Raw genomic sequence first — 277,341 nt, 5'->3', positions numbered from 1 at the left:
GGTTAAGCGTCCGACTTCAGCCGGGTCACGATCTCGCGGTCCGTGAGCTCGAGCCCCACGTCGGGCTTTGGGCTGATGACTCGGAGCCTGGAGCCTGTTTCCGATTCTGTGTCTCCCTCTCTCTCTGCCCCTCCCCCGTTCATGCTCCGTCTCTCTCTGTCCCCAAAAAAATAAATAAACGTTGAAAAAAAAAAAAAGAATGAATGGGTCAACCAGGCAGTTAGAGAAGAAATTAAAATATATATGGAAACAAATGAAAATGAAAATACAACAATCCAAATGCTTTGGGATGCAGCAAAGGCAGTCCTGAGAGGAAAATGCATTGCAATCCAGACCTATCTCCAGAAACAAGAAAAATCCCAAATACAAAATCTAACAGCACACCTAAGGAACTAGAAGCAGAACAGTAAAGACACCCCAAACCCAGCAGAAGAAGAGAAATAATGAAGATCAGAGCAGAAATAAACAATATAGAATCTAAAAAAACTGTAGAGCAGATCAATGAAACCAAGAGTTGGTTTTTTGGAAAAATAAACAAGATTGATAAACCTCTAGCCAGGCTTCTCAAAAAGAAAAGGGAGAGGACCTGAACAGATAAAATCATGACTGAAAATGGAATTATTACAACCAATCCCTCTGAAATACAAGCAATTATCAGGGAATACTATGAAAAATTATATGCCAACAAGCTGGACAACCTAGAAGAAATAGACCAATTCATAAGCACCCACTCACTTCCAAAACTCAAACAGGAAGAAATAGAAAATTTGAACAGACCCATAACCAGCAAAAAAATGGAATCAGTTATCAAAAATCTCCCAACAAATAAGAGTCCAGGACCAAATGGCTTCACTGGGGGAATTCTACCAGACATTTAAAGCAAAGATAATACCTATCCTTCTCAAGCTGTTCCAAAAAATAGAAAGGGAAGAAAAACTTCCAGACTTATTCTATGAAGCCAGCATTACTTTGATTCCCAAACCAGACAGAGACCCAGTAAAAAAAGAGAACTACAGGCCAATATCCCTGATGAATATGGATGCAAAAATTCTCAGTAAGATACTAGCAAATCGAATTCAACAGCATACGAAAGGAATTACTCACCATGATCAAGTGGAATTCATTCCTGGGCTTCAGGTCTGGTTCAATATTCGCAAATGAATCAATGTGATACATCACACTAATAAAAGAAAAGATAAGAACCATATGATCCTGTCAATCAATGCAGAAAAAGCATTTGACAAAATTCAGCAACCTTTCTTAATAAAAACCCTCAAGAAAGTTGGGATAGAAGGAACATACGTAAACATCATAAAAGCCATTTATGAAAAGCCCACAGCTAATATCATCCTCAATGGGGAAAAACTGAGAGCTTTCCCCCTAGGATCAGGAATACGACAGGGATGTCCACTCTCACCACTGTTGTTTAACATAGTGTTGGAGTGGTAGCATCAGCAATCAGACAACAAAAGGAAATCAAAGGCACCAAAATTGGCAAACATGAAATCAATCTCTCACTTTTTGCTGATGACATGATACTATACATGGAAAACCCGATAGACTCCACCAAAAGTCTGCTAGAACTGATACATGAATTCAACACAGTTGCAGGATACAAAATTAATGTACAGAAATCAGTTGTATTCTTATACACTAATAATGAAGCAACAGAAAGACAAATAAAGAAACTGATCCCATTCACAATTGCACCAAGAAGCATAAAATACTTAGGAATAAACCTAACCAAAGATGTACAAGATCTGTATGCTGAAAACTATAGAAAGCTTATGAAGGAAATTGAAGAAGACACGAAGAATTGGAAAAATATTCCATGCTCATGGATTGGAAGAATAAATATTGTCAAAATGTCAATACTTCCCAAAACAATCTACACATTCAATACAATCCCAATCAAAATTGCACCAGCATTCTTCTCGAAGCTAGAACAAGCAATCCTAAAATTCATATGGAACCACAAAAGGACCCGAACAGCCAAAGTAATATTGAAGAAGACCAAAGCGGGAGGCATCACAATCCCAGACTTTAGCCTCTACTACAAAGCTGTAATCATCAAGACAGCATGGTATTGGCACAAAAACAGACACATAGACCAATGGAATAGAATAGAGACTCCAGAATTGGACCCACAAAAGTATGGCCAACTGATCTTTGACAAAGCAGGAAAGAATATCCAATGGAAAAAAGACAGTCTCTTTAACAAATGGTGCTGGGAGAACTAGACAGCAACATGCAGAAGAATGAAACTAGACCACTTTCTTACACCATTCACAAAAATAAACTCAAAATGGATAAAGGACCTGAATGTGAGATAGGAAACCATCAAAACCCTAGAGGAGAAAGCAGGAAAAAAACCTCTCTGACCTCAGCTGTAGCAATTTCTTACTCGACACATCCCCAAAGGCAAGGGAATTAAAAGCAAAAATGAACTATTGGGACCTCATCAAGATAAAAAGCTTCTGCACTGCCAAGGAAACAATCAACAAAACTAAAAGGCAACCGATGGAATGGGAAAAGATATTTGCAAATGACATATGGGACAAAGGGCTAGTATCCAAAATATATAAAGAACTCACCAAACTCCACACTCGAAAAACAAATAATCCAGTGAAGAAATGGAAGAAGACATGAATAGACACTTCTCTAAAGAAGACGTCCAGGTGACCAACAGGCACATGAAAAGATGCTCAATGTTACTCTTCATCAGGGAAATACAAATCAAAACCACAATGAGATTATCACCTCACGCCAGTCAGAGTGGCTAAAATGAACAAATCAGGAGACTATAGATGCTGGAGAGGATGTGGAGAAACGGGAACCCTCTTGCACTGTTGGTGGGAATGCAAACTGGTGCAGACGCTCTGGAAAACAGTGTGAGGTTCCTCAAATAATTAAAAATAGATCTACCCTATGACCCAGCAATAGCACTGCTAGGAATTTACCCAAGGGATACAGGAGTGCTGATGCATAGGGGCACTTGTACCCCAATGTTTATAGCAGCACTGTCAACAATAGCCAAATTATGGAAAGAGCCTAAATGTCCATCAACTGATGAATGGATAAAGAAGGTGTGGTTTAAATATACAATGGAATACTACTTGGCAATGAGAAAGAATGAAATAGGGCCCCTTGTAGCAACATGGATGGAACTGGAGAGTGTTACGCTAAGTAAAATAAGTCATACAGAGAAAGACAGATACCATGTGTTTTCACTCTTATGTGGATCCTGAGGAACTTAACAGAAAACCATGGGGGAGGGGAAGGGGGGAAAAAAAGACACAGAGAGGGAAGAAGGCAAACCACAAGAGACTCTTAAAAACTGAGAATAAACTGAGGGTTGATGGGGGGTGAAAGGGAGGGGAAAGTGGGTGATGGGCATTGAGGAGGGCACCTGTTGGGATGAGCACTGTGTGTTGTATGGAAACCAACTTGACAATAAATTTCATATTTTAAAAAAAGGCAGAGATGAACATCCAAATTATCAAGATCATAATGACCACTGTATTTCCTAGCAGACTCAAGGTCATACTCACACACACTCAGTAGGTTAGATTTTAACCAAAGAGAAGGTGCAAATATTTATCTTTTTTTGCTAATGTACCTAACCACAAAATTGCCTACATTTTGCTCATTATTTTAAAATTCAGAATGAGTACCCACTGTAAAGTAAATGAAATGATGAATTCTATAGCATTCAAAACTCATTACTATACATTTTTTTTCCACACAAGGAACTAGATTTAGAAGTTAAATCCTCCAGGGACTCCTAGGTGGTTCAGTCGGTTAAGTATACGACTCCTGTTTTCGGCTCAGGTCATTTGGAATTCTCCCTTTCAAGATAAATAAATAAATAATTTTTTAAAAAAGAAATTACATCCTCCAAATAGTCTAATTTAGATAAAAAGGATTCAATTTTTAATAATTGTGTTTGATTAATCCCAAGGATTAAGCTACTTTCCTTGGCTATGTCTTAGTTTACCCATTCATTAAAAAAGGTTAGTTATGGGGGTGATGGGTGAAATAGGTGATGGGGATTAAGGAGTTCATTTGTCATGATGAGCACAGGGTGTTGTGTGGAGGTGTTGAATCACTATATTATACACCTAAAACAAATATTATATGTTAACTAACTGGAATTAAAATTAAAACTTAAAACTAAAAATAAAATAAAATAAATGTTTAATATATAGGTATCTCTGATTTTTGTCAGGTTGATTATAAGATCTAGTCAATCAAGATGTATGACACTGTGAATTTCAGAAAAGATGTTACATAGTGCAGAGTTTATCAATATTTTGGTCTAAGCATTACCTAACCTCATTGTGTTTAATTCATATAATCCCAAGAGCTTTGTCTGTCATACATTCCATTTTAACATGTTCTATAAAATTCACACATTCCAATACATTCCCCATTGCACACTACTCAGATCAATCCTTTGGCAGAACAGATAGATGCAACCTTGAAACTCAGTCCCTGTCGGATCCATCTATTCCCACCCACATCCTGTCAGCCATCTCTCTCAGATTCCACCAAAAATGAGAGGGAGGGAATAAAGAGAAAAACTAGCAGGCATTAACGACACTCTCTCCTCACTTCTTGCCTCCCTGCTCTTATGGCTGATGATAACAAGCAGGGCACATACTCTCAGTTATCATACAAATAACTGTCAATTCAATCACTCCACACACAAGTATTTATGGAGCACCAACTGCCCAGCTTTATGGCTAGTGCCTTGGAGAACAAGCCAAGCACAAAATAGGCCCATGCTTAATGATTTTACAAGGTGTTTGGGGAAACAAGCCCAACAAGGAGAGTAATTAAAGAGCAATATAGATATTACTAAATGATATGATACCAGTGATATTACAGAAATACAAGATAATATAATGTTTATAATGTGCTTAACTCAGACCATCTGGTGGATGAGAAAGTTCAATCATGAAAGGACATTGTTAACTTTGGATCCCTATTCTTCTGTTACCAACACTATTGGGAACTCATAACCAAAATGTTCTATACAAGTACAGAGGCAATAACATGTGTGGGTAAAACATAGCAGCTAACATTTGTAGAATTTTCAAAGCATTTTTGCATTATCTCATCTAATTTTTATAACACTCTGAGAGGTACACAAAGAAGATATTATCTCAGTTTCTTTGTTGAGGAAACAAAGGCTCAGAGTAGGGACATGACTTCCCAAGGAGACACAGACTGTTGGTGGCAGAGTCAAGATTGGAAATTAGGTCTTCTGAGGGACACCTGGGTAGCTCAGTCAGTTAAGCATCCAACTTGATTTCAGCTCAGGTCATGATCTCACGTTTCATGAGATCAAGCCCCATGTGGGGCTCTATGCTTAAAGTGTGGAGCCTGCTTGGGATTCTGTCTCTCTTTCCCTTTCTCTCTGCCCCTCTCCTGCTCACATATGCACCATGTGCATGCACGCACATGCTTGCTGACATCTCGAGGACTCTACTCTTTCAATAATAGTAGCAGTCTGTTTTCTGAATAGTTGTGTAATGGCATGAAAAACTAAAAGCATTTCCCTCCCTTTTCCTGTGTATGGGAGCAACCACAGGAATGTTGGGGACTTTAGTTTTCTTTCCTACAATTTCCTATTATCTACACCAGTGCCTCACTTATATTAGGTGTTCCAAATAAACCTTTGTCAAGGAAGTCAACCTTAGGGGCACCTAGGTGGCTTAACCAGTTAAGCATCAACTCTTGATTTTGGCTCAGGTCATGATCTCACAATACCTGAGGTCAAGCCCTGCATCAGGCTCCATGCTGACAGTGCATAGCCTGCTTGGGATTCTCTCTCTCCTCCCTCTCTGCCCCTCCCTGGCTCACTCACTCTCTTTCTCTCTCTCTCTTTCTCCCTCCCTCTCTCTCTCTCTCAAAATAAATAAATAAACATAAAAAAAAAAAGGAGTCAATCCTATACAATATTTTGGGAAAAGATTGATTTGCTCAGGGCAGAGGTTCTCGACCAAACTATAATTCACTACCTGACTCACTAAATACGGATTTTAAAATTATTCAAGTTTCCAGAACCCAATTCATGGAAATTTTTATTCAGGGGGTCTTGAGTGAGGCCCAAGAATCAATGCTTTTAAAATGATTCTGCAACAATTCTCATGAGCCACCAGATTTGGAAACTTCTGGTTTAAAGCATCTTGTTTCTCTTTATTCCTCCCTCCCCTCAGATTAGTCTGTAGAGAAAAGCAAAAAAGTAGATGGAAAGAGGGGTGTCTGGCTGGCTCAGTCAGTAGAGCATGCCAGACGTAACTCTTGATTTGGGGGTCTTGAGTTCAAGCCCCATGTTGGGCATAGAGTTTACCTAAAACAAGAAAAGTAATTGGGAAGAGAGAGACAAACACATGGGCCTAAAGATTAACCCTTGGGAGAGACCTGCCCCAGTCCTGATGGTTTTCAGTTCCAGTACCTTATGAACTTCAATTTGGTTTCAGCCTTTGGATTCATTTATTTAAGTATTTATTCAGCAATAAACCAGATTCTGGGAAAATAGCAGTCCCTGCTCTACTGGAGTGAGAGTCCAGTGAAGGCAATAAACAAATGGATGCTATAGCAGAGGATGATAAATACTATGAGGAACAGTAAATCAAGATAAGATGGAGAGTGGCAAGGGGCATGAGAACTATTTTATACAGGGAAGGTCTATATGAAATGAGTTCCATAAGACACTTCTGTATCCCTATAACAAATGTACCTTTTCTGAACGCATCTTGATTAAAGGGATCAGTAGGATTTCCTGATTGCAGGCAACAGAAACTGATTCTAATTATCTTAAGAAAAAAAAGGAAATATATCAGGGATTCAGTGAGTCAATAAGACACTATAAAACAAAAGTGAGAAGATAGATAAGAATTGAGGCTTCACTGGAGTGTCCAGGGGGCCAACGACTGTCTTTTAACAAGGATGATCTGGTCAGAACACCTCCACCACTGCTCTGTGACATTGCTAGCTTCACAGGTACATTTAGTGAATCTTAACAGTCTCTCAGGGCACCTGGGTGGCTCAGTCGGTTGAGCATCTGACTTCTGCTCAGGTCATGATCTCGCGGTCTGTGAGTTCGAGCCCCACGTCAGGCTCTGTGCTGACAGCTCAGAGCCTGGAGCCTGCTTCAGATTCTGTGTCTCCCTCTCTCTCTGCCCCTCCCCCACTCATGCTCTGTCTCTCTCTCTCTGTCAAAAATAAACAAACATTAAAAAAAATTTTTTTTAAACAAAAACAGTCTCTTCACCTAGGCATCATTTGCTCCAGACTTAAAGCTCCAGGTTTAAGAGACTGAAAGGTCAGTCCTAAGGTGGTCACCTGCCAGTGTTCCAGCTACAAAGAGTAGAAGAGAAGGCAACTCCCTTCTGGGGCAACCAAGGAGGGGAGCACAGCACAGTATCCCCAAAAGTTGCCATCTAATAAGAGATTCACCATGCAGGTAAGGCGTTGGATAATGGCCTACCAAAAAAGGCAAAAATTCCACTATATGTTTCTGTTTCTTGCAATGTAATTAGCTGTGACATAGCCCCCAGAGGAAGGCTATACCCTAAAACCAAGTCTGAACATAGAATGTAAAATTCTGTTCAATCCCAGGACATTCAACAAGCATTAAGTGGGCACAATGCCAAGGTGTTGAAGACCCAAATGTGAGACCAATAAAAATATTTATTTTTCTAGGCTTAGTGATCCACATGGTCTAGGTGAGGAGACAAAACACATAAAAAATAAATTTCAAAATAAGATAGCATATGCCATGGGCCAAAAAAGTGTTACTGCTAATAGGAAACAGTTCAGTGTAGTGCTTAAAACCCTTGCTCTAGAACTACACTGCCCCAATCTTGCCACCATCCCTTATGAGGAACAAAACCCTAGGAATGTTAGTTTCTCTGGGCTCAATTTCCTCATTTGTAAGAACATGGATAATAAATATACCTACCTTGTAGAGTTCTGGTGAAGATTAAACTAAAATAATCCATGTAAAACCCTTCCAACTATGCCTGGCCAAAACATAACAAGCACTAACATTAACACATAATAAGCTAAGTTAATAGCTACAGTATTTCATCAGTATCAATTAATGCTACCGGTTATAAAAATACATCATTATTTTATGAATTATAATGAAAGAAAATCACTTCTGATCAAACTCAGATACAATACTTTCTATAACTTAGACTTTTTCTACATAATCTCATCCTCCGTGCCATCAGGGATGTTGGTGATGCAGCATTGCTTAAGAGTGCTCCCTGGGGCATCTGACCAGCTCGGTCAGCAGAGCATGTGACTCTTGATCTAGGGGTCATGTGTTTGAGCCCCATGTTGGCTATGGGGATTACTTGAAAAAAATAAAATCTTAAAAAAAAAAAAAAAGAGTGTTCTCAATGATCTCTGGGATTATCTACCAAACTACTGGCATCCATTCTGTAGGTCATTCTGAAGATCAACTACATTCAACATATGTGATACCAATAATGTGTTTAACTCAGTTGAAGTGATGACAATTTGAACAGCTATGACCACATTTACCTCTGACCAGACAATTACATCTATGTCGTAACTGCACCTGGCTGATAGTGATTGCAGACATATCCTGATTTCATAGATGTTAACATGTGAATTTATAAAATTATTAGAATTTATACAATTTTAAGGGACTCAGAAGATGACAGGAGTTTGTTCAGGAGTTCAAACTCTAGTTTTATAAAGTGAAAGGACAAAAAGGAATAGCTTTGACAGATGTTTGCAATGAATCATCTTTGTTGCTGTAAACTTTTAGAAAACTGTTAAAATTGTTACTATAGTGAATTCTAAAAGGAAAGCATTTTCAGAACTGCCAGGCCAAACTGATCTGCAGAGATTTTTTAAAGGAAATTTATCTAAGGGAAATCTGCTTAAAGTTCTTCCACATGTTTAAAAATAACAACAACATGGAGCCTGTGTGACTCAGTCAGTAAACCTCCAACTCTTGATTTCACCTCAGGTCATGATATCACAGATCGTGGGATCGAGCCCTATGTCAGGCTCTGCACTAGTAGCATGCAGACCCTGCTTGGGATTCTCCTCTCTCCCTCTCTCTTTGCCTCCCCACCTCCCTCCACCTCTCAAAATAAATAAATAAACATTTTTAAAAATGCTCTAAAAATAACAAGAACATAAAACATAACTTCCTATGCCATCCACCTCTCTGCCTGAGTCCTATCCTTTAGGACTATACTCACAAACATAATCACTCTTTGTTCTACCTGTGGCCTACCCCAACCCACACCCTGCCAACATTGTGTCTTCTCTTTTCCAAGGTCCATCAATTCTGAAGGTCAACAATTGGAGCTGAGCTCAGTTGTGTGGCTCTTCTACTGGTCTTATTTGGAATCACTATGCATCAGCTAGCAACTTGACTGTTGCTGGGTTGTCTAAGATGGACTCACTCACATGTCTAGTGGTTGGCCTGCCTGTCAGCTTCATGTCTCTCCAAATGGTCTCCTGTCCCCAACAGGTCTAGACTACTTTAACACTAGTGTCAAGAAAACAAGAAAGTGAGAGCAGAGGCTGCAAGGCCTATTAAGACCCAGCCTAAGTACTCCCACATTCTATTGGCCAAAAACAAAACAGGCCATTTCAGATTAAAGGAGGTAGATAATGGAACCAGAAAAGACCCTGAATAGCCAAAGCAATCTTGAAAAAGAAAGCCAAAGCAGGAGGCATCACAATCCTGGACTTCAAGCTATACTACAAAGCTGTAATCATCAACACAGTATGGTACTGGCACAAGAACAAACACTCAGATCAATGGAACAGAATAGAGAACCCAGAAATGGACCCACAAACGTATGGCCAACTAATCTTCGACAAAGCAGGAAAGAATTTCCAATGGAATAAAGACAGTCTCTTCAGTAAGTGGTGCTGGGAAAACTGGACAGCGACATGCAGAAGAATGAACCTGGACCACTTTCTTACACCATACACAAAAATAAACTCAAACTGGATGAAAGACCTAAATGTAAGACAGGAAGCCATCAAAATCCTCGAAGAGAAAGCAGGCAAAAACCTGCTTGATCTTGGCCACAACAACTTCTTACTCAACACGTCTCTGGAGGCAAGGGAAACAAAAGCAAAAATGAACTATTGGGACCTCATCAAAATAAAAAGCTTCTGCACAGCGAAGGAAACAATCAGCAAAACTAAAAGGCAACTGACAGAATGGAAGAAGATATTTGCAAATGACAAATCAGATAAAGGGTTAGTATCCAAAATCTATAAAGAACTTATCAAACTCAACACCCAAAAAACAAATAATGCAGTGAAGAAGTGGGCAAAAGACATGAATAGACACTTCTCCAAGGAAGACATCCAGATGGCCAACTGACACATGAAAAAATGCTCAATATCACTCATCATCAGGGAAATACAAATCAAAACCACAATGACATGCCACCCTACACCTGTCAGAATGGCTAACATTAACAACTCAGGCAACAACGGATGTTGGCAAGTATGTGGAGAAAGAGGATCTCTTTTGCATTGTTGGTGGGAATGCAAGCTGGTGCAGCCACTCTGGAAAACAGTATGGAGGTTCCTCAAAAAACTAAAAATAGAACTACCCTAAAACCCAGCAACTGCACTACTAGGTATTTATCCAAGGGACACAGGGATGCTGTTTAGAAGGGCCACATGCACCCCAATGTTTATAGCAACACTATTGACAATAGCCAAAGTATGGAAAAGAGCCCAAATGTCCATCGATGGATGAATGGATAAAGAAGATGTGGTATATATATACAACGGAGTATTACTTGGCAAACAAAAAGAATGAAATCTTGCCATCTGCAACTACGTGGATGGAACTGGAGGGTATTATGCTAAGTGAAATGAGTCAGTCAGAGAAAGACAATCATAGGACTTCACTCATATGAGGACTTTAAGAGACAAAACTGATGAATATAAGGGAAGGGAAACAAATAATATAAAAACAGGGAGGGATACAAAACAGAAGAGACTCATAAATATGCAGAACAAACTGAGGGTTACTGGAGGGGTTTGGGGGGGATGGGCTAAATGGGTAAGGGACTAAGGACTCTATTCCTGAAATCATTGTTGCACTATACGCTAATTTGGATGTAAATTTAAAAAAATAAAAAATACAATTAAAAAAATAAAATAAAGGAGGTAGATAAATAGACTCCACTTCTTTGGGGGAAGAACAGCAAAATCACCAAGGGATGTGCATACCAAGAGGCACTTAGCATTTGATTTGCATCATCTCACTTACTTTCCTCAACAACCTATTGAGTAGTCACTATTGTTATTATGTCATATTACATATGAGTAAGGCTGATACACTGAACAGGTGGGATTCATTAGTTATAATTCGAAAAACAACTGTCTTTCTTTTCTCCCCTTCCCCTTCACACCAGTTCTTTAAGGATGAAATCTAACATAAATCCTATGACTTTTCTGGTCACTCAGGTAATAAAGTATGTTTATAGGCTTCTAAAACTGTCTTAGTTCAGCATTTAAACATTTTAATTATTCAGTCCCATGTAATAGGATGGCTTCCAACTTCTCATTCTACAATGGTCATAGCACTAATTGATTCAAGCAAGAATCATCAATGAATGTTAAGTATAGTTGGTGGAAGTTTGATTAGAAAAAGGAAATTTATGTTGTCTCAATATATTTTCCTTCAAAATAATTATTCATTACAAATGGGAAAATCGTAATTTTATGGCAGAGAAATCTGGCAGATGCCATATGATCCAAACAAAGTCAACATGAGGGGTGCCTGGTTGGCTCAGTCAGTGGAACATTAGGCTCTTGATCTCAGGGTCATGAGTTCTACCCCACATTGGGCATGAAGCCTATTTAAAAAGAAGAAAAAAAGTTAACATGAATAATGAAACAAACTGACACCATATGCCTCTTCATATAAAGTGTTAAGAAGAACAGAGAGTCAGTTATGAAATACCCCTGCTACAAATGCAAAATTTTAATCTAGTCATTGGGAACATCTAATAAAGTCAAATTGAGAGATGTCCCACAAAATAAATGGCCTATAATCTTAAAAATGTCAAGGTCGTAAAAGACAAAAATGGCTGAAAAACTGCCCAGATTAAAGGAGATTGAAGACACATGACACTAAATGTAATGCATGAGTGGGATCCCACTTCAGGGTCAAGAATTCCTAGCACAATAGTTCTCTCCAAATAGCCTATTCTAATTTCCAGCCTTCCCCTCAGGATAGGGGTGTTGTCAGCTAAGTGTTGGGAAACCAATGTTCAACTACCCCTTCTTCAACTTCTGATTTGGTGATCTTACCCATCACTTTAGAATTTGGGATAGTTTATAATCATTTTGGGGGGCTCATTCCAAATGGGGACAAGAAGAGTCCTATTTTAACATTCCATTACATGCGGAAACTAAGGCCTTAAAAGTTTAAATAACTTGTCCTAGGTCATAGATAATAAAAAGGAGAGTTGGAATTCCAAAATTAGTGTCTTAAATTTATTCTCACAAATTTCACATTAGTAGATTTAGCCTGTTGTTCTGGGCAGATCTTTTTAGATCCTAATTAGGTTACTTAAGGAATTTGCTCTACTTTTTGTCTATCAAGCACTTACTGTGATGTGATTTACATAGTCTCAGTTTACTTTTTTTTTTAATTTTTTTAATGTTTTTACTTATTTTTGAGACAGCGAGAGACAGAGCATGAGCAGGGGAGGGGCACAGAGAGAGGGAGACACAGAATCCAAAGCAGGCTCCAGGCTCTAAGCTGTCAGCACAGAGCCTGACGCGGGGCTCGAACTCATGGACTGTGAGATCATGACCTGAGCCGAAGTTGGACGCTTAACTGACTGAGCCACCCAGACTCCCCAATCAGTTTACTTTTTATAACCGTATCAGGTAGTTATTTTTCCCATTTAACTGACAAGAAAATTGAGGTTCAGAGGAGTTAAATGGCATGCCCAAGATCTCACAGCTAGTAAGGTATAAAGCCCAGATTCAAAGCCACCTGTATCTTAACTCCAAACTCATGCTCATAGTCACAATGCTATTCACCTCCCCACTGTATAAACTTATCTCCAGCTTTTACCTCACCTCTTTGATAAAGGATTTGAAACTATTTTTATTTAAATGTAAGGATGTATATCAGTCACAAACTGCAAAGGAGAGAAACATTCAACCCAGAAGTGGGAGGGTAGCAGCCAACTGACATGATGGAGATGGAGAGGATGATCTCACCAAAACAAACAAAAAAACAAAACTTAACAAAAGGAAGAAACTCAAAATGAGTACAAAATGAGTGCTTTCTGGAAGCAAAGGCAGACAGGAAAATCACATAGTTCTCAAGGTAAGGAAGAAATGTCAACATTCTTACCAGATCATTAGGAGGTGTGTCTATTACTGCATAACAAACCACCCTAAAACTTAGTGGTTTTAAACAACAACCAGTTAATTATGGCCCACTTTTGATCCCATGGTGACATTGGTCAACTGGGCTCCATAGCTGGTTGATTTTGGCGTTCCACATCTGGGGGCTCAAATGGTCTGGAGAGGTTCTAGATGACACAAAATTCTGGCACCCTGTGGACACCTGAGAGAACTGCCCAGCTGGAATAGTAGGAGGGCTAGGCCTCTCTATCCATATGTCTCTGGGCCTCTGTCTCTGCCTCTTCCTCTCCATGTAGCCTTCTCCACATGAGCTCTTCATGTTGCCTCTTCAATATGGCAACTGGACTTCTGACCTGAGCTCAGAGCTACCCAAAGTGAGCATTCCAAGAAAGTAGAAATGGAAGCTGCCAGTCTTTTTAAAGGGTAGGCCTAGAAGTGACACACTCTCTCTTTTGCCACATTTTATTTGTTAACACAAGTCACAGGCCAGCCAGATTCCTTGTAGGAGAGACTACTACCCAAGGGTGTAAATATCAGGAAACATAATTCATTGGAGCCTTCTTTGGAGAATAGCTACCACAGACAGAGATCAACTTTTTTCCCTAGAATTTTACTATGAAATTATTACATTTATTATTTTTACTAAAATTTTATAGAAAATACAAAGGTGGGGTGCCTGGGTGGTTCAGTCAGTTAAGCGTCCAACTCTTGGTTTCGGCTCAGGTCATGATCTCGTAGTTTGTGGGGTCAAGCCCTGCATCAGGCTCTGTGTTGACAGTGCAGAACATGCTTGGGATTATCTCTCTGTCCTCCTCTCTCTGTCCCTCCACCCCGTATCTCTCTCACTCTCAAAATAAATAAATAGAACTTAAAAAAAATACCAAGGCATGCTACCTTTTACCATGACTTTTTATGTGACTCTTTTTTTTTAAGTGACTCTTAAGAAAGTCAAAATATAATGTCAACTGAGAGAAAGGGTATTTCTGAAGAAACCCAGGGTAATGCATTGCAAACATACTGCTTAATGATAATTTGAATTGATATAGGGGTAAAAGAGAATTTATAGAAATAGATGGTTAACATTTCCCTTGGGTTATCCCACTTGAATATCTATTGCTTTAGGAGGGAATATTTTTTGCAGGTACAATAGGTAATAATTCTAAAACTAGTGGATGACTGTACCAATGTTCTCCACCCAAAAGATCATTAGAAATATAGCCAGTGCTGAACAATATTAGATATCAGGAAAAAGGGACAATTATGTGATGTATTACTTTTTTAATGTTTTACTTTATTTTTGAGAGAGAGAGAATGCGAGCAGGGGAGGGGCAGAGAGAGAGAGAAAGAGACACAGAATCTGAAGCAAGCTCCAGGCTCTGAGCTGTCAGCACAGAGCCCGATGCAGGGCTCAAACCCACGACTGTGAGATCATGACCTGAGCCGAAGTTGGATGCTTAACGGACTGAGCCACCCAAGGCACCCCATGACTTACTATCTTAATAAGCCTTACCTAGATACAGGAAAGAGGCTAAAGCGAGCATGAGGCTAAAGTTGAAATTGCTAAAGAAGCAAAAATCACTCATATTTTTCCAGGATAGGGAGACATTTGGTCATTTTCATGATTTTGGACAATGTACTGTACATATTTTGTCTCTGTTTGGACAGGTGTCCATCACAATCACAGAGAAGCCTTGTCTGATATTGGTGTTCTGTGAAATTATTTATGTTCAATAGGAGAACATCAAGGCATAGCTGTGAGTGCCAGGCCAGCTCACAGCAACATCAGGTGCTGATAGTACTTACATCACCAGCTGTTAGTACCAAACCAGCACCCAGACATCAGGGCTCTTTTCCTCTGTCTCAAGTGTAATAGCAGGGAAAAAGAAAAGGAAATAATCTTAATGTCTAATTGCAGGGGACTGGTATAATAATTTCGGGTATTATGTACCCATGTAATGGAATACTATGCAGCCATTAAAGTGGTGTAATGGAAGAATATTTAATCACATATGAAAATGTTCCCTATATTGTTAGTGTAAAGATTACAAAGCAGTATTTATAGTGTAATTATAGTTTGGTAAGGTATACATACACATGCATAGAAAAAAGACTGAAAGAACATAGACAACAATATTAAAACTGACATATCTGGGGGCATCTGGGTGGCTCAGTCCAACTTCAGCTCAGGTAATGATCTGGAGGTTTGTGAGTTCCAGCCCCACATCTGGCTCTCTGCTGTAAGTGCAGAGCCCGCTTGGGGTCCTCTGTCCCCTTCTCTCTGCATCTTCCCCACTTGTGCACATATACCCGTACATGTGCATTCTCTCTCCAGCTCAAAAATAAACATTAAAAAATAGTAAAATAGGAAAAAAAATAATAAAAAAAAGGGCACCTCAATGGTTTATTGAATTAAGCATCTATCTGACTTGGGCTCAGGTCATGATCTCACGGTTCATAAGTTCGAGCCCCATATTGGGTTCTCTGCTGTCAGCTCAGAACCTGCTTCAAATCCTCTGTCTTCCTCTCTCTCTCTGTCCCTCTCCCACTTGTGCTGGCTCTCTGTCTCTCTCTATCAAAAAATAAACTTTAAAATATAAATTAACAAAAATAAAATGAAATAAAATAAAATAAAATAATAAAATTGGCATATCTGGTTGCTCACATTATGGCAATTTTTTTTTCTGCTAGTCTATATTTTCCAGAGTTTCTCAATGCAGATGTATTACTTTTACAATAAGAAAGAATGGTGTTGTTGCTGTTGCCCTTGTTGTTTAACAAGGCTCACAACATGAGTGAAAACCCAGAAGCAGAGATTCACAGACTGAAAGGACATCCAAGGGCTTCAGCTACTAGCATGCATGGAGCAAGATTTATATTCCAATATGCAAATTAAGGATACTGACTTGTATTTCTCCACAGATAAGGGTAAAAAAAAGTAGTTTTGAGGACACCTCAATCGGTTGAGCCTCCGACTTCAGCTCAGGTCATGATTTCACGGTTTGTGAGTTCCAGCCCTGCATTGGGCTCGCTGCTGTGCTCACGGAGCCCACTTCAGATTGTCTATCCCCATCTCAGTGCCCCTCCCCCACTCGCACTCTCTCTCTCAAAAATAAACATTTTTTTAAAAATAGCTTTGAATTAGCTCAAAAGAATTAGCTCAAAATAATTAAATCGACCAATTTTCACAATAACCCTAAAACATAAATATTATTATGATTTCCATTCTACAGATGAGAAAACTCAAAGTGATTAGTCAAGTAATTTTCCCAAAGCCCTATAGCTAACAAGTGGCAGAGAGGAATTGAATCCAGACCTTCTGTTTCTAGAGTCTGTGCTCTTAACTTTTGCTTGAAAAATTGAGGCAGATTTTAAACATACTTGTTAGAAAATCACATAAATATTCCTGTACTCTCCTTAGACGTTTAAATTTTTTTAATGTTTATTTATTTTTGAGAGAGAAAGAGACAGAGCATGAGCATGGGAGGGGCAGAGCGAGAAGGAGACTCAGAATCTGAAGCGGTCTCCAGGCTCTGAGCTGTCAGCACAGAGCCCTTTGCGGGGCCTGAACTCACGAACTGTGAGATCATGACCTGAGCCCAAGTCAGAAGTTTAACCAACTGAGCCACCCAGGCACCCCCCTTTTTTTTATGTTTATTTTTTGAGATAGAGTCCTTAGACTTTTAAAAATCTGTATGTCATCTCAATGGGCCAGCCCTAAATTTCTTAAGCCAAGTAACTGACAAAAATGTTAGTCTCAAGAATTGAGCCTGGGAGATTTAGAGTCAGAAAACTCTCTTCAGAGGTGTCTGGGTGCCTCAGTTGGTTAAACATGCAGCTTCAGGTCGGGTCATGATCTCGCATTTCCTGAGTTGGAGCCCTGCATCGGGCGGGCTCCCTGCTGCCACCTCAGAGCCCCCTTCAGATCCTCTGTCCCCTTCTCTCTCTGCTCCTCCCCTGCTTACTCAGTCTCTCTCAAAAATAAATAAACATTAAAAACAAAAATAAATAAAAAGAAATCTCCCTTCAGTTCAGTAATTTCCAAAATACTATATATCCATATAAGTGTAAGTAAGCATATGTAAGCAGGGTTTTTTTTATTATTACAAAGGTAATAACCATTGATTGCAAAAAATATATATCAAACATGGAAATATAGACTATGGAAACTGAAAATCAATACCATAGATTTGAATGTTTGTGTGTCCCTCCTCTCCCTCTATCTCAAAATTTATGTTGAAACCAAATCCCCAATGTGATGGAATTTGGAAGTGAGGCCTTTAGGAGGTGATTAGGTCATGAATGGTATTTGTAGCCTTATGAAAAGACCCCAGAGAACTCCTTTGCCCCTTCTGCCATCTGAGAACACAAGGAGAAAACGGCCACCCGTGAACCAAGAGGCAGGCTCTCACCTGCTGTTACCTTGCTCTCAGACCTCCCTGCTTCCAGAACTGTGAGAAATGAATTTCTGCTGTTTGCAAGGCACCCAGTCTATAGTATTTTGTTATAGTAATGTGACCATAATCACATTGGTCAGTGCAAGACTTCTCTTTTGGTGTTGTTGTATTTATTCCTTCACTTCCAATCCTACTTCCTTCTCCCAACAGGAATACGCTCCAATGTAATTAACTGGAGGTTCTTCCCACATACTTCCCTACATTTACTCAGGTAAATAGCATAGACTACAGGTTAAGATTCTGGAGCCAGATTTCCTGAGTTCTATCCCAGCTCTGCCACTACCAGCTGTGTGACTGTGGGCAAGTTAACTAGCTTCTATGTATCTCAGTTTTGTCACCTAAAAAATAAAGAAAAAAATCAAAAAGGAAAGAAAAGAAAAGAAGAGAAGAGAAGAGAAAAGGAAAGAAAAGAAAAGAAAAGAAAAGAAAAGAAAAGAAAAGAAAAGAAAAGAAAGAAATTATACCTACCTCATAGGATTGTTATATTAAATGAGCTAATAGTTATCAAATGCCAAGAACAGTGTCCAGCACGTATTAGGTGATGTAGGTGCTAAATGAATGTCAAATAAATGTGCATCACTGAAAAACATAACTGGCATTCAGTTTATTTATCTCGATGCTTTCTTTTTTAAATCAACCATATCATGATATATAAATCTAACTGCATGCCGCATTTTACCTGTCCACTCCCTTCATGAGGCTCATCCTTAGTGTTTGTGAGGACCGAGGCAAAAGACCCAGGAGGCCTATACACCATATGTCTAAACATTTTAAAAAACATTAAGTGAAGGTAAGACACTGTAAAATTATTCCTTCTCTTTGACAAATATTCCTTCCTAAGCACAAAATAGAAACATATCTGTACAACTCTGATTTTTACATGACTTAGATTTGGCAAAAACAACAGGAGGACTAAATTTAATTCTTTTTGCCCATGTCTGGTTATTCTGTTGCTGGACTGGTGACATCTGGAGGAGTAATAATGACATGTGTAATTTTTAAATTGGATATTTAGGTGGGTCAGTCAGTTGAGCGTCCAGCTTCGGCTCGGGTCATGATCTCACGGTTTGTGAGTTCAAGCCCCGCGACAGGCTCTGTGCTGACAGCTTGAAGCCTGGAGACTGTTTCGGATTCTGTGTCTCCCTCTTTCTCTGCTCCTTCCCCGCTCATGCTCTGTCTCTCACTCTCTATCAAAAATAAATAAACGTTAAAAAAAATAAAAAATAAAATAAAATAAAATACATAAATAAAATAAAATTGGAAATTTATTCCAAAACTTTTTCTTGCCTTCACTTCAACAAAATCGTTATATAATAATAATCAAAATTTTCCCCTCATCATGATCTCACGGTTCTTGAGTTTGAACCCCACATAGGGCTCTGCACTAACGGCTCAGAGCCTGCTTGAGATTTTCTCTCCCTCTCTCTCTGCCCCTCCTTCTCTCTTTCTCTCTCAAAGTAAATGAATAAACTTTCCCTGATGATGAGTGATGTTGGGCATCTTTTCATGTGTCTGTTAGCCATCTGGATGTATTTTTTGGAAAAGCGTCTATTCATGTCTTCTCCCCATTTCTTCACTGGATTGTTTTCTGGGTGTTGAATTTGATAAGCTCTTTATAGATTTTGGATATTAACCCTTTATCTGATACATCATTTGCAAATATCTTCTCCTATCCATCAGTTCCCTTTTAGTTTTGTTTCCCTTGCCTCCTGAGACATGTCTAATAAGAAGTTGGTGTGGCCGAGTTCAAGGAGGTTGTTGCCTGTGTTCTCCTCTAGGATTTTTATGACTTCCTGTCTCACATTTAGGTCTTTCATCCATTTTGAATTTATTTTTGTGTATGGTGTAAGAAAGTGGTCCAATTTCTTTCTTTAAAAAAAATAAAGTAGGGGCGCCTGGGTGGCGCAGTCGGTTAAGCGTCCGACTTCAGCCAGGTCACGATCTCGCGGTCCGTGAGTTCGAGCCCCGCGTCAGGCTCTGGGCTGATGGCTCGGAGCCTGGAGCCTGTTTCCGATTCTGTGTCTCCCTCTCTCTCTGCCCCTCCCCTGTTCATGCTCTGTCTCTCTCTGTCCCAAAAATAAATAAACGTTGAAAAAAATAAAATAAAGTATTAAAATTCCCCCCTATTTTGTTTTCTACTGGCAGTAACGTCAACTTAAACTTTCTTGGGTGGTTATAGTTATTTTATAGATTTTTACTAACTTGGAGAAATCTCACTCAGCTGAACCCATACTTAGATTTTTAAAAAATGAACCATGAGGGGCACCTGAGTGGCTCAGTGGATTAAGCATCCAACTCTTGATTTCAGCTTAGGTCATGATTTCATTGTTCGTGAGTTTGAGCCCTGCATTGGGCTCTGCTTGAGATTCTCTCTCTACTCTTCCCCTGCTCTCTCTCTCTCTCTCTCTCTCTCTCTCTCTCTGTCACAAAACAAAACAAAACAAATGAACCATGAAATTTTTCAACTTTTATGTTGAGCTATAACTTGCATGCAATATAAATGTACAAATCTTAGGTGTATAACACAATACCTTTTTATGTGCTTATACACATGTACACACCACTCAGATCAAGAAATAGAAATCTTCAACAACTCCTCAGAAGCTCCTCAGAAGCTTCTGAGAAGCTCCTCAGAACTCCTGAGAACTCCTCAGACGCTCCTCAGAAGGCTCGCTGGTTCCCTCTCCAATCTGTACCCCCACAAAGTGACCACTATTCTTACCTCCATCCTTATATAACATGATAATGAAATGATATCACCACAGTGCAATATTGCAATGCATATGATAAATTATTGTTATAACAGAAAACATTACAAGTACTTTCATTTTACCATACAATGGCTTTCAGTTATATTGCTACTTCATCTCTTAAAGCCATGCAGATCCTTAGAATATTAAAGTTCTTTTTTAAAAATTTCATCATTGTAGGGCACCTGGTTTGCTTAGTCAGTGGAGCACGTGACTCTCGATCTCAGGGTCATAAGTTCAAGCCCTACACTGGGCATGAAGCCTACTTTAAAAAAATAATAATAGAAAAATAAAATTTCAATGTTGTGATATTACAAAGTAAACCAAAACAAGTATACTAATGAATTTGTTCAACATCTCTTCATTTGAGACTATATCTTAATCTATCATGGCCAGAAAACATGCTCTATGGAAATTAGTTTGATGGTTATTTATACATGAATCTTCTTATTTATGAAATCTTCTTATTTATGAAAGGTTTATATAAAACCTTTTTGTTTCTTTGGTCTAATTTCCTTATATTTCATTTGAATGGTATTGCTGTTGAAGATCTTTTGATTTAGAAAAACTTTTTTCTAAAATTAAAGAAATTATTATTTTCAAAAGTGAAATGTAGCTATGTAAGGGTTTTTTTTTTGTTTTTGTTTTTTTTTTTTGGTAAACTTTTGCTAAAATTAGTAATAACAATGAATAGTTTATACCAAATAATTGTGACCAGCTCAACTTCAAAATAAAGTTCATTTTCCTACAAAGGCCACAAATTGCTCTTTGTTTGCAATCTTCTATTTTTTAACTTTTCTAATGCATCTTGTATCTTGTCTAAACTAAATCCAATTTGACAAAATTTAGAAACATTTTCCTCACATGTTCAAGAGTAATTTTATAGGGGTGCCTGAGCATCTCAGTAGGTTAAGCGACCACCTTTGGCTCAGGTCATGTTCTCACAGTTCGTGAATTTGAGCCCCTCATCAGGCTCCATGCTGCCAATGCAGAGCCTGCTTGGAATTCTTGCTCTCTCCCTCGCTTTCTCCTCACTCTCTGCTCCTCCCCCACTTGTTCTTTCTCTCTCTCTCAAAATAAAGAAATAAACTTTAAAAAAAAAAAAAATTCCCTGAATAACAATTCATTAAAAAAGAGAGAGAGAGAGAGAAAGTGATTTTTGTATATGCTTCCTCAAGATGTTCAATGTTTGGGCAGATTCAGAATGTTGTATGTAATCTTTGACTTGTTCCAAAGAATATCACTACAATTGACATGATTAAGACCAACAGATTCGGGGGCGCCTGAGTGGCTCAGTCGGTTAAGCGGCCGACTTCAGCTCAGGTCACGATCTCGCGGTCCGTGAGTTCGAGCCCCATGTCCGGCTCTGTGCTGACAGCTCAGAGCCTGGAGCCTGTTTCAGATTCTGTGTCTCCCTCTCTCTCTGACCCTCCTCCGTTCATGCTCTGTCTCTCTCTGTCTCAAAAATAAATAAACATTAAAAAAAAAAAAAACAAAAACCAGATTCAAACAAAGTTCATAAATGGTTTCAGGAATATCTCTAGATTTGGTGCTAAATTATGGTATGTACACTTTTAGCGAAGCCTTTATGGTAGGCTTCATCATGCATGGACCAGATCACCATCACAGACATGTACCAATAGTGGTACATATACCACTAATACATCTATTACATAGGATTTACTGGGAAAGCAAACACAGTCTCCTAAATTCTCACTACCCTATGACATAGGCCTGATGTAGATGTTCTCAGTGCATCTTGGTCAAAGTCCCAGGGCCTGCCTAAGGCAATGGACTAGCTCTTCCACAAACACTCAATGAGAAGGACTCTGCCTGCCCCTGTTTTCCATATTTATTAACTGGACTAAAAGAGTGTACAGAAGATCTAGTTTCTCCAAGAAACAAGAATATATCAAGGCATCTCAGGCCCAAGAAGAACACTAGAAGTATGTAAATCCAAGGCTGAGTTCTTCCACCCAGGGCCTTGGGAACAGTTTTGAAGAGTCTCTACCTGCTAGGAACCCTGGCATTAGCCAACGGCTTAGCTATTCCACTGCAGACAGGTTTAGTTCCACTGAGCCAGCTCTCTGGTAAGCTACCAAATGAGAAAATGTTCTTCCAGGGCCATCCAAATTTGTTTCTGAGCAGACTTAACCTTCAGCAATCTTTTGAATCAATGCTTAAAATTGACAAATATTTTCTCAGTCTGTCTTTTAAGCCAAAAGTCTATACTTTTTTTTTTTTTACCACAGGGGTAATACCAATCAAATATTTATTAAATTTTCACTTTGTTTTCTTACATAGTTCAAAAGTAATTGTGTGTGTGTGTGTGTGTGTGTAATTATTCAACATGACTTTACACAATCTAGTTGAAGTTGATAATGTACATACTTAAGTTTTTATTTTATATATGATTTCTTCTCTCCCTTTACTAGCCATTATATTAATAATCTCATACCGAATTTTCCATCCTAGATAGTGATCAGTTACCTGTCTTAAATGTTTACCCATTCTGGCTTCAACTTTCAAAATAATTTTATTCTAAATTTAGTTCCACTGTTTTCTGTAAATGTTGTGCTGTTAAAATAATATTACTTTAAGAGTATTACAATAATGTCCTATGTCAGTGTTTACTTGTGTTGATAAATGCTACCATTGTTTGCTGATTACTCAGCCTTTTCTTTTCCCAGCTCCAGAATAGCATGTGTGTTTTTGTGTGTGCCAGTGACATTTTTGTTCTTTTCATCAGAAACCTAAATATTTCTAGTCACAAAAACTTTTGCTGGCCAAAGCTGATCTTGAAAACTGGTTGTGAAGTATGTAACAGTATAACAAAATATATAGCCTTTAAACTTAAAGTATAAAATATAAATTCTACAGTTCTATATTCCATTTAGAAGCATTTTGGTATGAAGGAAATTACTAAATTTTTTTCTGAGTAAAAATAAAAATTCAAAGTTATAATTATTCAGTTGGAACAGAAGAATGTGATCGTCATTGTCCAGGATCATTGTTCAACAAACATTGAAAACCTCAGGGTTTCTCTTATTCATTCAACCTGCTGATTTCATATATAATTCTCAATGAATTCTATTTGCTTCAGTCAGTTGCTAAACCTTAATTAGTAAAGAATGTGAAATTACAGAGATTTAATTTGACCTGTTCAAGTAGTGATATGAAAAGAATAATTTTCTTCCTGCTTTCACTGCATTGATCAGTTACTAAATCTCATTAAATAAACAATTTGTAATCTCCTCTTCAGGAATCTTAAGTGAGTTATTCTCAACAGAAGTCTGTTTGTTTTCATTGTTTCCAATTTTTATAAATTTAAGCAGACTTCTTCTTTTAAAGACTTTCTATTTTGAGGCTCATGGCTGGGTCAGTCAGCAGAGCATGCTACTCTTGATCTCAGAGGGTCATGAGTTCAAGTCCCATGTTGAATGTAGAGCTTACTTTATTTTTTTTTTCCAATATATGAAATTTATTGTCAAATTGGTTTCCATACAACACCCAGTGCTCATCCCAAAAGGTGCCCTCCTCAATACCCATCACCCACCCTCTCCTCCCTCCTACCCCCCATCAACCCTCAGTTTGTTCTCAGTTTTTAACAGTCTGTAGAGCTTACTTTAAAAGGCAGGGGGAGTGGGAGAGGTACCTGGGTGGCTCAGTTAGTTAAGCCTCCAGGTCTTGATTTGGGCTCATATCATAATCCCAGGGTCATCAGTTCGGGCTGGGTATGGAGCCTGCTTGCAATTCTCTCTCTCTCTCTCTCTCTCTCTCTCTCTCTCTCTCTCTCTCTCTCCTTCTGCCCCTCTCCCTTCCTTGTACTCTTTCTCTCTCTAAAACAAAGTTAAAAAAAAGAAAAGATTATTAAATACATAAAGTTAAACTACATGTAAAAGTAAAAATTTAACTGAAATTTCATATACTATTTTCAAAAAAGTCTTTTTTCTTCTAAAGTATCCACAATTATTTCTTACATTAAAATGCAATATATAAATTATAATAGATATTAGAGTATTCAGCCAAAATAGTTTAAGTAGAGCTGAATTTTAAATTTATTTTCCTAAAAATTTAACTAAACCTTTTAACACATTTTTATGAAAGTAAAACTATTCATATTCTATCACTCAGTGTCCATTTAGTTGTCAACTTAAAGCATCAGCTTTCCATTTCAAGCATGTTATGTCTAAACCATATACACACACTTAGTAATACGAGTTGTTCGTTATTGCAAAAGTTCCTCAGCTGCTATATATATCTGCTGCAATACAGTGCTAATATATGAGTACCACAAATTGGAATACCAAGAGAGAAGCGAACAGATGAATACTCAGGGCTGTTGGGAAAGGACACTTCATTGTGCAAGAACCTATTGCATTTGTAGCATCTGAGAGGAAGGAGTTGTCAAGTAATTCATTTTCTCTCTTACATAAGCATTTTTGTCACGCCAGTGTTCCCTGTCCTCCAAAGCCATGCCCATCTCCAAGGCAGGCAGCAGTGTAACCTACAGACCTACACAACCATGAAGGTGTTCATACCCATTTTTAAGGACATGGGACAAGATACATGAATGCATTTCCCTAAAGCCTAAATAGCATGAGTAACAACAGAGGATACATTCAGTTACAGGTCAGCCCATGCTGGCCCTAAGTACCACGTCACTGACCAAGCTGCCCATGTGTACTTTAAGAAATGTACTTTTGGGGAGATCCTGGGTGGCTCAGTCAGTTAAGCATCCAACTTCAGCCCAGGTCATGATCTCATGGTTCGTGAATTTAAGCTGCATTGTCAGTGCAGAGCCTACTTAAGATTCTCTCTCTCCCTCTCGCTCTCTGCCCCTCCCCCACATGCACGTGTGTGCGTTCTCTGTCTCTCTGTCTCAAAATAAATAAACTTAAAAAATAAAAGAAATATACTTTTTGTATCTTTGTGATATGTGAAGACTTCTAAAGCACAGGGTGCAGAGCAGAGGCCCCTCTTGCCCATGTCTAAGGTACTGCCCCTATGTTGCTGCCTGTCTTTTGCTACAAACAAAATTATGATAAACATTCTCATTTCTGTCTCCTTAAGGATCTGTGAAGGGTATCTCTGAGATACATACTCAGGAGTCAAATTGTTGGGATATAAAATAGAACACATTTTAATTTCACTGAATATTGATTGCTCTCTAGAACAGCTATACTAGCTGACACTCCTTCTGAAATACATATATTCCCTATTATTCCATACAAATTCATCATTTTCAAAACCAAAATGGTATGGTCCTTTACCTATTGTTTCACAGTTTGAACTTCTCATTTGTCTAGTTTGATACTGATCCATTGGCTGGATCTTTTAGGCAAAATTGTCTAACCAGTAACCACTCAATTGTACCAGCATCTGAGCCATATTTCTGCATCCTTCATTCAATTAATATATTTGTTTATCCAGACACAGACTTTAGCAAACTATTAAGAACTGTTCCAGGCACTGGGGGAACCCAAAGACAAATGAGGCATAATCCCTTACACTCAAGGACCTTGGAGTCTAGAAGATGTAATAAGAAAACTATTCCAAAACCTTGTAGAAGTCAAGATTTACTGTCCTTTTCATGGAGCCTGGGTGGGTTGGTTGGTTAAGCATCTGACTCTTGATTTCAGCTCAGGTCATGATCTCATGGTTTGTGAGTTCAAGCCTTCATTGGACTCCATGCTGATAGTGTAGGGCCTGCTTGAAATTCTCTCTTTCCCTCTCTCTCTGCTCCTCCCCGGTTCCCTCACATGTGGTCTCTCTCTCAAAATAAATAAACTTAAAGAAAAAAAAATTTACTGTCATTTTCACTTCTTCTTTTACAAATTCATTAATCCTATCAAAAGAAAGAAAGTTAGATAACCTGAAAATACATGTCCCTAGCAAACTCTCACTTCTACCAATGTGTTTACTTGGTAAGAGCACATAAATGATAATCCTTTGAATCCTTGAATAATCCTTTTCTGAATCTTTCTCAGGAGCAAAATCAGATTTGAGTCCTATAACTTCTTCTTTTGTATTTGCTTATATCTGATCTTGATTTCATTCTCCTTGACTTTCAAAATAACACTGTTCAACTATTCATTCTAGACCATCGGAGTGTGCTGGACACAATTCATGCAGTCTAGTTGATTGAAATTATTGAGACCTCTGCACAACTTGGATGCTTCATTTCTCATCCACCTTAGGCTCCAGTTTCTTCCAGCCCACCTTTGTTTTACCTTTTTAAGTATGAAGACCACTCTCCTTGACATAGAAACAGACTCAAAGAATTCTGCTTACTCTGCTACTTGTTCACATTACAGTCAGTGCCAAGCATCAGACCTAATCTTCCTTCATCATTTTGCTCTAAATATGATTTACTTTTTTCATATTTATTTTGAGAGAGAGGGAGAGAATGAGAGGGGGAGGGGCAGAGAGAGAGTAAGACAGAGGATCTAAAGCAGGCCCCGCACTGACAGCAGAGAGCCTGAAGTGGGGTTCGACCTCACGAGCCATGAGATATGACCTGAGCTGAAGTCAGACACTCAACCTACTGAGCCACCAGGCACTCCTCTAAAGAGGATTTATGAAGCTTTTTTATTTGTCCTCAGCAGATTTTCAATTCTCAACTCATTTGGGGCTTTAGTGTTTTTACAGATTTATGACATTCTCTCTATTCATCCTTAGTCATATTTCCTTATTTCCATCATTTGTAAATTTTCTATTAAAATCTGAACTAATCAGAAAATACCTTAGGGGAGCCTGGGTGGCTCAGTTGGTTGAGTGTCCAACTCTTTATTTCAGCTCAGGTCATGATCCCAGGGTTTCGGGATTGAGCCCCACGTTGAGCTCTGCACGGAGCATGGAGCCTGCTTCAGATTCTCTTTCTCTCCCTCTGCCCTTCTTCCCCACTCAGGCTCTCTCACTTTCTAAAATAAAAATTGGGCTACCTGGGTGGTTCAGTCAGTAAAGCATCCCACTTCAGCTCAGGTCATAATCTCACAGTTTGTGAGTTCAAGCCCCACATCGGGCTCTGTGCTGACAGCTGAGAACCTGGAGCCTGCTTCAGATTCTGTGTCTCCTTCTCTCTCTGCCCCTCTCTCGCTCACGCTCTGTCTCTGTCTCTCAAAAATAAATACACATTTTTTAAAAATTAAAATTAAATACAATAAAAATAAATTTAAAAAATAAAGAAAATATCTCATGCTATCACACTAGCTTCAACACACCCCCTCTTTTCTTCTTCATCAAGACCATTTAAAATTATGTAATCAGAATTGAGAATTTAAGGGCAACCCAATCCTCTTGATCATGGTACATCTAGCATAGTACAGGGCAAATACATATTTAATGAATAATAATAAATGAATGAAAATCTCTTCCATGGATTTATGCTTGTCTTTTCTTTGAACTTTATATAATCTGAATTTTTTTGTAATTTTTAAAATATGGTTGGATATTGTTATAAAAATTTACGACTTAGGTAGAGTCACTTTCTCCCTACATTACCGTCATGTTTATTTCAGTTAATTCCAATTAAAAAAAATTTTTTTTAATGTTTATATATTTTTGAGAGAGAGAGTGCAAATGGGGGAAGGACAGAGAGAGAGGGAGACACAGAATCCAAAGCAGGCTCCAGGCTCCGAGCTCCCAGCATAGAGCCCAATGCAGGGCTCAAACTCACTAATGTGAGATCGTGGCCTGAGCTGAAGTTGAATGCTTAACCAACTGAGCCACCCAAGTGCCCCAGTTAATTACAATTTTTAAAACGTACACATCTTTCTGTGTTTATAATTACTAAAGATGTTAACTTAGGACTATGGAAGCTGCTCAGAAAAAGCCTTCTTGGGCCTGACACCCCTCACACCTACATGTAATGATTTTGTTTTTCATGGTCAGCAGAAGGACTAACAGCCAGTGACAACTGCTTTGAGGAAAGATCTGTGCCCTCTGCAAACTAAGGTGATATTCCATATCAGGATGGAATTTAAAGCACCTTTAAGTCCCCTGCTTATGTCCCCTGGGGTTAAAATTTTTATTTGCTTTTTTGATATAGTTGCCTATAGAAACATTTTGAGAGAATCTATTTTCTGTGTATCCCAAATAAGATGAAGAAAGATGTTGTAATTAAATGTTGCCATTAACTCACAATTTCTACCTTTGGGAAAGTTATAAAAAGGACAAACCTTTCTCCCTGCTTCCTTCAACTGTTGCTGGTAATAGCTCAGCTGTCCCTTTAGGTGTCCCCTTAGGTGCTGTGGGCTGTGGGCACAACCCATCAAGGACCAGTTGTACCCAGTCTGGACCTAAGGCCATGAAGACTACTGAAAGAATCCTGCCTTTAGCAGGAGCCTGATGACATGATAGGTAATGTCTGGACATTGCTTTGCTTTATATTTGCTAAAGAATTAAGGGGACTTAAACTATATTAATCAGTCTTCCTTGCTTCCATCCTTTAGTCTCTATCTCATTGTAATGAAAAGAATTAAGGTGTGTTCCTGCCTAAGCAGGCAGGCAAACCCAATTTGGGGAGCCCCTAAAACTGTTATAAAATATTAAGGCAAGTTAGAGTTACTAATTGTTCCAAAACTGTATGTTTTTCCCATCTTGTATAAACTGATATTTTAGATGGAACATAACCTTGGGGCACCTGGGTGGCTCTGTTGGTTAAGCATCCGACTTCGGGTCAGATCATGATCTCACCATTTATGAGTTCAAGCCCTACATGGGGCTCCGCTTAGGATCCTCTGTCTCCCCCTCTCTCTGCCCTTCCCATGCTTGTGCGTGCCCGTGCACACTCATTTGCTCTATCTCTCTCAGAAATAAATATTTTTTAAAAAATTAGATGGAAGATAGCCTCATTTTGACACCATAGATGACTCTTGCCATTAAAAATATGTGCTTCATGGGGCACCTGGGTGGCTCAGTCAGCTAAGGATCTGACTTCAGCTCAGGTCATGATCTCATCACTCAGGAGTTTGAGCCCCACATCTGGCTCTCTGCTGTCAGCATGGAGCCCGCTTCAATTCCTGTCTCCCTCTCTCTCTGCCCCTCCACAGCTCGTGCTTTCTCTGTGTCTCAAAAATAAATACAAACATCAAAAAAAATTTTTTTAATGTGCTGTGTATTGTAAATTCCATTTATATGAAATGCCCAGCATAGGCAAGCCCAGAGAGACAGAAAGTAAATTAATGGCTGTTAGAGGATGGAGACAAGGGAGAATAGGGAGTGACTACACAATTGGTATAGGGTTTCTTTCTGGGGTGATACAAACATTCTGGAATTAACAGCAATGATGGTTGTACAACATTATAAATAAACTAAAACTCAATTATGCAGTTTAAAATAGTTTAAATGGTGATATTTACGTTATATGAATTTTATCTCAATAAAAAAAATTGGGAGTAGGAACCTGACTGGCTCAGTCGGGAGAACATGCAACTCTTGACCTTGGGGTCCTGATTTTGAGCCCCATGTTGCATGTAGAGATTAGTTAAAAAATGAATTGAGGGGCACCTGGGTGGCGCAGTCGGTTAAGCATCCGACTTCAGCCAGGTCACGATCTCGCGATCCGTGAGTTCGAGCCCTGTGTCAGGCTCTGGGCTGATGGCTCTGAGCCTGGAGCCTGTTTCAGATTCTGTGTCTCCCTCTCTCTCTGCCCCTCCCACGTTCATGCTCTGTCTCTCTCTGTCCCAAAAATAAATAAACGTTGAAAAAAAAATTAAAAAAAAAAAATGAATTGAGACGCCTTGGTGGCTCAATCAGTAAAGCGTCTGACTCTTGGTTTCTGCTCAGGTTATGGCCTTGCAGTTTTCATGGGTTCGAGCCCTGCATCGGGCTCTGTGCTAACAGTGCAGAGCCTGTTTGGGATTCTTTTTTTTTTTTTTTTAATTTACATCCAAATTAGTTAGCATATGAAACAATGATTTCAGGAGTAGATTCCTTAATGCCCCTTATCCATTTAGCCCACCCCCTTTCCCACATGCCTTCCAGTAACCCTCAGTTTGTTCTCCATATTTATGAGGAGCCTGCTTGGGATTCTATCTCCCACTCTCTGCCCCTCCCCCACTCGCACTGTCACTCTCTCTCTCAAAATAAATAAATAAACTGTAAAGGAAAATTATTTTTAAAATGAATAAAAAATAAAAACGTAAAAAAATTATTTTTAAATCTTGTTTGTTCTGCTCTAATATTTTAAATTTAGTATTGTCAAATGTAAGGAGAAATATAAAGCAACAACTTACATAAAGCTGCAGGAGACTAATGTTAATAAAAGGTGAGTTGGCCAAAGGGGGAAAAAAAAAGGAAACATGAATCTTTGAGGCACCTACCTGCATTCAGGGACCCAATGTGGCCTCAATCCCTGACGTTGGCTTTCTAGCATTCTCACACTGCCACCTGGTGGCTTTGGATCCCCAAATCTGTCTACTGCCATACCACCCTGAAGGAGCCTGATCTCTGAATCCCCATACCAAGTAAGGTCCCACATTTATGACTGGCCATGTCTTAACCATTCTTCCCTCCAAGCTTGTCCTCTTCTTGTTGTAAAGGACATGCAAAATGAATTCCTTGACAAGGTTTGAATACCCAAGTGGGTCAGCATATTAAGATCTACTGAACTGTAGGGCATCTGGCTGGTTTGGTCCTTCCAGCATGCAACTCTTAATCTCAGGGTCGTGAATTCAAGCCCCACATGAGGTGTACAGTTTACTTAAAAAAATAATAAAAAGATCTACTAAACTTCCAAATAATTGATCAACATATTAACTCAGAGAGGTAACAGAGGTAGAATTTCAAGTGCACCCCATTGTTCCATCAAATAAATATGTATTGAGCCTGCTTTGTGCCAGGCACTGTTCAAAGCCCTAAAAATGTAACAGAGAATATAACTGATGAAAATGGAGCTCATATTCTTGTGAAGTGAGGCAGGACAGTAAAAAATTAATGAACTAGAGTTACAAATATCAACACGAGTGCATCTCATAAACACGTAAATGTGTATGCGTATATATGTATATATAACTTAAGGTACATTGTATGAATAGGCAAGGAGTACATGTTAACCACATCTGGGAAGAGGAAGAGGAAAACACCAGTTTGTAGCATTTGCTTATTTCTGTAATATATATACTACTGTTGTGGCTAATTCTGAGTTATTTGGTGGTTTAAGAACCAGCTCACAATATTCCTACAATGTTAACAATCAGCCCTTGTGAGCCTGTATGAGCATGCTCCAGCACCTACTGCTGGATTAGTTGACCCAGTCTAAGAGCATGGATGATTCATGCCTAGTAACAGAAGGGACGAAAGAGTAATTGGTAGAACTACTGTTGGGTGACTAGATAGGGTGGTAGGAGCTTATGAAAATTCTTGTTTTCCTAATGATATAGGAAGAAAGTGAGTTGAAGAGGGAAAAGTTTTGAAATTAAAGAAAGAAGAAAGAGGAGTGAGGGACCAAGATGGTGACATAAAAGGCTCCTGAACTTCCCTTCTCCCATGGATGCATCAGATATACAGCTACACACAGAGCAATTCCCTCTGAAAGAAATCCAGAAATTGGGTGAGTGCATTAGCTGATTGCACATCAGGCAAATGAGATAATACCCATATAAAAATGGGTAGGAAAGGCTTAGATACACTCTCATCATAAACTCCACCCTGGCACAGTGCCGCACAATCAGGAGGAAACTCCAATTCCATTTCTTTCAGGTCAGTCCTCATTGAGGAGAACCAGCATATCCCTGAGGATCCAACTTAAAAGTTGGATCACACATCTAGTGTCCCAATTTTTAAGGCTTCCACCCAAGGAATGGGCCCCCAAATCACCTCTCTCTGAGAGTCAATGGGGCTTATATTCACAGCAAAGAACTAGTTTTCAAATATGCAATGATGAAATTCCCCTACCCCCAATCCTTGAGCCCCACACCTGGACTCAGCACAGAGGGAACAGACAAAAATGCCCATCTCTCAGTTTCTCCCTGAAAGGGGTTTAACTCCAAACTTTCACAGCTACTGCCTAAGAGTCTAGCTTCTAATAAGCCTGCATCTAGGTGCTAACTGTGATCCTTCCTTTTGAGACTCCTGGCACACCTTTTACTGGGAGCCAGTAAGAACAAAAATGGTAGTTTGGACAATCACGTTTTGAGAGGCAACCAGGAGCTCAAGCCAAGCTGATTGGAAAAGTTCATCTCCTGCACAAGACCAGTCTGTCAAATGGGAGAGGTGGCTGTCTTATGTACTGCACAAAAACCAACACAGAGAGTCATGGAAAATGAAGAAATGGGAATGTATTCCAAACAAAAGAACAAGATAAATCTCCAGAAATAAATTGTAATGAAATGAAGATAAGTGATTTACCCAATAGAGTTCAAAATAACAGTCATAGAGAAGTCAGAACAATTCATAAACAGAATTTCAACAGAGATAGAAAATATAAAAAAGTACCAAACAGCAATTACAGAGCTGAAGAATACAACTAGCTGAAAATTTTAATAGAAAATCATCAAATCACAAAGGAAGAGAATGAGAGAGGAAGAAAGGAACAAAGTAACTACAAAGCAGCTGGAAAACAACAAAATAGCAATAGTACATTTTGCAAGTTTATACTAACAATAATTAAATGTAAATGGAATAAATTCTCCAATCAAAAGACATAGAGAGGCTGAATGGATTAAAAAAAAAAAACAAAACTGAACAATATGCTACCTACAAAAGACTCACTTCAGCTTTAAGGACACACATAGACTGAAAGTGAAGCAATGGAAAAATATATTCCAGGTAAATTGAAACTAAAAGAAAGTAGTGGTAGCTATACTTATTTTAGACAAAATAGACTTTAAGCCAAAATCTGTAATAAGAGACAAAGAAGGTCATTCTATAATACAGAGGTCAATCCTCCCAAAAGGATATAAAAATGGAAATATTTCTGCATCTAACATCAGAACACCTAAATATATAAAGCAAACATTAACAGACCTGAAGAGAGAAATAGACATCAATACAATAATAGCAGGAATCTTCAGTATTGCCCTTTCAACACAGGATAGATCATTCAAACAAAAACAGTAAGGAAACACTTGACTTAAACTGCATGGCTGTAGCAGAAAGGAACACCAGCAAAGAATGGACATTTCCCACCTGGAATTATCCACCTGGAAGAGCCAGTCTTGCAGCTAAAAGACATTCCCTATGGTCAATCGCAAGCATAGCTCTACCATCTTGTTTGTGATATCAATTATTATGATTTTCTCAAATCAACACTTGCTAAGTAAAAGCCCTGGTGAGCCATGGCTCAGCAAAGGACCATAAGAAAAATTGAGATAGGGGCGCCTGGGTGGCTCAGTTGGTTAAGCATCTGACTTTAGCTCAGATCATGGTCTCAAAGTTTGTGAGTTCAAGCCCCACGTCAGGCTCTGTGCTGACAGCTCAGAGCCTGGAGCCTGCTTTGGATTCTGTGTCTCCCTCTCTCTGTGCCCCTCCCCCTGCTCACACACTCTCTCTCTCTCAAAAATAAACATTAACAAATTTTAATAAAAAATTTTAAAAATTAAAAAAAAAAAGAAAAATTGAGATAAAGAAGTTTATACTCACAGATCCTGCAAAATGTACACAGCACACCTTGGATCACATGTTTTCTGCTACTTTCCACTGCACTGCAGCATACTGCCTATGCAGAATGCTACTGCAGCTTCCCAACCCAAATTGCAAGCTCCAAAAGAAACAATCAGATTCTTCCCAAATCTCAGAGCATCGCTCATTAAAACTACTTTGAGGTGCCTCAAATGTGTTTTTCAGTCTATTAATTACCCCACAGAAGGTAAATTTCCTCATTGAGTATTAAACCAGCATGTTTCCTGACCCCAAGCACAGACCCAGCTACTGACTATTAGGACAATTGGCTCAGATTTTCACAAGTCCCTTGCATTAATGGCAACTCCCACCTAGTGTGGTTTCCAAGATACCAGGCATTGTCTTTAGAAGAAGGAGACTCTGCTTCTCTGACCACTGTGTTTGTGGATGGCACCAGGACTCAGAGTCTTAACCAGTATGATAGGGGCATCTTTGCTCAGGAAATCATGGCTTCTTGCAAAGGTAAGTATGACTGGGGCAAGGTCGTTCTGTCACTGCATATCTTGCTGCTGGCACACCTCATTCCCTGATCTTATGGGATATCATGGATCTCATCACTGGCACATACTAGCACAAGATCCAATGGCCTAATATAAATATTCCTGGCTCAGGGCTCTTGGGTGGCTCAATCAGTTAAGTGTCTGACTCTTGATTTCAGCTCAGATCATGATCTTGTGGTTCATGAGTTCGATCCTCACATCGAGCTCTGTGGAGCCTGCTTGGGATTCTCTCTCTCTCTCTCTCTCTCTCTCTCTCTCTCTCTCTCTCCCTCTCTTTCTCTCTCTCTTTCTCTCCCTCCCCCACTCATGCTTTCTCTCTTCCAAAATAAATAAATAAACTTTAAAAAAAAAAGATTTAAAAAATACTCCTGGCTCTATTAGACACAGGAGTCCAAGTTACAGTAATTCTTGGTAACCTTTCTAAATTCCCCAGAGGAACCTCATATAGCCTATAAGGCACAGCAGGCAAAACTGTAAAAAGAGTACAGACTAAGCGAGATGTATCTGTATTTCTGAAACAGTTACCAATGGTGATGGCCCCCTAGCTCTCTTTTCCTGTTGTAGAAATGGATGCCCTCACCCAACTATACACCTGGAGGAATAAACCTAAATTTCTGCCCTTTTTTATGATAGCTGCCAAATGGAAACCTATCCAAATGCTTCCTCCAGTGAAAATAATAAATACACTACAATTTTGGCCAAAGCAAAATAAAGGGGGCTGTGGGCTCATCATTAGAGATATGCTCGACATCAGGGTCATTAGGCCCACAATCCCTCCATTTTATAGTTCTATCCAGCCAGGTATTTTATTTTCCTTTATTTTAGAGAGAGAATATGAGCAGGGGAGACGAACAGAGGGAGAGAAGGGGAGAATCTTAAGCAGTCTCCATGCTCAGCATGGAACCCAAGGCAGGGCTCAATCCCACCACCCTGGGATCATGACCTGAGCTGAAATCAAGAGTCAGACGCTTAACTAACTGATCTACCCAGGGACCCTTCATTCATTCATTCATTCATTCATTCATTCATTCATCACTCATTTATTCTATCTGGCCAGTTTTAAAGCCAGCCACCAATGAATGAGGATTAACAGTTGACTATTAAAAATTAACTATTGGCAAATAACCTCTCCTTTAGTGTCCTGCCCACCACTCCCTTGCAGTATATTCAATAAACTTCTATCTCCTTGAAAAAGATTGACTACTAAAAGCACAGGTTCCCACCACTATAGCTCCCATTCCCAATATTATAAAGATAATAGATGACATCCAAAGGGCTCAGGGACCCTACTTTGCTGTCCAAGATTTAGCCAACATGTTTTATCTGGTCCCCAAAACTGAAGCCCCATACCTCAATTTGCTTTCAGTTTTGAGGGCACCCAGTACACCTTTACTCAGCTGCCCAGGGATTATCTAAATAGCCCTGCCATTGTACATACCCTATGCAGACAAGATCTAAAGTCACTTAAACTAGGGCACCTGGGTGACTCAGTTGGCTGAGCATCCGACTCTAATTTCAGCTCAGGTCATGATCCCAGGGTCATGGGATCAAGCGCTATGTTAGGCTCCACAGTAAGCATGAAGCCTGCTTAAGATTCTCTCTCTCTCTCTCTCTCTCTCTCTGCCCCTCTTCCCCAATCTCTCTAATAAAAAAATAAAAATAAAAAATAAATAAATAAATTTCACTCAAACTAACCCACTGCTGCCTTTAACATCATATAAATGACATTCTCTGAGTCTGGGAAGACTTACACCTAGTAACACAGCATTTATGGCAAAGAGAATGGACCATTGTCCCACATAAGATAGAAGGACTGACCACTTCTTTTACATTTCTCAACATGGTTGGTCAGCTGAAGGCTGCAAAATTCCCCTTGCCTCCACTCCTCACAATCAAGCCTCCCACTACACTATAGCAGGCACAGCACACATAAGGTCTCTTCGTCTTTGGACAACACATTTCACACTTATCCACACTACAGAGGCCTATTTATGCTGTTACATGCAAATTGGATTTTTTCTACTGGGGAGAAACTCAACAACCTGCATCATGGCTGGCCCAACAAGACATGCAGAAGGCACTGCCCTTAGTCTCTCAAGGCTTAGACTTCAGAATTGAATCACTGATGATGCTTCATTATACCTCATGTAGTCTTTGGAGTAAGCATGGGCTCTGCCCATGGGGTTCTGGACCAAATATCTGCCCCAAATAGCAGCCAGGTACAAAACAAACACCAAATTTTGGCAGGCTACCAGGCCCTTGTAAAGACAAAAATATTTTAATTTTTTTAATGTTTATTTATTTTTGAGAGAGAGAGAGGGACAGAGCATGAGCAGGGGAGGGGCAGAGAGAGAGGGAGACACAGAATCAGAAGCAGGCTCCAGGTTTTGAGCTGTCAGCACAGAGCCCCATGTAGGGCTCAAACCCATGAACCGTGAGATCATGACCTGAGCCGAAGTCAGGCTCTCAACTGACTGAGCCACCCAGGTACCCCTAAAGACAAAAATATTAACAGGCTCCCAGCTTCACATATCAAGTCCCCATCTTGTCTTGAGTCCAGGTTTCAATGCAAAAGAGACTCAGCATGGCCACTGGAAATCATACCTTTAGCAAAGGGCTAGACACAATATGAAGGGCCTTTCCAAGGTTTCCCCCATGCTTAGCCCCTTGTCCACTTACATTTAGGTGCAGCTAGAGGCACCTTCACTGCTAGTCACTCTAACAGTCTGGGGAGCCCTTTGGGAGCAACTGTCTAACATGGAAAGGGAGTGGGTAGCAGCACCATGGTACACAATGCAGCCTGCTGAAAGGCTGCAGCATATCATCCTGCTGGCCGCATATCCCTAGTCCAGAAAAGCTCTCCTGGCCCAGCCCAACCAGCAGAGTTGGTGACAGGTGCCTGACTCTATAATAGGCCATAAAAATGAGACTCCCAAGGGCTCACATTTTTACTGACTCCTGGATGGTAGCCAATAGGCTCACAGTCTGGTCTGGACAATAACAAAGGGATAATTTCATGATTCAGGGAAAGCCTATCCACTTGGAGAGAGATAACCAACTCACATATGCCAATTATGGTCAGTCATGTCTCTACACACACACACCCCAACAAACACCAGGAGCACATTATAATAATATTGCAGACTCTTTATCCAAATTACATGTGTGTTCCAAGGCCCTGTATGAGCGACCTCCCAAAATATCAGACACAGCTCTGGACACAACTATTCCTCCAAAGATGTCATACCCACCAGCAGAGTGGGTCCATATTACATCAGACCACAGGTGAGTGACAGCACTCACTGATTGGGCATGTTGTTCTTACATCTCCCTCATCCTGGCTCTAACCAAACTGGTGGTAAACAACTATCTCCCTTTGTTCCCAAAGAAAACTCTGGAAGGCTCTGGAAGACATGTATCTCCTGGGGAAACAGACCCCACTCACAATGGTAAATTGACTTGGGGGGGCTGATGCCAGCCTCTGCTGAAGCTACTAAGTACACAACCACAGTCATTGATACCTTCACTAGGCTCCTGACCACCTCCCAGCATGTCATCTCCTTCTTAACCAGGTATATGCTCATCCCCTTTGGCTTACCATACATCATAGATTCAGATCAAGGTACCCATTTCACCTCCAAAGTTGTTTGGTCACAGGCTCTGGAATATGGAATCTTGTGGAATTTCAACCTAGTTTACTGGCCCCAAGGGGTTATAGAGATAGCCATAATTACCTACTCAAAGACTTGTTTCTTAAGCTTTTAAAATTTATCTCTGTAATCATTTTTTCAATGTTTATTTATTTTTGAGAGAGAGAGAGAGAGAGCAAGCGGGAGAAGGAAAGAGAGAGAGGGGAAACACAATTCAAAGCAGGCTCCAGGCTCTGAGCTATCAGCAGAGTCCAACATGGAGCTTGAACTCACAGACTGCAAGATCATGACCTGAGCTGAAATCGGACACTTAACCAACTGAGCCACCCAGGTGCCCCACTTCTTAAGTTTTTAAACAATAAGTGGTCCCCAAATAGATAGAAATTTTACCCCAGGCTTTAATACCGCTTAATTCCCAGACTTTTTATACTGGGAATTTTATAATTTTAACATTGCTAAATCTCCCACATCAACTATCAGTCTCCTCCAAAGATTCCCCTGATAGTATTTCCAGGGAACATCCATTCCTTTCCTATCAGAGAGGATATCACTCATCTGCTCACCAGATAAATGTTCTCTTTACCATGTTGATTTTTCTAACACCTTGCCATCTTACACATGCTGACAGCCTGATCAAGGGCAGATTGTGCAATATGACCCTATTATAAGATAGTCCAAGGAGACAAACCTCTACCAAACTGCTTAGCAATCACGATTATACAAAATATCATTGGCCCAGACAATGGTTTAGTACCAGCAGCAAAGCTAAGGTCACCAGCTTTGCCTCACTATTTGGGTTATAAAGACTGGCTAATTAAACCAAATTCATCAAAAATTTTGCAAAAGATTAAACCTATACCTCCAGGACTCACTAGCAGAACTGTTTAGATCTCAGAGAAAAGAAAAAAGGCCTTCGCCTAGTGGGTGCCAGTCACATTAGGAAATGAAATCCAAACAGAAATCCTGGGATCTACAGATGCTATCAGTAGACCAAGACAAGGCCCCTACCCCACCTTAAGGGAAGAGGGAAATGACCTCTTGTTCCAAAGCAAGTACACTCATCCTTTGGTCAGTATCTAGATCGCTCGATGGAAGGAGGCCCCACCAGCTAGTTAAATGCAAATGTTTTCCACTGTGGCTATTACTCTTCTTGTGCAAAACCCGGATAATGGTGTTGTTAGTAGACCCCTGAGGTCTAACACTATTTTAGGTGTGCTGGAATAAAATCAGCCAGGTGTACAACTGTGCCACAGGACTGATGCTGGTGGGCCCTGTAGGAAGAGCTTTCACCAGTGTTTCATGGGACATAGATTCTGACCCAAGGCTTACCTCCATCTACATTAAAAGGTGCCAATGCAAGTGATACTTAAATGAATCACTCCATCCTGACACTATGTCTCATTATTTCCCAGGTAGAATGGCCTTCCCAATGTAGCTAAATTAGACTCCTCTCGTTGTGCCCTAATGAATTTCCTATAGTCGTAAAGGGTTAATCTCTGGATTGTAAAGCTGGTATCCACAAAATGCCCCTACAATTAATGTACAATGTGCCCATAATCTATATCAACTGTGAATGAAGTCTCCAAAAATCTTGGTCATGGACATTGCATGACCCCTGCAAGGTGCACTCCTAACTCCATGGAGTTCACAGAGATCTGTTCACCTAATGGCAGAGCCCATACTGGTAGTTCCATTCTAAGTCAGGCCTCTAGCATATTCACTTGGACTTTTTTCAATATATATATATATATTTAAGTTTATTAATATAATCAATCTCTATGCCCAATGTGGAGCTCAAACTCAGGACCCAGAGATCCAGAGCCACATGCTCTACTGACTAAGCCAGCCAGGCACCCCTAAGATTTTTATTTTTAGGTAATCTCTATACCCAACATCCCTGCTTGGGATTCTCTCTCCCTCTGTCTCTCTCTACCCTTCCCCCGCTCACTCGCTTGCTCTCTCTCTCTCTCAAATAAATAAATAAACTTTAAAAAAAAAGGAGTTGCATGCTATAATGACTGAGCCAGCCAGGCACCCCAAAATGAGGGTCTTTTTTAAAATATATACTTGGGGGCGCCTGGGTGGCGCAGTCGGTTAAGCGTCCGACTTCAGCCAGGTCACGATCTCGCGGTCCGTGAGTTCGAGCCCCGCGTCAGGCTCTGGGCTGATGGCTCGGAGCCTGGAGCCTGTTTCCGATTCTGTGTCTCCCTCTCTCTCTGCACCTCCCCCGTTCATGCTCTGTCTCTCTCTGTCCCAAAAATAAATAAACGTTAAAAAAGTTTAAAAAATAAAAAATAAAAAATAAAATATATACTTGGAATTTAACACCTGCCAGCCACTCCCTTTTATAGATTCCCACCTGGGAAGGCCATCCTTCCCAGGGCAGGCCTCTACCACCCCCAGCACATCAACACCTCAGACTATGTGGCCCCAGCCTGACAGCTCACTGTTGGAGTTGACTGTATCTCAGATGGCAATGCCAGAACCCAAGAGACAGACGAGGAAAATAAAGCATTCCAGCCTCAAAGGACATTGGGACTTTCCTCTCCCAGAATGTCTCCACACCAGGGGAGAAGTGACTGTGATGACTGTTAGCCTCAAAACCGAGTTGCAAAAATACCTCCAGCTGATCAACCCTGAGAACCCCACAGAGTACTATTTTTCTGAAATAGCTAACTGCTTGCCCTGCGAATTTTGCATCTGTCAAAATGTTTGCAAAACTGTAAATGGCCCTGGCAGCACTAGACATCACTTCATCCTTATGGCAGGCCAAACATTCTAAACAACACTAGCCACAGTAAGGCACTTTGTTGCAACATCTCTAACTTGACTTGCTCAGATCCCATGGTTAGGGACATCTTGCTGCTGTGTTCACTGCTCAGTGTACTAGATTACAGCTTTTGCTTTTCACCCTAGCCGTCCATGACAGACCCTACTCTCAATTTTCCCACCACAATCACCGGCACCTTCTCGACTCCTGAAATTGCTACCTACGATCCTCTTCACATCTTATCCATAAGCCCTTCCCTATTATATGCCACGACCCTGCCCCACACCACAACCTAGCGATCCAGACCTGACATGGCTACTCATACAAACCTCCAACATAGCAACCTAGGCCTTTCAAGTAAAACAGTATTAGATTTGTTACCATTCAGGGTCAGACCTACAGCCCCATGTCACTATCTATCCCACTATCTATCCCACTTCCTAGTGATCAGCCCCTCATCCTAACCCTCACCCCCCAAACATCACAAACCTCATTTAGGCTAAACCAAACCCTAATATAGATCCCAAACAGGGCACCCTGTGGGTAAGCATCAAAATAATGAACTCTCCACAGCAGTACTTTCTAAAGGCTACCAAGTATACTGAAACACAAAAGGCTGGACTTCACCCTTGTATACTCACAACCCCTTAATAATAAATAATATCCCAGGGCACCTGGCTGGATCAGTCAGAGGAGCATGCAATTCTTGATCTCGGGGTTGTGAGTTCAAGTCCCACGTGGGGTGTAGAGATTACTTAAATAAAGTTAAAACTTAAAAATAATAATAATAAGCAATGTCCCATTCAAATTCTACTGTGTACCTAATTCAAGGGACCAGGAGCAAGTTCACTTGACCCTGTCCAGTCTACAAGCAGTCCAGAGATGACCCTTATTACTGCAACATTGTTACCTCTAATATTCTAGCTACACTTTGCTACACTTTATGCTACTGGCACCTCTCCACTAGATACGTACTGCTGTTGTGCCAAGAAAGCCATTCTTATCCCTATCCCTATTACCACTGGATGATAGGCATAGCAACACTGCTTCCATCCTAGCCAACAAGATCAAATATTAAAAAACACTCAGCATGGCACAAAAACAGACACATAGACCAATGGAATAGAATAGAAATCCCAGAACTAGACCCACAAACGTATGGCCAACTAATCTTTGACAAAGCAGGAAAGAACATCCAATGGAAAAAAGACAGTCTCTTTAACAAATGGTGCTGGGAGAACTGGACAGCAACATGCAGAAAGTTGAAACTAGACCACTTTCTCACACCATTCACAAAAATAAACTCAAAATGGATAAAGGACCTGTATGTGAGACAGGAAACCATCAAAACCTTAGAGGAGAAAGCAGGAAAAAAACCTCTCTGACCTCAGCCGTAGCAATCTCTTACTCGACACATCCCCAAAGGCAAGGGAATTAAAAGCAAAAATGAATTACTGGGACCTTATGAAGATAAAAAGCTTCTGCACAGCAAAGGAAACAACCAACAAAACTAAAAGGCAACCAACGGAATGGGAAAAGATATTTGCAAATGACATATCGGACAAAGGGCTAGTATCCAAAATCTATAAAGAGCTCACCAAACTCCACACCCGAAAAACAAATAACCCAGTGAAGAAATGGGCAGAAAACATGAATAGACACTTCTCTAAAGAAGACATCCGGATGGCCAACAGGCACATGAAAAGATGCTCAACGTCGCTCCTCATCAGGGAAATACAAATCAAACCACACTCAGATACCACCTCACGCCAGTCAGAGTCGCCAAAATGAACAAATCAGGAGACTATAGATGCTGGAGAGAATGTGGAGAAACGGGAACCCTCTTGCACTGTTGGTGGGAATGCAAATTGGTGCAGCCACTCTGGAAAACAGTGTGGAGGTTCCTCAAAAAATTAAAAATAGACCTACCCTATGACCCAGCAATAGCACTGCTAGGAATTTACCCAAGGGATACAGGAGTACTGATGCATAGGGGCACTTGTACCCCAATGTTTATAGCAGCACTCTCAACAATAGCCAAATTATGGAAAGAGCCTAAATGTCCATCAACTGATGAATGGATAAAAAAATTGTGGTTTATATACACGATGGAGTAGTACGTGGCAATGAGAAAGAACGAAATATGGCCCTTTGTAGCAACGTGGATGGAACTGGAGAGTGTGATGCTAAGTGAAATAAGCCATACAGAGAAAAACAGATACCATATGTTTTCACTCTTATGTGGATCCTGAGAAACTTAACAGAAACCCATGGCGAAGGAAAAAAAAAAAAAAAAAAGAGGTTAGAGTGGGAGAGAGCCAAAGCATAAGAGACTCTTAAAAACTGAGAACAAACTGAGGGTTGATGGGGGGTGGGAGGGAGGGGAGGGTGGGTGATGGGTATTGAGGAGGGCACCTTTTGGGATGAGCATTGGGTGTTGTATGGAAACCATTTTGACAATAAATTTCATATATTGAAAAAAAAAAACACTCAGCAATTATCAACTACCCTAACCAACCACATGCAGACACTACATCATATTCTGAGTCTGATGCAGCAGTAGTAATGCTCACTAGTACAAAGTAGTGATGTATAACCAATTGGCATTAGATTTCCTATTGGCTAAAGGGGGTGGAATCTGTTCTTTACAGGGCACTTCTTGCTGCATGGACATTAACAACTCAGGACAGGTACAGGCCAACCTCCAGAAGATGTGTCAAGATTTATACATCACTCATCATGTAACCAAAATATTTCAACAAATTTTGTGACTCTTCCAATAGCTGTTGTGATAAACAGTTTCCCCTGCCTCCCAGGGCCTCCCCTTACGCACACCTTAGATGAAACACCCCCCCCCCCCACACACACACACACACACACACGTAGAGTTTACTAAAACCTCACCCTTTTTTATTTGAACTGACAAACAAAATGTGAGCCGAGAGCCTCAAACCTCTCCACCCTTAGACCCTAATAAAGGCATGTGCCCCAGGTCCTATCACTCTCTCTGCCTGTATCTGCCTTGACCTCCCATGTGGCCCTGTGAGGCATCATACTATGTATTCTGTCTAGGGTTGTGAGTAATAAACTTCTCTATCTCAATTTCTCTTGCGGTCGTTTATTGACCCATATCCACCCCAGTGCTCTCCTTAACAAATATTGATTTAACAAATTCATACCAAAGCTTTTGCACAGCAAAGGAAACCATCAACCAGAGGGAAAAGCACCCTATGGAATGGGAGAAAAATTGCAAACCATGTTGTATCTGATAAGCGGTTAATCCCTAAAGTATACAAGGAACTCATACAAAAAACAAAGAACCAAATTTAAAAATGGGCAAAGGACCTGAATAGACAAGAAGAAGAAATACAAATGGCTAAGAGGTACATGGAAAGATGCTTTGGGGTACCTGGGTGCATCAGTTGGTTAAGTGTCTGACTCTTGATTTGGGCTCAGGTCATGAGCTGATCCGATTGACTGTGAGATGGGAGCCCCAGATCGGGCTCTGTGCTGACAGCATGGAGCCTGCTTGGGATTCTTTCACTTTCTCTCTGCCCCTTCCCCACTTACGTGCTCTCTCTCTCTCTCTCAAAAGAAACTTTTTAAAAAAAGATGCTCAAAATCACTAATCATCAAGATTTGCATAACTTATGCAAATCAAAATCACAATGAGATATTACCTCATATGTGTTAGAATATCTATTATCAAAAATATAAAAAATAACAAATGCTGGCAAGGATGTGGAGAAAAGGGAATACTTGTACACTGTTGGTGGGAGTATAAACTGGTGCAGCCACTATGGAAAACACTAAGTAGGTTCCTCAAAAAATTAAAATTAGAACTCCTATAGGATCCAGCAATCCCACTTCTGGGTATTATCCCATGTTCACTGAAGCACTATCCACAATAGTCAAGGTATGGAAACAACCTAAGTCTCCACTGACACCTGAATGGATAAAGAAAATGTGATATATCTATATATAGATATAGATATAGATATATAATATATCTATATATATTATATAGCTGTTATATATATCTATATATATACAGCTGTATATATATATACACAGCTGTATATATATATATATAGCTGTATATATATCTCTATATATATTATATAGCTGTATATATAGATATATATCTATATATAACATATATAGATATATATCTATATATTATATATACAGATATATATCTATATATCCGTATATATAATATATAGATATATCTATATATATTATATATATAATATATATATATAATATTCAGCCTTGAAAAGAAGGAAATCTTGCCATTTGTGACAACATGGATGAAGTTTGAGGGTATTACGCTAAGTGAAATAAGCCAAGCAAAGAAAGACAAATACTGCACAGTATCACATATACAGAATTAAAAAAAAAAAAAAAGTTGAACCCAGAGGAAGAACATTGGTTACGAGGGCTAAGAGGTCAGGAAAAATAGGGAGAAGCTGGTAAATGGGTATAAACTTTAAGTTATGAATAAGATCTGAGGATCTAACATGGTAACTATATTGATAATACTGTATCATATAATTAAAATTTGCTAACAGAGAACTTAAGTGTTCTCACCAAAAATAAATAAATAAATCAAATGGACTGCTTGAATTGAGATGATGGAAGGGTTGCAGTTAAAGTCAATGACAAACTTCATAAGTAAGCAAGTGACTGAAGGAGAGTGGAGAGCAAGAGTCTTGCAGCAAAGGAACACAAGGAACGGAGAGTCTAGGATGTTGGAGCACGCATCTACATGGGTAGTGAAACCACCAAGTTTAAGACTGCTGCAGTGTTGAAGAGGGCAGAAAAAGAGGTGCAAAGTAAGTGACTGCATCAAGGAGAGACAGTGTTTGATAAAGTCTGATATGGAATTCAAAACTGAACTTATTACAGGGAGTGGTCTGACTCTTGATTTCAGTTCAGGTCATGATCTCATGGTTGGTGGAATTGAACCCTCATCAGACCCTGCGCTGACAGTCAGCACGGAGTCAGCTTGGGATTCTCTCCTTCCTTAGCTCTCTGCCCCTCTCCCATTCGTGCAGAGTGCTCTCTCTCAAAATAAATTAAAAAATTTAAAAGAAATTGACACAGTTGTCTTTGCGTGGAGACTGGAGCCAGCCAGGAGCGAGGCAAGGAACTGTGATTTTTCATTATAAACTACCTGCGCATGTATTATGTCAATAACATTACAAAGGGCAAAAGGTTGAAGAAAAATAATAGAAGTGCTGAAAATACCCCAAAATAAAACCGTATTAATTAAATACTGTATACGCTCCCAGTTTTTTTCTGTAGCATCAGAATCCATTTTGAAAATATTTAAAGGGCCCAAGATCAATAAAAGCTCATCTGGCGACTGAAAATCTTCAAAACACCTGACGTTAAAAAGGGGTCCTAAGTTTTGAGACCACTCAGCCGAGGATTCGATTCCAACGCGCCAAGGCTCAGAATACACGCCATTCCCCCACCCGCTAGGCCGGGACCGCCACAAAGCCTCGCGGGAGGCGGGGCCATGCCGTCACAGAGACGTCCCGCCCCCTTACGTCGCGCACTAGGAGGCCAGAAGGTTTCTGGCGGGGCCGGCGCCATTTTGCCGGAGCCTGCGACCGAGTGGGAGTGGACTGGAGCGGCCGTTGTTGCCGACTCTTTCCTCCTCCCCACGGTCCAGTCAGCGGTTGATTAGGCCATCGGCCCTCAAGCCGAGACTTGTCTCTCATTTAGTTTTGGGGAGCGTCTTGCCGACATGAGTGATGTAGAGGAGAACAACTTCGAGGGCAGAGTGAGTACAAAGCCGCGGGAGCCGTCTTCGGCGGCGGCCCGATGCTCGGGGTTTCACGGGGACGAGCGCGGTCGGGCGGGGTTGCGGGGAGTCCTGCGGGGTCCCGCGGGGAGCAGCCTCTGGAGCCATCACGGTTGTTTCCTCACATACCAAGATGGCTTCTGGGTTCCACTCTTTCCCCCAAACACCACGGATAACCCCCTCTCCCCCTTTTTTTGGAGACTGACTGATACCTGGACTCCTAGGTCCGATTTCCCCCCGCAGTGGCGCGCTCCCTTCTCCCCACCCCTGAGGCTTCCTTATCTCTGTTCCGAGGAGTGGGTCCCCGTCGCGGTGGGGCGGGAGGAGACAGCAGGGAGTTCCCCTCCGGCCGGATAGTGGTAGGTGCTTCCTGCGGTGGCATTTCTGGCGACCCCGAGCATCGTAGAGGGTCTCGGGGTCGAAACTGCGCGGGGCTGTTGTCCGGGCGGGGAGAAGCTGGCGTGGGACTAGCTGGGGCCTGTGTCTCCTTGGCTCTCTATTGCAGTGAGCGGCCGCGTCTCTGTTGGAACCGGCGGCGTTGCGTCTATAAAGGCGAAAGCCTTGAGGTTGAAGGTGGGACGAGCCTAATGAAGTGGTTAGTCAACGACCGCACCGACCCTTAAGCGTTCTTAAGACGAGAGCTGTGAGGGGAAAACTACGCAAGGAGCCCTTTTCCCTTAATGTCCCTTCTACTTTCTTTCACTTCAAAATGAATGTGGAAATGCTATAACGCCTGATTTTTTAATTCCTTGATGTTGGGTTTTTTTTTTCTCTCTTCTTTATATCTCAACTTCTAATGCTTTCCTTCCTATGATCTTTCATCTAAAAACCACTTCTTTACAGGTCTTTACGGTAAAAAAAAAAAAAAATCTTACATAACTGAACAAATTTTGTGGCTCAGTATTTTGAAAATAGCTAGTCAGTTTATACTGTTCTCTACTCAAAACGTTACCTGAAAATTACAGGCCCTCTCCCATTTCTCTCCTCACCGCATCCCCCAGCAAAGAGGGCCTCAGGGATTTTCACTATTTGGGGTCGATGAATCTAAACATCACAGATACGTTATCCTCAGCCTAAATACACTAGAACGTTAATCAGTGTTTGAGTTCTACTTCCGAAGTTACCTTACAGTGGTAATTGGTGGAAGTGGTTTAGTGTTAAACCCTGAAAAGAAAATCCCCAGGCAGCATGTTCTTGCTGTTGTGTTGGTAGTCTAGTTACTAGGGGAAACGCATAAAAGCCTTTAAGGTGTGTGCTGGTTGGAATGAATTTTGGCTTTTTTAGAAGTTCGTAATAAAAGTACTTAGAAGCAGACAGTTACATCGGAAGGTTGATTTAGGCTTTTATTCTTTGTGAGGAAAGAGATTTAAATAGGTTAGAAACAAAACTTTTTTAATGCCTGTAAGATTGGATTTTTAAAATGAAATCTGGGTCACAGATACAAGTGAGTAGTCGAACCTGCTTATTTTTTACTGTGGCTTATTGATCCTCCCAACAAAACTTTTTAAAAATCTTCTAATAAAAATATGTGGTGATAATTATAAGCTGATTGTTTTGATAACATTAGGTAGTTGTGGGAAGAAATTTGGCTGCCCATTAATCTTTCCTTCCGTTGACTTTAGTACAGAAATTTATTTTTTGTTAATGTTTGTTTTGATTTGGTTTGTGGGGAAGTGAAGAGGACTACTATCTGGGACCTTGTTGTCCTTTAAGTTCTTACTTTTTAATTAGTCATCAAATTGAGGAATGGAACAAGTTTGAGGTAATTGACACCTTACCCACCTAAGAAGGCAGTATATGTAAGATCCTCACCCAATTTTAAGCTAAAATGTATGTAGGCATTAACATTTTACGTTAATAGAAAACGGGTTCTTCCTCCTCCCTGCCCCTTACAGTGTTTACTGTCATAGAAAATATTTTTTGACATGTGATACCCAAGTGTATGTTAGTGTAAATGAACTCAGTAGATTGAATAATGCGTTCGCCCACCGTTACCTGTTACATCTTTTTTTTCTTTTGTAGGTTGGGGTAATTGTCTTTATTTGTTATTGGTTAAAGAATTAGAAGAATGCCAGAAGCTTTTCTGAGGGTGTACTTTTTTTGTTTTTAAAATTGTTTCTTACAACAGTTTAACATTCACTAGTGCTTTTGGTTTCTAAACTGTTGTGATTTCTTAACTGCTAGCCACAAACCAGCAGTTTAAAAAAGTTTTTAAAGAATATAGTTGTCATGTTATTTTTGTATCTAAATGTAATGACCATTTAGAAACACTCAAAAAAGGATTTTCAAATGATGTTTTTGAGGTTTTTAAGTAGTTATACTTCAAATTTTGTAACTAAAATGAAGTAGAGAAAACATTGACGGGTCAGTTGAGATTTCATTTGCTTTACCTTTAGAATAAATAGCACATATTAACCCCATGTTACTGAAAAGATATTTAGAATTAGAGGGCAACTTTTTTATAACATTTCAGAATCTTAACCACACCACACCTCCTCCCCCGATTTTTGATATGTTTTCTGATTTATTCCTCACGATACTTTTGCGAGGGCTAGAGTATTCTTAGCCATTTTAGAAAGTAAAGCAGGCCTAGAAGACCATGCCAGGAATCTGAGATTTACAGGTCCCAGTCCATTGCTCATTGCATACATTATGCTGTATATATTTTGATTTACTTTTTAAAAAGGAGCACGTGTACTTGAGCATCTCCGACATTAATAGAGTTTGTGAGAAACAGTTTACAGGAGCTTAATTTTCCACTGTAGATTAATGTTTCTTCCATTGTAAAGGACTGGAATAAAAGAACTTGGGGAAGGAAAATATAACTGGCTGAATTTTGTTATAAGTAACCCTAATAGTTAACCCAATCAAAATTCCCTTCTGCCCAATCAAAATTCCCTTCTGCCTAAGGTGAAACTGTCGAGCATCTGCTGCCTTTTAAGTAAAGGTCAGGTGTTCTTGAGGGAAATAGAACTTGGATTCTAATTTGAGATGACTGTCAGCTCAAATCTGGGTAAAAGTATATAATCACGTTCCCTGTGATAGAAGTAATAAGGAATTCAGAAGATGAAGCTGGGTGGTTTTGTGAGGTAGGGGAAAGGGAAAGCTTTACCTAACACTGGATCTTACAGTTAAGGAATAGATGACAATGAGGAGGTTGCTGGTGCAGTAATAGATGATAGATTTGACTAGATATGCAGTTAGATAATGGAGGGTTTTGAATTCTAGATTTAGGGATTTGGACTTAATCCAATATGCTATAAGAAGGCATGTATGGATTCTTAATTCTGGGAGTGGCATAATGAAAGGAATTTTAGCAAAGAACAGAGGGACTGATACAAGAAGAGCAGCAAGGCACACGAGGTATTTAAGGAAGGAAATTGTGAAGACTCTGGTCCAAACAGGACAGCAGTGGGATGTAAAGAATGAGACATTTTTACTTTAAAATAAGTAGTAGGTTCCTTAAAACAATTTGCTTGGGACATGTATATTAAGTTTACAGAAATATTTTAAATGGAAATGTCTTTCTGAGCTGAGAGTGAGGCTGGCACTTGAGCTGTGCCTTTCCATGTCATCTTCATAAAAAGTTGTTTGCTTCACACAGCTTCGATTAAAGTTAGGATTTAGGTCTCCAAAAAATGTTTAGACTTCTTCATAGAAATAATGGGGAATGGAAATTTTCATTTTACTTACTCACCCTCTACCCCTAATTTTTTTTTTTTAACATAACTTAGAATAACGTTGAGTCCATTTTTTTCTCATTCATTGGCCCATGGTTTTTAATAGAGGTTAAAGATTTTCATGTAGGGTCTATCTTATAATGCCACAGTTGAAGAGGAAAAATGCTACTTGTCTCCTTTTCAGAGTTTGTTAGAGCTTCTTGAGTAGCTAGAATATTTTTAAGTGACTCCTAGTGTTCCTCTTAACACATGATATGGTTTGACTGGATGACAGAAGCAAAGAGCAAAATAAAAATTTGTCTGTACCAGTTTGGAATTAAAATGTGTGTGCGTTAAGATATTTTGTTAAAGATAGCAGAAATAGCGGAAGCTTTTTTCTTCTCTGAATCCTGATTTGTAATAATTGGGGTGATGATTGAGCTATTCAAAACCCATCTTGGTGACTGGCTTCTTTTTAAAAATAAAATAAAACTGGGCTTAAAATTTTTCTATTGATGAAACTTTAATAAATGTGGGAGTACAAGGGAGGTTTGCGCTCTCCCTTCCTTTTAAAAAAAATACGAATAAAAAAGAATCTATTTTACAGATAAGAATGTCAGCGTTTAGCTTTTAAAAATACTTAGTTCAGTTTCTTAAGCAATTTAATTTCATATATATCATCACATCAACTTGTTACAAAAGGGTAAGACTTTCTTTCCCATAGTAGTGACAGTATTAAACTTGACAGTCTTGTTTTAGGTTTAATGTATTTATTAAAGTTAAGTGCTTTCATCCAATTTTAATGCTTTTTTTATTCCCTCTGTGGATTTTTAAGCAAGGAATTGCTAAACTTAAGGAAACATTTTTAATGCTCAAATTTTAATATTTGAGATTCTTTCGCTGCTCAATATAGGTAGAAGGTAGGATTTCTAAAGGGAGCAATGTAACTAATTGTACCCCCAGTGCACAGATTTGTCACAGATGCTTAATGATTTGTGCCATTCCAAAAATGAGAATAAAAAGTCTTGAGATCTGAAAGAATGTGAAGGGATTTAAATATTTAGGAATGAGCTTTGTTTATGGATTTACAGAATTTATTTACCTATGGTCTGTGTAGTGTAACAAGTGTGAAATGGCCAAGGATAATCAATCGTTTCTTAGAACCTTCCTGACAGTGTGAAAACCTACTCTTTGATACTATCACTGGGTGCTCAGGCATCAAATAACTAACCCTGGGACCTTTGTAGAAGGTATATATTCACATGCTAAATTAGTTAATACTGATTGTTATTTGTTCACCTGTCCTACCAGATTTAGCAGGACAGAAGTGCAGGTGAGGAAGTGTTAATGATCAGATGGGGAAAAGAATCTGGAAACACTGTTTAAAAAAAAAAAGTTAAGAGGGGAATAATGAAGGAAATGTGGTTTCCCCTCCCTCCTCTAGATTATTGCCAATATGTAGTTGTATATAATCCTTATTGTCTCATGATTTTCACCAAAATGAAATTTTGAATTGTGAGTGACTAGGCCTGACCAATCTGAGGTAGAAGAAAAGTTATTTTTTTTAAACTAAGGCACTGTAATTTACTCAAGATTCATAAATATTCCCATGATATTAGAAGATGAGAACCTAAGAAATTCTATAGCAGGTTCTTAGTAAAATTTTTTAGCTATTATTTATTGGCTTTTAATATAACTAATTTTTTTGCATGTTAAAATTGGTCATGACATATCAGCTAGCCAGTTTATTGACCACACTTAAAATTTGTAGAAAAGGCTATAAATATTTCAGGTGATTTCATGGTTGTGACTAGTTTATATTTCATTATTTATGCATAAGTAACAATTCTAAATTTCTTTAAGCATCTCCAAAATTATTCCAAACTGTAGAGAATGTAAAGACAAAGTGTTAGTATATTGGTGAGCCTTTGCAGATGGAAAGACCACTTTAACCTCACTTAGAATGCAACACACAAGTGTTTTCTTTTTAAGGAATTACTCTGATAGCAGTTATGGGTTAAGACAGTGGAAGTATTTCTTTTATAAGCTTAAGAGTCTAAGAGAAGCAGCCTATCATACTCAAGAGGAAGGAGGCAGAACAGCTGTTTATGTAGACTGAAATTAAAGAATTGGGTAAACACAGGTTTCCAATAAGCCCTAAAGAATGAAGTTCTTAGTACAATAAATATTATAAGCTATTTGAGTATTTTAAGTACACCACCCCCCCTGCTTTGGGACATAAAATTTGCCTAAATGCACTAGTGTACTTTTATGGACATAGATTTCCAATTTCATAAAGTAGTGGGAAAATATATTTTGAGAGAGCTTGTTTTTTAAAGTTTATACTATTATCATAGAAACTTGAATTTGTATAAACTTGGCATTATTGGTATGGAATTTGCATTGCCATAATATTAGAACGGGTTACAGCTTAGCATTTATATTGTGATGTGTTCATTTTAATGGGCTTTCAAGTACTAAACATATATGTTGAAATTTTTTTCTTCCATCTATTATGATACTAGCTGTATTAAAAGACTGCAATTATTGCTTACCTTAGGAATTGTTCATGTTCTGCAACAATGTGTGCATATGTTTAATAACCTTTTTTTCTTGATTAAAAGAATAGTACATGGTTGTTGTAGTTATGTACGGTGTGTAAAATGCTGCTGTATTTTAACACAGATTGCTTGAATTGGATATACCGTGGTACATTCCTAGTATTGTGGTTAGCTCTCTTCGTTTTTATTTTTGGCTGTGTCCTTCAGCTGCCACCAGAGGTACCTTGATAATAAAGAATAGTTGAAAGAACCGACACCGTTTAAGCAGGTTGTACTATGAGAACTTTCTGCCTGGCTTCTGGTTTATAGTAGGTAAGGTAGACTGGAAGCCTGTTTAAGATTGCTTATAAAATTTTGGATATGACTTGGTTGAGTCATTTTGTCCATTTCTTTTATTTTAATGGTTGTTGGATCCGAATGCAGGTTACTGAAGAATTTGCAGAATTTCTTGACTGGGCAGCTTTAAGAGTCGATTCAGTGTAATCAAGTGAAACAGGACAGATAACAGCCCTTCTCAGTATTTTATTTAAGTTTTATGTATTTCTCCAGGGGAAAAGTTGAAGTTATGATTTTGTAATAAAGATAAGTCTCAAAGGTAGAAAAGGATAATCTAGCATTTGTCCACAAAGGTTGTAGGTTGGTTTCTAATGCACAATTTAGTGAAAATGGTACTTCGTACCAGCTTTTGACAAATAAGTTACTTAAAAATGGCAAATATTAATTGATATGACCATTTTTCTTTGTGAACACTATTAACTATATCAGTTCTTAGAATAAGGGGCCTTTTTTTTGTATTACAGTAAAAATTCTGAAGAATTAGTAGTTTATTCTTCAAGTTAAGTTCACTGACAGTTATTAATTTTACCTTTTTAGATTGTATCTAAATTGTTTTCAGAGGTTAAAATGATAGTGACAACTTTGTAACCAGTTGTTAACAAGGGAGGTAAGAGGACTGTTTCTTAACCTTGAATGATTCCATGAGGAAATTTATGCAGATTTAAGTTTTCATGATAGAAAAACTGAAGGATAGGCAACAAAAGAGGTATTAGGTGTTTGTGAAACCTTAGATAATTAAAAAGCAAGACTTCTTTTATTTTTTTTAATGTTTATTTATTTTTGAGAGAGACAGATGGACAGAGTGCAAATAGGGGAGGGGTAGACAGGGAGACACAGAATCGGAACCAGGCTCCAGGCTCTGAGCTGTCAACACAGAGCCCGAAGAGGGGCTGGAACTCATGAGCTGGGAGATCATGACCTGGGCCACAGTTGGCCACCCAACCAACTGAGCCACCCAGGTGCCCCAGCAAGACATTAAAAATAGCCTAATGTCTTTTGAAAAAATACTCTGTCGTGTCTTAATGTTTTAACAAACCAAAAGGAAAGTTTCGTTTTTTCCAGTAAGTTCTGTGCCAGAACTGAGATTGAAACTTTAAATTTTAAGATGTTACTAAGTTAGCTTGTTTACATTAATTTCTAAGAAATGGCGATTTTCAGCACTATTGAATAATTTTCAGTTGTTATATTTATTTATGAGGGAAGACTTGAAAATCAAACATACACATATTTGGACCATAATATTTTTCCCATGTACTAGAAAGCTTCACATAAGCATTTAAGAAAAAACTTAGATTTTAATATAAGACTGATTTATACAGTTGTAAAATTAAACATTTTATGGTGTCATAGAGCATTCTGATATGTATGTAAACATGAACTGTGGTCATATTCATAGTGTTTCATCTACTGCTGTTCAACAGCATAAATGAATAACATAGGATCTGTGTTATAGAAGGGAAAGCAGAGAGGGGAAGGTACTCTTTTCACCTTAATGAACCAGCCTGTGTAATGCTTCAGTTACAAGCAAATTGGCCATACTTTTTTTTTTTTTTTTTTTGAAGTACAGAATATGCTGCTTTTACAGTTTCAGTGAATGAAAAAGCCTAAATTGCTGTGCCTGCTCTAGGCATCTGTCCAGGAATTTAGAGACTATAGAGAATTCAGAGAGATGTGGTGAAAGACTTACAGGTAGCTAAATGGGAAAGGTTGATATTGAAGGAAAAGGTAGCTATATGTTTCAGTTTTGTTTGCATCTGAAAAAATAAATAGGCCTGGCAGCATTTGTACAGTTCTTGATAAGTAAATCTTTGGACATTAAACTCAAAGAGAAAGTTTTAAGGAAGTTGCATGATAGTCTTATGGCATAAATGAAAATGGGTGTGAGATTGGGGTAATTTTTTCCAATGATAATCAAGGCGTAAATGGACAGAGAAACCGGACTGTCCCATCCTACTTTGGTCATAATCATATATCTGTCAGATTAAGAAACAGTCTCTTATTCAGTTTTAAATCATTTGATTTGGAAAGTTTTGATTTATATCCAACTTTTTCAGAAGCCAGTCAGTTTTCTGATATAGGATATAGTTACTGAAGGGAATATATGTATGTGTAACTGCATAAAATATGGAAAACTATTAATAAAATTGGTGGGATCAAAAAATAAAGACCATGATACTAATTGTATAATTTTTTGTACATTATGATACTTCATGATAATACAGAATATTAAAATGGCACAGTTGAAAAATTACATGTATTAGTAATTTATAAGCCAAAGGGGGCGTTTTAAGAATTTCATGTCCTCTTTTCCCCGTAAGTTTATCTTTGTGCTTTATTTCAGAACATATGTTTCTGATTAAGTTGGAGTGTGCAAAGATAGTGGTCAAACATAATTGGGAAAAGATGTTAGTAATTTCACTAATTTTTTTTTTTTTTTTTTTTTTTACTTTGAAGATCAGCATGTGTTCTCTAATAATTGAGTTTAGGTAGATGTGTGCAAATTTCAGCCCAGAATGCTTTGCTTTAACTGTATCTTGGTATCTTAGCATGGCTTAGTGAAAGCTCATTTTAAGATAACTAAGACTTCAAGTTATAAATTAGTAAATACTTAAGACATACGTGGGGGGGATTACAGTTAATGTTAGATTTATGCTTGGATTAATTATTTATATTAAAATTGTTCACATTTTAGGAAATAGGATGAAACATGAAAGGGGAGGAGGGTGAAGAATATGGTAAAAAACATTTAGAGAAATTCAGTAAATTTTCTTTAATTGTTAGAAACTAGACTTTTGAAAAATTTTAAAGATTATAAAATTGTTTTTTAATAAACTAGTTATTTTTACTTTACCTGCTGGCTTTTCCATTTGGTAGATAACATTCTGAACTCCAGCAGAGTTTTATAATCCCCACGTGCTTAAATATACTAAATGTTCTTTTTCCATTAAGGTTAATGTTCGTGAAGAAATTGAAGAGTTTTTTCCAAGAATGTGGAAGATAAATCAAGATAAAAGAAGGCTAATGAAAAGTATTAAAGATCAGAAAATTAAAATTGAATGGGGGAAAAAATTGAACAGAAGATTGGTCAGATAGAAGCACTTGAATATTTTTTTTAAGGCTATTTTGAATTGTTTGAATTGGGGAAGAATACACGAAGTATGAAAAATGAAAAACTCAATGAAGAATGAAGAGAAGTAGAAAGCAAGAGTGAAGTAGAATTAAAAGAATCTGGAAGAATGAATGGGTCCTAGGTTAAGTAAATGTATGGTTTATGTTCCAGTGTCTGTATGATCAAGTTGTAGATGAATTTGCATGATTACTTAGTTAATAGAGAATTGGTGATCTGGTTCAAGTAGGGAATTATTGAGGACAGTTAGCAGTATTAACAATGGGTTATTAATGAGCTGAAATTTTTTCTGGAGGGTGTTGCCTAACCATTTGTTTTTCAGGAGCAATCAATATAAATAATTACGGTACTTTAAATGTTAGGTGTTAGGCATCTACGTGACCAGTGCCATTTGTAATACTGTCTTCTTTGTTAGGAGTCTCGCTCTCAGTCAAAATCTCCAACGGGAACTCCTGCTCGTGTAAAATCGGAGAGCAGGTCAGGATCTCGTAGTCCATCAAGGGTTTCCAAACACTCTGAATCCCATTCTCGATCAAGATCAAAATCCAGGTGAGTGTGCTTAAAATAGTACTTAAAATGCTTTCCTTGGATTTTTCAGAGCAAAGTGGTTTTTTACTAAATTCCTTGTTTTTGCTGCATTTTGTATAGAGATTAGACCAAAGACCAAAGAAATTTCACCCAAAACATGAAGTAGTTTTTCTCAAACTGTGGAGTTTAGAAATGAATGTTCTAGGGGTGCCTGGGTGGCTCAGTCAGTTAAGTGTCAGTCTCTTGATCTCGTTTCAGCTCATGGTCTCATGGTCATGGAATCTAGCTCCTGTTGGGCTCTGCACTGAGTGTGGAGCCTGCTTGGGATTCTCTCTCTCCCTACCCTCTTCCCTACTCTCATGCATGTACACGCTCCCAAAATAAATAAATAAAAGATTTTTTTTTAAATGAGTGTGAGTCATCTCTTAGCTCAGTTAACCTATCAGATGCTGGCTGTTAATATAGATTCAATATGTGTTGATTGATTTAAATGCATTTGGCATCTGAGGATTGGTTTTTTATTTTATGTCAGTATTTGTACAACCAAAAGGTAAATTTCTCCATTGGATACTTGGCATGTAATTTAGAGCAGAGAAGGTTGATGTGTCTATGTTGTACTGGTTATCACAATGATTTGAGAAGCTGTTTCAAGATTCATATTCCAGCTACATCCTTTACCTGAAGATTGTGACTCAGTAGGTCCAGGTTGGAACTCTTGTCGGTGTAATTTCTCTTTTTTTTTTTTTTTTTTTTTTTTTTGAGTTTATTTATTTTAATAGAGATGGAGATAACATGAGTTGGGGAATGGCAGAGAGAGAATCCCAAGTAGGCTCTGCACTGTCAGTGCAGGCTGCATGTGGGGCTCAAACTCACAAAACCATGAGGTCATGACCTGAGCCAAAACTGAGAGTCAGATAGTGATGCTTAATTAACTGAGCCACCCAGGCGCCCCTATAATTTCTCAATTGGAGACATAATTTCTTTGTGTAGAGTTTGTTTGCAAGGAGCATGAGACAAAAAAAATCCATTAAAAGGCTATACTTTTCTTGAGTCCACAGCTATCTTTTCTGTCATATCCACGATCCAACTTGATTCACTAACCACTCTAATTAAATCATGTGCAGAATAGCACTGTGTAGAATTTGGGTGTGCAAATGGAAATGAGCATGTTTTCATTTTAGGACCTTTACACTTGTTCTCGGCCTAGAATTCTCCCTCAGATATTCAGTCACTTAATTCATTCTCTGTCTGTGTGCCACCTGAGAATGTTAAAGAGCATACACACCTTATTGCCTTACTCTTAATTTTTTTTCATAATACTTACCACTATCTGATTCAGAGAAAAGCTTAGGGACTCCTGAAGGGTTTTTAATTTATGTCATTTATCATTACTGTTTAAAAATAACAGTTGAAGGGCACCTGGGTGGTTCAGTTGTCTTAAGTGTCTGACTTAGGCTCAGGTCATATCTCAAGGTTCGTTGGTTCTACCCATACATCAGGCTCTCTGCTGTCAGCACAGAGCCTGCTTTGAATTCTCTGTCACCCTCGCTGTCTCTGCCCCTTCCCGCCCCGCAAAAAATAAACATTTTTCATTTTTTTTAACGTTTATTTATTTTTGAGAGAGTATGAATAGGGGAGGAGCAGAGAGAGAGAGGGAGACACAGAATCCAAAGCATGGTCCAGGCTCTAAGCTGTCAACACAGAGCCTGATGCGGGGCTCTAACCCATGAACCATGAGATCATGACCTGAGCCGAAGTCAGACACTAAGCCAACTGAGCCACCCAGGCGCCCCAACAATTGATACTTTAAGTGACAGGACTTCTTATTAATGTTTGTTTATCTTTTACAGTGAGGCTGTAAATTAGTGTTAAGGAAAATGGGAAATCTCTATATCTTAAATGTGCTAGGAACTACATCTCCAGGTCCTGCCAAGGAACTTTTGCTTTTGCTGTTCCTAGAATACTTTTCCCCTGTCTACCTAGTAAAATATGTCTCCCAGCTTCATTGTTAGCCTTCTTTGTTTTGAATAATCTTCCCTTGTTAGTTTAATTCTCTTCACGCATGTGCTCTCTTTTTAGACACTCTGGCCCTTAGCATGTATAACATTTATTGAATGCCTTAAACAGATTATTTTGTAAGACTGTGATCGCTCCATGGGGCACCTGGGTGGCTCAGTTGGTTAAGCGTCTGACTTCAGCTCAGGTCACGATCTCGCGGTCCGTGAGTTCGAGCCCCGTGTCAGGCTCTGGGCTGATGGCTCAGAGCCTGGAGCCTGCTTCTGATTCTGTGTCTCCCTCTCTCTCTGCCCCTCCCCCGTTCATGCTCTGTCTCTCTCTGTCTCAAAAAATAAATAAACGTTAAAAAAAAAAAAAAAAAAAGACTGTGATCGCTCGCTCCTGGTCTGTGTGTTTATCAAAGATGGGTCATGTGAATAGTAAATAAATAGTTAACATTAAGAAGCAAAGAAATAATCAGAGTGGCTGGAAATAGAGAAAGGAGAAGAACTAGGGAATCAGCAGGGGAAAGACAAGTGAGATGCTGTAGTAAACTTGAAGAAATGAAGACTGTTAGACATGAAGACTATTACATGGGCGTTTAGATTGTTGGATTAATTTAGGAGATGCTGGATTGCAGTGGGCTAAAGAAAGATTGGAAAGGAAATGACACTTAACAGTGAAGGGAATGTAGAACTGTATTGAGAAGATGGTAAGAATCAAAGGATTTTACTGTGGTGATAATGGCAGTTGGTGATTGGTCTTTGTTATGGTAAGATACACATAACAAAATTTACAGTCTTGGGGCACCTGGGTGGCTCAAGTCAGTTGAGCTTCCAGCTTTGGCTCAGGTCATGATCTCACAGTTCGTGGGTTCGAGCCCCGCATCGGGCTCTGTGCTAACAACTCGGATCCTGGAGCCTGCTTCAGATTCTATGTCTGTCTGTCTCTTTCTCCCTCTCCCTCTGTCCCTTCCTCCCTCCCCCTCCCTCTCTCTCCCCCCCCTCTCTCTCTCTGCATGCCCCTCCCTCACTCACATTCTGTCTCAAAAATTAAGTAAACATTTAAAAAAAAATTTTTTTTTTAAATTGACAGTCTTAACCATGTTTAAGAGTGCTATTGAGTAGTGGTATTAAATACATTCACATTGCGCAACCATCACTACCATCTGTCCCAGAACTCTTCATCCTGTAAAACAAACTCTATACCATTGAACAGTGGCCCCTTGTTTTCCCCCTCTCCCAGCCCTTGGCAGCCACCATTTTACTTGCTGGCTATATGGTTTTGACTACTCTAAGAACCTTATATAAGTGGAATCACAGTATTTGTCTTTTGGTGGCTGGCTTGTTGCCTTAGCATAATGTCCTCAGGGTTCATCCCATGTCTCAGAATATTGCAGGATTTCCTTAGTGCTTGTTTTGTGTTTTTCTTTTAAAAGAAGATAGAGGTGTAACATGCTTGTAAGGTATAGTGTGAAAAGAGTGTAGAAGGGATAGACTGAGAACAAGATGATTGTATGATTAAGAGAACAAGAAGAATATACTTGCCTCAGAAAGTAAAAAGGAGCTGGGGTACATGTATAAATCCTTGGCATTACCCATTTGCTTCAGCATTTTCACTTAAATTTATTTCTCTCACAGGTCGAGGTCAAGGAGGCATTCTCATAGACGTTACACTCGATCCAGATCCCATTCTCACTCTCATAGGAGACGATCTCGAAGTAGGTCATATACACCTGAATACCGGCGTCGTAGAAGCCGAAGTCACTCTCCAATGTCTAACCGGAGAAGACATACAGGCAGCAGGGTATGTAGTTTTAAAAAATTAATGAAACTTATTTTGTCTTAGGTGTTTAGTTATAGCATAATATCTTGATTTCATGAGACTAGACCGTCTTTTTGGATTTTTTGGGTTTTTGTTGTTTTTTTTTTTTTTTTTTTTTAACTCATTTTTTTGAGAGAGATAGTATGAGCGCAGGAAAGACAGAGAGGGAGACACAGAATCCAAAGCAGGCTCAGGCTCTGAGCTGTCAGCACAGAGCCTGATGCAGGACTTGAACTCACGAACAGTGAGATCATGACCTGAGCCAAAGTTGGACACTTAACTGACTGAGCCACCCGGGCACCTGGCTGGTTTAGTCGGTGGAGCGTGCGACTCTTGATCTTCAGGTTATGAGTTTGAGCCCCTCATTGTGTGTAGAGATTACTTAAGGAAATAAAAAATAAATAAAGTGATATTCCAGAAACATCCTTAAGCATATGAATATTATTTATATTCTTTTAAATATATTTTCTTGGGGCGCCTGGGTGGCTCAGTCGGTTGGGCGGCCGACTTCAGCTCGGGTCATGATCTCGCGGTCCGTGGGTTCGGGCCCTGCGTCGGGCTCTGTGCTGACGGCTCAGAGCCTGGAGCCTGTTTCAGATTCTGTGTCTCCCTCTCTCTGACCCTCCCCCGTTCATGCTCTTTCTCTCTCTGTCTCAAAAATAAATAAACATTAAAAAAAAAATTTTTTTTTAAATATATTTTCTTTTCTTGGGGTACCTGGGTGGTTCAGTCAGTTAAATGTCCAACTCTTGTTTTCAGCTCAAAATGTGATCTTATAGTTCATGGGTTTCAGCCCCAACTGCAGGGCCTGCTTGGGATTCTCTGTCTCTCAAGATAAATTAAATATTAAAAAAATATATTTTTTATATATTTTATTTTCTTGACTTTTGAGTGTAAAGTTGAAATTTGTGAAGAAAATATATGTTCTACGAATTAAAATGAAAAACTGAGCTGAAAATATTGAGATTAAAAACTTTTGGTGGTGGGGCGCCTGGGTGGCGCAGTCGGTTAAGCGTCCGACTTCAGCCAGGTCACGATCTCGCAGTCCGTGAGTTCGAGCCCCGCGTCGGGCTCTGGGCTGATGGCTCAGAGCCTGGAGCCTGTTTCCGATTCTGTGTCTCCCTCTCTCTCTGCCCCTCCCCCGTTCATGCTCCGTCTCTCTCTGTCCCCAAAATAAATAAACGTTGAAAAAAAAAAATTAAAAAAAAAAAATAAATAAAAAATTTAAAAAAAAAAACTTTTGGTGGAGGCTGAGGGAAGCTGGCAGGGAAATACATGTAGCAATAATAGCTAACACACATTCAGCACTGTGCAGAAGTTTTCAATGCATGTAATAGATAAGCAAGTTGAGCCTTGGATATGTGACATTGATGTTTGGATTTTGGCTAACTGGCAGAGTCCAGGTTTCAACCAGGCTGCTTGCCTCAAACTTCCTGTGCTTAACTTTGGTGCTGTGTTTTCCCTCTATGTGATACTGAATCATTTAACTGTAATGGAATCTGCTGTTATTTAATGATGCTTTGAAATGTGTAAATACATTTTTCAAATTAGGATTGTGGGAAAATTGAAAGAATATCCTTAATGAAAATGGAGAAAGCACTTACAGATGAAGTCATATTATAAGTACAAATCTGTAAGGTATAAAACATTTGAATAAGCCATGAATAAGGCTTCAAATTTAAACTAGGATGGATTCTTTGGATACATTCTGAAAATTGCAGGACTAGAAATAGAAAGTAGGGATGTTTTTATTTAGGATACAACTGGACGTATACTCCAAAGAAGGGGTGAGTGTACTGTATGTAAACTATAAAATATTACTCATCTGGATTTTTTCCTCTTAAATTCTTCTTTCCAAGTAACTTGAAGTAGTGTATAGTCTTTGTGTATTAGATGAGGTGTTCAGAGTATTTCTGTGTGGCTTTTTACTTCAGTTTGGAGCTTGAAATTAAATCACATCTTAAATATTCAACAGGCAAATCCAGATCCCAACACTTGCCTTGGAGTGTTTGGCCTCAGTTTGTACACAACAGAGAGAGATCTTCGTGAAGTATTTTCCCGATACGGACCATTGAGTGGTGTCAATGTGGTTTATGATCAGCGAACTGGACGATCACGAGGATTTGCTTTTGTTTATTTTGAAAGAATAGATGACTCAAAGGAGGTAATTTTATAATTATCTGTCAATTTGACATTTTTGAGGTACATAATTATAATGTCAGGTTATTGTTAAAAGTTGACTGATAGTCTCCCAGTTCCATAACATGTTCTCTTTCATTCCCTGACCTGAGTCTATTCAAACTCTTCCTCTCAGTGTTACAGTTTGGAAAGTGAGATGTATGTGTTTGAGTTAATAGAAAAAATAAAGCATATGAATATTCTTCTTTGACTAAGTCTTATTCATACTCCCAAGAAGGTGATTGAACTAACTTTCTAGAAATTCTATGGTGTTTTCAGTTGTCTGGCAAGCTCAGTTGGAGCATGCAACTCTTGATCTTGGGGTTGTGAATTCAAGCCCCATGCTGGGTGTAGAGATTACTTAAAAATAAAATCTTTTTTTAAAAGTTAAAGAGAAACTATATAATATTTAGGTTAATCTGTTTAGTTTTGTGTCACATGAGCTCCCCATGTATAGCGTGTGTTTCCATTCATACTCATCTATTTTTGTTCTATAATTAAAATACACCTAGAAAAAACTGGTCTTTTTTTCATTTCTTGTTTTTATTGCCATTCTTCATTTTCCTAACAGTGATCATAATCAATATCAATGATTTGAAATTGTGCTATTTTTTTTTTAAGAAATTGCTTTTTTAATTATTTTTTAAATTTATTTTGAGAGAGACAGACACAGTGTAAGTTGGGGACGGGGACAGAGAGAATCCCAAGCAGGCTTTGCGCTGCCAGTACAGAGCCTGATGTTGGGCTTGAATTCACAAAACCATGAGATCATGACCTGAGCCGAAACCAATGGTCGGATGCTTAACCAGCTTAGTCACCCAGGCACCCCTGAAGTTGTGCTATTCTAATGTATTTGATAGTGGAATATAAAGGGAGCAGTAGGCTTACTTTCTCTATACTAGAGTTCATAGTGATCGGGTTAGAAAATTCCATTTTAAGGAATTTGAAGCCCACTGTTGAGTTTTTATCAAAACTTTTTTTGTTCTTATCGAACCTTAATAAATGTCGGGTACCTGGCTAGTTCAGTTGGTAGAGCATGTGACTCTTGATCTCAGGGTCGTGAGTTTGAGCCTCACGTTGGTACTATTTTACCTATAGTAGTTATCCAATTACTATTTTACATGTGATAGTAGTTGGATATGGGTTGTTGCTCTATGTATCAACAGTATTTGATTGCGGCGTAAACAGTCATAATAAAAGTTCGCATATTTTTCAAAAATAATAGATGCTAGTGGCATCTAGTGGATAGAGGCCAAAAATGATACTAAACATCTTACAATTATAGTGCACAAGCTAGCCACCCACAACATAGAATTAGCAGTCCCAAAGTGCAAAGGTTGAAAAACCCCAGATAATTCTAACAAAGTAATCCTCCAGGTTGTAAATCATTTATGTAATAGACGTTCTAATTAGCATTCTCTAAATGTTTTAGTCTGTCAAATATTACTTTTTTTGGTTACATATTTGTGATTTATTTCTGGTCTCAAGGGATAAAGTTATAAACTTAAAAAGTAGTTGGAGGAGGTGCCTGAGTGGCTCACTTGGTTAAGCAGCCTGCTCTTTGATAATCTGCTCAGTTGGTGATCTCCTGGTTCATCCCAGTGTCGGGCTCCGTACTGAGCATGGAGCTTGCTTGGGATTCTCTCTCCTCTCTGCCTCTTGGGTGTGCTCTGTCTCTCTCAAAAAAAAAAAAAGTAAACATTTTTTTTTTTTTTTAATAAAAATACTAGGATATCTGACCTGAAGTGAAGGTTGTGAAGTATAAAACAATACCACAATTAAGATTTTTTTTAAATATGACACTTATTTGTCCTAGCTCTTGATTCTTCCCACAACCACTCCGCCTGGTTTATTTCCTTTATAAGATAAAATGAAATTGGCAACTTTACTGTAGTTCCAAAGAACTTTGTAATGTACTTGAATTATTGTCACATTTATTGGTATTCTTGCCAAAGGGCAGAATGTTAGGGAATGTGAGCACAGGTATAAAGACAGGAGCATTTGTTGGCCAGTTTAAAAGTTCTTTTATATTTGGAGTTCACTAGGTGGCGGTGTGTTACCTAAGAAATAGTTTTAGGTGAGCTGAATGGCAGTTTCTGCTTTGAGTTGCCTAGACTGAAACTAGTAACTGCAGCCTCAAGAGTTATGCAGGCTTCCCAATTTGTGTGGTTTTTTTCTCTGTAGCTGCCCCCAGTGTTTCAGCAGAGGGATGCTTAAGTGTCTGTGTGTACATTAGAAAACTCAATACTATTGACATGCATAGAGCAAGAATTAATATAAAATCCTGGTCCCTATTGTTTAGGAAAGAAGTGTTTAGAAAATTTTAATTTTTTTTTTAACTTCAAATGGAAAATGTGTTAAATTTGTTGGCAGTTTTAGTAGTTTCTTCTTAGTAAAATATGCATGACTTTCTGTGCCTGTTCTCTGTTAAAGGCAATGGAAAGAGCAAATGGAATGGAGCTGGATGGTCGAAGAATTCGTGTGGATTATTCTATTACCAAGAGAGCACACACACCTACACCTGGCATCTACATGGGCAGACCAACTCAGTAAGATAACATGTTTTCTAAGCTAAACTGTAAGAGCCAGAAATTCACCAGAAATGCATGCAAATTTTTTTATTAATTAGCAGATAAAATGATTTTTTCCTATAATTAGAATGGAAAGCTTAATTTGTACATATTCTAATATCTATTTGAGGAGGGGGACAAATTAAAGCCATCAAAGTCGTTCCTGACTCTTTGCTTGATGCTAATACAAATAGAAAATTTATTAAAGATGAGAAAAATAGTGTATGCTTTTAAGCATTTATTCTTTTTCTATTCTTACGTAACTTTGGAAGCCTTGTGAATAGGGAAGGGTTATTGGATAGTGATACATATTTTTTTTAAGTCAGTTTTCACATTGCAGAAAATAAACAGAGGCTTTTATATATGTTTTTTTTTAATATAATACAACCAAAGACAGTATTGCTAAGAATGAAAGAAGGAATTACTTTCAGTTATTTTGAAGCCTTGCTGAGGAAAATGTAGGGTTTGGCAAGGAGAGCCTACAGAAAACTAAAGTGAAAATAATGTACCTATGGTTAGGAGTTGGGAAAAGTACAGGAGAAAGTGCTTAGAGTTTAAATTCACTGCCAAAGTCTTATAAACCAGATCTCAAAATTGTTGTAGTGATGCACCTCAGTGTAAGGTAGTTAATTCTTTTTGCTGTTCCAGGTTGGTTAACCTTTTTTAATTCATGATGTTTATTAATTTCATCTGAATTAGTCTTAAGGACTCACATCTTAAGCATTTTGGTACGTTTCCTAGCACTTGTTGAAAAGAAAAGGTCCTGCTGGTTTGAGTAGTATAAAAGAGCAGTTTATAATTTGGAGAGTTTTGGGAAATCATTCCTGGTTATTTATGTAATGAATAGGAAGCCAAAGCAGAATAATACCATGGGAGTCAGCAAAGTGAGATGTGGAGGTAACCGACGCGAAAAGGGATAATCTTTCTTTCTACATTGTCTTCCCTCCTTCCTCCGTTTTATTTAAGCACCAGTTGGTATTAAATGATACTGGAAAATCACCTTGATGTAAAATTTTTATATTTTTCTGTAGTAGTGGCGGTGGCGGTGGCGGAGGTGGTGGTGGAGGTGGAGGAGGTGGCAGGCGTCGGGATTCTTACTATGATAGAGGATATGATCGTGGGTATGACAGATATGAAGACTATGATTACCGGTACAGGTAATGTTTTAATTTGTAATTTTCATTCTAAATTAGATTATAATAGTATTTAGTACTTTTAATTTTTGTTTCATATACATTAATAAAATATTTAAAATAGATTTTACAGGGACATGCCTAGGTGGCTCAGTTGGTTAAGCAACTGACTTCAGCTCAGGTCACGATCTCAGTTTATAAATTCAGGCTCTGCACTTTTGCAGAGCCTGCTTGGGATTCTCTCCCCCTCTGTCACTGCCCCTCCCCCACTTGTGCTTTTTTCCTCTCAAAATTAACTTTAAAAAAATAGATTTTATATGATGATTTCTTGAGGAAGGGGGAAATTATTTTCTCAAGATTGAGAACAGAGGTCAGTAATCTGTACTTGCCAATATTTTGTTGTGTCATATGCTTGCTGTTCTAGTATTAATTGGCACACAGAGAATGTAATGGTTATTTTCATCTGCCTCAGTGATTATGTGGTATGCAAAGTAATCTTTTATTTCCTACAGAAGAAGATCACCTTCTCCTTACTATAGTCGATACAGATCACGATCAAGATCTCGTTCCTACAGTCCACGTATGTACACTTTTACTTTGTGGCATTAAGAACCATTCGTAATCAATGGTTTATTTTAGAAAATCAGCATATATGGAGATTGTTCATAGTTTGACGAATACTAGGCAAGTCAAACTATAATTGTCATTTTGACTTTTATTTTTTGCTCTCTTTCAGGACGCTATTGATAAACAGAATGGTTGCAGATGAGGACATCTTTCTCTCTCTTTTTTTTTTTTCTTTTTTTTTTTTTTTTTTTTTTTGGTTTAGTTTGGTGTGTTTCGTTTTTTGTTTTTGTTTTTGTTTGTTTTTGGTTTTGGTTTGGTTTTTGTTTTGTTTAATTCTGGATTTCCCCAAGCTTCTAATCCTTCTTACTCCTTTAAAAAGAACCTTTGGAAAAAGAAAATCTTCGGTTTATTTACCATCTACACTTTGTCAGTTGTATTGCTGTTTCCACCCCTTTTAGTATACTCTTAAAGATGTAATTGTTGTCATTTTGAGTAGTTAAACATCTTAAGTAAAAAAGGAATCCCCAGTGTTACACTTTGTAAATGTTTTTTTTTTTTTCCTTTGCTTTGCTTTTACAGAAAATTAACTCCTGGCTAATCAAATGAGGAAAGAAATGATCTTTTTAAAGCTTCTTTTGTGTTAGATATTGTATTAGACATTGTACTAGAGACCTGCATTTAAAACAAACTCCTTTTTTAACTTCTTTTGGGAAAGATAGTAACACATAAAGTAGTTCAGTCATGTCAAGTTTGTCTGGGGTGGCATGGAGCAGTCAAATAGTGTAGAAAGTTTGAAGCTATAAAAGAAAACACTTGGTCATTTCTTTTGAAGAACGAAATTTTTGAACCCTAAAAATTATGTCTTTTTTTTTTCTTTTTTTTTTTTTTTTTAAGAGATGAAAAGCTTGTGGACTCCTACAAAACATGTTGTATTTAAAATACATCTGTTAAAATTTAAAGTGTGATTTTTGTGTTGAATTTATTGAAGTTTAAGTATTCCCTTAATCAGTGAAGGACAACTCTTATTTATTACTTAGAGCAATTGTATACTTTGCTGTTAGAAATTTTGGTATTGGGACAATGGTTAAGCAGGCTATTATTGTATAGTATAGAGTCCTTAGAAGATAAGTGTGAGGAAAAGTAGTCTCCTTTCAAATAAAAGTTAATTTCTTTGAAAATGAGACTGTCTCTTTTATTGTGGTAGAATGGGAAACTATAACTGGATTGATTTGGGAACCAGTCCCTTTCCTAACATATTTGCTATACCTGATTGTATAATTCTGTCTCTTCCTCAGTCTTTAAAATTTTTTTTAATGTTTATTTCTTGAGAGAGAGAGACAGAGTACAGGCTGGAGAGGGGCAGAGAGAGAGGGAGACACAAAATCTGAAGCAGGCTCCAGGCTCTGAGCTGTCAGCACAGAGTCTGACTGGGGGCTCAAACTCGTGAACTATCAGATCATGAGCTGAGCTGAAGTTAGACTCTTAACCAACTGAGCTACCCAGGTGCTTCCTCTTCCTCTTCCTCCTGCTTCCCTTCCTGTCAGCCAAGTTGTTGATATTAACAGTATTCAATACCAAGCACCGTAGTGAAGGAAAGATAATATGGTTTATGTCTTCAAGAAGCCCACATTCTAATAGGGAACATATTCTAATGTTAGGTGAAAGTGTTTTAGCAAAGAGGTGGATTATGTTTCAGGCAACTTTTATAAAAAAGGATAGGAGCGTGAGCTTTGTTTTCTCCTTCAAACAGTGGAGATAAAATTAGATTATTTTAATGTATGTAATAGACTGATGAAATCTATGAGATTGAAGTGGCCTTGGGCTATTTTTTAAGGATTTTGCACCCACCATGGGGTTCAAACATAACCCCAATATCAAGAGTCACACACACCACCAACTGAGCCAGCCAGGTGTCCCTATTAAAAAAACTTTCAGGGGTGCCTGGGTGGCTCAGTTGGTTAAGCGTCCAACTTCGGCTCAGGTCATGATCTAGCGGTTCGTGAGTTTGAGCCCCACATCGGGCTCTGTGCTGACAGCTCAGCCTGGAGCCTGTTTTGGGTTCTGTGTTTCCCTCTTTCTCTGCCCCTCCCTTCCTCCCTCCCTCCCCCTCTCTCTCAAAAGTAAATAGTTAAAAAAAATTTTTTTTTAAAGCTTTTTCAAAATGTCTTTTTAAAAGTTTTTGCCAATAAAGAATAGCCAGAGATCAATCTCTTGCTGGTTCCTAGAGAATTTAGCTCTTTTAATTCAAGTTATTGCTTTTTTAATTTGAGAGAGAGAGAGAGAGACTGAGTAGGGGAGGGGCAGAGGGAATCTCAAGCAGGCTGCACACTTGTCAGCACAGAGCCTGATGCGGGGCTCAAACCCACCAACCTGAGATCATGACCTAAGCCAAGACTAAGCAGATGTTTAACGGACTGACCCACCCAGATGCCCTTAAGCAAGGTTATTAAAAGACTTGGAATTGCCCTGAAAGAACCATTAATCTGTTGACTGTAAAAGTACTTTAAAGATTTAAGCAGCATTATCACCAACAAAAATAAAAACATTAGCCACAATCTGTTAGAGAAAAACCTTGGGGAAGAGACAGTAAACATCAGAAACAAAACATGTAGATGTTACGTACATGCTAATGGGAAGGAGAATAGGGGAGTAAGGGGGATACAATTTTAAATGGGGTAGTCTTTGCAGGCTTCCCTGAGGTGAAATTTTGAGTAAAATCTAAGGGTGATAAAGGTGGGAGCCTTGTGCATACCTGGAAGAAGAATATGTTAAGTAAAGGGAATAGCAAATGTAATAGCCTTAAGGCAGTAGCATACCCAAAATGTTGGAGGAGGAGGCCAGAGAAGACCAAGAGGGTAACCAAGGGCTGGATGCTGCTGGAGAGAGGAAGAGAGTGGGAGGGGTGGTTTCAACTGTCAAGAAGCAAATTCCTTTATAGAAAAGGGAGCTTTTTTTTTTTTTTTTTCATGTTTTTATTGATTTTTGAGACAGCATGAGCAGGGGAGGGGCAGAGAGAGAGACAGACACAGAATCCGAAGCAGGCTCCAGGCCCTGAGCTGTCAGCACAGAGACGGACACAGGGCTTGAACTCATAAACTGTGTGATCATGACCTGAGCCAAAGTTGGACACTTAACTGACTGAGCCACCCAGGTGCTGCAAAAGGGGAACTTCTATCAGAAGTAGTGAGTGCATGGGTGTAATGTTATGTATTGAATACTAGGATAGATATTAGGCTCAAGGACTTTAAAGGCTAGATGTGTTAAATTGTGTAAATGTACAATTAGAAAAGGTTTAGGAGCACCTGGCTGGCTCAGTTGATAGAGCATGTAACCTGATCTTGGGGTTGTGAGTTCAAGCCCATTGGGCGTAAAAATTACTTAAAGATATAATCCTTAAAGGGCCTGGGTGGCTTGATTTCCACTCAGGTCATGATCTCACAGTTGGTGGGATTGAGCCCCACATTGGGCTCCATGCTGGCACCTGAGTGGCTCAGTCAGTTAAGTGTCTGATTTGGGCTCAGATCATGATCTCACAGTTGGTGAGTTCAAGCGCTGTCTCAGGCTCCACACTGACGGTGCAGAACCTGCTAGGGATTCTCTTTATTTCTCCCTCTCTGCCCCTTCAGTGTGCTCTTTTTCTCTCAAAAATAAACTTAAAAAACAAAAAACTTTCATACCAATGCCAAACTTTATGCTTTGCATGTATGAATTTTTTTTTCCCACCCAAGTAATTTAAGTGGATTGAATGATCAAAATATGCATTTTTAGGGGCGCCTGAGTGGCTCAGTCCATTGAACATCCGACTTCGGCTCAAGTCATGATCTCACGGTTTATGGGTTCAAGCCCTGCGTCAGGCTGTGTGCTGACAGCTCGGAGCCTGAAGCCTGCTTCGGAATCTTTGTCTCCTCCTCTCTCTGCCCCTCCCATGCTCATACTGTCTCTGTCTCTCAGTAATAAATAAACATTAGGAAAAAAAGTCTCCATTTTTGTGCTATGAAGTATACATTGAAAGGTAAGATGAGGGCGCCTGGGTAGCTCACTCAGTTGAGTATCTGACTTTTGATCTCAGGTCATGATCTCAGTTTGTGGGATCTAGCCCCACATCAGGCTCTGTGCTGACAGCGTGGAGCCTGCTTGGGATTCTCTCTCTTCCTCTCTGACCCTCTCGAGCTTAAGCTGGAGCACACTCACTCTCTCTCAAATGTACCATTGATGGGAGTCATGAGTATAGACAAGAAAATTTTAACTTTCAAGAAAGCAAACAGGTGCAAATAGAATAGCAAGCTTTGCCAATTTAACCTCCCATCAACAATATAGGAGAGAGAGAGGTCTTGACACAAAATGTTGAAATTTTACTAAAGGAAAATAAGCTATACTCTGAATTATTTACACAACAAAATTGTTTCAAAGTGAAATTACCACTTTATAAAAACATGAACAATGTGGCCAGAAGAACTAATGGAGGAACTCCTCTGGCTCGGTAAAGCATGTGACTCCAGATCTAAGGGTTGTGCATTCGACCCCTAGGTTGGGCATACAGTTTAAAAGAAAGAGCTAATGAAAAAACTACTGAAACTAGGGAGAAAGTAACACTACATGATGCTAGGACAAAAATGCATACTGTGGAATCCTGTATACTCGAAATGATTCTTCACTAATTCTGTGCATTTGGGTAATTGATCCCCAAAAGCCTATCCACTTGAGAAACCCACACATGGCGTTTATAAAATTTGAAAGAAAGCTATTGCTTAGCACAAACCAGTCATGAGTCCCAATGGTATACTGTGCTGTGCAATTTACATGTCTCTGATGGTAATTTAATCCAGGGATAAACTTTTATGGCATAATTTTCAGGCTTATATAAATACTGCATTTTTGTGTGTAAATCTGAGAGGAGAGGATACTCTCGATGCAGGAAATATAACTGTCAAGATGCATTGAACAGTGAATTGGGGATAAAGTTGACAAATTTGGGAAAATTCAGACTATCAAAAAGAGGGCCTAGGAGCACCTGGCTACTTCATGAGGTTGGTGGACCCTGCAGCTCTTGATGTCAGGGTTGTGGGCTCAAGCCCCATGTTAGGAGTGGAGCTTACTTTATTTAAATATGTATAAAAAGGGGGCCTAAACAGGCTACCCTCTCCCTTCAGAGGCGAGCATGAGCACATGGGTACAAGTGCTACAGTTTTCTAACAGTGGTGTTCTGATCACGTTAATTTGGGAAAATTTAAAGTATGTACAGAGGGGACATTGGAGTGTTGGTGTTTAATTTATATAGTTTTGGTTGGAGAAGATGAAAAGGTTGAAGATGGATGGTAGTGAAGTTTGCACAATGTGAGCGTACTTAATGCCATAGATCTGTGCACTGTTAACAAGTATGGGGTGCCTGGGGTGGCTCAGTGGGTCAGGCATCCAGCTTTGGCTCAGGTCAGTGATCTCCTAGTTCATGAGTTTGAGCCCTGCATTGGACTCTGCACTGGCAGTGCAGAACCTGCTTGGTATTTTATGTCTGCCCTTACCCACTTGTGCTGTCTGTCTCTAAATAAGCTGTTAAAAAAAATGGTAAAAATATGTAGTTTACCACACACATAGTAAAAAATTGAAACTCCTTAAAGATCCACACATATCTAATTTGGTATTATTTCTCTCTGATGTATCCTGCCATTTGATAGTTATAAAATGATTAGGTAGCCAAGGAGGCATGAAGTTTGCTGCGTGGTTGGTGCCTGGAACGGTGCCTGGTGTGGAGTAAGTGCCCAATGTTTTTATGAATGGATGGGAATAGTAACATGGGAAAAAGATTGGTTGGGTCCATAAGCTAACTTCCCAGTCAGAAGGTTCCATCAAGTTAGGGGTGCCTGGATGGCTCAGTTGGTTAAACGCCTGACTTCAGCTGAGGTCATAATCTCACAGTTCGTGAATTCTAGCCCTGCATCAGGCTCTGTGCTGACAACTCAGAGTCTGGAGCCTGCTTTGGATTGTGACTCCCTCTCTGCCCCTTCCCTGTTCACACTCTGTTTCTCTCACAATTAAACATTTAAAAAAATATATTTTTTAGGGGCACCTGGGTGACTTAGTTGGTTAAGTGCCCAACTTTCGCTCAGGTCATGATCTCAGTCTGTGAGTTCAAGTCCCCCGTTGGGCTCTGTGCTCACAGCACAGAGCCTGGACCCTGATTCCAATTCTGTGTCTCCTCTCTCTGCCCCTCCCCTGCTTGCACTCTGTTTCTCTCTCAAAAATAAGCATTAAGTGGGGCGCCTGGGTGGCTCAGTCGGTTGGGCGGCCGACTTCGGCTCAGGTCATGATCGCGCGGTCTGTGAGTTCCAGCCCCGCATCGGGCTCTGTGCTGACAGCTCGGAGCCTGGAGCCTGTTTCAGATTCTGTGTCTCCCTCTCTCTCTGACCCTCCCCCGTTCATGCTTTGTCTCTCTCTGTCTCAAAAATAAATAAACGTTAAAAAAAAAAAATTTTTTTTTTAAATAAGCATTAAGAAAATTTTTTTAATTAAAAAAAAGTTCCATTAAGCTAAAGAACTAAAGCATAAAAGGAGTATACAGAAGGGATCTAGGCTGAAAGTATATTCAATCATGATGACCCTAAAAAAAGAATTGGTTTTATTATGAACCTGTCTAATAAAGGAAGAGAAATGACAATTTAACAATTATGCAAAGGATTGAGTGCTTAAGTCACCTTGAAAGTTCATTTGTATGGAACACTGAGATTCCTGATGTCAGATAAGTGAAGCATTCTGATATTTACAAAATCAAATGCAGAGATGTCAGTGGAAAATGTTCTTTTTTTAAAAATTTTTTAATGTTTATTTTTGAGATAGCGCGTGCAAGCAAGCAAGTGGGGGAGGGGCAGAGAGAGAGAGGGAGACCCAGAATCCAAAGCAGGCTCCAGGCTCCAAGCTGTCAGCACAGAGCCAGATGCAGGGCTTGAACTCACAGTCTGTGAGATCATGACCTGAGCCAAAGGTGTACACTTAACAGACTGAGCCACCCAGCTGCCCCTTTTTTAATTTTTTAAATTTTTTTTTTAATGTTTATTTTTGAGAGAGGTATAGCACAAGCAGGGGGGAGAAGCAGAGAGGTCTCTGAGCTGACAGCTGATGTGGGGCTCAAACTCCCAAACCATGAGATCATGACCTGAGCTGAAATCCAACGCTCAATTGACTGAGCCACCCAGGCGTCTCCAAAATGTTGTTGTCTTTTTTTTTTTTTTTGAAAACAAAGACATGAATTTTGTTTTCCAAGTACTGTATATTAAAGATTATTTTCAAGCGGGCACCTGCCTGGCTCAGTTGGTAGAGTTGTGACTCGATCTCAGGGTTGTGAGTTCAAGCACCACGTCAGGAGTAAAAATTAAATCTTTTAAAGGGTAATTATTTTCAGGGCACCTGAGTGGCTCAGTTAGTTGAGCATTAGACTTTTGGTTTCTGCTTACATCATAATCTCATAGTTTGTGCCCTGCATGGGGCTCCACGCTGGTGGTGCAGAACCTGCTTGCAGTTCTCTCCCTCTCTGCTCTTGCTCTCAAAATGAGTAAACTTGAAAAACAAATTATTTTGGGGGTGCCTGGCTGGTTCAGTTGGTAGAGCATGGGATTCTTGATCTTGGGTTTGTAAGTTCAAGCCCCACGTTGGGTGTAGAGATAACTTAAAAAATAAAAATCTTTTTAAAAAGTTATTTTCACTAACTTCTTTGTAAAGGCATACATGTATTTGTAATTTAACTTTTAATACAATGTAAGTTATTTATATGCTCTGGTTCCTCAGGATTTAGTGTTTTCCCTTTTTTAAAAAAATACATTCTTTAATGTTTATTTACTTTTTTTTTTTAGGGGTTCCATTTATTTTTTTTTTCATACTGAAGCTTTTTAATTTTTTTAATTTTTTTATTTTTTCACTATATGAAATTTATTGTCAAAATGGTTTCCATACAACACCCAGTGCTAATGTTTATTTACTTCTAAGAGAAAGAACCCAAGGGCGTTGAGGCAGAGGAAGAGGGGGGGAACAAAGATCCAAAGCAGGCTCTGAGCTGACAGCAGCGAGCATAATGCAGAGCTTGAATCCATGAACTGCAAAATCATGACCTAAGCCTAAATCAGACGCTCAACTGACAGCCACCCAGGTGTCCCTACCCTTTTTTTTCTTTAAGTATTTATTTTGAGGCAGGGAGGAGCAGAAAGAGAGAATCTCAAGCAGATTCCACACTGTCAGCACAGAACCTAATGGGAACTCAAACCCACATAACCATGAGATCATGATCTGAGCAGAAATCAAGAGTCGGATGCTTAACTGAGCCACCCAGGCGCCCCTAGGGTTTACACTTTTTTAAATACCATAAATTTATATTTTTTAAGTTTATTTTTAAGTCCTCTCTACATCCTACGTGAGGCCCAAACTCATGACTCCGAGATTGAGTTGAATTCCAACTGAACCAGCCAGGTGCCCCATTAATACCATAAATTTAAGTATAAGACATGAGGAAAAAATATTTGTTGTTTTCTATACATGGATCCTGATTCCATTTGTGCACTACTGAATGGGAAGCCTGATATAAACATTACAGTATAAATCCCAAATTTACATATACATTTAAATGGAGTTTCAGAATGCTCTTGTTACATTCATCAAGGTGTCATCTTAAATTCCGGCAGACATTCAGATACAGAAAATTCTATCAGCCCACATTTGGCATCATACTTTGGAAAATTTAGAGTGGGAAGCAGAATGCAGTAGGGCAGTATGGCATTCCACAAGTTCATGTATAGTCCACACAGCAGTACAACTTGGTGCAAGGTGATGAAATCCACACTGTGTGGGGCACCTGGGTGGCTCAGTTGGTTAAGCATCTGACTCTTGATTTTGGCTCAGGTCATGATCTCTTGGTTCTTGAGTTCAAGCCCCAGGTTGGACTCTGCACGGACAGCACGAAGGAAGCCTCCTTGGGATTCTCTGTCATCTTCTCTCTCTGCCCCGCCCATGCTCTCTCTCTCTCTCTCTCTCTCTCTCTCTCTGTGAATATCTCTGTCTCTGTCTCTCTCTCAAAAAATTTTAAAAAGGGGGAGGGGTGCACCTGGGTGGCTCAGGTGACTTCAGCTCAGGTCATGATCTCACAGTTCACAGGTTGGAGCCCGTGTTGGGCTCTGTGCTGACAGCTAGAGCCTGGAGCCTGCTTTTAATTCTGTGTCTCCCTCTCTGCCCCTCCCCGACTTGTGCTCTGTCTCTCAAAAATAAACATTTTTTTAAAATAAAGGGAAAAAAAATACATCTCTTAAAAAACAAAAAAAAGGAAATCCACATCCTGCAAGTGCAGGACTCTCCTCGCTTTGAAAGTTTTATGCATCGGCACCCAATATCTCTTGTAACAACTCCATAGGTATAGCTTCCAAAATTCCTGGAAAACATGCCCTGTTATGTTACTGCACTTGGAAGAGCTTCACAGTACAGTGTCCCCATCAGATACAGTTCTAGTCTAGAAGTCCAATTTACTAATCAGGTCATTTTTGCCATAAATAAATGTAATAGATTTGACAGTTATCAGGGTGCCAGAGAAACAAATGCACCAAAACAAATGCAATGAAAGGTCATTTGAAAAATTCTCATGCAGGAGGGGGCAGGATTTGTTAAAGGAATAGAGTCCAGAATAGATGCAAGTACCTATGAGAATGTACATGATAAATGTGACATTTCATATTGGTAGAAAAAGGACAGAAGATAGTACAATTGACTCTTTGGAAGGAAATAAATTTACACTCTTGCCTTATACTACATTAATATAAATGACAGGTGAATTAAATGTGTAAATATAAAAAATAAAGCTATAAATTAACCATTTGACAACCACAATAGTAGTAAGACAAGCAAGACTCCTCAGTGGTTGCTAAAACTAGTAGGTATAAGGTTTTTTTTTTTCTTTTGAGAGAGAGAGGGCGCAAGTGAGCAAGGGACAGAGAAAAAGAAGAGAGAGAGGGAGAGAATGGGGCCCCCCTAAAGCAGGGCTGGGGCTCACCCAGTGTGGGATTCAAAGTCACAAACCAAACCGTGAGATCATGACCTGAGCTGAAGTCAGATGCTTAGCTGACTAAACCACACGCAGGCACCCCAAAGGTATAAGTTTTAAGGAAAGATGAGAAACACAGTCTGAAAATCTCTCCCTGCAAGCTACTTGCTAATTACTAAGGGAAAAAATCTGTATAGTTTTATACCAGGGAAACCTGGCAAACCCCCCTTACCTAAGTGATCAAAATCAATATCACCAGTAGTGGGACTAATGGACATTATATGCTTCCTGATGGGATGAACTAAGGACAATATCACTTGTTGCATTCCATAAAAATACATAATGATTCTAATCATAAGGAAAAACAGATAACTACCAGTCAAGAGACATTCTATAAAGTAACTGATCTGTATGCTTCAAAATTCCCAATGTCATGAAAGAGAAAAATTGCAGAAGATTCCAGATTAAAGGAGACTGAAAAGACACGAAAGCAAGCCATGATTTGTCTTACTGTTTTGTTTTTAAAATATTTTTCAATGGGGGCGCCTGGGTGGCTCAGTCAGTTAAGCATCCAACTTTGGCTCAGGACATGATCTCATGGTTCATGGGTTCAAGCCCCGTGTCGGGCTCTGTGCTGACAGGTCAGAGCCTGGAACCTGCTTCAGATTCTGTGTCTCTCTCTCTGTCCCTCCCCCGCTCACACTCTATCTCTCTCTCAAAAAGAAATAAATGTTAACAAAATTTAAAAAGTATATATTTTTAAGTGGTTTATTTTCACTCAAGAGGATTCATACTATTTATTAATCATTCTTCTAGCACTTCTTAAAATCAGTTTCATTGAGGTATAGTTTACACAAAATCAGTTCACCATATTTAAGTGTACAATATGATTTTTGACTAAATGTATACAGCTGGGGTTTACATTAATTTTATAATCTACTTCAACAGTTACAGAGAGCTGTACAGAAACTTTTTCATATCATCAATTATGCTTAGTACTTCTTTAGTACTTATTAATTCTTGAATCAACTTTCCAGACAGATTGAATTGGTGTGAAAAGAACGTTAAATTTAATCTTAAAAGTTAAGTAAGTCCTTGGTAAACTAAGGGTTAATCTACTCTTAGGTAACAGATGTGTCATAACAAAACAAAGTGATAACAGTGATAACCAAAATTTTATTTAGTAAAATAATTTTAATTCTTTGGTCTTTTAGTCTGTAGAGATTTAGTAAAGGTCCTATAATTTCCACAGTAAATTACAATTAGACTTAATTTTAAGGTGTGTGAAGATTGTTAAAAGTTGTTTATTAGATTAAAAGTTGGAGGCTAACACATTTAAAATTTTTACATCAAGAGTTGAAATAAAGGGTCAGTGCACCTGCCTGGCTCAGTCAGTTAAGAGCCTGCTTAGGAATCTATCTCTGCCCCTCCACTGCTCAGGCTCTTTCTCTGTCTCAAAATAAATAACTAAACATTTAAAAAGTAAAATAAAGAAAAGAAAAGAAAATACTATTTCAGGGCACCTGGGTGGCCCAGTCAGTTAAGCATTCGACTCTTGATTTCGGCTCAGGTCATGATCTCGCGGTTTGTGAGTTCGAGCCCCGCACTGGGCTCCATGTGGCAGTGCAGAGCCTGCTTGGGATTCTCTCTTTCCCCGTCTCTCTGCCCCTCCCTCCATCCCACTCTCTCTACTTCAAAAATAAATAAATAAACTTTAAAAAAAAAAAAAAGGACTTTCTAACCAAAAGTCAATTGAGAAAATTCAATTAACCAGATCACTCCAACACATGATCTAAACTTTACTATCTCAACATGAATGCTCATAGAAACGGCCCTAAATTTGAGTTGAAGTTATGTTGATATTATATAGTACTTCAAATCTGAATTGGACATTTAGATTTAGAATTCTCAGTCATCTCTTGGACAACAGAATACTAATAATACATTTAAAAACCTAATTGACAGTTTAAATTATTTATATATCTTAGAATATACACAAAACATATATTTTTTGGGGCGCCTGGGTGGCTCAGTCAGTTAACCGGCCGACTTCGGCTCAAGTCATGATCTCGCGGTCCGTGAGTTCGAGCCCTGCGTCGGGCTCTGTGCTGACAGCTCAGAGCCTGGAGCCTGTTTCAGATTCTGTGTCTCCCTCTCTCTGACCCTCCCCATTCATGCTCAGTCTCACTCTGTCTCAAAAATAAATAAACGTTAAAAAAAAAACTTTTTTTAAAAACCATATTTTTTTTACTTAATAATAGCCAAACTAGTATGAAAAGGTTGATTTTAAATTTATTTGGTCTTAAATTTAAATAACCACTTTTAGGAATATACCTTAGATATACGTGCATGTGGGCACATACACATGAATATACATAAATATGTATAAAAATGTTTACATGTATAAAGTATGTATGAAAATATGTATAACATTCCTTATCAATGCAGCGTAGAAGTCCATCAACAGGAGACTAGTAAAATCATATAATGGCAATCCCTTCAATGGAATACTGTTACTAAAACTTGCAAAAGAGGGGCTCCTGGGTAGCTCAGTCAGTTAAGCGTCTGACTCTTGATTTTGGCTCAGCTCATGATCTCACCATTAGGGAGTTTGGGCCCCATGTCAAACTGCATGCTCACAGCAGGGAGCCTGCTTGGGATTCTCTCTGCCCCTCCCCCACTCACATGAACACTTTCTTTCTCTCAAAATAAATAAACAAACAAAAAAAATAGCATGATTATTACTTAAAAAAAAAAAAAAAAAAAAAAAAACCTTGCAGGGGGGCCTGGGTGGCTCAGTTGGTTAAGCATCCAACTTTGGCTCAGGTCATGATCTCCAGGTTTGTGAGTTGGAGCCCTGCCTTGGGCTCTGTGCTGACAGCTCAGAGCCTGGAGCCTGCTTCAGATTCTGTGTCTGCCTCTCTCTCTCTGCCCCTTGCCCACTCTACTCTCTGTCTCTCTCTCTCAAAAATAAACATTAAAAAAAAAAACTTGCAAAAGAAAAACACTTTAAAAATGATATAATCTAAGGCACCTAAGTGGCTCAGTCTATGGAGCATGTGACTCTTGATCTCAGGGATGAAAATTCAAGCCCCATACTGGGCACAGAACCTAGTTTGAAAAAAAAAAAAAAAAAAAAAGATGCATAAATAAACCCTAAAAAATTTTTTTTTTAAAGGGGTGCCTGGGTGGCTCAGTCTGTTAGGCGTCTGACTCTTGTTTTCGGCTCAGGTCATGAAATAACAGTTTGTGAGTTCAAGCCACACTTTGGGCTCTGGGCTGTAAGTTTGCAGCCTGCTTGGGATTTTCTCTCTCTCTCTTTCTCTCTCTGCCTCTCCCTGACTTGCTCTCTCTCTCTCTCTCTCTCAAAAAGTAAATAAACATTAAAAATTTTTAATAATTTTATTTCCTTTATTTTTATAATTTTTTTTAATGCTTATTTATTTTTGAGAGAGAGAGAGAGACAGAGTGGGAGTGGGAGAGGGGCAGAGAGAGAGAGAAGGAGACACAGAATCTGAAGCAGGCTCCAGGCTCTGAGCTGTCAGAGCTCAGATGTGGGGCTCGAATTCACAGACCTCGAGATCATGACCTGAGCTGAAGTCGGACACCTGACTGAGCCACCCAGGCGCCCCAAACATTAAAAAAAAAAAAAAAAAAATTTTTTTAGGGGCGCCTGGATGGTGCAGTCGGTTAAGCGTCCGACTTCAGCCAGGTCACGATCTCGCGGTCCGTGAGTTCGAGCCCCGCGTCAGGCTCTGGGCTGATGGCTCAGAGCCTGGAGCCTGTTTCTGATTCTGTGTCTCCCTCTCTCTCTGCCCCTCCCCTGTTCATGCTCTGTCTCTCTCTGGCCCAAAAATAAAAAAAAAAATTTTTTTAAACGATACAATCTATATGTACTGATAAAACCAGTACATATTCATATTCATAAGGTGAAAAACATCAAAGTGTATAGTAATATGTATTCTATGCTGCCATTTATGATTTTGTGTGTGGTGTATATACGTACATGCATAAAATGTAGATGTGTACATATTTGCTGTAAATACTTTGGAAATACATGTGAAATAGACACGGCAGTTTCCTCTGGGGAAGGAAATAAGTTTATTGCAGGTCGCATATTGAAAGAAGACTTAATTTTCACAGTATATTCTTTTTTTTTTTTTTTTACATTTATTTTTTATTTTTTGAGACAGACAGAGACAGAGCATGAACGGCGGAGGGGCAGAGAGAGAGGGAGACACAGAATCGGAAGCAGGCTCCAGGCTCTGAGCCATCAGCCCAGAGCCCGACACGGGGCTCGAATTCACGGACCGTGAGATTGTACCCTGAGCTGAGGTCGGACGCTTAACCGACTGAGCCACCCAGGCGCCCCTCACAGTCCATTCTTTAGCACTATCTCAATTTTTAAAAAATAAATGTTTATTGCCTATTTAAAATAATTTAAACAGGGGCGCCTGAGTGGCTCAGTCGGTTGAATGTCCAACTTCAGCTCAGGTCATTGAATTTGAGCCCCTCATCAGGCTCTATGCTGTTAGGTCAGAGCCCGCTTGGGATCATTTGTCCCTCTCTCTCTCTGCACCTCCCCCACTCATGCTTTCTCTGTCTGAAAAATAAACATTTAAAAACAAAATAAAAATAAAATCCCCTTTAGAACAAAATACCCCTGGGGCGCCTGGGTAGCTTGGTCGGTTAAGCATCCGACTTCAGCTCAGGGCATGATCTCGCGGTCCGTGAGTTCGAACCCCGCGTCGGGCTCTGTGCTGACAGCTCAGAGCCTGGAGCCTGTTTCAGATTCTGTGTCTCCCTCTCTGTGACCCTCCCCCGTTCATGCTCTGTCTCTCTCTGTCTCAAAATTAAATAGACGTTAAAAAAAAAAAAAAAACAAAAAACAAGATACCCCTTAGATTAGGTAGTTTAAGGAAATGAGTCTTAACCTAGGGTCCATGGCTAGAAACAATGGATGAACTTTAGAGAGACTGTGAACATTTGAATATATACTCAGAACTAGATGTGTTTGTATGTGTGGATATTTTTTCTAAACAGCTTAATACTCCTATTGGATTTATTCCTAACCCTGCCCAAATAAAAAATCATGGTCTTTTAGAGAACAGAATTGAAGCTATGTTTTGGTTTGAAAATCATGAGTGGAAATAATGGATGTTGGGAACCCATATTTTTCATTGTGAGAAAAGAAAGATAGAAAGATGGAATAAGGGAAGGTGAGGAAGATCTCTGTTGGTAGGACTTGAACTGGAAGTTATCAACTGGTGCTTTCTTGTATTAAAATATGTTTCCTCAGGCTCCTGGGTGGCTCAGTCAGTTAAGCGTCCAACTCTTGATTTTGATTTTTCTCAGGTCATGATGTCACAGTTCATGTGATGGAGCCCCACGTCCAGCTGATGGTGCAGAGCCTGTCTGGGATTTTGGGATTCTCTCTCTTCCTCTCACTCTGCCCCTCCCCACTCACACATCTGCTCTCTATCTCTTTCTCTCTTTCTCTCTCAAAATAAATAAACATTAAAAAAACATTTCCTTTTATCAGTATTGCCCTCCCTCCAGAGAGACAGAAAGCTTAAACAGACCAATTTCTAGAAGAAATAGATAAATTTATTTAAAAATGAACCCAGGAAAAGACATTGATCCCTTTTTTATAAAGTATTCTTTCAAATCTTCTGTAAGTATAAATTCATTTAAACAAAAACTAAAACAGGGGCACCTGCCTGGCTCAGTTGGTAGAGCATGCAACCCTTGATCTTGGGGTCATGAGTTTGAGCCCCATGTTAGGGGGAGAATTTACTTTGAAAATAAAAAAAGAATAAAATGTCAAAATGTTTCAAAACTATATTTTGAAAGGAGAGCACTGTGGTTAAAGCATATTCAATAATAATAAGCAAAAAACTGGAAAAAAATCTTACCTTTATGATAAGAATGATCCTGGGTTTAGGCACCAAAACCTCATGGAGACACATGTGTTGTTCCACTATTGGTGATGGTAGGTTTGATTACTTTGTTAATGTGTTGACCGCCAGACCTCTCCACTGTAAAATAAATACATTAATTAATTAATTAATTAATTAATTAAAAATAAAATAAAATAAATTCTTTTTTCTTTTAAAGAAAGGAATGAGTGACCCAATTCCTCCAAAAGCACTTCTATAATGGGACAGCTGGCTGGCTTAGTTGGTAGAGCTTGTGACTCTTGAACCCCAGGTTGTGAGTTCAAGCTCCATGCTGGGCGTGGAGCCTACTTAAAAAAAAAAAAAAAAAAAAAGAACATTTCTAGGGGCACCTTGGTGGCTCAGTCAGTTAAGTGTCCGATTTCGCCTCAGGTCATGATCTCGTGGTTTGTGAGTTCAAGCCCCGAGTTGGGCACTGTGTTGACAGCTTGGAGCCTGGAGTCTGCTTCCTATTCTGTCTCCTTCTCTCTCTCTGCCCCTCCCTCCCTTGCGCTCTGTCTCTCTCTCTCTCAAAAATAAATAAACATCAAAAAAATAAAATAAAAATAAGAACATCTTTAAAAAAATTTTTTTGATGTTTACTTATTTTTAATTTTTCACTGTTTATTTTTGAGGGAGAGAGAGAGACAGAATGTGAGTGGGGGGAGGGTCATAGAGGGAGGGAGGGTCAGAGACAGAGCCCGATGCGGGGCTTGAACTCACAAACCGTGAGATCATGACCTGAGCCGAAGTCACACGCTTAACCCACTGAGCCACCCAGGCACCCCTAATGTTTATTTATTTTTGAGAGAGACAGAGTGTGAGCGGGTGAGGGGCAGAGACAGAGGGAGACACAGAATCCAAAGCAGGCTCCAGGTTCCAAGCTGTCAGCACAGAGCCTGATGCAGGGCTGGAACCCACGAACTGTGAGATCATGACCTGAGCAAAGCCGGGCGCTTAACTGGTGCCCCAACAATAGAAACATTTCTATAATGTATGTCGTATGAATCACTACTCCTGAGCTTGTTGAGCATATGGAATATCACTTAGCTAACTACAGTGCAAGTAGGCTTAGAATACTTTTCAGCAGGGGTGCCTGGGTAGCTCAGTTGGTTAAGTGTCCAACATCTGCTCAGGTCATGATTTTGCAGTCCTGTGAGTTCAAGCCCTGTGTCGGGCTCTGTGTTGACAGCTCAGAGCCTGGAGCCTGCTTCAGATTCTGTGTCTCCCTCTCTCTCTCTGCCACTCCCCAGCTCGCACTCTGTCTCTCTCAAAAATAAACATTAGAAAACAAACAAAAAGAATACTTTTCAGCAGATTAATCCTTTGGAAAACAAATCATGGCATCATATTGTGAGAAAAAAGAAACTAGTGTCATATTGTTTAGTACATAGGCAGAAAAGTTAAAAAGATTTTGAAGTTAAAAAGATTTTGAAAGATCACCTATAAGATATAGCTATACCATACTAGACAAGAATACACTGATCTTAGCACTGTGTCTCATTATTGAATACTCTATGTATTCTTAAGGACTAGTTTCATTAGTTTTGATTTTTTTGAACCTTTGACTAGAATTCAGGTTTCATTTTATAGGTAGTAGAATCAGAAGAGGAAATGATATCCAAAGGTCCATGAAATATGTTTGCTCCCTCTCTCCTTAAAAGTGATGCTTTAGGGGCGCCTGGGTGGCGCAGTCGGTTAAGCGTCCGACTTCAGCCAGGTCACGATCTCGCAGTCCGTGAGTTCGAGCCCCGCGTCGGGCTCTGGGCTGGTGGCTCAGAGCCTGGAGCCTGTTTCTGATTCTGTGTCTCCCTCTCTCTCTGCCCCTCCCCCGTTCATGCTCTGTCTCTCTCTGTCCCAAAAATAAATAAACGTTAAAAAAAAAAAAAAAAGTGATGCTTTAATAGGGTTTCTTCTTGGTGATGAAAATGTTCTGGAACTAGATAGTGGTGATGGTCACAAGACATAGTGGATATACTAAATGCCACAGAATTGTACATTTTAATATGTACATTTTATTTTTCTTAAAGATTTTATTTTTAAGTAATCTCTATACCCACCGTGGGGCTCCAACTCACAACCCTGAGATCAAGAGTCGCATGCTCTACCAACTGAGCCAGCCAGGCACCACTAACATGTACATTTTAATATGATCAAAATGATGACTTAAAAAAATTTTTTTTAATGTTTATTTATTTTTGATAGAGAGAGAGCACAAGTGGGGAGGGGCAGAGAGGAAAGGAGACGCAGAATCTGAAGCAGGCTCCAGGCTCTGAGCTGTCAGCACAGAACCCAATGCAGAGCTCGAATCCAAGGGCCGTGAGATCATGATCTGAGCCAAAGTTGCAAGCTTAATTAACTGAATCACCCAGGTGCCCCATGTGATTTTTTTCTTTTTTAAGTAGGCTCCACATCCAGTCTGGAGCCCAGTGCAGGGCTTGAATTCACGACTGTGAGATCAAGACCTGAGCTGAAATCAAGAGTCGGACACTTAACCAACTGAGCCACCCAGGCACCCATAGGATTTCTTTTTTTAAATAATTTTTTATTTTTAGAGAGAGAGAGAACGCAAGGTGGGAGGAGGGAGGGGGGAGAGAGAGAGAGAGAGAGAGAGAGAGAGAGAATATTAAGCAGACTCCATGCTCAGCATGGAGCTTGACATGGGGCTTGATCCCACGACCCTGGGGTCATGACCTGAGTGAATTAAGAGTTGGATGCTCGGGGCGCCTGGGTGGCTCAGATGGTTAAGCATCCAACTTCGGCTCAGGTCATGATCTTGCGGTCCGTGAGTTCGAGCCCCACGTCAGGCTCTGTGCTGACAGCTCAGAGTCCAGAGCCTGTTTCAGATTGTATGTCTCCCTCTCTCTCTGACCCTCCCCCATTCATCCTCTTTCTCTGTCTCAAAAATAAATAAACATTTAAAAAAATTAAAAAAAAATAAAGAGTTGGATGCTCAACCAACTTAGCCACCCAGGCACCCCTGATGCTAGAATTTCTAAAGATTGGTGTCTGAGGACAAAAATCCACTCACCCCTCCTCTCACCTTTTAAAAAGTGAGGTTTTTGAAAACATGAGTCCTGTCACAAGTATAACTTTAGATGGAAATGTATTATCCTTATCATATTCTGCATTTCTTCCCAGCAGAATAACTTAATTACGATCTATATCTCCCTGTTAGCTGTGACATATGTTTTTCCAAACAATATTTAAATACTAAATGGCAAAAACTAAGCAGTAAAGAAAGTCATCCTGGGGTAGCAGTTTCCTGTTTCAGGAGAATCAGTAAAATTTTACAGTTGGAAAGGGCTTTCTTTAAAGATCACTTAGTCCAGCCCACTCATTTTCACATTAGGGAACAGCTAGATAAAAACGTATAAGGCTAAACCTCTGTGTGATATCATTTAGGTGAGTTCAATTTATTTAATCATTAATAAGAGTAATTAATCATTAGGTAAGAGCATCCTACATTTGGGAATATGACAACGTGCTGATATGATAATTTCTACTTAACCACTTTACACACCAATCAACACACCGATCAACAATTTTCTATTTTTTTCTCCGTCCATTTGATCAAGAACATAAAGAGTGCAAAATAAGCTTCAGCCTAGGTAAGAGTGAAGAGGAAGAATGAGGGGCTTTGCTTTGAGCCAATAACCATTACCCTGAAAAGAGACTGAGGAGTTATCATGTATAATTGCATTTAAACAGCAGCCTGAAATGCAGTCCCAAGAAGGCTGAAATTTACTCACCCTGGCTGATACTCACAAATTACTGAAGAAGTCTTTAGACAACAACTTTTACTTTCACAAATTATAGTGAATCCATGCCTGGATGTTGAATATTACTTCCAAAACAATGGAAAGAAGACAGAAGCCTGGGAGAAGGCAACACATGATCAAAGGCATCCACCAATGAATAATTTTAAGAGATAAGACTGGAAGAACCAGGATATTTATAAACTAGAAAGTCAAAATAAGAGGAAATATGACTGAGTTTCAAAAAATTGCTGAAAGAGGGGCGCCTGGGTGGCGCAGTCGGTTAAGCGTCCGACTTCAGCCAGGTCACGATCTCGCGGTCCGTGAGTTCGAGCCCCGCGTCGGACTCTGGGCTGATGGCTCAGAGCCTGGAGCCTGTTTCCGATTCTGTGTCTCCCTCTCTCTCTGCCCCTCCCCCGTTCATGCTCTATCTCTCTCTGTCCCAAAAATAAATAAACGTTGAAAAAGAAAATTTTTTTAAAAAATTGCTGAAAGAAAGAGGGGGGGACAAGTGTGAACTAGTTAATTAAATCCAGGTATTTTTTTTATTTGTTTTTTTATTAAAAATTTTTTTTTTAATGTTTATTTTTGAGACAGAGACAGAACATGAACAGGGGAGGGTCAGAGAGAGAGGGAGACACAGAATCCGAGGCAGGCTTCAGGCTCCAAACTGTCAGCACAGAGCCCTATGTGGGGCTTGAACCCACGAACCATGAGATCATGACCTGAGCTGAAGTCGGACGCTCAACCGACTGAGCAACCCAGGAGCCCCTATTTTTTTTTTTAATATAATTTATTATCAAGTTAGCTAACATACAGTGTATACACTGTGCTCTTCGCTTCGGGAGTGGATTCTCATGATTCATTGCTTACATATGTAAAATTAGAAAGCGTGCTTTCCATCATGAGAGATGTTTGGGGGACAGGGGGCATTCTTTTTCTTTTTTTTAAGTGTTATTTATTTATTTTGAGAGAGACAGAGACAGCTCGAGTAGGGGAGGGATACAGAGAGAGGGGGAGAGAGAGAATCCCAAGATGGCTCCGTGCTGCCAGCGCAGAGCCCAATGTGGGGCTCGAACCCGTGAAACCATGACCTGAGCTGAAACCAAGAGTCAGATGCTTAACCGACTGAGCCACCCAGGCACCTCAGGGGGAGTTCTTTAGAGAGTACATAGTGAAGTTCTTGTGGTCCCTTGACTGCCAATTTCTGTTATGACAAGAAAAACCAAGAAACCTCTGGGTGACAACAAAAAATTAAGAAATATTTTATTTGAGGGTCTCCTGGGTGGCTCAGTTGGTTAAACGTCCAGCTTCGGCTCACGTCATGATCTTGTGGTTCATGGGTTTGAGCCCTGCATGGGGCTCTGTGCTGACAGCTCAGAGCCTGGAGCCTGCTTCAGATTTTGTGTCTCCCTCTCTCTCTGCCCCTCCCCTGCTCACACTCTGTCTCTCTCTCTCTCTCAAAACATAAGTAAACATTAAAAATATATATTTTATTTGATACAAGTTATTTTATGGAGTGTCTGGATGGCTTAGTCCATAGAGCATGCAACTCTTTATCTCAAGGTCATGAGTTCAAGCCCCATGTTGAACATGGAGTTTACTTAAAAAAAATAATAATAAAAATAAAGAGGTGTTGTTTTATGAAGGCACTTTTATTTTAATGAAAGCACTTTGGTATTTTCATTTCAGATATGTTCAAGAAGGGTTTACAGAAGTTCCTAAGTAAAAGCTTTAAAATGGGCCATTAAAGAAAATTAAGGGCATTTTGGGCACATCACTGACATTTTTAAGGGTTGTATGAATGACATTTATATGCTGCCTCTTAAGGGATGGTGGGCAAGGACCACACCATATGCATCAATCTCTATACTCCACAGTGCCCTACACATTTTGGGGCCGAAATATTCGGTGAAAAAAATAAGTAAACACTACTTCACCAAATGTTGCTTTTTTCTTTAAGTTTGTTTATTTTGAGAGAGAGAGAGAGTGCCCGCGTGAGCAGGGGAAGGGGCAGAGAGACAGGAGAGAGAGAATCCCAATCCAACATGGGGCTCAAACTCATGAACCCTGAGAGCATGACCTGAGCCAAAATCAAGAGTCAGAGGCTTAACCTGACTGAGCCACCCAGGCACCTCTCAAATGTCTTTTAACGACACTATTAAACAGAGAATTGCAGAGTTGAACAAATCCAGTTCAAAGTATACCCAATGCATAAAAGTCTTTACAGAAAAATGTATCTGCCATACACATCATTTTCAGAATGTAGTGATTATATATGTAATTTTTTTTTTTTTAAAAGCTAACCAAACAATGAAACCTTATGACATTATACTACTACATTTTGGATGATGCTAACTATTTGATATTGCCTATCATAAAATAAGAAATGTAAAAATTGGGGTGCCTGGCTGGCTCAGTTGGTAAGGCATGCAACACTTGATCTTGGGGTTGTGAATTCAAGCCTCACTTTGGGTATAGAGATTACTTAAAAAAAAAAACATAAAATGGGGCAGCTGGGTGGTTCAGTTGGTCAAGCGTCTGACTTTGGCTTGGGTCATGATCTCATGGTTTGTGAGTTTGAGCCCTATGTCAGACTCTGAGCAGCCTGCTTGGGATTCTGTGTCTCCCCTCTCTCTCTGCTCCTCCCCCCAATCGTGCTCTGTCTCTCTCTGTCAAAATAAATAAATTAAAAAATTTTTAATGTAAAAATGAAGGATTCCATAAAAATAAAAGTATATATTTCACCATCTGAAAATCATAGCTATTTTAAAGTGAAAAGTAAAATGAGTTTACTGTAACTTCCTAGAACCCCATTTGATATTTTATATGAAGTTCTCAGCAACTTTAATTTTTTAACCCAAGAACTATTGTTTAAGGAGTTTAAATCAGATTGGCTCTTTTTCTGAAAATTTTGCCATTTCCTCTTTGCATATAGGACTACCTCATTAGGACTACATCATAAAAGCTTCATGTTTACTCAGGATATTTTGCCAAACGTGATGAAAATCATTCATAATAAGCCTTTAAAAAGTTTCCTTTGAATTAAATTCTCTCTATCCTTTTTTTTTTTAATTTTTTAATGTTTTTATTTATTTTTGAAGGAGAGAGAGAGAGACAGAGCATGAGCAGGGGAGGAGCAGAGAGAGAGACACACATAGAATCAGAAGCAGGCTCCAGGCTCTAAGCTACCAGCACAGAGCCCAATGCGGTGCTCAAACCCACGAACTGTGAGATCATGACCTGAGCCGAAGCCAGACGCTCAACCAACTGAGCCACCCAGGCACCCCTAAATTCTCTCTATTCTTAATTTTTACCAGTTTATGTATGAATAAACTTCATGATACCTTATCTGATCTGACTGTACTGATAATGAATTACGGTCAAAGATTTTTCATCACCCTTATAAAACTGAAAAGTACAGAGCTCCAACATATTTTGGTTCAGAATTAGTTTATAATCTCAATCCCACAGTGGCTTGTTTTTTCTTTGAAACTCGGTCACCACATGCCTTTGACTATTATTTTTTTTAATGTTTTATTTGTAAGTAATCTCTCTGCCCAACGTGGGGCTCGAAGTCACAACCCCAAAATCAAGAGTCACTCACTCCACCAAATGAGCCAGCCAGGCACCCCCAAATTCATACTTTAAAGTTCTCATATCAGAGGAGCGAGAGATTGTTTCTAGTTTCAAGGATCAGAGACACCTCCATTGAAAATAATGTTTCAGTTGAGGCCAAACCTATATGTGTCTAAGCTCTGAATAATCGATATATAATTATTTTAAGTTCATTATATTACATAACAAAAAGAACAGAAAAAAAGAGGTAAGTTTAAAATATAAAGTGCACGATATGTCTACCTTTGAATGTGTCATGAATGTGAAACATTTTCAACCTGAAAAAAATAACAGCTTATGAATTAAAAGAAAAAAATAATAAACACAAATTTGATTGTCTTCCTTGTTTTCAAAGAATTATTAGTTCTGGATTTGAACCATAATGACTTCTCTCATTAAAAACATATTTAAAATTTTGCAGTGAAATAAAAGTTTTATCAAATAAAAATCTCTTATATTGCATTATTAATAACTCCAAAGTAGCAGAACCAGATTAAAAGACTTTTATTTTGGTAAGCACTGGGAACTATAAACTAAATAAGCTAAATAATCTTTTCTGCTAAGTTATCATTGAAAGTCTTCATCTACTTTCACATTTAAAAATTTGTGTTAACGAAATACCCTTTCAATTTGCCTAGACTTTAAAAATTTTAGTCTTTGAAAAAAATGGACATGTCATAGGTGAAAGCACCACCCAAATCTCTTTTGATAAATTCCAGTTAACTGCTTTTTTGAGGGCATTAAATTTTATTATTTTAAGCAAGTGAAAACTAAAAAATGTTTTCTAAATCACTCAGTTTGATCCATCAAACTTCTCCCTCCTTCATTTCATGAGAATGAATTAAACACATAAAATGCACAGGGATACTCAAATCACAGATTTTAAAGCTTGAGTCCTATAACTGTGCTTATGTTAAATATTTAAAATCAAGTTTCATCGGCAGAATTTTTCCTTCGAGTCCTGCTATTGCCATTATTTTTGCTAGGTTTTCAAATGCACCACTGCTAAAGCTATTTTGCAAGGAGCAACCATGCTGAAGTTTTTTAATTCTATGGAAAAGTTCCTTTTGAAAGTTGCACAGATGAATGTTTCAACTCTAAAGGGGAAAAGCCCAAGCCAGAGATAGTCACTACAGCACAAATGAAAATTTTATGTCTTTTTCCTAAGTTATTCTTGCAGAATTTTTCAAGAAACCACCAAGAATACAAGTAAACATAAATATTTAAACTGAGCACTTTAAATTATTTAAATTCGGTATATATGATTTAAATGTAATGATATTTCGTTTCCCTTTAATTTGATCTAGAATATCTTCCAATTGGTCTCAAGAAGCTGCAGTTATTGTTTTTTTTATTTTTTATTTTATTTTTTTTTCTGTAATCTCTACACTAACACAGGGCTCAAACTCAGAGCCCCAAGATCAAGAGTGACATGAAGAGGCTCCAGTTGTTGTTCTAATTATCTGTAATTTGTTTCTATACAATTAAAATATCTAAATTGATATATCTTCAGAAATCTAAAGGAAGCAGTTAGAAAACTAATTCAAAAGCCAACTATAGTTATTAGTAAACATACCGATTGATCATCTACTAATTTGACATTTGACTCATCAATTTTTAAATTCTTGACCTTTTTTTTCCTTTTTTTACTCTCTTTGGCCCATAAATTCTGTAAAATGGTAATAATTTCTTATCTAAGTTCATATAAAGCATGAGGATCTGATTCTAACAAAGGAAACCATTGATTATAAAAGATTGTGGAGGTGTCTGGCTGGCTAAGTCAGTGTAGCATGTGATATTTTGTCTTGGGGTTGTGAGTTCAAGCCCCTTTTGGGGTATGAAGAGTGCTTAAAAATAAAATCTTTAAAAAAAAGACTTCATTAAAAATATTTTTTTAATGTTTATTTTGAGAGAGAGCATGTGTTGCACACTTGAGGGTCAGAAAGAGGGAAAGAAAGCATCCCAAGCAGGTTCTGTGCTGTCAGTGAGGACATGAACCATAAGATCATGACATGAGTCAAAATCAAGAGTCAGATGCTTGACTAGGCCACCCAGGGGCCCCTGATCTGTGGTATTTGAATAAGCTTTCTTTTCTCTGAAACTGGTTACATGTACACAAAATATGGTTCTCTGCATTATTTTCCAGCAGTAATCTCTTCCCCTCTTGGATTTTATAGAACTTTCTGAAGTGGTCCAATAATTTCATTGATGTATCTGGTCTTACTCCTTTTCCTGAAAACTAAATTCCAAAAATATTTGTAGAAAGCCTACTCAGTGCTCTGTTGTTGTGAAAAAGGTAAAGAATGGTGAATGGTGTAAATAGTTTAAACTGTCTTTACAGCTGTGGAAACAAAAGCCAAGGAGGTTAAAAACAAAAACAAAAACAAAAACAAAAAACTGACCCAGGGTCACAGGAGGTTCAGCTATATACATAGAAAACAGGTGCCAGTGTAGTATCCACAATTTATGAAGATCAACAGACTTAGAAGCTTAAGTGTAAGCACAGGTTGTTTTTTTTTTTTTAAATGCTTATTTATTTTTGAGAAAGAGCGAGCAAGTGGGGGAGGGGAAGAGAGAGAGGGAGACAGAGAATCTGTCAGCACAGAGTCCAATGTGGGGCTTGAACTCACAAACCATGGATTCATGATTTAAGCTGAAGTCAGGCTATTTAACCAACTGAGCCACCCAGACGTCCCAGGGCCACTTCTCATTCAAAGACACAGCCAACTGGTTGTTGTGCTCTTAGGTTCATGCATCTCATTAGGAGTGGGAAGCCAGGAACATTTATCACCAATGACCACACTCTGTACTGGTGTCAGCAAATAAGAGCTCATGGCAGTTGTGCTTCTGCAAACTGTTCTCCAAGGATCCAATACATAGGAGAGGAGGGAAGAGTTTGGATTACACCATGGGGAGATGTGAATGCGCATGTGCGTGCGTGTGTGTGTGTGTGTGTGTGTGTGTGTGTGGTAATACACAGCTCCCCCCACCCTTGAAATTTCCCTAAGGCAAAAAGAAAAAATCCAAGCTCACTGTTAAACTATTGTTAATATAGAGTAAATAGGAACATCCCATTTTTGAAGTTTAATATGAGGAGGAATTTCTTAGCTTGCTGCTAAGAATACGTGAGGTGGTGATTAACCCCTAGAGGTCCTGACGTAGCTAGCTGGGTCTTGGATCCAGTTTTTGAGAGCACACAAGAGAAATCCTGGGTGAAAGAAATCATGGGATCTTCTTCCTTACCAGACTTTTACATTGAACTGATTTTTACCTGTTTGGGATAGTTTAAATGAGATTCTGAGCAAAATTACTAAGATAAGCCATTATTTTTTCCCCCAACATCTCTTTTACTTCAAGGATTTTGCTTTAACTTTCAATGATGTATAGAACTTCTTGTTAGGATAAATGTAGGTGTTTTTTCTTTATTTGTTTGTTTGTTTGTTTTAAAGTAATGTATTGGATCTGGGCAAACCTCCCCCTGGGTCTGTTTACTTACCACCAAAAATAGGGAAAAAAGTATTTGCTATTATCTCCCACTCAGAACTATTAAATGGTTTCATTCCATGATAAACACATCTCAGCCCTGCCACTGACCTAGCTGTGTGTCTATGTGCATTGGACCTTCCCTGACCTCAATTTCCTCAACTGTAAAATGGGAAACTATTTTACCTAATAATCCCTAATACCTAATAATCCTTCCAGTCTGCAAATTATAGAATTGTTTTACTATGAAACAGCTTCTACTGAAAGTCATATTTAAAAAGATACTTTGTATAACTCCCTAATTAAAAACACAAACAAAAAATCTGAATTTATTTATACAAAGTATCCAAGAATTCAGAATATATATATAAAACAGGGGAAATGTTTTCCTATATTGAGTCTTATAGTGCTAGCCTGCAACATACATTGCCTCAACCTCTTTCTCTTTCTATTAAATAAAATGTGTTACTAATTTATACTTCTAAAGACAAAATGTTAGCTACCAAAATTATAGTTTAGAGAAACTGTAACTATTAACAATAGTGAATATAGATCTTCTGGTTCATACAGCCTTTTCCTGTTACAAGCACTGTAAACACTTCGACTTCACTCTATACCACAGAGTCTGCTTTCTTAACTTTACATCAACTCTAGCCTGGATTTTTGAAAACAATAATTAATTTGCATATTACATTGGTATATCCATAGTTGAGTTCAAAATCCTATAACTTCATATTACATTGCACAATCACTTTGATAATGCCACTGTGTGGCAAGGTGCTTGAACTGTATTGCTTTCAAATTTCTGTTTGAATATCCAACCTCTAATCAGTTATATATACATAAAATCAAATTATCCAATATTCTTAAATTCCTGGTTTATTTTTTAAAATATCAGTAAAACCTGTTTTATGAGTTTATAAATGCCATTAAATCTGTTGGCTTTTATTTCTTTTTAAGACTTTTTTTATTTTTAAGTAATCCCTACACCCAATGTGGGGCTTGAACTCAAAACCTGGAGATCAAGAGTTGCATGCTCTACCTACTGAACCAGCCAGGCACCTCTAATATATTGGCTTTTAATAGGTTACATTTCAAGCTTTCATGGAAAAATTAGAAGGAAAATAAATGTATTTTAACCTATAGATAATAGATTTTAACAAAATAATTAATAGTCTTCAGCTTAACTTTCGTGTTTTTGACTTTTCCTCAAGGAAACATGAAAAAAAAAAACCTTTAGCAAATTAAGTAAAAATTTTTTTATATCACAAAGTTACATTAAATTAAACTGTAAACTATTAAAGAGATTCTTCCCAAGTTAATTAGTAATATCTGGATACTAACCATACATTCAAGTTTTAACCATTAACTGTTTAATCAATGGAAACTAGAAACCTGATTACTAGATTTTGTTGTGGGAAGATACTTTCATTTTTGGCTTAATCAAGAGTTCCACAAATAACAAAAACAAAAAACAAAACAAAAAGAGTTTCACAAACATGCTGATTTTGATCTTTTTTCTTGCTTATGTATCTTCTGTCTTTGGCTGTAAGAGATTTTTCCATTAACTGCCATGTGTGAGAGTAATTCAGCTTATTATAACATTAGCAGAACACTGGTATAGATAAGAAAATACATGCACTACTTATTGCAAAATAAATGATACTAAACTGTTTTGTTTATTTAAAAAGCAATGGTTATTCTTCATCTGTTTAAAATTTCTAAGTGTTAAAATGTTTGGCTATGCTAACATAACGTGACCCTACCCTATCTTCTTGGTAATGAAATAATTTAGGGATATTTAATAATCAAAGGAAGAGAATATCTTACAACAATAGTAAAATAGGAATGGACTATCATTGATTGAAACAACATTCTTAACTTAGAGCCACTGAGAACTTTATTGGTGGTCATCTCTGAAGCAACATTACAGTTTAATCCATTTCCTTGTCCGTCAATAAATATCAAAAGAGCAGTAAATAACAGGACCCAGCTTTCACTTAAAATCTGAGTTTCCTCTCCACATTGAGGTTTCAAAACATGTTTCAAAACAGCAGCAGACCATATCTTTGGCTCTTTTTTTGTAAAGACATTTTGTCAAATAATGCTACTTTGATTAAGACAAGTTATCAACATATAGATTGTGTGTACAAACAGAAGTGGTAGACAATCCAACAGAAGAGTTTTGTGACAACTTCATATTTTGTAAATAAATTCAACACCACTTTCAAAACAGGTCATCATCTTATTCTGTAACTTTTAAAATTGATCACATACATGTTTTAAAGATGTTATTGGGTATTTAACATGTATAATAAAATAGTCTTTTAAAAATAGAAAAGAAGGCACAGAAACATGAAAACATTTTGAATTATTTAAATTCTAATGTTGATGTACTAATAGCATCCTAATTCCAGTTCAATCTGTACTTACTCTTCTCTCTCCAGCTTCCAAAATAAACTGAAGAATTCTGATGGTGAAGAAAAAAGTTTAATGATAAAATTGTGCTTACTTTGCCTGTTTTAACCTGCAGCCTCAGAATTTGAACACAAGTTCTATCTTGCTTCACAAATCTCCACAAAAGGCTTCTCAGCAGGAATATGTGTATATATTCTCATGTCCAATTGCACACACTGACTGCATTCCATACCCAACAAAACTGCCCTCAACTGGATTTGTTGCTGTTGAGGGGAAAGAGCAATGTTATCTGTAACTCTATTATCTATTTCAATGGATGAAAATACTCAATTTTTTTGTTTATTAATATTTAAAACAAAATTCAAATTAATTTGTTTTAAAAGTTCACAATATTGGTTCTAAATTAAAATAAAATTTGAATAGAACTATTGTTACCAGGGGAAAGCACATATAATGCATTACACTAAAATTTTACATTTTTTAGTTTGTTTTTTATTGGGCTTTTTATAGATGGCCATTCACTTAAATCAAAACCAAAAATGTCATTTTATTCTTGGTAGTAAAGAAATATAAGAGCAAAAAAATTACCATAAGATGTATGGTAATAGAATCAAGGAGCAAAATTCTAGGCAATTTTCAACAAACGAAAACAAAACAAGGTGACAGCATTCTACATTGAATTGTCCCAGAACAAAATGTCAACATAATAGAGACCATACATGTTTCTGAAGTAATAGAATTGATATTTTTTTTTTTTTTTTGTGACCTTTGTTAGTGTCCTTTCATGAATTAGATTTTTAATAGCTGGATTAGAAATAGAATGTATTAGAATTAGAAAGAATCATACAGTTATGTTAGCTTAATGAAAAATATTCAATAGTAATATATTTCTAACTTGTATCAAATTATACACATTTTAAGAAGTCTTTACTAATATTTTTGGGGGTAAGATTTAGTAAGTTTTAAATTATTCTCCAAGTCTTGGAAAATGCTAGGAAAAACATTTTTAGATTATAAATAGGATATGAATCGTTTACAAAGAAAAATAACATTAAAAATAGAGAAATTACTTCAATGACCGGCACAGGACACCCCCTTGCCAAAATTAAATAAGGGAAAACTATCACACAGGTCCAATTATTGATATTAAACCTCAGCTCAAATAAAACTTTGCCTTAGGGAAGGCAGTGGCAACTGTCATTTTAAAAATAATTTATTGTAAACTTGTCATTTGAAAAAAGCAATAAAAAATACCACCAACTTTTGTTTTTAAGCAAGCTACCCCCCAAAAAGAGTTAAAAATTTCCAAACAAGTGTTAGGCACAAATTTTAGGACAAATCTTTATAGTGTCAATTTTGACAAAGATTTCAGATCTTTAGTTTTGTTTTCTTTTCTGCTATGTCTCATGGTCTCAGATTAAGAACTTCAGCTGAAGTTCTTTGAAGTAATGATAATTCTCACTTAGCCTGCTGTTTCCATCTTTAAAACTGGGATCATCATACTAAGAAGCTCAGGACCAAAATGTAAACTGAACTCAAGAGGGAATGAATTTTAATGAGTCAAAGTGGAAATGGTAATAATGGTCTATACCATTATTCCTGCAAGTAAGGAATTTACAAATATACTCTGCCTTATTAAAATCTAAAAATTAACTTTCTGTTTATAGACAACATGAGGAATTCCTCAGTTTATCTCTAAAATCATCTAGGAGCTGATTTGTCTATAGCTGATTTGTATATACAGGTCACAAAACCTGCTGTTTCATGAAAGGGACTTTTAGTTCCCAAATTTTGTGGAATGGGATTCTGGAAAAGAACTGGTCAGGAAAACAAAGGGTTCTAATAAGAAAATGGTAACTTAAGATATGTCTTTTAAATGCACGTGTTAGAAAACGCTGAACACTAGCCATAACCTCAGCATGTGCTTTGCTTTCCGGTTATCTGAGAGGAGAGTAGGTTCTTATTGTTCTTTCCAGTGGGATTTCATGCCTGGATTACTGTCCCATTTTGCTCCATTAGTTAATACATACTCTCTACCACCTTCCCTCCACCTTTAGCAAGGAAACCTGCAGGATAAATGAGTTACAACCCAGAAACCAATTTAAATGCCCAACTCTTCTCAGCCTCTCCACACCCCTCCCCCCACAGACAAATGCCTATCTTCTTTGTTTTCTGTGGCCGGTCAGCAAATAGTTATGTACACACACCAATTACCAAAGACTCTTTCCACTAAAGGTCTCATTCCTCCTTCCTCCCAGGAGAATAGTAATAATAATGAATATTTTAAAGTTTCGCTCAAGTGAAGCAATAACATAAAGGATATAATTGCAATAAAAGGAATCATGTTTATCTACCACTTTAACATCATGTATAAAGTTACCAGATAGATTAAAATTCTCATTCCTGACATAATAGTTGAAAATTTAATAAATCAATTTCTCTCAACCAGAACAAAGTTTATTAAAAGAAAAATATTGGTTATAGAAATCTTTGAATTCAAGAAAACATTTGAAAATATCTCAGGTTTTAGAGTTTTGACTTGTCCAAATTAAATTTGGAACTTTTTTTTACAAATTGAAATTTTCTCTAAAAATTCTTTAATGTTTTTTCTACTGTGTCATTTTCAAAATATAAATATTACAGAATATGTAAGTCCCAACTCAAAATCACTTTACAAATAATCCTCTTCGGATTTAACATTTTTTAGGTGTTTAAGGGTTATCTAAATTATTAACTCTATAATCTTCAGCATTACACTATAAATGTAGCCTCTAAGCTTTAATTTGTTCAACTCAAGAGAAACCATTTGTAAGTTACTCAGTTTCTGAGAAATAATTTTACATGAAAATTTCAAAAATACATATCTATTAACCACTTTATTGAAATGTAGTGAAAATATATACACAAAATGTAAACAAAATAGGTCTGTATTTTAGAAGTTTTTCTTTCCTGATTAAGTCAGTTTTTAAAATTTTGTTTTAAAGAGTTGCTCAAATACCTTTTAGTTTTATGGTAGGTAGTCATTTACGTTACTTAAATTAGTTGGCTTTTAGAGATTAAAACGAAAGAACAAATATAGTTTTTCCAAAAGAACTTAGGAGGATGATGTAACATCCCTACTAGCTAAGAGTTAACAATATAGACAAATTTTGAACTCACAGATTTAAACCGATTCTCTCAAAGTTTTTTTTTACTGAGCAATTATTGTTTTACTGTTTTTTTTAACCAAATCAAGTACTCTGTCAAGACTTAAAAAATGAACAATTATTTGTGAATAGATTATGTTGTATTTCTGATTAGTACATTTCATTTTCTTTAGACAATGAAATAATTTGAGTCTGTTATGAAATTAGATATAACAAACAAATTCACACTTCCTTCTTTTCTGTCATGGCCAGAGTTCTGATCTTTATTTTTGAGAAGAACAATAGCAACTTATGTATACAAATACAAACGCACCAAAGACACCACTACCTAGAATACAGCACTACAGCTGTTAGCTCTTTCAGTTAACCAAATTAAATAGGATTATTCGTTTGTTTTGTCCTTTTCCAAGACAAACGCTTATTTATGTTTCTCACCGTCTCTACCAAACCTCAGTAAAATTAGAACATTTCAGTTACAGAAATCGCTAATCCTACAAGGTCGGTCTCAGCTTCTTTGGTCTTAGGGCAGCTTCAACGAAAACGTGGTCTCGGCATAGTTGACTTTACCCGGAATTTTTCGTTTGCTTTTTTTGGAGGGGTTGTTTGGTTTTGCTTAAAACAACCCTGTGGACCACAAAAGGGGGTTAGAAAGGGAGGGGGCAGAAAGAGTCGGTTTTTCTAGAAGCCCAGGAAAATTCAGGTATCTGAAAACGTATTTTCTTGTTTTAACTAAAAAAGAGGTATAAATTCTAAGATGTTGGAAAAGGGCAGGGAGCCTATGTGACTCCAGCTGGTGAGCATGGCGCAAACCGAGGACCTCCGGGTGCTGGACGTTGGGGGAAGGGTGGGGACTCTGCGGGCACCACGCGGTCAGCCCAAGGGGCGGGCTCCACACGCACACGAACTATTTTCTACTCTGCCTTAGTTACCTCCCTTTTTCCTCCTTGGGGGTTGGGGTTGGGGGCTCGAAGTTAAAGGGCAGGAAAAATGAGAACACGAAGAGAACTCAATCCCACCCCTCAACAACAAAACCAATGAGAGGGAGCAAAGAGTTATTTTCGCGCCACAAAAGATGGAAATCCAAGGGAGGCTCGGGGTCCAATGAATGGAAACCAGCAAACAGCTCCGGCGGAGGCAGCCGACGGTGATAGGCTCCCTCCGTCCACCAATCGGGTGAGCGAAGAAGGCCCCCCCGCCCCCTCCCCAGCCAGGGGCGGTGTCTCTCTCCACGCCGGTTGCTCAACTTGGTCTCGGCGAGTCGGCCCCGCGGAGCGCGAAACTCCGCCCCGGGGCCGCGTTTGCGCGCCGCGTGCCCCCGTCTCGCGGCCCCGCCCCGCCCCGGACCGAGGCTCAGGGCTGAACCAGGGCTACTTGCAGTCTCTCTCCGTGGGTACCAAACCTCCCCCAGCGCCAGGCAGCCTCTCGTACACTCGAAATAGGCCTGAACACACGCTGCCTGGTCGGTTGCCGCGGCCCGCGGGCGGGCGGGCGCACGCTGGAGGAGGAGGACCTCAGGTGATGTGTGGCGAGGGGAACTGTAGAGGTTCCCCTGACCCCTACGTCCAACTCGTCCATAGCTCGGCGCGGAGGAACAGACCCCGAGGCGGAGCCAGGAAGTGCCTGTCCCGCCACAGGGCCAGTGATCGAGGCCCTCCGAGGCGAACAGGCGATCGACGAAGGATCTTCACAGTGGAAGCTGCAAGAATCCCGCCCTCTTTTTCCGGGCAGAGCCAGGGGCAAAAGGAAACAGCCCCATCTTCTCATCTCCTGGGGCACTATTTCTGATTTTAAACAAAAATTACTGAAGGCAGATTCTGGAGAGCAGAGTTAGGTTATCACTTATCATGCATCTGGTTTAAACACATAAGTCCAGGAGAGCTGTTTGAAGGAGCAAGAGTATGTTAAAAAACACCTATGGGGCCCAGGCGAGGACGCGGCGGGCATTGCGTGCCCACCCCGCGGTAAGGACTTCGGCTCTCCGGTGGTCCCAGAAGCGGCCGGGTGTTAGGAGGGGTAGCATCAAGAATGCCCTTTGTTTCGCCTCTACCTGCTCAGCCTTCTCTCATAACCTGTGGATACAGCAACGGTAACCGACCTTCTAAACAGTTTTTCTCCTTTAATAGTACACTGATCCATAAACATTTTTATTGCCTTCAGGAGATAAGGGGTAGGTGCAGCTGTCCAAAGAGTAAACAGGCTGCAGTTGGTGACACTCAGCCGCATCAGAGCACACACAATAGGTGGGATTCTCTCGTGGGGTTAAAATTAGGAGCTGCAACTGCTTCGGCAAGAACTCGAGTAGCCCATATGCAGTGTTAATTTCCTGTGTGAGACTCCTTGGAAGACTGGAAGTTAGACTAACCTTACATTCTTTTTTGAAAATCCACTAAAGATACTTTTGCACTTGAAATGCCAGTAAAAAGACAGTTACCCATGTTCTTTTTACTCAGCCAGTGAATACATAGTTACCCCTTAAATGGTTGGAAGACTGGAAGTGGAGTGCACTGTACATTCACCACCCTTTGATGTCTGAGCTTATAGAACTCCTGTATGTTTCTAAGGTCCAAGACGGAGTATCCAGTTTGTTAAAATAATACACAGATTAAGTTCACGAGTTCCAGGAACATATTTCATCAAAACAGCACACAGTTGTCTTAAATTCCAGCTGTTAGATGTGTTTGATAGTGACCGAAAGCACGGGCTAGTATTTATGGAAAATAAACAATTTATCCCATGCTTTAGAAGTAGATACTTCCTTAGGTCGCAGTTTTAGTAAGAGCAAATACAGTGACCAATCCAGAAGGCACCATTCAAATGACTTTGGAAGCAAGCTGAATATAGAAGATTTGTTCTTAATGAAAAATTACTAAAAGCTAAATGATCAAAAGACTGGTTTGCAATATTTAAAGAGATACTTAGAAAAGCAAATATTACTAAGTGAGTGAAAACACATTTCTCCAAATAGCTTTTGATCACATGCGACAGGTCCATGAAAAAAAATTAATCATTTTTGATATTTACATTTTGAGTACTATGTAAGTTAAAGGAAGAATACATATTTTTTCTTTTTTAGAGCAAAGGGCTTCTTTTTAAAAACATGAAAAGGAAAATTAAGCTCTTTTTAAAAGTTAAACCTAACCATAAACTTAAAATCTCACCATCCAAATGTTCCTTACAGAACTCATAGTTCTAAGTATTATTACACAATAGCACATCGATCTCATAAAGTAAAAACATTTCACTAAATTAAATGTCAATGAAAATACTGTGAAAGTGAGTTTATATTTTTTATATTTAAAAAGTTGGATTTGCTTGGCAGAAAAAGAAAAACCTGTTAGAACAGTTGCATTTAAAATGGATGATCGGACACCTTCCGGTTCCTTAACACAAAATTATAAGTTCCTTTAAAAAGAAAAGATGTAAATGCTTCATGCAATAATTCCCACATGTTGAAAAAATTATGTCATTCATCTTTTAATTGGAAAACATACACTTTTAAATGCCATACACAGATTTGACAGAGAAACGAACTCATCAGTTTTAAATACTGAAATGTTTCCATTTAAATCATATTTTCTCTATCACACAATATATTTTCTACTAAGAGTACCAGGTCATTAAAGATTCCTGTTTATATTTCCCTGCTACGTAGAATTTCATTCGCTTTTTAAAACTAATCATTTTTCGTCTTTTCCATGGAATACCTGTGAAAAATGTAACACAAGTAACTGGTGGAAATGAAGCTTTTGAGTAGAGTGCACAATCATTAAACGGCACTTGCAGATTTCCACAAGAACCCGAGGACTGTGTTCATTTCCGTATTCCTCTTCTCCAGTCTACATTTTGTTGGCCCAGTAAAGGCTTCACCGGGCCCAGACCCTCCCCCACACACCCACCATTGTACTCGTTACATCCAGGGGAAATTATGAATGGTTCTCATGGCCAAATGCCGGCAAAAACGAGGCAGAAAAAGATTTCAACAATTTTTCAAGTGCGAATATCACCTAGGGGTAACGCAGAGCGGTCTTCCTGTTTTAAGAGTCCCAAGTTCTCCAACTAAAATTCTTTAAATAAAAGTACCAGCCTACCCCACTCCTCCTCCTCTGGAAACTACAGGAAGAAATGGTTTCCGTTTAGATACCGACTTGTCCCACTATGACTTCTCTCCTCCGGCCTCCGAGGCTCGGGGACCCCCCCACCATCCCCACGCCAAATACCTCCGCCCCTATGCTCCCCTCCCCCCACTGGTGGCCAAGCCCGCCCCCGGCCTCATTTATCTCTGAGCCTTTTCTGAATCGCGCAACCAATCGCAAACGCGAAGCCGAGAGCCAACGCGAGCGCAGGCGGAGGAGGTGTCGCCCAGACACCCGCCCAGGACGCCGCGGGCTCCCATCCCCCACCGCCCTGGCTCGGGGCCGCCCCACTTCCCCCGTGCCCGGGCCCTTGAAGGGTGCATAAGGTGGGGCGCGTCTGCCCGCTTCTCTCGCCCCCTCCCATCCCACCCCCTCGCTGCGTTTCCGCCCTTGCCAGCTCTGGAAACGTGCTTGCGGCTTTGCAGAGGTTATACTTCAAATGTCATCAAAGCCACAAGGCGAGTTCGAAATTGCGACTCTTTGGGTTTGTTAATTACCTATTAAAAAAAATCGAATATTTAAAACTCTGGTAACTAGAGCTGAGAAATTGCCTAATTAGCACCTCCACCCGAATCTCATTAAAAAAAAAAAAAATCTTCCCTTCCTCCCCTCCCCCTCAGGATCCGCCCCGACCAGATAACCCTTTCTAAACTCTGTTGTGACAATCAGCGCCGCCAGCCGCGCTCCCCTCCGCGCCCCGGCTGAGGCTCCTTTAGCATTTTTTTTCCCTCTTCCTCCTCCCTTCTCAGGGTCTCTCGCTCAAGCTCGTTTCCCCTCCCCCTCTCTTCCTCCTTTTTCCCCCGAAACCCACTCTAATTCAGGCGCTGGGATTCCTCACGTGAGACGTTGATTTGTAGTTTGAACACGTGGCTCATTCAAAAAGCCGGACACTCGGAGCGGATTTTTTCCGCCTCCTGCGCCTTCCTCCCCCCCCCTTCCCCCTCCCTCCTGCCAGTCACCCTTCTGGTTTTTTTTTTTTTTTTTTTTTTTTAAGGGGAGGCGGTGCTTGCCCTCACGTAGTGTGATATTTTCACAGTCCGCTGGCCGATGCCAAAGGGGTTGGGGAGGAAGAGACAAAAAGTAGTTCTTCTCCCCTCCTCCTCCTCTCCTTTTTTCGCTAATCCCGCCTCCTCCTCAGAGTTAGGAAGACTCGTTGATGCGTTTGGGTTGTAGCAAGGCTTTTTCTTTTCTTTTTTTTTTTTTTAATATTCAGAAAAGGAAAAACAAGAACCTTCGGATTTGATTTTTCGCTCGTCGTTCTTGTTCTTGGTTGTAACTGTGTTGGTGTGTTTTAACGGCGAGAAAACGAAGAGAACAAAACCCGCCGGAGCCCTCCATCACTGTGGGTGGTTTTAATTTTTCGTTTTCCTGTGAATTTTTTTTAAATAACAACCACTCTTCACAATGAACAAACTGTATATCGGAAACCTCAGCGAGAATGCGGTCCCTTCGGACCTGGAAAGTATCTTCAAGGACGCCAAGATCCCGGTGTCGGGACCCTTCCTGGTGAAGACTGGTTACGCGTTCGTGGACTGTCCGGACGAGAGCTGGGCCCTTAAGGCCATCGAGGCGCTTTCAGGTGGGCCCGCCCCAGCCCCGCCGGCGCGCCCGCTCCAGCCCGCGCAGCCCGCCCGGGCCTGCCAGGGTCGCGCACCCGGAGCTAGGCCCGCGGCTGCCACCGGGACGTCCACACAGGGCCCCAGGCCCAGGCGAGAGCGAGCGGGGAGGTGGGGCGAGGCCCGGGCGCCCACGCGCGTGAGGTCCAGAGTGCTTTCTTCAGCTTGGGCTCCAACCCGGCTCCCCTCCTCCCGGGGCGTTGCGGGCAGACGGCGGACGCGCTGTCCAGAAAGCCCCGGTGCGGGCTCGGACGGGAGCTGGGCTGGGGGAGGCGCGACCGCGAGCGCCGGACTCTCAGCGCTTGCCCCGCCCGGGCCCAGGCGCGGGCTCCAGTCTCCGGCACGCCGGGCCTTGGGGGCCGAGCGCGGACGCCCGTTTCTTTCTCGCTCCCTCCCTTCCTCCTTCCTTCCTTTCTCTCTTTGCACGTTATTTACGGTGTTGGTTTCGCAGTTACCCCGTCTCCCCCCAGACCCCAGGCGCGGGAGAACACAAAGTGGCCTCGACCCTGCTGCAGAGTGAGGCCGCGGGCTGGTGCCTAAACACAGGCGGCCCGGCGCTTCCTCTAGATCCTGCGGGACACAGGCTGGTGCGACCTAGGTTCCACGCTCAACCTCCCCGCGTCCGACGAGCTAGAGGGGCAGGTGGGCGAGGGCGGCGGGTGGTCGCGGGCAAGGGAGCCCCAGCTGCGGCGCCCTGCTTCGGCCTCTCTCTTCGCCCCGGCCTCGGAGGGTGTCGGGGCATGCTCCGCGCGCGCGGGACCTTGCGTGGCGGGGCTGCGCTCAAGTCCCTTCAGGAGCCCGTGTTTTTTTGCGTGGCGGGCGCCGCGCTGTCCTTCGCGCCTTGTTCATTCTGTGCGGAGGTGTATCTTTGGCGGTGCACTCTGCGCCTACCCTGTTCCTAGAGGGCCTGGGCTTGAAGCCGGAGAAGGGCCCGGCGTCCCTCCCTGAAAAAAGCCAGCATAGCCGGCTCTTCGGAGTTTGTCTTATGGGAGTGTCCAGGGAGGTGGGCGGAAGGGCCGTCGGTTCTGCGGCTGTCGTGGGGTTGGGTGACCCCCTGAGGTGGGCGGAGGCGGCCTGGGGGTAGAATGTTACCCAGGTGGTGGGCTAGCCAGTCGACCCCCGCCCCCCCCCCCCCCCCCCCCCGAGGGGTCAGCTTTCCACCCGCGCGGGTCTGGGCTTCCCTTCCGGCCTTGAGACGCATCCGTGCCGTGGGGGTCTCTGGTCACTTGTGTCGCCGCTTAGGCTGGGCGGGTCCTTCTTGCGGGAAGAGCGGCTAAACCCGGCCAACTGTCTTCCACTCTTGTATGTCCGCAGGTAAAGTGGAACTGCACGGGAAATTTATGGAAGTTGAGCACTCAGTCCCAAAAAGACAAAGGTGAGCTTATGTATCATGTTCTCATTAATTCTTTTCTCACTTTTTTATTGGGAGGAAAGATTCAACACAGCTGAAAACTTCTTTTTCTACCATGTTTTTTGGATGGCTTTATTTTATGCTGGATGGCTCGGCGTTTCTTATTCCTTGCATTTAAGTTTATGGCAGGTGTGTGCGTGCGCGCTGCTAAGGAATAAAGGTCTTGTGTGTGGTTCTTGCCACTGGATTATTACTGGTGAAGAAGTCTCTCAAAGAAGCCCTCACAGCTGTATGTTCTTCTAAGGTGCTGCAATAGGAAATCAAAGTCTTGAAGGGTGATTTGGGGACTCTGTAGGAATTAGGAAGTAGTGGGTGACCCTCTTCCACCCCCACTACCCACCTACAAGTACAGGATAGGGGAAAGCCGCTGCAGACACGCGTGGGTGTGGAGTGCCTTTTCTTCTCTGCCCCCAGTTGGCGGCGAGGAGTCAGAGAGGCCTCGGAGGCGGTCTGTGTATCTGAGAAGAGTGAAATTTGCTGATTGGAACACGTGAGTGAATGCCTGGGCTTCTCCTGCCCAGAAGCGCCTTTTCAGTCATTCTAGAGTTACACAGGTTGCTGCATACCAGCCTTTTGTTTCCCGCCCCTTCTCCCCCCCCCCCCCCCCCCCCCCGCACAATATTTTTGCTTAGAAATAACCACCAAGAGAGCGAAGACTAAAGATCTGTACTACTTACGTACTGGGATTGCACTTTTTGGAGAGCATGTGTAGTGTGTCACTTTACAAAACGTTTGGAGACTGTTTTAACCTCTGGAGTATTTTGAAGAAATGGCTCCTTTCTCAAGAGCAGGCCAGATTCTCGCTCTGTCGCTAACTGGAAAGGCGCTGCTCCCTAACTGGTGTTGGGTTTAGCTTGTGCTTTTCTGGGTTTTACAAGGTGAGGTTAGAGTTTCTGCTTTTCTCCTCCCATTCTCCCCGCTTCTAAACCTGGGCTAAGCAATAAGCTGAAAGTTAATCTAAATAAACTAGGACTGCATGTGTCTGGTTGGATATAGGAGAGTGTGTGTGCTGGAGGGCAGGAGAGGTTTGCTGTGCATTTCTCTGGTGCTCTGCAGAGAGAGATGGCTGTATAAAATGTCATCATCTGCTTATTTCTATATTGAGCTCTCTTTCAGGTAAAGCATTTTTACAAACCTTGTTTTTTGTTAGCTGGAATTTTGTGGATTTCTCTTGTTCATGTACTTAATTTTCATTAGGACAGTTGAAAAGACATTTGTTGGATGAGATAGGTTTAGTTCCAGTTGGGAATTTTGGTGGGGTCAAGTTATTTCACATATAGAGGGGTATTCTTTGCTAAAAGTTTCTAAAACAACAGAAAGGTACTGAAAAGTATCTAAATTGATTTCTCTTTAATAGGAATTAGAAAATTGAGGGTAAAGTCCTATCTCCTTAAAAATAAAGACATAGTCTAAATTGTATACCTAAGGGAAAAAAATGTAAGTACATTCTGCAAATTCTAATTGGTTTCATGTTTAGCCTGCGTGTCCTAATTTTCTTCAAATGTTGAATAAAAAAGAGGCAAATGGTTGTGTCGGACTGGCATTTGAGCATTTGAGAGTTTCTAAATTTAAACGTTAAATGTCTGGCATTTTTCAGATACAATTTATGGACCTGCATGTAAATGCAGATTACTTAGCTTTGCTCTCCTGATTTTCTTTTCTAGCCTGGTGTGAATTTCTCCCCATGTGTAGTGAATTAAATTAAAAACATCTGGTAACAGCCTGTTTTATTCTTAAAGACTTTTGCCCAACCTAAAAAACGTACTTGTTACTTTATAACAAACAGGGGTTTCTCTTAGGAAAGCATATGAGGTAAAATGCCACCAGTGGCAGCAAGTATTTATATCAATGGATGCTTTTTCGTTTCATTAACAACGTAGATTAAAATTTCAGGCTTTATTTTGGCTTACCTGAAAATGCTCAGTCTTTTTTTAAAAATGTTTTAACATTTGTGAGAGAGGCAGAGGCAGAGAATCCTTAGTAGGCTCCACACTGACAGCAGAGAGTCAGATGCAGGGCTCCAACTCAGGAACTGTGAGACCATGACCTGAGCCAAAGTTGGACGCTTAACTGACTGAGCCACCCAGGCACCCCTAAAATGCTCAGGATTTTAAATAACTATGTTAGTAGCAAGTAGGAATGAGTACATTGGAGACAACTATTTACAGATAGGGGGAACAATCAAGTAAGTCCTTTTCTAGTGTTGAGATGGTGAAAAACAAAAGTAGAGGTTTCTTTTTCTGAGGGAAATTTGCTGGAAATATGTATTACAGTCTTGTAACTGAACCTTGGAACTGTGATACAGTTTCCCTTATCTGGACTGTTCCCCTGTCTGAATAGGCTTTGGGAGAGGGCTGAGAAGACACCCTGGTGAGTCATGCTTAGCCCCTATAAGGGTCAAGCAGTTGTACTGGTGACCGTGCATTGAATGCTGCAGACCAGTCCTTGCCAAGTGAGCCTGCTGGACTTCTGGGTGGAGTTCTTTGTGCTGAGCAGCCCTTGCATTCCATCCCATCACCATGTGGACATCTGAGGCAGGCACACCCACATGTGCAGTAGTGACCTTTATACCTGCTGTGCAAGGCATGTTGGGAGCCTGGTGCTGAAGAATGCTTATGGCAGCACTCTGAGATGGATGAATGGGCTTGCAGCAACTAAACAAGGCCCAGGAGGCAATTTGAAGCTTTGACGTGCTGGCCCAACTCTGACTGGGAGCTGAGCTGGGTAAGGAACCTTTCAGGAAGGGGCACTGTTGAGTTTGGTTCTGACCAAGCTTAGCTCCTGATTTACTGAAGTCTCCAGGGAATGTGGAAGGAATGTTGCTTTGCTGCATTCAGATATCCCTCAGTTGTGGAGGATTATAGCACTATTTCACAGAGTTTGAGAGCCCCGTGTCCAGAATGAAGAGAAAATTGCACTGAGTATCTGTGATAGTGTTGCGCTTTCGATTTCTAAAATAAAAGCTCTAGCACATGAATACTTGGCTTCCCTCTGAGGTATAATCCTAAACACTCCCTCCCAGCTCTGCCTTGTTGGATAAGGGTGGGTGTAAAAATTGTGTGGCTTTGAAGACTGTAGCTCTCTTGGATTGGAAGAACCACTGGTATCTTGTGGGACCTCATAGGTGCCCATCTGTGATGTAAATCGAACCGATTTCCTTTTTTATGTTGTGGGCTGTTGGGCCTGGGAGAGGGAATAGGAAAGTTTCTGACACTCTTGGAACAGAGAGGATGGTAGTTTTAGTTGGTTTGTGATGACTTTTTTAAGTTATGAAAATTTTTCACATTTTTGGTTTTTTATAGCTTAAACTTGCTTATGATTTAGCTGTCGGTATTAAGATTATGTGAAGGCAAAATATATGTGAATAAAGGATAAAAAATAGTAGGATATTATAGTTAATATTTTTTCCAGGAAGGATCCATTAAACCAGACTGGTGTCTCAGCTCACATGTCGGTGTTTTTTGTTTCCTTAAAAAATGAAAATGAAGTGAACAACTTATTTCCATATTACAATCTTGAGGTTAACATGTAAATTAGATAGACATAGTATAAACTTTTTTTAATGATTTATTTTTTATTTTTTGGAGACAATACGAGTAGGGGAGGGGAAGAGAGAGAGGGAGACACAGACTCCAAAGCAGGCTCCAGGCTCTGAGCTGTCAGTACAGAGCCTGATGCGGGGGCTCGAACTCCTGAACCGCGAGATCATGACCTGAGCCAAAATCAGACGCTTAACCGACTGTTGAGCCACCCAGGCTCCCCAAATAGACATAGTAAAAAAAGTTACTGGAGTTTTAAATGTATCTTACTTTGAATGGCTATTTAAAAGCTAGTGCTGCATTTTAACCATTGTTCGGTATAGACTGGGATGGTGTGCAGTGTGTACATTAGCTAGGGCATATGATCCTGTTGTCTCGGGCCAAGAAAAGTTGCTTTCTAATTTAATTCTTTAAAAGTTTTTATTTATTTTATTTTGAGAGACAGAGCACAAGCAGGGGAAAGGCAGAGAGAGAGAGAGGGAGACAGAATCCCAAGCAGGATCTGCACCATCAGCGCAGAGCCCAGTGTGGGGCTCGAACTCATAAACTGTTGAGATCATGACCCCAGCCAAAATCAGAGTGCCCCAAAAGCTTGTTCTTTAATGCTGAACGTTTGAACGTAGGCATGAACAGTTGTGTTGGTCCTTGCTTATTAGTTTCGTACAGGTGAATACTGTGAGTCAGATTTCTCTTACAGAGATGTGGGGTTCTGAATGTTAGGAAACTCTTCATGGCTGGTAAAGAATCATAAGCAGTGTCTTTGGAGTGCTCAGTTTAAGGTCAGTAGTGCATGACTGCTTAAGTGATAGTAGCCAACAAGATTTTTCTTGATTTCATGTTGTTTCCTCAGTACAGCTTGAGGGAGAGTAAAAGATTTCTTACTTTGGCATTATTAGAATTAAAACATATAAGTGAATGTTGATAAGTAGCTTCTGTGTGGCTGTCCACAGTAACAAGGAAGACATTATGGAAACATGACATGTGCCTGGAGCCAGTGGGAATTGAGAATCTTGGCTTCTGTTTCTGGCTTTCCTTTTGATTTATTTGTGTGATCACTTACATTCTCTGTCCATGCCAAATGCCACTATAATAAACTAACGGGGCATAGTTGGTTCTGAGGTTTGCTGTTCTGCTTGAAATGAGTTACCAGCTAAGGCTTAAAAATACCTTTTGGAACTAGATAGGAGGTTTTCCCTGTAAGGAGCTTGTATTTGCTGTTGTTTGGTAGCTCAGTTACTTTTGCGTGTGTACCCCTTTAGGGCAGTCAGCAAGAGGGAAATGATCTTTGTCATATTTTGAAATCCTTTTGTGAGCCATACCATTGCAGTTAATGTGTTGTTATAGGTCGTGGATTTTGTATTAAAGTGAAGCTGTTGAACCACCTGGATATATATTTGAAGCAACTCTTTGTAATTGTCTTTAACAGTGTTGAGATACAAACTTTCCTAGCGGTGACTAATTTTTGAATTGTAGGATCTATCTATTTTTTATTGTATGATTTATGTATCCACCAACTTTGGCAGTTGGTTTAGTCTGGGAGGATGGAGAAAGGCTGTGCTATTCTTAGCCAAGTTTCCTTTATTAACTGTTGCCTCTGATTCAAGCTTCTAGAGTCACAAGACAGGAGGTGGCAGTGTGGTAGCAGTGACCAAGGGATAGGATTGGCGTTTTAGTTAGAACTCTGCCCCATAAATCTGATGTTTAAAAAATTGGCGTGAATCGCCAGGGTTTTGCTTGAAAGCTGGTGGCAAATACTTTTCAGTGCTCTATTAAAACTGAGGGTGTAATTTATCGTGGTCTGAAACTGCTGTTGGGCAAGTATTGGTAAATACAGTTGTAAACATTAATATAGTATGTGGATTTTCTTGCCCTGAAGGGGAATACATAGTACATAAATTATGCATTGTAGAGAAGTATCTTGAAACCATTTAATTTGATTAGGAGGTAGTTTGAAGTTATTATACATGGATTCTTTGAGAAATCTAATCGAACTATAAATTTCTTGTAAAGATTTTATTTTATATCCAATGTGGGGCTCCAACTCAAAATCCTGAGATCAAGAGTCACACATTCCACCAACTGAGCCAGCCAGCCCCCCCCACCAAGTGGATCTCTCTAAGTTAAGAGAGGCTTAAGTCCTTAGGATAGCTGGCATTATCACTTAGTTGTTTAGAAGTTGATTCCACTGCTATCTTGGTGTTTCCAGTTATCTCTTGCTGCATAACAAACTACCCCAAAACTTAGTGACTCAAAACAACTTATTTTTCCTCATGATTGTCTGGGTCTGCTTGGCGATTGTTTCTGTTCCATGTGGTGTCATTTTGGGTCATTTACTGAGCTGGTCTAAAATGTCTAAGAAGGCTTCATTAACATGGCTGGCCTCTTCGTGCTGGTCTACGTGACTTTTCTCCACAAGATACCTGAACGCTTGGTAGTAGCCCTTGGCTGCCAAGTGAGAGTAGAAACTGCTAGGCCTCCTAAAGGCTAGGCCCAGAATTGGCACATTATTCTATCCCATTCTGTCCACCAAAGCAAGTCACAAGGCCAGCACAGATTCAAGGGGGATATGGAAGTAGTCTCCATCTCTTGATGGTAGAGTGGTATGAATGTACAGAGGGGAAGGAATTGATAGTGTGACAGTCTTTGTAGATTGTTTTCCATACATGAGAGGAGGGGAGGAGTAGTGGCTTCAACGTGATGGGAACCTAAAATATCTGAAAATTGCATTTAGCACTAGAAATGGGGAACCAGTTTCCATTGTAATATTTTGGCAAGAGATGATGATATTAGCTTTGGAGGTAATGAATAGTGGTCAGTGTGTATTTTGAAAGAAACAGTTATGAGGATTTGCTGATAGATTAGATGAAAGCTTTGAGAAAAGTAAAGCATGATAAGATTTTTTGGTAGGGGTGCCTGGGTGGCTCAGTTGATTAAGCATCCAACTCTTGGTTTTGGCTCAGGTTGTGATCTCACTATTGATTAGTGAGTTTGAGTCCTGCGTCAAGCTATTTGCTGTCAGTGCAGAGCCTGCTTGGGATTCTTTTTCTCTGACTCTCTGTCTTCCTCTCCCAGCTTGTGCTCTCTCTCTCTCTCTCTCTCAATAAACTTAAAAAAACTCTCAATAAGAACCTTTTTTTTTTTTTTTTTGGCGGGGGTGAGGAGGTCAGAAAAGCTAGATGGAGAGTGGTGTCATTTACCACAATGGAGAGTATTGGGGAAGGAGCAAATTCTTGGGTAGAAATCAAGAGCTTCATTTTTGGCATATTATGTCTCTAATGCTGGTTAGAAATTTAAGTGAAGAAGTCAAGTAGGTAGTTGAATATATCAATCTGGAGCGTAGGAATTGGAGGTGAAAATTAGAGGTGTTATTAGCTTGTGATATTTAATATCCTAGAATTGGACAAGATTGCTAAGGGACTGAGTATGGGACTTTAGGAGGGAGGAGAGACCAGCAAAGGAGAATGAGGGAGGCCAGTAAGGTAGAGGAAAGCAAGCAGAGTGAACTGCTTCTGGGAGGGAGATTCATGGAGAAAGCCTGTGGATAGGAAGGTGTAATCAACACTGTGGAATATCAGTGAGAGTTTGTGATTTGGATGGATGAATGTGAATGGGATTGGTATTAAGTCTCCGTCTTCTGGTTGGGCAGTAGGTAGATGGAGAGTGATTTACAAATTTTGGGGCAACCTGGACTGTAGCCTTTCTTTCAGAAGTCATTATCTTAATTTTTTAACTTTCCAGAAATGACTCTGATCATGTTATATTTATAACTTGCTAGGGATGGAAGAGCCCTAAGTTTAGTAGATCCTCTTGCCCGTGGACAGGACTTGTTTGTTTGAGTTGACCTACTCTCTGGCATCTGTTTCAACAGTTGTGGTGACTGAGCTCACTTTCTAGATAACCCATTCTACTTTTTATTAATATGCATTTGGAAAATTCTGTGAAGCTGGCTTAGGTTCCAAGGCAGCGTAGACCAAGTCCAGTGTTTCTCTGTGGTTTTCTAAAGACTTGATTTGAGGAGGTTAACTAATTGGAATTAAAATAAAAACTTAAAAAACAAAAACAAAAAGACTTGATTTGACAAGCAGGGTTGAAACTATTGGCCAAAACATTTATGGATATCATGGGCTGAGTTTAAAATACTTGAATCATTTTGTTATTTTAGGATGCTGAATAAGTAAAGCATTCCTTCCATTTTATTCATACAAGTTTAGCTATAAGAAATACAAGAAACCTTTTGTATAAAGTACCCTAAATTGCCTCATTTTCGCTTATTTAAAAACCCGGTCCTTAGTAAAGCAGCTTTCTCCTCAAATTGTGAATCCTGGTTTTGGCCACAGAAGTCACCAAAACCAGGTGATGTGTTAGATCAGTTGATTGGAGACAGATGACTTGATCTGATTAACTTTTTTTTTTTTTTTTTTTTCCTCTTTACTTATTTATTTATTTTTAACGTTTTTATTTATTTTTGAGACAGAGAGAGACAGAGCATGAACGGGGGAGGGTCAGAGAGAGAGGGAGACACAGAATCGGAAGCAGGCTCCAGGCTCTGAGCCATCAGCCCAGAGCCTGATGCGGGGCTCGAACTCATGGACCGTGAGATCGTGACCTGGCTGAAGTCGGACGCTTAACCGACTGCGCCACCCAGGCGCCCCTTAACTTTTTAAAATGTGTATTTATTTTTGAGAGAGGGAGGGGTGGGAGGGGCAGAGAGAGAGGGAGACATAGAATCCCAACCTGGTTCTGCACTTGTCAGTGCAGAGCCTGATACAGGGCTTGAATCCATGAACCGTGAGATTATGGTCTGAGCCGAACAAAATAAAGAGTCGGACTCTCAACTGACTGAGCCACCCAGGCACCCCTGATTAATGCTTTTTAAGACTTGGTTTATGCAAGTCCTTTGATCAGTAAAGTACTACTTTCAGAATGTGTCCAATACCTTCTATTTTAAGAAAGGAAAACCAATGAAAATGAGATAGCACAATAGATTTTTTAGTGGTATTAGTTGTTCTACCAAAGGATTCTCCATAAAGATTTGAGAGAAGTGACTTGCCCAGGGCACTGCAGGTAATTAGTGGAACCCATTTTCCACATCCTTTGACTCTGCCCTGCCTTCATTCCTCTCATTTAAGTTGTCAAATCCTCAAAGTGGCTTACACAGCAACTTGCTCATGTTTGCAGTGGCATGTTGGAGCAGAGATGTCCTGTTTTCTTACTTTCTCTGAAGAAAAAAGAAATCTTGTTTGGCTTTTTTGAAGGGTTGATTTATTGTCTTCCTGTAGGAAAAAGACAAGTATAGGTATTCTGGAATCTGGGGCTTACTATAGAGTAAAAACATCTGGGTGTCCTGTTTCAAGATGGAAAGAGGAACTGCTTCTTCCTTGAAGGTATTTTTTTTTTTTTTTTTAATATTTTTTAGCAGCTTCATCTTGATATAAATGAACTGCAGAGAAGTTGGAGGAGGGCCCAACGAGGTATGAGAGTAGAACAGAAGGCATGAGGAGGTAGATGCCATGGCTTTGTTGCAGCCATGTGATCGTGACTCCTGGGGTATGTTTTAGATTGCAAAAGAGGTAGACGTGTCCGGAATGGCGTCCATGGTGCCTGGTTGTTCCAGCTCTTCACCAAGTTTAGTAGGATCCTGGCTTGCAGAAGGAAGTTGTTTAAACTTGGGATATTGTTAAGAATTAGGAGACTGGGGGGAGGAATTGTGCTGGAACCTTCTGATTAGGAGCCTTGATGCTTTTACCATGTGCCCTTGGTGAACTGAAGGGCATCGCCAGAAGAATGTGGGACATGAGGTCTAAGATCTGGGTTTGAATCCCAACTCCCATGTTCTAAATGCATGATGTTGAGGGGTGCTTGGGTGGCTCAGTTGATTAAACTTCAGCTCAGCCAGCTTCAGCTCAGGTCATGATCTTGTGGTTTGTGGGTTTGAGCCCTGCATTGGGCTCTGTGCTGACAGCTCAGAGCCTGGAGCCTGTTTCAGATTCCATGTCTCCCCCTCTCTCTGTCCCTCCCCAGCTCACACTCTGTCTTTCTCTCAGAAATAAATAAACGTTAAAAAAAAAAAAAAAAAAAAAGTTTAAATGCATGTTGATCATTAAGGACGAGGAAATTGAAGCTTGGGGAGGTTAGAATAATAGTAAAGGATGCCTAATAGGATCTTGGGGACAATGTTTAAAGCATCAGTGTACATTATCATTCAGTAGTAACCTCAGTGGTTAATGTTGTATTTTTCCACTTGAGATTCAAAACGAATGCTGGATGTAGATTACAATTAGTGATAACAGAAATAAAAACTTTTGTTCTGATTTTGAATGTGGATTCATGTAAGTAGAAATCTGTGAGTCGTGTGTTTTTGGGTTTTTGCAAATGGAGGAGCATTTTATTTTATTTTTTTACTACTTAATTTTATTTATTTATTTTTAAGTTTACATCCAAATTAGTTAGCATATAGTGCAACAATGATTTCAGGAGTAGATTCCTTAGTGCCCCTTACCCATTTAGCCCATCCCCCCTCCCACAATCCCTCTAGTAACCCTCAGTTCTCCATATTTATGAGTCTCTTCTGTTTTGTCCCCCTCCCTATTTTTATATTATTTTTGTTTCCCTTCCCTTATGTTCATCTGTTTTGTCTCTTAAAGTTCTCATATGAGTGAAGTCATATGATTATTTGTCTTTCTCTGACTCATTTCACTTAGCATAATACCCTCCAGTTCCATCCACATAGTTGCAAATGGCACACACACACCACGTCTTTATCCATTCATCCATCGATGGACATTTGGGCTCTTTCCATACTTTGGCTATTGTCGATAGTGCTGCTATAAACATTGGGGTGCATGTGCCCCTTCTAAACAGCATCCCTGTGTCCCTTGGATAAATACCTAGTAGTGCAGTTGCTGGGTCATAGGGTAGTTCTATTTTTAGTTTTTTGAGGAACCTCCATTCTGTTTTCCAGAGTGGCTGCACCAGCTTGTGTTCCACCAACAATGCAAAAGATGCTCTTTCTCCACATCCTCGCCAACATCTGTTGTTGCCTGAGCCATTCTGACAGGTGTAGGGTGGTATCTCATTGTGGTTTTGATTTGTATTTCCCTGATGAGGAGTGACGATCGTTTTTTCATGTGTCAGTTGACCATCTGGATGTCTTTCTTGGAGAAGTGTCTATTCATGTCTTTTGCCCATTTCTTCACTGGATTATTTGTTTTTTGGGTGTTGTGTTTGATAAGTTCTTTATAGATTTTGGATACTAACCCTTTATGTGATATGTCGTTTGCAAATAGCTTCTCCCATTCTGTCGGTTTCCTTTTAGTTTTGCTGATTGTTTCCTTCGCTGTGCAGAAGCTTTTATTTTGATGGGGTCCCAGTAGTTCATTTTTGCTTTTGTTTCCCTTACCTCCAGAGACGTGTTGAGTAAGGGGTTGCTGTGGCCAAGATCAAAGAAGTATTTGCCTGCTTTCTACTCGAGGATTTTGATGGCTTCCTGTCTTACATTTAGGTCTTTCATCCATTTTGAGTTTATTTTTGTGTATGGTGTAAAAAGTGGTCCAGGTTCGTTCTTCTGCATGTCGCTGTCCAGTTTTCCCAGTACCGCTTGCTGAAGAGACTGTCTTTATTCCATTGGATATTCTTTCCTGCTTTGTCGAAGATTAGTTGGCTATATGTTTGTGGGTCCATTTCTGGGTTCTCTATTCTGTTGCATTGATCTGAGTGTCTGTTCTTGTGCCAGTACCATACTGTCTTGGTGATCGCAGCTTTGTAGTATAGCTTGAAGTCCAGGATTGTGATGCCTCCTGCTTTGGCTTTTTTTTCTCACGATTGCTTTGGCTATTCGGGGTCTTTTCTGGTTCCATAAAAATTTTAGGATTATTTGTTCTAGCTCTGTGAAGAATGCTGGTGTTATTTTGACAGGGATTGCATTGAGTATGTAGATTGCCTTGGGTAATATTGACATTTTAACAATATTCTTCGTATCCAGGAGCATGGAATCTTTTGCCATTTTTTTGTATCTTCAGTTCTTTCATAAGTTTTCTATAGTTTTCAGCATATAGATTTTTCACCTCTTTGGTTAGATTTCTTCCTAGGTATTTTATGGTTTTTAGTGATGTATGACCTTTTTAAAAAAAAATCACGGTGTAACCTAGACACAGTATTAACAGCTTGAATTTTTACATGTGTATACATTCAAATTAATTCAGAACACATGAAATAAAATGTGAAAAGACTTGTTTTTCAATCCTCACCATCTCCATGTATTTCCCAGGTCTTCCAGCTGGCAATTTGGTTTATTATTTTACAGAAATTCTTCTATGTATGTGTTGATAAACATTTTTTAAAATTTATTTATGTTTTTGAGTGAGACAGAGAGCAAGTCAGGGAGGGGCAGAGAGAAACTCCCAAGCAAGCTCCAGGTGGCCAGCTAGCACAGAGCCCAATGTTTGTAAAAATTAAGGTAAAAGTTATGAGGATTAAGTTGTGACAGCTTGTAGCTTGAACACCTAGGGTTTATGTTCTCCTAGACTTAGAACCATAGCATTTTGAAGTTTGGGTTTTACCTCAGAGACTAATAATCTGTGAGGACTTGACTAAGACCTATTTTGAGGAAAATTTTGATTAAAAATTAGTTTTCAAAACCAAGTGCTACTCATCTTGCCACACTAGCTGGGCAGATGATGATTGGAGAGCTTGATGAAAAGAACCTATGATGATGGGGCACCTGGGTGGCTCAGTGGGTTAAGTGTCCCACTCTTGATTTCAGCTCAGGTCATGATCCCAGGGTCCTGGTATTTAGCCCTGTGTCTGGCTCCACACTGAGTGTGGAGCCTGCTTAAGATTCATATTCCCTCTCCCCCTCTCCCCCTCTCCCCTCCTCTCTTCCCCACCTCTGTCTAAACAAAACAGAAAACAGACCATAAACACCTGTGATGGCTTTCAGCTATGGAATAAGTCATGGGATGAGGATGAAAGGTACAACACAGAGAATGTAGTCCATGGTGCTCTGATAGCCTTGTATGGTGAGCGATGATGGCTGTGCTTGTGAGCAGAGCATAATGTATAGACTAGTTGAATTACTATGTTGTACACCTGAAACTAATGTAACATTGTGCGTCAAATATAATGAATTAGCAAATAAAGAACCTGTGATGGTAAAGCTGTTCAAGAAATGATTGTGTTCTCCCCTGTGATTCCCAAATGTCTGTTTTAAAAACAGTCAGGGGCTCCTGGGTGGCTCAGTCGGTTAAGCGTCCGACTTCAGCTCCGGTCATGATCTCACGATTGGTGGGTTCGAATCCCACATTGGGCTCTGTGCTGACAGCTCAGAGCCTGGGGCCTGCTTCGGATTCTGAATCTCCCTCTCTACTCCTCCCCCGCTTGTGCTCTGTCTCTTTCTCTCTCTCAAAAATAAACATTAGGAAAAAATTAAAAACAGTTGCTTTTGCAAAAATACAGAGGCTCTTGTGTTGATAATTTTTTTTGAGATAAATGTGGTTTAGAATTTAAATTTTAATGTAATTTTAGTATTTTTGGGTGCTAGAATACCTTTCTTTTATGTTTATTTTGAGAGAGAGTATGCATGAGAGTGTGAGCATGTGAGTGGGGGAAGCGCAGAGGGAGAGGGAGGGAATCCCAAGCAGGATCCCTGCTGTCAATGAGAAGCCCATTGGGGGCTCCATCTCAGGAACTGTGAGATCATGACCTGAGCTCAAATCAAGAGTCCGATGTGCAACCGACTCAGCCACCCAGGCGCCCCTAGTTGACCTATTTCTGCATTTTTCTTTTGAGATTCAGAAATGAGTTTATTTCCCGTGGCTTCTACAAATGGTTTTTTTTTTTTTGTTGTTTTTTTTTTGGAAGATTTATTTATTTTTGAGAGAGAAAGAGTGCAAGAGGGGAAGGGGCAGAGAGGGGGTGGGGGACAGAAGATCTGAAGCCGGCTCGTGCCAGCATCACATCAGCAAGCCTGATGCGGGGCTCTAACTCACAAACTGTGAGATCATGACCTGAGCCAAAGTCAAGATGCTCAACTGACTGAGCCACCCAGGTGCTGCAGCTTCTACAAATTTTTAGTTTAACAAGCATAGATTGAGCACTTGGGCTCGTGGTTAGTGCAGTGCTGGGTTTCAGGGGCTAGAAAGAAGAGTAAGATACTTGTTCTGAAGAAAAAAGTACATGGAACATAATAGCTTTTGCTTTGTTGTTTCAATGCCTGGGTGATATTTTTGTCTTGGACACCAGCAGTGATTCACTATGGCAGAGGGTGGATGAATACCTCTGCAGGTAAAGAGAAGGTGTAAATATGTCACGGGGTATATATGGTATACCCCAGAATTATGGGGGGTATTAGGCTTAGCTGGGTATTGGTACAGCCAGCCAGAGACAGGTTCAGGGAGAGACGTTAAGGTAGACAGAGGCTAACTGTGTCCAGTGGAGATGGAAGAGGCAGGAGGGACAGCAGGAGCCAAGGCATGTAAGTGTGAAATATCTTGGTTTGTGTAGGGGAACTACAAGCTGTTTGGGATTAGAGAGGCTCAAGTGTGAGGCAGCGAAGTGATGGAGACTGAGCTTACAGGAGTGCTGAGAGCAGTCTGTGTGCTCGAGGAGCGACCATTATTTAATTTTTGATGTGTTTAACTTTAGGGGCTCAGTTGGTTATTTGGGATCATTATGCAAGACTTGATGCCTAGGTTAATGTTAGGTTCTGCTCTCCGGAGATCATCTAGAAATGCTTTTACCTCTGAAGTGCTTTGTGAGAACAACTGTGCCCCCAGCACATTCCATGGGATTTAGGGCTGTTTTTAGCCTTCTGATGGGGTAATTAGGATAAATCATGATAGGACTAGGAACCCTTAGTAAGGCTGTCTGAGCCAGTGTTGTTATTACCTTTTTTAGGTTATGTATGACAAGATAGTCCTGAGTAGCGATGATTAAAGCACCTGGTATTTGATTTTTATTAAGGCATCAAATGATAGAATGAACCATTGGAGAAAAATGAGACCTTTCTGTGTGCACATACTGTTAAGCAAAATGAGGGGCCGCAGTAAAGCACAACAGTGGGGAGGGCCAGTGACATCTTGCTTGGAATCACCAAGACCTCAGTTGAAATCCTTGCTCAGCTCTGTGATCCTGGGCAAACTGATTAAACTCTCCGAGCCTCTCAGTTTATCTATAAATAGGGGCAGTAAAACCTATTGCACGAGGTTGTTGGGAATTAACTGATGTTTGTAAAGGATTCCTTGGAGTATCTGACACCTAAGTGGTATTGTCTCATATTAATAAGCTTGTATGTTTACATATGGCAATTGAAAATAAAAGGTAATTATTCTCGCATAATCCCATGATTAATGTCTCATACGCACATAGAAAGGTTTCACGTTTCTTTGTAGAATGAGTTGTGTGTTGTGAATAAGACTTTGTACTTTATATCTAGATGTATAGGTTTTAGGATCCCTAAAGATCTGTATCTAGTTGTGAACTTGTCTTGAGATACTGTTTAAAAACAGAAATAGCTAGGAGATAAAGAACTATTATTTTCAAAGAGGGAGACAACATAGTACAAAAAATGTATAAAAAATAAAGTACACAAAAGTGGCAGTTCAGAAGGAGATATCTAAAAAGACGCTTAATCTTGGTAATTAATAGGCAGAACTTGCCTATTAAAATGGTCACTTCCTTGTCAGTTTGGGAAGAAAACAAGGTTGATAATGCCTGGTGTTGGCAAGAGTGTGGAGGAATGCTAGAGAGTAAATTGGCAGAGACTTCTTGGTTTGTTATTTGGCAGTATCTGTTAGTGGAACTTAAAATGGGAATACCTCTCAACCAAATCTCATGGAAAACAACCCAGTTCTCATGGTTTTCTGCAATTTGTAAGCATAGTTTTCAATAATATTGTAAAAGATCTCCAAATCACAGGTCTTGGTGAAAAAATCTCTGGGTAGGAGTCCAGACTACTTGCAGATAAATGTTTTGGTTTTATTATATCATTCATTACATTTTAATAGGTATTATATACAGATAATCTGGATCTTTTAACATTGCCTACTTTTCAAGCAGAGAGGATCTCTAGCCTTAATTTGACTGGGACATTTAACAGTTAACCATTTCTGAGGTTTAGAAGGTAGATTTTTTTGTTAGAGTTTATTTTGAGAGTGCTCGCTTCGGCAGCACATATACTAGAGTTTATTTTGAGAGAGCGAGAAAATGATTGGGAGGAGGGGTAGAGAGAAAGGGGGGGGGGGTGCAGAGGATCCAAAGCCGGGCTCTTTGCTGACAGCAGAGAGCCTGATGAGGGGCTTCAACTCAAAAACCTGTGAAATCATGACCTGAGTTGAGATCAATAGTCAGATGCTTAACCAACTGAGCTACCCAGGTGCCCCTTGTTTTTTTTTTTTTTTGTTTGTTTTTGTTTTTTTTTAGAGCTCTACACCAGACATGGGGCTTGAACTCATGACCCCCAAGATCAAGATTGAATGCTCCACTGACTGAGCCAACCAGGCACCCCAGTTTTGCAGTATTTAATGGAAAATCGGAAGTAACTTAAATGTCCATCCAAAGACAATGTACTGTCGTCTTTTATTTTTTTAATTAGTTTTTGAGAGAGAGAGAGCACACACAAGCAGGGGAGGGGCAGAGAGAGAGAGAGGAGACACAGGATTTGAAGCAGGCTCTAGGCTCTGAGCTGTTAACACAGAGCCTGACATGGGGCTCAAACCCACGAACCGTGAGATCATGACCTGAGCTGAAGTCGGATGCTCAACTGACTGAGCCACCCAGGTGCCCTGAAAACGTACGTATTCTAACAAACTATACTGTGGCACATGTTGTAGCAGTTACAAAGAATGATAAAGATTCATATGACATGACTCTGGAAGAAGAAATTGAAAAGTCAGTTATGGGATAACTCGTAAAATACAAGTATTTGATGGGACGTCTGGGTGGCTCAGTTGGTTAAACGTCTGACTTCAGTTCAGGTCATAAACTCACCGTTCATGAGTTCGAGCCCCTCATCAGGCTCTGTACTGACAGCTCAGAGCCTGGAGCCTGCTTCAGATTCTGTGTCTCCCTCTCTCTCTGCCCCTGCCCTGCTTATTATGCTTGCTTTCTCTCTCTCTCTCTCTCTCTCTCTCTCTCCTCTCTCAAAAATAAACATAAAATTTTTTTTTAAAAACAGGTTTTTGGAAACAAACCTTTGATATGCACATGTTGGTGTAAAAACATAGAATGAGGTCTGGAAGATTGCCCACCAGAAAGAGTGGTTATCTCCTCAAAAGGAAACTAATCGCTGAGGGGAGAGGCTAATGGTGGACCCTTGGTTTTACACCCTGTTCTAATGCTTGTCAGGTTTTTCATTTTGACCCTTTAAGACTTAAAAACTCAGAACCCCAAAGAGCTCTTGTTTGTTTTTTTTTATTGATCTATATATAATTCATTAACAATAAACCGAATAATGTTTAAAATTACTATTTTCAAACGAATAACTAATAAACCCATTATATATTAACATACGATTTTTGTTTAAAAAAACTTCTAAAACCAAAATAAAAATGAGGAAAATGGAATTAGTTGCAATTTCTGCAAATTTCTTTAGTGTTTGGCTTAATAACTGGGTACTCAATTACTTCATGGAATTTACACAGATGTGTAGTTAGGAAAGGAATATTTTTAATCATCTCTTTGGAGAGGCGCTTGGGTGGCTCCGTCATTTAAGCATCCGACTTTGGCTCTGGTCATGATCTCCTGGTTCATGAGTTTGAGCCCCATGTAGGGCTCTGCGCTGACAGCTGGGAGCCTGGAGCTTTCTTAAGATTCTGTGTCTCCCTCTCTGCTCCTTACTTGCTTTCACTCTCTCTCTCAAAAATAAACGTTAAAAAAAAATCATCTTTTTAGATAATTGTGGATATTTTTTGTACCTACACCAAAACTCAACAAGTGGTAGTTTAAGTTTATTTTTTTAACTAAAAAAAATTTTTTTTTGACATTTTAAATTTATTTTTGAGAGAGAGTGAGCAGGGGAGGGGCATAGAGAAAGGGAGACACAGAATCCAAAGCAGGCTCCAGGCTCCGAGCTGTCAGCACAGAGCCCGACGCAGGACTCGAACCCACAAACTGTGAGAATATGACCTGAGCCGAAGTCAGATGCTTAACTGACAGAGCCACCAAGGTGCCCCTGTGAAAGTTTATTTTAAAAAGATAAAAAATAAAAAAACCCTCACTGACATGATTTCACATTAATGTGATAACCCACATTTCAGTTAGCCTTTAGAAAACTACCATTTGTTGGGGCACCTGGGTGGCTCAGTTGGTTAAGCATCCAGTTCTTGGTTTTATCTCAGGTCATGATCTCACAGTGTGTAGGTTCGAGCCCCACCTCGGACTCTATACTGACAGCAGGGAGCCTGCTTGGGATTCTCTTTCCCTCGCTCTCTGCCCCTATCCTGCTCACTCTACCTCTTTCTCTCAAAAAAAAACATGTATACATATAAAAAAAGAGACTTGGGTTGTATTTTGCAGCTAGTGCCTGTGAATGCAGGGACGACTACAGTTTAGTGCCACTGCTTTGGTTCATGCTAGGGTGCCAGTAGTTTACCCAGCATTGTTTTTGTCCCATTTGCTTCAGCACAGATGTCAACATAGTGAAAAAGACAAATAACATCTTAGTGTAATAAAAATCGTTTTGACTTCTTGACCTCTTGAAAGTGTCTCAGGGAACCCTCAGGGAACCCTCAGGGACTCCCAAAAGGGGTCCACATATTGTACGTTGAGAATGGCTGCTGTACACTAATGTGATGTTTGAAATTATTTGGATTAGGTTCTCCTGTGAATATTTATATCATAACACAACAGATGGCAGGAACAAGTGAGGACTTTGTGCAACTCCATGGCACGTGAGCCTCGATAGGGAGTCTTACACAAGTCAGTTTGTGACAAACAGGTGTGGGAAGAGCAAAAAAACAAAAGGAACTAAGCACAAAGGAAAAATCCAGGTGCACGAAGGATAGAATATTTAGCGTAAATAGGGAGCACTTCACAGAAATGCATATGAGCAAAATGAAGTGTGTTTGGACATTTAGGGACCCTCCGTCATGGTTTAAGTTGTTTAAGCCAAAGTGAACCCCACATGTTGGCTACACGGCTTATCTCAGGAAATGAATAATCTCAGTACCTTAGTTATGCCTAAAACATTGAAATAGAATTGTTAGAATCTCAGGGCATCATCACAGTTTCCCAGTTTCTTCTGACGGTTGGGGTGTTTTGAAGCTAGAAGCTTGTGATGACTCATTGTGTTTGTAGTGATGACCGAGTGAAGAGTCCTGCCTCTGACCTATTTCAGCCAGCTTTCCTTGCCCGAAGTAACTGTGGGTAAATTTAGAAAATAACTACTTGTGTTGCTATCACAGGAGAGATACTTTTCTTTTTTTTTCTTGTAAGAATTTTAGTACAACGAATGACCTTTCGTGTATTTCACTAAGTCTTTTCCATTCTGTGTATTTTTTTTCTGGTTTGAGAAAGCTCAGTAGCTTGCTGTTATGTTATCTTTTTGCAAATGGTTCTGTTTTGCTGGTCTTGGATCTTAGCAGTTTTTAAAAGATTGATTCAACAAATTTTTGAGTATTTACTACTAGGGACTGGACTGCTTTAGGTTCTTGGGAGAGAGAATTAGATGGAACATACAAACAGTTGTGAAGCATAGGTGTAGGTGTAGGGCTGTCTTGCCCACTGGAGCAGCACTGGCCACAGTGACTAAGCAATTGAAATGTGTGTACTCCAAATTTAGATACTGTGTATGTGTGAAATACATACCGGATTTTGAAGACTTTGTTGAAAAAGAGAATTTTTTTAAGTTTTATTTTTAAATAATCTCTGCCCAATGTGGGGCTTGAACTCATAACCCCAAGATCAAGAGTTACATGCTCCACTGACTGAGCCAGCCAGGCATCCCTCTGTTGGTAATTTTTTTTAAAGTTTGTTTATTTTGAGAGGAGGAGTGTGTGCGTGTGCGTGCGTGTGCGTGTGCGCACACAAGTGGGGGAGGGGCTGAGAGGAGAGACAAAATCCCAAGCAGGCTCTGCTCCATTAGCTCACATCCCGATGTGGGTATTCAAACTCATGAACTGTGAGATCATGACCTGAGCCAAGGTCGATAGTCCTAACACTTACCTGACTCAGCCATCATTGATAATTTTTATGTTTTACTTACTGCTTTTTACCTGGATGTGGCTACAGGGAAATTTAATGTTATGTATGTGCCTTGCATTTGTGACTTGCATTATTTCTGTTGGACAGCACAGATGTAGAGAGGAGAGATGGACAGATGTGAAGTGTGTTGAAGGCTACAGAGAAAAATAAACCTGGGTAAGGAAGCATGAAACAACTGGCAGGGGGTTGGTTTTGATTATTTCAAATCAGATGGTAAAGGAAATCCTCACCAATATGGTGCTGCATGAACAGAGGCTTATTAGAGCTAAGTGAGTGAGATGAGCAGGCAGGTAGGTGCCAAGTGGGGAAGAGTGACCTAAGCACAGGGGACAGCCAAAGCCCATGCATTCTCATTGCCTTTAAGTCAATAAGGAGGCCATCGTGTCTGGAGTAGAGCAGGAGAGCTGTAGATGAGTATGCATGTTGGTGGATAGGAATGGAATGAGGGGATGCCATGGAAAGGTTTTTAGAAGAGACAGTTCTGATAGAATTTATCTTTATATGTTTATTTACTTTTGAGAGGGAATGAGAGAGTGCACGTGTGCACAAGTGGGGGAAGTGCAGAGAGAGAGAATCTCAGGCCTGCTCCACACTTAGTGGGGAGCCTGATCCCACGACCTTGGGATCACGACCTGAGCCAAAATTAAGATTGGGCGCTTAACCAACTCAGCCATCCTGGTGCCCTGATGAGATTTATCTTTAAAAGGGAATTCTCGGGGCGCCTGGGTGGCGCAGTCGGTTAAGCCTCCGACTTCAGCCAGGTCACGATCTCGTGGTCCGTGAGTTCGAGCCCCGCGTCAGGCTCTGGGCTGATGGCTCGAAGCCTGGAGCCTGTTTCCGATTCTGTGTCTCCCTCTCTCTCTGCCCCTCCCCCGTTCATGCTCTGTCTCTCTCTGTCCCAAAAATAAAATAAACGTTGAAAAAAAAAATTAAAAAAAAAAAGGAATTCTCTCAGAACAGTTGATGCTGGAGGTGGGGATGGAATGGGATCAAGGAGACTAGGAGATTATAATTGTGCAAGTCAGAGATGGTGGTAGTGGTGGTAGTAGCGATGAATGGCTAAAATCTACTTTTTTTTTTTTTGAAAGATAGAGAACGCAGGGGAGGAGGGCAGAGGGAAGGAGAGAGAATCCTAAGCAGGCTCCATGCTCAACGTGGAGCCTGATGTGGGGCTCGATCCCACAACCCTGGGAACATGACCTGAGCTGAAATCAAGAGTCGGATGCTCAACCAACTGAGCCACCCAGGTACCCCAAGTGGTTAGAATCTTCTACTTTGGAGGAAAAAAAAAAAAAAGTTTGGGCAAAGTAACAGGGCTGGGTGTAGGGAGTAATGACAGAACCAAGGATACCTCGACAGTTTATAAATTGCTTTAGCTAAAGCACCTGGAAAAATGAAGTTTCCACTAATCATGATGAGCAAGATTGTGGGAGCAGTATGATGAGGGTTAGGGGAGACAGTTCAGTTTTGCCAGGTTAAGTTTGAGATACCTATTAGACACGTGGAGATAGGACAGTGACTAGATAGTAAATGGAGGAAGGGGGAACCAGTGAAGGAGCCTGAGGACAGGCCCATGAGGTAGGAGAAGAATCTTGAAAAAGTACCTGGAGGTATATACTTACCATAGTGTTTAAAGTAGTAAGAGTCATCAGCTGTGACAAATAATGTAGAATAGGGTGAGAATGGAGTTGGCAATGTTACCATTATTGGAGTCCTGATAGGTGGAGTTTTGATGGAGCAGTTAGGACTGAAACCCTGAACGGTGTGGGTTTGTGAATGGATAGATGGGGAAGAGGTAGAGACAGTAAACATGGGTAGGCTTTCAAGTAGATTGCTGTAAAGACATCAGAGGAATGGGATGGGAGTTGGAGGAGTTGTGGTTTAAAGGGAAGGCTTTAAAAACTTTATTTCAATTTATAGGAAAGATGTAAAAACAGTACAGATTATCCATATACGCTCTATCTAGTTTTCTCAAATGTTGGTTTTGACTCCCCTACTTTTTCTGGAAAATTTAAGAGTAGGTTGCAGAACTACTGCTCTTCACCTGTAAGTACTTCAGTGTGTATGTCCTAAAAACAAGAACATTCTAGGGGCACCTGGCTGGTACAGTTGGTGGAGCATACAACGCATTTATTTATTTATTTATTTATTTTTTATTTTTTATTTTTTATTTTTGAGAAACAGAGCGTGAGACGGAGACACAGAATCTGAAGCCGGCCTCAGGCTCTGAGCTGTCTGCACAGAGCCTGACGTGGGCTCAAACCCATCAACCATGAGATCATGACCTGAACTGAAGTCAGATGCTTAACCAACTGAGCCACCCAGGCGCCCCTTAAAAAATAAAATCTTAAAAAACAAACAAAAAACCCTCAACATTCTGTTACATGACATAGTAAAAGTATCAAAATAAAAAAGTTAACACTGATACAATAGTGTTTAATCTGTAGATGTTCTTCAGATTTTGCCTATTGTCCCACTAATGTCTTTTTCTTTGATCCTGTATTGAACCCAGGATTACATATTGTATTTAATTGTGATGTCTTTGGTTTCTTTTAATTTTTTTAATGTTTATTTATTTATTTTTTAAATTTTTTTAGTGTTTGTTTATTTTTGAGAGAGAGAGAGAGCACAAGCAGGAGAAGGGCAGAGAGAGAGGGAGATGCAGAATCCGAAGAAGGCTCCAGGCTCTGAGCTGTCAGCAGAGAGCCAGACGCGGGGTTCGAACCCACAAACCAACTGAGCCACCCAGGTGCCCCTTTAAGAGAGAGAGAGGGAGAAAGAGGATCTGAAGCAGGCACTGTGCTGACAGCCCCATTTGGGGCTCGAACTTAGGAACCTTGAGATCACGATCCGAGTTGACTGAACCACCCAGGTGCCCCTCTTTGGTTTCTTTTAATCTGGAACAATTCCCTAGTCTTTTGTCTTTCCTCTCCTGTATGTTTTTGTTGCTATTGTTTTCTTAAAAGACCTTCATGTTTTTGAGGAGTATAAGTGAGTTATTTTGTAGAATGTCCCTCAATATTGGTTGGTCTGATGCCCCTCCTCCCATTGTTAGCATCAGGTTATGGGTTTTCGGTGGAATACCGTGAGAGTAATTACGTCTGCTAGGCTTCTCTAGTGTAAAATTAATATTTTCTCCTTTGTATTAAGAATCTTGTGGGGGGTTTTTTTAGACTGTGAAAAGATCGTATTTCAGTTTATACTTTGACTAGTTTTAGCCTTCAATGAGGATTCTCACTTGAAACCATTATTACTGTAGTGACTGCCTTATAATGGCTTTCTAAATGTTACTTTTCCTATATTTGTTAGTTGGAATTTTACTCTAAAGAAGAGTTTTCCCCTCTTCATTTCATTTGTTTGTTTCCAGTAATATGGACTCACTGGTTTGTATTTTACAGGTTATAGCATGTTACTCTAATTTTGTTGTTCTGTTGAAGTGAGGGTTTTTAAGGTTAAGAGGTATTAGAATGGTGGTGGTATGCTAAAGGCATGATTCAGCACAGATGGAAAAATGATTTTGATAATCTAATGTCCAAAATACTAGATGAAATCTTACATGCTAGTCTAGTGTTTCATTTTAGAGGAGCAGCTTTGTACTTAATTTTGAACACTTGAGTGCCGAAATGCAATAAATCTAATATCTTTGACTCTCTCTACTGGGGATGTCTTAGAACTAGTGAAAATGAGGGGCTCCTGGGTGGCTCAGTCGGTTAAGTGTCCGACTTCAGCTCAGGTCACGATCTCGCGGTCCGTGAGTTCGAGCCCCACGTCGGGCTCTGGGCTGATGGCTCAGAGCCTGGAGCCTGCTTCCGATTCTGTGCCTCCCTCTCTCTCTGCCCCTCCCCCGTTCATGCTCTGTCTCTCTCTGTCTCAAAAATAAACGTTAAAAAAAAAAAAATTAAAAAAAAAAAGAACTAGTGAAAATGAGGTCATTCTTCATGTATAGGACACATTAAGTCTAAATTCAGATACTGTGTCCCCTGAAAATGTGTTAATAAGTACTGTCTAATGTACACATCACTTATAAAAACTGTTAATCAGATGTACGTTATTTTTTTCCATACCAGCCTAACTTAATTTTAGCTCATGATCATTCCTTTTTCCCAGTCAGGTAAATTTTGATGTGCTAACTTGATAGTGTGAAATTGGTAGAACATTGCCATACATTTCTTCAGTGTTTCTGTTTAATCTTATGTCTCATGGTGAATGATGAGCACACTGAAACAAATCAAGTATAATCTTAAGCTTTTTTTTTTTAGATAACATATTATATACAGAACACCCACAAGAATTAGGTAAAACTAGTTTTTTCTATGCTAATTAAAAAGGTTGGAAGATTTAAGGGGTGCCTGGCTGGCTCAGTTGGTAGAGCATGTGACCTTTGATCTCAGGGTTGTGAGTTCAAGCCCCCACCTTGGGCATAGAGCTTATTAATAAAAATTTAAAAAATAATAAAAGAGGTTGGAAGATTAAAAAAACAAAGACAATACACATGGCAAAGTTGAAACCATAAACATGATTAAAGTGATCTTTTTCCCTTTTCCAAATGCAACCACTGTGTAGTTTCTTGTGTTTTTGGAGGACAGGTTTGTATACATATACATAAACATCTATGAATGTGCACTTTTTAGAAAACAAAAACGACTTAGTTCTGCCCCTTACTGTTTAGAAGTTTTAAACAGTTCTTTTTTTTAAGAATTGTATTATTATTTTTTAAGTAACCTACACTGAATGTGGTGGTTGAACTCAAAACCGCAAGATCAAGAGTCACATGCTCCCCTAGACTAAGCCAGCCAGTTGCTCCTTAAAAAGCAGTTTTTAGAGTGCTTTGGAAGCTGGAAGGAGGGAAAGTTGTGGTAATACAGTATGTTCAATACTACTAAAAATAGTGGAGTCTTTTTTTTTTTTTTTTTTTTTTTTTAAGTAAACTCTACATCCAACGTGGAGCTCGAACTCACAACCCTAAGATTCAAGAGTCACATGATCTGTGTATTGAGCCAGCCAGGCACCTGCAAAATAGTGGAGTCTTGATTGAGGAATATATTTACCTATATCTGGCCTGATAATGCATTAAAACTTGTTTAAAGGTCTTTGTTTACTAGTAGGATATTAATAATTTGTTAGGTTTCCTTAGTAGTACTTGTTACAGATGATTATAATTTTCTTTTTTCAAATTTTTTTATTTTTAAGGTTTATTTTTGAGATAGAGACAGAGTGCTAGTGGGGGAGGGGCAGAGAGAGAGGGAGACACAGAATCCAAAGCAGGCTCCAGGCTCTTAGCTGTCAGCACAAAGCGACGCAGGGCTCAAACTCATGAACTGTGAGATCATGACCAGAGCCGAAGTTGGATGCTTAGCTGTCTGAGCCACCCGGGTATCCAAGATCATTCTACTTTTCTGAAAAATTCCAGCATGTGGTTTATTTCCATCATCAGTTATGGAAGGAAGAAATTTTTTGTGCAATGATTACCAAAAATATAAAAAGAACAAAAATCCCCCAAACCTCTGAAAATTTCAGAGCAGGCCTTTTAAAGAACATGTATGTAAAATATTACATTAACTGGAACTAGTTCAGTGTTCTAAATTTAATTCTCTGAGTGTTTTTTTCCCCCCAAAATTGTTTGTTTAAAAAAAAATTTTTTTTAATGTTTATTAGAGAGAGCACATGCTCAAGCATGTTTATTAGGGACAGAGAGAGAGGGAGACAGGATCACAGAGAGAGAAGGAGACAGATGATACAAAGCAGGCTCCTCAGTGTCAGCACAGAGACTGATGTGGGGCTTGAACTCAGGATGGGTGAAATCATGACCTGAGCTGAAGTCACATGCTTAAACCATTAAGGCACCCAAGGCACTCTCCAAATTCTTGTTTTTAAAAGGAGTTGAAGTATTTTACTTTTAGTCTGTTTTTTTCCCCCCTCTAATGGTGTTCTTAAACTACTTTTCTGGGTTCCTAAACTGCTGTTTATTTTTAAAATTAGAATTTTTGCAGAAAAATCTTATTAACATAACTGGAAAAGACTGCAATTTGATTTGTAAACGTAAAGGAAGGATTTTTAGGGCGCCTGGGTGGCGCAGTCGGTTAGGTGTCCGACTTCAGCCAGGTCACGATCTCGCGGTCCGTGAGTTCGAGCCCCGCGTCGGGCTCTGGGCTGATGGCTCAGAGCCTGGAGCCTGTTTCCGATTCTGTGTCTCCCTCTCTCTCTGCCCCTCCCCCGTTCATGCTCTCTCTCTGTCCCAAAAAAAATGAATAAACGTTGAAAAAAAAAAAAAAAAAAGGGGGCGCCTGGGTGGCGCAGTCGGTTAAGCGTCCGACTTCAGCCAGGTCACGATCTCACGGTCCGTGAGTTCGAGCCCCGCATCGGGCTCTGGGCTGATGGCTCAGAGCCTGGAGCCTGTTTCCGATTCTGTGTCTCCCTCTCTCTCTGCCCCTCCCCCGTTCATGCTCTGTCTCTCTCTGTCCCAAAAATAAATAAAACGTTGAAAAAAAAAAAAAATTAAAGGAAGGATTTTTAGGAAGGAAATATTTTATTTATTTATTATTTTAAAGATGTTATTTTTAAGTAATCTGTCCACCCACTGTGGGACTGGAACTCACAGCCTCAAGATCAAGAGTTGCATATTCTACTGACTGAGGCAGCCAGACACCAATACTTAAACCTTTTAGTTAATTTGAAATAGTACAGCTTCTTGAAATCTGGGGTTGGGTGTCAGGAAAGTTTGAGTATGTATTATGTATCCTTGTTATTAGTCATAAAGAAAACAGGATAATGCTGAGTTAAAAGTTTTGAAACTACAATTCTTCATTATTTGAACAAAACTTTAAAATTCCCAAGATGACATGAACCCATAGCCAATTGATAATAAGTCTGTTTCAAGAGATTGTTTTAGGGGCATCTGGGTGACTCAGTTTCAATTAAGTGTCCGACTTGGGCTCAGGTCATGATCTCGTGGTTTGAGTCCTGCGTCAGGCTCTGTGCTGACAGCTTGGAGCCTGGAGCCTGCTTTGCATTCTGTGTCTCCTGCTCTCTCTGCCGCTTCCCCGCTTGCACTGTCTCTCTCAAAAATAAACAAGCAACAAAAAAAGTTTTTGTTTGTTTTAAGGCTGTTGGTATTTGCAGGTTGACTTCCTGACTTATTTGCAGTTTTTTTCTTTCAACTTTTCTGTGGAGCCCTGCCAATGGTAACCAATGTGCCCAGATGGTAGGGAGATAGAAAAGCATTAAACCTACAGTTGTGAAAGAGAAGAATTAACATTTTATGGTAATTTTATTCATTTGAAACAAATTTATATGAAACGTACATTAACATCTTTTTAGCCATTGTCCATAATCGGCAGTAACTTTAATTGCATAGCTGGACTTAGTCTTTCAGGCTGATTAGATACTTTGCAGTTTCTGGAGGAGGTGGGAGCTATTAAGATTCTGGAAATCTCTTTAGTCTGCAGGATTTTAAGGTGTGTGTGTTCTAAGTATTTCAGATTTAGTTCTGTTTGGTTGTTTTCATGCTATTTGTTTGGATTCCTGTCATGACTCTGAACTTATAGGCTCTTGAAAAGATAGACCAAATTGCACATACAGCATTTTTTTCCTGTTGCTTATTTCTACTTGAATGAGAATAAAGATAGAATTCTACTAGTTGTGGGCACGTGGGTGGCTCATAGGTCAAGCGTCTGACTCTTGGTTTTGGCTCAGGTCATGATCTCATGGTTCATGAGTTCGAGCTCTGCATTGGGTTCCGTGCTGACAGTGTGGAGCCTGTTTGGGATTCTCTCTCTCCACTGCCCCTTCCCGACTTGGGCAAAATAAACTGTCTCTGTCTCAAAATAAATAAACTTAAAAATAATTCTAGTTTTTTAGTTACTTATTATAAAGCCTTGCCAGGTCCCAAAATACAGTTCTAAACATAGCAGTAAATAAATATTTAAATGATATCCAACAAACAATTCTATAGGGAAAGGAATTAGAATCCCAAATATTTGTAAATGAAATTGTATTTTTAAATTTAAGATGTGTTGGGGTTTTAATCATCAGTAGAGTATGCTAAATGTAAGTGTATGTGTATGATGTAGGACCTCTTAGAAATAAAAGATTAAAACTTTGACCTAGGTTCTTTCCCAGCCCTTCTGAAGCCTGGGTAAAAATTAAGATGACCTGATGTGTGGAGAAATGGGTGGTGTGTTTGTGTTCTGGCGTGCTGCCTCCTGGTGGATAGTCCGTCTTGATAGCTTATTTGCATTTGTTTCTACCAGTCAGTCTTGAGGCAATTAATTAAAGTGCTTGGCTGCCTAACACGTTCTTAAGTGTTTTGAAAATGCGTAAGCTTTTATTTCAACATTTTTACAAGGTGTTAAAGTCTAAAGCCCAGCCCACTAAAATTTTAATGCCCTGTGCAGATTGTTAACGACAGATTTAGTTTGTGATGGTTTTTCTACTAGAAAAGCTTTCAGAAGGATTAGAGCATTGAGGAAAGGGCTGGGGGTGCAGGGGAGGAAAGGGCCATTTTAAACTATTGATGTCTATATTATAGAGAAAGGCTGAGGGTAGGTAGATGTGCTGTGGGTACGTTTGACGGTACGTTCTGTGCAAAGGTGAGAGCCTTGTATACCTTTGGTGCTCAGTGCCCCGGCTCCTTTTGGTTTATGCTAAACTGTTTGGCCAGTTATGTTAACGTGGTAAAGAGGACCAAACAACCTTTGAGAGACTATGTCCTCCATGGATTTGGAGATGTTAGTCATAGGTACTGTGTTTTGTAGATAATCACACTGATACTTATTTTAAAATGTGTTTATTTTGAGAGAGAGGGAGAGAGAATCCTAAGCAGTCTCTGTGCTGTCAGCACAGAGCCTGACACGGGGCTCAGTCTCAAGAACTGTGACATCATGACCTGAGCCGAAACCAAAAGTGAGATGCTTAACTGAGCCACCCAGGTGCCCCTGTTATTGTTCAAGATTTTATTTTTCTAAGTAATTTCCACACCCAATGTGGGGCTCAAACTCAGAATCCTGAGATCAAGAGTTGCATGCTTCAATGACTGAGCCAGCCAGGTGCCCCTAATAGCACTGATTATAAGCATGATATTACATCCTAGGTTGTCAAGACTAAGCCAGCCAGGTGCCCATGATAGACAGTTTTAACATGTTACTTTCTAAATATGATGCTGAAAGTGGAGCTATTGAATTTTCTAGCATCTTGGTTTAAATTTATTAAGTAGATTTTACTATTACTGCTCCTGGAAATTTGTCATCTTTTTTTTTTTTTTTTCAGAATATAATTGGAAGTCTGAATATGTTTTGGAAACATGAAATATATTACTGAAGTTTTAAAGAAAAAAAACAACTAGATTATCATAGAGCTTTTTTTTTTTTTTTTTAAGTTTTATTAAGTAATCTCTGCACCCAGTGTGGGGCTCAAACTCCCAACCCTGAGATTAAGAGTTGCACGCTCCACCAAATGAGCCACCCAGGTGCCCCTAAAAGACTAATGCCTAATACTTTAATGTTATTTTATCAAGCGACTATCCCATCTAAGCATATGGGGCCCTTGAAGGGACTTCCCAGAAGAAGGGAACTTCTTGAAATGCCAAATTCATTACATCTTTTATTGTCAGAGTTACTTGTCTTACTCATGTGTCCTGTTAGCTGCTGGGTGAGGCTGGATGTTTTGGTTACCTTGAAATGATTTACTCTGTTTTGGTGTGACCACCTTGGTCCTCCTCTGAAAGGTGGATGTAAACTAGACAATTTCGAGTATTTTCTTCAAGAGATTGAGATTTATATTATTATGATTATATTTGAACAGTTTTCTTGAAGATCTGTGTAAGTGATTTTTTTCTTACACAGAAGCTAAATAGTAGACCTGTAAAATTAATGTATAAATAGCATGGAAATTGGAGTTCAAATTTGAATTTGGCTTTTCATTTACCTGCTTTTTGACCTTGGTTAAAAGAATCCCTTGAGACAATTTCCTTAATCTATAAAGTGGGAGTATTAATGCCTACTGAGCTTGGTTGTTGGTATAAGGACACAGCGTAAATATATTTCAAGTGCCTGACATGATCTTTTACCCCTTGGGAGTAACTGAATAAATGGTATCTGTTATTTTAATTATCAATATTGTTGAAATTTAAAAATTGATTCTTAAATTGTACTTGGGGCAGAAATAATCTGGAAATGATTAACCTCCCTGGGTATTTCTGACTTTAGTCTGGCTAGCTAGGAAATGAAACTTTGGGGTGCCTGGGTGTCTCAGTTGAGTGTTGGACTCTTGATCTTGGCTCAGGTCATGATCTTGTGGGTTCATTAGTTCGAGCCCCACATTAGGCTACGCACTGTCAGTGTGGAGCCTGCTTGGTATTCTCCTTTTCCCCCTCACCCCCCCCCCCCCGCTTGTGCATGTTCTCTCTCCCAAAATAAAATAAACGTAAATTTTTTTTAATGTTCTATTTCATCTGTGGCATCTGTTTGTATCAGAATTGGCATAAATGCACATTGTATAAAATTTTTGCACAGTGCAGCGATTCTTTTTAAGTGAATAGTACAGATAATTTCATTAACATACATTGTTATAAGATAGAGTTTTGTGGTTATTCTATATTTGAAGTTTAACTGTAGTTATTAGAGCAAAATGAATCTTGCACTATCCACCCGAGGCAAAAAGAGACTGTTGTCTAAAGCAACAATTTTAGAACCTTTTAGTGTTTCTGAAGTATGGGAAATGCTAGTGTGGTTGCAGGTCATGTGAGTGAAAAGTACTTAAAGTTTCTTTACTCTCAGACAGTTATATCAACTTAAATCATATTTTTCATCTAAAACTTCCTTTCTCATGTTACAAGTACTAACAAGCCCACAGTTTGATTTTGATGGAATTTATCATTTTCGAAGATAGTGACTTCCAGATACTAGAGAGCAGAAAAAAAAATGTGGAAATTTCAAAAGTACTACAGTAGAAACAACAATATAATAAATCCTCCTTACCTGCCACCTGGCTTCAAGAATCACCAGCTGATGACCAGCCTTTTTGGATATTAATACCTCTGATGATTTCTGAAGCAAATTCAAGATAGCAAGTATATTTTCCTAACTTCTTCAGATTGCATCTTTAAAGACAAGGACTTAAAAAAAAAAATAGACAATACCATAATTATAAAAAACAATGGCACTAATTCACTGATAATGAAAAGTCTCATTTTTCCCAGGTGTGTGTGTGTGTGTGTGTGTGTGTGTGTTTTAATAGGCTTCACACCCAACTGAGGCTTGAACTCACCACCCTGAGATTGAGTCTCATGCTCTGCTGACTGAGCCAGCCTTAAGTTTCCATTCTGATTTTATTTTTTAATGTAAGCTGTAAGTTTAACATGGGGCTTGAACTCAAGACCCTGAGATCAAGAATCACATGCTTTACTGACTGAGCCAGTCAGGTGTCCCCTAAATATTTTTTTAAGGATTTATTTGAATTAGGATTTATGTTAAGTTCTGTACATTTGTGATTGGTTGATATGTCTTTGGGTTTTTTTTTTTTTTTTTTTAATGTCTAGGCTCCCCATCTTTTATTTGGAATTTGTTAGAAAACTTAGATACTTGTGTTGGAGAGTTTCCCAGGGTCTTGATTTTTGCTGATGTGGTGTCTTTTAACATGTACCTCTGTCTGCAGAGGACACCGTAGCTCTAGAGAATTAATCATATTCAGTATGCCTTTTTTTTTTTTTTAATTGGCAAACATGTCATAGGCAAGACATGAGAATGTTTTAATATCTTGGCCAAGTTTTATTTGTTTAAAGGAATAACAGATTCAAATAGTTTTTTTCCTGTGAATTCAAGGATAGATATAGATGAGGAAGCTAAAAACATGGATGTGTTCCCATGGGGATCTGGGAGTGAGGGGGTGACAGAAGAAACACTTGAGATTTTTACTTAGAATTTTTGTTGATGGTGCCTGGATGTCTCAGTTGGTTGAACGTCTGACTCCTGATAACAGCTCAGTCATGATCTCGTAGTTGTGTGGTTGAACCATGTGTCAGTTCAGTGTGGGGCTTGCTTGGGTCTTCTCTTCTCTTCTCTTCTCTTCTCTTCTCTTCTCTTCTCTTCTCTTCTCTTCTCTTCTCTTCTCTTCTCTTCTCTTCTCTCTCATGCGCACTCTCTCCCCCTCACATGTGTGTGCATTCTCTCTCAAAATAATAACGCAAAAAAGAATTTTTGTTTATTCCTTGTTTGAGCAATGTTGAGTAAATTGCAAATTATGAGCCAGGCAATTTGCTAAGCACTTGAACATACAACAGTGAATAAGATGGAAATAATTTTGCCCTCCTGGAACTTGCCCCCTACTGATATCAGTAGATTATCAGTGGTCCCCAGAGAATCTGATTTAGGAGGTCTTCATTGGGGCCCTGAAATCTTTAAGAAAGCCCTCCTTGGTCTAACGTAATTGATCCTTAGACCGCAGTTGGAATCATATCTTTTTACCTTTATAGTTGAGGGGACAACATACTTTGTCTTATTTTCCTTTCTTCCATCCAGTATTCAGTTCACTAGGATCTGGCATCCTCTTTAATTGTTGGAGCAAATATGTTTTTCTTTACAGTACTTGTGACCTTCTGTCAATTCCGTAAGTGAATTCAATTTTTGACAGATTATTTTTTTTTCTTTTTTTAAATAGGCTCCACGACCAGTATAGAGCCCTTTCACAGAAATTCTTTACCTGAGATGTACCTGATTTACCCCTAAATCTCCATGTTGCTCCCTCCTTCCTGTTTCTACTGACCATTTTTTAAGACTGTCCTAAAATGTCTGATTTCTTTTGCTAGACTGTAAAATGTTTGGGAAAGAGAAAACTGGTATTACAACACTAGTTAGAACTGTTGGAATCTAGAACTGGTTTCTCTTGCTTCATTTTGTGTTATACTACAGGTTGGAAATAAGGCTGATTCCCCCATAACAATTAGTAAGGTTTATTTTATAAAACAAAAACAAAATTTGAAAACTGCCCATGATTCTACCAGCCAGAGGGTGTAATGATCCCTTTTACCTGGATCTCTGGGTTCTTTGTAGTTTTCTCTATTTACAAGTTTAAGGTCTTTGAGCATGTTACAGCTTTATATAAGGAAATAACAACAAAAAAGAGAATACTTGAGTTAGAGGCTACATCTCTAGTCAGAGGCTTTGATAAGAGATGACCAAGTCAGTGATGAGTCAGGGTTATTTATGCCAGTTGACCCTTTGCATCAGCAAGGTATATTAAACTTTTTAAAAATTGAGGTTGACCTTTTAAAGAGCTACTTTAATTTTTTTTTTTTCAACGTTTATTTATTTTTGGGACAGAGAGAGACAGAGCATGAAGGGGGAGGGGCAGAGAGAGAGGGAGACAGAGAGAGACAGAGCATGAAGGGGGAGGGGCAGAGAGAGAGGGAGACACAGAATCGGAAACAGGCTCCAGGCTCTGAGCCATCAGCCCAGAGGCTGACGCGGGGCTCGAACTCACGGACCGCGAGATCGTGACCTGGCTGAAGTCGGACGCTTAACCGACTGCGCCACCCAGGCGCCCCTAAAGAGCTACTTTAAATTCTTAACTGTATAAAATAAAAAAGGAGATACTTGTATGTAAATATTGAATACTATTAATACAGGTAATTAGCAGTTTTGAATTTGGCTGAGTAAAACTGCTTTTTACATATAGATTGAATTGGTTGGGCACAACTGGAATGAAAATCTGAGCTAGTACAGAGTGCCTCCAAGTGGTGGATTTAAGAGGCTTAAAAATGGTCCAAATGTGGACGATGTGTCCCACTTGTTTGAATAAGAAAACAAGGCAAAGGGAAACCTGTTAATATTAGACGTGGTTTTCTCTTCCTCCCTTCTGCTGGTATTAGCCCCTTAGATTGTGATGAGAGCCTGAGTCTCCTTACGAAGTGGGAATTTAGTGATTCCCTTGATTTGTATAAGTATTGATGGAAAGGGGTGTGATAGAGCCTTTTGGAAGAAATAAGATGAAGAAAATACACATTCAGGATCTGTAGGTAGTTTGGACAGAAGGTTGCAAGCCTTAATACATTTTTGTTTCTTGCATTAGTACTTACTGTGAAATGACTGGCTTCAGAAGTGCCTGATGGCGTGTGTATACAGTTGTCCTGGGCAGTTGAGTTAGCCAAGTTTTCAGCATTGTTGCCTTCCTTTCTTGTTATTAATACGTAACCTTGTCCTTTTAATGTCAGTACTGAGTCTTGATGTGTAAATGATCATCATATGGTTTAAAGCTGTAGGGAGAAGTGAAAGTTTTGTGTAGGATTAACCTATACTTGACCTTTAGGGTTTAACAAAAATTATAGCCTGTAATTTTTCTGAAGTCATTTGATGTGGTTACATTATTGGTTGGATTATACGTGAAATCAATAAAATGGAATATAGTGTAATTAAGGGGATAGGCTCTGGAGCTAGAATGCCCAGAGGTATATTCTGACCCTGCTACACATCAGCAGTGTGTGTTTGGACAAGTTAAACTTAAGCTATTGTTTCCTAATCGATAAAATGCTCTGAGGGTTGAACGCAGACACTGTCATAAGCAGTGTGTGCTGCTATAACAAAATACCACAGACCATGGGGCTTAAACAATAGACATTTATTCATCACAGTTCTAGAGCCTGGGAAACCCTCAAGGTGCAGGCAATTCTTTCTGTTCTTGATAAGGGCCTGCTTTTCCTGGCCTGTAGAGAGATACCTCCTTGCTGTGGCTCACATGGCCTCTCCTCAGCATCTGCTGGTGGAGAGACCCCTGGTCCTTCTTTTTGCAGAGATCGCAATCCTGGGTGCCCAGCTGGCTCAGTCAGAAGAGCATGTGACTCTTGATCTCGGGATTGTGAGTTTGACCTCGGGGTTGTGAGTGTGAGCCCTGCACTGGGGAGAGATTACTTAAAAAATAAATAAGTTTTTTTTTTTTTTTTTTGGAAAAAGTTTGTTGTCGAGAAATATAAAAAATTCCCCACAAAAGATGCTATTCTCTCATTTCCCCATCTTCTTCCTCTTTTTCAACACCCCTGATATAAAGGACTTAAAAAACTTCACCCAAATGTCCAGTCAATACTCCATCTATGTGTTTCTTCTGTGTTTGCAAGCTGCATGTTCATATAGCCATCTACAGATACCAAGGTAGTCTTTGTACTCCATTCCCCCTTAAGTTTCACCATTACTGGCCTTCCTGTTAATCCATTCAGGAAATGTTTGGGGTCGAGGGGCATACTCATCGCTACTATAAGCAAATGCTGTGGGCCACTCGCCGCCGATCCAGCTGTTGTCTGTCCCTCATGACTGGAGTAGCTATGGTTGGGTGCGAATCACGGAGCTTCAATAAATAAATTCTTAAAAAAAAAAAAAAAGATCATACTTGTATTATGGGGGCTCCACCCTCATGACCTCATCTATATCCTAGTACTTTTCAAAGGCCCCTTTCGTACGTAGTACCATTACAAGGGAGATTATGGCTGCAACATAGGAATTTTGGGAGGTGGGAGGTGCAGGAACAAAAGTATTCTGTCCATAACAGACATGAAGCGTTTTCTTGTTTAAATTCTTTTTTTAGTTTATTTATTTATTTTGAAAGAGCAGGTGAGCAATTGGGGGGTGGGGGGAGCAGAGAGAGGGAGAAAGATAATCCCAAGCAGGCTTCCTGCTGTCAGCTTGGAGCCAAAGGTGGAGCTTGAACTCACAAACCGTCAGATGGTAATGTGAGCCGAAATCAAAAGTCGTACACTTAACCGACTGAGCCATCTAGGCCCCTCTTGTTTACTTTCTTACCTGCTGTCAAACCTTATAGTGGAAGAAAAGATGCAAATATCAAAGACACTTGGCAACAACCTAGTAATCTAAAATTTGAATTGAAAGTAATCAGCATGAACACATGGTTTATTTCTCTTTCACACAAAATGTATATATTTTCCAGCTGTGGCCTAGGAGTAATGACCAACCCAATAATAATGAACACTCTAGTGACTAGATTGTGTCTCAGTATATTATTTCTGATTAAAAAGGACTAGCACTTTATGTAGAAAAAGCTGATTGCAGATGGGGCTAGGAACTGTGCCGGCTGAACCTGAATTGTTCTGTTGTAACAGAAAGCAAAGGAGTTCTCCTAGGTTATTGGAGTCCTGTCTCAAGATGCAGGAGTCAATATGAAGAAGCTTGCATTGACTGACTAAAGATGAGGTATTTGGAGCATCAAAAGGAATTAATGCATTAGATTGATACACTCAAAATATCTATGACTGCGAATTTATGATACTGAAAAGAAGTAAACATTTGGTCCTCTTTGGACAATGCCAGAACGCCAATTCCTTATTCTGAAAATACAATTGTGAAATAACAATGCCTTTGAACTGCTGAAAGAAGAGATGGAGATGAGGATTTTCATGAAGCTGATTTATTTTGGAACGAAAAGTGCTTTAACGAAAGGTGCTTTAATGAAATTGCTGAAACAAAATGGTACCTTAGAGAAATGTACAGAATGCCTTGCAGATGAAGAGAGGCATTTATGTCCTGGCTAGTACCCTTCCCTTGTAAACTGTGTATTGTCTTGAGGGTTTCATCTCCTTTGCTTCTAGGCTGCTCTTCTACTCTTCTGAGACGTTGGAGAAAGCCCTGAAGCAAAACAGAGATGTCTGAGTGTGTGCTTAGGGGTGGAAGGAGGCAGAGCAAACCTCACTGTACCTAGGCCCTGTCTGCCACAGCTGTGGATGAAATCAGACCCGAGTGAGGGGTTGTGATAAGAGGCACAAAACCATCCGCTGCAGAAGGGAAATAATCAATTATTTATCCTGTCTTCACTGTACCTACTGTGCTTCAGAGTTCCAAATATTTGACAAGAGAAAGTGTTTTTTTTGTTTTTAAATAACGCTAGGTTTTTGGGTTTTTTTTTAATGTTGTTACTTATTTGGGGGAGAGGGGGAGAGAAAGAAAGAGGATTGGAAATGGGCTCTGCGCTGACACCAGAGGACCCAATGTGGGGCTTAAACTCATGAACTGTGAGATTATAACCTGATAACCTGAGCTGAAGTCAGATGTTTAAGTGACTGAACCACCCAGGCACCCTAAGAGAAAGTTTTTGTTTTGTTTTTAATACTGATGGATCGGTTCATTTATTTATTCATTCATTCATTTTATTTTTGAGAGAGGGCACAAGTTAATCCCTGGAGGGGCAGAGGGAGCAAGAGAGAGCACGCATGAGCGAAATGGGGCTTGAGTTCTACCCGAAGTGGGAGCTCACCCAGTGGGCTCAAACTCATGAACCATGAGATCATGACCTGAGCGAAGTCATGCTTAACACCTGAACCACTCAGGCACCTGAGAAAGTTGTTCTTAATGGAAGAACTCAAGCTAAATTAAAAAAAAAAAAAAAAATACAGAAGCCATGATAAAATGAGAAAGTTAGTTTCAACCTTGAATGAAATAATGGATTTAGGTAGTGATCATTCATGATTGCAGCATCACAGAAAGACAGCTAGAGATAACACATCTCCTTGTGGAAGTATAAAACACTGCTTGTGATAAATTATTGTATCTCCCCGAACAAACAACAACAAAAAACAAATTGAATCTTCAGATCTAATTACTACATTTACAGGGGACAGAGGAGAATACTAAACAGCGCCATGGGGGTGTAATTAGCAAAATCCACACAGTGAAGAATCTATAGGACAAATGACAGGATTTGGGTTTTTTCTCCCCCAAATAAGTTGCAAGGGGGAAAAAAAAAAGGAAACATGGGTTATGAGACTAGAATCATAATCAGCCAAATGCAGTGTATAGCTCTTTTGGGATACTGATTTTTTGGGATACAAATTTAATTTTTTTAAATTGTAGAACTGTGACTAGATATTTAATATTAAATTTTTGTTCATTTTTAAGGATTGATAATAGTATTTTACCTACTTAATCATTTTGAAAGAGAGATGAATATTCATAAATAAAAGGCATAAGAATGACAAATTTGGTGCAATGAGTACATTCCAGGAGGCAGGCATTTGGAGTGGGAGAGAAGCATGGGTAGCTTCAATTGTCTTGTTCTAATTATTTGGGTGGTTGTGTTCCTAGATGTTTTATGCTTTATAATATAAAAATATTACATATCATTGTATATGAAATTCAGCATACTAAACAATTACTGAAAACGACACAAAAGGGATACAGTGGATAAAATTCAGAATGAGTAATCATGCAGGATTTATGACCTGTCAAGTAAATGGCAAAAAGAACTCTGCACATATGTACATCTGGTTGGGATCTTTTCTTTCCTTCCCCTCCCCTCCCAAGCTCCACACCCAATGTGGGGCTTGAACTCAGAACCCTAGGTTCGTGAATCACATGCTGTACCAACTAATCTAGCCATGCACCCCTTAACTCTCATCAGAATCCTGATACGAATAATCCAGCTGTACAAAGATATTTATTAAACAACTGGAAATAGAGTGGATATATGATATCAAGGAATTTTTGTTAAACACTTTGAGGAGCAGTGATGGCTTTATAGTTTTTTTTTTTTTTTAAGTTTTAAATGTTTTATTTTTAAGCAATCTCTATACTCATACTTAAAACCCCAAAATGAAGAGTTGCATGCTCTACTGACTTAGCCACCCAGCCATCCTTAAAGATTTTATTTTTAAGTAATTTCTACACTCCATATGGGGCTTGAACTTAAAATCCCAAGATCAAGAGTTGTGTGCTCTACAGACTGAGTCAGCCAGTTTTACAGTTATTTAAATTTTTTTAATGTTTTGTTTATTTTGAAAGCATGCACATGCTTTCATGAGAGAGGCAGAGGGAAAAAGAGGGAGAAACAGAATCTGAAGCTGACTCCAGGCTCTGAGCTGTCAGCACAGAGCCATATGCGGGGCTTGAACTCACAAACTGTGAGATCATGAGCTGAGCTGAAGTCAAAAGCTTAATGGACTGAGTCATCACGACACCTCTATGGTTATTTTTAAACAAAAGTCCTTTTATAGCTGTTTACTGATGTACTTCTGCATGACAGGCCATGTAAGTGGAACTTGGCTGGTACTGGTTTGAGTTATAGATAAACAAGATAAGGTGATCATACAATAAATGAACCTGGTATGGCATATGGAGGTTGATATTTTTCTAGTTTTATGTAATTTTGAAAATTGTTACAAAATCAGTTTAAATCAGTTGCATTGATTACTAAAGATCTTGAAGATGCTCTTTGGAATCTATGGGAGCTTCTCTGTTGCTCCTTTATTCTGTAATTAAACTTGCTTCTAATAGTATTTTTTCCTAGTAAAGAGTATTGAATTGTCATTATAACTAATATTTCAAGCACAGTAAGCATTTTTGAAGATTTTTATCTGTTAGCTGAGAGCTTAAACTTTACCTCATTTTTCCTTGTGGGGGGAAACCTTTAAATTCTATATGATAAAATAAATTCTGTTAAGGCTTTTTTTTTTTTTTTTAAACAATAGTTGATTAAATGTTCCGGTTTTTCTCTCTCCTTATGAGGTGTAAGAAAATCATTGGAAATGCTAGTAGTTTCTGGTTAGCAGAGCTGTGAATTCTTGTGTTTTTCTTCCCCTTTATAGATGATAATAACTTCTATAATCTATATTTATATAGATTTAAGTATCAGTTGATTGTTTAACTATCAGTTGATTGCTTCTCAGGTGCCAAGCACTGTTCCAGTTTCTGAGAATGAGACGCTCTAATTGGTCTCTGTTCTCAAAGTGTGTGTTTCCTATTGTTTTTCAGGTGTATGTCAGGTGGAGGTAGAATACCAACTTAATTTGCTTCCTGATAGTTAAACTGAACTTTAATGATTAGGTAATCATACGGTAGATATGTATCAATATCTATTTTCTTGACTCTTAACTATTTAGGATCAAACCTAAATATAACCTAATGTTAAAAGCTGGGATGGGAGATGAGTGAAGCAAGTGATAGTATTTTTTTTTCTTTTTTAAATGGATGAACTTGACAGGGCCCCTGGGTGGCTCAGTTGGTTAAGCTTCTGACTTCAGCTCAGGTCAGGATCTCTTGGTTTGTGAGTTTGAGCCCTGCTTCGGGCTCTGCACTGACAGAATGCTTCTCATTCTGTGTCTTCCTCTCTCTCTGCCCCTTGGCTGCTCACATTCTGTGTCTCTCACTCTCAAAAATAAACATTAAAAAAAACAAAAAAAGAATGAACTTGATTTACTTATATTATTTTTTCATAAAATCTAAACTTGTTTTATTTATTTGTTGGTTTAAAGTGATCTCTACATACAATGTGGGGCTCAGAGTCATGACTGAGATAAAGAGTTGCATGCCCTACCAACTGAGCTAGCCAGGTGCCCTCTGGATTTACTTGTATTAATAGGGGGGAAAACCTAATACTGGGGGGGGGGGGGGGAAGAAAAGAAAAATCACTTGGAAAACATATATAGCAAATTTATATATAAAAAATGTGGAATGCTTCATGAATTTGTATGTCATCCTTATGCAGGGGACATGCTAATTGCTCTATTGTTTCAGTTTTAGTGTATGTGCTGCCGAAGGGAGCATGGATCACGCAAGTGATGGGGCTTTGTGTACAGCTGACCTGATAAGTACAGTGGGGTGGGATGGATTTTCTCAAGTACTTCCCAGGTCAGAAGTTTGTTTTTTTGTGCTGGATGGTGAGAATTCATACCTTTGCTGGGACGCTTGTAATCTTGAGCCTTTTGACTCTTAAACTGGTAAGAAGGGAGCATGGGGTTAGCAGAGGAGAAACTGCAGAGTTTTAAATAAGTTACTGACTGATAAGTGGGAAAGAACAACTCTAGATGTGAGAACAGTAACTATATGAAAATAATCCTGATGTTTGTCTAAAATGAAACTTGAGAGAATCCGATAATGGAAACTAGACAGCCGTTTAGGAAAAAGAATTATTTTGGAGTAACTACCAATAAGTAAATGGATGTTGGATATACATTTTGAAGAATGCGTTGAGAAAACATGGCTAACGGATTACTTCTAATATACGAAAGATGGTATTCTATTCACAGAATTTCTTGGGAGCCCTGTGAGGTAGATACTTGTTTTTGTGATAAGAATAATTACCTGCTAGTTGACCTAAACTCTGTATGCACACTTACAGGTGTACTTGTGGAGAAAATATTCGGTAATACGTATACCCACAAAAGAGTCCAATGGGGATGAATACTTAGTTACTTAAAACTGTGCTGCTAATTCTTACTGTCAGGTGCTTGAATAAAACTTAGTACTTGCATATGTGTAGTTGGATGTGTGTAGTAAATCTTAACTTCCTTGGTTACTCAGGATAAATAATTACATAATGTTGAGTAATATTTCTGCTCCCTACAGCAATATATAGCAATTGTGTAATCTGTGTATTACACATCTTAGTAGAGTATATTCTTAAAGGCTTTTATGGGAAATATAAAATTTATATATACAGAAGCAGAGAGAGCGCATGTGTCTTGCAGCTTTAACAATTAATAGCACATGAGTTACTATGAAAGAAATCCTAGGCTTAGCATTTCATGTGTAAATTCTGAGACTAAGGTGGTAGTTGAAATTTTTTTCTCTTAAATTGACCTGCTGTCTTGCCATCTCTATGTGTATTGTCCCTGATGATTGTGCTTTGCTTTACGGTCCCATAAAAATAATTTAAAACTGCTTTTTCTTCCTCCTTAGTTTACAAACAGGATGTACCTGAGTTGGGTTAACTTACATGTTGTTTATAGTTCCCTAAGGGATAGGTGGTATCTGGTGTTTGTTCTCATGCTTTGAGGGGAATGCAAGAGACAAAGGACTAGGTTATGAATCTGATCTTGTGGTTTGCTGTGGTACTTCAAAATAAGTGGGTTATTTGACCAGGAAGGAAACTTCTAATTTTAGAAGCTAAGTAATTTAATTATTTCACTTGATATGTTAAGCCCAGTTGCTAATCTTTTTTTTTTCTTTTTTTTTTTTAATACCTAGCTGACTATAAATTCCTTTCCCTTCTAAGGAGGTGATTTTGTGTGTGGCACCTATGGTACAGTCTCACATAATTGATATCTCTTCCTCCCTTCCTCCCTCTGACAACATTTAAAAAAGGGTAGAAGAAGAGAGGATATATACATTACAGTAAATACTGTATATGATCAATATTATGTGACCTACATATTTACGTATGTGGGCATGTGAACTGAGGTCTTTTTTTTTTTTTTTTTTGGTATTGCGATAAGAAAATTTAATGAATCAGAGTGGTTAATAATAATTACACATGCAATGAGTTAAGCAGTATCCAAACGATTTACATACATATAATACCAAAGAGTTTAATGGACAACACAAAGATTCATATATGTAAGATGCTGAGACATTTACAATTGTGTTAGGTGTCAGTAAAACCATGTAGTAATATTTTGTATATATAACAAGTGAATATAAAGAATGCTAAATAACTCTAATAGCAAGTTTGAGTAGGTAAGGACAGCATTTTTGATGAATCAAAAAACTGACAGCATTTTTGATGAATAAAGACATGATGCACATTTCCAAATGGCAGCCAAAATAACCTCACTTGGAAAGGTTTTAGGCCTAACAAAGTCCATAAACTTGATGAAGGCAGAAATCTTAAATATATTTTTGAGTATTATGCAATGACAATAGAAACCATCAATTTAAGTGTAATCAAAAAGTAATATCTAGCTAAATGCATATTTCATTTAAGATCTTTTATATAACTACTAGCTAGAAAATTCAAACGACTTTTTCCTTAAGTTCCTATTTTAATTTGAGTTAGTTAACATACAGTGATAAGGTCAGGATTTTAATGTTTTTTTTTGTACCATGGAGTCCTTTGGTAGCCTGAAAGTTAGGGATATCTTAGTATGTTTTTCAAGGCATAAAATACATAGGATGATAGGAAATTAATTATTTTGAAATACATTTAGTAAAATGTTAAAACTCATAGTTACAATACGTACTTAACATAGTAAGTTCTAGCAACATGTCTAAGTTTCACAGTAATGGGTGTAGATGATAAAGGTCTGCAACAAGTTACAGTGATACAAAAATATCTGATGTTAATGTCAAAATTACAAGTAGTGTGATTCTACTAAACTTACATGCCAACATTCATAATTAAAGGAGTGCTAAATTTCATGTAGGGGATAGTGAAAAAATAAATCAGTGGTTTTTACTCCCCCTCCACCCATCCAGATTTCCCAAATCTGTCTATGGTCCCCTTGGCTGTGATCTCAGATTAAGAACATTTGTAGTACAGCCCCATAAATTAAAAAAATTTTTAATGTTTATTTATTCTTGAGAGAGAGAGAGAGAGTGAGCACAAGCAGGGGAGGGGCAGAGAGAAAGGGAGACAGAATCTGAAGCAGGCTCCAGGCTCCCGAGCTGTCAGCACAGAGCATAATGCCGGGCTTGAACTCCCCAACTGTGAGATCATGACCTGAGTTGAAGTTGGAAACCGACTGAGCCACCCAGGCGCCCCGGTGTGGCTTTTAAAATAAGCTGTAATAATCCAATGCTGCTGGATCTCCAAATGGTCTCAGTATGCATCCTGTGATTAACTTTGTCTCCTTTTTCCTTCTTTGGTTGTGTTTTCTTACTGCGTATTGCCTTGTAGTTAATGTAAATATTTTAAAGCATCCATGGTGGCTATTAATGTCTTTGGCTTTCATAGTCTTTTTTCTTTTATAAAACATTTTAATTCTTCTGCAGGATCCGGAAACTTCAGATAAGGAATATTCCGCCTCACTTACAGTGGGAGGTAAGAATTTCTATATTTAAAGTTAAGATTTCTGTATTTAAGCTTATTGTTTTTAGTTTTTCGAAGGGTTTTTCTTGTTCCCTCAACTCTGGGTTGTGCTAAAACACAAAATTCTTCTCTCTTGTGTATGTCTTGCTGTGGGCTTTTCTCTGCAGGAGCATAGTGTCTTTCTTAAAAATCTGCTCATTAAAATAAAAAAAAAAAATCTGCTCTTTGATATACTTTAATGGGGTAGTTTTCCTCATTCAGTCCCATCCTAACAGAATCTTGTTTGGGATCTTTCTGATGAGTTCGCCAGTTATATTTAAATATGAACTTCCCTCCTTGGCACATTTTTTAAAGACACCTACCTGCTATTTATACTTTATTTTAAAATGTGAGCTCAGCTTTCTTTTGCTCAGATGGTGGCACTGTAGTAACTGTATAAACAAACCATTTAGCACAGTTGAATAGCCAGTGTCCGTAATTTCCAAAGGATAATAATGACGTCATGGTGAGAATTTGAGATATCAGTGGTTGAAGAAATAAAATGTCTTTTGACTCTTGCTGATGATGGAACCTGAAAGTTCTTAAAATTTATTTGGGAGAGATGGTGCAGGGAAAACTCCTCAGCTTGCATGTATTTTTAATATAAAAAAAAGAGTAACTAGCTTTGTGTGTTTCATATTAGTTTTCTGAAATGACATTTGATGAGTCAGTCACTAAACCAGAACCTTCACCAAAATGCAAAGGATGGTTGAAAGGTTTCTTTTATGGTCAATTAAGGTGTGTTGGTCTGAGGTATGATTCGTCCAATGTCTCAGTTGGTAACAAATCATTTATGCTCATGATATTTAATACAGCATTTATTTTCAGAACAATATAATTGGGTTTAAACTTTGCTGGAAGAGGTGGTTCTTAGATATATACTGAATATTTTCCAAGTTATATAATGTATAGAAAGTATATTTTTGTAGATGGAAACAGTGACTTTTAAGATTAAACCTAATGGATTTTCCTGTTTTAGATTAACATTGGTTTAGGAACTTGAGTAGCTTGGAGCATGGGTACCCAAATCAAGTGTCATGGTAATCAAGATTACTGATTGGATCCCCTTATTTTAACATGGGCCATGTTAAATATGAGTTTCTGTTTGAGAACTAAATCTAGTGTAGCTTTCAATGAAATCGTCAAAATGGTAGTCGTCAATTTTAAGTGAGTGAATATTGGCGTACTGGCACATCAGCTGTAGGCAAGTGGCAGTTCATTCATAAGATCTCTTCAAATTTAGATTACAGTGACTTCCGAAGCATTTACTTTATTGTATTTTTGGTGGCTTCTCAAGCTTTTAGTTTACTGTATTATTTCTCATTCTGGATAAAATTTAATTTATGAGAATAAATCTTTATTTGCCATGTACAACTTTTTCTTTTATATTTCATTTTATCCTCCCACTAATCTTTTGAGGTAAGGTGAAATTGGAGATGTTAACTCCATTTTCAGATGGACAAATATGGGCACAGGATTCAAAGAATTAAGTAGGAATGAATACTAAATTGTAAGCTTGGAACTAGACTTTGAAACTCTTGACCTTTGACCTCTTACGTTTTTAAAAAATGTTTGAAATACTGATAAAACCAATTTGGTGAGGAATAGAATGAGTTATTGTGATGTTTCCTTTCCTTGAAGACTTGAATGAACACCATCTGTTACTTCCTTTTTGAGATGAGTCACTTTTTATAACATTTTATTTGTACATACTGAGTATGGTGTCTGTCTTGTGCCAAAGCCTTATCGTAGGCAGTGATAATTTTGGATTTAAAAGTCCAGATTGCCTTTATAATGGACGGGTTAAACTTTGAATCCACTCATTAATCTTAGTTTCACTGATAATGGAATGGCCAGATGTTGCGTACTTCCTGATTTGGTGAAATAGCAAATACACAGAAACACGGGTAAAATATTCTTGTCTAAAAAATAGAGATTTGGCTGTATTCAATTTCAGTCTAACTTTGAATTACCAAAACTAGAGAGGATAGAGGCACAACTTTAAATGATGCCACGAAGAAACAACTAGTCAAGCCCGGAATGTGAGACATTGCACAGGACAAAAGATACTGTTCTACTAGTCAAACAATGGCATGTTAAAACGGAAGGCAACTGGTAAGGAATAAGTCTTAAAAGGATAACAAAAAAGCAAGTGTATACTTAGAATAAGTGATTGGTGAATCATGTAAATAGTCCCTTCAAGCAGTGTGAAGTATTTAGAAAAGCCTTAGTTTTTTTTGTAGGTGGCCTTTGGGGTCAGACTTGGAATTGTATCCTAGCTTCACTACTTTATAGTTGTGTGATCTCTGAGCAGGCTTTTCTGAGCCTCATTTTCCTAATTTCTAACATCAGGATGAGGATAGTAGCCACCTCGTTGGGTTCCTGTAAACCTTTATAGGTTGATGTACACTAAAGCCCTTAAAAAGTGCTTGATATGTATAAATGCATGCTACGTTTTAGCTTAGGAAATGAACAACAAATTCACCTCCTCTTAACCTTGAGTTCTGGTGCTTATCTCGGTCAGGTCCAGGCTGGAGCCAGCAAACGCTAGGTATTTCATCAGGGGAAATTTAATGTAAAGAATTACACAGGTGCTGGAAGACTGCAAGGGAAAAAAGAGGATCCAGAGGCGGTGGCTGCAGGGAGTAGTTACCATCCTGAAGGCTGAGGTGTCGAAGCAAGAAGTTGAGATGATTAGATCTTTGTAACTTGGAAAGAGAGCCCTGAGTAGTTGAGACTCTGAACAAGGGTTGTAGCTGCTCCCTGGCATAGGGGAGAAAGAAGGGAGGTGATAAAGCTGGTTTTAGGAGTGCCCATGGCATTTAGAGACTGAAACCCACTGCTGATACGAACTGCTGACAAATGGGGGAAGAGCCTGTCTTATCTCCTCCATTGTCTTCCAGTCTGTGAAGCTAACGGAACCATAGGCAAAGGAGTGCTTTTGTTTTTATTTTTTAATTTTTTTTAATGTTTGTTTATTTTTGAGAGAGAGAGAGAGAGAGAGAGAGAGAGTGTGTGTGTGTGTGTGTGTGTGCGGGAGAGGAGCAGAGAGAGAGGGAGACACAGAATCCAAAGCAGACTCCAGGCTCTGAGCTGTCAGCACAAAACCTGACACAGGTCTTGAACCCACAAACTAAGATCATGACCTGAGCCGAAGTTGGACGCTCAACCAACTGAGCCACCTGGGTGCCCAAAAGGAGTGCTTTTAAAGAGTGCAGAGTCCTAAGCTCAGCATTGAAAAGTTGAAAGGTGGACCTGGAACCAAGAGCTTAATATCCAGCCAGAGTTCTAACCCACAAGTGAAATTCCTCCCCTGTTCTGCCAGTCCTGTTGTAAGCCATTTTCTGTGGGGTCACTGCAGAGGTGACAGAATCTGGGACCTTGGTAGAAACACTGGATGTGATGCTCTGTGGCATTTTATTAAATCCGTTGCTGGATCGTTAATTATTTTATTCCATTATGACTTTTTTTAATATTTGTGTTCGTGTATTGTTTATTTTTTCTTTATGTTGCCATATACTGAATGATCAGAAGGGGATTCCTTTCAAGTTCTCTTTGTAGTGCATCTTGCATCCTGGGTATGCCAGGCAGAGGTTAAATGGTTTCTAACTATGTAGTTATGGTTAATGATAAAGTACTTAGGGGCCCTGGATTGGCCAACTGTTTCACTGCTTAAGTGTTTTTGGCAGATAAAAATATGAGGAAACTAACTTTGTGAAGGACCTACTGCTGGAGAATTAGGTGGTTTTGTTTTCCCCCAGTATGTGGAATGTAGCAGTAGAAGGGAAATAGAAGAAAATTTTGTTTCTCCACCTCCCATCCCCTTGCTTGAGATACTTGGAAGATTTTTGGTGTGACCAAAATGCTAGAAGGGCCACATCTACAAAGAGTCCTGATGGCCTACAGGCCTGGGTCCTCAGATGCCCAGAGGGATGTGGACATGAGTGCTAAGGATTTGAGGGGATGCCTTCTTGGACAAACAACATGGAGGTGTGGGATTGTTAGAGTCCCATCAGAACCCCGGACTTTAAAAGCCTTTGAGAACACTCGGTTTCTTCTTACTCAATGTCTCAGATGGGCCCCATTTCCTAAATTTAAAGAATGTCTTTCTGCATTTAAAAAAAAATTGCCAAAGCCTCAGGAAAGGACTTTTCAAGGAGAATTTTTTCCAATTTCATTGTCTTACTACTGTCCAATCTAAATAATCAAAATTCCTAATAAGTACTCACAGAACTCCAAAAAAGGAGTACCTTCTCTGAAGGAAATGTAAGACTCAATAATTATGTAAATGAAATGTTTTAAAGGTTGAGTTAGGTTCTCATTTTGGGGTTGGGCAGTAATAGTAGAATGATGTTCCCAGAGTTACTGGTTTACTGTCTGGGAAAACAGTCTGAGCTACAGTTAGTTGTCTTCATCTGAGGTGTTGTACATGACGATGCCCTGACATTGGCCATGACTGAAGACACTGTATTTTCTAAGGCAAAGATTTGAATATGTATGTGGTCTGACAAATACTTAGCAGGATTGCATACTTTGAAATCACAGTCTTGGTAGAAAATCCAGAATGTATGCTGGCTTTTACCTCAGGGATTGCATATCCAGTTTTTCCTGGACCTAACTGAGCTGGGAAGATGAGTATCTTGAGAAGAAACGAAAGAGATTTCCACAGTGTAAGGTCTGTTTTTGCCATGTGTGTAGTCTGGTGTGATTGAATAAAGGAAGCAGAAGCTGTCTCGCAGGCTAAACATAGGGGATTAAAGGGAGTTTCTTTATAACTAAAAGCATCCTGCATTTGCATCCAGTCTTCCGACATTTATGAGTTGATCTCAGGTTCTTGAATTGGAAAACAAGTAACTATTATGCTAAAAATGAAAAACCAAAGGTGTAAGTTGGAATATGCAGCATAAAATACTGTTTGGTTTTTTTCTCCGAGCAGAGTTCTTAATTTTATCTTTCAGAGGTCTTTGTGGTGCTTCATATGAGCTTGAAGCAATTTTTTGGAAGTGAGTGTATCTTGTAAGAAATCTTAGGAGGCTCTGCTTTTGTAGGGCCACAGCACTGCCTTAACAGAACACTCTACTGTTTGGCTAGTTTGTTTTGAGCCTCATTCCTAGTGACCAGCTTTGGAAAGTTGACTTCTAGGGTAATAGGGAATGTTAGAACTTTATAGGCTTCCTTCATGATGAAAAGAAGTTTATTCCTTTGTAGTTGGGTGGTGGGGAGTGTTGGGTTAATAGAGAGATATAGTAGGAGGATGTAGCAGAACTTCGAATAAATTACATTCATGTTAGTAGTGTCTATTGTGTGGTAGAAGGGCTAAAGCTTTAGAGAGATGCCTGCATTTCAGACCACAATGAAAGACCTACTCTACTATAAACAAGGTAGAAAACTCAGAAAATGGACCTTTTGTGAGCTGAAGCAAGTACTACAGAATGGAGAAATTCACACTGCACTTAGAAGAATGCTTAATGGAGGCAAGTTGTAGAGTCAGAAATTTCCATAAGATTAGCTTCCATTAGCTTTGTAAAGCTAGTAACATCTCAGTGAAGTCTGTTACTTTCTTTCCGTATGGACTCTGAATGTAGTAAGAAAGAATGATTACAGGAGGACACCTTGGCTGTTCTACTAGGAAGTAGAAATAGCAATATTGTTAAGCTAGGCTCTAGCAAAAGGGAAACCAAAGGAGTCTTCATTGAGAAAGAAAAAAAGAAGTAAGCAAGAAAGTAGTGATGCCATGTTATCTAGTCTGGGAGGAAGACAACAAAACTATAGCATAGTTACCTAAAATTGTTCAAAAAGAGCCCTTATAGTAAGCCTTGGATGAATGTGTCCTGAGAATTGGAAGACTGTCTTGGAGATGGAGGGAGGTGGGATGACTTCCAAGTAAAGAGATTTAGGCCAAGGCCCTGGATGGAGTCAGTCAGGCAAAGTCCCTGGTGGATGTGTTTAGCAGAAGGAATTGTGATTCATCTTCATATGTCCAAGTGCTGATGTGTGTTTGGTGCTCTGGTCAGATGGTGTTTGGTCCATGGTGAATACGTGAATTAATGATGAGCAGAAATTGGATGAGACCAAAGCATTTAAGTATAATTGAGAATGAAAAGCTAACAATACAAGATAATCAAACAGAAAAATACCTCTCTAGACACAGTGGGGTTGACATTAGCCATGAACTGAAGGAAAAGTCACAGGAGGTGTTGATGTTGATTATTACAAATAACCCATTTAAATGTTGGCTTTTGCAGCAGATATCTTAGCGTTGTAAATAAAGTAGTAGTAGATAAGCAGTGTTCTCTTGGTAGGTGATTTTCAGGCTTTTCTCTTTTCTTCAAAGCACATGGTATGGCAGAATCCTGGTGTACAAATATAAAGACCGAGCTTTTCAAAGCTGGCATAGAACCTTGTCTGCTGGTTCCCTCTTTGGCCCCTGGGGAAGTTTTGTGGGACTGTTTGAAAATCACTATGACAATTAGTATGAACAGTTGTTAGAGCTAGTTGATCTCTACCAAATTTTGAAGGACTGACTGTAAGAGGCAAGTGGAGACCGTTGACACAGACAGGTGATCATTTTTCACCACAGCCTGACTCTGAGCACTAGCCTATAAATAGCTGACACTTATTGAACACTTACGTGGTAGGTGCTGAATTAACCCGTTTTATCTTCACAACAGTCCCATGTCCCCACTTTACAGATGAGGCAGCTGAGGTACAGAGAGGTGAAGTAACTTGCCCAGGGTCACGCAACTGGAAAGTGGTAGAGTTTCTGCTCTTAATCAGGTTACTCAAACAGAACACTTCCCCCAAAAGGTAAGTTTCTCTTTCTTACAATTATCATCATTTATTTGCTTTCCGCATGCCTCTGAAAGTGTGACAGTGAACTCAATAGAAAAAGGATTCTACCCGGCTTGGAGGAAATATATGGTGGTGAGTGATGAATGGGGTTGAACGGCTTATTTGAAGAAGTTACAGGTAAACTTTTAGAGAACCGTGGACAGCGGCGTTCTTTATGCATCAGTGCTCTGGGATGGGTTGGACTTGGCCTCATTAGAAATGACTTGGTGTGAGAGGCACGCAGGGAAATCTTACAGGCATACAGGCAGAGTTAACCTATTGCCTGTATATGAACAGTATTTGAGGCAAGTATTTCTGGTCCCAAGGTTCTACCTCCCTGTGTTTACAAATGTCGGTGCACTATGTTGCCTGAACTTGTGTCCTGTGCTTCCATGGATCTTCTGAGATGGTTATCTCAAAGGTTTCCAGGCCCTTTTTTTAAACCTTTATTTAAAGGTTTATTTAAATAACAAATTAAACCTTTATTTAAACAATATCAAAAATAAAAATAGGCTAGTATGATAAGGCACCACGTTTTCTGACCTCAGGGTCTTTGTATGTGCTATTTCCCCTGCTAGGACAGTCTTCACTGGACTCAATTTTACTTATTCTTAAACTCGTGTTCCCAAATTCTGCTGTGCGTTAGAATTATCTAGCGAGCTTTAAAAGAATTTTGAGGGGCGCCTGAGTGGCGCAGTCGGTTAGGCGTCCGACTTCAGCCAGGTCACGATCCCGCGGTCCGTGAGTTCGAGCCCCGCGTCAGGCTCTGGGCTGATGGCTCAGAGCCTGGAGCCTCTTTCCGATTCTGTGTCTCTCTCTCTCTCTGCCCCTCCCCCGTTCATTCTCTGTCTCTCTCTGTCCCAAGAAAAATAAACGTTGAAAAAAAAATAAAAGAATTTTGATGCCCAGACTTGATACCCAGTGTCAGCCATTGTTAATATATGGTGAGCCAGTCCTGTTTTGTTGATAGCTCTGCTCTCTTCACCCTTTTCCAGATTATTTTGAAGCTAGACATGATGTGATTTCATTTAGTAAATACTACAATATGTATCTCCAAAAGATAATGTCTCTCTATTAGTTGACTAGGGCTGCTGTAACAAAATAACCACAAATTGCTGGACTTAACAGAAACTTTTAGTGTCACAGTTCTGGAGGCTAGAAGTCTAACAAGGTGTTAGTGCACTTGTATTCTTGGGAGTGCTGTTAGGGAAGCATCTGTTCAAGGCTTCTCTCTTCTAGTAGTTCCCTGGCTTGTGGTGGTGAAACTTCAGTCTTCATGTGCTACTTTCGCTGTGGGTATGTCTGCGTTCAAATTTCTCTTTTTTAGTATTTTATATATTTATTTTTTCAATAATGACATGATTGTCTATTTATTTATTTATTTTATTATATTATTTTATTTTTTAAATTTACGTCCAAGTTAGCATATAGTGCAACAATGATTTTAGGAGTAGATTCCTTAGTGCCCCTTACCCATTTAGCCCATCCCCCCTCCCACAACCCTCCAGTAACCCTCTGTCTGTTCTCCATATTTAAGAGTCTCTTATGCTTTGTCCCCCTCCCTGTTTTTATATTATTTTTTGTTTCCCTTCCCTTATGTTCATCTGTTTGGTCTCTTAAAGTCCTCATATGAGTGAAGTCATATATTGTTTGTCTTTCTGTGACTAATTTCACTTAGCATAATACCCTCTAGTTCCATCAGTGTAGTTGCAAATGGCAGGATTTCATTCTTTTTGATTGCTGAGTAATACTCCAGTGTGTGTGTGTGTGTGTGTGTGTGTACACATACCACATCTTCTTTATCCATTCATCCATTGATGGACATTTGGGCTCTTTCCATACTTTGGCTATTGTTGATAGTGCTGCTATAAACATTGGGGTGCATGTGCCCCATTGAAACAGCATACCTGTATCCCTTGTAGTGCAAGTAATTTCTCTTTTTTTCAAAAAGTTTATTTATTTATCTTGAGAGAGAGATAGTGGGACAGGGGCAGAGAGGGAAGGAGAGAGAAAATCCCAAGCAGGTTCTGCACTGTCCATGCAGAGCCTGATATGGGGCTCGAACTCACAAACCATGAGATCATGACCTGAACCAAAATCAGATACTTAACTGATTGAACCACCCAGACGCCCCCAAATTTCTCCTTTTTTGTACATACACCAGTTCTATTGGATTAGGATCTGCCCTAATGACCTCATTTTTTTTTTTTTTTTTTTTTCTGTTTCGTTTTGAGTAAGCTCTATGCCCAATGTGGGGCATGAACTCATGACCCTGGAGATCAAGAGTCACATGCTCTACTGACTGAGCCAGCCAGGTGTCCCCTAATGACCTAATTTTAACTTGATCTCTATAAAGATCTCTATAAATATGGTTACAGTCTGAGGTACTGGGAGTTAAGACTTCATCATATGAGTTTTGAGGATACACATTTTAACCCATAAGAGTCTCTTAAAAATTCACATACTAAATTTATAGTAACTGTAATATCCGATACAAATCTAATCATTTGTATTATGTCAATTTCTAAAAGGTTTGTTTGAATCAAGGTCTAAGCAAGACTTTTTTTTTTTTATGTTTGTTTATTTTTGAAAGAGACCAACAGGCAGAGAGAGAGGGAGACAGAAAATCTCAAGCAGGCTCTGCCATCACTGCAGCACCCTGTGTGGGACTCAAACTTGTAAGTCGTGAGATTGAGCCCTGAGCCAGAATCAGAGGTTGGATGCTTAACCGACTAAGCCACCCAGGTGCCCCTAAACAAGATCTTTTTTAAGACATTTAACCAGTAAGACCTCCCTCTCCCCTTTTTTTGGTGTTGTGTATTTGTGGAAGTTGACTTACTCTGCAGAATGTTACACATTTGTATTTTGCTGAACCACATCCGTGTGTGATCCCTTATGATGTTCCTTTGACCCTTACGGACTTGGATTAGATGTAAGTTCAGCTTTTTCTTTAGACAAAATGAAATAATAGGTGGTTATGTATTCTTCCATTAGGAGGTATATAATGTCTGTCTCTATGATATGACATGCCATTTGATCGTTGCTTAGATTCATTATTGTGTGGTCATAGGATGGTGACATTTTAATTCTACAGTTGCTTCATTTATTTATTGGAATGCCTTTGTAGACTTGTTGTCATCAGTTTTTTGATCACCCTGACACAAAGTCCCTATAAGAGAGACAGGAAAAATACTTAGTTCTTCCATTTATTTTCTCTTATAAAATATGGGTGCCTTGGTGACCACTGAGGATTTTTGTTTTTACCAATGAGTTTTTTATGAGCTCATGGGTTTAAACATATTTGGGTTTCAAAATTATTGGACTCATTCATATGGACACTCGTATTATTCTAGTCCCGAGAGACTTGAAAATGCTTTGGGACCATGCCAGTGTCCTTTCAATGCTATCTCAATAGTCTTCCTCGACTTGGGGTTCAAGAACCCCTGGTTCATTTTGTATGTTTTCTGCTCCACAGTCTGGAATCATCCCTTTCTCTCAGGAACCTGGTTCCTTGGGAAGTGGTGTTGAGAGACCACAGAATGATCATGCCCCTCTTGGGACCAGAGTCACTGGCCTTTGCTTCATTGATCATTTTGTTTATAACATTTATGCTTTCAGTTCCTTTCCCTGAAGGTTTTAGTTATAGCCACTCTTCTGTGCCCTGACATATGTTTTTCCATTCCTAAATGTGAACATTTCTCTGTGATTTACTCTTGTTTTTTCTTAGAAATTCTACTTGTTTCTACCTGTTGCTTTGCTTCTTGTTTGGAAGCAAACATGGCCTGGAATATGCTTTGAATTTAAGGTGTCTATAACTGAGTTTCTTTCCTTCTCAAATCATTTCTTGGCTTTCTCTGTGAATTTTATTTTTTTATTTTTTTATTTAAAAAAATTTTTTTTTTTCAACGTTTATTTAGTTTTGGGACAGAGAGAGACAGAGCATGAACGGGGGAGGGGCAGAGAGAGAGGGAGACACAGAATCGGAAACAGGCTCCAGGCTCTGAGCCATCAGCCCAGAGGCTGACGCGGGGCTCGAACTCACGGACCGCGAGATCGTGACCTGGCTGAAGTCGGACGCTTAACCGACTGCGCCACCCAGGCGCCCCAATCTCTGTGAATTTTAATACTGCTCAAGGCTTGGTCTTGTGGTCACCTTTGTTCTCTCTCCCTTTTGCTTTCTGGCCGTAGGACACTGAGTGTCCATAGTCTCTTGTCCCTTCCCACCCCGCAATGCTTCCTTTGGTGTTCTTTCCTGTACCAATGGCCACCACCCTGTAGAGGATCCAGTCCTAAGTCAACCGTTATAAAGCATCTTACCATGTATAAATGGAGAAAACAGAATGTAGGTACAGCCACCCTCTGAGGTCTGACCATGAGGGCTCCTGCGTTGTGTTCTCAAGCTTTAAAGCTATCTTTAGAAGTGCCTGAGCACTAATTTTAGGATTCAGTGTTAGTGCCAAGTTGTGAAGTTGCTCTTTCAGTTTCATAATCTGCAAATGAGTCCTGAAACTCTGCAGATGAAAACAATTGGTCTTTCTGTTTCAGTCCTATTAAACTACCAACAGCCACAAACAGATCGTTCATGGTTGTAAACAGGAAAGGTTGTAAAGAGAGTCTTTGGTTTCAGTACTATTCACTTGCAGTCCTGGCAGATCCAAGAAGGAATAATTAGTAAATAAATCTCTTTCATTTATTTGGGTTTCAGGCAGAGCTTTCTACATGATTACCATACTGCTTCACAGTTCAGTTTGGTGATTAGGAATAAGTGGGATCCTATGAATAAAGACTGAGGAAAAGAAGTTAACTACTAGGGGTAGGAGATAAGGCAAGAGTTATCCAAACTTTAGTGCTTTATGCCACACAGCTAAGTAAACAAAGTAACTTTTACAAAGCCTATTTAAAAACTATAACCTTTTTTTCTTTTTGCATGGGATTGATAGATCTTTATGTTCTAAACCCTCAGGAACCCTCAAAATACCCATATCCTTGCTGTTTTCTGTGCTAGTTGGTACCCTGAATGTGAGCTAAGAAGTTGTCAGCTGGGGTGCCTGGGTGGCTCAGTCGGTTAAGCGTCCCGACTTCAGCTCAGGTCACGATCTCGCGGTCCGTGAGTTCAAACCCTGTGTCAGGCTCTGGGCTGATGGCTCAGAGCCTGGAGCCTGCTTCCCATTCTGTGTCTCCCTCTCTCTCTGCCCCTCCCCCGTTCATGCTCTGTCTCAAAAATAAATAAAAAAAAAAGTTAAAAAAATTTTTTTTTAAATAAAAAAGAAGTTGTCAGCTGAAGAATGCTGAGAGAGGGAGATATGTGTCGTCATTACTTGAACACTTCTTATACCAAATAAATGGTGTCTCTTCCAATACCACTTCTCCTAACTCTTCAATACCAGTGAAGTGTACCACAACTCCAGGTTAAGGGATTCGTCTAATAGGACAGCTTCCACTTCTTTTTTTTTTTTTTAACGTTTATTTATTTTTGAGACAGAGACAGAGCATGAACGGGGGAGGGGCAGAGAGAGAGGGAGACACAGAATCTGAAACAGGCTCCAGCCTCTGAGCAGTCAGCACAGAGCCCGACGCGGGGCTCAAACTCACGGACCACGAGATCATGACCTGAGCTGAAGTCGGATGCTTAACCGACTGAGCCACCCAGGCGCCCCAAGGACAGCTTCCACTTGTGATGCCAGATGCAATGGGATGCCCAGGTTGTTTACACTTATGCCTGATGACAAATTTGGAGGGTCTCACAGTGGCATGCCCTCCCCCACCCCGATAATTCACTAGAATGGCTCACAGAACTCAGGAAAGCACTTCACTTACTATCATCAGTTTATTATAGAGGATACAGCTCAAGAAATGGAAGAAATGCATAGGGCAAGATAGGGGGAAAGGGTTGCAGAGCTAACGTGCTCTCTCCAGGTGTGCCATTCTCTCTACATCTCCGTGTGTTCACCAATCCAGAAGCTCTCGGAACCCATTTTTTGGGGGGTTTTTATGGAGGCTTCATTACATGGGCATGATTGATTGAATTAATCACTCAGGCCCATGATTCAGTCTCGAGCACTTCTCTTCTTTGCAGTGACTGGGGGAGTGGGGCTTGTAAGTTGTAACAACCCAATCATGCCTTGGTCTCTGTGGTCACCAACCCCCATCCTAAAGCTATCTAGGAGTACACCAAGAGTTGCCTCATCAGAACAAAAGACACTTTGATCACTCGTATCATTTAGGAAACACTAAGGGATTTAGAAGCTCTGTGTCAAGAACCAGGGACAAAGACCAAATTATGTGTGTGTGTGTGTGTGTGTGTGTGTGTGTGTGTGTGTGTGTGTATTTTTTAAGTTATTTGAGAGAAGGGGTGAGTGCACACGAGAGGGGAGAGACAGAATCCCAAGCAGGCTCCATGCTCGCAGTCTGATGAGGGGTTGGTTTGGTCCCACTTACCCTGAGATCATGACCTGAGCTGAAATCAAGAGTCAGATGCTTAGCAGACTGAGCCACCCCGGCACCCCCAAATATATTTCTTATTATGCCTCAGGAGACTGTCTTGTCTTCAGTCCCTGGCATCGCTTGACACAAAACTTTTCAAAGAATGAATGGTCGAATAAGAAGTCTAATGGTAACCATGTAATTTATTCTAGAGGTGTGTTCAGGTGATTTAGAAGGAAGCATTCATAAATCAAATAGATTACCAGGTAGCATGAGTTGAAAAAAGAGGCCAAAAGAAATGATCTGTGGTGAGATGAAAGTGGTTAAAAGCCATATGTCAGTGTCCTGTACAGCACTTTGGGCCCCCTCCCCTTCCTAACCTTTCTTCCCCTCTTGCTTTCTTTGTACTGTTAGTGGTTTGCTTATAAAGGATGCAAATCAGGGTATGCCACAGAGCTTCTCCCCCTCGCATTCTCTTCTCCTCAGCTTTCTGTTTTAATTACTTTTGGTGAAAACACAGAAATATGTTTAAACAAAGCAAAATTTTAAGTTTTTACTTAAGTAATTTACCATGTTAATTTACCATATTTAGGTTTTTGCTGCTTATAAAGCTAATTAAGCAGACTGCAGTGGAACTGAATCAAATGTGAATTTGGGTCTGTTAACGCCATGATGTAAACTATAGTGTAATCAGAGGTGCCTGGCTGGCTGAGTGAGTAGAGCATGTGACTCTTGATCTTGGGTTCGTGAGTTCCAGCCCCATGTTAAACCTAGAGCTTCCTACCTTCCACGTATTCTCTTTGAAGTGTCTGGTTAAGTCTTTAGCTGTTTATTGGGTTGCTATCTTATTGGGTTTTCAGAGTTTTTCATATGTTATGGATAAAAATCCGTAGTCAAATATGATTTACAGATATTTTCTCCTAGTGACTAATTGTCCATTTTCTTACCATTGTTACATCAAAAAAATTTAAATTTTTAATGAAGTTCAATTTATTGATTTTTACCACCACCTTTTTATGGATAGTACTTTTGGTGTCTTGTCTAAAAACTCTGTCTAAATCCAGGTTATGAATGTTTTCTCCTGTGGTAAAGTTTTACACTTAGATCTATGATGCATTTTGAGTTAATTTTTTATTTTAATTTTAATTTTTTACTTTTTAAATGTTTAGTTAGAGAGAGCAGGAAGGGGCAGAGAGAGAGAGAGAGAGAGAAACCCAAGAAGGCTCCATGCTGTCAGCACAGTGCCTGATGTGGGGCTCAAACTCCTAAACGGTGAGATCATGACCTGAGCCGAAATCAAGAGTCAGACACTTAACTGACTGTGCCCACCAGGAGCCCCTTGAGTTAATTTTTTAAAAATATTTATTTATTTTGAGAGAGAAACAGAAAATGAGTGAGCAGGAGAGGAGTGGATAGAGAGGGAGAGAAAATTGCAAGCAGGAGCAGTTTGCCCAGAGCCTGATGTGGGGCTCCATCCCAAGGATCATGAGATCATGACCCTAGCCGATAACAAGAGTTGGTTGCCTAACCAACTGAGCCACCCAGGCGCCCCTATCCTTTTTCAAAATTGTTGTAGTAGTGCTAGTTATTCTGCCTTTACGTATGTACTTTAGAACAAGGAAGTCTATGTATCTACACAAAAATCCTGCTTGGAGCAATCAGATCCTATATGTTTTTTGTGAGAGTCATACTTACGTGTTTAAATTTGGGGAGGGGTCTTGTATCATTGTATGTGGTTTTTAATTTTTCATTTGAAAAAATTTAATTTTTATTTTTGAGAGAGAGAGAGAGCTCGCGCGTGGGGAAGGGGCAGACAGAGATGGAGACAGAATCTGAAGCAGGCTCCAGGCTACTTTAATGGTAGTAAAATACACATAAAAATGATCATATAACCATTTTTAAGTGTATAGTTCAGTAGTGTTAAGTGTATTTACATTGTTGTGCAACCAATCTCCAGAGCTGTTTCATCTTGCGAAACTAAAACTCTATACCCATTAAACAACTCCCCATTTTTCCCTTTCTCCAGCCCCTGACAACCGCCTGTCTTTCTGTTTCTGTGAATTTAACCACTCCAGATACCTCACCTGAGTGGAACCATACAGTATTTACCTTTTTGTGACTGACTTATTTTACTTAGTGTGCCTTCAGGGTTCATCTAGGTTGTGGAATGTGTCAGAATTTCCTTTTGAAGTCTAAATAACATTCTATTGTGTGTATATACCATATTTTATTCATTCATCTGTTGATGGATATTCATATGGCTTCCACTTTTTGGCTATTTTGACTATGAGGCTGCTATGAACCTAAGTGTACAAATATCTCTTTGAGACCTTGCTTTCAATTTTTGGGGTGCATGTGGGTATATCCTGAAGTAGAATTGCTGGATGATAAAGCAGTTCTGTTTTTAATTTTTTGAGGAACTGATGTACTATATTCCATAGCAGCTACACCATTTTATGTTTCTACCAATATTGCTCAAGTGTTGCACATCCTTGCCAACACTTGTTGTTTACTGATGTATTTTATTTTTAATTTTTTTTAGTGTTTATTTTTGAGAGAGGCAGCAGGGGGTGGGGGGCGGGCAGAGAGAGAGAGACACAGAATCCGAAACAGGCTCCAGGCTCTGAGCTGTCAGCACAGAGCCCGATGCGGGGATCGAATTTGTGAACTGGGAGATCATGAGCTCAGCCGAAGTTGGACATTTAACTGTCTGAGTCATCCAGGTGCCCCTTACTTGTGTATTTTTAAAAAATTGATAAATTTTTAAAAAAGCGGGATTTCCATTGTATGTGTTTAAACATATATATTATATTCCATTATATATCACTCATATACATATAGGTTATATATATAATATATAGGAGATATATATAATATATATTATATATTATATATATATATATATATATAATATATGTATATATATATATATATATATCAGTCTCTGTGCCTGTCATGGGTCTTGAACTCACAACCTCATGACTGAGAGTTGCATGCTTGATTCCATGAACCATGAAATCATGACCTGAGCTGAAATCAAGAGTTGGATGCTTAATTGACTGAGTCACCCAGGCACACCAAGGTTACTTTTTTCTTAAGTTTTATTTGTTTTAATATGTACAAAAATGTTTAATTTGCATATGGACCTTAATATTTTGTAACACTGCCAAATGACTAGTTCTAAAAGTTGTGTATTTTTTAATAGATTGCTTGGAATTTTCTAATTAAACAATCATGTCATTACAATGCATGGTTACACTTCTTTTCCAATCTTTATGCCTTTTATTCCCTTTTCATGTCTGTTACATTGCCTAGGACTTTCTTTTTTTTTTTTTTTTTTAATTTCTTTTTTTTTTTAATGTTTATTTTTGAGAGAGTGTGCGAGTAGAGGAAGGGAGGAGAGAGAGGGAGACACAGAATCCAAAGCAGGCTCCAGGCTCTGAGCTGTCCTCCCAGAGCCCGATGCGGGGCTTGAACTAAAGAGCTGTGAGATCGTGACCTGAGCCGAAGTCAGATGCCCAGACAACTGAGCCACCCAGGTGCCCCTACCTAGGACTTTCAATGAAAATAGACATCCTTGGCTTTTTCTCAGTCCTTGTGATAAAATATTCACTTTTTGACCATTAAGTTAAATGTTAGCTGTAGATGTTTTGTAGGTGTTGTTTATCAAGTTGAGGATGTTTTATTCTATTCCTGGTTTGTTGACAGTCTTCATAATGAATGAGTGTTGGATTGTGTCAAATACCTTTTCTGTATAAATAGATATAATCACAAAGTTTTTTTAAGGCTGTTATTATGATGGATTACATTGATTTTCAAATATTGAACCAGTTTTGCATTCCTTGGCTAAACTCTACTTGTTTGTGGTGTTTTACTTATTTTAAAAGTTTATTTCACTTATTTTGAGAGAAAGAGAGCAAACGCGAGCACGGAAGGGGCAGAAAGAAAATCACAAGCAGGCTCTGCATTGTCCTGGGGTGCTTGATGTGGAACTCAAGCTCACCAACTGTGAGATCATGACCTGAGCTGAAATCAAGAGTTGATCGCTTAATCAGTCGACTGAGCCACCCAGGTGCCCCTATGGTGTTTCATTTTGATATATTGCTTGAATCAATTTGCTAACACTTTTGTTGATGACTTACTGTGTCTTTGTTCCTGAGGGATATTGATCTGGTTTGTGTGTTTGTGTTGCCTTTAGTTTTGTAACTGGGATAATACAGTCTCAAAATGTGTTGAGAAGTGTTTGTGCTTATATTTCTGCAAGAGAGAGTGCTGAGTTGGCATTATTTCTTTAAATGTTGAATAGCATTTGCCAGTGAAACCACCTGAGCAAAGAAATTTCTTCCCCAGAAGTTTTTATTGGCATGTTTTTTTGTTTTTCGTTTTGTTTGCTTGCTTGTTTTGTTTTATTAAACTCAAAATCAATTTTTTAAATAGTTATAGGACTTCTCTGGCTATTTTCATCTTAGGTGTGTTTTGGTGATTTGTAGTTTCTGAAGAATTGATTTATTTCACCCACATTGTTGTATAGAGGGGAATAAAGTTTTGTAGTATGATTATCCTTTAAATTCTGTGGGGTCTGTAGTGCTGTCTCTTTTTATTCTTGTTATTGATAATTTTGCCTTGTCCGTTTTTCTCTCTCTCTCATCATGTTTGTCAGTCTTGCCAGAGGTTTATCCATTTTATTGTCCCCCTCCCCACAAAGCATTTGGTTTCATTGATTACTTTCTTTGTTTTCAGTTTTACTGATTTTGCTCTTCATTATTTAATTCTATTTGTTTTGGGTTTATTTTGTGTTTTTTCTACTTTTTTAAGGTGGAAGCTTGGGTTATTAATCTGAGACCTTTCTTCTTTTCTAATACAAGCATGTGATGCTGTGAATTTCCCTTTAAACACTGAATTCCATAAATCTTGGTATAATTTAAAATTTGATTTAAAAATATTTTCTAATTTCCCTTAAGACTTTTCCTCTTCGACTTATGGTTTTTGTTGTTGTTTTTGTTTATTTTGTAGTATGTAGTTTAAATTTCCAAATGATTGTAGATTTACTTGTTATCTTTTTGTTGCTGACTTTAAGTTTAATTCTATTATGACTAGTGAACATACCTTGTATGTTTATGCTTCTTTAAAATCTGTTAATTTTTATTTTATGTCTTTGTTTTAGGACAGATACAGTCTGTCTTGGTGAATGTTTCATGTTGTTGGGTAGGGTGTTCTGTAAAAGTCAAATAGTTGCATTTGGTTGATGCTAATCAGTTTTGTGTATTTGGTTATTTTTGATGTGTTTAGTCCATCCATTCCTAAGAGTGGAGTATTGAACTCTCTCAGTATAATCGTGGGTTTCTCAGTTTTTCTTTATAGTTCTGTCATTTTTTGGTTCATGTATTATGAAGCTCTTTTGTTAGGTCTATGTATTTTTAGGTTTGCTGTGTTTTCAAAGTGAATTGAACCTTTAATCTCTGGTAACTTTTTTTGCTCTGAAGTCTGCCTACTTCAAGATTAAATATCACTTCACCTTTCTTTGGAGTACTGTTGGCATGATATATCTTATTGTATCCTTTTACTTTGAGGCTACCTGTAACATTATAGTCGCATTGAGTTTTTTTTAAGTTTATTTATTTTGAGAAAGGGTGGGGGTGGGGAGGGAACAATTGGAGGAGGGGGAGAGAGAGAACACCAAGCAGGCTCTGTGCTGTCAGTGCTGAGCCTGGTGTGGGGCTCGATTCCACTAACCGTGAGATCATGACCTGAGCTGAAATGAAGAGTCATATGCTTAACTGACTGAACCACCCAGGCACCCCTCATTGAGTTTCTTTTTTTTTTTTTTTTTTAATTTTTTTTTAATTTTTTTTTCAACGTTTATTTGTTTTTGGGACAGAGAGAGACAGAGCATGAACGGGGGAGGGACAGAGAGAGAGGGAGACACAGAATCGGAAACAGGCTCCAGGCTCTGAGCCATCAGCCCAGAGCCTGATGCGGGGCTCGAACTCACAGACAGCGAGATCGTGACCTGGCTGAAGTCGGACGCTTAACCAACTGCGCCACCCAGGCGCCCCTCATTGAGTTTCTTAAAGACAGGTTTTGTAAGCTCATTAGTAGCATCCTTAGTCTCCATCTATTAGATGCCAGCACCTCCCTGCCTCCCTATGTTGTGATCATCAAAAATGTCAACAGAGGGTTAAATAGTTGATGAGGATTAAGGAGTACACACTTTGTGGTGAGCACTGGGTGTTGTATGGAAGTGTTGAGTCATTCACTATATTGTACACCTGAAACTAATGTTATACTGTATGTTAACTGGAATTTAAATAAAAACTTTTAAAAAAGATAAAAATGTCACCAGACATTGGCAAATACCCCCTTGGGGACAGCATAATCCCCCAGCTGAGAAATACTGCCCTGTAAGTAATGTGTTATTTTTCTCTGGCTGCTTTCAAGATTTTTCTTTTGTCTTTGATTTTTTTTTAAATATGTATGTATGTATGTATTTATTGAGAGAGAGAGGGCATGAGGTGGAGAGGGACAGAGAGAGAGAGAGACAGAGTCCAAAGCAGGCTCCAGGCTCTGAGCTGTCAGCACAGAGCTTGATGCGGGGCTCAAACCCACAGACTGTGAGATCATGACTTGAGCTGAAGTCAGACTCTCAACCAACTGAGCCACCCAGGTGCCCCAGCTTTTGTCTTTGATTTTCAACAATTAGTTTATGATGTGTCTGGAGATAAATTTCGTTGGGTTCACACTGTTTGGGGTTGTGGAAGGAAAACGACACAGTTTTTTCACTGTGTAGTGAAAACCCCAGTTCTTCCCTACTGTGTGTTTTTCTTTTTCATATGTCTGCTTTATTAATAGAAGACCTCGATTCTGACACTTGTGGTCACCAAATGTGTGGTGGTTTGTCCTACAGCAAGCAATTCTCTGTGACACTAGCTAGGTAGCCTACAATTTTAACTTGATTCTAACACTGTCTACCTGGGGGTAGTGTCAGATCCAACAGGGTAAGGGCTCAGTCCCACAAGACTGCTCTCCTGACCCCATCAGATGGCAGTTGAAAGCCCAGGCTATCAATCACTTGTGCTTCTGGCCAACTGGCTATAGGTAGGAGGTTCCAAAGACTCCCTCCTTGAGTTCAGTTAATTTTCTAGAGCAGCTCATAGAACTCAGGGAAAGAAGCACTTAAGTGTTTACTAATTTATTAAAGAACATGATAAAGTTACCCATGACCAGATGAAGAAATACATAGGGTGAGGTCTGGGAGGTACCCAAGTGTAGGAACTTCTGTCCCCATGGAGTTGGGGTCTGTTACCCTCTTGATATGGATATATTCACCCACTTGGAAGCTCTCAAAACCCCCTGCACTTGGGATTTTATAGAGGCTTCCTCATGTAGGCATGATCAATAATTTTTTTTTAAGTTTATTTATTTTGAGAGAGAGTGCTTGCGACTGGGGGAGGAGCAAAGAGACAAGGAGAGTGAGAATCCCAAGCAAGGTCCATGCTGTCAGCATGGAGCCCGACACACGGAGCCCCTCAGGTGTCCCCTTCCCCTTTTTGTTTTAAAGTTTGTCATGATGAATTATTAACCCTATATTTAGCTTCTCTCCCCTTTCTTGAAGATGGGGAGTGGTCCTAAAAATTCCACGCTTCTAGGGACATCTGGGTGGCTTAGTTGGTTAAGCTTCCTACTCTTGGTTTTGGCTCAGGTCACGATCTCACAGTTCATGGGTTTAAGCCCCGGGCTCTGTGCTGGCAGTGCGAACCCTGCTTGTGATTCTGTCTCTGCCCTTTCCCCACTCTCTCTGTAAAAATAAATAAACATTAATAAAAATTCCAAGTTTTTAATCTTGGTGTGGTCTGCTACGATGACCAGCCCCCATCTGGGAGCTCACCCAGAGTTGCGTAGGTCGAAGGTGCTCCTAGTGCTCTTACCACTTAGAAATTTACAAGAGTTTCAGGAGCCTTGTGTCCGTGGTGGCAAAGACCAAATGTTAAAACAAGAGCTGCTCCTAGTGTTTTCATCACTTAGGAAACTATAAGGGCTTTAGGAGCTCTATGCCAGGAAGGGGCTATGAGGCAAAGACCAACCAATATAATATTTTCTACGTCACAGGGCTTCACTGAACTTTACAAATCTGTAGGTTTATATCTTTTGCCAAATTTGGAAAATCTTCAGCCATCATTTAGTCAAAAATATTTTCTACAAATACTTTTCCCTGTTTGACTTTCTGGGATACTGATAACATGAAAGTGGGCCTTTTGATGTTTTCCCATAGGTCATTGAGCCTTTTCGTGTGTTCAACCTTTTTTCTCTCATTTGTTCAGATTGAATAATTTCTATTGATTTGTCTTCCTGAGCAGTGGCAGTTTCCTGTTTCTAGTTGTCTGTTGAATCTGTCCAGTGAGTTTACTTTGGTTATTGTATTTAGGTTTTTAATTTTTATTGTATTCATATTTTGTACTTTTGGGACATTTTCTATCTTTCCTTTTCAAGAGTTCTCCCCCTTTGTGGAGTATTTTTATAATAGTTTCTTTAAAGTCATAATTTCTACATCTGTGGAATTTTTGGCATTTACATTTGTTGATTGCCCTTTCCCATATGAGTTGAGATTTTTCTACTTTTTGTGCCAACTAAGTTTGGATTGTATCTTGGACACCTTGAACATACAGTACTATGAACTCTGGGTCTTGTTCAGATTCTATGGAGAGGGTTAATAATTTTCATTTTAGATGCAGTTGACGCAGTTGGCTTCAGGCTGAAAGTTGCAACTAGCCTGTGGATTATGGTTCCAATTTCACTTCTATTTTTGAAGCCTTTGAAGTACTCTTTGGATCCGTTTCACGTGTACACCATCCAGTGGTGGCCAGTTTGGGACTTGGGCGATGACCTTTCCCAGGTCTCCGCTCTCAGAAGCTTAGGTATGTTGTTTAGTTTCATATACAAGCATGCATGTATTGAGACTAAGCCTAGGAACCCCTAAACAACGTCATGCAGTTGCTTTCCTGAGCTAGCGTCTTTCCATGAGCTGAGTCCTTAGTGCTTCCCTCTTTGGTTCTTTAGCCACAGAAGCTAGGGCCTTAGTTGTGCACTTGTAACTGCACCCATGTCTGGGGCTAAATGGTAGGAGGACAGAAGAAAAAAAGCAATGTAATTCAACCTACCCTCTTAGAACCACACTCTTCTCCTCCAGAGTTTTGGGTGCCGCTTTCCTGTTCCTCGTGCCAGAGCCACAGGGCTTGTCTTAAAGTTCTGACTTTGCGCTCAAACAATTTCCAAGTTTTGAACTGTCCTGAGTCCAGGCTGAAGCATACCAGAGGGAGGGAGGAGTGATAAATCACCTCAGGTGCAGTGTTGTTTCACACTCCCCTATTCATCTGCTACCATTTACTTTTCAGTCTTCAGATAGTTGCCTCATACATTCTATCCAGCTTTTCTCACAGCATTTCATGAGAGAAACAGGGTAGAATATGCCTACTCAATTTTATCTGGATCCAGAACCTGGAACTAAAGTTTAAATCATTCCTTTGAATAGAGTTTTTTGTTCTTTTGAATTTTAAAAGTGGTGAGTTGAATCACTTATTTCTCAAAAATAGAATAACTACTCATAGACTTAGGATCAAGGTAGCTGTTGGTTGAAATGAATTAAGGCTGAACAAAACCTTAGCTATATCATTTAACAAAAGAAACCTATTCAAACCGTCCATGTGATTCAGCACTAGAGATGGGTGTGTAAAAACCTCCACTTGTTGGGGCGCCTGGGTGGCCCAGTCAGTTAAGTGTCCGACTTAGGCTCAGGTAATGATCTCATGGTTTGTGAGTTCAAGCCCCACTTTGGGCTCTCTGCTGACAACTCAGAGCCTGGAGCCTGCTTTGGATTCTGTGTCTCCCTCCGTCTCTCTGTGCCTCTCCTCCTCGTGCTCTGTCTGTGTCTCTCAAAAATAACTACACGTTTAAAAAAAAAAAAAAAAAAAAAAAAGAACCAAAACTCCACCAAAAAAAACTCCACTTGTTGCTCTTTTTCTGTTACTTCCTACCGCTGAAATTAATGAACAAAACATACAAGGTCAACATTGGGGAGGGAGAGGGCCCAGGCAGGGGTTTAGAACAGTAAACCAGTTGGGAATGGCAGGGCATTCTTAATCCTAATTGTAATTTTAGCATCAGCAACCAGAAAGGCAAGGTTGCCTCAGTACTCAGGGCATTTCCTCCTTTGTGTTTTTGCATGGCTCAGTGCCCTACTTTGTCATAACCAAAACACAGTCTTAAGTTGAGAATTTCTACCCATGTAGGGATGAGAAAGACTATAATTTTCTGTGGTCCTTCCTAGATGTTGAGTATATAGGCACTGACATCTTTTCAGGATTCCTCAGTTTTTGGTTCTTGTCTGGTGAACAAAAGATAGTGTTGAGTAAGCACTGGTTGAGCTGAGAGTCTGAGCTTTCCAGAACATGATCATAAGCCAAATCGAGATCTCTGTGTTCACCTTGGTAGATTCTTGATTGGTCTAAGGTTGTTTTCTGTCATCCCTTCTCTGTGTACAAGTATCTATAAGAAAATATTGGAATAAGGGGCACCTGGGTGGCTCAGTCAGTTAAGCGTCCAACTTCGGCTCAGACTTGTGATCTCACAATTTGTGAGTTTGAGCCCCGTGTTGGGCTCTGTGCTGACGGCTCAGAGCCTGGAGCCTGCTTCAGATTCTGTGTCTCCCTCTCGCTCTCTGCCCTTCCCCCATTTGTGCTCTGTCTCTGAAAAATAAATGCTAAAAAAAAAAATTAAAAACATAATATTGGAGTTGTGTAATTAGCTTAGTTGAGTTGATGATAATGAATTGATATTTCATATTTTTTTATTCTTCCTCCTCATCCCCCTCTTTTTTTTTTAAATTGTTTTAATGTTTTTATTTATTTTTGAAGGGGAGAGAGACAGAGCATGAATGGGGGAAGAGCAGAGAGAGAGGGAGACACAGAACTTGAAGCAGGCTCCAGGCTCTAAGCCGTCAGCAAAGAGCCCGATGCGGGGCTCGAACTCACGAACTGTGAGATCATGACCTGAGCTGAAGTCAGACACTTAACTGACTGAGCCACCCAGGCGCCCCCCCCCCCTTTTTTTTTTTAATTTTAAAATGTTTTTATTTAACATCCCCCTCTCCTCTGCTTTTAAGTTAGGTCAACTTAGCATTCACATGGGGAGTCCAGACCATGGGCAGGGCAGTGTGCTAAACACTTCAGACGAATGAGAAATGGAGATACATGACAAGGTCTTGGAGCTAACATAGAGTGGGATTCATACCAGGAACCTGAGTGTGAAGCCCCCTTTCTTAGCCAGTGCTATATATAAACTTTGTAGTTCTGTCATCTCTTAGGTAAAACTAAGAGTGACCTTTACTTTACACTCCCATGCAAGTCTATGTAGAATTTTGAACACCAAACTCACCAGTATGTTTTTATTTAGATAAACTATAATTTCTTACTATGTTTGACTTGTGATGAACACCTGGATATTTAAATACGTAGACTTGGATTTTCAACCCTTGGAACTATACCCTTTTGGTTGTTTTTTTTTTTTTTTTTTTTTTTTAAGTTTATTTATTTTAGAGAAAGAGACTCACAAGCAAGCTCTGCATTGTCACTGCAGAGCCTAACATGAGACTTGATCTCACTAACTGTGAGATCATGACCTGAGCAGAAATCAAGGGTCTGGACACTCAACCGACTGAGCCACCCAGGTGCCCCGGGAAATGAAATTTAAAGTCCATCAAAAAGACAAGCACTGATTTTTATTATTAGATTTAAATGCACTCTGGCAATGTACCATAAAATTTCTAAATGCTTAATCTCCATTTCTAAATTTACCTTATCACTGTGTGGTCTCTTTATTGTCCCCTTTCTCTCCCTAGAAAAATTATTCCTCTTAGAAGATTTTGGTCCCGTTCTCCCTAGTCAAATGCTGCATACCCCGCACCTCTTTGGTTGCCTGTAAATATTACTTTTTACCAAGCTACTGTAGTGTGTAATAATGGAAATGAGCTTAACTGCCCTTACTATCAGGGATGCTTTCTTATTCCAGGATAGAAATTTGCAATGTAGTTTAATAGGCGTAACGCAAACTGTTTTTGATTTCACTTTAGCTTTATATACTGAAAATCCACTTTGCTTTCTGCATGCAAATCCACAGGGAAGCAGTGACTTTTCTAACCTTAATTTCAGAAGACTTCCTGCTCTGTTTGTTCATACTGTGAGTGTCATAGTGATTGAAGATTATTCACATAACAAGTCAGGAAGGGTCCTGGATCCTAAAGTGCTTCAGCAGTTCATGTTGGTGACGCTGATGGCAGAGCCCCTCAGCTGGGGAGTAAGCACGTGGGAAGTAAGCACTGATGTGGAAACGAGCCAGTTTTGCTGGAGTGACTCAGTCTTCGCTGTGACCAACTTCGTTTTCTTAACTTTTGGGTTCCTCTAGAACAGCAGAACAATGATCAGGTTTTCATAGGGACCTTTCCTCCAAACGTGGGTTAAAAATCTGAATTTTGATAGCATCTTGAATACCTACCTTCTTCCAGCTGACTCAATTCACATGCTGTCTTTCTGCTGTGATACATAGGGTTGGCTTTGGCGTGTTTGTAGAAGTATTTATGGGATGGACCTAGGCACAGAGTCATAAGGTGGCTTTTGAAGTTGTTCTCAAGTGAAATGGAAGTACTGAGGCCTTTAGGTGGTGTGTATAACAAACGCAATTTGGTTGAAGGATGTGATTTTATTGCCTGCCTTGCTTTGCCAAGCTAGGTCAGCTTTGTTGGGATGGCCTCCTTTGGTTGTGATGTCTGTGTGATGGAGGTGGTGGTACGCTTTGAAAAGCCTTGTTCTCAAAATGTGTACCCTGGAAGAGCAGAACAAAGCCAGCTGTAGTTCTGAAGCCAAAACCCTATTCACATATGGCTCAGAGGCTGTTTTGGTTTTTGACTTTCACAGAATTGAGTTGTGTTAGAAATGTATTCATCTTAGATGGATTTATGTATACATGATAAGAAAAACCCAAAAAACAAAAACCCAAAGTAATACTGGGTGGAGAATTACTATACATCATTTTATTCCATGATCTTCCATCCTAGAGAAATAGGATATGGGAAATAGGAATGTTTCTTCAGTTGCTCAGTTTCTGTGCGCCTCTCCTACATACTGAGAACTTGGTTAAAGATGTGTACTTTTTTTTTTTTTTTCAACGTTTATTTATTTTTGGGACAGAGAGAGACAGAGCATGAACGGGGGAGGGGCAGAGAGAGAGGGAGACACAGAATCGGAAACAGGCTCCAGGCTCTGAGCTATCAGCCCAGAGCCCGACGCGGGGCTCGAACTCACGGACCGCGAGATTGTGACCTGAGCTGAAGTCGGACGCTTAACTGACTGCGCCACCCAGGCGCCCCAAGATGTGTACTTTTTATATCATGTGTCCTATAACCACCAGTCAATAACCCAATGTGGTCTTAAACCACAGAAACAACTTGTTCCAATGTCAAAAGAAAAACTGGCCCATCTGGTCTTAGTGGGTACTGTGGACTGAGTGTTTGTGTCTCCCCAGAGTTCATGGTGAGGCCCTAATCCCCAAGGTGATGGTATTTGGAGGTGGGGCCTTGGGAGGTAATAAGCAAAAGAATAGAGCCCTGTGAAGGGGATTAGAGCCCTTAGAAGAAGAGACACGAGAGATGGTTGCTCTCTGCCATGTGGAGATAAACCAAGAAGGGGAGATAGACCAGGAAGAGGGCCCTCACCAAGGTACCAGTCATGCTGGCACCCTAGTCTTGGACTACTACCTCTAGAACTATGAAGAATTTCTGTTGTTTAAGCCACCCAGTGTATGGTATTTCTTAGAGCATCCCAAGGTGATGAAGTTGTAGGAATGTGGTACCTTCCTTAGGAATTTAAAAATGACTTCCAAAATTCTGTATTGGGGAAGATTTCAAACCTACACACCTAGAGAAAATAGTATAATGAGCTCTCGGGTACTCAGCTCCAGAGATGATCAGCATTCCGTTCTTGTTTCATCTGTATCCCTTAACTTTATTGTTATTTTCTGTATTATTTTAAAGCAATTCAAGGGTAACTGATGGCACAGAAAATTTGTTTGACATATTACACGTAAACATAGGGATATTAGTTTGTTGTTATGCTGTAAGAAATTACCACAGACTTGGTGGCTTAAAACAACAGAAATTGATGCTCTTAGAATTGGCTCCTGGCTCCTGATGCCAGGAGTTTGCGATCAGTCTCTGTGGGCTAAAGTCAGGTGTTGGCAGGGCTGGTTCCTTCTGGAGACTCTAGACGAGAATGCATCTCCTTGTGTTTTCCAGCTTCTAGAGGCCACCTGGTTTTCTTGGCTTGTGGCCTCTTCCTCCATCTTCAGAGTGTATCATTCCAGGCTCTGCTTCTTTTGTCACATGATCTTCTGACTTGGATTCCTCTTGTGCCCCTTTTATAAGGACCCTTGTGAATATATTAGGCCCATTTGGAAAATCTCCCTGTCTCAAGATTTTAAATTACATCTGCAAAGTGTCTTTTGCCATAAGAAATAACATTCACAGGTTTCAGAGATTAGGAGGCAGACACTTTCGGGACCATTATTCAAACTATGACAATAGGACGCAGTGCGTTCAGCACTCAAATGTCAAATAAATGGCAGGGCTACAATCCCAAGAGTGAGGACTCTAATCACAGGGAAAAACATGAAGATTAAATTCCTTAAAACCTGGAGGGGTCTCTATTCAAATAGTCTTCAAAAAAAATTTTTTTTTAATGTTTTTATTTTTGAGAGAGACAGTGTGAGTGGGGGAGGGGCAGAGAGAGAGGGAGACACAGAATCTGAAGCAGTCTCCAGGCTGTGAGCTGTCAGCACACAGCCTGACACAGGGCTCGAACTCCTAAACCGTGAGATTATGACCTGAGGTGAAGTTGGACGCTTAAGCGACTGAGCCGCACAGGCTTCCCTGGGTGATCTCTATTCAGAACATAGCTCATCATTTTGTGTAGAGGATGTGGCATCCCCATCAGATAACAAGGAAGAAGGAGACACATGTTTGTGTCAGGCTTGGTGCCTTTTGAGACATAAGAGAAAAAGACTGCTGTGGTCTAGCATCAGATTCAAGATGATGCCCGTATGTGCCTCATCTCATGTTTGACCTTGGCTAGCTGATAAAATGGTGCTCTCTTGGGCCTAGTGCTATTGTGATCTCCCTTCCCAGAGCTGCTGAGCCCTGCCCTTCCCCTTCTTTGCTCCTACCTGTTTTTATAAGCGTTTGTTCAAACTGTTGGAGTCCCTGCTGTGTGCCACAGCTGGATCTGCTGCATGGAGCAGCTTTGTATTGTATCAAGGCAACTTCTCTGGACTCTACAAAAAAGTGGGATTCTTCCTTGCCCTGATTTTCCCTAAATCTTTCCAATGTCTTGCTTACTTTCCATATAAATGTGGGGAAGTGTTTTCATAGAATATAAGACAGAAGTGATGGGGTTTCCATTACCAAACATCAAGCAAGCCCCAGAATGACAGAGTAGAAAGACTGGGAAGTTTGCGGGCAGCTCCTTGCAGACTGAGACTTTGTGTAAAGATGATTCCCATTCAGAGCCTCTTGCCCATCTGTGGTCCTTTGAGGATACTTGTGAGAACCAGTGCCTCACCCCATAGTTTATTATAAATTTTTATCCTCCTCTATAGTGAACTACTTTCCTTCCTTAACCCCACCACGCATTTAGTTTCAGAGCTTTTGCCGCACGTGTTTTCTAAGAATCCATTCTCTCCTTTCTCTCTTTCTTAATTCCTATTAATTAGCCATCTAACTAAATGTCATTTCTTTTTTGTTTTTAAATGTTTATTTTTGAGAGAGAGAAGGTGGGTGGGAGAGAGGCAGAGAGAGAGGGGGACAGAGGATCCAAAGCAGGCTCTTTGTTGACAGCAGGGAGCTTGATGTAAGGCTTGAACTCAGGAACCATGAGATTATGACCTGAGCAGAGGTCAGATGCTTAACCAACTGAACCATCCAGGTGCCCCAGATGTCATTTCTTCTACAAATCCTTCCATTTTTCTGCCATATTTGCATTATTAGGTGTGTCTCCTATATTTCTCCCATACTTAGCACTGTAGTACCACTTAGCACTTCATATTTTGTCTTCTTACTTTTTGTTTTTAATTTTTAATGTTTATTTTTGAGATAGAGACAGAGTGCAAGTGGGGGCAGAGAGAGGGAGACAAAGAATCTGAAGCAGCCTCCAGGCTCTGGGTTGTCAGCACAGAATCTGACGCGGGGTTTGAACTCAGGAACTGAACCGTGTGGTCATGACCTGAGCTGAAGTCAGATGCTTAACTTACTGAGCCACCCAGGTGCCCCTTCTGACTGTTTTCTGTTCCCACATCAGACCCTAAACTTTGGGGGCAGAGGACATGCCCCCAGTCCCCCACATGTTGTTCTCAAAGAACCAGAACATTCCTTGGTGTGGACTAGCTGATCACTATCCACACCCTGAACATTTATTGGTGGGAAATGTACTCAACTCTGTAATAGATTTAAAAAATAATAATCTCACTGGATTTAAGGGGTAGAGAAGGTGGGTTTAAAGAAAGTAGAATGTAGGGGCACCTGGCTGGCTTAGTTAGAGGAGCATGTGGCTCTGGATCATGGGGTTGTGAGTTCAAGACCTATGTTGGGTGTAGAGAAACTTAAAAAAAAAAAAAAGTGTAAATTTGTTGTCCCAGGTCACTGAGTTTTATTGAAGTAAAAATCAGTTCACTGAAGTTTTTTTTTTTTCTTAAATGATGTGTTTATTTTTTTGAGAGTAAATTGAAAATTGAAATCTTGATACAGTTGAAGAGCTATAGGGAACTATGTTGGGCTCTTCACTAGTGGGGAACAGGTTGTGCTTTTAGAAAGATTTGTTGCAGTGGGATGCCTGAGTGGCTCAGTCATTTGAGCATCTGACTCCTGATTTTGGCTCAGGTCATGATCCAAGGGTTGTAAGTGTGAGATCAAGCCCAAGTTGGCCTCCATGCTGAGTATGGAGCCTGCTTAAGATTCTCTGCCTACCCCCCTTTGCCCCTCTTCCCTGCTTGCATTTCCTTTCTCTAAAAGGAAAATAAAAAGATATCTTGCAGATATTTTATCTTGCTTTGGCTACTTGTTTTAAGTTAATCTCTCTACCCGTATAGGGTTTGAACTCAGAACCTCTAGATCAAGAGACACATGCTCCACCAACTGAGCCAGCCTCTAACAGTATTTTGACTTATAATTTAACTTTATATTTTGGGGGAAGTGCTTTTCTTTTTTAATTCTTGTTAATTTTTTTTAGTTTTATTTAGTTTTATTTAGTTTGAGAGAGAGTGAACACGAGTTGGGGGGGGGCAGAGAGAGAGAGAGAGAGAGAGAGAGAGAGAGAATATTCCAAGCAGGCTCTGGGCTCGATCTCACAAACTGCAAGATTATAACCTAAGCTGAAATCAAGAGTCGGACATTTAAATCCAACTGAGCCACGTGGATGCCTTCTTTTCTTTTCTTTTCTTTTCTTTTCTTTTCTTTTCTTTTCTTTTCTTTTCTTTTCTTTTCTTTTCTTTTCTTTTCTTTTCTTCTCTTTTCTTCTCTTTTCTTCTTCTCTTTTCTTTTCAAGAGCGTTCAAGCACAGGTGAGCCAGGGAGGAGGGCAGGGGGGGAGAGAGAGAGAGAGAATGAATGAATGAATGAATGAGTGAATGAATGAGTGAATGAATATCTTCAGCGTGTGGAGCCTGATGCAGGACTTGATCGCACAACTCCAGGATCACCACCCATGTGGAAATCAAGAGTCGGTCGTTCAACCAACTGAGCCACCCAGGCGCCCCTCTTTTTTTTTCTTGTTTAAAGAAAAACCTCAGAAATGTTAGTATCTAAGGAATGAGTCACAAAGAACTCAGAAGCATCGAATGATGCTCCTTATGGCTGTGTTATTGAGCAGGCTGTGCCCCCAGATGCTCACCTCATTAGGATAGATTAATGTTAAGCTCTCCTGAGTTTGCACCCATCATTACCTCTATGTTCTCCTTTCTCAGCAAATCTCATGCCCATCAAATCTGAGCCTGTTCTATGTACTTCTGATACTCCAGTATTGTTGAACATGACCTGAAGTTGGCTAGCTGAACAAGTATTTCTGATTTCAAATAATCTTCATGATTTCTTTTCCATAAAAAACATGACAAAATCATGTTAATTTCTTGCTTAACTGAACATGGGCGAATATTTCATCACCTACATCTTTGTTTCCGTAAGCTAAAAATTTTACCCTGACTTGCTGTTTAATTAATGTGTGTTTAATAAGAGGATCTTTGCTCATATGCTTTCCTCTGCTGCTAGAGACAGAGCTTTGTAGTACATGATAGAGCCTTTCTACTTGGAACAGTTATTTTCTGCTGACTGGGTTCAGTGTTGTTTTTTATTGAGTTTAAGGGTCACCTCTATCTTACGGTATAGAGTTTTAACTTTACCCCTGACTTCATACTTAATTTTTTTAACCCTGAATTTCTTCTGGCTTTATTTTTCTCCTGGAAAAAAAAACAAAAAACAAACAAACAAAAAAAAAAACCTCTTGTGTTGATTGTCTCTTGTAAGTTGTTTCATCCTTTTGGAAAGTAGTTATTTGTAAGTCTTGTAGGGTTTTTTTTGTATCTAAAACACCTTGGTGTATGAACTAGATTGATGGTTCTCTCCTTTTAGAAAATTAGCCTTTTTTATTTTTGTTAAGTTTATTTTGAGACACCAAGTGCATGAGCCGGAGAGGAACAGAGACAAGATGGAGAGATAGACTCCAAAGCAGGCTCCACACTGTCAGCGCAAAGCCCGACACAGGGCTCAAACCCACCGACGATGAGATCATGACCTGAGCTGAAATCAAGAGTCAGATGCTTAACCAACTGAGCCATCCAGATGCCCTGAAAACGAGACTCTTAATAAGACTAGTTAGTTCTTAAAATCCAATACATCCAAGAAATTGCGGTATGCACATATGTAAAATTCATTACTGAGTTTAACAAAAAAATCATGAAAGAGTGAATGGATTTGTGTACCCCTTACAGTAACTGTGGCCTCTCAAGGATCCGATCCATTGGTCAAGGATCAGTAGTGGGAAGTCCAAGGTGCTTGGGTTGCCATGCCTCCTTCCTGCCACAGCAGGGGGACTCTGCAGCAGAGCGACTCTTTTCCTGCTGAGTCTAGATTAAGCCTCAGATTCCTTCTTAAGCAATATTTAAAATAATCACAACTAAAAGCTAAATGCACGAAGCTAAAATGCACAAAGAACATTATTCGTCTCCTTAGGTAAATGATATTTTAAAAGCTTATCCATTTCAACTTCTATAAATCTCTATTAGGTTCTGTTTCCTTGAGATATCTGCTACCTTGCTCATAGATACAGCTTGTCCCACTGTGTGAAGAGAGCACAGGGAGTACATTGTTGATCTGAGATGTACCTGTCCAGATCATTCATCGGTCCTGCCTGTGTTCTACACCTCTGACCTCTCACAGCTTGTTTTCCTTTGGGGGTATGGTTTTTGAGTCTCTGAGAGGGCAGGGTTCACAACTGAGTATAGTATCCTACATGGATCTAAACCATGCTTGTTGCAGTGTAGGACTTGTCCTCTTCTTGACATTTGTTCAATGAAGTAGAGAGGACATGCCCGCGTTCCCTGGACATGACACTGTGATTACAGTTGAACTAGCTTTTAGGTATTAAGAATTTTAAAGTATTACTGAGTTACATGTTAAAAGGTGTAGAGGTTTCTAAGAATGAGGTTCTGCCTTCTTAACTATGCTGTTTGGTGCTAACTTGAAGAACCAATCAAGGTGATGAGTAGTGAGGTGATGGACACAGAGTTTCTGCAGAGGAAGGGCTCTTCTGGAAGACCGTGTGGGCAGAGAATATGCTGGATTGGATGGCAGCAAGTTCTCCTTGATGCTGGAAGTTAAAGTAGGTTAGCTCTAAGCAAGGTGATGTGACTTGCTGAGTGCCCCCTAAAGTACTGAGATATCAGGTTATCCTCTCTGTGAACTCCTGAGAAATTGGCCACTCACCATCTTAAAGGAACAAGGAGCTATGAAGAGTTCATTTAAATTTTTAAAAAATTTTAATTCTATTTTTTAATTAAAAAAAATACTGAATATAGTTGAAACACAGTGTTAAAACGCCTGTAATGCTATTATCCGTAAGTAACCATTATTGATAGTTGTGTATTTTGTTGATCTGCGTATAGGGTGAGCTAGTTAAGTGTCTTTGGATTTTTCCTTTAAAATGGTTTTCCATTTGTGATACTTACAATATCAGCTATTTCTTGAGCTGAGCCTTTGTGTTATCTGGGACTCTGAAAAGCTTACTGAGGGGTACCTAGGTGGTTCAGTTGGTTAAGTGTCCGACTTCAGCTCAGGTCATGATCTTATGGTTCGTGGGTTTGAGGCCCGCATCGGGCTCTGTGTTGACAGCTTGTAGCCTGGAGCCTGCTTCGGATTCTGTGTCTCCCTCACCCGCCCCCCCCAAATAAATAAACATTAAAAAAAATTTGTAAAGTTTACTGACAGTGTTTTCTTTTCTCATTTGAGGTTTAGCCAAGCGTTGGGAATTTTTTTTTTTTTTTTTATAGGTCAATGAGGGTAGGGACTGCTGGTCCTGCCTTCTTGGCCACATCTGCCATACCGTGGGCAGTATTGGCCATCCATTTACTACCAAGCAGGAGCTGTGAATGTAGAGAAGAGCAATCTCTTCCTTTTTTGGTATGTTCCCTCCACCCCCCCAAATAATTTCTGGACCCAGATACCTCGTCTTTTTATTTTTATGGGGCTAGCCAAGCTGGTTAGGACAGTAGATGACACCAGTGTTGTACATTTAATGTAAGAGCACTATATTTTATGCCATGATATCCTAGAATGACTATAAATGAAATTTACTGGGTTCAATTTTTAGTTTTGTTTTGAGATGGTTAGCAATGAATGTACTTGCTTCTTGAACTAAATCCATTAAAAAATGTTTTTTAATGTTTGTTTATTTTTGAGAGAGAGACAGATTGTGAGCATGGGAGGGGCAAAGAGAGAGGGACACAGAATCTGAAGCAGGCTCCAGGATCGCAGTTGTCAGTGTAGAGCCCAACGTGGGGCTCAAAGACACAAACCGTGAGATCATGACCAGAGCCGAAGTCAGATGCTTAACCGGCTGAGCCACCCAGACACCCCACTAAATGCAGTTTTTAATGTATGTCTATTTATTTTGAGAAAGACGGAGAGCAACAGCATGAGTGGGGGCAGGCAGAGAGAGAGGGTGAGAGAGAGAATCCCAAGTAGGCTCCATCCAGCTCATTGCCGAGCCCACCATGGGGCCCAATCCCACAATTCTGGGATCATGCCCTGTGAGCCAAAACCAAGAGTCCGATGCTCAATGAACTGAGCCACCTAGTCTCCCCTTAATGCATTTAAGAGTAAGGGCTAGAAGTGGTGGTTAATGAACATTCACGTACAAACTGTAACATTCCTTTGTCTTGTGCAAGTTCTTACCTTGATTTTATTTTGCCTTCTGTATGGTACAATTTATTCAACAAGAGTATGTATCGGTCATGTCTACAGGCAGCTGTCAGTGTTTATTTTATTTGTACCCACAGTGTGTGTTTGTTTAAAATCATTTGGATGAAACATTTGAGTTACTTTGCCTTGGTTTGATGCTACTTGGTCCAAAGGAAGTCCTCCGTTGTACCTTGGTCTTTGTTAACACAGTTCATAGTTTGGTGTTTTGTTTGGGTCTCAGTTCTCAAGAAGTTAAAAATAGATCTTCATGGGCCCCCAGTAATAGGTCAGAATGTCTGAGTGTCTTTCAAAGCCCATCACAGCTATCCTAGCTGTCCTTGCACAGAGTGAAAGTGTTACGGAGGGGTGAGGCTGTTTTAGTAGGCACAAAATTGAGATTAAAGAAAGGCAAAGATGAACCCAAGGTGATTAGGCTTCTTTGCCAAAGTGAGAGTCTTACGCAGTATGTAATTGTGGCTTTGGCATCTTTGTGCTGTATACCTTAGACCAAGAGGATGGATGGGAAGGGATAAGGCATGGTGGTGTACTTAGAGATTCTGTGTTTAGTTCTAGCTGGCATCTGAGAGATTTCATTCCTGTGAAAGAATGGGGTTGTCACAGAGAGATTGCCTGCTACCCACATCTTCCAACCAGCCCTACTTGGCACAGGTATAGTGGTTTACTCAGTCAAGTGGTATTCTTTGCTTGCCTTTGGCTCAGTTGTTTTATCTGTATCTTTAGCTATTGGTCAGTCAGGACAGGTCAGGTTTTGTTTAGTTGGTACTTTGGTTTTGAACTGCTTTTTTTCAGAAGCCCTGACTAAAGTAATGACCTACAATGCCTCTCTGCCCCCATTATAAGTAGTAAAGATATGTTAGATAAAACTTGGCAAGTAAATGACAAAAAGTCTTGGTGTGTTCTCATTTCTATGTAGGTATGCATATAAGTTGAATTAGCATATTGGAGTGTAAATTTTTAGGCCCTTTGTGGTTACAAAACTTCTGTTGAAATTTTGCAGTTCTTAATACTTATCCTAGTAATAGATGAGACTAATTGTTCACCCTTATTCTCTCCAGCATAATTTGTGCCAAATAATTTAAAATCTTAGCCAAGCTTATCTGCAAAAACTGATAGTATTATTTCAGTTGACATATTTACCTAACTTTGACCAGTAGTGAAACTTTTTAAATGCATGTTGACTGTCTGTCTTTGGCTGTTAGTTCTATTTCTGGCCTGTTTACTCAGTGTATGTCTGATAGGACTTTTCATACTTCCTGGGCAAGCAGTATTTATAATGTGTAGATAGTAAAGATTTATCATCTAATTTCTTTTTTTCCCCCACCTGTGTAGGCTTATAATTTTATAAAACAGTACTGACACTAGGGGCGCCTGGGTGGCGCAGTCGGTTAGGCGTCCGACTTCAGCCAGGTCACGATCTCGCGGTCCGTGAGTTCGAGCCCCGCGTCAGGCTCTGGGCTGATGGCTCAGAGCCTGGAGCCTGTTTCCGATTCTGTGTCTCCCTCTCTCTCTGCCCCTCCCCCGTTCATGCTCTGTCTCTCTCTGTCCCAAAAATAAATAAACGCTGAAAAAAAAAAAATTAAAAAAAAAAAAACAAAAAAAAAACAGTACTGACACTATTCCATGTAATTTCCTCCCATTTGTTCTTCCCTCTTAAACGTTTGAGCCTCTTCTCATGTCAAACGTTCATGGTAATTCTCATTTTCTTATTGATTTATAACAACTTAAACCGTATTACTAGATTTCTTTCTTTTTTTGGGGGGGGGGGGGTAATGTTTATTTAGTTTTGAGAGAGAGAGAGAATCCCAAGCAGGCTCTGCACTGTCAGCCGTGATTCAGGGCTGGAACTCATGAACCATGAGATCATGACCTGAGCCAAAGTTGGATGCTTAACTGACTGACCAGGTGCCCCTAAAGTACACATTTTTGAAGCATTCAATTTAAGTTTTGGCAGAGGTATATACTTGTGAAACAATCACCACAATAAAAAAATGAACATAGCTATTGCCCAAAAGTTTCCTTATGCCCTTTTAGTACCACCCATTCCTCCCCTCAAGCACCTACTGCTCCGCTTTCTGTCATTATGTTAGTTTGCATTTTCTAGAATTTTATATAAAGAGTCCTATGTATTCTTTAGGTCTGGCTTCTTTCAGTCCACGTAATTACTTGGAGATCTACCCAAACTGTGTGAATCAGTAGCTCATTCCTTTTTATATCCGAGTAGGATTCCATTGTGTGGGTGTACTACAATTTGTGTATTGGTCCGTTGGTGGACATTTGGGTTGTTTTGTTTTTGACTATTATAAATAAAGGTGATAGAAAAATTCATGTGCAGGGCTCTGTATGGATGTGTACTTTTGTGGGGACACACTTGGACTTCCAGAGTTGGTTTGAAGATGATTTTAACCTAAAGACATTCGAGACTGAACAGATTTCGAAAGAAGCCTATTGAGAGTTTCGTTTATCTGACTGAGGACAGAATCTTCTAGAGGCTGACATAAATACCTTTCCAGGGGAGTTTTACTGGCCTGAAAAAAGACCATTTGCTCCTTTATAAACAAACATTATCACAAGCTTTAGCTCCCACGGGTTCCAGCAATGAAGCCTTTGCTCATCCCTCCTTATTCTCCATCAAGTTAGCCATATAAATCCCCAGCTTTACTGGAGAAACACTTCTGTGTTTCCACATGTGTATATGAATAAACTCCCCCCCCCCCCCCCCCCCCCCATTAATCTGTCTGTTGTCAGTTAAATTCACAGCTCCCCAGTCATGGAACCTAAGTTGGTAGAGGAAAAGAGGTTTTCCTCCCACACTTGTATTTCTCTTGGGTGAATTCTAGGAGTGGAATAGCTGGGTCATAAGGTTATCTAATTGTTTTAAAACTCTGCACACCTGTGCCAGGCTTATTTATATGGCCAACAGTCTACTTGACTTGAAATCATATTTAGATCCCTGTACACAATTAGCTAAATAAATATCATTAGTGCAGCTTCATAAAGTGTATTTTATTAAATATTTCTCAGTACACACATTTCTCAGTAGGTGAGCATAATATATGTGTAACATTTAAGAAACTGCCAAACTGTTTTCCAAAGTTGTACTGTGTTATGTTCCCACCAACAAGTTATGAAAGCTTTGCTCCTGAAGTGTACGAATTCAGTGGTTCTTAGTATATTCATTGAGTTGTGGAACATCACTGCTATGTAATTTTAGAACATTCCCATTGGGGTGCCTGGGTGGCTTGGTCGGTTAAGCGTCCGACTTCGGCTCAGGTCATGATCTCATGGTCTGTGAGTTCAAGCCCCGCGTCGGGCTCTGTGCTGACTGCTCAGAGCCTGGATCCTGTTTGAGATTCTGTGTCTCCCTCTCTTTCTGCTCCTCCCCTGTTCATGCTCTGTCTCTGTCTCAAAAAAAATAAATGTTAAAAAAAAAATTTTTTTTTAAATAAAAAAAATTAAAAAAAAAGAACATTCCCATCACCTCCAAATCAACCCTGTATTCATGTAGACTCACTTCTCTTTTACACCTCTCCAGCCCCTGGCAACCACTAATCTATTTTGTCTCTGTGGATTTGCCTATTCTGGGCACTTGAAATACACATCATACAATATGCAGCTTTTTGTGACTGCTTCCACTTAATATGTTTCAAGGTTCATGCGTGTTGTAACATATATCAGTGCTGCTGCCTTTTTTTTTTTTTTTTTTTTTTTTGAGTTAGGCTCCACGCCCAGTGTGGAGCTTGAACTCAAAACCCTGAGATCAAGAGGCAAATGCTGTACGGACTGAGCCAGCCAGGAGCCCACTTCATTTTTTTTTTTTTCTTTTTAAAGTAAACTTTAAATTATAGAATAGTTGTAGATTTACAGAAAAATTACAAAGGTAATACAGAAAGTTTCCATGTACATGCCAGCCAGTCTCCCCTGTTATTAACGTCTTATATTAGTATGGTACATTTGTTTACATTTAATGAACCAGTGTTTTGAGGTCCTAGTTTATAATAAACTAAGGTTCATACTTTATTCAGATTTTCTTAGTTCTTACCTAATGTTACTCATGTTTTCCTGGATCCCATCCAGGATATCACATTACATTTAGTTGTCATCCCTCCTTAGCCTCCTCTTGGCTGATAGTTTTTTAGGCTTTCCTTATTTTTGATAACCTCGACAGTTGTGAGGAGTGTTGATAGGGTATTTTGCAGAATGTCTCTAGAAGACTTATCTAAAACTTACCTCGTGATTAGACTGGATATATGGGTTCTGGGGAGGGAAACCACAGAGGTAAGATGCTGTACCTGTTACATCATATTAAGAATGTATACTGTCAACATGACTTATCACTGTTGATGTTAAGGCTTGATCACCTGGATGAAATAGTGCATGTTGGATTGCTTCACTGTAAAGCTACTCCTCTTCCCGACCCCTGTCCCAATCCCTTTCCCATATTGTATTCATTGAAAGGAAGTCACTGTGTATAGCCCACACTCAGAGAGTGGGGAGTTATGTTCTACCTCCTTAGGGCAGAATATCTAACATAAATTATTTGGAATTCTTCTCCATGGACATTTGTCTTACTGACCTGTATATATACACTTCTATGAATATATCTCTTTGTAATTAGAGTAAACTAAATATTACTTGTTCTTCATCCCTTTTTGTTGCTAAATAATAATCCATTGTGTAGCTGTAACATTTTGTTCATTCACTCATCAGTTGATGGACATTTGGATGGTTTCCACATTTTAAATATTGTGAATAACGCTGCTGTGAACATTTGTGTACAAGTTTTTGTGTGGGCATATGTTGTCATTTCCCTGAGTAGGGACCTAGTATAGCAATTCCATCAGGAATTGCTGACTCCTGTGGTAACCCTATATCTGATGTTTTGAGGAACTGCCAAACTATATTCCAAAGTGATTAGATCATTATACAGTCCCACTAGCTACTAGTAAGGGTTCCAATTTCTCTGCATCTTTGCCATCCTTATTTTAGCCATCCTAAAAGGATACAAAGTGATAGATATCTCATTGTAGTTTTAATTTGAATTTCCCTAATTACTAAAATTATTGAACATTTTTTTCATGTATTTGCTGTTCATAGATTTTTTGTTTTTGGTGGTATGTTCTATTTAAATCTTTTGAACATTTGAAAACTTGTTTTCCTACTGAGTTTTGAGATTTCGGATTATATATATATGTAGATAAATCTATAAAGTATGCATTCTGATATAAGCTTTTTATCAGATAAGTACTTTGCAAATATTTGCTTCCAGTCTTGTCATTTGTGTGTCTCCTCATTTTCTTAAAAGTGTCATTTAAAGAATATAGGAAGTAATTTTCATTTTCTTACTGATTTGTGTCAACAGTATGCTCATTCTTTAGCCATATTGGTAGATCTTTAACTTGAAAAAATGTTTCACATCTTTAAAGCTTTCTAAAATGGGTAGTTTGAAATGTATACAGATTTAAAGAGAGTAGTATAATGATTGACTCCATGAGCCTATCCCCTAACTTTGATTATCATTTTATGGCCAATCTTATTTCCTCTATATGCTACCCCTCCCTTCCAACATTAGATCCAAATAAGGTCCATACTTTGCAGCTGGTTGATTTCTCTTAAGCCTTTTTTTTTTTTTTAATTTATGTATTTTGAGACAGAGTGTGCACATGTGCACAAGTAGGGAAGGGGCAGAGAGAGAGACAGGGACAGGGAATCCCAAACAGGCTCCATGTTGTCAGTATGGAGCCTGACAAAGGACTTAATCCCATGAACTGCAAGATCATGACCTGAGCCAAAATCAAGAGTCAGATGCTTAACTGACTGAGCCACCCAGGTGCCCCCCCCCCCCCCCCCATTTTTTTAAGATTTTATTTTTTAAGTTATCTTTACACCCAACATGGGTCTTGAACTCACAACCCTGAGATCAGGAGTCTCCATGCTCCACTGACTGAGCCAGCCAGTGCCCCACTTTTAAGCCCTAAATCTTTGGATTTTCATTCCATTTTGTTACCTTGCTATTTGTGCAAGAAACTGGATTTTTTATGCTGTTACAACAGATGAGTTGACTTTATGCTTATAGTTTGGTTTCTCAGTCCTCTGTATTCTTGTGAAGTGGTAGTTAGATCTAGAGCAGTGATCTTCACTTTGGCTACGTGTTAGAACCACCTGGGGAGCCTCACAAAAAATTTGAATGTCCAGGCCATATTTAAATTAAACATAACTGATTAAATCATAACTCCAGGGTTAGGGTTATTTTAGCTTCTCCGAGTGATTCCACTGGGTTGCCCACAAAAAGTTGGGCGATATGCAGGATTTTCTTTTTCACTGCCGCCCCCCCCCTCTCTTTTTTTTTAAAGCAAGAATAATTCATAGGTGGTAGTACAAATGTGTGTCAGGAAGCACATACTTGGTTTTCTTTTTGTAATTGAGCATCCGTAGTTTTTGAGTAATCGGTTATTTCATGAAGGGAGGCAAAAAGGGACATTTCAGTTCTCTCATTTGTTAATTGAGACACTTTTACAAAGAGAAACTTTGGCAGAGATACTCTTTGGTTACTGTGAGATTCATTTCGTGCAATAAAGGCAATGTTTGATTCTGTTTATTTACCAGTTCTGGGTTCTTCAGTGGTAACGGAGACTTATAAATATTGGAGTTTATATACTCAGTACTTGAGTTTATAATATTGATTTGTGTCTCAGTCTATTTTTGTTAGCTTTACTGATAGTTTGTCTTGTGTTTAGCTGGTGGGAGCTCTTTCAGATTGACTCCTGGGTCCTTTCGCCAGTACACCTGTGTGAAGAAAGCAAAGAAGCTAACTACATGTAAACGACACCAACGTGTAAACTAAAAGTTACTCTCATTTTTGTAAAGAAAATACATACTGCTTAAATAACAGGTCAAACAAAGTGAAAATTTCCATTGACTAAGAGGTTTAGTGAAGAAGTTTCTGACCATGCTTTAGTTTTTGGCTATACACGTGGTTATTGACATACATGGAATGACCTAATCAACACTGTTTTGCAGACCTAGTTTTCAGTATCTACCAGGTGTCTTGTAGAGATCCCTTCATGGCCATTCTCTTTTAATAGCTATATAATTGGAATAGACTAATTTACTTATCTTTTGTTGGTGTATAGATTGTTTCAAGTTTCTCATTCTTATAAGTAGGCCCCCCTTTTCTTATGGCTTCATTGAGATAACCACATGTCTGACAATTTTCTGTTTAAGGTGCACAAATCAGCGGTTTTTAGTATATTCACAGATAATGTGTAACTGTCACCACAGTTAATTTTAGAATATTTTCTTCAGCTCAGAAAGAAATCCTGTACCCTTTAGCTATCACTATCACCTCTTTCCCTCACCTACCCTTTAGCCTTAAGCAACCACTCATCTTTTTGTCTATATAGAGTTGCCTATACTGGGCATTTTATTAAAACACCATCATTGTAGTCTTTGTGTCTGGCTTCTTAGACTTAGCAGAATGTTTTCAGGGCATCTCTGTGTTGTAGCATCTATCAGTACTGGCTTCCTTTCTGTTGCCAAATAATACTCTGTTGTATGGATATACCACATTGTGTTTACCCATTCATCCATTGAAGGACACTTTGGTTGTTTCTACTTTTTTTTGGCTATTGTGAATAATGCTCTTGTGAACATTCATGTGTGTGAACATGTTTACATTTCTCTTGGGAGTCTTGAAGTAACTGTTTAAGGTTTTGAGGAACTGCCAAACTGTTTTTTTAGAGTGGCTGTACCACTCTGGAATTTACATTCTTAGCAGTAGAGCTCCAGTTTCTTAACATTCTTTGGTCGGTTGTCTTTGTGATTATCTGACCTTTTGATTATAGCCATCCTAGTGGATTTAAAGTGATCTATCATTGTGGTTTTGGTTTGCATTTCTCCAGTGACTAACGATGAATGCCAAGTATCTTTTCATGTGCTTTTGGCAATTTGTATATCTTCTTTGGGGAAATGTCTGTTCAGGTCCTCTGCTCACTTTTATTTTATTTTTAAATATTCTAGTTAATTAATATGCAGTGTAATATTAGTTTCAGGTGTACAATATAGTGATTCAGCAATTCCATGCATCACCCAGTGCTCATTACAAGTCTACTCCTTAATCCCCATCACCCATTTCACTCACCCACCCTCTACCCATTTTTAAATTGCGTTGTCTTTTATTATGGAGTTCTTTATATATTACAGACATGTCACTTACCAGCTATATGGTTTCCATGTTGGCCTGCACGTAAACACATAAACCCATCCACTCACTTGTCCTAATATTTGTCCTATACCTCCATCAGTATTCATTGAATGTATGTGAATAATTAGTGTTAATGACTAGCTTATCAGAGTGATCTATGTACTTAGTGTTTCCACACCTCGCTTTGCTTAAGGAAAATGAGTCATTTTGTTACAGGGTTCTGAATTTTGATTTTTATACTTGTCTTAGGTGTCATTAATGAACAGGGCCATTTTTGTTTGACTTTAGAGGTTATAATACAACAATCACACAAAAAGTGGGGGATAATTATTGGGGTGGCAGATGATGCACTGGTTGTGAAATAAGTGAGTGTGTATTTAGCTTGACTTCTGGTCATAAATGAAATTCTGATAGATATGGTGCTTGAGTTTTTTTAATTTTAGAAAAATTGCTAAAATTTTTTGGTTTTTTGTCTATAAAATAAGAACTCCCCCCCCCCTCCCCCCCTTATGGCATAGCTGAAATCCTGGGAAATCTAGTCTTGGAAAAAATGTGGTGAGATTAAATTTCATTTTACTCAGAAAGTCTGCACTATTCTCTGAAATAGAGGAACATTTTTTCTGTGGACCTGTTCTTGTGTTTACAGATTATGACCTATGTGGTGAAATTTTAATGAATGGCACAAATAATACATCTTTGCCCAAGAATGATTATTAAAATTGTTGAGAAAATCTGATGTCAATTTGTAACTTTGACTTTTGACGTAAATTTGAAAAATCAGTCATCACTTTAATGAATACAAAGAACTTCTATTTTCCTATTTTCTCTACTAATATATAAGCTTATCCAAGTAGAGAGTAGATGATGAATCCTCCTACACCTGTCGACCAGCTTCATTCAGCATTTATCCACTTTCTGCCCTTTATGTTGGTGTTAAAGAGCTTTTGAAGAATAATTTTCCATTCAGTGTGGTGACCTTTCAAGAAATGCACATTTTGGTGTAATGATCACTGGCTTTAGAGTCATGGGGGTTCTGAATCCCAACTCCCCATGTCCTTGCTGTCTTGACTGGGCAAGTGGCCTTTTCCTCTTAGAAGCTCAGTGTTCACATCTTGGTAACAGGTTTAATATCTACCTCTGAAGATTGGATGATTAAATGAGCTAATGTATGCAGAGAATCAAAAGAATGTTTGCTGCTAATTATAGCATGTGAACATAGAGCTGCCAGTGAGAATGGGATCACCGTTGCCATGCTGGATTTCCAGTCTGTAACTGTGTGCTGAGGCCTACTGTAGATCTAACAGTGAGGTAGAGTCTAATTCTGACGTAGACAGACGGATGGCCATTCTGTTCTCTTCTATACTTTCCTATGAATAGAAAAGACAAGCCCTAGGATTAAATACAAGGTGCTTACTATGGTGGATGGGGTGAGGACACGTGTACTAGGGTTCATAGGGCTGCCATAACAAATTCACACAAACTGTGAGAATTAGAACAACAAATCTATTCTCTCACACTTCTGGAGGCAAGCAGTCTGAAATCAAGCTGCTGGCAAGCCTCTCTCCTCACTTCTGGTGGTTGCCAGTAGTCTTTGGTATGTTTGGCTTGTACATGTATCACTCCAGTCTCTGCCTAGGTGGTCACATTGTGTTTTCCCTGTGTCCAAACTTCCCTCTTATAAGGATGCTGCTCATTGAGTTAGAACCACATTCACAGATAGTGGTGGACTTAAATTTTTAAAGGACACAATTCCACACATAGTACAGGGAGCTAACCAAGACTATGGGTGATCAGGAATAGCAATCTAGCAGGTAATATGATCTAAAATGTGCTTCATTTTAAAAGTGGTTATTAAGGAATTACAGATCTTGTTCAGTTTACTATGGGATTATGTGGGAGTAAACCCATCATAAATTGAGAATATCGTGAGTCAAAAATGCATTTAATACACCTAACATGCTGGGGTGCCTGGTGGTTCAATCGGTTGAGTGGCCAACTTTGGCTCAGGTCATGCATGGTCGTGAGTTTGAGTCCTGCATCAGGATTGCTGCTGTCAGCAGCTCTCTCTGCCCCTCCCCTGCGCGCTCTTTCTCTCTCTCAAACAATAATACATAGACTTAAAAGAAAAATACACCTAACCTACCAAACACGATAGCATAGCCTAGCCTACCTTAAATGTGTTAGAACACTTAACATTAGCCTACAGTTGGGCATAACCATCTAACAGAAAACCTGTGTCATAATAAAGTGTTGAATACCTCATGTAATTTATTGAATACTATACTGAAAGTTAAAAATAGAATTTTTTTAAGTTTATTTATTTTGAGAGCGAGCAAGCAGGGGAAGGGGCAGAGAGAGGGACAGACAGAATGCTAAGCAGGCTCTATGCTGTCAGTGCAAAGCCTGACATGGGGCTTGAACTCACAAACTGTGAGATCATGACCTGAGCAGAGATCAAGAGTCAGATGCTTAACTGACTGAGCCACCCCCGAAAAACGGAATAGTTTGAAATCCATCAGTTGTTTACCCTCTTGATCATGAGGCCGCCTGTGCTGCTGCTGCCCAGCATCACAAAAGAGTGTCTGTCCTACCACATATCACTAGCCCAGGAAAAGATCAAAATTAAAAATGCCAACTACACTTCCTACTAAATGCGTATCACTTCTGCACCTTGGTAAAGTTGAAAAATCATAAATCTAATGATTGTGAGTTAGGGACAGCCTGTAGTTGGGAGTGGGTGAGAGGTGAGGTTGGAGAGCGGTACATGATAATAGTCTTGAACTAAATAGTAAATAAAAACAGTAGTTTGTGTGGATTTTTCTCCCTGAGAGCCCTGGGTAAACTCAAGGGTTTTACATTCAAAATTCATGTAATATAGTGGATTTTTGTTGTGTTCCTGGCTGAATACATGGAAATAGCCTTTATATAATTGAGGAACTTAACAAGTTATTCCAATCTTTCTTAGAAATTGGTGCTCATGGGGCGCCTGGGTGGCTTGGTCGGTTAAGCATCTGACTTCAGCTCAGGTCATGATCTCACGGTCCATGAGTTCGAGCCCCGCGTCGGGCTCTGTGCTGACAGCTCAGAGCCTGGAGCCTGTTTCCGATTCTGTGTCTCCCTCTCTCTCTGCCCCTCCCCTGTTCATGCTCTGTCCCTCTCTGTCTCAAAAATAAATAAATGTTAAAAAAAAAAAAAAAAAGAAAAAAAAAAAAAAAGAAATTGGTGCTCAGATTTCCAGTCCCACCTGCTGCTAGGATGTAGAGAGATGCCCATAGCTTGGCTTCTTAGATAAACTCAGACTGATTCATTTGTGAGCAATAATAGAGATATGGCATCACCATGTGGATGGCAAGTATGTGAATGTATATTTTGTTAATTATTTCATTAAAAAAATTTTTTTTGACATTTATTTATTTTTGAGAGAGACAGAGCATGAGCAGGAGAAGGGCAGAGAGAGAGGGAGACACAGAATCTGAAGCAGGCTCCAGGCTTCAAGCTGTCAGCACAGCCCAATGTGGGGCTCGAACTCACAAACTTGAAGATCATGACCTGAGCTGAAGTCGGATGTTTAACTGACTGAGCCACCCAGTCGCACTTATAATTTTATTTTGTTTTATATTCTTTATAGTGTTATATTAGTTTCAGGTGTTTCAATCACAATATAGTGATTGAACAACTCCGTACAGTAGATGTATGTTTTGAAGTGACCAGGTAGAAGCCAGAAGAACGTATGGTTTCCACACCAACTATGTGCTGGGAATGGCAAACTCTAGACCGGACTCTGGGAATCTGTGCAGTTGGAGATGGAAGCAGTTAAGGGAGGAGTGGTTTGAAGACTAGAAAACTGAGATTTTATTTATTTGCAACATCTTTAAAAATCTTAGATGAACTTGGTTGGCAAGTAAATAGAGCTGCTAAGAGGCGAACTTGATTTCCTAAAAAGCTTGCCATTAACTACATTGTCTTCTAACTTTTACTTTATTGTTAATGTGTACCTTCATTACTATTAAAAGGTTTAAAATTACTTGAGCATACCCACTTCTAGTCCCAATTCTTCAGTAATAGGCGTTATCCAAGTTGGAAATAAAATATTTTCTAAATGGAACATAGCAGGATTATGTGACAATCAGAGGGGTAAGATCTGGGTGAAAAGCTTGTGCAATAAAATTTTGGACCAAAAGTAGTACTCAAGAGCTAATTAGCAGTTTTTAAGTATAGCAAATATATAGCTGGGCTCCAGGTTAGGCTTTGATCTTGAATAATACACACTACCAGTGACTGAGAACGATGGGTGAGCTTGGGGAAACTCCGGTTTGCCTCGTAGACACTCTTGCCCCACTGGACCAGTAAATTTCAGAAAGAAGAAATCCCACGAACATTTGTTTGGGTGTCTTTTATCAATAGCTTGGCAATATTGTGATGATTTGTCCACCCCACTGTTGAAAAGCAACTAAACTTAGGAAATATATGTCTGTCCTAGGAAACAAATAGCAACGGAGGGAAGGATTCCGCCTCTATCCCCCCTTTTTCTCTCTTCTAGCACTGTCTTAGCAGGGTTCGGGTCGGTTATAATGTGTTGGTGTGGTAAGGATCTTTCTTGCCTCTGCCCAAATAATTCATGCATTTGGCTCTGCCCTTTGTTCATTTGTTTCTCTAGAACTGTCTCCAAGTGAGAGCCTTAAGGATACGGGAGAACACTATTTTCCTGGCATTACTTTTTTTTTTTTTTTTAAACAATTTAAAGGCCAATATAATCCAGTTTGATGTTGTCATTTTTTTCTTGATTGTAGGATTACATGTTCATTGTACAATATTTGGAAAGAGAGAAGGAAAGAAGAAAAAGAGTCTTTCTTCCCAATGACAATATTGTTAAATGACTCCTAGTTCAATCTGGTAGGATAGGCATTTTTCAACACGGTTGGATCGTGTTGTACGTAGAAGTTTATACTGTTATGTCTTAAACATTCTTTTTAAGAAAATGGAGTTATAATTCACATACTATAAAACTCATATATTTTTACAGTTTATTTTCAAAGAGCGAGACAGAGAAAGGGTGCGTGAGTCAGGGAGGGACAGAGAGAGAGAGGGAGAAAGAGAGAATCCTGAGCAGACTTTGTGCTGTCAGTGAGGCTCAATCCCACGACTGTGACATCATGACCTGAGCCAGAATCAACAGTTGGGCGCTCAACTGATTGAACCACCCAGCTACCCCATACAATTCATATTTCAAATCAGATATTTCAGTGTTTTTTAGTATATTCACGAGGTATAAAGAACCATCACCATCACTGTGTAATTCTGGAACATTTTCCATTATTCCAAAAAGTAACTCCATAGCCATTAATAGTCACTGACCTTCTTTCCTTGGCAACCTCTTCCAGCCCTTAGCAACCACTTTTCTACTTTGTCTCTATAGATTTGCCTGTTCTGGAGACCTTATATAAAAGGAATTATTATAGGGTCTTTTTCACTTAACATTATGAAGGTGTATCCATGTTATAGTATGTACTTCATTCCTTTTTATGGCCAGACAATATTCTAGTGTATGATTATACTATATATTGTTTATCCATTTATCAATTGCAGGTATTTTATTGTAAGGCCCCATAGAACCCAGAATAACTAATGCATATCTGAGAGACTAATTCTTAGGGGAAATAGTCTTTATCAGTATTGACTTTGGAACCAACCTCTTTTTTCTACTCCAGCTGTTTATTTTTCATTTTAAAAGAAATTTTAAATAGGGACAGTGGATAAAATGCCAGCATCTGGGATGATCTACCACTTTTGGAGGCCACTGTAATCTTGGGTATTTTTCACCTCATGAGATGAGTCACTTTTTTTTCCCTTTTTCTTTTTTATTATTGTTTTTAATGTTTGTTTTTGAGAGAGAGTGCAAGTGGGGGAGGGGAGAGAGAGGGAGACACAGAATCCAAAGCAGACTCCAGTCTCTGAGCTGGAGTCAGCACAAAACCCAACCTGGGACCCAAACCCACAAATCATGAGATCATGACCCGAGCTGAAGTTGGATGCTTAACTGACTGAGCCACCCAGTTGCGCCTCTTTTTTTTTTTTTAAGTTTATTTTGAGAGAGAGAGCGTGCACACACAAGAAAGGGAGAGAGGCAGAGAGAATCCCAAGCAGGTTCCACACTGTCAGCACAGAGCTCGATGCTGGGGTTTGATGTCATGAGCCATGAGATCATGACCTGAGCCAAAACCAAGAATTGGATGCTTAACCAACTGAGCTACCCAGGCACCCCTTTAGTGCCTTCACCCATGATAATGTTGGAATTGTAATGAGGATTTAGAACTGCCCTCTTTTTCCCTCTAGTAATTTGTAGCTGTTTGGAGTAATAATCCCTTTCTGCTCAAGGAGTAAATTAGTCAGTTATTGAGACTTGTGTTTACTTCTGGGATTCCTTAGTCTTTCTATGTTTGTTTGGAGAGCTGGGGGCTGAGGCCTGGCAGGATAACCAGGCAGTCACTGCTGTCTTAGTTTTCTGCTGGACTCTCTCCAGACTCTGTGGCATGTTGGGGTAGGCCACATATAGCTTAGTGTTCAAGGTTTGGAGGCTGCTGTGATTGAGGGGACTGAAGAAAAGACAGCAGGTTAATAGCCTGTACTGTGGAAATCCATGCAGCAGTTAAAAAGAATAAGCTAATTTTGTCTTTACCAACATAGACTGACCACTGAGATGACAGATGAGAGGAAAAAAAAGCAAGATCAGTAATGTCCTACTTTAAGTTACTTAAAATCTGCCTCAGTTTATTCATCTTCATAATGTGGAAAATAGCTACACTGTGAGGAGTAATTGAGAAAATATATGTAAAGTGTTTAGAACAGTAATATATTTTATGAAAATTAACTTAAAACAGTTCTCTTCTATGGGTGGATGTGTGACTAAGCATCCACACATACTTAGAAAAAAACTCGAGGGGTGCCCAGGTGGCTCAGTGGGTTGGGGGTCTGACTTCGGCTCAGGTCATGAACTCACAGCACACGAGTTCAAGCCCCACATCGGGCTTTGGGCTGACAGCTCAGAGCCTGGAGTTTGCTTCTGATTCTGTGTCTTTCTCTCTTTCTGCTCCTCCCCGGCTTGTGCTCTCTCTCTCAAATAAATATTTAAAAAACAAAACTTGAGCTACCATTGACAGAATTATGAAAGTAATCATTTTAGAGTGTGTAATTCAGTGGGTTTCTGCATATTGACAAGACTGTACAGCCATCACCGCAAATTCCAGAGCATTTTCATCACTCCAGAAAGAATACCCTACCTGTAAGCAGTCACTCCATTTCTCCTTTCTCTCAACCCCCGGAAAACACTGGATATATCTCTATGGATATACCTATTTTGATAAATGGAGTTGTGTAAATATGTTACCTTTTATGTCTGGCTCAACTTGCACTTAGGGTAATGTTTCCATGGTTTATCCATACTATAGCAGGTGTCTGTATTAATTTCTTCTTATGGTTGACTAATAAATACTCCATTTGTATGTAAACCCTACATTATCCACTGGGGTTGCTTCTCCCTTTCAGCAATTGTGAACAATGCTTGTTAGGAACATAGGTGTACAAATAGCTCTTTGGGTACCTGCTGTCAATTCTTCTGGGTATATATCCAGAAGTGGAATTGTTGGATCGTGTGGTAATTCTGTTTTTAATATTTTTTGAGGAACTGCCATAGTGTTTTCCATAGAGGATGCACCATTTCACGTTTCTCCCAGCAAAGTATGAGAATTCTAATTTTTTCACATCCTTGCCAAGACCTCTGTTATTTTCCTTAAAAAAAAAAAATGGTACCCATTCTAATGGGTGTGAAGCATTCTTACTATGGCTTTCATTTACATTCCCTTAATGATTGGTGGCATTGAGCATCTTTTCATGTGACACATACTTGTAAAAACATTTGGAGAGACACATCAGACTGAAAGTGATTTCCTTAAATGTTTGGGGGAAGTAACTGGTTTAGAAGCAGGTGGTCAAAAGGGACCCTAACTTTATATTATTTGGAGTGTTTTACAAGTATTGCTGTTAATAAAATGTAGAACAAATTAATGCTGGATAATACCTTAATCTGATTGAGATATATAGAAATACAGTATTTAGCACTTGGAACGAGGGCTACGTAGTCTTGTTGACCCTTGGGGTTGATAAAGGTCTTTTGTATCAAAGGCTGATTTTCATCTTCCAGCATTGAAAGGATTGAACTGGCTTCAGTATGTGTCACTATATTTTATTTTGTGTGGGGAAAATGAGGCAATGTAGTTGACCAAGTGGTTAACAATGTGGGCTCTGGAATCTGACAGTGGGGGTTTTAAATCATTTGTGTATCACTTAACTACCCAAGTTGAAACACTGTTAACTTCCCCTTGTCATAATTAACGCATCTATTAAATGGGATGTTCCCTTATGGGATTTTGTGGAATGAGATGAGTTAAAATAGATAAAATATTTAAGACAGTGCTTCTACTGGAAAGCACCCAAATGTTATCAGCCATAAGTCATTACTGAAAGAAGGCCAGTGTAGTTGGAGAGAGTGGTATTAGATGATGAGCATGTCACACAGGGCCTTCAGGGCACTTGTTAGGGATTTTGGATCCTTTCCCCAATACAAAGGGAAGCTCTTAGAGTTAATAGTAGGGTGTAAGTTGATTAGCTCAACTTTTAAAAATCAGTTTAGGGTAGTACAGTCCAGTAGAAAGAAAATGCAGACCACTTACGCAATTTAAAATTTTCTAATTGCCGTGTTGAGAAAGTAAAAAGGAAAACAGGTGAATATTAACTTTAATAGTATTTTAATATATCTGAAATATTACAATTTTAACATGTAATCAATTATTTAAAAAATTGAAATATTATGTATTTTGTACTAATTAAATGTGGCTAATCCACTTTTCAAGTGCCCAGTAGCCACATGTAGTCAGTGGCTAGCACACTGACAATACAAGCCTCACTGTTTGAGAACAAACCATTGAAATCAGAAATGAGTATGGAGAGACGATCTTGGAGCATTCTACAGTAGTGCAGAGAGGTAGGTCATGGAGGCTTGGTCTAGTGTGGCAGAAGAGAGCAGCATGCAGGCCCAGAGCAATGTGTAGGTGGACTTTTACTGATGAGCTTCTTGGGGATGAGGTGAAATTTTCGAGGCTTTAAAGCAAGGTTTCTGGTATTTGTAACTCTAGACGGGGTCACCATTGACTTTTTCTAAAAGGTAGTAACTGGAGAAGTGAACACACATTGGGTTTGGGCATAGATGTCCAATCATAAAGTCCAGCCCGGTAGGAGCTCCTGAGGGCTTGTCTTCTCTGACTTTGAGCTCTGTGTGTGTCTTTGGTAACCTGGCCTCTTGTCTCTCTTAGTTGCTCTGATCACATGATTTTATAAAATTCTAAATTACTGTTTCTTCCTCATGTTAGGGGATCTAACTTGCGGAAGTTGAGGGTGGCTAGAAAGTTATGAGTTTGCTCTGTGTGCCTCTAATGCTGGGACGTTTTTGTGGGATGATGGAGGCAGAGATGCCCTCTGGGTTTTATCAGTGATAAAGATGTTTGCAACATGACTTGTGAGGTTGTGGAAGATTGGGTCTGTGTGTGTTGGCCTTCTGAAGTTGAAATTTGTTTACAGAGTTGGATGTGAGAAAATGGTTTGTTACTCAAATAAGTATGATGATAACAGTTTAGGGAAATTTACATTAAGATGGATCTTTTTGTTGTTCTTTCTTTTAATAGAGCAGGTGCAGGAGGGGCAGAGGGAGAGAGAATCCTAAGCAGGCTCCACACCCACAAGGGACCCAATGCAGGGTTCGATCTCACCTTCATGAGATCATGACCTGAGCTGAGATGAGGAGTTGCGGGCTTAACTGGCTGAGCTACACAGGCGCCCCACTCCCCTCAAGGTGGATATTTCTTTAAAATTTTTTGTATCTGTATTTTGTACCAATTTTACAAACGTTTTGGGGTACCTGTAACATAGAGGTGTTCTTTGTTTATTAATGTAGGTAGTCTTCTTATAGATGATATAAAAAAATAAAATTACTGGATTGGTTTTATCCATAAATAGCAACAAGTTATTGTTGACCTGTAGTTGAAGGAAGTTCCCTTGACCTCCACATGCCTGGCTCCCCAGAGATTATCTTGTGGAGGTTTTTTTTTTTTTTTTTCCCCCTTGCTCTTGTTGAATAAGGAATAGTTAAAAATAACTTCTTTCTGGTAACCCCTCCCCAAAGTCTGAGCCTGGTTTTGGTATTTGGACGCTTTATTGGTGTGTGAGTGTGGATGCATGTGCATGTATTTCGGAAGGTGTGTAGTAGGGCAAGAGAGCATTAAATATCTGCTTTAAGTTTTAATTTAACATTTTTTAATGTTTATTTTATTGATTTTGAAGTTTATTTTGAGAGACAGAGCGAGTGCGGGAGGGGCAGAGAGGAGAGAGAGAGAGAGAGAGAGAGAGAGAGAGAATGAATGAATGAATGAATCAATCAATCAATCCTAAGCAGCAGGCTCTGCACTGTCAGTGCGGGCCTGATGCGTGGCTCGAACTCACAAGCCAAGAGATCATGACCTGAGCTGAAACCAAGAGACACTTAACTGAGCAACTCAGGCACCTCTTTAATATTTATTCTTTTTTTTTTTTTTTTATGCTTATTTATTTTTGAGATAGAAACAGAGCATGAGAGGTGGAGGGGCAGAGAGAGAGGGAGACACAGAATCTGAAGCAGGCTCCAGGCTCCAAGCTGTCAGCACAGAGCCTGACATGGGGCTTGAACCCACCAGCTGTGAGATCCTGACCTGAGCCGAAGTCAGACACTCAGCTGACTGAGCCACCCAGGCACCCCTGTTTTTTTTAAGAGGCAGGGGGAGGGGCAGAGAGAAAGGGGTACAGGATTCAAAGCAGGCTCTGTGCTGACAGCAGAAAGCTTGATGTGGGGCTCAAACTCCTGAACCGTGAGATAATGACCTGAACTGAAGTCAGATGCTCAAAGGACTGAGCCACCCTGGGGGCCCTAACTGGTTTTTATAATGGCTGTGGCTTTACACTTCTTTATCTTTTTTATATGAATTCATAATAAATACTTGTTTGCTTATATCAATCACTATGGACTTCTAAAGGAAGTTGGAATTAGTTTCCTTTGCTCTTAGACAAAAACTATCTTGTGGCTTCTTTTTTAACCCTTTAGTTTTTGTTGTGCCTCACTGAGGTAAACACAGTTCTCAGATAACAAAGACATGGTCCCTTTCCTTATAAAGTTTATTTTTTTAAAAATTTTTATTGCAAGTACATAGTTTCTTTTTAGAAAAAAAAATTTTTTTTTGAGAGAGTGTGTGCAAGGCCAGGGGGAGGGGCAGAGGGGTGGGGGAGAGAATCTTAAGCAGGCTCCACGCTCAGCGCAGAGCCCAATAAATGGGGCTCAATCTCACGACCCTGGGATGATGACCTGAGCTGAAACCAAGAGTCAGACAGTCAACTGACTGAGCCACCCAGGAACCTCTCCTTCTAAAGTTTAGAGGCTAGTATAGCTCTTTGTGGAGGAACCACAATGAAGGTGGTGGGGCATTTCTAGAGGCAATTTAAGAGAAGAGATTAGTGCACTAGACTGTAACCCCAGCACTGTCCCATCATCTTTTGAAACACACGAAGCAAACAAGGAGGGTTTAGATTCTATTGTTGTATCATAAATAGCTTAAGTATGGAAGTCAGTATAACCATTAGGAAAAGATTATTTGTGACACACCTGACAACTGATCACATCACTATGCTTAATAATGACTAGTCTAGTGGGAGAATGAAGATCAGTGAAGAGATTATAAAATGACACTGCTTTCATTTATAGGATTAGGTGAGCTCAGGTGCTATGGAAACGAGGGTGCTTTACTCAGTCTTCAGGGTGTGACTGGAGCAGTAGGTGTGTGGGAAGTATATTGAAGATGATGGGAGAGGTAGGCAGCACCAGATCACTGATGATCTCCTGTACCATGTTGAAGTTGTGACAGTTTCTGTCAGTAGTTTGAAGCCACTGAAGAGTAGTAACTTGTACCAGGAGAATAGTCACGGGGTGGTGGACCGGAGGTAAGATACCAGTCAGACTCTCAGTTCAGATAGTTCAGAGCTGATAGGACCTCAGGAGCAGCGGGTATAAAGATTAAGTAGTCAGCAGAAGGTCTGTCTGCAGAGCATGAATTACTCCACGCCCATAGGGGATCAGCTGAGTCACAGCTAGTTTCAGTTGGGGACAAGAGTGGTGGTGGTGGATGTGGTGCTGCTGTGGCAGATGAAATCTGATCATGTGTGAGACAAAGATCATTTTTCAACTATGTTTATCTCAGTGTTCTGTGTATGAATAGACCAGCCTACTAGATTGAAGAGGGGCATGAAGAAACTTACCTTGATTATGGTGATGGTCTCAGGAGAGTATACATAATGGCAAAACTGATCAAATTTTGTACAGTTTATTACACTTCAGTAGTTCTTCAGTGCTAAAAAAAAAAACCAAAACCTAGGCTATTATCTAGTAATACTGATCTTAGTTATTCTTTAACAGCTTTAATGAGATATAATTCACATACAGTTCACCCACTTAAAGTGTGTTTTTCAGTGTTTTCTAGTATAATGGATAAGTGCAACCATCACCATAGTTGATGTTAAACCTTTTTAATTGTCTCAAAAAGCAACCTCTTCTGCTACCGCCCTCTACATTCCCACTCACCAGCGCTATGCAACAACTAATGTACTTTCTGCCTCTATAGATTCCCCCCCCCTTTTTTAAATTTATTTATTTTTGAGAGAGACAGAGACAGTATGACCACTGGAGGGACAGAGAGAGAGGCAGAAAGAATCCCAAGCAAGCTGCATGCTGTCAGCCCAGAGCCTGACATGGGGCTCAGTCTCACAAACTGTAAGATCATGACTTGAGCGAAACCAAGAGTTGGGCACTTAACCAACTGAGCCACCAGGTGCCCCTAGATTTCCCTTTTCTGGATGTTTCCTAGTAATGGAATCACTTAATACGTATTTTGTGTGTGGGTGTGTGTTATTGGCTTCTTTTACTTAACATAATGTTTTCAGTGTTCATTCATGTTGTAGCATATGTCAGTACTTCATTCCATTTTGTGGCCAAATACTATTCCATTGTATGGCTGTACCACATTTTGTCTATCCATTCATTAGGTGATGAGCATTTAGATTGTTTCCACCCTACACAATTGTGAATGATCTTAATTCTCTGCAGCTGTGTGAAGGGACAATGCTAATCTTTGCATTTATCATGAGATTCTATTTCTGCATTTGGAGGAACTTTTTTTAAAAAGGCTGAATATTTGAGATTTAATTTTAAGTCCTAAATATATAAAAAAGGGACATTCCACTAAGACATTTTCTCTGGGGCTTTGTTTTGATGCCTTCTTTCCCCTCCAGTTGGAATTTAAAACTTACTGAAGCAGAGAGAAATGTTTCCTTTCTGGCTTGAGTAAAATAATTTCATTTAGAACTGGGAATTTAAGAGATTTGTGGAAACGTTGGAAATGGGCAATGGAAGTTTTTATTTTATTTTTTATCTTTAGACAAGGCTGTTTAATTTAAAACATTTGTAGCCGAAATAGATGGGAGAGGTAGAAAATACAAGATGTTCTAACACCTGAGAGGAGACCAGAACCTAGGGGGTGGGTGGTTTCAGTGGCAGATAACTGGAATGTCTGTCTTCCTAGTTAATGCAGGGTGAATCAAAATGTCAGAACTTATCAAGGGTAAGTTGTATTTACTCTCCGAGTGGGTTGAACTGGCATGATCGAATTCAGTAGTCCTGCTTGACATAGCACATTCAAATAAATGACTAACTAATAGACTGAAGGGAAACGGGTTGCTATAGCACTGCCTAATCATTTGGGGGATGGAAACCCTTTTGGGATTTGGAAATCTGATTGGGCTATTAACAGTCCTTCCTCCATCTCTCACTTGTGATTAGCCCCCAAATTTGTGTATAAAGCTTTGAATTAAAACAACAAAGACCCATTGAAATCCAACTACAGGTTGTGTTGTTAACTTGTTTCTTAACTAGTACTTCTTAATTATTGATGTTGGGCCTGGGTTTTTTGTTTTGTTTGTTTAAGTTTATTTATTTATTTTGAGAGAAACAGAGTGTGATTGGGGAAGGGGCAGAAAGAGAGAGGGAGAGAGCCAGTGTGGGAGCCGCTAGATGCGGGACTTGAACCCACGAAGCCCTGAGCCAAGAGTTAACCACTTAACTGACTGAGCCACCCAGGCACCTCTGATTGGTTTTGTTTTGAAGGATTAAAGTTTTTTGTTTTTTGTTTTTTGTTTTGTTTTTTTTTTTTTTTTTTTTTTTTTTGGTTTTTAGAGTCAGGTTTATTTAAGTATAATTTACATACAATAAAATTCACTAATTTTATTATAAAGTTCATGAGTTTTAGATTGTAGTTCCTAATTACTTTGATAGAGATGTTACACATTTTAACACATCGTTGACAACCAGTAGCATTTATTATAGCAATAGAAGGTGCAACTACAAGCAATTTTGGTGTTTTTTTTTCTTTCTTCTTCTTTTTTTTTTTCTTTAGTAAACTCCACAGCCAACCTGGGGCTCGAACTTATGACCCCGAAATCAGTTGCATGTTCTACCAACTGAGCCAGCCAGGTGCCCCCAGGCAATTTTGTTTTGAACATATTACGCTTTCTACAATATATGCATTGAAAATTTTGAGGTCTATTTCCTTGATTTTTGTAAGTAAAAAAAAAAAAAGTATTTATTTTATGCCTGTGTATATGTATATATTCTATATTTAAATATAAATATATGTATGTATATATATATGTATAGTAGTACAAGTTAAGGTGGTAGAAGCTAAACTATGTGGAGACTAATGTATTACTGAACAAATTGTTTTTAGAAAGAATTAAGAATGATGTTTATTTAATTAACATTAAACTGGCATTCACTCCTAATGCCTGCACCCCTTCTGTCACTACCACCACCATCTCCACGTTCAACCCTGCCCTTTAACATACCCAAGTTACTATAAATCTCTACTATTAGAGTGCCTTCCACTTAAAAGCTAAATCTTAAATGCTGGATTTACCTTTCCTGCTGCTTTACTTAAGATGGAATGAATTAAAGTGCCTTGTTAGAATTCTGTTAACTTACGTACCATAATTTTTTGGTATTGAAAAATTTGTGATTTAAAATTATAAGTAGGTTGCCTTAAAAAATGTTTTCAAAGGCATTATATGCTGCTTATTACCTCTTTGGATGGCATTGTGAGAGGTGTCCTGTTTTTTGGCCTTTATAAAATGGTGATCAATACTACATGCACAGGAAATTCACCTGTAAACCACGTAAGCACTATTATAAAGAGTATTGTTTCTAATAAGCTATACTAGGATTTCCTCTGGGTAAGTGTTCACTTCACTTATGAACTATTTAAATATCTTTTTGTGCCTGTACATTCTAGGCACTAGGGATAGTACAAAAAAAAATTCCTGTTGATGCAGACTGTACATTTGAGTGGCCAAGACCCAGCAAATGAAAATTTATGTAGTCAGCTAAGTAGTCTGAATTAAAAATAAAATATTGAGCTTTATGACTTAACAACAGCTATAATTAGAGACAAAGATTAGTGTGCTTCTGTGATAGGCCCCACTCAAAGGGAATTCACCACATCAAAATTCACCACATGCAGTATAAAAATAGGTAACTATTCCATTAACAAATAAGTATTTACCCTATTTTAAAATGGGGGAAAAAAATTAAAGCTCACCCCTAGACAAACCTTGCTATAAATTTCAAACTGGAATCTGTAGACAAAGTAAATGCCTGAAAGATACCACATGAGATGAATGTTTGTTTAGAAGAAATTGCATAAAGTTGGGAATTAACATAAAAATTTATTTAATGTGTTTCTCACTGGTTTACTATGTTCTTGGAGGCAGAAGACATTCTGAAGGGGCTGTCCTTTAATTTTGCAATTAAACTGATAAGTGGTTCACTATAAATTAATAAAAACTTGTTTTACTTTTCAAGAAAGACTTTTTACAGTTCTTGGAAGCTAAGGACAGTCAAATTTGGTTTATACTGATGAGACGATGAGATGTACATCTACATTTTATACTATAAAAGAATTTAGTTACTGTTTTAACAGCTTCTCTTTAGAATAACATGCTCAGAATAATGCAACTACAGGAAAAATGGTAAAAACATAGTTTCAAATTGTACATTTTCCGACAGTGTTCAATTAATTTCAGGTCATTTAGGTTAATCTTTAAGACAGGTAGAATATCAACTATTCTCTTCATACTACCAGTCTGCCTTGAGAGTAGTCTGTTCTGATGTGCCCATAGTAGCTGTAAAAGGAAGTTCTTTGAAAAGGAACATTTTACTTGGGGCCTTGTCTCAAATGATGATGTGTTGATAAATGTATGAGAATTACATGCTTCTTTATTCTCCAGCCTCAGGAATCAGGCGGTTATGGCTTTGAACACCTTGCTGAGCCACTTAACTTCTTGTTTCGCCAAAGGAAATGAGGTTAAAGTCAGGGATCTGGAAGTAGGCAGGAGAGAGAAGCCCTCTACGAACTTTCTGTGGTGCCCTTCCCTTGCTTCTTTAGTCCCAAAACCCCAGTTAATTTCTTTTTTTTTTTTTTTTTTTTTTTTTTGGCTCTTTTCCATCACAGTTACTTTGTGATTTTAAAACCTATTTCTGCCCTTGTTAATAACTTGGGAAATTGAAAATTTGTAATTTTTTCTCCCCCTCCTGATAGGTGCTGGATAGTTTACTAGTCCAGTATGGAGTGGTGGAAAGCTGTGAGCAAGGTACATGTCTTCTCAATTGCGTTCAAATTTTTAAAAGGAAGGAAATAGAAAGAAAACTAACTTTTTTTTTCTTCACTTTTCTCTTCCTCTAGTGAACACTGACTCGGAAACTGCAGTCGTAAATGTAACCTATTCCAGTAAGGACCAAGCTAGACAGTAAGCAGTTTGAAACTTTTAATCTATACGTAATAACTAGGTTAAGTTTAGTGCTTACATTTTGGGCTGTTGGGTAGCAGAAATAAATTTTATTTTGCACAGTTTGACCCTGCAATTCTTTCTAAATTTGAATGTCTAATAAGAATCTGTATTAGTAAAGTTTTACTACATTTTTCATATGTCTTTAATGCCAATAATAGAGTGGTATTGTATGACGCTGCATTACATCCTATTTGCAAAAAGCTCTGGGCCGGGGTATCCTTGCCAAATTACGTGAAGACTTGTTGTTCTTATTGATATGATACATAACATTGCTATTTTATGTAAAGCTGGTAAGTTGATCATGTGTTAAACTACCACCGGTGTTAAATGTTAAGTTTTCTTGGTCACTGATTTTTTTTTTATTGATGACAATTATAATTTAGGAGCATGCAGACATTGGATCAATGTAATTTGCTTTTTGATTTGAAAAACATATTCCAATGCAATTGAGAGAGGCAAAACTTTGCAGATCAAAAAATCTCCCCTAGGAAAAGATAATTCTGTAGGCTTGGGAGTGATCTAATGAACTGGCTGAGCACTAGAGAAAAGGTGAGGATGCCACACACACTGCCTTGGATAGAGCTACTCAGAGCACAAACATGCCTAGGAATAGCATGCAAGTGCTGAGTGTCAATAGACCATGGAAGTCTTAACCACCTCCAGATAAAGTACAGGCAGGAACAGACTGCCTGTTGTCTCTGTGTGGAAAGGTGAGAGGAAAGACCATGCTGGCTGACCCTGAGCCCTAAAAGGAAAAGATGAAACCCCCTGCAAGGGTGGGAATAGAGCTAGGTTACCAAAAGTAGTACCCACTCAGGGAGGGACTATGAAAGGAAAGATAGGGCTGGGGAGATGGAAATTTGTGTAACCCAAATGGAGCTTTATTTTTTTAAATGGTGATATTAACATGGTTCAAAATTTTACAAGGTGCAAAGATGTGTACAGTGCAAATCTTCCTTCCAGTATTGTCCCCAATTACTTTGCTTCCTTTCTCAGAGGTAACTAACAACACAGAAGACAGATGTGTGAATATTTCCTCCTTTTTGCACACATGATACCTTAGGATTTGACTATATGGATGTGGAATGACTTAGTCCCAAAATGGATATTCAGTTGTTTATTAAGTTTTTAGCAGTTATGAGCAGTGCTATAGTGAATCCCTTTTTGCATGTCATTTTACATATATGTGAATATCGCAGTAGGGTTAAATTCCTGGAGTTAAATTTACTAAGTCAGGATGTATGTACTTTTTTGTTGTTGGATACCGAAGCTGGCAAGTTAGCCTTCATAGAGTTTGAACTACTTTAAATTTTCATCAGCACTATGAAAGTCCATTTCCCTTTATTCTCCCTAACACGGGGCTTCATCAGACTTTGCTGATCTAGGGGATTCACCTTTAATGTTTTAATAATGAAACTTTGGATATGTTTAAAGGTATATTATTTTTACTTCTGTTTGTATCCTTCCTTCATTTGAAAAAATTCAAGTTCATAGAAGGTGTTTGGGTATTATAGAAATTATGATGCAAGTTGTAAAACAAACCTTTTCTTCAACCAAATCATGTTAGTGGAAAAACGGGAAAGTAGATTGGGGTATCAACGTGAGGGCAGTAAGAACGCAGAAGCTCCATTTTGTCTTCTATACTTCAGTCTTTACAAAGATCTGTAATGAATACTTGGTAGAGTCATCTCTCTGTTACACAGAATATATGAGATAACATCTAAATCTAAGGATATTCAGAGATAGAGGCCTTTCCTAGTTGTCTTATTTGAAAACTTATGTGAGGCTAGGTAAAGGCGGAAATACTTAATACTTATTTTTTTTTTTTTTTTAATGTTTGTTTTGAGAGAGAGCACAAATGAGAGAGGATCAGAGAGACAGAGAGAGACAGAGACAGAATCGTAAGCAGGCTCCACACTGTCAGTGCAGAGCCCGTCGCAGGGCTTTATCTCACTATCTGTGAGATCATGACTTGATCCAAAATTGAGAGTTGGACACTTAACCGACTGAGCCACCCAGGTGCCCCAAAAGTTACTTACTTATAAGGAGACTTAACTTACATAGCTTTGAAGAGACATAGAAGGACCTTAAGTAGAGACAAGTTGACATTTAGCACTCCCCTCCCCCTTAAAAAAATTCCAACTTTTTAAGAAGAGTACAAGCACAAGAAGTGTAGACTGGCTAGTCAAAGCACAAGTACTGTGGACATTAATCTTAACGTGACAGCAATGTGAATGTGGAGACATTTTTTTTAATCTAAAGGTACTTTGTAGTGGTTGTTAGAAATTGGCAGGGTCCTGTTGATCCCAAGGAGGGAGGAAAAAATGTTTAGGAATTTCTAATGTAGGTAGTTAGGTAACCTAAACAAATAAATTGGGCAGTTCAATGAGGGAAGTAGTCATCATATCCCTTATTCTAATAGTTAATCAGGTAACATTTATTGATTACCAGCTGTTGACCAAAAGATAGGAATGAATAAAGGCAAAGTCCTTGACCTCAAGGATGGGCCTCCCTGTGATAAAAGTAATGGAAGGGGATCACCTGATTTTAATTCTTGACCAAGTTGCGTTTCTTTATAAGATAACTGGATTTTCTCCCCATCAAGAATTCCTGAAATCAAAGAGAATTAGAAAACAATTGTGTATTTAGAGAAAGTTAATAGTTTTAAAAAATGGACAAAACCAATTTTGTGAAGCAATGCTGTGAAGATTGTCTATTGAACTTCTTTAGTAAGTTTTGAAAAAAGATGTGGAGTACATTCTCGCTCTGTGAGAATTTTATTTGAGAGACATTGGATATAATGAAGAAAGTATGGATTCTGGGGTCACAGGACTCTGACTATAACCTTCTCTGATCTTTAGTTTTCTCAGCTGCAACATGAGAATTGACAAAAACCAAATATATTCATGCATATACACATCATACTTACAGAAAATGGTCTCATCAAATGGCCTGGCACATAGGCACCCAGTAAACAGGACCTCACATTCAGCCCTCTGGTTCTGGGTTGCTTCTAGAGTAGCTTGAAGTGGTTTGAGCTGGGGAAGGTTGGTCCCTCTAGGACTGGCCCCACTGAACCTTGGACGCCTGCTCTCTGGGCTCTAGCATGACTGTCTGCTGCTTACACTAGCCTGGCATGATTTCTCCACAGCCTTTCCTTGGCAACCATCTGAGCTCACACCTTCAGGTAATCAGAGCTGAATTGATAATCTCATTTGACTTCTTTCCTTATCATCTGTTACTCAGAGTCCACATAACTGGGATGTGCTTATGTGGTATGAGTAGAGCACAGAGGCTAAGAGGATATATTCCGGAGTCCAGTTCCATAGAATGGACTCTGCACCACCACTTTTCTCGCTGTGACTCTGGTCAGATTAATCTGTTTGAGCTCACCCCCATCTTGTAAAGGGGGAATAATTACAGTCCTTAGCTAATGAGGCTGTTGAGAAAAACCAACAGAATGCCTCCAAAACAGAACTGGCCACCGACACTCAGGAATTCGCATTCTAGTTGAAAAAGGTCTGTGACTGCCTCTTTATTACTGAAACCTCTATGGTTGCCACTTTTAAGAGGATTCTTCAGTAAGGCTATGTCTCTAAAAATTTAACATGGAAATCTCTGCCACCTTCTGGCTAAGAAAAATGAAGGTTAATAATTAATACATTACTAGGAGATACATATATTTGTTTTAATCTTAAGTCTTTACTGATTCGTTAAAATAATTTTTAAAATGGGTAAAAAATGAGGAAAACTTTTAAAAAACCATTAAAAACAGAAGTACGTATTTTAGTACTGTTCTTAGAGCAAGACAAGCTCTAAGATCTCTAGATCTGGGTCTCTAGATCACCTATTTCCTCTGTGTTCTGGGGACACTTAGATAACACAGTCAAGGACAGACCTTACTCATTCGAAGGTTTGTAATGTGTGACAAAAAAAATAACCCTTCAGAATTTGTAGGCATTTAGTTCTTATGCTTTCTTTTCTTTAGGATTTTTTAAAAGTTTTTGTTTGTTTTGTTTGGTTGTTGTTGTTGAGATAGAGAGCAGGAGCAGGGGAGGAGCAGAGAGAGACACACACAGGATCCCAAGCAGGCTTTGCACTGTCAGCACAGAGCCTGATGTGGGTGTGAACTCAAGAACCTCGAGATCATGACCTGAACCAAAATCAAGAGTCAGATGCTTAACCGACTGACCACCCAGGTGCTCCTAGGGTTCTTATTTCTGATGTTTGTTTGTTAGAGAATAGGAATACAGTCTATAGTTAGAAGCTGTCATTGCAGATGCTTTACATCCATTTGAAGGAGTTTTTGAAATAATATGACTGATGGCTAAGGGGGAGGAAATTTATCTTTATGAAAATTATGTAAATAGAAGATTTTGGGAAAAGAAATGACTGATGAAGCAGTGAGACAGTGGAATTTCTTGTCATTTTGCCATTCAGAGATAACACTGTTAAATTTGCCATCAAGTTTAGTAGACATTGTCCCATGTCCTAACTTAATTAAAAAGTGACAAAGGTAATTTTGTAGTTTTGCAGATTGTCTTGCCATTAACTGTATTTATACCATTTGTAATCTCTGTGTAGTATTTTTGTCCCTGCTGCAGTCTTATGTATCTAGTCCTCTACTGCACATCTAGGTTGCTTGCAGTTACCTTTCCCCTTTTAGAACCATTTTAGTAATAAATGCCTTTGCAGATAAATATTTAGGTTGCATCCCTGCAATGTTATTACCAGATATTTAGTAATTAAAAAAAATTTTTTTTATGTTTATTTTTGAGAGAGCACGAGCAGGAGAAAGGCAAGAGAGAGAGGGAGACACAGAATCTGAGGCAGGCTTCAGGCTCCAAGCTGTCGGCACAGAGCCCGATGCAGGGCTTGAACTCACGAAACTGTGAGATCATGACCTGAGCTGAAGTTGGATGCTTAACCAGCTGAGCCACCCAGGCACCCCAAAGTGTAGTAGTTATTCATGAATTGTGCCTCAAACTCTTATTCTTGCTACAAGGAAAAAACAGAACTGTGTGACTTTTTCATAACGGCTAAACCTCATTTTGTTAGGAACTGTGTGATATATAATAGTGAGGTCTGGAATTTTAGAGTTGAAGGAGACCATAAATCTAATCTTTTAGTTTTGTCAGTGAGAAGGCTAATGCCAAATGAGAAAAAGACCTTTCCAAGTTACTTGGCTACTTACTGTTTAAGTTGAAATAGGATTCTGGTCCCTGGTCCATCTTCTTTTGTACTGCTCAGAACTGTATGTATTTACCCTTGGACAAGTTGAACTTCTCTGGGCCTCAATTCTTTTTCTCTCTCTTCCTCATCATTGACTTAAACCACTTAGTCTCTCTCTCGTGGTCCTTTCAGCTCTATGCTGTGACCCACCCCGGTAAACTTTTTATCCATACAATTAAGTGCTACCAGCTAGCAAAACTACCTAGGACCTTCTGAATAACCCTTAAAACCACATCAGAGCAGTCTTGTAATGATGGGAAACAGGATCCTGAGTAATGTACTTGTTGGATAAACATCTTTGAGTTCAGTTGAACTGAAATACATGTGTTTTGAGTAATTATGATAATTGTTTATCACACATCTTACATATATAGTAGGTTTGGTGAAAATATTATAATGTTGGCCCCATGGACTCGGCAGACCACCAGATGACATAGCTGAAATTCAAATTTCAGGCATAAAAAGACGACAGCAGTTGACCTAAAATTCAAACACTTAGAATCTTTAATCATAAGGAAGCCATTGCTCACAGTTAGGTTACTCCTATCCCTTTTTGGCTGTGTCCAAGTTTGGAGCACTGTGGTTTGAGGGGTCCAGGCTTCTATTTAGCTGGGAGTTAGATAGTAGGATACACAGAGTATGTGCTGAATGCTCCCTGCTGGGAGCAGTCTGAGTCTGGAGTGTTTGAGACCTAGGCCGTACACAGATTTACTGGAGCTCTGTGCTGTCTGGCTTTCTGAGTGAGAGAATTTTTCTTGTTCCGTCTGAGAAAAATCTCCTTTTAAAGTAAAACATAGAAGTTTGGGAGTTATTTTCTACTAAGTTGAGAGAGTGGTTTCTTGGGGGCCATACAAGTATAGATAGCTCTATACTTAGAAGTGGCTGGTAATTTATATATATATATATATATATATATAATCTGTTTAACCCCATTAGAGAAGTGGTCTATGTCTGCTGTATGGTCCTCTCTCTCCAAAAATCAATTCTTTACCTTTTTTTTGTAGCATTACTGACTTATTTCCACAAATTTTACTTACTTTCTTTTGAAGCTGGCAATACTCAAGTGTATAGTGGGAAAAAGGGTATTGCAGCAAACTATATTGCCTTTATGCCCATAGATATCGTTGATTCCTTCATTAGGTTCAGCTTCTCTTAGGTTTTAAGAACCTTCAGTGATCTATTTTACCATGGCCTTTGAAAGATTTAAAGTTGCTTTTAGTGAATACCTAATTGGTTGAAACTTGGGCAGTTCCAACTTTTATAAGTTTACATCATAATTGTTGATAAAATTTCTCAGCTGTTGTAATCCTTTAGAAATAACCAAAATATTTTATGGTCCTTAATCCACATTTTCCTTAAGAAAAAAGAGGAGAGGGAGAAGGAAAGAAACAATGTGTTAATTTAAGGTTCTGTTACAAAAGCATTGATAAAAGAATTTGTGCTGTGTATCTGCCATCAGCCTGTGAAACTCAAGAAAAGAATGTCCTGTGAAATAGAAATCACTGAGAAATATTCTAAGATATACTGTATTTGGGGAAAAAAAGCAAGACCTAAAACTATATTAACTCAATTATGCTTTTACTTTGTAGGAATTTTAAAGTAATTTTTAATTAAAAAATGAATGTGCAGTATTATAATCTAGAAGCCACACTCTGTTCTTGCATCTATGTGTTCAGATATATATGTGTATATTTGTGGGTATAATTCATAAATTTTCTTATTTACCAGTTTTATTGAGAAATAATTGACCTAAAGCACTGTGTAAGTTTAAGGTGTAGGCACAATGATGTAAATATATTATGAAATGATTACCAATGTAAATTGGTTAACACCTGTCATCTCATACACAAAAGAGGTTTTTCCTTGAGATGAGAATGTTCAGAATCTACTCTTGTAACAACTTTCAAATACACCAAAAGCACAGATAACTGTTACTGTGTTGTACATTGTACTCCTAGTACTTATTTTAAAACTGGAAATATTTACCTCTTTTTATTTTATTTTTTTTTTTAATTTTTTTTTTTTTCCAACGTTTATTTATTTTTGGGACAGAGAGAGACAGAGCATGAACGGGGGAGGGGCAGAGAGAGAGGGAGACACAGAATCGGAAACAGGCTCCAGGCTCTGAGCCATCAGTCCAGAGCCTGACGCGGGGCTCGAACTCACGGGCCGCGAGATCGTGACCTGGCTGAAGTCGGACGCTTAACCGACTGCGCCACCCAGGCGCCCCTATTTACCTCTTTTTAAAGATGTTTTAAAAATTTGAGTATAGTTGACTTACCAAGTTATATTAGTTTCAAGTTCAGTTATGCTTTTAAAGAGGGCACTGAACACAGACACACATGTATAAACGTATGGAAAATACTGGTCCATTTGCAGATGTTATCATAGTTAATGATTCTGGGAAGTGTCTGGGGTGGGGGGTGGTGGTGATGGGGACAGACAAAGCTCTGTTCGATTGTGATCTCTTACGAGTTCACTCGTGTGCTAGGCACTGTGGGATAGCCATGAAACAGGGGATTCAAGTAAGAACAGAGGGCAGAATTCTGGGTCCTGAGAACAAGCAGCATGCCTTGTCTGGTTGCCTAGGCCCGTCTTGCAATTCCATGCTTCTGGTGCCCTTTTTGGTGCTAGGATCATCATCATCTTCTTTTTTCCCCCCTTTCCATTCACGTCAGAAACTGAATCTGCAGATAAGGAAGGCAGTATGTGAACCAGAAATGATAACTCTGGGCAACTAGAGAGAAACTACTTCATTCCTGTTTCTTTGGTTTTGTTTTTTCCCTTGCCAGGGCTGAACTCTGTGCCCATTGGGACAGAATCTGAGCAAAGAATTTGAAGTAACCCTAGAGAAAAAGTGTGGGATCTTTGTTTTTAATTTTGTTGTGTACTGGGGAGTGTATATTCTTAGGAGTATTTATGTGCTTTTGAAATCTTGGCCATATCTTTTCTATCAATTTTTTTGTTGAGTTATCCACTTAGAAAATAGGTAAGGTACAACACAAAAATGTAGATGAGTCTATGAGATGCGAGACATGATACTATATAACGTGTACTCATATGTACTTGTATAGAATTTTAAAACAGGCAGAATTAATCTATGGTGTTAGAAATCTAGGGGAGGGGAAATTACTGAAAAATGCCCTGATGGGGCATTTGGGGCATTGGTACATCCTAGTTCTGGATCTGGATATGTACATTCACCTCGAGGTGTATGCTTAAGTGTGGGTACTTTTCTGTAATGAGGTTTAAAAATGAAGAAAAAAGTAGAGCTTCTCTCAAAATAGAGAGATGGGTGGGTAAATGGATGCATGCATGGATAGATAGATAAAGTAGAAAATAGCTTCATTTGCTTTTTTTGATTCACTAGCACCCCTGCCTCTGCCGCAAATCAGATCATAAATTCCACAGGGTCAGGGACTGCTTTTTTCTCAGAGACTTGCTCATGAACTGCTGAGAATTTATTGACTGACTGATTAGCCTAAGTATTAATTTTATGTGTCTCCCATGAGTGCTTTAGGGATATTCGTCCTGCAATTCTTAAAATGTTTTAATATTTTTATTTTTCAAGAGGATGAAGTGGGGGATGTACATATTTCTAACATCTTTTCCATTCTGATTTGGAAAAACCAGACAAGACAAAGACTGTCCACTCACTTCTTTGAAGTTTAGGTACTCATAAGCTGTTACTAACCTCACGCGTAATACCATTTTTAATCAAAGTCTGTTGATTAACCTTTTTTATTTTCTATTTTTCATTGGTAAGTGGCAAATATGTTCCCTTTGGAAACTTGGTCTTCTACACGTGCGCATGTGTCTGTGTGTTTGGGGGTTGGATTGTATGTGTTCGGAGTTGACTACTTGCTCAGTGGCTTTGTTCAGAATTTTTAGAAGTGGTAATCCAGAGTGGAAAGAGAGGGGTATTGCTTTGCTGAAAGGTTTATATATAACTCAATTTCCCTTCCCATACTCTGCTCCTTGTCATCTTCTAGAGCTTTAGACAAACTAAATGGATTCCAGTTGGAGAGCTTCACATTGAAAGTGGCCTACATCCCTGATGAAATGGCTGCCCAGCAGAACCCCTCACAGCAGCCCCGGGGTCGTCGTGGGTTTGGGCAGAGGGGCTCATCGAGGCAGGGATCTCCAGGGTCCATCTCCAAGCAGAAACCGTGTGACTTGCCTCTGCGCCTGCTGGTCCCTACCCAATTTGTTGGAGCCATCATAGGAAAAGAAGGTGCCACCATTCGGAACATTACCAAACAGACTCAGTCAAAGTGAGTATTGGTGAGGCTGCAGTGGATGTTAATATTTTCCCCTTTGAATTTTAATAACAGTAAGTTGTTCTGGTACTTGATGTCTTTCAGAGTGTGGCCGTGATTCCTCCTTGTACAGTATTTGGGAATCTGGAAAAACCTTGTGATTTGATAATCTGAGGCAAAACCTTAATCTCAAAGAGAACTTCAAATTTGCACACATAAATGGAAAACAAATGATACCTAATCCACTTCTGATGAGGGAGGCACTGGCGAATAAAAGGGCCACTACTTGCCTATTCTCTACTCCCCTATCCCTGTGTCCCCAGTCCTACCCCCAGTGATACCTGCCTTCAGTGTTTTTGGAAGTAATTTTCTGGGTCCAGTACAGACGTAGTTTTTCAATCATGCTTTATGTCGGTAAAGAATCATTCAGTGTATGGTCCAAATTTATCCCATAATTAAGCCATGTGGTTGGATTGGCTTATTCTTTAGGATGTTAATTTGATAGTTTTAATATGCAAATTTTAAGGGATTGGAGATTGTCCATTAAACATTGGAGCTAGCTTTGCAGCAGTAGAAAGCAAGAGCTGTGTGTTTTTATTTATGACGGTAGCCCCAGTGCTGAGCACATTGTCTGCTAGGTAGAAGACTCTCATATTTATCAAATGAATGAAATGACTGTATGTAAATTACATTTAGTGCCCTTAAAATACATCTAAGATACTCTTTAAAAGTTTCAGTGCATTATATGTTGATTTGCTTATTAACCATCCTGTTAGGCTCTATGTGGATCTTTTGACCCAAAGGAGCTTGACAATGAACTGTCCTCACCCCTTGTTCTGTAAAGTGCACTAAGCACCTCTCTGGGGACAGTGGCTGCCATAGCGCACTGGAGAGAGGTGGCTGTGTCATTGTACACAACAATGGAAATGGAAATGTCCTTGGACCAGCTACGAAGATGAATGGATTATTTTGTGTTTTAAATTTGTAAGTAAAGTGAGGAAAATGACTTTATTTTATGTGGTCCATGGAGTTAAGCAGTCTTTTTCTGAAAGTACAGCTATGGTACTATGTAGGTCTTGATTATGTATGTTTGTTCCCCTGAGCTTAACAGGATATTCATATTTATCGCAGGCACCATGCCAGTGTTGAACTAGCTGACTCATTTCTCCTGCAGAAGCGAAATGAGCTGTGTTTGGTGGTGGTTGCATGCCCACTCTACCTGCACGGTGATGTCTGATCCTGCCCTCCCTCCCCCTGCTTTGAAGCAGGAAATGTGGGATACTGGTAACCTTTGTGTTAAACCAGTGGTCTTTGACTTCATAATGTAGGAAGTGGGGAAGTTTTAATCTTAAATTTGCCTGGTTTTAATATTGAAATGGAAGGGCTCCTTGCTTTCCTTTATCCACTGTTACCTGCAGAAACTAATTATTAAATGGTTTCCCTTCCTTGTCCTGTGGCAGATTAGAGTTATTCTTTTAAAGCTACTCATTTCCTTGTCAGAGGAAAGAGCTTCTATGAATTAAATTGAACTGTTTGTTTTATTAAGGCAGGAAGATGGAGGATGGAAAGGGAAGGGAAGCAATTTTTGTTATATCCGATGATTCATTTGCAGAGTTCTGCCAGTGGATTTAATTAACTCTTAGCCATTGAAACTAGTCATTATTAGATCTTCTGTTTCTGGAATGGTCTCAGAGGGCTACCCTGATCTATAAAGCAATATTCCCTTCTCTCAGAGGATCAGAGTTTAGTAATCCTTAACACGGGTGAATGGGTGGAAATAAACTAGATTAACATTTTACCTACTAGAACATAAGCAGTACTTAACAGTGATTGGGAATTGAAATAGTGGTTTGGAAAGATAGTTCCTGAGATTGGGACTTAACCTGAAATATTTTTTTAAATTATTTCTAGACAGCTCTTATTTGTTTAATTTCTACATTGCCTTTTTTTTTTTTTTAAAGGTTCTGGCAATGTTTTTAAATTTAAGTATAATTAAGGTACAGTATTATTTTCAGGTGTATAGTACCATGATTGAGCAATTGTATACACTACTCAGTGCTTATCATGATAATATATTCTTCATATTACTCCTTTATCTCACCCATCACCCCACCTACTCATTGCCCTTTAAATTCAGAGATGAATCTTCAGGTTTCAAACATTTAGAAAAATGAAATGCAAACCTTGACTTTATTGGTGTGGTGAAGCAGCCGTTCTTAAGGCCAGGAGTTGTGTAGCTCTTCTAGTGTTTGAATGGCCAGAGGGACTCACAAGTATTTAATTTTCCCCAAACACACTTTTTCAGATAATTTTCTTTCTTGTACTTCTTAAATGACAGAAGACTCACTTTGTATTTAATTAAAAATAAGCGTGCACATTTTTAAAAAGGGGCGGTTACCTTTCATCTTATCCCTGGAAGTATTGTTAAGTTGGGAATCTGTCTTTATAGGACTTATTCCTTGTATCTGCTAACATGGGTAGCTTTAAAAGAGAAATACTAGGGTGCCTGGGTGGCTCAGTCGGTTAAGTGTCTGACTTCTGCTCAGGTCACGATCTTAGTTTGTGGTTTTGAGCCCCGCATCGGGCTCTGTGCTGACAGCTCGGAGCCTGCTTCAGATTCTGTGTCTCCCTCTCTCTTTGCCCCTCCCCGGCTTGCCCTCTGTCTCTCTCTTAAAAGTGAATAAACATTAAAAAAAAAAAAAAAAAAACCATATCATATGTATTGTTTCTTCTTTCATGTAAGATGAAGGACCTCTTACTGTGTTGGTATCTGTAACTTCACAACATGTTTTTTAAATTATTTTTTTACTTAAACTTTAACCAGTCCAGTATTGGTTTCAGGAGTAGAATTCAGTGATTTCATCACTTATATAGAGTACCCACTTGTGGCTCATCACCATAAGTGCCCTCCTTAATATCCATCACCTGTCTAGCCCATCACCTGTCTAGCCCATCCCCCACCAACCGCCCTTCATCAACCCATAGTTTGCTGTCTATCATTAAGAGTCTCTCATGGGGCGCCTGGGTGGCTCAGTCAGTTAAGCGTCCAACTTCGGCTCAGGTCATGATCTCATAGTTCGTGAGTTCGAGCCCTGCATCGGGCTGTGTACTGACAGCTCAGAGCCTGGAGCCTGCTTGGGATTCTGTGTCTGTCTGTCTGTCTCTCTCTCTCTCTCTCTCTCTCTCTCTCTCTCTGCCCCTCCCCCTCCCCCACTCGTGCTCTGTCTCTATTTCAATAAATGAATAAGCATTAAAAAATTAAAAAAAAAAGTCTCTTGTGGTTTGTTTCCCTCTGTTATCTCCCTGCCCCCTTCCCATACATTCATCTGTTTTGTTTCTTAAATTCTACATATGAGTGAAAATCATAAGGTATTTGTCTTTGTCTATTGACTTATTTCGCTTAGCATAATACATTCTAGTTCCATCCACGTCATTGCAAATGCAAGATTTCATTGTTTTTGATGGGGTAATATTGCACTGTGTATATATATACCACATGTTCTTTATCCTACATCAGTTGATAGATATTTGGGCTCTCTCCTTAGTTTGGCTAATGTTGATACTGCTGCTACAAACATTAGGATGCATTCATCAAATCTTTATTTCTGTGTCCTTTGGGATAAATACTTAATAGTGCAGTTGCTGGGTTGTAGGGTAGTTCTATTTTTAGTTTTTTGAGGAACCTCCATACTCTTCTCCAGAGTGGCTGCACCAGTTTGCTTTCCTGTTACTTTGAAGTTGATATTCCAGACTCTGTCTATGTGAATACATGCTTACAGTTCTCCTTTTCTCCTTGTGCTCACTGTAAGAATCGATGTGCATCGTAAAGAGAATGCAGGTGCTGCTGAGAAGTCCATTACTATCCTCTCTACCCCTGAAGGGACCTCTGCGGCTTGTAAATCTATTCTGGAGATTATGCATAAGGAAGCTCAAGATATAAAATTGTGAGTAAAGAGGATTAAGCTGTGAAGAGGTTGATACTCATGCTGCTTTATTTTGGACTTCTATGACAGAATTCTTAGGCATTGTCAACAAACAGGGCAGTGCTGTCCTGAAGAGCTGTGGTGGTAGGTACTCCTGAGTTGGTTATAAAGTAGAAGTCTTTTAAGTATTTTATTTTCAATCATGTTTGGATATGGGGTGGTTGGTATTAATGGGGAGAGTCTAGCTGTAGGAGAAGGCACCTATGGGATAGGAAGCCCACCTGAGAACCAAGAAATCTTCTTGTGATTTACCAAAAATGGGCCTCAAACCCTGACTCCCTTACTCGGAGCCCATGGGAGCTCTGTTCTTATTGTCTGCCCAGCCCTACTCTGCAGCAGCGGGGAGTATAGAGGTGGAGAAATCTCTAATCCTGTGCTAAGGCAAACTGGAGATTTATTTGGGTGTTTGAGGTTGAAACTCTAAATGCCTGTTCCACAAGAACTTTGAACAGAGGTTAGGTTCTATGCCACTTGAGCTTATAGCACAACACTCTCCTAAAAGGAGAGAGCAGACTAAGGTACTGGAGTTAGCCTGGGGACCTAATCACTAGCACTTAATTTGTAGGGACCTTTAATATGTATTAAATGTATTTTAGTTGTAAGATGTTACATGTAGCTTTGTTATAAGTTCATAATTCTTTAAAAAAAAAAAAAATTCGGAAAGGCTCACCATCCAGATAATGCCGGTGATATTTTTCAGCAGTGATATGTATCACTTGGAAATTCAGAAAGGTACACAATGAAAAGTGAAAGCCCCCCTTCCTGCTCTTATACTCTTCCCCTAAAGAGTAATCACTGTTGAGTTTCTTCTGTTTCCTTCTGTAAATTGTGCATGTATCTCTAGGAATGTAGTTCACAATTTATAATAAAATCCTATTGTTTTGCATTTGTACATTGTGTTCTGGTATTGGGGATTTAGGGATGTGGGTTTGAGTAAGAGGTGTTTTCAGTGAGCTAACAGTCTACCTTGGAAGATAGATATTCCCTGAGATGCATGGAAGAAAATGGTTTTAAAAGTTACCTTTAAATACTTGTTATTGGTTTTTTTTTTTGCCCCCTCTATTCATGCATTGCTAGAATGGAGGTCAGTGGACTTTAAACTCAACCTAGCATAATGCTTCCTATATCGTAGGTAAGAAGTAAATGTGTAATGAATGGATACTGTCTTTTTACCCAAGAGAAGGTTTACTTCTCCTGATTGCATGACCTTTTTCTTTTTTTATTTACAGCACAGAAGAGATTCCCTTGAAGATTTTAGCCCATAATAACTTTGTAGGCCGTCTTATTGGTAAGGAAGGAAGAAATCTTAAAAAAATTGAGCAAGACACTGACACTAAAATCACGATATCTCCGTAAGTGCTGCCTTGCTTTCTTTGAGTTAGAAATTTTTCTAGCACTGTGAAGCTGTGGGTTGTGTATTATACAGAGCCGCTCCCATCTTTCAGGAGTTTGAGCTACTCTGTACCAACATACTTTTTTTTGTTTCTCCAACTTAATCTACTACCTACTATCTGTGTCTAACCCATATTGAAAGCATTATCTTTTCCTCCTAAAGAGGCAGAAAGCACTACTAAATACTTTACATTCATACTTTCTAGCTGAAGTCTTGGTCAGATTTACTGATCACTACTCCCACAGTTGAAATAAGTAACTCAATTTATTATCCACTGCTGTGTAACAAATTATCCCAACATTTGACAGCTTGAAACAATAGTAAACATTTATTGCTCACCTAGTTTCTGTGGGTCAAGAATGCAGAAGCAGCTTAACTGGGTGTTTCTGGCTTGGGGTCACTTGATGTTGCTGAGAAGTTCATGCTGACTGTTGATGTGAGGCCTTAGCACATGGTCTTCTCCCCAGGGCTGCTTGGGTGTATTTAGGACAGTGGTAGCTGTCTTCCCCCAGAGTGGATTATCCAAGAAAGAGCAAGATGGAAGTGACAATGTCTTTTATAACACAGCCTCAGAAGTCACACTCTATCATTTTTCTAGTATAATTAACACAGGTCATCTCTATTCAGTGTGAGAGAGGACTGGGCCTACTGGGGAGTAGGTCATCTTGGAAGCTGGCTGTCACACCTTAGGTCTATGAATGCTCTGAAATTGTATGGAAAGGTTTCCCTTTCTGGGGGTAACTATTCTTTACATCACAGTACCCAAAAAAGATGAGGTGAGAGGAGATTGATGAACTAAGGAAAAATGCTAAGGAAAGACAGGTAGCATGTTCATGCAGCAAGGAGTTTTCAAAGAAGGGAGTGGTTGGAAATAGGAAAGTCCTGCTTGATTGTAAAAAAAAAACAAAAAACCACAGAGTGAATTTGAATTTTACACCCCAAAATGAGAGGGTTTTCAGAGAAAAAAATCTTAAAAGCTATTGTAAAGCAGCTATTAGAAAAAAGCTAATATAAAATGCTTGGCAGGGAGAGGTGGGTTGAGACCAAAGATGAGAAATACACTTTTTCAGTCTAAGACAAATAGTCTTCCTTGTGTAGATGTTTACATTTTTAGCAAATAAGAGAAAAGGTTAAGGAATAATAACCCATTCATCTGGCTCAAGTTGAGCTTACAGCATTCTGCTAAGTAGTGAAAATGAGGATTTTAACTCTACAATTACGAAGGAGAGCTCTACCAGTTTTCCGTATCCTTTCAATCTAGATACTTAGTCTTGTTTTCCATGGTTAAGAATCTCCCATTGCTTTCCTCTCAAGGCTGTTGAGTGGCTCAGGCTCAGGCAGTCTCAATTGTCATCTCAGTGGATTATGAAGCTTCAGCAGAATCTTGGTCAAGCAGAGGGTTTCTGAATACTGCTAAGGCCTTCTAATGTAGGGTCTATATGGTCATCAAGGGATCATGTTTTTAATTTAGTCAAGACACATTGATTTATGTTATTTTCTCCAGCTTACTTTAAACTCTAAAATTACTGGCAAAAATAAGTTTAGACACATGAATTCTGGTTTGCCTTTTTGGAATATTTCCATGTTTATTTCTTGCTGGTGACCCAGAAAATGCAATTGCATGAGACTGCCAATTATGTTTAGAATTGGTCCACGCAGTCTAGGAACATCCTTATGAAAGTTTTTGTACATCTGGTTCTTGGTTTCCACTAAAACCGTACACCCCTGTGATCATTTTCTTTACATTTCACTGTTGAATTGTTGTGAAAAAAGTTCACTTAAGTGGTCAAGTACACTGTGTTTCAAACATGGACTTAAGTGAACTGTGTACACCCAGTAATTTCTGTTGAGAAGACTGGAGGGGAAGTATTTTCTTCGGCAGCTTTACAGTTCTTGGATTCCTATCTTTTGGGGCTTACTCATTTTTCATCATGTCTGACCACCCACTTTTACATACTGCCAGCCACCACAGTTGGGTTTTAATTGCCATCTGTGGCTGGACTGTTATTAACTGTCTTCCTCCTGTAATTTCCATTCTTTTTCTTTTCCCTCTTTTTCATTCTGCAGATTGCAGGAATTGACGCTGTATAATCCAGAGCGCACCATTACAGTTAAAGGCAACGTTGAAACATGTGCCAAAGCTGAGGAAGAGATCATGAAGAAAATCAGGGAGTCTTATGAAAATGATATTGCTTCTATGAATGTTAGTTTTAATATGGAGGACGTGCCTTTATTTTGATGAACAGTTAAAAGATGTTTTCAATTGCATTAATCCTGATGTCGTTAATGGTGGCAGCATTAGATGTAGTTTCTAATTGATTTTTAGCACCATAGTGAGTGTGCCGTGGGATAGTTTGGAAGACCACAGGCTTTGACATCAGGTTTGGCTCTCTGTGATTTTAGCAAATGGTATAGTCTTGGAGCCTTAGCTTCCTTATCTGTTAAATAAGGCTAATACTTTCCTAAAAAAAGATGAGTATCTTCTGCACAATGTTAATTTGAAGATTAGTAGAGTAGGAACGTGGGCTTAAGAGGTACGTGAACTGGGTTTGAGTCCTAGTTCAACCACTGATTAGCTGCAGCTCTGTTCTCTTGGACAACTTACCTGTTCTCCAAGCATTGGTTTCTTCATCTGTGAAATGGGGCTGTTGTGCCTACATTGAATGCTTATTAGGACTGGGATTATAATAGATACCACGCATATAAAAGCAACTGTTAAGAATTCAAATTTTAATTTTAATTTGGTTAGTCATAAACCTTGGCATTAAAACAACTAAAAATGACAATCTGTGTAGAGCAATGAAGGCAATTAAAGTGAATTGCTGACCTTCCTGAGTGGATGGAATGGTGCAGAAAATGTAACATGTCTGTAGTCCATTTTGAATTTTCAAGTAAATGAAAAAAACACTCCTCGGTTGGGCCTGTCATCCTGAAACACTACATGTAAAAGAAGGGAAATATAAAAATAATACCTTTGTGAGAGGAACCTAGAAATATGCTGATCATTTTACCTCCCATGACTGGCTGCCTTATCTACCTTCCCATTATAACTGCTCATCTGATGTTTCAGAGTCAGTTGCGAGTTAATCCAACCATACACCTTTTAAAGAGATTCCCAGGTATGCTCACGTCTCAACTGTCATCTCCACTTCACTTCCTCAGCCCTTATAAAATTCAGCCAACACAAAGTCCTCTTTCTGGCTCCTGGATACACTCCAAAGATATGTCTAGTTGCCATAGTTGTATGGGATGGGACCTGATTGCCAAAGATCTTGACTTTGTTTTAGACTTTTAGACCCACGACAGCCAAATTTTATCCAAGGAGTAAAGATCTCTTAATAATACCTTTTTCTGTATATCTGGTTTGCTTTTCAGTGCACAAATCTCGTTTGCTTACTTCTTCAACTAATGCAAGGTTTTCAGTCTGTATTTACTGCGTGCCCATAGCACACAGAGTACATATTTGTCTAAGCACTGTGAGCTGATCATTAAGGAAAGCAAGGGTATGTTGCCTGCTTTGAGAAAGCTAGTGTAGCTTCAGATCAAGGAGGGGGCAAATGAGCACACAGATTTTAAAATATCAAGAAATATAAACAGATACGTGCTCAAGTATAATAATGTGGAACATCTGCTCTGTTCTAAAATTTGAGTCATAAAATGATTTTTAAAATTTTTTTTACTAGACAAGGTCACAATCTGAATATTGTCACTTATAATTACACTTGATTTTTTTAAATGTAAAATGAGGGACCTTTTTACTGTTGCAGCTTCAAGCACATTTAATTCCTGGATTAAATCTGAATGCCTTGGGTCTGTTCCCACCCACTTCAGGGATGCCACCTCCCACCTCAGGGCCCCCTTCAGCTATGACTCCTCCTTACCCACAGTTTGAGGTAAGATAATGTACCTTGGCTTTATGGGTGAGCGGGATGCAGTCAGAGGGACACAGTTATTAGACTTTGTTGCTCTCGAGTAGGGTGACATTCGATGCTGATTGTAAAACTTGGTCCCCATATGATCTATCAGTTGAGAGCCAACACATGCTCTCTAGTTCATATCAGTACAACTTTCCTACCTACCCCTTTGTAGAAGGGACACGTGAAATATTCTTTTGAAGTTTTTGGGTAGTAGGGTTGTCACCATGGGCTCTTAAATCTCCAAAGAAAAGTTTGAGACTTTGGGAAGGGGAAAGAAGTTATTTTTAAATGTTGAAAGATAGGACTTTTAAAAGGCTTCCTTCATCTTAAACTTCACCTGGAAGTCAAATGCTTTGAAAGGTCAATAAAAATGTGTTTTCCACTTTGTGCTTTTTAAACAGTGAGCTCCAGCTAGTTGTGCTCATGGGTCTCTTGTGCGTGTGTATGTGTGCAACCATTAGACAGCTATTATTTGTTTTGTAAACAGGTAGACTATTAAGGAACCTTATTTTTATATTTATTTCTTAAAAATAGCATTTTTTTCTGAGGTTGGAAATAGGAGACCAGTGATAGTATAGAAATAATTGCAGTATAACATCTACCTTGTAATTTTTTTTTTTAAAGGAGTTCACAGTTCTGTTGCGTTATCAATGATAATTAGAGGTAGAGAATCATCATGGAAATAACATTCTAGGATCTTCCCTTATGGATTTGTTTTTACATCTCTCCCTTCCTGTTTGACTCTTTCCTTCTATATGCTTTGAGTAGTACCTCCTATTCCAATTCAGGGAAATGTCCAGCTGGAACAGCTTGGGGATTCCAATATAACAGTGCCTAGACTACATGTAGAGTAAAATGCTCCTGGAATTGTACTGATAACAGATTGCTGAGATTGTTCATATTTTATCCCTGTATGAATGAGAATTTCCTAGGCCTGTCTTGAACCACCTGTGTTAGGTGTTGTTTACTTTTGGCCTCTTCTTGTAGTGTTTCTGCTTTTATGGTCAGCAACATTTGCATCTTCCCCTACAACTCACCAGCCACTCTGAACATGTTTGGTCCTGGAAACCATATAACAGAGCCCATTCATCTATGGATACGCATCAAAATTTCAACCCCATGACAGTGTGAATAGATCTATTATGCATTATCTGAAGCTTTCCACCACAGCTAAAGGTGATGTGAAGTAGTTGACATGTTTGTACTTTGATGCTAAAGGGGCTAAGGGAAGGATCTCTGGGATGAGAGCCCAGGTTCAGCCCAGCTCTGCCTGCGCTTTGTATCACCATAGGTCACTCTCCTCTTCCCCCTGGGTTTGTCTTCTCGCTGCACAATGAAGAAACTGAACCAGAACTCTTCTCTCTCTCCCCTCAAATCAGACATTACTAGTGTTTACAAAATTCAATAATATAAAAAGTTGAAGAGGAGGGTAAAAGTGAACCTAAAATAGGAATTTGAGAAAATATGGACTTAAGGTCTAATTTGCCTATTTATTATAAATAGATGAATTTGTCATATTACTGAGTTTAAGGCACATGTATCTCTGACATTTCTGTGTCAAGCAGCATTGATTAAAATCTACAAGGAGCTGATTATTTAAAACAACTCATTGCTGAAGAAGCTCTTATTTATTTACTTATTTATTTATTAATGCTTGTTTATTTTTGAGAGTGAGAGAGACAGCATGAGCAGGGGAGGGGCAGAAGGAGAGGGAGACACAGAATCTGAAGCAGGCTCCAGGCTCCGAGCTATCAACACAGAGCTCGATGCAGGGCTCTAACTCACGAATCATGAGATCATGACCTGAGCCAAAGTTGGACGCTGAACTGACTGAGCTTCCCTGAAGAAACTCTTATTTAAACTACATCTCTGCTAGCTGCTCTAAACTAGCTTTGTCTTTGGACACACTCCTTAATCTCTCTGTTCCTCACTTTCCAGTTTGTAAATTGAGGTGTCATTTAAATTCTTTCCTCTCTGTTGGTTACAGGTAAGGCCTTTACTGGTTATCAGTAAACTCTCTCACATTACGAGTGGTAACATTATAGAACATTCTTGGACATCTGTCTTTTACACTTCTCTGGCTGCTTCAGTAGCAAAAACTCCTAAAGTGAATTGCTAGGTGTCTATTTTTAAGATAGATACATACATACATACATACATACATATTACCTAGAGTTAGTCAATTTTGTGATGTAGTGATAAAGTTTTGTGTAATGGGTTCTTGTGTTCTTAGGAAAATAAGGATTGTTTTAAGAAAAGTGAGATTGTATTTAAAACATTTCCAAAGGACTTTTTTTTTTTTTTTTTTAGTTTTTTTTAAATGTTTATTTTTGAGAGAGAGAGACAGAGACAGAGACGGAGTGCGAGCAGGGAAGGAGCAGAGAGAGGGAGACACAGAATCTGAAGCAGGCTCCAGGCTTTGAACTGTCAGTACAGAGTCCGACATGGGACTTGAACCCACGGGCTGGGAGATCATGACCTGAGCTGAAGTCGGACGCTCAACAGACTGAGCCACCCAGGTGCCCTTCCAAAGGACTTTTATGATTTAAATATTTAGTGACTTAAGCAAGTAAAGATTTTGTTTTAAGAATGGGAGAAAGGGGTCAGTGAACCATGAGTAAATGTAAGGAAGATCTCACTGGAACACATGGTCTTGGTTTTCCCTGAGATTTTAAAACTAAACTGAGTAGGTATAATTAGAAGCAGCCAGTGAGATCAGGAGAAGATGGAGAAGCTGCCAGCAGTAAAGGTAGAAATACTGCTGAAGGGAAGGAGCTGAGAACCCCCTAAGGACCTGGTGGTTTTGTGCACAGGACCAGGGAATTCTCGTCTTAAAGGGAAGAAATGTGGATAATCTTAGCCTGCATTCTTTGCAGAATTCAAGTAGGCTTTTGATTCTACATGTATGCTGGGTAGTGATATAATGGAATCCCCAAGTTCATATGTGGACATTTCTCTAAATTGGTGTAGGAGGTACCATTCAAAACACAAAAAGCTAAGAAAAAAGATAAATCTATCATCTGTCTAGTTGGTATAATTAATAAATTAGGGTTATAATGCATGTGTTTTCTATGGATGAATGTGTTATTGTGATTTCTCTCTTGATTTAAACCTACTACTAACTTTATCTCTGTGTATTAGTCTTAGACCTTAAAGAATGTGTCAGGAATCATCCAGAAAACTTAAAAGGGAAAGGACAACTGCCCTTTTCTCCAGAATGGAAGAAATCTGTGCTTTTGTGGGTTTTAACGTGTTTGCAATTGCCTCTCCTCTTAGAAATAAAAACATACGTATATAATTCTGTCTTGGAAATTGAGTATATATTTTTACTAACTTAAAAAAAAACTTTTTTAATGTTCATTTGTTTTTGAGAGAGAGTACGAGCAGGGGAGGGGCAGAGAGAGAGGGAGGCACAGAATCTGAAGCAGGCTCCAGGCTCTGAGCTGTCCGCACAGAGCCCGATGTGGGGCTTGAACCCACGAACTGCAAGATCATGACCTGAGCCGAAGTCGGACATTTAACTGACTGAGCCATCCAGGCACCCACATTTTTACAAACTTTGGAGGTAATTAATGGGAGCATTGTACTGTTTTTAACTTTTCACCTCAAGGACATTCATCTTGATATTAAGCACAGTATCCTCACTTTTAAGAAATTCGGCACCAGGGGCGCCTGGGTGGCTCAGTCGGTTAAGCGGCCGACTTCAGCTCAGGTCATGATCTCGCGGTCCGTGAGTTTGAGCTCCATGTCGGGCTCTGTGCTGACAGCTCAGAGCCTGGAGCCTGTTTCAGATTCTGTGTCTCCCTCTCTCTGACCTTCCCCCGTTCATGCTCTGTCTCTGTCTCAAAAATAAATAAACATTAAAAAAAAAAAAAAAGAAATTCGGCACCAGACCATTATTTAATGTGCAGCCCGTATTTAAATTTCATAGTTACTCCAGTAATGTTCTATTATATAGCTGTGTTTTCAGTAAAGAATCCAATTAAGGATTATGCATTGCAGTTGGTTGTCATGTCTCTCTAGTCCCCTCTTATCTTTGCAGGAGTCCATCCCTGCATCATCCGTTCCATTTAGTGTCAACTACTCCCTACCCACCACTTGTTTTCTTATTTATGGCATTGAAAAACCCAGGCTAGTGGTTAGTGTCGCCTAGTTAGGATTTGACGGATGCCTCTGTGTGATTAGGCTCAGGTTATACCTTTTTCCGGGAAGGAATACCTTCTCTGTGTCTCACTGGGAAGCAGATGATGTCATTGTGTTTCATTGTTGGTCATACTGTTTGATCGTACAACTAAGGTAGTGTCTGTCCAGTTTCCACATTGTAAAGGTACCTTTCCCACCTATGATTAAGACTGGCGTCTGGGTGGCTCCATTGGTTAAGTGATCAACTTTGGCTCAGGTCATGATCTCATGGTTCATGGGTTCAAGCCCTGTGTCAGGCTCTGTGCTGAACGCTTGCTCGGAGCCTGGAGCCCGCTTCAGATTCTGTGTCTCCCTTCTATTTCTGCCCCTCCCCTGCTTGTGCTCTGTCTCACTGTGTCTCTCAAAAATAAATAAATGTAAAAAACAAAATAAAACAAAATAAAAGAGAATATGTATCTTGCCCTCCAGTCTTTCTCAAAGTGGGTATAATATCCATTGCTGCCATTTGCCCAATCACATTATTACTATTTTTATGTCTGTTGTTTTTTTTACATTTATTAGTTGGCAATGTTCTGTAAAGAAGACTTTCTCTACTTTGTGCTTTGTGAGGGAAAATGGTTTTTTGTTCTTTACATTAGAATTACCCCAGACCTTTTTTATTAGGATCCCCCAGGGTAGGGGTTGGGGAGGAGATGAAACTCTCAGGGATCACTATTTTGGAAAGCTCTGACTGACCGGAGTGTGGAGGTAGCCAAGGTTAACAACAGCTGGTCTGTTTCTTTTCTTCTTCTTCTTCTTCTTTTTTAATGTTTATTATTTATGAGAGAGAATGAGAGCAGGGGTGGGGCAGAGAGAAGGAGACGAGGAATCTGAAGCAGGCTCCGAGCTGTCAGCGCAAAACTGGATGCAGGGCTCGAACTCACGAACCGCGACATCATGACCTGAGCCGAAGTCAGGCGCTTAACCAACTGAGCCACCCAGGCGCCCCAGCTGCTCTGTTTCTTAACTGGTTAAGAACCTGTACCTCACCTTGGGCTTCTACGAATCAAAATCTCAGTGGGAACAGATGGAAGCTAGAAATTTGTGATTTTTGTAAAGGTCATCAGGAGTTTTTTTGTTGTCCATTCATTGTCAAACTGCTACTGTGCAAGCAACAGATACTATTCTATGGAAGATGGACTCAAATGTTGGAAAAATATCTATCAAGGCTAATGCATGATAGATAATATTTGGGATAAACGTAAATACATAACGACTCAGGCATGCCCCTCTTTCTAGGTTGTTTGGTGCTTTATTTTAAACTGTGGTCGAAAACCTACTCCCTTTCTTTGGATCACCTGTTAATTCCAACTCACAGGCAAATATCAGGCCAAGCTGTCTGTGGGATGCTGCCATATGTCTGTTTTCATGCCTCTAAATCTATTTTGGCGCACTATGTGTATCAAGATTAGCTTTGGCTATGTATTACAAGAAAAGAAATGGTTTAAATGAGTTTTCCTTTTTCATGAGAAGAGTTGAAGGGTAGACAATCCAAGGCTGGTAGTAGTTATGTTGTATCATCTAGGACAGGTGCTCCTATTGGCTTGGCATGCCGCCTCCCAGCCCAGGATGACTGCTCAGGTTTCAGCCATTGAGTCTGATTCCAGCCAGCAAGGATGAAGGATAAATCAACAGCCACCTCGTAGGACACTGCCTGAGGATAGCTTTTTACACTTCCACTGGTGTCTTGTTTGCCAGAACATAATGTCTGTTACGTCTACCTGCAAGAGAAGCTGGGAAGCAGTGTCTCTAACTAAAGAGATGAATAAATCTGCCCTACTGAATTGAGCAGTATTACCTGTGAAAGGTGTCTCACAGAGCTTTGGGAGGGTGGAGGTGAGCTTCTAAGTTCGATCAGAGACAAAACAAAAACGACACAAAAAGAACCCAGAATGATCTAAATTAATTCTAGAGCACAGAATTCCATGATTCAGATTCCACTCCTACAGATAATTTTCATCGAAAATTAAAGGGAAAACACCATTTTCAGAGAATTGTTGTGTTTCTGGATACCAGTTAGAGTGAACTGTATTCCAGATAGCTGTCAGGCAGTTTTCTGATTTAATGTTTTAAGGGAACAATTCTTTTACCAAGTTCTGTTGTAGTATATAACCTCTTTGTGGGGGAGTACTTAGTTGGAATAGCTTTGCCTTCACTGTATATTATTAGACTTTATTCTTTTTCTAAACTCCGATCACTAATAGTCTTAAATGTACCTAGTAGTCACCACTTTGAGAAGCGAACTGTTGTTTTTAAAGGCAATAATTAGGGGCACCTGGGTGACTCAGTTGGTTAAGCGTCTGACTTCACCTCAGGTCATGATCTCGAGGTTTGTGAATTCGAGCCCCGCCTCTGGCTCTGTGCTTGACAGAACCTGGAACTTACTTCAGACTCTGTCTCCCTCTCTCTAAAAAATAAGCATTAAAAAATATTTTTTTAATAAAAAATAAAGGCAGTAATTAAGTTTACTAAAGCTTTATGGGTTGTTGTTTTTTTTTTTCCTCCTTACCATTTCTTCTGATATTCCCTTTATTCCCGTTGGCTTCACTTTTCTTCTTGCTGAAGAACCTAGTATTGTAGGTCTGTGGGGGTCTATGATACATTTATTTAAAAACTGGGTTAGAGGATTAAAGGTTGGCAGGTGTTTGCTCTCAGCACGTGAGGATGCACCGCAGCTGCCCTTCGGCATCTACAGCTGCTGATGAGAAGCTTGTTGCTCCTTAGAAGTTCTCACAGGGAAGTCAGTTACTTACCAAGATCATCTCTCTATGCTTGATGGCCTGTAGGTGAGCAGAGAATCTCTTTTACTTTCGATGTACATTGCCTGGTAAGAAGTAGGTTTTGATGACTAAACGTTTCAAAGACTCTCTCTTTTTATGTATAGCTCTCTCTCTTTTAGGGTTGTTTCATTTTGCTACTCATGTTTTCCGACTGCTGCTTTGTAACATGAAAGGAGAATTGATGCGCCTGGACTTGGGATAAATCCCTTGCCTCTGTTCCATTCCAGGACTTGGCCCACCCTTCCCCCCTCAACGTATTCTAACCGGAACCTGCCAGGTAGATTTTTTCCTAATACAGCCAGAGTTGGTTCTTGCAACAGACAAAAAGTCTCTAGTTCCTGCCTAGCAGCTGGCTCGTGCAGTACTTAATTGGCAAACTTTGAGTTTAGAAATGACAAGAAATGCTCCTTTCAAAAATGCTCAAACAGTAGGGAAGAGGCAGTTGGCAGCTCCTGCACAGAGCAAGAGCTGAAATTGGCATAGCACAGAACAGCATCCATAGCTGAATGGTATTTCCTGGCGTTTGGTTTGGCAGAAGTTAGCTCAAGTGCTGTTGTCTTCATAATTTTGATATCGTCTTTGGAATCTTCCCAGAAATCTCCAGAACAATAGCGTGATCTTAAAATTGCAAACTTTCTGTTTATCAAAGAGGCAAGAAAGATAAACATTTTCTTAGGTTTTAGCTAGTTCAAGGTGCTCCGTCAGAAACAAAATACTTTGTGAGTTGAAAGGATTTTGAGATCAGTTCTTAGTGCTCTACTCCTTAGGATTTCTTACTGTAGGTACAGGTCTTTTGTTAGTAAAATATTTGAAAGTAAATCACTCATTGTATACACTTATTACCTCTAAGAGGCCTTGGTTATGTAGCTATGGGAGAAATTTTCTGTGGCGCCCTCCCCCCCCCCCCCCCCTTTTTTTAAAGACTTCAGTATTCTGTTCAGGTCATAGAGTTGAGTAAACTTAATTTCAGTTCCAAACCCAAATCCATTAAAACAAAACAAAACAAAAAACCCAGGAGTATCTATTTTACAAACCAAAGGGAAACACTGGCATCCTTCCAGGTTCCTGAAGGCTGGTTTTGTTGGCTGGCACGCATGTCTCCATGCCTTTGTGATGTCTTAGATTCTGTTCCCCACAAAGTAAATGCACTTAACCCTACTGTTTGCTCATTCTTGTATCTCCTCATGATAGATGATTAGGAATTACTCATTGGCAGACTTTACCAGTTACGCAAACTTCAATTGAGCAGCTTTGTTCTTACGTTACTTCAAGTTACAGAGTCTGCCAGGAAGTCCAAAGGAAGTTTTGCCGATAGGCATCTGGCAGAAATCCACTGGGAAGCAGCTTGGGTCATGTGACTGTCCTTCACCTCTGAAGGTTTTGTAAGAAGCATTCAGGATAATGCAGCTGAACATTAACTTCAATGCAAAGAATGTGTAACAAAGGGTGATGCTGATGAATTTTTTCAAGCTTGAGCTCAGAGACTTAAGAATCACAGGTGAAAGAGGCTTATCAAAACCCATTGTTCTGGCTACTTAGTTTTGTAAGTAAAAGTTAGGTATCCAAATCCTGGAAACATGGCTTACTATGCAGTCGTCTGTATAGCAGTAATTTGTACCACAGAGACAGTTTAATGATTGTCAAATAGACAGGATGATTATGCAAAGTACCTTATATTCCCAGAGGAAAATTTCCTTGAAAAGTAACCTACAGTCAGGGAGATGCTTGGTGAATAAGGAATTGGCACAGAGGGAAATGGGTGATGTTCAGACGTCTGATGAGTCAACTTTTTATTAATGTGCTATTGCCAGGGACACAGCACTGCCCATCGGTCTGGGGTGCCACCTCCTCATTTGTTTGGTTTGCTTCTAACACCGCTTTTTATGTTTGACAGGTTTTCTTGTTTCTGTTTTCATCCCAGCACAGAATACTTTTCTGTCAGCATACAGATTCTTCCTTGATGTCTTCACCCCCTCTTTGTTAATAGTCCTTTCGGCCCTTCTCTACTGACCACCATTCCTTTTCCAAAGCCTCACACAACTTTTAAATTTGTTCTTAGTATTGGATTTGTTATCTCCTACTCAATTTCCGCTCCTAAAAATCAACAACAAAAAAAGCATTGATGGCCTTTCTTCACTGTGTCAGAAAGATTATTTTGCTTTTATTCAGCTTTTGAGGCTGCAACATAGGTTTTGCCTTGGAGCTTTTCTCCTCACAGAGCCGTCTTGAGTTATCTTCTAGGCGAAGACACATGCGTATGCTGTGCTTGTGAGGGAGGCTCTGCAACTTTCACTCCAAGGATGATGCCTGTTAACGCTGGTCCTCTAAAGACATACAGAAGATGCTCTCTGGGATCAGTCCCAGGAAGAGTGTTCTTTACTAAGCAAATGGATAGTTTTTCTCTTAGAGGTATACTGAGTTATGCAGCTGATTTGTCTTAAAATTAGCTGCTGGAAAGCTTAGAGCTAAATGTATATAACAACAACATTCCTGGCTTCATCTTTTAGATTCAGGTCTTTATATTCTCATTTCTTCGTTGCCTCTGTTTTACTTCTGGATTACTTGTATTTTCTAAGCAGCCTAAAATCTTTCTGGAACAAGGCCCAGAAAACAATTAATTATGCAGTCATGGCAAAACACAATGGGGCAGATCTGAGCAAGTTACACATTAGGTTAGTCTGATCATTAAAAAGGTCTTTATGACTGTCAGTCTCAAAACAAAAGTATATTATTGAGAAGAACATGATGTAGATGTTCTCAGTGAGATAAAATACTTAGGTCCTATCTTTACTTTAAAAAAAAAAACAACAACAAAAACTGGTTAAGATTAATGTGTCTGTTATACCATAAGGACCAGAATGAAAAAGTATTAACATTGAGCACAGTTTATGGTCAGTGTCCACATTAACTCAGTTATTAAAAAATAAGAAAGGCCTTAAAGTGTCCCTGTGGAATAAATGGTACGTGGTAATTGCATAAAACACTGGCAGGCTGTGAGATACAGTGCTTTGCACACAGAGACACTATTCTTAGGACTGGGAAATGCTAAAGAATGAAATAATTTTATTTAGTGTTCTTCGTTGGTGAATAGAAACAGAAGTGACTTGGCCAAGCTGTGCTGGACAGGCCCCTCTCACAGATCTCCACAGTCAAGGGTTCAGTGGGAAGGCAAACCCTCTTCTCGTGTATGTGTTCTAAGAGTGCTTACAGAGCTACAAGGGAGGCTTCGTTTAGCTGACAGCTGTGTTAAGACCTGCATTGTGTTAGGATGTCCTGGGAAACACCGGGAATACCAGCTTGTAAAGAATATAAGTACGTCTACATATGCTAAAGCAACAAAACCCAATGATTTTCATCAGTAATATTTCCTGGGATTGAATTTTAGATTAACTCTTACTGGAAATATTAGGTACATGTGGGTTATAGATCAAGGAAGAGACACAAAAGAGCACAGTTTAGATGATTTTCATTTGTAGAAAACTAAGCATAGGGTCTAGAATCCTGTGTTGCTGGACTTTTCATAAGCATAAAAGGCGTGGTTCAAAATAAAATGATTTTCCCTTTTCCTTAATATATCCATTGACCATAAGATAAATGTATTAGTATGAGAACTTGGAAATAACTTGTCAGGTAGGTTTGTTTGTTTGTTTATATTGACTTTTTAAAAATTTATTTTGAGAGAGTGAGCCTGCATGTGAGCAGGGAGGGGCAGGAGGAGAGAGAATTTTTTTAATAGATTTTTTTTTAAGCTTTATTTATGTATTTATTTGGAGGGAGGGAGGGAGGGAGGGAGAGAGAGAGAGAGAGAGAGAGAATGAATGAATGAATGAATGAATGAATGAATGAATATATCCCAAGCAGGCCCCACACTGCCAGTGTGGAGCCGAATGCAGGGATTGAACTCATGAACCGCGAGATCATGACCTGAGCCGAAATCAAGAGTTGGACGCTTCACCGACTGAGCCACCCAGGTGCCCTTGAGAATCTTTTTGTTTGTTTTGAGAGAGAGAACGTGAGCAGGGGACGGGCAGAGAGACAGATGGAGTGAGAATCCCAAGCAGGCTCTGTGCTGTCTGCGCAGAGCCCAACGAGGGGCTCAATCTGTGAGATCATGACCTGAGCTGAAACCAATGGTCAGATGCTTAACTTGAGCCACCCAGGTGTTCCTGTCAATTTTATTTTTTTCAGGTTTATTTATGAGGGGGTAGGAAGGGCAGAGATGGGGACAGAGAATCCGAAGTGGGCTCTCTGCTGTCAGCACAGCTTGGACTCACGAACTGTGAGACCATAACCTGAGCCAAAGTTGGATGCTTAACTGATTGAGCCACCCAGGTGCCCCCCAACCCCACCTGTCAATTTTAAATGTTAATACTCTGATCATTGCTTCCATGACATAAAATCTTAGAAGTATTTGTACAGGGGCACAAGATTTAGAGATTTGATTACAGTATTATATAAATTAGTGAAAAAATGGGAAACCAAACTTTCTGCAGATCTTGAAAGTATCACCTTCAGCTGCAACAAAATAACAGATAAAGATGAAGGAATTTTGAATTTTTTCTTGAGAACTTCTCAGAGATGTGGTTATTGTATTCTCAGTAGTGGAAACAAACATCAAAACTCTAAGTTATAAAGTATTTTAAACAGGCATAAGATGGGTGTGTGCAGTGGACAACAGACCTGATGCTTTCAGATGCTTGTTCTCTTGGAGCATATTTTTTTTTTTGGTGGGTGATTCAATTAAACTACTTAATCATTAGGTTTTTTGAAAGAAATTTTATTGAGGTATAACTGACCTATAACTGTGGTTTCAGGGGCACAATGATTGGATATTTGTATATATTGCACAATGATCACCACAGTAAGTCAACGGCCTTTACCATAATTCTTTTTTTCCTCGTGATGAGAACTTTTAAGATCTCTCGGTGCAACTTTCAAATGTGCAATAGAGTATTAACAATAGTCATATCAAGGGGCTATCTTTGATGCCATTTTTTACACATTGATGATCACAGGTTTAAGCTTTTGCCAACATAAGAAATTTCTTTTGCCTCAGGAAATCGTACCAAGGCAGATGGAAGAGTGATAAGGCAGCACCTCCTCAAATGAAAGTTCTGTTGGGCTGTTTTTCTTAAGAGTCACTTACAAAGCACATCCCATACCTGCTGGAAGTAGAGTTATGTCCTTTAATTTGTTTTCTTTTTCTTTCTCTCTCTTTTTTTTTTTAAGAGAGCACAAGTGGGGAGAGGGGCAGAGGGAGAGAAAGAATCTCAAGCAGGCTCCATGCTCAGTACAGATCTTGACGCAGGATTTTATCTCATGATTGTGAGATCATGACCTGAGCCAAAATGGAGTTGGACTCTAAATTGAGCCACCCAGGACCCCCCTGCCCTCCATTTTAAAAGAATAAATATGGCTCAAGAGCTAGAGAAGCCCAGGTTTGAATGCTGGTTACAATACCAGTCAGTATATTACTGTGTGCATCTCTCTGGCTCAGTTTTCTCATCTTTAAAAGGCAAATGTTGGGGTACCTGGGTGGTTCAGTTGGTTAAGTGTTCGATTTTGGCTCAGGTTATGATCTTGCGGTTCATGAGTTTGATCCCTGCTTGGGGCTCTGTGCTGACAGCTCAGAGCCTGGAGCCTGCTTCAGATTATGTATCTTCCCTCTCTCTCTGCCCCTGCCCAACTCACACTCTGTATGTCTGTCTCTCTCTCAAAAATAAACATTCAAAAATGTTTTTAGAAATGGGAATGTTGTTAGTTTATGTTAGTCGGATGGGTTGTGAGGTGTAGATGAGGTAATGCACCTTACACAGAGGAAACACAAACTCTTGACACTCCCTGATCATACCTTCTTAAATCTGAAGTTTTGCAGGCTTTCTACACATCTCCCACCATGTTAAACACAAAGGTAGCACTCAGATGTTACATGAATGGCTTAACTGGAATCCCACCATTCTGAGTGGGAAACTTTGTGTATAACTTGATAATTATCCATTCTAAATGTTCAGACCCTTTGTCTCCAGCTAAATTTTACCTATAAGAGTTTATGTAACAGAGGTATACAAGGGCACAACTTTTTGTACAGATTTGATTGCACCATCACATGAATTAGTTGAAAATTAAGTACACACACGCGAACGCATGCACCAAGATAAATCAGTAGTCGAGTCTAGCTGGACGAATGCCCTACTAATAGGTGAGGGAGGGGCATCTGAATGACGTGGGAGGAGGAGATGCAAAGTGTATCTCTATGGTAAAAAAACAAACGAACACATTATTTGTAGGATGCTTCCATTTATTTACTATTTTCGGTTCATTAAATCTATTTCCTCCCCCTGAAACGAGTCTGCCTGTCCTTACCTCGTTTTCCACGTCATCTTTTCCACTGGGTTTAAGTCATTCTTCCACAGAGTTTTGCTTGAAAGGATTGAACTTTTTGGGCATGGCACTTTATTGGGTATTGAGTTGATCGTAGAGGTAACAGTTATTTGAGTCAGTGTAAATTTTCCTGACTGATAACTTGAAGAAAAGTTTTTTACATTTTCTGATTTAATGACCTTTTATCTTTTTATCTTACCTAATATTTCCTTTTTCTCATTTCAGTTTAACTGGTAAATAGGCAAAGGTTTTCCTTTAAAGAACCAGCCTGGCCTTTTTGTTATTTCCAGACTGTTAACTGTTTACTAATTTATTATTATTTTTTAATAGTTTTATTTTTAAGTTTGAGAGAGAGCATGTGTGTACACATGTGCAAGTGGTGGATAGGGAAGGGGCAGAGAGAGGGAGAGAGAATGAATCCCAAGCAGGCTCTGGACTGTCAGCACAGAGCCCAAGTCAGGGCTTGAACTCACAAACCGTGAGATCATGACCTGAGCTGAGACCAAGCATTCGACACTTAACTGACTGAGCCACCCAGGCGCCCCTACTAATTTAGTGTTTAAAAAATCTTTGCTTCTTGGGGCACCTGGGTGGCTCAGTCAGTTAAGGGTCTGACTTCGGCTCAGGTCATGATCTCACAGTTTGTGAGTTCAAGTCCCGCATCGGGTTCTGTGCTGACAGCTCGGAGCCTGCAGCCTGCTTCAGAGTCTGTGTCTCCCTCTCTCTATCTGCCCCTCCCCTACTCTCTCTCCCTCTCTCTCTCTCTCTGTCTCTCTCAAAAACAAACATTAAAAAAATTTTTTTAATAAAAAATAAAAATTTTTTGCTTCAGAGGAAGGAAACTATAAAGACTTCTAAAAAAAAAAAAAAATTCTTACCAAATAATGTGAGTAAACTGTCCTGTGGAACAGCATTCTGGTAAGTGTGTATTGAGGGCCAAGTAGCATGGCTGATGCATCCATATGTGTTTCTGCTGTTGATCATCGTTATCTCCCCATAGACCCGAGGTACTGAGTGCTCCATTCTCGCTGCTTGCACTCTGGGCTTAATAGGGAGAAGATGGAGTTGATAATGCTACTGGTAATTTTTGTGTTGTGAGAGTGGTGGTCATCTGGTGGACCAATATTACATAGCACAAAATCTGTATCCACTTACAGTAAAAATGAATAAGCCCAGTACTGCTGTTTTCTTTGACTAAGATTTTCAGAAACTGAACATTCTAAAGATTTTCCTAGTTCCTGGGATGCTTGAAAGCAAAACTTTGGCATGTTTGAGACTTTTTACCAATTTGGGAAGAGTTTTGTAAATTAGAAATTAGATGGAAGCTGTTTTATGGCTGTATGTGAACATAAGACAGTACTGAGGGACCAACTTGAGTACTGGACAGTGGAATCTATAGTATACTACATAGTAGGAATGGAAGACTTAAGATAGAATTCTGTGAAGTGTTTCTTACCAAGTAGTTAATGTGTACATTTCTTATTGCAATATATCTTCTAATATCTCTGTAAATCTTAGTTTAGCTGTATTTTTTTAAATGCATATTAAATTTTACTTGGTTTATTAAGTTGTGTATCATCTTAAAATAATTTTTGGCATAGGGGCAGCTGGGTGGCTCAGATAAAAATGTTTGCTTCTTGATTTTGGCTCAGGTGAAGATCTCATGGTTCATGAGATCGAGCCCCACATTGAACTGTTTTCCCTTACCAGGGATTCTCTGTCTCCCTCTCTCCTGCTTGTGCTCTCTCTCACTCTCTTCAAATAAATAAATAAAAAATATTTCTTGGTATATGTAGGAAATCTATACCTGCTTGTCAATTTTTCTGTAACCAAAAATTGCTCTTAAGTGTTAGAAAATAAAATATTTAAAAAAACATTTCTTGGAATGAATTTCTTAGAATTCTCCCTGGAAGCATGTTTTCTTAATGTTGTTAGAAAGTAAGTATTAATGTGTGAACAAGTGCACTGCTTCTAGCATCTTAGAACCTGTAGCTCACCATAACATCACTGAATTTTGGATTAGTCTATTTTTTTGGAACCCAGTCCACTGTGTCTCTTGAGTGTGTCCTTTAACCTTACAAGAATGACCATTTGAAGGGAGACAACTCAGGAAGGACATAGTTGGCTTGAAGGGGGAAGTTAAAATCCATTTTTGAAAAATCTTTCAGGAGGTAGCCTTCAAAATGTTTTCTGGGGCATCAGGGTGACTCATGCAGTTGAGCAACTGACTCTTGGTTTTGGCTCAGATCATGATCTCACAGTTTATAGGTTCAAACCCCGTGTCAGGCTCTACACTGGTCGTGCAGAGCCTGCTTAGGATTGTCTCTCCCCTCTCTCTCTGCCCCTCCTCTGCACACTGTATCTCGAAACAAATCTTTAAGAAAAGATTTTCCGATTTGTCCATGTGTAAATGGCAAAGGAAGGGCAGAGATGAAAGGAATAAAGAATTATATGGGAGAGAATCTTAGGGCAGTTTACTATTAAAGTGATAAAGTTTTCTTCTAGTCCTGTACTCTGCTTGGGTGTGGTGCATACTGAATGGTAGTGGTAAGGTTTTACACTATTTAGTCCTATGTAATGACACTCAGGAGTTGTTTCCTCTGAGAATAGGTGTGTGTTTACGAAGCAAAACCTACATGGATAAGGTGTAGAATAGGTGTCCTTGGATACAGTTGTTTGTTGATGTGTAGCCCAGAATTTCATTTACTTGTCAAGAACCTAAACTTTACAACATTTACGTATCTTTTAAATCTGTACACCAGTGACATTCTAAAGTTGAGGCAAATAGTGTAAAGTGACCTTTTAAATTGAGTGCTTTCAGGTTGGACAGGAGATCTTCTCAACTTTAGGTAAACTCTTGTCAACCTCCTAATATTTCTACTGTATGAGAACGCCCCATCCCTGTGCCAATGATAATAGCCTGACTTGTACCCAATTCACATGTATGTCCTGTCTTTCCAACAGCAATCAGAAACGGAGACTGTTCACCTGTTTATCCCAGCCCTATCTGTCGGCGCCATTATCGGCAAGCAGGGGCAGCACATCAAGCAGCTTTCTCGCTTTGCAGGAGCTTCTATTAAGGTACCCTTTTGCCAGCTGTGGCTGTTAGTGCCTTAATGACAGTAAGTTACAGAAACACGAGTCGTCCTGCCACTTCATAATTGGAATTAAATATTGCAGTGTATGCTGGGGTTACACGTAGGGTGTGACAGAAAACCGCAAACGACAGTAGCTTCAACATAGTAAGTCGAATTTTGTCTCCAGGAAAAATAGGAGTTGAGTAATCCAGGACTGATAATGGTGGTTTTGCCCCACCAAGTCCTCCACCTAGATTGCTTCCAGCTGATCATCCCTAGGCAGGGCCTTGGTCCCTCAAGCTCACAGATGACACTATTCACTGCTCTCCCAATCAAGTCTGTGGTCCAGCCAGTTGGAGAAGACAACATTAAGACCCCTTCTCTTATAAAGGCTTCTTACTAGCTGCCAAAGGGAAATGCAGTCCATGTATGTTTACCTAAATGTTTTATGGTTACGGAAAGTGGGATAACAATTATCAGAGAACAACTAATGGTATCCACCAAATAGATAATTGTGTGCTCTGAAGATTCTGTGTTTTGATACGCTGAGAAATAGTATAATACCAGACGTACAGGTCATTGTGTTTTAGGGAATGCACAAGTTGATAAAAGTTGGATACAGTGACACTTTCCTTCATGAAAATTATCAATCTTTTGGGGTATTTTTCGTTAATGTTTTATAAAAATTTTATTTAAAAGAATATAGTACACAACAAAGCTACACTCAGATGTTAATAGCGTGTTTATTTCCAGCTGTCCCAAAATGTGAAGAAGCACATGTTCATCAACTGGCAAATGGATAAACTGTGGTGAAGCTATACAATAAATATTAAGAACAAACTATTGAAAAATAAGAACATGGTTGAATCTCATGACACATGCTAAGGGAAAGGATCAGACTCAAAAGGCCACATACTCTCCGATCCACTTTTATGAAAATATGGGAAAAGGCAGAAGTACTGGGATAAAGAAAAAGTCAGTGGTTGCTAGGAATTAGAGGTGGAAGAGAGGCTTGAATACAAAGAGATAGCAGGAAGAATTGTGGAGAATGATGGAACTTTTTATTTTGATTGATGTGGTGATCTGCCTATGCATTTGTTACAAAAGAATGAATTTTACTGATGTAAATTAAATAGTGAATAAAAAAGGCAAAACACAGAAATAGTCCTCATGTGCTCTCCTGTAGCAAAAGATAACAAAATACATGAATAGGAAATGGGGCCAAAATCAACAGGTAAAGGAAAAGAGATGGTAAACAATCAAGTAGTGAACCAACTTTACTATCCTGCTAGTTTCCTGATTAAAAAGAAATCTTGGACACATGCAAAAAGAACATAGTAGACTGGCTTGGGGGAAAACCTGCAATGAACATTTTATGAACAAGAATTGAGTATTTAGGTATTCGCTTGTTTCTCTTTTGGGCTTCATGTCTGTTAAGTAACAGACATATATTTGGTATCGTTAATATAATTACTTGTGTTCACTTGTTGGACATGAAGATTGTTCCTAACTTACCCTGCACATAGTGCAGTGATGGACAAAATTTGCCAAACTGTTAAAGAAACAACCTTATTCTGTAAGTCGATAAAAATAGATCTGGTGAGCCAAAGGGCATGTGTTTTCAGGCTTCTCAGAGTAGGCCCAGGCCTCCATCACCAGTATTAACAAAAGAAATCTAGTCAGAAAGATAAAGAATGCTATCTTTTTTCCAGGGGTTTCTTGGGAATAATTCTAAGAACTTAGACTAAAAATTAGTAAGTGTCCCTCATAAAGTAGGAATAATATTAGCATGGCTCTAAGGTGACAGAGAGAGGGAGAAAGCACTGACTCCATTAAAAAGAAAAACATTCTTGGGGCACCTGGGTGGCTCAGTTGATTAAGCACCCAACTCTAGATTTTGGCTCAGGTCATGACCTCACACTTGGTGAGTCTGAACCCATATTGGGCTCTGTGCTGACAGCATGGAGCCTGCTTGGGATTCTCTCTCTTTTCTCTCTGCCCCTTACCTGCTTGTGTGCATGCTCTAAAATTTTTTTAAATTGTATAAAAAAAACACTTTTTTTTTTTTGTAAATATGTGGAAAAGTATCTAGTAGCTTGTATAAGTAACTGAAAGTGATCATATTGAGTGGTAGAATTTGAAGTAGTTTTTATATCCTTTGCTTCCTATTCTTACATAGTAATAATATATTTTATAAATAAGAATTTGCTTCTTGCACAGCATTATGTTTAGCAGTTTTTTTTTAATTTGAGAGATTGAGCAGGGGAGGGTATGGGATGGGGGAGAGAGAACCTTAAGCAGGCTCCACATTCAGGGCAGAGCCTGATGGCAGAAATTGATCCCATGACCCTGGGATCATGACCTGAGCCAAAATCAAGAGTCACATGCTCAACTGACTGAGCCAACCAAGCACCCCTAGGAAATTTTTCTTCTTTGAGAACAACTCCTACCAGCTGGGTCCCCAAATCCTAGAACTCTGGAAGAATGCTCATTTCCTCTCCAACATTTCCCCCAGCTCAGGCTGTTTGTGGGATTTCATATATTCTGCAAAAATAGAAAAGTCATTTACTTTGCTTCTGCCAAATTAATGTTAATTTCGTATGTTACTCTAATGAGCATATTCTTCAGGTCGATTTACCAATTGTCTTAGATTTGTGAACGTATCAACTCCTTGCAAATACTGAAAGCCTGGGGGTTCTGATGCATGTGGGCCAAAGACCACATTTTGAGCACCACTGTTGTAGTGTATAGGAAGGAACATGGGTAGTGGAGACAGATCCGGCTCTCTCCAGCTGTATTAGCTATGTGATTATGGATGGGCCACGTAACTGAACTTGTTCAGCTTTCACTTTGCCCTCTGTAGAGGCAGCACCTCATTACTATCTAGTGAGGATTAGCTGAGGTTAGGGGTGGACATTTATATCCAGGCTAGGCATGGTGTTAAGTGCATAGTTGACGACAGTAGCCATAACCAGTGAACCCAGATTAATCACTGCCACTCTACAACTTTCTTCTACAAGACTTTAATTCTACATTTCAAGAAGTCCTACACAGATGTCAGGCTGGTTTGTGTAATGATATTACAGTGTCACCTGAAAGTGTCATTTCCCCTTGTTGTGTCTGTTACAGATTGCTCCGGCTGAAGCACCAGATGCTAAAGTGAGGATGGTGATTATCACCGGGCCACCAGAGGCTCAGTTCAAGGTATGTGCTCTACTGTGTGCACAGGTAACAAATGAATGGATTCGAAGAATGTTAATGCTTTCTTTTCAGCAACTCCATAACCTGGCTTCTCCCTTAAATATATCTAAAACTCAGTAGAAGGAATCTCCCAATGGAAATTTCTAAGACTTAGAACCCAAATTTAATTTTCAAAAATCAACCAGACTTTGTTTTAATTTTGAGAATTTTATAATGGTTGCTGGGTTTACTATCTCCCAAGGGAGAATGTGCTCAGTGCCTTGTTACTATATGAAGGTGAGACTTTTAAGACTGAAATTTACAAACCTGTGTGGTTAATATGCCTCAGAAAACTTACCCCCAAATTTTTCATCTTGTTCTTGAAAGACCTTAACTTTGAATATAAATGCCCCCCTTTTCTTGTTACCCTTGGGTTAATTCTGAGCCCTTGTTCATAGTCTAACCACAAATCACTCTAATCCTTCCAGTTTTAGAAGTAAAAATCATAGGAACTCTTGTGGCATTTGTCCTGATGTGAACCATTGCTCATATTTATTCGAGTTTGGGGCCGTTGCAGCTGGAATGCCCCTCCTTGCATACTGAGAGTTGATGAAGAGCAGAGACTGGCCAGCTGGGCTGCTGGTTCAAATCCCAGCTCTGTTATTTGCCTTTGTATGACCTTGGGCAAGTTAACTTTGACTGGCTAGTTACTTAGCTATAAAATAGGGATTAGAATACCCAAAAGGTTGAAACAAGATTGTAAAGTGTAGAGAATATATCCAGTGCTTAGACTATCACATAATATGAATATGCTGGTGGTAATGTCCAGCACTCAGGGTGAATCAGACTAAGACTCTGCCAAATTCTCAATACTTTTGAGTACATGATTTCTCCCATAAAACTTAGTACAAGTGTTGTAAAAGCAACTACTGAATTACAATGTAACTATTTTATCCCAAACCCGTGTCGTCTTCTTAGCACCTAGTAGTAGCTGTGTAACAGGACAACTCTTCAACCTTAAGCCTTAGTTCCCTCACTTCTAACATGTGGCTAGTAACAATGTCTACCTCTCCCTAACTCCCCACTTTTAAATTGTCACTTTCTTTGACCTCTCCGCTGTGGGACATTTTTCCACAAAAAATCCAAAGCTTTTTTCACTTCCTTTACAGGAAGAACAGGAAACAAAAAGGAGGTGCTTTGAGATGTGGGTGCAGTTGGCTAGGCTCAAACTCAGGTGAAGACATTTCCTCCCTCACACCAGCCTTCTGGTTCAGGCAGTTCAAGTCCTAACTCACAAATGTTACAAACTGCTTCGTATCCTGAACCTACAGGATCAGTCACCTTTGATTGGAAATCTTAAAAGATAAATGTAAACATCAGTTCTTGCATGTTTCTTCTTGGTGCTGAGCTGTTACTTCTTTATAAGTGGGACTACTGTCTTGTTATTCCTATGATTGTATGCTGGGAAATTCAGTCTGTTTCCTTCCATCCTTCAGTGCCCATGTGGTATAATCATCTTAAATGGAAGTTAAGAAAAACTGTAATGCTTAAATATCATTTATGTGATCAATGATAATTACAAATGAATTATTTTAGACATCTAAGGAGTGGTAAACTTCCTAACCTGTATTTTTTCTTAAGAATTCAAAAACTTTTGTTTTGAAAGAGGCATATATATCCCTATGTCGTTCGACTATGTTAATACCTATTATCTGTGGCCTGAGACTTTTGAGAATGAATGAAATATAGGGTACCAAGATGAATTTTGTTTGTTCTGTAATACCCTGTAATGAGTTTATCATTTCTGCACAAGTGAAAATGTGTTGGGTACCTTTGTTTTGATTTGCCCTGGTAGCCTTTCAAGTTAAACCAACTCTGACTTCTTTATCCTTTGGTATATACTAGAGCAAATTAATGGTTGTACGTAATAGGAGTTTTGTGTTTTTTTTAAATGTTTATTTATTGATGTTTTGAGAGAGCCTGCGTGCACAAACGGGGGAGGGGCCGAGGGAGACTCCCAAGCAGTTCCACACTGCCAGCACAGCGCTTGACACGGGGCTTGATCTCTGAATTGTGAGATCATGACCTGAAGCGAAATCAAGAATTGGATGCTTAACCGACTGAGCCACCCACACACCCCTATAGGAGAAGTTTCTTAGGTATAATGTCTAGATATGCAGTAGGTATCAGGATGTGTTGACTATAAATATCTGAAGTGTGTGTTAACTTGATTTTGTAGCCTTATTACAAAAAGTAGAAGCCACATGGGTAAGATAAAGAATCGTGTTTAAATAAAAAAATACCTTTTCAGCAGGTATGAGCCTGCCACAGTTCACTCTGTAGTTTTCCCCATCTCTTATACTCAAGTAATATGCAATTACTTTCTTCCCTCCAGTAGGAGAGGTTTTTACCTTTTAGTTGGCTAGTTTAGTAGGATAGGAGGGCAAATGGCCTTTTGCCCACAGAAATGATTTAATTTTACTTAGGCTGACTACTTTTTATTTTTTGATGTTTATTTGAGGGCGGGTGGGGGGCAGGGGAGAGGGGCAGAGAGAAAGGGAGACAGAGAATCTGAAGCAGGCTCCAGGCTCTGAGCTGTCAGCACAGAGCCCAATGTGGGGCTTAAAGTCTTGGACTGTGAGATCATGACCTGAGCTGAAGTCGGATGCTCAACTGACTGAGCCACCCAGGAGCCCCTAGGTAGGCTGACTACTAATTGCCTTTAACTCTTTTTGTTCAAAGAATAAACCATATTCTTTATTCATTCAGTTGCCACCTCTGTGGTGCATGGTTGTTAATGTGAACCTTCCTAAGTTTGCCTCTTAGGCCATCTGCAACAGTCTATTAAATGCAGATGTGTCCCTGCAAAGGGGGCTATTCCAGTGGACATGAGCCGTCTTTGAAGTTAATAGACCTTTTTTTCCTACATGAATGACACTGATATGTTCTCATCTGTAGGCTCAGGGAAGAATTTATGGAAAAATTAAAGAAGAAAACTTTGTTAGTCCTAAAGAAGAGGTGAAACTTGAAGCTCATATCAGAGTGCCATCCTTTGCTGCTGGCAGAGTTATTGGAAAAGGAGGCAAAACGGCAAGTACTTCAGCAAAACCTGTGCAGTGGTATGAAAGGGAAAGCGTTGAAAGGTACTTAGGAGTTCCAAGTCCCTGAATTTTGGCTAATTAATAAAAAGCAGGATCATCTGGGCCAAGGTTTGGAGAAGACTGCCTTTTGTCCTTCCTGAGTGTTGGTATCCGCTACTAGTGAAAAGTAACGCCCCTCGAGACCACTCTGTGTGAGAGGGCTAACGTAGTAGGGGCAGTTGGCAGTTTTCAGCTGATGGAACGTCAGCTATTTTTGCACGCTTTATGGAAAGAAATTTTTTTTAATTTCATCTACCTTTACATATTACTATAACAAGCAAATGGTTTCCAGTTTCTCTTTAACACCTGCAACGTCTAAGTTGTTTTCAAAGCTGTTTACAATTTTGAAGTAATTGGGAGTATACAATTGGGAATCAGACTTCCAGGGTTTGAATCTGGTTCTGCCATTCACTTGTTTAACTGGTCAATTTCCTTGGCTAAGTCTTAGTTTAATCATCTTGAAATGGGCATAATACTGATAACCTGATAGAATTATTGGTGGATTAGAAGAAATTTGTAAGGCCACAGTTTAGTGTTTGGCACATAGTAAGTGCTCAGCAAATGGTAATTTTTTGTTTTTTTTAATAACCTTGATTTAACAAGATCTGTATTTATCTTTTCCAGGTGAATGAGCTCCAGAATTTGTCAAGTGCAGAAGTAGTTGTCCCTCGTGACCAGACACCTGATGAGAATGACCAAGTAGTTGTCAAGATAACTGGTCACTTCTATGCTTGCCAGGCAAGTGGGCTCTCATGTGATAAACAAGCTCTTTTGCTTCTTTGACAAACGGAAGCAGTCTTCCTCCTGGGTGTGCCCTCACCACATATAAATACTTAAAGTCATTTGGTGCTAAACATGCTAATCCCTTTTTAGCAGGTGATTTCAGAGACTCTACTAGCAAACTAAACTAGTACGGATCTTTAATCTACAAATCTGAAGTTGTTGAAACGGAAGGGTAAAATAAATTTTAGTAACTTTTGATCGGGTAGAAATTTCAAAGCTTTCTCCTTTCGCAGGTTGCCCAGAGAAAAATTCAGGAAATTTTGACTCAGGTAAAGCAGCATCAACAGCAGAAAGCTCTGCAAAGTGGACCACCTCAGTCAAGACGGAAATAAAGGCTCAGGAAACAGCCCACCACAGAGGCAGATGCCAAACCAAAGACAGATTGCTTAACCAACAGACGGGCGCTGAACCCCTAATATCCAGAATTACATGCACAAGTTTTTACCTAGCCAGTTGTTTCTGAGGACCAGGCAACTTTTGAACTCCTGTCTCTGTGAGAATGTATACTTTATGCTCTCTGAAATGTATGACACCCAGCTTTAAAAAAAATAAATAAAAAATAAAAAAAAGGGGGGAGGGAGGGAAAGAGAGGAGCTCTGCACTTCCCTTTTGTTGTATTCTCAATGTAACAAATATTCTAATTTTTCTTAATATACCCCCTGATGCCAGAAATTGGCTTAATGATGCATTCACTAAATTCATAAAATATAGATTGCTCCCAAATCCAATTGTTAAAATTGGATCAGAATAGAGTTATTACGGGAACTTAAGTGTTAAGCTATTAGCATAGAAAAACCGTTCTCAGTTGTATTTGTACCTAACACTAACACGAATAACCTAAGGGAAGTGCTGAATGGTGTTGGCAGGGGTATTAAACGTGCATTTTTACTCAACTACCTCAGGTATTCAGTGATGCAATGGAAGCAAAATTGTTTTTGTTTTTGGAGAATTTTATATACTTTATAAAGATAAAAAGCCCAACAGTTTTTTAAAAAAACTTAAAATTTAATTAGCTGACAGGAAAATAACTGAGAAAAATTTTACTCCTGACTGGTGACAGTAAAGCTGGAAAATTAATTTCAGGTTTTTTGAGGCTTTTGACATCATTAGTTGGAAAATCCAATAAACGTTCAGTGATATGGAGCAGTGCCTATATTTGGAGAGCAGCAATACCATTTAATTTTTCGTTTATGGTAGGGAACGTTTTTGATGGTACTAACAGAGCAAAGTGGTTGCAGGAGGTTTTGGAACGGCTAGTTTAAATGGCTTCAGGAGACTCCGGTTATTTGTTTGGCTCTGTGATTAAATGCAGAAAAATGCTTTGTGCTTTAGACTATCACTACCTAAAGGAAGCGTGTCAGTCAAGAGATGCAGCCCGTGGACCATGAACTGACTGGCAAAAAGCAAGTTTCACCTTGTCTTACGGGGTGCTTAGTTTGCCAACACATGTCAGACCAGTTGGTCTAGGGTTGGAGCAGGCCCCAAAAGGATTGCTTTGTGAAGACCAATGGGGCACTCAGATGGTGTGACAGTGTTTAAAGGCAATGCACAGGCTCCATCTCCGTGGGCCGGGCACTGTCATGAGCCTCGCTAAGCTATTTCGAGGATTTTTAAACAATGATAAATCAAGAAAAATGTAAGGCCACCTAAAATATTATGTACAATACAGCAGGATTTCTGTGTTCTCTGCAACCACTTATTTGAAAATAAGTCAGAAAGTGGAGGATACCAGAAATCTTTTTGAAATATAATTTGACTATGAGGACACATTTGACCTTTGATATGTGATACTGAACTCACGTGCCCATTCCTTAACTTGATGGCAAAACCCGGTATGTACAATTATGTGGGTGTGGGTGGTCTCCAAGGCCATTCTGCTCTCAGAATTGTGTTGCTTTTGTTCATTAAATGATCAGTCATTATATTACACTGATCTGAAGGGCATATATATAACCCTTTAGAAAATAATGGCCTCATTTCTATTTCAAGATGAATTTCTACGAACTAGGTAAGTTTTTCTGAAGATCACTGTTAACAATTAGACATTTTGAAAATGACTTGAAATGTTTTCCTAAATGTTTCCAGAAAACCAGTTTATTTTGTAGTTTTAGCCAAAAAGTGCCCTTTGTCACACGATTCATATAGCATTCATAATGTTTTCATACAATGAATTGCAAAAATTAAAATCAGACTGGCTTTCTGGTTGGATTTCAGGTGAGATGTGGTTAGGCCAGAGCTCTTCCTCAGTGTTTGATTTTTCCCATATTTGTTGTTGTGTGTGTACACACACAGATAGGTGCTGCATTTATATCTGCTGGTTTAAAGTTTTGTCATTTCACTTCTAGCCTTTTAGTGTGGCAAATCATGTTTTACTTTTAATTAAGCAATGGTAATGGAGTATCTAATTCTGTAATTGAGTTTTGTACTCACCGCACATGGATCATTCCTCATCTGTAATGTGCCCCAAATGCAGCTTCATTTTCCAGATACCCTGATGCAGAATAAAGTTTTTCATCATTAGGTGCAGCTTGGTGTATGGTATCTTTTATTTCTGGTTTTTCAAATAAACATGAATGTTCAAATTTGGTCAAACTATAAACAGATTTTTAGTAATACTACGTCAGTCTCAAGGCAAGTACCAATATCAAGTGGTACATTCTTTTCTACATTCCATAGTACTTACTTTGGATCTTTATAATATTGGTACATATGAACTAAAAACTGTAGGTTTTAAGTAACAACACCAATGGGGCGGTTATGGGTTTTCTGCTTTATTAAAAAAAAAAAACCAAAACCTGGCTATTCCATTCTACCGAATAAGATTTACACTTACGCAAAATTAATTAAACTGTGAACAGAGAACACAGAGGCCGGGGCCAGTGTTAGCTCCCAGAAATCCTGCTGGGATCTCCGGAATAAAAACAATATATTAAAATTTTAATTTGAACTTACCTACAATTTCCACATTCATTTAGCATGAGTGCCCATAAATAAGACTTGTTTTGACAACAACCTGACCAAGTAGGTGGGGTTTCATTCAGAGTTACATTTTTAAGTGACTCAATCCAAATCTGATAATGACTAAAGCAGTTCATATCATTTTATTCTCATCTGAACTCCACTGGAGTCAGGGATGAAGTGTCCTCTTCTATTCCAAGAATGAAGTCTTCGGGTAATGTCTCAGGTGCTATCTGAGCTAACTGGTCATCATAAGAACGTAGGGTCCATAATTTCTCTAATTCATAGGTCTCTCTGGTTTCTGGAAGCATCAAATGAATCACCATGCTGCCTATCAATCAAGGACAGATAAGAGTTAAGACGAAGAAGCAGTTCATTTGTTTGTATTCTTGTGCTCTCACCCGCCTCTGTGATAGAATCGTGGTTGTCAAAGTATGGGCCCTAGATTAGCATTAGCTGAGAACTTGCCCGAAATGCAAATTCTGGATGCCATCCCAACAAAAATAGCATAGATATGATGCTGTGCTTTTCTCCGTGCATCATACAGGAGGTACATGATATCGATACATAACATTACTAGTGATATTAATTAACTTCATCCTAGTGATTAAAGGTGGGCTAGTGGAAGACAATTCTCCATGGGTGTCACATTTCTGCACATCCTGTGAGCAAAACACGGACTGCCTTTTGTTCTAGAAGGTCTTTTAAGGATGACTGTGCAGTGAATAGTGTCACAAAAACATACCATCTCCCTCTAGAGCAAAGGACAGGCTTACTTAGAGCAGTGGATCTCAAAGACCTTTCAGATTTTCACAGTTGGGGCTGGAGAGAAGGGAGACTAATAAACATCCTACAATGCACAGGGTATATGTCCCTACTCCCACCTGAATCACCTGGTAAAATGTTATGAAGGACAAAACTGAGAAACCCTGGCTTAATGGCCTTGGCAGAAAAAGTGTCTTCCATCACAGCAAATGGTGGGTCTGTTTCTTGCCCATCATAAAAGATGTAGCTACCCTAACCTACGGGTTCTTCTCTCAGAACATTGTCTGCAGATGTCATCTGGCCCTATGCTGCTCTCTCTATAGACATGGGCTCAGGGAACCTGCCCACCACGCCCCCACACCCACCCAAAAAAAAAAAAAAAACCTGCTGGCTGTTACTGTGATGAGTAATAAAATCATCCATCCTTCATCTCTAACCCAGGACTAGCCTGGAGTTTCACCAATTCCCATGAAACTGGGCGGCTAACTTGTTAGTTAAGAATAAGAATCTCAGACCCTTCATAATTCTTGACAGTGTTTTTCCCTTTGTAATTAAGTATCTTAGGGGGAAATACTTTGAAACTATGTATATATTAATACCCAAATTTGTTAGGTCTTTTCAAAGTTCCAGTCCTCTGTTCTTGTCCTTCTCAGTACCTGGAATGCCCTTTAACTTGACCTCATCTGAGTCATCCTAGGCCAAGATATGTACTCCCCAAGCCTTCTACTACCACTAAGGGATCTCTCCCATCTCTGCCATGTTATCTGCTCAGTTCTCCACTGTCTGTCTGACCTGCGTGACTAGTTAGAGACACATCACATTAGGTGAGAATTTTACATGCGAATAAGACCACCTGGGTTATAATTAAAAATATAAACCTCAAAAATTTTACATGAAAAGCACAATCTGATACCCTTTTGCAAGTGAACACAGTTCCAGATTAGGACAAAACCAAATATTTATCTGTAAAATATGTCAAAATAACTTACCAAAGTCCACACACAGCCAGTCATCAGTGTCCTTCCCTTCAATCTTAACATGAGGTTTGCTTTTACATTTCAAGTATTTGTACTGAAAAAAGCCAGATTACATATTAAAGAGGAAGTCTCTGTTCTCACCAAGGATGGTCTGTTGGCATAATTTTCTTGATCTTAATTTTGGAACTAGCTTACTCATTCCTCTTAACTATACTCCATAATAAATAACTTGAGGAAACTTTCTCCCCTTACACCCCACCTACCTCCTATACCTCTCTACTGAATCCTCCTGCCCAAACCCTTCTGAGAGGGCCATCATACTCATCCACCAAGGTGATGCCTCATCTCTGAGGCAGAGAGACCCAAGCTCACTCAACATCTAGTCCTCACCTATATCCACCACCTAAATGACAATGTTAATTGGATTTTACCATCCCATGTCTCTATTCCCAACAGGTCTTATGAATGGTCTAAAACAACAGATATACTAATATCAGACAAAATAGACTTTAAATCAAAAACTATTACAAGAGACAAGAATATTATATGATAATAAAGGGTCATATAACCCAGAGAACATATTACAAACATGCGCCAAAACCCAGAATTCCTAAACATGTGGAAACAAACATGGACAGAACTGAAGGGAGAAACAGATGACAACACAATAATAGAGACTTAATACTCCATTTTCAATAATGGATTTAAAAAACAGACAAGATCAATAAAGAAGTAGATGACTTAACACTAGAGACTAACTGGACCTAACAGACATTAAAGACCATTCCACCCAACAACAGAATACACATTTTTCTAAAGGGCACACATAACATTCTCCAGGACAGATCCTATGTTAGGCCACCAAACAAGTCTCAATAAATATAAAAAGACTGAAATCACACACAGTATATTTTCTGATCACAATGAAATAAAACTAGAAATCAACAGAAGGAAAACTAGAAAAACCACAAAAACAATGAGTCAAGAAATCACAGGGGAAATTAGAAAAGCTCTTGAGACAAATGAGATTAAAATCACATCAAAACTTAATGGGATACAGTGAAAGCAGTGTTAAGAGGGAAATTTATAGCTAAATGCTTCCATGAAAAAAAAAAAAAAAAGTTCCCAAATCAACAACCTAAATTTACACCTTAAAAAACTAGGAAATGAAGAAAAAATTAAACTTGAAGCTAGCAGAGGGAAGGAAACAATGGTAAGAGAAAACTAAAATTGACAAAAATTCATGAAACCAAGATTTGGGCCTTGAAAAAAATAGGCAAAATTATTTAATAAATCTTTAGCTAGAGTAAGAAAAGAACAGAAGACCCAAATAACTAAAATCAGAGCAAGGGGACATTACTAAGAAGTAAAAGGGATTATGAGTACTATGAACAATCATATACCAGCAAATTGGATAATCTAGACAAAATGGACAAATTCCTAAAAACATAGAACTAAGACTGAACTGAGTTTGAATCACTAATTGAAAACCTCCAAACATTATTATATCTCAATTAAAAAAAAAAAAAAGCTTGGTGGGAATGGGAATGCAAACTAGTGCAGCCACTCTGGAAAACAGTATGGAAGTTCCTCAAAAAATTAAAAATAGAACTACCCTACAATCCAGCAATTGCACTACTAGGTATTTATCCAAGGAACACAGGGATGCTGTTTCGAAGGGACACATGCACCCCAATGTTTATAGCAGCACTATCAACAATAGCCAAAGTATGGAAAGAGCCCAAAGTCCATCGATGGATGAATGGATAAAGAAGATGTGGTATATATATACAGTGGAGTATTACTCAGCAATCAAAAAGAATGAAATCTTGCCATTCACAACTACATGGATGAAACTAGAGGGTATTATGCTAAGTGAAATTAGAGAAAAACAAATATCATATGACTTCACTCATATGAGGACTTTAAGAGACAAAACGATGAACATAAGGGAAGGGAAACAAAAAAATATATAAAAATAGGGAGGGGGACAAAACATAAGAAACTCATAAATATGGAGAACAAACTGAGGGTTACTGGAAGGAGTGTGGGAGGGGGGATGGGCTAAATGGGTAAGGGGCACTAAGGAATCTACTCCTGAAATCACTGTTGCACTATATGCTAACTAATTTGGATGTAAATTAAGAAAAAAAAAATTTTTTTTAGTAAAAAAAAAAAAAAATGTTCCGGGGGTGGGGGTGGCAAAGAGAGGGAAAAAAATCTCCCAACAAAGAAAAGCCCTGGACCAGACTGTCTCACTGGTGAATTCTACCAAATATGTAAACAAAAGCTAACACAAATTCTTCTCAGACTCTTTCAAAATACTAAAGAAGGAACACTTCCTACCATTACCTTGAAACCAAGGCCAAAGACACTACAAACTATGGATCATTATCCTCGATGAATACTGATGCAAAAATCCTCAATGAAATATTAGCAAGCCAAATTTCAACAGCATATTACATGAATTATACACCATGACTGAATGAGATTTATTCCTGTAACGTAAGGATGGTTCCACATGAAAATCAATCAATACAATAGAGCACATTAACAAAATGAAAAAAGCCACAGGATCATCTCAAATTTATGCAGAAAAGCATTTGACAAAATTCAACACCCTTTCGTGATAAAAATATTCAACTAACTAAGAATAAAAGAAACTACCTCAAGATAATAAAGGACATGTATGATAAGCTCACAGCTATTATCCTACTCAATGGTGAAAGAATGAAAGTTTGTCCTCTAAGATAAGGAACATGATAAGAATGCCCACTTTGGCCACTTCTATTCAACACAGTGCTGGAAGTTCTGGCCAGAGAAATTAGAGCAAGTAAGGGGGGGGGAGGTACCCAAATTGGGAAGAAAATAATAAAATTATCACAGTTTACAGACAACATGACTTAAATGTATAAAACCCTAAAGATTCCACATAAAAAAACCTGTTAGAATAAATGAATTCAGCAAAGAAATAGAAAATTCCACCCTAAAATGTATATGTAATAAAAGGACCCCAAAAAGCCAAAAACAGTCTTGAAAAGGAAGAACACATTTGGAGCTCTCAACTTACTGATTTCAAAACGAACTACAAAGCTGCAGTAATCAAAACAGTGAGCAAGACAGACTTATGGAATGAAAAAAAGAGCCCATATAGTCAGTCAAATGATTTTCAACAAGGGTGCAAAGTCCGTTCAATAGGAAAAAGGTGGTCTTTTCAACCAACAGTGCTGGGAAAACTAGATATCTATATGCAAGAGAACAAAGTGGGACCCTTACTTTATACCATCTACAAAAACTGACTCAAAATGGATCTAAGATTTAAACAAATGACCCACATTTCAGGCTTAAATATAGGAAAGCCTTCACAAACAGTGGAAAGGCTTCATGACAGATGATAGATACAGGACACTGAATTTGGCGATTCTTTCTTGGATAGGACACCGAAGGCACAGGCACAAAAACAGATAAACTGGACCTTATCAAAATTGAAAACTTGGGGCGCCTGGGTGGCTCAGTCGGTTGGGTGTCTGACTTTGGCTCAAGTCATGATCTAGCAGTCTATGGGTTTGAGCTGTGCTGACAGCTCAGAGCCTGGAGACTGCTTCGGATTCTGTGTCTCCCTCTCTCTGCTCTTCTGCCGCTCATGCTCTGTCTCTCTCTCTTTCCCTCAAAAAATAAATAAACATTAAAAAAAAAATTAAAACCTTGGGGGTGCCTGGGTGGCTCAGTCGGTTAAGCATCTGACTTCAGCTCAGGTCATAATCTCATGGTTTGGGAGTTAGAGCCCCGCGTCGGGGTCTGTGCCAACAGCTCAGAGCCTGGAGCCTGCTTCAGATTCTGTGTCTCCTCTCTCTGCCCGCCCCTCACCCCTCCATGCTCATGCCCTGTCTCTCTCTTTCAATAATAGATAAACGTTAAAAAAAATTTTTTTAAAGCAAAAACTTGTATGCATCCAAGGACACTATCAACAGTAATAAGGCAACCTACAGAATGGGAGAAAATATTTGCAAATCACATATTTGCTTTGGGATTAATATCCAGAATATATACACAACTACAACTTGACAACAACAGCAACAACAACAAACTCAACTTGATTAAACCATAGGCAAAAGACTTGATTAGGCATTTTCCAAAGATATACAGATGGCCAATAACACGTGAGAGGATGTTCAACATCACTAATTGTTAAAGGAATGCACATCAAAATCACAAAGTGCTGCCACTTCTCACCCATTAGGATTACTATGATCAACAGCCCAGAAAATAAGAAATATCAGCAAAGATATGGAGAAACTGGAACCTTTGTGCACTGTTGGTGGGAATGTAAAGTGGTGCGGCCACTATGGAAAGCATCATGGCGGTTCCTCAAAAAATTAATAGCAGAATTACCATGACCCAGTAATTCCACTTCTGATATTAAAAGCAGAGACATGAACATTCTACACTCCTGTTTACAGCAGCATCGTTGTCTCCCAAAGGTGGAAGCAACCCAAATGAAACTCGAGGGATGAATAGATAAAATGTGATATACATATCCAATAAGATAAAAAGCCTTAAAAAGAAGAAATTATGAGACATGCCACAACATGGATGAAGAAAACATGCTAAGTGAAATAAGCCAGTCCAGGGTATGATTCCACTCACATGAGGTACCTAGAGTAGCTGAATTCATAGAGACAGAAAGCAGAACGGTGGTGGCCAGGGTATGGAGGGAATGGGAAATCACTGTTTCATGCGTACAAAGCTTCGGTCCTGCAAGATGAAGAACCTTCTGGCGATGGATGGTGGTTACGACTGCACAATGATGTGAATGTAACTGATGCCACTTAACTGTACACCTAAAAAATGGTTAAAATGGAAAACCTCTCGTTCTTCTTAGATCTCTCAGTCCAACAGTCACTTCCAAGTCTTCATCTTACTCCGTCCCACTATTACACGTGACAGACCCTGGGACTGTCTTAAAACTCTTCTCCATGCTGTCTTGGTTCCCTCTCTGTCTCTCCAACTACTACTTTTTTGGAATCTTCCTTTGCTTTGCCATATTGCATCAAAGGTTCCCCTCTTATTTTGCCACCCTTCTCTAGGCCACCCTAGCTACTGTTTGGGTCTTAACTGTCCCCTCTATGGCGAGTTTTCAACAAGGTCAGAGAGGTTATGTTCTCCTGTAGAGTGTTATCAGAATCGGCTAAAGGCCTCCAAGTACATTTTCTTCCTCATTTCTGATGCCTATCCAGTCCAGTTAGAAAATGAACTGCCTGGGGCGCCTGGGTGATTCAGTCGGTTAAGGGTCCAACTCTTGATTTTGGCTCAGTCATGATCTCACGGTTTTGTGAGTTTGCGTCCTGTGTCGGGCTCTGCACACTGGTTGCACAGAGCCTGCTTGGGATTCTCTCTCTCCCCCTCTCTCTGCCGCTCCCCTACTGTGCTCTCTCTGAATCAATCAATAAGAAGGCCATTCCCCTTCCTCAACTAGGCCTGTGAATCTGGAGGGTAAGGACTAAATCTTTTTCATTTTTATCTTCCCAGTACCCAGCATAGTACTTGGAAACGCTGGATACATTCAAACATTTAAATTGAACTACAGGCCGGCAAGGTCCAACAGAACTTTTGTGCAATTATGGAAACATTTTATAGTTGTGCTGCACAGTATGGTAGCCATTAGCCACAAGTGGTCACTTAACACCTGAAATATGGCTAATACAAGTGAAGAACTGAATTTTTAATTTTAAATTATAATTAGCCACAATGGCTAGTGGCTACCACGATGCACAGTGCTGCTCTAGAAATCCCCCTGGGTCATCTAGCCTGCCTCAAGTTATTTATTTTTATTTTCATTTTTATGTTTTTATTTGTACTTTTTATTCATTTGTTCATTCATCACTCATTTATGACCACAAGAGACAGGGATCAGAAACACCCTGATCCATTCATCCCCATAACTTTCACTATCAAAAACATAAAACAAGCATGCAAATTCTGAGAATTTGGGCTTCTTATATGATCTCATATGGCTTTCCTTTTTTTAAGTGTTACTCCTCAACATGATGCACTGGCACTATTCCGTTAAGTCAATGAATGATTCCAAAGAGGAAAGAAAGCATCCTACCATTTTCACAATGTAGTAGGCCATGGCATGCAAGTGTCGGGTAGATGTTCCACTACCAATCACAAAGTAATCTGTGTATTTCAATTCTGGAGGAACCTTGATCACGCAAATGTCTCTTGCATTCTCTTGCCTCAGAAGTGAAACCAGCATATCGATGTCAAACTTGGGGCCAGTATGATCTGAAATGCACAAAGATTCACTTGTGTCACGTGGCCAAGGAGACGACACTACATGCATGGAGACGCAGCAGCTAACAATGAAACTGCTCCTCTATGAGGGTGCAGCAGGGCCCAGACCTCCTGGAAACTAAACCTGTGGTTTCGCACAGCACCACTCAACTTTCATGGGAAGAGTGCTCCAGTTACACAGAGCCACCATACATCCTTCACTGTCACCGTTTGCAATAAAACCATACATCCACCACAAATGACTTTGTGTTCACTAATACTTGAGGAAATGAGCGATACACCTCAAACATACACAGAACTACAATTGTGAGCCGGAGGAGCTCTTAGGTAGTATCTGGTCCACAACCTTCACTTGAGAGATGAAGAAAACCAGCCCGGGTAGAATTAGTGCACCAGCCCCAAGCCATGGCATCCAAGTGTCAGGTAGAAGTTCCACTACCAATCACAAAGTAATCTGTATATCTCAATTCTGGAGGAACTTTGATCACGCAAATGTCTCTTGCATTTTCAAAGAGTTAAAACTTTAAGAGTGATTTTCATTTTGAATCCTCAAGTTTTTCTTAGAAAGGCCTTTGGGTTATGTAGCAACTGTTATCTGTGCAGACTTAACTTTTTTTCTGTACAGATGTGCATATTTTCTGTTCTTTACCTTGGAGTATTAGAACATGTAAATTTAGGGGCGCCTGGGTGGCTCAGTTGGTTAAGCGGCCGACTTCGGCTCAGGTCATGATCTGGCGGTCCGTGAGTTCCAGCCCCGCGTCGGGCTCTGGGCTGACAGCTCAGAGCCTGGAGCCTGTTTTGGATTGTGTGTCTCCCTGTCTCTGCCCCTCCCCTGTTCATGCTCTGTCTCTCTCTGTCTCAAAAATAAATAAGCGTTAAAAAAAAAGAACTTGTAAATTTATAGCTTTCTCTTACATTCCAAAGCTGATTCCCAAGAATCCAGAATCTAAGTCCACTAAGACCTCTCCCTCTCACACCCTAACTTTTCACAGACGTACTCTATTTACAACCAAATTTCTAAAAACTTGGGATAATTAGAGGACTTCTATTGGCTCTGTCTCCTATTAGTGATTCTTATGCACCTCTTAGACCCCAGCCCCTTGCTCTTCCTCAAAATCCTTACTCCCTAACACTTCCGGCAAGTCCCATTCTCGGGAACCCTAAGAAGAGTGTGAAGGGAGCTGAGGATGGTGAGATTGTGATGCCAAAGGTACGGTGCGGCCTTTCGGACGCCTGGGGTTTTGGAGACGTCAGTTCATCTCCTGGCCTGTTAAACACACAGTTGGCGCCAACACCTGTGAAAACCCTTCCAGCTCTAGAGCAGTAGGAGTTTTGTGACTCCAAGAGAAATGCATAAACGGGGGAACTCAGAGCCTCCTCGCTGGGACCCGGCTCCCGGCTGCCCGGAAGGGTCGCCGCCGCCCTCCTCCAAGCCCGTACCTGCTGTGCTTGACTCCAGCTGCCCCTCACCGGCTGCCCCCTGAGCCCGCTCCTCCAGGCCGGGTCCGCCGTGCAGGCCGCGCGCGTGATCGGGAGTCAGGCAGGCCCGGCCGGGCGCCGGTCCCGCCTTATGCCACCCCGCGGCCAGCAGCCCAAGCCGGGGCCCCGCGCCCGCCGAAGGCCCAGCTCCCGGGGAAAGGGCCCTGCACCACAGCAGCGACCCGAGCCGCCGCGCCAGAAGCCCGCCAGAGCCCATCGCTGTAGCCCAGCGACGATTCACCGGGCGGGCCTTAATGGAGACCGAGTGGGTTCTTCGGCTTTCGATTGGCTAGGCCAATGCGCGAAGGCCTGGAAAATTGACGTAAGGAGAGTGGGCGGGACCAGGACCCAAATACGGGGGTCATGGGCGGAGTCTGAAGGCCAGTGGGGACGTTGATGACCCGGAAGGGATTGTTGGGATTAGGTTTTGTAGGAGTCTAAGGACAATTTGACTGCCCACCGTTGCTGTAACCTTCGTCATAGTGCATTGCACCACGTTGTCCCACCCTCCCTTTTTTTTAAAGTCCATCTTCCTTCACTGCAATGTAAACAGCATGAAGGCAGAAAGTTTTGTTTTTTGTTTTGAACTTTTGTCTCCACAAAGCCTGGAACAGGCTGAATGTTTCGAAGATGCTGCTGTTGATGGATAGAAGCAGAAAAATGTTTACTTTTAGCCCAAAAGGCTGACTATGGCCTGTACAGTTCTGATAAGGATGAAATGCTTACTAGTTGCTACATTCTTAAAGGGTCTCATGACTGCCTGTACCTCTCACCCATGGTTAATATCTGGCTGAATTATAAGTAGCAGAGAAATCTTATGAAAGTAATTTTGTGAGTGAAAGTTCAAAGAAGACATTTATGATCTAATATTCCCTGTACATCCCCTTCCCCACCTCCAGCACTAAGCATATAACCACCAGCTTCATACAGCAAAAATGAGGCTCTTTCTGCCCAAGAGTCCTGTCCCCATGCTACTTAAATAGACTTAATAAGGTGCACTGTAAAACATTTCAAGAATTCTTTCTTGACCATCGTGCTAATGAACCTGCAACAATTACACTGGAATTAGGACATAAAACGTCTATCACCAAGAAAATTACCAAGATTCCCTAGCAAATTTGAAATCTCATGAGGAAAATCTGTTATTCTGGGCTCAGGTGGGATGGGAAGCAGAGGTGTAAAGGACCGTTTGGAAAACGTTCTTAGCAGATCCGCCCTTCATGTACACTCCCCATATTGTAGTGTTTAGTACAACGGCCTGTATTGTGGTGCCCACCTCTGTGAGAACAAGGAGTGCTGAGGCCCAGCTATAGTATTAAACCATAGGATTTGAGAGCTAAAAGAGACCTAGGGAGGAAAAACCACTTATGCATAGCCAAGCACTGCAGAGCCTGAAGTGGGGTCCAAACCCATGAACAATGAGATCATGACCTGAGCCCAAACCAAGGGTCAGACACTTAATTGACTGAGCCACCCAGGCACCACCCAAAGGTTTTGTTTGTTTGTTTGTTTTGGTTTTAATTTAACTTCTTGTCTTCGTTCTCACTTCCTCAGTCTGAGCCATTAGCTCTTATCTAATTACCAAGACAGCCTCCTACCTAGCTCTCCTATCACCAATCCATCTCTACTTTTTCCATTCTTCATGATGCCATGCTGTCTACTAGAATTATTTTAGCCTCATCTGCTACCTGCTGTTTTCCAAGAATACCATAAAACATTTCAATGCTGAGCTTTGCACATGCTGGTCCATTGTTTAGCATGCCCTTCCTCCACCTTTTCACATGATGAACTCAGACTCACTCTGTAGGACATACCTCAAACATTTAGGTATAGCCCCCACTCTCTCAGATGGTCCATCATGTGAGAAGCCACCGGCAGTGCTCTGGGATGCCCTAAACCACAGGGTCAGTGCTTCATCTGATGGCAGTCCTCGATGCCCACTTCAGACTGGATTCCCTGTCCTTACAGCAGGAAGATCATGCCAGACAAACCAACACACAAAACATCTGAGAAAGCATGCAACACAGACTTGTGCTCCATGGGGACTTTGGGGGGAAAAAAGATAGTGCCTTACCCCTACATTTATAAAATAGTGAGTCCGTAGTGCTCCTATTCTCTTTAAAAGGATTTGCTCCCCCTTCCGATTAGGAGGTTTACAAACAGGAGGACAAAACAATTAAAAAAAAATTTTTTTTTTTAACGTTTACTTATTATTAAGAGACAGAGAGAGAGCACGAGCATGGGAGGGGCAGAGAGAGGAGTAGACACAGAATCCGAAGCAGGCTCCAGGCTCCGAGCTGTCAGCACAGAGCCCAACACGGGGCTCGAACTCGCGCGAACCGTGATATCATGACCTGAGCTGAAGTCAGAGGCTCAACCGACTGACCCACCCAGGCACCCAGACAAAACAATTTTTAAATAGAAATACATAAACTTAGAGTAGCTGTAACTAATGGGATTTATAAGAGAGGTAATTTTAATCCTAGCCCTTCTCTCTGCATGGTGTCCTGAGGGCAGGATTAGTACAAAGAAAGTGGAAATCTGGGGGAAAGGATGACACTTAAATGAGGCAGGAATATTCACTCACAACTGCTCAGCGATGAAATGAACTGCCCTGTGAGGTCAGGAAGGACAGCTGAGTCTGGAAAGTAGTGGTCCCAACTTTTTAAATTTTAATAAACTTTTGTTTGAAAAATTGTGGCTCTTTGAATACATGCATGACAAAAAGCTGCTATGAGCTAAGCAACATTTTTAACGAAAATCATATTGAATTCCAATTAGCATCTACATCCATTTGCTGTGGGAAACATGTTTATTCTGTCCAAAGACAATGTTTGATCCATATATGGATTTGAGAGGATCCTTTGCAACCAACAGGAGGCTCATGGTTTACAGATTAGGAAACAAAGATGTGTAAGAAATTAACGCATAGAATCAGCAAAGGTTGGACTTGATAAACTTCTCAGTCCCCAAACTATATGAATTCAATCATTAACTTTTTTTTTTCAAGTATGCTTCACACCCAGCATAGAGCCCGATGGGGGACTTGAGCTCACGACCCTGAGATCAAGACACGAGCTGAGATCGAGACACCCAACTGAGACACCCAGGTGCCCCTCAATCATTAATTTATTAAACAATTATACGTCAGACATGATGTTAAGTGCCCCGTGTGTGTGTACATCAGGGAAGCTTGCTCAGGCTTTCTCTAGTTTAGCCCCTGGGCCCTGCTTTGTCCCAACTTGCTCTGTTCTTCTTTCCTCTCTATTCTCTTTGAAGCAGGTCCCTGAGGCCCCTCAGGCGTTGTCGCCCCAAGTAGCACCCTCACCCTCTCCAGCCACTGAGACTAGCTGCAGAGGACATCCCTGTGACTGCTGCTTCCCACTGTCCTAACTTCCCATGAAGCCTCAGGAAACAAGTTTGGGAGCCTTTTGACTGTGGCAAACAGGGCAAACGGGAGGCTCCTGAATCAACACCCCAAGGATGTTATTAGGGTCTATAATCTTAGGAAGTCCTTTTAGTCATGGGCTCTGGTTAATTTATAATTCCTGAATCCCTCAGTAAGCTGCTTTAACCCTCTGTTCTCAGCACCTCAAAGGTAGAGATTACCAAGCCGTCATCCCCTTCTGATTCTGCCTTTTAGAAGCAACCACAGAATGAAAACAAAATCCAAGCCTAACAGCAGATAGCCCTGTTCTCAAGTGGGGGCATTTTGTATTTCTGTGGGCCCCGCTAATGGGTAATATTCCCCCGCCCCCCAAGTCTTTACCTCAGGTAGGAAGGAAAATCTGTGAAAAAAAACTTGTGTTAACTAACATTAAGGACACAGAGCTGACAAATATTGCCTATGAAATCATAGATTATGAGAAACTGCTGTTTGGAATTCTTTTTTTTTTTTTTTTAAGTATTTATTTATCTTTGAGAGAGTGTGACAAGGGGAGGGGCAGAGAGAGAGGGAGACAGAGGATCTGAAGCAGGCTCCACGACAGCAGAGAGCTCGATGCAGGGCTCGAACTCACAAACCATGAGATCATGACCTGAGCTGATCATGACCTCACGCTTGCTTGAAGCATCAGAGGCACATGGGTCATTTCACACTGAGAAGCAGTTTTGATGACTCTCTCTCCATCCTGGTACAACACTTTAGATAAAGGGGTTTCAGACACAACTCTCCACATTTATCTCAACTTTACATTTCTCGGGAGCAAGCCCCCTGAGTCTGCATCTCAGCTCTGCTGGTAATGAAACTGTGACATCCCTAATGGAACCTAAAACAACATTACGAACAGGACACGGTTTCTCCCCAGACCCCACGACCCTTCTGAGTAATTGAACTGCAGATCCATGGACTTTCTCTGGTGGCATTAAATAATGATTCAGAAGCTCTGTGGCCCTTTTGACCCAAAAGGTAAATCAAAGTTTCACCCCCCACGAACAATACCTTGGGCTGTTTTTGTTTTTTCGCCAAAACCCAATTTCTGACTGGACTCTGATTTTTTCTGTTCAGATCTGTTGACAATTCAGTAAAAACTCTGTTTGCTTTTCCTTATAATAATCCCAGTTTTATGAATTTTCTTTATTTCATAATTATTACAAGACTTCAGTAATTCTCAAGGGCAGATGAGTGTAGCCTCTGATGGCTAAACTTCAGACAGTGGGTTCAAAGCAAACAGACTTCCTCCTCAGCAGACCTGATTAGGTCTCTGCTTTGGGTTGTTTCCAGGCTGGTGCCAAGTCACCACTACAGGAGGGTGCTCATAGGCAGTGAGGGGACAGCTTACTGATTGGTCAAGTTTGAACTTAGGATCTCATCCTTACAACTGCACAGTTTTATTTATTTTTTATTTTTATTAAAAAAAATTTTTTTTACATTTATTTATTTGTGAGAAACAGTGAGACAAAGCGTGAGTGGGGGAGGGGCAGAGAGAGAAGGAGACACAGAATCCGAAGCAGGCTCCAGGCTCTTAGCAAGCGGTCAGTACGGAGCCTGATGCAGGGCTCGAACCCACGAACTGTGAGATCATGACCTGAGCCGAAGTCAGACGCTCAACCGACTGGGCCACCCAGGCGCCCCACAACTGCACAGTTTTAGACCACCCCTAAGAAAAGCAATTGACAATAGGCATTCATGCCATGATTGTGGTACATCCATTCTCCTATGTCCCTGGGAGCTTCACAAATCCGTGCTGAATAGAATTCTGAGAAATGTATGTGTGTATATATATATATATATATATACACACACGCAACTATTAGGAGCCCTGTGGGCTGGTCCATTCAAGCCACTTAAAATACAGAGAGACTTTCTTTTTTTTAAAGTTTATTTATTTTAAGGGGGGAGGAGGAGAGAGAGAGGCAGAGAGAGAGAGAATCCCCAGCAGGCTTCATTCTGTCAGGGAGGAGCCCCACTCGGTGCTTGATCTCACAAACCGTGAGATCATGACCTGAGTTAAAATCAAGAGTCAGACACTGAACAAGCTGAGTTACCCAGGCGCCCCCAGAGAGGCTTTCTTAGCTCCCTGGGGAAAGGTCTCAGGCCAAGTCTAGCCATGATATGAGTGGCTTCTGGGGACACCACATTTCCTCCAGGCTCTTTCAGCCATTTCCTGCTGATGATGCAAGAAGCTGCTGTCTGGAGCAAGGTGGTAGCATCAAATGTATAATTACTTAAGGACCAATAACATTTACAGCATTTGACGGTTTTGTTATAAAGGCATACCTCAGTTTATTGCGTTTCCCTTTATTGCACTTCTCAGATAATGCTTTTTTTTTTCTTCACAAATTGAAGGTTTGTGGCAACCCTGAGTTGAGCGAGTCCGGAAGCATCCTTTTCCCAACCGCATTTGCTCACTTCACGTCTCTGTGTCACATTTTGGTATTCATGAAATATTTCAAACTTTTTAATTCTTATTGTATTTGTCTTGGTGATCTGTAATCAGCAATCTTCTATGTTATTATTGTATTGTTTTTAGGTGCCACAAATTGCCTCCATACAAGGTGGCAAACTTAATAAATGTGTGTGTTCTGACTGTCCTTCTCATCTCCCTCCCTCTCCTTGGGCTTCCCTATCCCCTGAGATACAACAATATTGAAATTAGGCCAATTAATAGCCCTACAATGACCTCTAAGTGTTCAAGTGAAACCAAGAGTTACACGTCTCTCACTGTAAACCCAAAGCTAGAAATGATTAAGCTTAGTGAGGAAGCTATGTCAAAAGCTGAGGTAGGCTGAAAGCTAGGCCTCTTCTGCCAGTTAGCCAGTTGTCAGTGCAATGGAAAAGTTACTAGAAGAAATTAAAGGTGCTGTTCCAGTAAACACAGGAGTAAGAAAGCGAAATAGCCTTACGCTGATATAGAGAAAGTTTCAGTGGTCTAGATAGAAGATCAAACCAGCCACAACATTGCCTTAAACCAAAGCCTAATCCAGAGCAAGGCCCTAACTCTCCTCAGTTCTGCGAAGGCTGAGAGAGGTGAGGAAGCAGCACAAAAAAGCTTGAAGCACAGGTTGGTTCTTGAGGTTTAAAGAGAGAAGCCGTCTCCATACCATCAAAGTGCAAGGTGCAGCAGCAAGTGCTGATGCAGAAGCTGCAGCAAGTTCTCCAGAAGATCCAGCTCAGATAATTGATGACAGTGGCTGCACTAAACCACAGACTTTCAGTCTATACAAAACAGCCTAGTATTGGAAGAAGATGCCATCGAGGACTTTCAGAGCCAGAGAGAATTCAGTGGCTGGTTGCAAAGCTTGAAAAACAACAAAGTTTGAAATGACAACAAAGGATTTAGAATATGACATAAACTTAGTTGATCAAGCAGCAGCAGGATTTGAGGGGATTGACTCCAATTTTGAAAGAAGTTCCACTGTGGGTAAAATGCTCTCAAACACCATAGCACTTCATGAAAGGAAGAGTTCATTCATGTGGCAAATTTCATTTTGTCTTATTTTAAGAAATTACCGCAGCCACCCCAACCTTCAGCAACCACCACCCCGATCAGTCAGCAGCCATCAACATCCAGCCAAGACCCTCTACCAGCAAAAAGATGACAAAAAGTTGCTGAAAGCTTGGATGATGGTGAGCATTTTTTTTTTTTAGCAGCAAACTACTTTTAATTAAGGCATGTATATTATTTTTTAGACATAATGCCATCACACACGTAATAGACTACAGTATAGTGTAAACATAACTTTTATATGCACTAGGAAACCAAAAAATTAATTTGATTTAGTTTATTGCAGTGGTCTGGAACTGAACCTACAGTTTCTCTGGGGTATGCCTATATGAGGTGAAGTAATATTTTGGGTTACCCATCGAAAAATGTGAATCTAACAAGAAATAACATCTTTATTTATTTTTTTTTTAATTTTTTTTTTAAATTTTTTTTTCAACGTTTATTTATTTTTGGGACAGAGAGAGACAGAGCATGAACGGAGGAGGGGCAGAGAGAGAGGGAGACACAGAATCGGAAACAGGCTCCAGGCTCTGAGCCATCAGCCCAGAGCCCGATGCGGGGCTCGAACTCACGGACGGCGAGATCGTGACCTGGCTGAAGTCGGACACTTAACCGACTGCGCCACCCAGGCGCCCCAAGAAATAACATCTTTAAGTTGGAGGGTAGATTTTGTAGGAAAAGACAAGGAAGTCAGGGCTTTGAGTTTCAAAACTCTAGACAGTTTTGAATACAATGGCTTAAATTTCATTTCTACAGAGTTGTCCAGACTACATGTGAGGGATGAAAAGATTGCTAATAACTCACTCTTTTAATAAGTTATAAAGTTATATTTCAAACCTATAGAAGAGGAGAGAAAAACAAATGAGCTGAGATTTGCCAGATGTTCATTTTGCTATATTTGTTTCAGATCTTTCCCCCTTTAGACATGTTAGAGATCCAGCTCAAGCCCCTTTACAATCTTCCCTAATTCCATGTCTCTCTTTCTCAATCATTAGCTGTAGCCACTGCCCTGAGTTTGATGTGTGCCATTCCAGTGCATTTCTATTATTTATCTCTCCATATATGCATAAACAATTTACAGTATTGTTTTAAATTTTACCTGATGATTTATCATACTATACCAATGGCTTATTATGGACATAGCTTTGTTCTTTTCATTTGTGTTTCCCCAATTACTAGTGTGGTTGACCATCCTTTCACATGTGTATTGGCATTTAGATTTTCTATTGTGAATTTTCTGCTCATAACCAATTTTTTTCTATTAAGTTGTCTTTATCTTAAAATTCTTTTTAGAAGTTATTTTATTCCACTTAAAACATTCGAGAACTGCTAAAGAATACACGTAAATGTAGATAAAATATAAAGAAGAATAATAAAACAAACCCATAGTCAGCTTAACTAATCAAACATGGCTAGCACTTTTGATGCTCCCTAGAACACCTCATTCCCCTTCCCCAGGGACAACCACTGGGCTGAATTTCATGTAATGATTATTTTGCTTCCTTCCTGTAGGTTTATGACATGTTTTAATACTTTCCCATCTGTTTAGTTTTCCTTGCTTTTGAAAACTTTATGTAAATGGCATCATATTGCATGTATTCTTTTGCAACTTCCTCTTCTCTGTCAATATTACATTGGTGAGTCTTCTTGGTGTTGATAGCTGTAGATTCATTCATCTTTACTGATGATTAGTATTCCATTGTATGTCACAAGTGATGTATGCATTCTACTGTTGAGGGGCATTTGGGTTGTTCCTCATGCTGCTCTGAATGTTCTTATCTTGTCCTCAGGAACACATGCACAAGAGTTTCTCTGGAACATACTATGCCTAGTAGTGAGGTTGCTGGATCGCAGGTATATGCATCTTCAGCTTCATCAGATAATGCCAGATTGTTTCCAAAAACCGGTGTTCTGATTTAAACTCCCAACAGCAAAGTAGAAGTGTTCTGGTGTTCTTTCTTGCCAACACTTAACTTTGTCACATTTTTTTCATCTTTGCCAATCTACTGGCAAATGAAGTCTCATTGCATGATGATTTGCATTTCCCTAACAGTTCTTTGTATAATCTGGGTACCAATCTTCCATCAGTTACATGTATTGCAAACATATTTTGTCTGTACCTTTCCATTGTTTTTTTAATTTTTTAAAAATGTTTATTTATTTTTGAGAGAGAGACAGAGTGTGAGTGGGGTAGGAGCAGAGGGAGAGGGAGACACAGAATCAGAAACAGGCTCCAGGCTCTGAGCTGTCAGCACAGAGCCCGACGCAGGGCTCCAACTCAAGAAACATGAGATCATGACCTGAGCCGAAGTTGGACACTTACTGTCAGGGCCACCCCGGCGCCCCTGTACCTTTCCATTGTTAATCAACTTTATTGAGGTATAGTTATATAAAACACACGTAATCAAGTTAAGCCTACAATTTGATACTTTACAAATACATACAGTTATGTAATTACAGCAGTTATGGTATAAAAAGTTTCCCTTGTGGGGCATCTAGGTGGCTCAGTTGGTTAAGTGTCTCACTTTGGCTCAGGTCATGATCTCACAATTCATGGGTTCCAGCCTCGTGTCCGGCTCTGTGCTGACAGCTCAGATCCTGGAACCTGTTCTGATTCTGTGTCTCCCTCTCTCTCTGCCCCTACCCTGCTCATACTCTGTTTCTCTCTCAAAAATAAATAAATGTTAAAAAAAAAAGTTTCCCTTGTCCTCAAAGTTCCCTTGTGCCCCCAGTCAATCCTCTCCCCTCCCCTCTAGTCCCAGGCAAGCACAGATCTGCTCTCAGTCACTACAGTTTTCCTTTTCCTCAATATCATATCAACAGAGTCATAAGTATGAGCCTGTTGAATACATGTCTTATGAATACATAACTCAGTATGTGTGGCTTCTTTCCTTTAGCATAATACTTTGAGATTTATCCATGTTACTCCATCTATCAATAGTTTATTTCTTTTCATTGTCAAGTAGTATTTCATTGTATGGACTTATTGCATTGGTTTATCCATTCACTAAGTGATGGAAATTTAGGTTGTTACAAATAACATTATTATAAACATTTAAGTACAGGATGTTGTGTGAACATGTCTCAATTTCTCTTGGATAAATACCTAGGAGTAAAAGGGTCAAGTCATATGGTATGTGTATATTTAACTTCATAAGAAATTGTCAAACTGTTTTTCCAAACAGCTAAATTATTTTCCATCTGGCACTTCGACCAGCAGTATAGGAGAATTCTGTGTTTTTGTTTTTAAACAAGCAGTTTGTGGTGCCTTTTTCATATAGAACTTCAAAATTGTAACATTATCCAATACAGCAATATTTTTCTTTATGGTTGATGCTTTTGGGGATTTATGAAACCCTACATCACTTGGTTCTTCATGTTGTGATTCTCTGATTTGAAATTTCTGAGAGGATTATTAGATATTTTTTCCCCAGAAAGGTCTTTTTTTGATATTTCCCCACAGTGGTTGATATGCAATGTACACTTAACTTACTATGTCTGAAAATATAGATTTGTTGTCATTACAGAATAATGTGATATGAAATTGAGGGTAAGACCTCAAAGTCCTCAGTTAAGAAAATTACATTCATGTAATTGAAATTCTCTGAAGAATTCTTGTTTCTCAGTTGAGTTCAGAATAGACTTGAACAATGCTTTGAAGCAAAGATCAGCAAACTTTTTCTATAAAGGACTAAGCAGTAAATATTTTAGACTGTGCAGACCGGAGGTCTCTGTCCCAGCTACTCAACTCTGTTGCTTTCACGCAGAAGCAGTCACTGACAATACATAAATGAATGAGTGTAGCTATGTTCCAATAAAACTTTATAAACACAGAAATTTGAACTTCATACAATTCTTATGTGGCACAAAATAATGTTCTCTTTTGATCTTTCCCAAACATTAAGAAATATAAAAACCAAGTTTTGCTTACAGGCCATTGGAGACTAGGCAGAAAGCCAGATTTGGCCCATAAACCATAGTGCACCAACCTCTGACTTAGAATACAATCCTCTTGACATCACTGTAGGAAACTGGGTAATATCATCCTCCACATTTCCCACAGTAGAGCATTAGACTTAGAGTTCATCCAGTTTAGTTTCCCTCTCTTCCAGTTTATAGATGAGGAGGTTTTGGTGCAGAGAGAGAAAATCACTGGCCTCAGGCCACATAGCTAGTGAGTGACAAGGCCAGGCTGGAGCTCATGTGTCTTGATTTAAGTCCTAACTACCTTCCTCAACTCAATTACAAAACTATATCCACAGCCACAAAATCCTTCCACCACTTCTCAACAGCAATTAATCTTTTTTTTTTTTAATCCCCAAAGAACTTATTCTAATAAACACCTTAAAATTAAGGACTTACCAAGCTCAAGTCCTGATATTTCATTTGTATCATTAAAACCTATACAATGCAAACAGCAGTGACAACTGCATTAGAAATGTTGCCTAGTGAGATGACATGATGATCCTTGTGGGGAAATTACAGAGAATTAAATTTGATGATATTCTAAAATATCACTAAGACACCCAAATTCCAAAAAGCCAATGGATGATCTCCAAAGCAAATTTTATTCCTGAATTTCAAAAAGGAATGGCAGTTCAGTTATAAGTAGCTGAGGAATAGTTTCATAGATTAGACTGAGGCCAATGGGGGATTGGCCAGGATGGGGGGAGGGGCCCCCAGGCCAGAGATGAGGGCCCTCATTTCAGTGAACATCTGGAACCCAAGCCCAGGACAGCAGAGTCTTTATCTCTTGTTCATAGCTGTATCCCCTCCAGACCAGAGCCTGGAACATGCCGGGGATCAGTAAATGATGATTGAAGGATTAAATCAGTCCACAAAGAATATTTCCTGAGAACTGACCTCAGAATTTTTAGAGTACATATTCCAGAAGCTTTGGGATGCTTCTTTGTGAAAACAAAACAAAACAAAACAAAACACACACACACACACACACACACACACACACACACACAAAACACACACACAAAAACAAACAAACAAACAAAAAAACCTTAAAGGATTCCTCCCCACCAGGAGCCTCATCAGAAGGTGGTCACCTTCACCCCCTGAATGACT

At 39.5% G+C, this 277,341-nt stretch overlaps 3 protein-coding genes, 2 long non-coding RNA genes, 1 other non-coding gene and 1 pseudogene across 11 annotated transcripts; 3 read left to right on the top strand and 4 right to left on the bottom strand.

Annotated features, from left to right (window-relative positions):
* Positions 1 to 46,737: 46,737 nt before the first annotated feature.
* Positions 46,738 to 68,643, top strand: TRA2A (transformer 2 alpha homolog). Its single transcript, XM_045495086.1, has 8 exons — positions 46,738 to 46,963; positions 57,083 to 57,216; positions 60,831 to 60,996; positions 62,990 to 63,178; positions 65,626 to 65,741; positions 66,794 to 66,919; positions 67,408 to 67,475; positions 67,632 to 68,643. The coding sequence occupies exons 1-8, from the start codon at positions 46,928 to 46,930 to the stop codon at positions 67,640 to 67,642; spliced, it is 846 nt and encodes a 281-aa protein (XP_045351042.1). The 5' UTR covers positions 46,738 to 46,927; the 3' UTR covers positions 67,643 to 68,643.
* A 36,287-nt stretch (positions 68,644 to 104,930) lies between these two features.
* Positions 104,931 to 255,365, top strand: IGF2BP3 (insulin like growth factor 2 mRNA binding protein 3). Of its 4 annotated transcripts, none has more exons than XM_045495081.1 (15): positions 104,931 to 105,542; positions 106,894 to 106,954; positions 150,420 to 150,468; positions 210,283 to 210,334; positions 210,427 to 210,490; positions 219,757 to 220,038; positions 223,833 to 223,967; positions 225,236 to 225,358; positions 227,467 to 227,602; positions 229,167 to 229,292; positions 245,624 to 245,740; positions 248,866 to 248,940; positions 251,875 to 252,006; positions 252,681 to 252,794; positions 253,073 to 255,365. In XM_045495081.1, exons 1-15 carry the CDS (start codon positions 105,368 to 105,370, stop codon positions 253,169 to 253,171), a joined length of 1,740 nt encoding a protein of 579 aa, XP_045351037.1. In that variant the 5' UTR covers positions 104,931 to 105,367; the 3' UTR covers positions 253,172 to 255,365. The 4 variants fall into 4 exon arrangements, with proteins under 4 accessions (XP_045351037.1, XP_045351038.1, XP_045351039.1 ...); XM_045495084.1 differs by lacking the exon at positions 104,931 to 105,542 and adding an exon at positions 105,727 to 106,221; XM_045495082.1 differs by lacking the exon at positions 253,073 to 255,365 and having other exon boundaries at positions 104,990 to 105,542; positions 251,875 to 252,059; positions 252,681 to 252,792.
* Positions 141,640 to 142,338, bottom strand: LOC123606555 (annotated as a pseudogene).
* Positions 147,151 to 147,254, bottom strand: LOC123607747. The gene has a single exon (XR_006716896.1). It is a non-coding gene; the product is annotated as a U6 spliceosomal RNA (small nuclear RNA).
* On the bottom strand, positions 191,378 to 226,061 carry LOC123606556. Of its 3 annotated transcripts, none has more exons than XR_006716335.1 (3): positions 225,739 to 226,061; positions 205,898 to 205,989; positions 191,378 to 192,093 (listed from the first exon to the last, which is right to left on the bottom strand). It is a non-coding gene; the product is annotated as an uncharacterized LOC123606556 (long non-coding RNA). The 3 variants fall into 3 exon arrangements; XR_006716336.1 differs by lacking the exon at positions 225,739 to 226,061 and adding an exon at positions 213,462 to 213,999; XR_006716337.1 differs by lacking the exon at positions 191,378 to 192,093 and adding an exon at positions 199,997 to 200,103.
* Positions 191,984 to 201,335, top strand: LOC123606558. The gene is made up of 2 exons (XR_006716338.1): positions 191,984 to 192,095; positions 199,937 to 201,335. It is a non-coding gene; the product is annotated as an uncharacterized LOC123606558 (long non-coding RNA).
* Positions 255,366 to 255,367: 2 nt separating the features above from the next.
* MALSU1 (mitochondrial assembly of ribosomal large subunit 1) lies at positions 255,368 to 265,606 on the bottom strand. The gene is made up of 4 exons (XM_045495085.1): positions 265,277 to 265,606; positions 263,649 to 263,827; positions 257,552 to 257,633; positions 255,368 to 256,128 (listed from the first exon to the last, which is right to left on the bottom strand). Exons 1-4 carry the CDS (start codon positions 265,530 to 265,532, stop codon positions 255,947 to 255,949), a joined length of 699 nt encoding a protein of 232 aa, XP_045351041.1. The 5' UTR covers positions 265,533 to 265,606; the 3' UTR covers positions 255,368 to 255,946.
* Between the last annotated feature and the right edge of the window lie 11,735 nt (positions 265,607 to 277,341).

This window comes from Leopardus geoffroyi, chromosome A2, assembly GCF_018350155.1.
Source record: "Leopardus geoffroyi isolate Oge1 chromosome A2, O.geoffroyi_Oge1_pat1.0, whole genome shotgun sequence".
Lineage (NCBI taxonomy): Eukaryota > Metazoa > Chordata > Mammalia > Carnivora > Felidae > Leopardus > Leopardus geoffroyi.
This window is presented reverse-complemented; position numbering and strand designations above follow the sequence as displayed.

Coding starts and splice junctions, on each gene's coding strand:
- TRA2A (XM_045495086.1), top strand. CDS start 46,928: ATGAGTGATGTAGAGGAGAACAACTTCGAGGGCAGA. Junction 57,217..60,830: donor CGATCAAGATCAAAATCCAG/GTGAGTGTGCTT, acceptor TTTCTCTCACAG/GTCGAGGTCAAGGAGGCATT. Junction 60,997..62,989: donor GAAGACATACAGGCAGCAGG/GTATGTAGTTTT, acceptor AATATTCAACAG/GCAAATCCAGATCCCAACAC.
- IGF2BP3 (XM_045495081.1), top strand. CDS start 105,368: ATGAACAAACTGTATATCGGAAACCTCAGCGAGAATGCGGTCCCTTCG. Junction 220,039..223,832: donor ACCAAACAGACTCAGTCAAA/GTGAGTATTGGT, acceptor GCTCACTGTAAG/AATCGATGTGCATCGTAAAG. Junction 245,741..248,865: donor TTGCAGGAGCTTCTATTAAG/GTACCCTTTTGC, acceptor TGTCTGTTACAG/ATTGCTCCGGCTGAAGCACC.
- MALSU1 (XM_045495085.1), bottom strand. CDS start 265,532: ATGGGCTCTGGCGGGCTTCTGGCGCGGCGGCTCGGGTCGCTGCTGTGG. Junction 263,828..265,276: donor GCTGGAGTCAAGCACAGCAG/GTACGGGCTTGG, acceptor TGTGCATTTCAG/ATCATACTGGCCCCAAGTTT. Junction 257,634..263,648: donor CCTACTACATTGTGAAAATG/GTAGGATGCTTT, acceptor GGCTTTTTTCAG/TACAAATACTTGAAATGTAA.